Below are 288,358 nucleotides of genomic sequence, written 5' to 3' on the forward strand. Positions count from 1 at the left end.
AGGGAATAAACAAGCCGACGTATCTCTTTAATTGTACATTCTTTTAAGAATTCATGACATTTATTAACCCAACATTAGCTGGGTCCCTGTGTTGCCTGGATTTGTTTAGGTTATTCTGGGTTTTCATCACGTCTTCCTGGTTTTTCTAATGTGTCTGCTGGGTTATTATGATGGGGTTACAATACAAGCAGAATTTGTCATGGGTTCTTCTGTTGTTTGGTTTTTGTATTTCTTGTTGTGTTATGATGTTTGTCTTGTTTGAAATTCAGCTTGTTGTCGAAGCACTTTGTAAACCTTTGTTTTTAAAGGTGTCATACAAATAAGGTTATTATTATGATCATTTTTATTATTATCGTAACTCACATCTATATTTTAGTATCTTTTGTTCACGTCTGTGTGTTCTGCAGAACAATTATGATGTTTTGGATTGTTAAAGATAGGTTTGGCATCACTCTGATCTAGAGGCTTTTAAAAAAGTATTTTGTGTTTCTCAGTTTCTCATGAGGCTTTCAACCAGTTGAACCAACATTTACAATATTAAATCAACCCCTCCCTTTTTGTTTGAATGGTTGACATCATTGGTTTGTATGAATAAGTGTGGTACAACATTAAGAAGTCTTCAACGTTTTGAGAAAATGTGTAGAGATAAATTCCCTTGTTGGCTGCGTTTGTTGTTAGATGCATTCTGGGTAGTGATGTCAAATGGATGCACTGTTCTTCCCACACGAACAGGACAATGAGGAAGTCCTCTTGTGAAATTTTTTTCAAATTGCATAAATCTGTTTTTTTTTTTTCCCAACATACTTATAAAAGACACCAAAGTTACTCTAATAAGGACGGTGTGTAAGGAATAGTCATCCAGAAAAAAAGTTTGTTACTTTGTTTTTGTGTAGAACTGATATAAAACCTTCAGAGAACATACATTAAATTCCTTTTGACAAGACTAGAGCTCATCAAAAATGACCTTAAAGCTTTAAAACAAGTCTCTTTCTCAGTAAATGCAGCAGCTTGAGCAGACTGTCATTTCTCTTGGTTGTCTTTAGCTTTTACTGAAAGTTTGCCAAATGAATGAGAGCAATAACTTTAACAAGATTTATGATTAATTAGAGAATGACTTCCTTGAAACCTTGACAATTTAAAAATATTTGTCACATTTCAATACACAGCATGAAACAAACAAAAAATGTTCCAAGAATTCAGATTCTGGCCTCTGAAAATATTGAAAAGTCAACACAGTATCAAGTTTCTCCTGGCAGACATGCTGGCAGAGGAAACTACAACCTTATAAAGTTTTTTTCTTTTTGGCTTTTTTCAAGCTGACTGAATTTGTTCAAAAATAAACTGTTTTACAGCCTCAGTAGATGAAAAAACAAAACAAATATATGCTATCTTATGACTGGACTCACTGATGGACTCACCTTTCTGCCATGGTTAGATGGTCATCTCTGAACTTCAGATGCTCCTGATGCTGCTTCACTGCCCACTCACTTTGAAATTCAGTGTGAAGAACTTCTACACTTAAGTGCAAAGAGGCACTGCTTGAGTCTGTATTTTCATCTTAGAAATACTGATTTCTTTCAAAGCATTTGTGAAAAATGCCAACATTTTCTAAATCCTCTTAAACAGCTAGCAGGGAAATAAAAGCCAGCTGAGAGCAGATATTTATGCTGCAATATCTATTTAATATTTTTAATGGGAAGTGATCAATATTTTTGTTTGATTAGTTCAGAAACTCTTCAGTTCATGATGGTAACAGGGATGATCTTCTCAGCCCAAAGGGAAAGTATTTACCTTCATGGTTCATTCATAAGTGGTTGGTGTGATATCTTTGCAATGGTTTGACCCCAAAGACTGCTGTTTACTGAATAATGGAGAAGTTATTGTCAAATATTTTGAAAATCATGGTTTCCCTTGTAGGTGGCAGCAAGAACCTAAGATAAGAATTTCAAGTCTTTGTCAAGTCTGATGCTTAACTACATTATAGGGAAAAATTCAGATATATTTTGCACTCCTTAGGTTTTCTACACTTGAAAATTCTATCAAATAAATGTGTGCATCAGTGTATGCGTTTAATGGCAGTTTGATCATATGCTGAAATAAAATTGTGGAACTAATAAAACAAAATTGCTTCTGTTTGTAACTCAGTTCATTCAACTCAAGTTAAAAAGTTGAAAAAACTTTATTCAATTGCTTGTTACCAACTGAAGCAATTTTGCTAGGGTGAATAATTTTCTTTTTACAGCACAGCTTAAGAGCACAAGTCACTGTCTTTTCATATAGGCAATGTTTGCCACACATCAATGATATTCAGGTGTCACCAGGGTGACCGTCTCCAAGCTATTTTTTCTTCTTGTGCATTTTTTAACCCATATATCATCACCATTCATGCACAAGAGAGGCATCCATTTATGCATAAATGCACTTTTTGAGGAGCAAAATGTTATGCTAGAACTTAGGCTTCTTATGTTGTGGTTTTTAACTTTTTATGCAGCTGCCTGCTGCTGATTTTATCCTTTACTCCTAGATGCTCTTTGTCATCCAATCAACAATAAGCATAGAGCCCACCTGCTACGAACACAGACTCCTGAATGAAACATTTAAAGAGGTGAGTGGTGACATTTAAGAATTTTTGCACAGCCTACAGCTGATGAATATCAAAGAGTCAAAACACCAAAAAAAATCATATGAAGTGACTTGAGGTGGGATGACTCTCTCTGCCCCCTTACCAACCAAGTATAGTGCAAGTCTGTGGAGAACACTGTAATGATCAGATCAGTAGGGCGGGGTTTAAACGGAGTTAAATCAAAGTAGAACTTTCAACAATGTTCTTTAACTTTTATCATGAAGTTGCCGATGGATTCAGGATGAAGAAGGTCTGTTGACAGTTTTCACATAATCATGTTTTTAGTGCTGTAAATGGATTTTAAAAAGGTCTAATTAACTACAGGATTTGAAATTAATAATCACCAGTTATCATATAAATCTACCAATATTAAAAAAAGGTTGCATAACAGTGAGATTTAATTATAATAGTCATGAAACAACCTAAAATAATGTCTTCTGAGCAGCATGGAAACTTTTTACAAGCCTTTGAAAATGTGGCATTTATACTGAATAGAAAAGATTGTACATGTGTAGATGCAGACAGGCTGAGAGGAGGACAGACGAAGAGTAAATTGCCCACTTATTAAGCAATTTTCAGGTTGTGTTGATCTTTAGAATGGAGGAAATCATAAAACTTAAGAACAAAGGGACTTTTTGGTGTATGTTCTCATCAAAATTACAAAACTACGATGGGCGGTTGTACATTGTCAAAACGCGATTAATCACTTTTTTCTTTCTTTTAATTAATTTATGAGAAAATAATCAACATTTCTGACAGCACTATTATTTGCATGTTGTATAGTTATGTGTTACTGTCTGCATCAGTTCAAACATTGTCTCATTTGAAGTGCAATAAAGACTCTGAAGGCACCTGCACCACAATAACTTGAGACCACTCTGTTCGAAAAAGCCATCATCTTCTTCCACACAGTCTTTTATTTGTAAATAATAAAAATGAACTCTTGAATATAAAACATACACATCAGTAGAGCCACATCTGTTATACAAACAAGAACTGTTGCAGTGAATACTTAGTCTTTCGTCTAAAATTGTGGTTTGGGAGTGGGGAGCCATGGGCTGTAAACAATCAGTATTCCTGGAGTAATACTGACAAAGGAAAGGGCAGTCGGCCACACCGCCAAGGGTTTCAACAGAAACATCCGCAAAATATGTCTGCAAAATTAGATTTCTTATTGGCTTTAGAAGTCCAGTCCAAACCAATATAATCATAAAGGGGAGAGGGGATTTAAGGAGAAGAAAGTAAACTTTGTTCCAATTGGTTCTACTTGTGTTTGTTTCTGCAATCAGGACAAAAATAAAGGCCTATAAGCGCCCCCTTGTGGCTCAGGGCCGCTCAGCGGCTCGAGCACATCCACAGGACGCAAATTCCCTTCTACGAGACCAGGAATGTTTGTGTGTCAGCAATGTTTAGATTTGTTCGTAACTTAAGTTCAAGCCTCTCATCCTGGTTTGTATGTACAAGGTGTGCATGTGTGCGTGTCGGTGACGGTGTACAGTCAGATACACTCTTTTTATATTCATATATCTATATCTTTATAATTTCTGTCAAACTCATAATGATACTTCATATACATTTAGCTGTTATACACACATTCTCTATCTCTGTCTCTAGCCCCAACTGTGTTAAACTACAGTTTAGACACCAACACCCGCAGATACGCCAGGGGCTGAGTATGCTCAGTACTACAGAACAGCACTGTTGTTCAGAGGGTTCAAAGAAAAAAACAAAGACTTTTTTCTTTTTCGGAGACTTCCTAATATGTATATTTAGACCCAGAGTGATAGGCGTGGCCTGGGTGGAGTTGTCCCCCCCTATTGGTCCGCTCCTGTTAGGGGGCGGGGATGGCTTGGCTTTTCTCTGTTTGTATTCATATTCAGTACGAGCAAACTGTACAAGAACATGCAACATACAAGCTGGCCTAAAAGTATGTGGAACTAACACACATAGTCTAGTCTTTTTTTCTGTTTATGTTTTTTTGAGAATTGTTCGTTAATTTGTCTCGTCTTCTATTTTACAAAAAAGTAGAGAACAAAACAAAAAACGAAACAAACAGAACAAAATAAACGTGCATGCAGCTTGGGGGCCGATCCGGGGCGTCCCCGAGTCATGCTGCTCCCTCCTACAGGGGGAGTTAGAGGGGTGAGGAAGGGGAGGAGACCGGGGATGGGGTGAGGGTTGGGCTAAGGATGTTCGGGCGAATCTGACCGGACCTTTATGGTCGGCCTTTGGCGCAACATCGCTCGAAAACCAAACATACACATACACAGAGGGAGTCTGCACCTTATGGTACCATTCTGAACTTTGGGCAAAACAAAGACTGAAAAGAATAAAGCAAAAAAAAAATAAATAAATAAAACCAAATCATCATTGGCCTCTGTTTTCTCTGATCTTTGTTTAGACAAAGAGCAAACCTATGTTTGCCTCTGTCTACGAGTCAAGCTTCTCTTGTGCTTGCTTTCATGAATCACAACAAGGCTAAGAATGTGCACGTCCACGTGCAGTCTCCCTTCACCTGAAGAGTTCGCCAAACCACTGCCAATCATTTTCAACAGTGTTATCATGGTAACACCATAAAGACATCAGGTTACTGTAAAGTGATGGTACAGCTGTAGGAAGCTGCCTTCAATGCTACTGACTTACTCACACACTTTCATCACCACTCATCCCTGTGGCCTAGCAGTAAGCTCTGCTCTGATTGGCTGGTGGGCTACTAGTTGGAGGGCTCCACTTTGAACAGGTGCTCTGAAAGGGGCTGCACAGAAATGTCAGGAGAAAAGAAAGACAGAAAAGCATTAGAGGGGACTGAAGGATGCTGGACAGAAAAGTCTCCTGCTGCAGCTCAGAGAAGTAAACAGAGAAAGCAAAGTTTGAAACTGAAAGGCATACGGAGGAGGAAGAGGGAAGGTGTGAGACATGATTGTCAGACTCCAGCTAAGCTTTGATTGGCTAGTTCTGTCTCTCCCTCTCTCTTTCCCACTCTCATTCCCTGTCGCTCCATCTGGCTTTTCATTGGTTGACCGAGGGCTTCTGGTCGTCGTCCTCAGGACGTGATCTGGCCCTCTGCTCAGTTCTGGTCCAGTAGCTTGGTCCATTATTTTGTCATTTCAGGGATATTTGGGGTGGGGGTTGTGGTCACCATTCGGTCACTAGGACCGAACGCCCGGTGGTGGTCCTGAGCTGTCCAATGACGTCTGAGACGCCAGCCGCGTGAGCGGAGCTAATGTAGGGTCCACCAATGAGGATGGTGGAAACAGTTTGTACCAGCCAATCACCGTGCTCGAGAGGTCCAAGTCCTCCAATAGAATCTGTGCTACACCCATGAAACATTTGTGGTCCAATCGTCCATAATCGCCCCAAACTATCACCTGCAGGAGAGAACAGTAGAGGTCAGTTAGTGTAGAAAATATGAATAAGCGGAATAATATAGTAGACATTGAGCTTACATTGACCTGATAGATTTCAAGCTAAACTCAAAGTTGGCAGTTAAGTCAATCCTTTAAAATAATCAATGGAAAGGAGTGTAGAAAGTCAGAGTCAGGTCTCAGGTTCTTCTTGACATGTTTAAGACAAATTTCATTTCACTGAAGACGAGCCCAAGTCAGTGTTCAGTAATATAAAACAAGCTCAAGACCAGTGTGATGATTTGAAACAAGCCAAACTCAGGTAAAAGTTAATCAGACAATCATGTCTTCAAACCAGTACAAGACATATAGGGAAGTCCTGTTCACAGTGCTTTTAAACTAGTTTCAATCAAGTCACATACAAGTCCTGTCAACTATCAAAGTATTTACATACTGTACATATAAGTCTAGAGTCTGGAGTTTGTGGAATTAGTCCTTACAAAGTCCTTTCTATGCATTCTGAGACAGGTTAAAATCAAGCCCTGGGCATAGAGACAAATCTTAGGGTGCTTTCACATTAGGCCCAGTTGTTTCGAACCGCGGCGCGACGCGTTTCCTCCCCCTCCCCCTTTCCCCGCTGACTTGCTTTCACACTAGCAACACTGAACCGTGCCCGGGCCCATCAGTCTGAAACAGCAGGTGGCAGTATGCACGTAGCTGGTTTACAACCCCAACAAGGAGGAGGAAGAAGAAGAAGCTACCATGGCAACCACAGGGGTCATGACCTGAGCGAAGATTGTTTTTGTTTTGACCCGGCAAAAAGTCCATCCTGCAACCATGGATGATTTAAAATCACTTTTTAAGATGCCAGCAACATCACTCTTCGTGCAGCTCAGAGGGTTAAATGGGCTCGCACTGCGCAGATACAGCAGTTTTTGAGGTGACAGGAGGCTTTTATTGCCTTTGCACCTCCTCTCACTGACTCCAACTTGTGTTCATCTGTAAGGTGAGTCACAACAGACCATTTATTGACTGGATCCTGATGATTTCCGCCCTTTCTAGAGGAAAAATGTGAACAAACTGCGGCGCTGTGTGAAGTTTAGCCTTTACGATGACATCATAAAGCTGATACATCGCTCTGTCCCTTATCCGGGTGCAGTTGCATTCACATCTCATCCGAACCGAGCCAGAGTCCACTTGAATCGCGCCCGAGACCACCTCCCCAAGTGGGCCTGGGCCCGGGCCCGGTGCCCAGGCGCAGTTCGTTTGCATTCACACTACCAAAACGAACCGGATTTTGGGCTCAAGTGCACTCGGATCTGGGACCAAGCCCTAATGTTAAAGCACCCTTAGTAAAATCTTGTGAAATGAAAGCTTAGATACAAGTGTCGAAAATGTTGAAATTCAAATTTAAAATCCTCAAAGACAAATTTAGGTTATGTAACAGGAAAATGTCAAGTGATGTCTAAGAGAACAAAGTGAAGTTAAAAGTCATCTCCTTGAGAGAAATACCAAGTAAAATACAACAAGACAAGTTTTAATGAAGTCTTCTGATCAAGTTCAAGTTTTTTCCAAATAATTCATGTCAGACTGGGGATGTTTTCACACCTGAAAGTCGGGACCAAGGTCCAAATAAGGTTATGTATTTTTGTTACATTGTACGTATTTGACATCAGTTGGTTTTGGTTTCACACTGTAATTATTGCAAATGGACTACAGGACTTTACATGACAAACCTACATGATATCATCATCAACTACATGGGTTGGTGTCTCTTTACATTGATTGGTTAGTTGGCCAGTGGGTATCTAACACCAGCACGTTGAATATTGTGCGTAGCTTATATGTTGTAAATTATTAATGAAAAAATTATTTCCACCATCATATCATTGTTGATTTACTACTACCAACAGTGCCAACTTGGGGAGCAATACATATGGCTAGCCTGAGTCCACCTCATGAACTTCCTCATTAGATAACAACTTTATCATTGTAGACAGGAAAGGAAAAGGCAGCATGCTATCCTGTGAGCCATGGCAACGCTGACTCAGGAGAGGAGGCGATTGGAAGCACTGCTTTTTCAGAGTATCGCACTCCTTCAGACAGTGCTGCTGCAGTTCTTTAATCGTTTTTATTTATACCTTCAGTTAGCACTACTCATCTGTCCTCTCGTATTCTCTCAGAAAACAGTTGGAAAGGTTCCAGGTTTCTATGTGTTTTTTTTTCCAATGCCAATTAGAAATTTGGTCTCCTCTTTTCCCCATTTGCTTCCGGTTCTCATGCTGTAATTTCTTGTCAATGATATAAAGGTCCAAACCTTTCAAAATAATACTTTCACAATGGGCATGAACCAGACTATGTTTCAGTTTGTTTCAGTCCAAGGCCACCTCTTTTTGTTGGACCAAAGTCCAGCTGTTGGGTCTGGACCATAGTCCAGGGGAGCTTTAATATCTGCCATTTAGGTTCAGACCAAACTGAAAAGTCTTGACCAAACAACATAGGTGTGAAAGCACCTTGAAATAATAAGTAAATAAGTTACTTCAGCATTGCAGACAACTCAGTCAAGTTTAAAGATAGTTAGGGTAAAGTCGAGGGAGATTCGGAAATTCATCATATTGGAAAAACTTGACCTTAAAGCTTTTCTTAGTGCTCATACATGTTTAAAATAAGTCATTTTAGTATTATTTGACCTATTTCTATTGATATTCATGGTACAAAGTGGGCAATGGATTTCCATGTGGTAAGTTTACATTTTTTATTTAAGTTTATGAAGTTTTTTCCCTCTCACATGTATTAACACACACAAATTGTACATTACCTGAAGCACCTTGCCCTGCGGACTCTCATCAAAGAGCAGGTGCTGCTGGTAGAGCGGCTCCAGGGTCTTTCGAGCAATCTTGGTTTTCTTTTTGGCTTTACATGTTCCATTATCCAGCAGGTACACCTTGACATAGGGAGCTGAAGAGGGAGGGAGGGGTTAGGAGGGAGCAACAGAAGGAAAAAAGGATAGAGTAAGAAGAAGAAGAAGAACTTTGTTGGGTGGTGCCTATGTCTGAGGTGGATGTTTTTTTCGTTTTAAGAGATCCCTATTTAAGGTTTGATGATGTGAGTTACCTGGGAGGGATTTGGAGCCTGGTTTGGGGGTAAGGCCTCGTGCCCTGATCACCTCCACCTCCAGCTGGCCTTTCTTGTCCATCAAACCAATCTGAACATCACCTATATGTCAGAAAAAGACAGGTAAATATAAAAATAAACCACATTCAGACAAGCTTTGTTCAAAATATCAGAAAGAAAATTATTTTTTATCCTGATTTCAGTGTGTAAAATTTAAGTTTTTCACTTTCTCATGCTAATAAAGCAGCACAATGAGGATGCTAATGTGAATGTACTGAGAACTACTATGACGATTTTTAATTTGTAAACTGAGAGGTACATCGTGGCTATGACACTCTTGAGAAAGATAACTGTAATCTCAACAAGGTTTTCCTGGTTTTCTAAAGGTCAAATAAATAAAACAGAAATAAACATGGTTTACCATATCTTTTGCATCATTAAAATATAAAGTATGCTCTATTTTAACATGCAGTAACAAAATAGAACCTTTTATATGTAGTTTCATTTAGTATTATGAATATAGAAATCTGGTGTATATAGAGAAGATTTGGCATAGCCATGACTTACCCATTGCAGGTGTTGCCAGTGTTTGTCTGCCGACCAGCTGACCGGGGCCTAAACCATCCAGGAAGTCACTGAACTGACTATCAGCACCTAACCGCATACCTGAGAAGATCAAACTGACACACAGATATTCACACAATTATTCATCAGTTCTTCTGTGTTTGCTGAAATCTTATGAACTGTAGTAGTATGAACTCAAAAACAAACATATTCTACCTAATTTGCAGGAAATGAGCTAAAGGAAGACAAATCATTACGCACATAAAGTCAAACTGTTTGAGTTATGAGCACTTAATGGCACAGACATGCAGCTTGAAAAATGCAGTTTTAAAAAGAAATCCAAAGCTCCTGCAACCTTTAGGATGTAAATATAATATAAATGCTGCAAGTCTCAAGCGACACAGTGTAAAACAAACTTAATGTTAAAGTTAAAAAAATGCAATTTCAATCTTGTACAAAAGTACTTGATTTGTTTGATTTATGTCACCTAGCTTATCAATGAGAAATTGCAGTCAATTTTTCTGAAAACTCAGCCCAATTTATTTGATGAAAAATGTTACAGTTTTGACTTTAGATGGCACAAAATGTGGCGAAACAAAATAAACATGATTGAAGAGCCTATCTTTACAGATGCTTTTCAAAGGGCATTTAGTGTGCAATCCTTAAATTTGACTCAGTTTTACTGTGATGACATGAATTTTGGCAGTTTAACAGAGATCTCCCGAAATTTATATTAAAAAAAAAAGGAAAACCAGATATTTCATCTTGAGATAATGTGATAGATAAGTCAAGATTCTGAGAGAAAAATTCTATTTTTATTTCAGCAAAACTAAGTTAAAAAAAAAAAAAAAAAAAAAAAATATATATATATATATATATATATATATATATATATATTTATATTTTCTATGGTGTCTGTATATCACATTTTTTGCCATTACTTTTTCAAGGCTGACATTTACACCTCACAAAATAAAGCTCAACAATCCTGGCCAATTCTGGCCAACCAGTTGAGAACAACTTACCTAGCATTAATTAGCATCTCACTGGCCTGTTTTTACTGATTTTCTGCATTTTTTGACAACAATGCATCTCAAACAAAGATGATAGCAGAGGCTGCTATGTGATCAGTATTAGCTAATCACATTCAAATACTGCTAATTCAGCAGAAACCTGAGGAGAAACCCTGGAAAAGTTGGCCTGTTGACAGGTATGCTAAATTTTGTACCCAAAGAAAGAACAGCAAACACAAAATGCACATGCATGTCTGTCCTTGAATGTGTACGTACTTCCCCTCAGAGCTGTAGCTGTTCATGCTGCCATCAGTCGACTCTCTGCTAGCCTGCCGGTTCATGCCTGACCCTCCCCGCGGGTACTCCACGGCCATGCCCGTCTCTACGCTCCTCTGGATGCTGCTGCTGCCACCCTTGCCCGCCTTCTTTCCTGCTGTCGCCTCTGTGGAAAACATGGGAGAGAGGATTAAAACAGTTACTGTGTTCTTGATGTTTTGACCAAGTTTGGTCAGTAGGTATCAGGGTCTCATGTCATTCATGCCCAAAACTAAAGCTGGATTGGGATTTGCACAGAAAAATGAAAGACTAGTGCAGTAATAATAACTGAAACAGTCCCTTCAGAGTCATTTTTTTAGAAGCAGATCAAGTAGTGACTCCAACAAGCCTGATCATGAGCTTTATTAATACACAGGCCATCTCATGCAAATTATAATCCAGGGTGACCTCACCAGCATCTCAAAGCACAACTTCTACGCACGATGAAAGACACAGGAATTTTCTGGACACTAAAAAAAGGTTTAACATTGGAAATCACAATCAGTTTAAGAAAATAGAAAGGTTCTCTAATTTATGTGATGAGGTCACTGCAGGAATGTTGCTGTGCTTCAGCCACTCTATCCCAGTCTTAAATATTTTGCAGAAATATCAAAAATAAAATTGCAAAGGGAAAATTCAGAGGATCATCAAGTGCACATACAAGCTTAAGAAATAGTTCAGAACTTTTTAAAAGCCTGCTGTTTGATCACAAACACATGATCATTGTTTTGGGTGATGCCTTGAGGAAGCAGATTCAATTCCTTGAGATTAGCGAACCAAAGTAGTGATGATTAAAGGCTGATCCAGCATGTTTGTTTGACTCAGTCAGGCTTTTAGGTAGAACTGAAGCAGCTTTAGAACACAAAGGTGACAGAAGAAGGTGGCGTAAGGAAGCGTGCTGGAAACAGAGCTCAGGAAGGGCAGGAGGTGCAAGCTTGTCTGACAGTGCTATCATTCCTCTCTCTGGCTCCTTGGTTAGCTACGTTTTACTTTATCTACATCTCTTCAAACTTTCTGTGTATTGTGATGCTTGAATAATGAACATATTCTAATAAACTTCTCAAAACATCAAATAAGTTACATCTCAGAGTTTGTTCTTATTTTCTCTGAACATATAGTCTATAAAACTTTTTAATATTATGGATGTGAATTCTTGAACATAAGTTTTAGCCTTATTGTTGATGTTCCAATACCAATAGGTCATATGGACCTAGATAAAGAAGACAGCAAAAGCTGCATTGGCTGCAACGTAATCCTTAGAAAGAGGTGCATTTTAATGAAACATCTCAAGTGTAAGTACTTTTTTGACACTGACAGGTCATGTTGGTATTCTAAATGTTTAATATTACAGAAACTTATCTAAACCAGACCTTTGTAGTGGCAGTAGAGGGCAGCAAAATTATCTATGGTTATCTATGGTTATTTAAGATCATGTTCTACCTCTTTGGGAATCCTTTCTGTATTAGTATCCCACAATGAAATAATAACATATTAGTATCAGATCTGCCACTTATAGAGGGACTCAGGCTGGAGATATACTTGCTGTTTCTCTTTGCATTCATGCCCATCTATGACATGAACCTAATTGTAAATGTACTTGCCTAGACACAACATGACTTACTGGAGGACAACACTAGAGGGCACACAAGAGAGCTCAGAATGTAAACTACAAACATGAAGAAGACACCCAAGGAGGTTACTATCGTTAAAGCTGTAGTAAGCTATTCATCTTTAGTGTCGTATGCCCACAAAAACAACACAACCCGTCAGGGTCTTGTTATTGAAGCCATCTAGAAGAAAAACGCACTTCTGCAACGCCTCCTCATGCTGCACTCTCACTTGAGGAAAAGCAGCAAGGGACGATTCTCCAGCCAATGAGGAGGCTAGTACTCGCAGCCAATAATGGCTCAGGATGCAGGGAGCATTCCTATTGGAAATTGAATTTTAAAACAGAATTCACCTGTTGCTGATTTGACAAGCACAAACTTGATTATTCCAATGGCAAATAATAATAAATAGCAAGTATATCACCTTACTTTAATTTACCCCTAAATATTATGTTGCAGATGTTGCAGCCAATTCTAGATCCCTGGATTGAAAAAGTTTATATAAGTAATCTAATTATTTTCTTTCCCTTTTTGACATTTAGATTATATTGGGAATACTATGAATGTAAATCAGAACCTTTATGTCCCCTAGCTGTCTTACTAAGAAGTAATGTAAATGCCACAGTTAACCTTTTTCCCTGTCCTAACAAATCCGTCTTTAAACTGCCTGTCTTTCTGACTGTCTGTCTAGCTATTGCTTTACCTTTCTGTCTGTCCGCCGCCTTACCCGCCGCCTCTGAAATAACACACACAACAACAACAAATCCAATGAACAACATCAAAAGCAACAAATAAACTGGGTACAAAACAAAACATGAGAACAGTTTGTCTTTGTATTGACTGAATAACATCAAATCCATAAAGAAAAGCACAGATGAAGCATTCAACATTTGTTTGATTTAAACCATTTTAGAGAAGAGGTACAGTTCAGCATTTTTAGACCATGTGACTGTCTAGGCAGGGACCCTAACCCTTTAAAACCTACCATTGTGCAAGTCCACCAGGACATATTCTTACATTTTTACATACTGTAATGCAATTTCTGGGAGTATTTTTGTTTGATTTACATCAATATAACCCATATATCCCAAGTTTTGATAATATGTATTGACTTTGTCTTAACTACTACAATAAATTGCTTAAAAGTGCAATAAACCTAAAAAAAAAAAAGGAAAGGAAATTTATTCTGAGTCTGTACATAACTTGCTTTTTGAGATATGGTCAGTTTCGTAACCTGTAAAAAATCCGAGTCAGATAAGTAGTTGGACTCTTCATCTGATGCTGTAATTTGTTCGAAAGCCTCGCGGCAGCTATAAAACCGTTTGGCACAACCAGGTTTTTGCGAATCCATAACTACATATGTGTGGATGCGTGTGATGGATGTCTGGTGTGTGTGGGTTGTGTGTCTGAGTATTTTTGTAAAAAAGTCGGGGTGGAACGAGAGCGAGGGTGAGTATGTGTGCAGGCTAAGTTCTTCAGTGTATTCTGCAGGAAAAACTACAACTCCTGGGAAAATACGCCACTTCCTGTTGTTTGGGGGGGGGGGGGGGGGCCTAGGCTATCAGGTAGGGACACGTAAGAAATGTGACAGGCCATGCCCACAACGTGATAATGTTTATTTCAACGTAGGAAGTGCTGCAAATACCCGTGGTCTCGTTTATAAAGATTTTTGTTATGTGCGCTTTATTGTGTATTTTTACAAACCCATCACTGCAACGAAAAAGTGCTCTGAAACATGGTCAATGTGTGAAATGTTAGTGTAACTCCCCAGATTTTAGATGCAAAAAGAATGATTGATCTTATCTGATTTCAAATCTACCGCCAATCAAAAATGAAAATGCTATTTGTAGCGCCGGTGCTACGCTGGGCTCTATAGGGTTAAAGGTTTACTGGCTTTGCCTCTGAAAATAAAACATTTGCTGTAAATGTAAATGTAGAAAGCTCTGTTGGGTGGTGTACCAGAAAGTGAGAATAAAGAGGTAGGTTTGGTCTGTTGAGCCTAAAGTCAGAGTTTTCACTGCCATGAAGCTGGCTCTTTAAACTTGGCTAGATCACACCTGTATCTGAGACTTAACTCATAACCTGGTTGGGACCAGGCAGTTGAGTGTTGCCAGAAGTATTAGATATTACCTCCACAGGTATACAAATATTATACAGATCTTTAGCTTAAACAATGTGCTACATTTGTAATTTCAGAGCTGTACCGTTAAAGTAACATGGAGGGCTCTGTAAAGTGTATGCCACACATCACAGAGCCCCTTATTTTACTTGATTGTATTTACACGTCAGTAAGGGCACAGCATCTTAAGAAACTAGCTTTTTCTTTAACAAGGAAATATGGATACTAAAATTGATTTATAAGGTATCATCTATGGATGAAGTTCCTGGCTAGTCTATTTAAAAATCATATAAAACTGTTAAAGTTTTAGAGTTGTTCTTTGAGTTTTCATATAAAAAATTTAAAGACCAGCAATTAAAGAAAAGCACAAACAGTTAGTCAGATGGCAAAATAAACTAATTATTTCACAAATAAATTGAAAAGATAAAAAAAATCTCCAATGTGAGAATTTGAATCTGAATCAGCTTTATTGGCAAAGTATGCTTACGCAACGAGGAATTTGACTCAGGTTAACTTTCGGGAATTAAAAATCAAGTATTATTATAACTATATTAAAAATAAAATTCAGAAAAATATAACAATTTAGATTCAAATATGTATAGACTCTTGTTAGTTTTTTTTTTTTTAGTATACTATATACAACTCTGTGTGCCAAGATGGTATGGTTGCAAGGTGTGCAAAGGATGATACTGATAGATACTGGGGTTTAAAAAGACTTTAGTAGAAGTTGAAGTATCAGCTTAAGCTTTTTACTCAAGTAAAATTGTAAACGTACTGGTTTCAAAACTACTTAAAGTATAAAAGTAAAAGTAATGTAAGGGGGAAAAAATGTCACTAAGGACAAAAGTTTATGCCACGCCACAGGAACCTATATTGCACTACCTCACCTCCCCAAAAAACATTTTTCTAAAGGCCATAATGACTATAACGTTATATTACAATATTAATGTTGAAAAATTGGGATGCACCTGTTTCAGCTGCATTTATGCCCATTGAAAATGAATGCATTTTAGTACAATGCAAATACATTCAAGTACCACATACAGTATGTGTACTGCCAACCTCCTCGCTGGTGCTTGGTTGGGACATTTCGCTTGAGTTCTCTTGAATCTCTGCCATGGACATCTTCCTACTAGGCTACATACATCTGCTATTTCCTTGCTGGAGTGTGACGTGATTTGTGTCGTGCACATGTGCGATGGTTTGGAATGGTATTATGTTTATACTTCTCATCCAACCACAATCAAATTCACTCTATCCAGATGACGCTATCTGATTTATCTGGATAGGTTTTTGGGTTCTTTATTTGTGGTTTTTTTGAACGATGACAAGCCAGAATGAAAACAAGCTGAAATAGGAGTAACGAGGTTATTTTTAAAATGTAAGGAGTAGAAAGTACAGATAACTGCTTGAAAATGCAAGGAGTAGAAGTAAAAAGTCGTCTGAAAAATAATTACTCCAGTAAAGTATAGATACCCAAAATTTCTACTTAAGTAAGGTAACAAAGTATTTGTACATAGTTACACACATCTTGAGATTTCACAGTTTTTACATTTCCAATTTCATAAAAAAAGATAATACTTGCCTTTGATTTCATCCTAATTGGCATCTTTTTGAAAATAAAATATGCACAGGACTCATTTTTATAACACACTACAACTGCCAATAGTTACTTAATAGTATTGTGCAAGGATATGCATTATTATTAAATTTGAAATTTGTTCTTATCTCTAAATTAAAAAGAATAAATTTGTTTTAATTTATTCTTTTTAAACCCCGCCCCCATTATAAATATTACAATTATATTCATTACAACACCCCTTTTTTAGTTTTTTTGAAAGGACTGAAGACATATTGCACCATGATGATATTATTAAGATCTCTGATACTATGACGGTTGCAATTTCTTCAAGAAAAATCTATCCCCCAGATGATTTTTTTATTCTCTTTCCAGTGGTTCACAGTAGAATTCCTCAAATTGGTGTCCCCTTGTGGTTTTACAGTAGAAACATAGTGGGCCTAAGTGCCAAAAAGATCACACATTCAGTTTTTGATATCTAGCCCTGTAATGTGCAATGAATTTAAGCATTTTTTTCAAGAGGAGGGTTCCTGTAAGAGGCTGATATTGAAGACTCGATAACATCAGATGCTCAAAATCTCCACAGTAACAAATCTTATTTAAAGTGATTTTAAAAAATGTCTTTTATAACTGTGGTGTTGATTCCCAAATTAATGATAATGCAAAGTTTAGAGCATTCTGAGTTAAGTTGTTTGATTCCTGTATATGTAGATACTTTATAAAAATGTTTCTTTCTCTGTGAATTAGTGAGACGATTGAGTCCTTCAGGACTGTTCGCTGACCTGTCTGGCTGAGTTGCGAGGTACTCCGGCTGCGTCTGGATGGAAGGATGGCTACAACACGTTGGCTGAGGCTCGAGCGCCGCTTCTTAATCCCACTTCCCAGGCTACCCAGGGCCGTGTCTGATTGGCTACCATCGGCGTGCTCCATGCCGTAGATCTCGCCACTCACACTAGTGCTCTTCATCATGTGGCGGCCTGTTGCACGCATGGCCCTGCTGTGGTCACAGTTTATGACATCAGTTACATAATGGCAGAGAAAAAGTTCATTTAATTCCTTTAAATAAAAATGAGAAAGAGAACATGAATGTGGAAGTGAGTGAGGATGTTTGAGTACCTGAAGCGTCCCCGGGGTCTCTCTGACTGGATGGACATGTAGCTGGTGCTACTGATGCGAGAGGCACTGCTGGTACGAGAGATGGCTGACACGTCGCTGACATCACTGTCTGAGGACTTATGGGAAACATTTTCACTGCTCCGCCTCTGGTCCTTGTAGAGCTGCAGAAAACAAGCAGATGTTGCAGTTAGATATTATTGCAAGAAACTATACACTTTATGTTTTTGCTCTTTGTGGAATGGTATCATACCACATTACCACCAAAATTACCTGACACATTAAAGGCTTGGCCAAGTGCTACAACCTTCTTTCTACCCCAAAGCTAACCTGGGATGCAATATTTAGCTCATTTCTGTGCATAACCTCAGAGAGAGAGTCTTTTGTATGTTTCTGTGTGTCCAGTAAGGTTGTAGCTTTTAACTAAATCTGTGTGGTACTAAATGTATTTCTCTCCTGCTGAGCTGTGTTAAGCTGATAGAGAAGACACTTTTTTTTCCTAACATGGCTTTTATAATAAAAACATTCAAACTTAAAATGGCTTTGAGATCAGGTGACAGAAGATCTGAAGTTCACCTGATTAGTGTGCAGTGTTTTACAATGATGCTGCTTGTAATAATGACTGAAAGACTGAGACTGCAGATACTGGTGGTCAAAATGAGATTCCCCCAGAGGGTGGCTGAGCTCAGCCTTAAAGATAGCATGAGGTGCTTGGACATTTGGGGGGATTTAAGAGTAGGTCTGCTGCTCCTTCACCTCAAAAAGAGTCTGTTTAAGAATCTGAACTTATGACAGAACAAAAGATGTGAAGAAAAAAAAGACAGAGACAAAGCCTTCAAAATAAAAGTATTCCAAAGACTTTTTGCCACATACTTTTTTCCAGGCTCACATCCATGGCCCACTGTAAGGTCCCAACCAACCAGCTGAGAAATAATGGTCTATAGTACTCCCTAGTGAGAGGAGAATGACTGAGTATGTGATTTTGGACAAAACCTTTGCCTCACTTAGTTGTATTTCTTTGTGTTTTCATCCATATCACTGTATCACTTCTACCTTTGGACGAATAAATGAGCGTTTGCAGATGATAATATGTAGTCAGAAGGGGGAGAGTGTAATGCATCATCAAGACTGCAGAGTCACTATGTACACAAGAAAAGTAAACTGCATGCAGACGTGTGAAAGTCAGGATAGTCCCATTAATCAGCCACTTTTCCTTAAGTAAAGAGTTTGACACCAGCAGTGGTGAATTATATACACTTCTGTATTTGAGTTGGAACCAGCTCATTTTATTGAGTGGTCTTCCCCATTACTGTAACATAATTTATTACTTTCTTAGACAGTAAATGCAATTCACTGTGATGCACTTCAGCAGCATTAGGGCTCCTACGCTCTGGCTGAAACCCTTACTGTCCCCCCTCCTCCTTCAGCTCCTGATGACTTTGTGAGGGGGAAACCTCAAACTAAATTAAGCCGATGAAAAATAGTTGGGACTCACCTCCCGTTTGTTCTTAAGGGTTCGGTCCAGGTCCTGTTGGCTGGAAGTGGAGGCAGCTGACGCTCGGTTGGAATGAACCCTCATCTGGAGCTGACGAACACACTCCTCTGCTACCAGGGCTACATAAGCAAAAAGAAGCAACGTAGTCCAAAAAGAGGTCAATAAACTCCCACCTTATCATATACTTCATGGTTAACTGACCCTGTAAACTGGGTTTGCTGGTGAGATAACTATTGACTTTTCATAAGTAACAAGGTTGCATGCTTGTATACGTTGTACTGTATAACCAAATGACTAGGTGGTTATCAAGCACAGCTAGCAGATGGCAAAACTGATGCTGCTGGTAATGGCGACATGCAGCAGCGGTGTATCTGGATGTATGTCTTGACTGTTGGGGCCCCTCTTTAGCCAGAGTCATCCCTGCATGCTTACCTTGTTCTGCGGTGCTGCTCTGAGGGGGAAGCTGTGGGAGTTGTCGTACTCTGCGGGCTGAAGAGGATGTCACTGAGGAGGAAAGAGACGAACCACCTTGGAGGTGGCCCCTAACACAAAGAAAGAAAACAAAAAGACAATGAAGACAGAGAGGGAGAGAAAGAGGGAGAGATGGAAAGTTGAAGAAGAAAAAACAGAAGATGAGAATTGGGGAAAAAAAGGAGAAAATTTAATTCCAGGTGGTTTTGTTCCTCAGTTTAAACTGCAGCACAGGTTACTCTCAAGAGCTGACAGTCCCTGACTTTTTGCTATTAAACAGTTTTATTCCTACAATAGAGTGCTGCAGGGATGACATAGTTTTGTCAGCCAACCCAGAAGATAGCATGGCACAGGTTCCATTGACAAAAATGGACAGGATTTTTCCAGGAGTTTTTGGATTATTGCTTAAAAAAAGCTGTGGCAAAAAAGTTTACAGGATTTTTTTGCTTATTTATGTAAAAAAGCTTCCAACTGTTACAACATTACTTTTTTAGTGTTACCATCATTTGAGTAAGAGTACTGAACACACACTTGAAAAGTGAAAAGTGGACTAGCAGATGAGTTCATATAGGGTATTGAGATCATCTGACAATAAATTTAATAATCAAGACCCTCCATTATTTAAAGAAACTATTGCATCTTCCTTTTTCTAACCTGTTACATCATACTTACATCATTGTGCCAATGGAAAGAAAAAAATCCAACAAGTAAAAGGAAATGTTTGTAGTATTTTTTATAGTAGTGTGCAAATCAGGCTTCTTGAAGCGTTTGACTGAAAGAAAAAACCCCAAACAGATAGCATGAGGAATCTGGATGTAAGGTCTTATTTTTTTAACATGAGAGGCCTAAAATTTGTTATACCCCAATCTAGGCGCAGTGTGGTTAAAGCTAAAAGGTAGAACAGCATATATTTAGGTTTTAAGAAAAGAAAAAAATACAAGCTATAAATGCCCACTTCAGGGTACTCATAGGGTATTACAGTATTACTCCTTATTCTTTATTTTCTGATTTTAATGTGTCAATGATCACTTTACTGTTGCAGCTGATCAGCCATAGCTCAGTTTAAAGGAGTTGTATTAATTTCAATATTTAATTTTCGTAAGTCTGTACGGACTGTAACCTCTTTAATATAAAAATCAAAAACAACAAAATCTAAGAGCTTGTATTTATGCATTTAAGACTAAGCCTTAATTTTGGCTTTGTTGATTTATCAGCTACTGTTACTCGTTAAGACCCCACATACACCCTGTCATATGCTCAGCATGATGATGTTCAATATACATAACAACCTTGGAGGTCCTAGTTAGCAACATGACAGCAAATGCCTTAAGTAAGTCACAAAAAAGATTCAAAACTTACAACTTAGGCTCTCCCAGAAACTCATTCAAAAATCTTACAGACTTTGAGAAGATAAAACCAAACAACTAAAATCCTAATTCATTTCCAAGTTTCATCGCAAGTAACTACTGCAGCACTCTATTTAAGGAGTTTAAACACCCCGATGTAGCAAAAGCTACATAGCTCATAAGTATATCTTATCCAAATATTTACTATAAAAAATGAAGTTGCATTATTAAGTGACAGACAGTGGCATGAGTAAAAAGTCATGGAAACAGCTGTAGTATTTCCGTGAACAATCAGTGGCAACATGTTCTCAGAGTGAAGCAAAGTGAAGCTTGTTTAGGGACTGATGGTGAGGGATCCTGTGGCAGGAAAAAGCAGCAAATAAAGATTTAGATGGTGGAAGAACACACAAAGGAGGTGAAAGGCTGAAAGCATTAATACCACAGTACAGACCCACAAAGAGGCGGATTACTACATATTCCAGTGTTTCCTTACTGCACAGAACAAATTTTTAAGACACAAATATGCATTTTGCAACTGCCTTTTTTTAAGAAAGGAAAAAAAATATCTCAAATCATGTGGTAAAGAAAACAAATTGTGTTCAGTATAATTGCCGTTTTGGTCACTTGCTCACTCAGTAGATTGTCAGATCATTATTCTGAGTGTCTGACAGTGTTGCAGAAAGGATCCAATCCTGAGACAGGATGTTTTTCAGGAGGAACTATCTTGTTTCTGAACCAGATGTTAAGAAGATTCTCCAAGGCTCCTTTGACAGTAGAGACCATGTGAGTTGCTGGTTTATTAATATTACTATTATTATTTGGTGTTTTACATGGTTTATTTAAGTGTTTTTCAAAGTGTCAGTTCCAACCCCAAGGGAGGGGCATTCATAGGAGGGTCTTGGAAATTTGGAGTGAAGCGGGTGCAAGTGAAACAAAATTAAGAATCAACTATTCTTTTAAAAACAATATTTCAGGGCACTGGTTTGACTCAGTGGGTAGAGCAGGCACCAATATACAGAGGCTAAAGGGTTTAACACACTGGTGGCACAGTCTTGGTGCTGTTTGGTGCCTGGTTTTCCCCCAATCCCTCCCCCCATATTTCCTTCTCATTTCACCAAACTTATCCAAATATAGGCAAAAAAGCCCCACAAAATGATATTTCAAAATGTATATTTTGTGTCACCACTCACTAAATGCCAAAATCTATGTGCTCGTTTTCATTGAAAATCTGTCAGTTTTGTAGAAGACGCAATAAATAAATAAAAGGAGAGACAATCAACTAAATAGATGTTTGGTATTGTTAAAACAGAAATGGCAAAAGGTTGCTAAAAAAAATTAAAAATGAAGAACACAATTATTAATAAAAACAAGAAAACACTGGACTTGAATTTGTTTAAGTTTTAAAAATTGCCATTGTAATATACAAAGAATTTACAACAGTTTGCAAGAGGGGAATTGCTGCCAGGCGCTAATGCTATATGCTGTACAATATTTGTGGCGCATGCTAAAACACAGACCACATTGCCAGTGAAGGAAGTGGTGGACCAGCAACTCCCATGTCTTTGCAGCTTCTTTAAATAGAGTTTGTTTGCCTCGAACAGAATGCTTTACAAGCTGTGTCTGGTTGCAGAAGGCTTATTACTTGGTATATCCCTATTTACCTAATATTTTTTAGACAATTCAAGTCTTTTTTTTTTTTTTTTAAATCAACTAAGCACACCATTTCCCATTACATTTCCGAAGCAACCCACCAAAAATTATTTTTTGAACTGTAATTAAGACCAAAAATGTGTATAAAAAAAAAGGCCCCACAAAAATAATTAAGTTAAGTAAAAATAAGCATTCCCTATCCTGAGTGTTTTCCTTCAGAAGTTGCTCAACAAAAGCTGAAACGGACCATAATATTAACACAACCAAAGCACAACACAACACTGACACATCAGCTAGGATATTAAAAAATCCCCCTGGTAAACTTGAGCGCTGACACATGTACATTACATACACAAACACAAGAAAGCAGCAGCATCTGGGTCAGAGAAGAGGCAAAGGCAGGTCACAGAAACACAGATACGAACAGGAAAGACTATGATGGAGTGAGAGCAGCCCTGGTCTTATTCTTTCCATCACAGAATCTATTGGATAAATCTCATTGTTCGAGGGGAATCCCCTTACCAAGGGGCCGCAGCGGGGCCTTCTTTCCTCTGGAGCCCCTTAAGATGGAGGTTGGTTTAATACTGATAAACACACACACACAAATCACAGTCACACAAGTGCCATACAAACCCCAAACCCAGCAACACAGTGTGGGAGACAGCAGCATGCAGGAAGAGGGATGGGGTTGAGGAAAAATGAAAGAGAGAAAAAGCAATAGAACAAAAATAAATGAAAGCTCATCCAAAAGGTGGCAAACTGAACATCAGCAGACATTTTACATGTTAACCTTTGTTTGCCTGATGATTAGCAGTCTTAAGCATACAATGAAGAAGAGAATGCAGAGACTGTGAAAGTGGCTGCAGAAACTCTTAAGATGTGTTCAATCCATATTAAAAGAATATATTATCTTTGCCTAAATCATGTGAGTCTCATTGCTTAATCACCTAAGATATTCAGACATGAGGTGAGTATTCACCCTTCTGATGTGGAATAGATCAGGGAAGAGAGAGTGGCTTGTTTCCAGGACACCAAAAATGTTTTCTTCCTATGGATTGCCTTGTATCTGTTATGGAAGAACCAGAGATGCACAAGGACCAAAGTCCCTCATGTCTGTGTTCACTACCTCCTTTAGGGGTGCACAAAACTGGATGAATTTCACCATTTTCTTAAGTAACTGGGTCTAAATGATGGCTGTGTTCAGTGCTACTTGAAGCTAACCAGGACAGAGTTTGATGACCTGTCAGCTAGGATCAGTGCCAGGGCTTTTTGGATGGACACCAACGACAAACATTCCTGGCAACTGCACAGCGGCTGTCCATCTAGCACCAGTGAGAGACAGTTTCTCTGGACCCAGCAAGTTACAAGTGAGCTTGCTCTGCAAGACATACTGTACTCTACATCAGCTTGAGCCTGAACACACAAATACAGAAAGCCTGTAGCTGGTGTCCATCTGAGAAATTCCTCATCTCTTCCAGATCAGAAGGGCAAATATGGGCTCAGTGTGGGGGGTCTGCTGTCTTTTGGAAGGTAGGCAGTTCAGTCTCAGCCCCTGCAGTCCAAATGTTCAAGTGTGTTTGAACAAGATACTAAATACCAAATTGCTCAAGGTGGCACAGCCTGCAGGGTGTAAATGTGTAAACAGGAGTCCCTTTCCATTAGCATGTGATTTTTAAGTGTATTTCCCATATTTGCTTCACACCTGAACACCTTAATCGTGAGTTTTTTCTCTAGTTTGGTTTGAACACACCAAAGGTCAAAGGTTATTCAAGGCAAAAGACAATGCTCTAACATAATTAATGCACAAGAGTCTTTATTCCCTGATTTCTAAAAATAATAAATGACATGTATTTGCCATAAGCAGTCATGTAAAAGGGTTGAGTAACTATTAACCATAGATTTTATATGAAACTCTGCTAACCCCATAAATAAAGAAATTTTGCAAAAACTGATATATTGTGAGATAATCATAATCATGATATCTGATTAAATGGTAAAGAGCAAGATAAAACTTTCACTGAAATCTGGTGTCAGTTTCAGGCTTGTGCCTGAACTATACTGTAACAGATACAGGTTGGTGTGTTTACATGTTGCTAGCCTTATGAATCAACCTGATCTGCCAAATAAACGGTTTCATATGTCCATAGGATATATTACACCTCCATCATGGCAACTTCTCATACAAAGTGTTTGGGAAGGGCAAAACCTCTGAAATTTTTTTTCAAAGGTTACTGGACAACAGTTCTGTCACATTCCTTGCAGGCCAATCAGGGCAACAAGAGATATGAAGTAGTAGGCATGTGCAGCTCCAGGATGTGAACTATCTAACGTGAGCTTACCAAGCATGTGCTGTTGTTTACAAACTGTGGAGCTTCTTGGTGAATAAATTTCATACCAAAGCCAGTTGAGAGAGGAACAAAAACATATTTTCTGCAAAGAAAAAGCGTTCAGCATGGTTCTTTGCTCTTCTTTGAGTAAAGAAATGCTGTCCAGCTAATCGCTTTTCTGGCAACAGCCATTGTTTGCTGGCTTGCCATATAAACTACATCCAGCCAGTAGCTACTGTGAAATGATGCTGACTGGTCTGGTACATTTTTTTTAGATCAGGCACAAACATTTCAGAGCAGAGTTTTGCAGGATGTATATGCCAATGACATACATGGAATGTGGCTAATCCATCATCTATGCAAGGTTACCTATGAATTACAGGCCTTCTTGAGTGACTGGAGCTAGATTGGATATGTCAATGATGTTTTGCCCCCCACCCCCTTAAAAGTATTCCTTTCCATGAGCACGTCAGGTTAAATGAGCCAATTCTATTTAAAAAACAGTGTAAATACCAATGTGCTGCCCTGCAGGTGTACATGGCTCTTAAACAGAAACAAAGAGGAATTTCTCATCTGATCTAAATTATTTCCAAAATACTCCTTCATAAACAAAATGACTTAATCTGCTGTCTTTGCACACTGTGATAGGCTTTGCATCCAGATAGTGTACTGTGTAAAAAGTGATATCTACTTTTACTACAGACCCATATTATCCTGCTGTCTGCCTCTTCTTTGTCCACTAAGCACCCGTAAGTGTTACTCTTTCATGTCATGAACCATACTTGAGAAGATTACAATAGTGATGTTTTATTGCTGGAAAAATCTGTTTAATTTTTTCACTAAATCAACATATCCTTATTTTGTACTTGCAATTTTATAACAGTATACTGTGAGTCTGGATAAGGATATACTGCCAAACTGATACTTTTTTCCCCACCACTACTTTAATCTCTTAAATTGATGTGGTATAATCTTACACCAAACCAAATGGGGCTCCTAAAAAGTCTTCTCCAAACCTGTGTACTGATTTCAAAAGCTGCACAATTTTTAGAAACTCTGATGCTGGTTGAGTAATTCCAAGCTCTTCCGTCAATGAGCTCATACACTCCTGTTTGACGTGGCTTACCTGCTACTGTTAGACAGCTTCCTGCCATGACTCTGACATTCAGGTGTTTCCAGGGTCCGAGGCTGCCTGGAGAATGATGGATGAGCAAAGGGAACAATACACAACAGAAAAAAGGTTGGATGGATGGATGGATGAGAGGATGGAAGAAAGCATGATGGAGGAACATCATTTAGATTTAGAAGAGTCTGTCAGGTGGCTGTCAGCGGCCTTATAAGTTTATGATCTGGAAAACAGGAAATAGGAGGCATGCTGTGATAGATGGTATGATGGGGATATGAATAAGGGGTGTCACACACTCATGCTTCATCTGTAACTGTGCCTGAGTGTGTATGTGTGCATAAAAGTGTGCGTGTGTTAGTGTGTACCTCGTCTTTGTACTGAGGTGAATTAAAGTCTCTTGAGTTGGAAGCAGCATCCATATTCTCCATTCATGGACGTGAAGATGACAAGGATGATACATGTACCACACACAAACACACATTCACACATCTGATATGAATGATGAACGTCATGATTTCTCAGTCATTTCTGAGCACCAAGCCTTGAGAAGAGAAAGGACTCTTTAGAGACTGGACAAAATGTGAGCACACAGAAGCTGCAGATGCAAATCCCAGAACAGAACGTACACTCAGGAAGCCACTCAACAAGGCAGGAGGTCACACCATAACCAGAAAAATCACCAGAATTTTAGAAGAGCACAAACCAGGCACCAAAAACCGTGAAGAAGGAAGAGGAAAGCAGAAGGTCACAACTACAGCGACGACAACCACAATCAGGGATGAAAACTATCACTACAACTCTTGGCAACAGATCAGAAACCAGGAAAACACCACAGCAAGCTTGAAAACCACAAGCAACCTTTTACACCATGAGAGTGAAAAAGATGCAAAGTAGAACCTGTCTGTGCCTGTGAGGAAGGTTTACTTGACAAATTCTACAATGCAATTCATCTTCACTCTCACTGCGTCCAGCTCATCGACCACAAATTGGCAGTTTGATAAATAACACAAATCTAAATGGTAAAAAGTGTCAAGAGTAGAGTGTAACTTTGTCTTGTATTTGCTGCAAAAATGTGGCTAATTGAATACTGTTGAATGTGTCTGTACAACATACTGACCTGAAGAAGGCTTTTGATACTAATGATTCTAAGAAAATTAGAGAAGTCTGGGATATGAGGTGTCACAGTTATTTTTGACTGGAAAGATACATAGAAAATAAAAAGGAGAGTGTTGCAATTTAGGTGAGCTGTGGAGTACTCCAGGGATCAAAGCTTGGTCCTTAATGGTTTATATCAGTAATATTTGCAGTGTTAGCATACTTTTATCGTAAACATATGCGATTTTTGACGATGGCCATCATGGCCATCATGACTTTGACTTTTTGACGATCAAAGAAACATAATTATTGGCAATTATTTATGCTTTCATAATGTGATCCACCTTTAGAAAACTTCACATAGTTGTCAATTTAAAATATCCATCCATCCATTCATTTTCTATACCGCTTATCACGTTAGGGGTCGTGGGGGGCTGGAGCCTATCCCAGCGGTCATTGGGCGAGAGGCGGGGTACACCCTGGACTGGTCGCCAGTCAATCACAGGGCTGACAGATAGAGACAGACAACCAGGCATGCTCACTCTCACACCTCCGGCCAATTTAGAATCACCAATTTACCTAATGAGCATGTTTTTTTGGTGGTGGGAGGAAGCAAACTCCGCACAGAGAGGCCCTGAGGAGGAGGCGAACCAGGGACCTTCTTGCTGTGAGGCAACAGTGCTAAGCCCTGCGCTGCCGTGCTGCCCTATTTGAAATACTTTAAACAAAAATACATTATTCTACTTGAATTATGTTTGGTTATATATCACATATGTGAACATTCTTAAATTAATGTTGTTGCATAAGACACCAACTGGCTCAGTTTGCCTCTCCTCCCTTCCCTGCAAGAATCTGTAGATGCACACAAGTCTGCACCTCAGAAATCTGCTTCTGCCTTGCATTGCCTTTCCTCTGTATGTCTCTGTATGCCCTAGGTTGTATAAATCTGGAAATAAATTAAATGTTAAGGACTTGTATATAATTTATTGTTCACTTACTGTTCAATACATATCTTACTGTGTTAAATTTGGGGTTCTACCTTTGAAATGACTTTATATTCATTGCAAAAATGGACTTATGCATGTTGATGATTATGTACATACACCTCCAATTTTTTTTCTTAACTTCCATGTTAATAAGTCTAATGATTTTTCTTATTAAAAATAATGAAAATAATGCTAGAGCAAAATCGAAGTCACTTCTAAACTCAGAGTCAGTTAACATGAGGATTTTTGTCCATTTACTGATATACTGGTAAAACTATGGAATGATGCCAATATCTAAACTTTAAAATGTGTAATTCACTGTGGTATCATGGCTACAGAAGTGCCTTGGCGTCGTTGCTGACGTGACGGTTTCAAACGGAAGGTCTTCAGGGAAAACGTTTTTTGAGGGCACAGAGCGAAGGGACATGGGAACTACAGTTACCATCAGCCCTCATGTACCCTAACCTGACATGCCAGATGGATTTGTTTCACACATCCATTTAGGAAAAATTCAATACTAAGCATTTGGGAAAGGGCAGAGGCTTTGAAAAAAACTTGGAGGGTGATTGGATGAATGTTCTGTCACATCTTAACAGGCCATTTAGAGCAACAAAACACGTGAGGTAGCCGCGACCGAGGTGCACGTGCGCAGCTACCATGTTGACTTTAGACATGTCAGTATACGACTTTTGTAGTTTTTGAAAAGCAAACAACTCACTGCTGTTCTTCTTTCAACAAAGAAATGTCGTCATGTTCTGATAAAACTGGTGCTTTAGCAGCATCCACGCTAATGTCTTCTGCCATAATTGCTTATGTCACGACTCCACCGCGCCTGACAGCACTGCCCCTCGTCACTGATTTGTCCTGTCATTTTCTAACCGGGCCAAAAAGGTTCAGACGGTTCAGACATCTTTGCAAGATGGATTCGCCAGTGAGAAACAAGGAAAGGGGCATATCCATCTGCTTTGCAAGGTCACATGTACCCATCATCCTTTGAAATCCACTCGGTGGCTTGATCTAACAATGCGAGAATGGTGGATAATATGAGTGGTGAGGGAGAACCCGTCTATGGGGAGACACAAGCGACTGAAGTTTTAGAGATTGTGGAGAATCTGTTTAGGCCAAACACCTCTTAAGGAAGTGTTTGCAATCCCCGTTCGCTACAACAGCATGAGAGCTCAACAGATCAGAATGTGTATCATGAATACAGCCCCAAAGACCTATAGCCATTTCCAGTGGTGGAGAACAAAGTTTTGGGAGGGTTAGTAAACACTGGAGCCAAAATTTTGTTGTTAAATAAATGCAGATGATCCTTTTTTCCCCCAGATAAGATAAAGCTTTTTCAATAAACTCTCAAAACTTTCTTTAATCTTTTCAAACGGTTTCTTTTAAGGTCAATTAAGAAGAATACCAGAGTGCTAAATTTGGCAAGATTCGAAAAAAAAGAGAAGAAATACAAGATAAAGCCACTCATGACACCATCTGAATGTAGTAGAAATAGCTGGAAGAATTCAGGTTGCATTTGTACTACCTGCTACTATCAGGACTCAGCAAAGTGAATGGCATTAGCTGCAAAGATGAGGAAGAGCTTGACATTTGCCTGAACCCAATAGGACCCGAATGAACCTGAACAATGTCAATCCCATTATCTGGATATCCTTATTTCAGAGAAATACTGCCAACATATCTGGTAGTTATTTGCCCTTTTATATCTATCATGATAAAAGAAAATACTTCACGGTTCAAGTCAGAACTACTTGAGTTTTTGAGGCAGTAGTCAAGCTCTAAGAGCAAGGGGTCGGGATCCACCAAGGGTACCTGTCATCTTCAGGGGAAGCATGTTGGATAAGAATCCTGGGACTCGCAGGACGTCTCCGGGGCAGGGAATGGGACAAAGTTCTTCTACATGTACACATACAAAACATGTCAACCATATGACCAAATCTCAAAGTCATTTCAGAATCATAAATGCCATTGCATTACCAGGTATGATAAATTTTTGTGCTTGCCATCACTTATAGTAATTCTGGCCACTGAGGGCAACAGAACTAGCTATATAAAAGGCACTGTGTGTTACCAACACCCTAGAGAGTTGAGCTGGTGAACCTGCTGGCAAATGTTTGCTCATTCACACATCCACCAGACAAAGAGCAACAGAAGACTGTTTTGTTGCTATTGACAGTGACAACTGCTTGCAATAAAAGGAATCCAGGTCTTTCTTCTTATATTAACTTCACTTTTTAAAACTTGATAACTCCATTTCTTTGATTGTGACCAATAATCTTGATTTTGCTCTAGAAAGGCTGTATTTTATGACCTGGGCAGAAAGAACGTTTATGTCTACTATGAAGTATTTCAGAAAGTTAGAATACTTTCTAATGTTTTTCTAAATACGTTTTGATGGCGCTGAGGTGATGGTTGACCAAAAATGAAGCACTGTTGCCAGAAACCATTTTGGACGCAGAGAGATGACTGATCCCACATAAAAGAACCTGGACTGTGAGCTCAGCAAGGTTTAGAAATGAAGTGGTTCATCTTTGGATGAAGTGATAAAGTGAAAAAGTGGGAAAGAAGAGAGCACCAGTACTGTTGAAGGAGTGCAAATATCTCTACAAAATGCTCATACCAAGGCCATGTTTTCATGACAGTTTTAGTTGACAATGGGGGTCCTTTGTTGTGTGTATGCTGTTCATTTACGTGATGATAAAAATGGCATTTTGGATGCCTGAAAACAGAAAGTTGTGAGAACGGTTTCAAGAGTGCAAACTTTTGAAACCACATGGTTTAGTTGTCATATCTCAGATGCCCCCTCTTGTTGACCACTACTGTGAGATGCTGAATCTGTCAGAACAGGGGAATGTATTGCTTTTTTAAAATTGCTTTGGAATTTAAAGCATTAATGTTTTCCATGCCAATGAAGCCTGTTGAATTAAATTGAACTGCACTGAAATTTATGTCATATGTACATCTTTTTAGAAGAGTTTTTTTGAACCAATTTTATTCATTAAGAAAATCTGGCAGGTACTAGGGCTGACAACTTCCATTTGAATGGTCGATTGTTTGGTCGAAAAGCTTATGTCCGACCAAGATCACCCTGGTCGGGGAGTCGAAATAAACGCTGCATGAGGTCTGCTTTATAATCGTAAATGACACGGCGTGAGCTGAATCGAGTGATCCTGTGTGTTCATCCATGTTCATTTAGGATCATTTAGACTACCAAGCAGGTGCAGTAAGGAACCTGTATGGATTAAACTCGTCCCCAACGAGGCCATTTTTAAAATGTATTTATTTATTTATTTATTACCTGAACAACCAATCGATTGGTTGGTGCCTGGGTGCGATTTCGGCCGACCAAGTTTTTCTTTGGTTGACTACAGGCCTAGCAGTTACATTCACGAAATAACCATTTCGCATACATTACAGACTAAGAAGCATTGCATGAATTAAATCTTAAAAAGCTCAGAGACTAATCAGGGACTAAATTATGTTTAAATCCATTTTAATAATAGTTACACATACGGTGGCTTGCTTTATCCTTCTTAACTTTAGCTAAAACTAACAAAGCTTCCCTAGCTATGTAGTTAATCATACAACTATTGAGATGCAAGATGTAAAGCAATTTTACTATGATAAATTGAACCAAAGCTAACAAAGCTAAAGAGAGCCACCATCCAGGTCTAGCGTAAAGAAATGTGGCATAATCTAACATAGCTAACTTATCTTGGTTGGCTTTAGCTATGCTAGTTATTTAGCTACATCACCTACAAAGTTTACTTATCTAATGTTGCTTCATTAGCTGTAGGTTTAGCTGCACAGCTACATTACCTACACTGCGGAAGTAAATTTGCTTGCTTTAGCTACATTTGTTACATATGTAGCTATGTTACCTACAGAGTTTAAATACCTAACATAATTTTTTTAGCTGTAGATATGGCTACACAGCTACCCTACCTATGTTGCTGGCATAGCTTCATTTAATTTGCTATTAGCTATATTACCTTCATTATTTACATTGCTTTGTTAGCTTTAGTTTTAGCTATTTGAACAACATAGCTATGTTATCTACGTAACTGACATAGTTTCATTTGTTTTAGCCTAAGCTACTTTAGCTGAACTAGTGTGTTTTTATGGAGAACATTTTTTTTTTTCTGTAAGCAGACTGTTAACCCAGCTTTTAAAACGTTTTTTAAAAAGTTTTGCAGGTCAGGGTTTTGACTTGTAACTTTTGGTAGCTTAACCCTTACCATAACCCTTACACTTACCCTAAGCCAAGTGGAACTTCAACCCGGTTTTATTTTGAAAGTTATAGTGTGTATTTCCATTCTGACAGATGCAGTGTCTCACTGTAGTAGTCTCCAAGGGTGGCGTCTGAGATCTGCAGTCCGCAGCCAGACTTTCTTGAGTAATAGTCAATAGTTCCCTCTGTGAAAGGCGTCTTCTGGCACATTTCCTGTATGCTTTCAGTCAACAGCAACACGCCAGCAAATGGACTAGCCTTGTGATTTCCATTTGAGCTACTCACTCCCAGTCAACATCTGTCCACACAAACATTTATGCGCTGGCCATTTTGTATGTTTATACCTCATTGCTCTGAAGTAGGAAGCATATATATATATGTGTATTAGTGTGCACTTCCATTGCAAAGTAAAATACAGCACTGCCAACCACTGGCCTGGCAGGCATACTACAGCATTTTTTGATCATTTTTGCTAATCCGTGTGCACAGTGGTTGTTATCATAACATTGTCATTTGGACAGAAATATTCAGAGAAATGAAAATCAAGTGTGTTTTCAGTGGATTGTTGACATGTGAACATGGCCTTATATGGCTTTATGAGGGTGTCTAAATAGCAATACTTCTATTATGTCACATTCTGTAATATAGATAGAAGCAGAAGTATTGCTTTTGGATGATACACTGGTGTAAGTGTAAGAAATGTGTTGCACCTACATATAAGTAAGAACTGTGGTAAAACAAAGGAGCTGCTGGGTGAAAGCTGGGTGACAGCTGCTGGCAGATTCACATATCTGATTGGTGTAAAGCAACGGGGTTTGGGTAGAGTGAGGAGAGGGGAAGCTTAATCTTCAGCAGGTGTAGTTCCATTCAGAGGGGTAAAGAACTACAAAGACCAGGAGGGGTAGAGGATAAGAGACTACTTGAGCACTAGAGGAAGGGTGGCGGGGGACAGAGGCTGGTACCTTTCAGTCTCTGGTGTGGGGGCATGATTGTCTGGGGTCAGACAGTTGGTGCTAGCGCTCCTAACCCTGTCCAGAGAAGGCTGCAGATCACTAGAGGCACCACAGCACAACATGCCATCCAATGGAGGAGAAGACAGGAGGAGAGGACAGAAAACAAACATAAGAGAAAAACAATGGACAGATGTTTCAAAAGAAAGTCTGCTTTGAATCTCCAAATCAAAACACTAAGAACTAAACCATGATTGGCTGACTGGTGTGCAGACAGGAGTGTCTGTAGATGTCATGAAGATGAGCTATGATGGAAATATTTTTTTAATACTCTAAAAATATTGTCTAATATGGGTCATATGACTATGATTTGTTATGTGTGTGCCTTACCTAACTGTCACCTCATCTGTGAACATAACAACACGGTGTGTGATGGAGGAGCGCGTTGCCATGACCGTGTGTGATCCAACAGTTGAGCTTATCTTTCGACATGCAGGCAGCTTGGAACTACTCACAAGATGAAAATTTTGGGAAAAAAAAGCATGCATTTGCAAATAAAATGAAGAACAGAGGAAGCTCTGGCTGCAACAAACAAATCAATGAAGCTCATAGTGTTATCAGAAATACTCACATAGAAGAAAGGCTTGGTGAGACTAAAACTTTATGTGTCTCCTATGTAAAATGTCTACAGTTTGGCAGATGTTTAATCTTACATATTGGAGATTACTTTTTCCCAGAGGACAAGAACAATTAACACTGGCACTACAAAATCTGCTTAGGCCTCAGTATGCTTCAAAGGTTTCAGTCTGACAATCAAACCCACTAGTTATAATTCTATCAACTAAAACAATGACTAAAAATGTTAGTTGACTGCCTTTTTTCCAAGGGAAAACTAGACTATGACTTGCTAAAAATAGAACTCTGGTGATTAAAAACTCTGACAAAGGGTGCATGTACTCTTGTGGTTAGGTTGCGCCTCATGTATGCTGGCCGCCTGAGTTGGGCCTGTGGCTACTTTCCCGCATGTCTCTTCCTTACTCTCTTATCCTGTTTCTGACTATACTGTACTCTAAAATTAAAGGCACAAAAAGTCACAAACATATCTTTACAAACTCTGAAAAACAGTGGTTAGTTTTCGTTGAAAAGACTAAAACAAGAAATTGATTGTCCACTAAAACTAGACTAAAACTTAAAAGATTAAAAAGACTGAAATGTGACTTAAATTAAAGAGCATCTTAATCTAAAACCTAAGACTAGGGCTAATCTAAAATAATCAAATTAATTCTAAAACCCATCACACAGCCTTTAGTTAGTTTATTCAAAGAGTTCTGTCGCTCTGATTGGTCCGTAATGAAGGTGAGAGACAGGCCATTCGTCCAATCACTTTCCAAGAATTTATTAGAAAAGTCCTGCCCTTCCCTAACACTATATGGGAGGTGTCCCAGATGGATGTGAAATCCCGGATGCAACGGATATACGAAACAGTGTGTCTGGTGTGTCAGGTTAGGACAGATGCACCTCAGCAGAAACTCTAGGGTTTAGTTACCACTTAAGGCAGTGAAGTACACAAAGTTTTATCTTCTATTATTTGAGAAAAATATCAGAGGTTTCTATCTATGTTTGTGATGGAACAGGTTTTCAAATATTGTGGTGACTTTTGGTGGGATATTTGCCATGTTCAGTCATTAACAAAGTGAACAGCTGTATGAACATTTATAATCAGTGGATGAAAATAAAAATCAAACCAACAAGCCTAGGTAAATAAAAACATAAGAGTAAAATTCAAGGTAAACTTTAGGAAACTGAGGGCATTTCAGCTGGAAAATTCCAATCACTAAGCTTGAAACATGCCTTTTTTATGGGCAGGATAGCAGAATCAAAAGACTGTAACACACCCTTTAGTAATTGGATCAGTTTGGGATGAATTCAGCAAACATGACTGTTTATTTCCTGATGCAACTGCAGTTCTGATTCATCTTTCTGACTGGATTCTCCCCCAAAGCAAAGGCCTCTGTTGCTAATGGGTATTGAAGTATTTATAGCCATCTGTCGTGTCAAACTGACAAACAAAAACACGCTTTTACAGAAGTTACACCCTTTTGTCACAGATATGGGATCCATTTTAACAGAGCTAAATGTTTTACGTTAACTGACATTGCTGGCATTGCAATTATTGTTGTTTATTGATGATTAAGTTTGAAGCATACTGAACCCTAAACCTTGGACTTACCTGTTCTCTTGTTTGTGAATACCGTTGAATAAAAGTGGCATCTTAGGTGGCAGTGTGTTACTGTGCTTAGCAGGTCTCCTGATGTTAGCATACATGCAGTAGACAGAAATAGGAAATGGGAGGAATAGGTGGAAGGGAAAAAAAAACAAGAGTGTAGAAAAGTCAAATTTGTACTTAAGGGGGTCAACTTATCCAGTGATTTTAGGATCTACCTGGCAAATCTACAGGTATATAAACTCACCCCCAACGTTATTAGATGCACCTATTCAACTGCTTGTTAAAACAAATATCTACTCAGCCAATCACATGGCAGCAACCAATGCATTCAGTCATGTAGTCATGGTCAAGATAATGTGCTGAAGTTTAAACTGAGCATCAGAATGGGGAATGAAAGTGATTTAAGTGACTTGGAATGTACCAAAGTTAAGAATTTACTAGAAATAAAGGGTTGGTGTCATGTTTCAGGGCTGTTATTTATGTCCTCACAACAGCCATTTTATTCTCTGACACATTTCTAAACAGCTCACTCCTTGCTAAAATCACTGGCTAAGCTTGTGGGTTTTTTGCAGTGTAAGCGAGTAGAACTACAGCAGCATGACAGGAGAACAAGCAGCCAAAGACAGCTCTCATCTTGACACACAAGATTAAAAACAGCCATCTTCCTCAAACACATCTGCGTGTATTGAAAGTACAAACAGAAAATGTTACCAGCTCATTATGTTTCCATCATCACCTCGTATAGTTTTACAAGAAGAAGCCTCTAATCAGACAGGCAGGTGTGTTCCTAAGTGTGTAACTTACCTTATTTTTAAGTATGCTCAAATAAGACCCCTGTGGAGTTGACTAAATGATACCCAAATATAAACTGGTACTGTAGTCTCTATTCTAAATTGAATGTGGAACAGAGATGAGACCTATCAAATTACTATGTAGAGGATTGGATGGTTTGATTTTCTGGGAGGGAAAGAGTGAAACCATAAGTGCAGATTTTACTTCCACACAAAATAAAATGCTGGCACATTTGTATTACAGCAACTTGATATGAGGCACAATATGAATGAATGCAGTCACAGTCCTGTAGTGCCCTCTTGTGGATCTAAGGTAGCATTACTGAACAAGCTGCTCCTTTGCTTTTTCCAGCATCTGAACTTGCTCTTTTAAATCCCTTTATACCAAATAACTTAGATCATTTTAAAATGTCAATTAAAATGTATTTTAACATGCCTGACAGTCAACAAATCCCATGAAAATACAAAACCAATTCTGGATTGATGATACCCCTAAGTGTTAGGTGTTTATGATGATATATCTTAATTATTTTGTCTTGAGATTTATCATATTTTAAAAGGACTACTATTTAAAACAGAACTCAGTGAGAAGGCCTGGAGGACAGAAGAAAGCTTTGGACAATCACAGTAACCATTGAGCACTATGTGGCACTGCAGGAAGCTTTTTAATTTTACATCTCTTCAAAATTATGATAACTGCAGAAACACAAACATGCTGATTAAAACTGTAGGATTTGGGTACTTTTGACTGCTTGTCATCACATCAGTGATGTTTATATAAGCTGTTCGCAATCATGTGATTCAAAATGCTCCATGTGGTGCAGGAAATGGGGGACACCTGTTAGGAATGAGTGGAAATGGACCTGAATAGACCTGTGTACTGTAATTATTAGGCCTGTAGTCAACCAAAGAAAAACTTGGTCGACCAAAATTGTACCCAGGCACCAACCAATCGATTGGTCGGTCAGGTAAAAAATAAATACATAAATAAATTTTAAAAATCACCTCGTTGGGGACCATTTTAATCCATACAGGTTCCTTACTGCACCTGCTTGGTAGGATAACTGATCCGAAAATAAACATAACAAGCCATTGGAAGCATTAATACATTTTTTTAGGCTCATCACGTCATACTAAAAGAAAAAAAAAAAGAAAAAAAATTATTAAAGATCACCCTGATCGGCGGGGGACTCGCCGACCAGGGTGATCTTGGTCGGATATAAGCTTTTCAACCAAACAATCGACCATTCGAATGGAAGCTGTCAGCCCTAGAAATCATCATGAGAAAATGTCTACATTTATTTAGTAGGATTTATACACTTTACAAAAAAGTGTTGTTTTTCACCCACAGTTTAACTGATTTATCTGGCGATCAATATCACAAATTGCTCAGTCCTGCAGACTTTCTAGCGTCTAGTGTTGTCTTTCCAGATGAAGGGAGACAAGGGTCTTGAGGAGTCTAGCACTGGGCTCAGAGGCTAGCTGAGCCCCTTTGACATATAAAGAATCCTCATTTTGTCACAAACATTACCGGTGACATTTGGTCTTAGACTGAGTTTCTTGAACTCATATGGAGATGTTTTCAAGCAGACAACACAGAGCCTGAAAGAAAACATCAGCCCGGTTAATCAGTGATGGATGTGAAACTGAATTAACATCAAAATTGTTAATACAAAGCTTTAGATCAGTTGTTTCTCCATTTTTCATTGTTTCATTGACTTTTACTTACTTTTGCTTATTAGTAAAAATATCCTTCTGTGGTTGTTAATTCTGTTTGCAAAAATTCAGGGTGTAGCCTATGTCATGATGCCCGTTACTCGGACATCACAGGATTATTTGTAGAGCCAATATAATCCGTTGTCATTAATGTAGTGGGGTTTATCTTATATTCATCACTGAATGCTTGTGTTAGCTACTGTAACAACTACTTGACCTGTCACTGTACTTTCACTCTGTATACCTCAAAGAGGCATATAACCTCAAATAAAACTATATACTCCTGTCCTGTTAAAATATAATTATATGCAAAGCAAGAATCAAGCAAGGCAGACAAGAGGGAAAGAATTTCAAAAATGAAGAAAAGAAACTGTATTTTCAGAGGATTTGCTGACATATGGAAACAAGAGCCTTTAGCCAGCCTTATGCTTTAAGTGGAATTTATGATTTGATTTCTTATTCATTTTTTGGCTCCTTATCTTTTTAAGGGGGAAAAAAAAAACAAAATATAACTTTGTCTTTATATTTTTGAAATGGCAAAAAATGAGAAGAAGAGTTTGACAAAAAGCATACATGCATGCTCCACACATAAGATAACTCAACCAGGATCAAAATGCAAACAACATGTCGTCATTGGCTTTTTTACCTTGTGTGGAGGCACTCAGCACTTTTGCCTCGCATTGATTGGTGGATCATGATGACCTCACTGTGGTTACCATGGGGATGGATGACACATGAGGAAATCAACAACAGTCAAAAATCCAGAAGAGCAAAAGGAGAAGGTGAATAGAAGAGAGGAGCTGTTTCTGACTGATACACACAAATGCCAAAGCTGTTCTGCTTTAACGCTGCTCAAAGTCACTTATACAATATGACAAGCAGCAAATAGCTACTGCTCCAAACTTGGTTCAAGAGCCAAAGAAAGCAGCTGCAAAAAAGGAAGACTGAAGGAAAGAAAGGGCGAGGAAATGCTTGTAAGAATGATGAGGAAGAGCAAAATAATTTAACCTTTCTGGAAAGTAAAGTTACAGCAAATGTCATGACAGGCATTCACTCTCTGCTGCAGTCACACAATAAATCTGCTGTGTCATACCAACTGGACCACAAAGAAGCTGTCAATGTCACACAGAGAAAAAGCTCACAGTGAGAGAAGATATTTTAGGAAAACTGGAAGCAGCCCTGGCAACATTCAGACTAATTAGATAGGTTAGAAGCAGTGCTGTTGAACAAACACAAACCTGTCGTCCAGGTACTCCTCCTGGTGGCGACCTCGGGCAGCATCATGGTAGCGGGTTGGAGAACGAGAACGACGAGTGTAAGGAAGCTCATCATCCAAACTCCTGAAGAAAGACAAAAAAGAAAGAAAGAAGGTAGAAGGGGAGGAAGAAGGGAATATTAATGTGAGGTTAGTGGTCAGACAGTATTGCAGCAGACTCTTTGTGAGGCTCATTTGGCTCAGATGGTAAAAGCAGAGCTGGCAGCACTGTGTGTTCTGCATCAGACAGACATTTCATTAGTAGATGGACTCTGTTTGCTAGCGTCCAACAAATCCCTCCTGTCTCCCTCCCGCCATGTTGCTTTTACATCCTACATTGTCTTACTTACGTCTTCTCACTCGTCTGACATTGACCCGGAATTAATATCCATCATCAGACTCAGCTACTGCCAAAAACTTCAAGAGGAATTACAGTAATATTACTCTGATTTTTATATGTGTGCTAATAACTAGTTGGGGTCAAACTGGTTTGAATTGCTACAGTGAATTATAGCAGATGGTGGCCACAAAAGAACTCTAATGTAATCTGTCCTGATGTGCTTATTGAACAATGTCTATTTTTCTAGCCCTGGACATCTAGATTCCATTATTATGACAATACTAAAAGAAAATGATCCTGACAGATATGGAGCTTTCAATTAAAATTAAGATTGACAAGGAAATTGTCCAAGGCGCTCTCAGACGCTATTATTTTCACAGCATGGTTGTCTAAACCTTAAAAACCCTTTGACACTGACATCTTATTCCACTTCCTGATAAAGTCTTTATGCCAAAATCATGGTCATTTACAGAGTTGGGATCCATCTTTTTCGTCTACCTGCCACTGTGGAGGATGGATTCAAATATCCACCAGCCACAATTTTTCTTGACCAGCCACTCTTCTTTGACAAGCAGCACTATTTAATGCAGGAGTTGCTGTACAAATAATTCAAACTGGTGGTGGTTTCCATTCGTGGACAGCTTCCATTCGAATGGTCAATAGTTTGGTTGAAAAGCTTATGTCCGACCAAGATCACCCTGGTCAGTGAGTCAAGACATTAGTTCAGACACTACTTTAGCAGATACAGTATGATGTGATACTGAGCATACATGATCATGCTGTAAAGAAAAGGCATTTCAAATTTTTAAAAAGAGCACCTTGTTAGTTTTTTTCCATTTTGTTCCCCATTGCATGGGATTTATTTCCCATTTATCTGGGAAGCCTCTTGTAAAAAGTGTTTCGGAAGGGCAGGACTTTTCAAAAAGCAAAATGTGGCCCAGTTCTGATAAAGTTGCTGCTATACATACCTATAGCTGGGCTAATCACTATATCGGCGGCAGCCATTGTATATACACCAGCTTACAGTACAACCAAAACCTGCCGGTAATTATCGCAGTCTTTCCAAACTTTCCAAAAAGCACCTTAAATATGCTCTTTTTGAGTGCAGTAAGTGCTACCTTTGCAGTTTTTTTGAGACCAGTAAATCAGTTGTATTGTTGAGTGATTTTGGCATCATTTAGGTTTTAACCTGGCTCATATGCTTGCATTTAAACTGCACTGTAGTGGTCTATGCCGTCATGAGCACTTCATACTTGGGTGGTGGTGTGTTTGCATCCCTCTGCAGTACTCTGCCTAAATACTAAAAGACAGTGTGACTTTTATGTTATTCATACTGTCAGTTTCCAGACCTGCTACTGGTCCTCTGCTTGAGGACAAAGACAAAGAAGAAGACAAAGAGAGGAGGAGTACAGGAGTACAGCTGCCAAATCAGCTAAGACAGAGGACAGGGGGACTTTTCACACTAGTTTGACCACTGAGGGACATGGGTGAGTAGATAAATAATCTAATATACACTTGTGAATTATCTGTGGTCATTTATCTCATACTGGACTACAAGATATACAGTATGTATGCCTGTAGATATTACTCAAAGACTGGCAGTCATCCAATGCTACCCAGCAGGCCAATCACAGGGCATGCAGTCTGTGCTGTGTCAATGTGCAGCTAAATTGTTTTAAGATGCATTCAAGAATCGTGCTCAGGCTGTTGTACAGATTCATGGCACCACATATCTATGGCATACAGCGTAGACTTAATCACAGAAGAAAAGATCAGGCTTTAGCTTAAATCAAGCAAACACAACACAAAAAACAAAGCAATGTAGACAGTAGTAGTCAAGTAATTTCTGTGTGTTTCAAGGTAAAACCAATACTTATGATGATGGAACCTGGTTGCTTCGGAATAATGGATTGCATACAGTTGCTGTTTCAGGTCAAATAAAAGCAGTGTATATCTTTTTTTTTTTTTTTTTAAAGGTCTATAGGGAGATTTTTGTAATGTCATTAGAAGCTACCAGTAATTATAAACACAGCCTGTCCATAGCAAAAACAGGAAGTTCAGGTGAACACACACTTTGCCCATCCTAAAATATGCAAGATAAAGGGAAAGACAGATAACATAAGACATTACAGCAGAAATAAACACATTACCAGCCAGGTACAAAAAAAAAGATTTTGGTCTCTAACTGTGCAAACTTTATGAGGGTGACTTTTTAAAGTCATCCAACTTGATTCTAAGAAGGATAAGTTATTTATAAACAGGAGCATGGCTGAACTGGCTGGTGAGTGGGTGTGTTTGAGGCCTATCCCAGCTTCAACTCTTTGCCAGTTGAGCTAAGTTAGTTCGAGATAGTGTTTCCAGTGTGGCAATCAGCATCGTAGTCTTCTTAGAAAAACAATGGGTGACTTTACTGAGACCAAATTTATGTTAATAGACAGTCTAAGATTCTTACTCAGGAGATTAGGTGTTTTAGTTTTAACCCTCACCTTTGGGCGGGAACGTTGGCTGGCCGTGACCGGATTCTCCCCTGTTCCTCGCGGTGTGGGGAGACTGAGCGGGATCGTATGTGATGGGCAGGTGTCCTCTGCTGATCTGGCACCTCTAGGGTAGACGTGGGCTCCCGCTGCCTCTCCCTGCCTCGCCCATCTGCTGCTGAGTGGAAATGAGCACATGCATGTGCACACACACAGAAACACACACTGGTAAGTTATGTGAATGAGTGTCAAGCGAGTCTTCTGTAGATGTTAGCATAGGTCTGACACTTCAAGTTGGTTGCACCACCTGTGTTTAGGCTCACTTTTAATTTAACATTTTAAATAGACAGTAGTAACTTAGTAACTTTTTAATGGTAGGTTAGTAAAACAGCTTCCATAATTAGTTGCAACATGATACTTAGGCCTTTTTGGAAATGAAATCAAAACTTTTACAAGTGACTAAACACTGATTTAAGATGGACCGGCATTATCATGGTTGAATATAAATTATAATTCATCATTATAATTTTTACATGAAAACAAGCCCAATGTTTGACATACTATATGGCAGCAAGATTCATAGTGTCTAGCAATGATCAGTGATTGACTAATAGTAGCTTTCCTGATCAGGGCATAGTGTGCATGTAAGCCTGTCATGTTCAAATACACTTCTGCATGCAAACATCTAAACAATTAGCCTGGTAACACTGTACATATTACAAAGCATCTACATCTACATCAGGATCATCAGTCACGATGCAGTAGACTATTTAAAGACGAATCTAATAATAGAACTGCAGCTGACTATTTTTCATTACTGTGTCCTGTATTTTTTAAATGCAGTGAAAAAAAACTTCCTCCTCCTTTGGTGTGAAGATAAAAATATAAATAGACGGACTGATCAGCCTTGAAGGGACTGAGCGGCTGTGTCAGGCTTTGTTGTGGTCCCAAGGTTACTGGTTTCATTTCCAAGAGAACAGCATCTCAGAGCTCACAGCGGGCTGTTAGTTTTACTTTGGAAAGTGCTACCAAGGGTTTTCATGTATTCCAACCATGCATGGAAATTAAAACAAAAAGTTGGTAAAAGTAATTTGGTGGGTTTATCCAGTCCTTTTGTCTTTCTTTCATACTCATTAAAGTGACACAGAGACACACAGCAGGGTTCGACTGATATATCTGATATAATCTAATGTGACGAGTGATCAGAGCATTAGAAAAATAATTAGCACTGCTTTTAATGAGCATATGGATTTACCAGTGTAGAAATATGTAAAACATTAATTTAAACATAAATGTAGATACCAGTCTAACCCAACAAATTAACCAAACACTTCAACATGCACAATCTGCACATCTACAAAACACATACATAGCTGAGTGTTTCATCATACATGGTAGTATTTTCTTTGCTTTCTGTTAGAAAATTAATTAGATGAGATTTCAGATTTTTTCTGAGGCTGAATGTGTGAGTGTGACATGGAGCCTCTTTGGTAGTCACCCCATGCCAACATGTAATCTGTGACATGACAGTGTTTCCCATACTCATGATTTATTTGTGCTGGTCAGCAGGACAATATCTATTGTTTTCTGTGCTGTTTTATTTCTATTTAAATTTCAGTTTTATTGAAGTGGGTCAGTTCTCATTTAAAGTAGGGATGGGTACTCTTAACTCAAATTCTAAAGCAGCTGTTGTTGACGCCCTACTTTGAGTATCATTTCAATACTCGCGTACCTGCACGTGTATTGTTGAAGATGACAGAAGTTCAAATCAATAAGTGTTGCATGCATCCTGCCAGTTTTGAGCAGAAAGTCATGTGTGGAACTACTTTGACAAAAAAAATACTCATGTGGTGTTTGAGCAGTAATAGGCCATTCATCATGTTTCAAATTCAACTATGAATTCAGCTTCCCATGATCCTCAAAGCAAAACAATCAAGTTTAAATATTTATTGTGCTTGTTTATTGTTTGTTTTTATCTGTCTTCAGAATGTTCAAGTGGGATGCCAGCATTAGGTATCAATGCCTCAGTACTCAGTACTCATACTCATTAAACATTGCAGAAACTGTACTCAATATCATTATACAGCATGATGTTAGCCTTTCATTACCTGAGCAGGTAGGCAAAGTTGGATTCATATTTGAAGATTGGTGATATTTAGCATAAACAAAGATCATAAAAGTAGAGCAGACAGTAAACTCTGCACTGATAAACTGTTACAAGGGGTGAGGAAAATCTGAGGAAAATAAAACAAGCTTTAAAATAAGAACTACGATGGCTTTAAGTATTTGTATAGGTACTCTGTATCTGTGAGTCCTCAAATGTAAGTAGGGATGGAGATCATTAACTTATATTATTAATGACACCTCATCTGACTTCTTATATATCTGAGTCCTTATTGATACCACTATTGATCATTTTCTGTTGTCTGGCAGAAAGACAAAGTGACAATCCATTTTTAACAGAAATGGTCTAAACCAAGTATAGCTTGAGTTATAAAGTAAAAAAAGAACCTGATTGCATCTGTTGTGCCATTTTATCACAACATGACATTTTATTACCATTTGCCTAATCATCATTTTTACTAACTTATCTTGAACACATCTTAATTTTTGGGGATGCATGATATTACAGGCATGGCATCAATGTTGGCAGATATTAGCTTAAAAAGTGAATTATTGTATGAGTAATGTGGACATTTCTCCTGATATTTACAACCAATATTTTGGCTATAAAAAATCTGCCTATATCAGCTTTAAATATTGACTGAGTGGACAAACAAATGGAAGTGGTATATTAGGTTGGACCCAAAGATCTATGTAGTTGAAGTCATTTTCTTTATTCATTATCATTTCTTACCCGCAATTTCCACACAGGACGACTGCACCACACACCGAAGCGCCACAGGCTTGCTCTGACCAAAGAAGGGTGACCTCGCCCACTGGAAGTGAGTCTAGAGCGCAGTGCTGCAGCGCGCAGCCCTGATCAGTGGGCAGAATTGTGAGTTCAAGCAGGAATAGTATGTCAACAGCGGACTATTTCACCTTTTGGGGTTAATTTATCATCCTTTCTATATGTCCGTGATAATATTGCTTCCACCATTGGGCGTGTACATAGGAAGTTAAAAGGTTAATGTTTGCTTAAAGGATCTGTGGTTATATGTAAAATTCTTTGGCTAAACGTCCTCAAAAGTTACCTTTTCCTTGTCAATGGTACTGTTGTAGCTCTGTGACCCACTGACCTCTCAGTGACTCTTTGCTCTCACTGCAGGATGAGACATAATGTTGATATGGTGATGATTTGTGACTGGGAGTCTGTGCATTGTGTTTTATTTTGAAAGAACTGGATATTCTACGCTTGTGACTTCCTCTTCTGGAGCTTTCTGATCGATGGGTATTGACGCGGTTTGGCAGCAGCCAGCACTGAAAATAGACCTGCAGCGTATTTCAAGAGAAGTGGCACTCCAGGCACGCACTGCTGTTGGTCTGAAGCGCTGGCTGTGGAAATGCTCTGATAGACTATAGAGGGAGTGATTTGCTCCACAATTTGCTCCACAGTACAATTTGTTGGCGGATCGCGGCGTGGTCGCTTTATGTGGAAAGTGGAGGTTAGACTTAACCCTGTAAAGCCCGATACCACAAATAAAACCAAAACTGAGATGTTTCTTGAACCTTCTACTGAAATCCAAAAAAGGAAATAATGCCTTAAAAGTTCACACATTTTTTTTGTATCGCATTTGCTGCATTACACATATCTTTCAACTGATAACCCACGTTAGGGTATTTTGATCATTTAAAAGTGTGTATCAAATACGACACCATTGTATAATATTTGGGTTAAAAGTGTGTCTTAAGGGCTGAAATTTTTTAATTAGTTCATCCTCAAACTTTAAATTGTGCATTGTAGGGAATGAAGCAAGCCTAACATAACATTTAAGTAGCAGTATCGTTGTCCACTAAAATTATTTTTTAGAGATTGGAATATCGATATTGGCAATAATCCAATATAGTGCATCCCTAATAATATTACTATCTCGCAGCTCCTTAAGCAAGCTAACCAACTTTTTCCGGTTGATTTCAGTGAGGATTTTTAAATTGAGTTTTAGATTTTTTACTTACAGTAATAGCTAGAATGTTCTAGCAAAAGTGTTATGAGTGCACGCCACTTATGGCAAAGCTAGGGACTTTTGTCTTCAAGCTGACAGCTGAGGGTTTCACAATTTGATTTATTTGATGCACATTGCTGATGAACTTTGAGATTACGTCCCCCCCGGCAAGAACTGAGGTTTTTACAACAGTGAAAAGATAAAATAATTGGCAAGCAAATACTTTATTTAGTTCCAGTTTTTGAAAAATACAGAACCTTGTTTTTTATTAAGGGTGGGTAAAAATATCGATTAATCGACAATATTTCCTCGCCCAATTCAATATCGATTCAGCAAATCCTCTAAATTGATTCACCTCCTGGCCAGTGGGGGTCGCTGTGCGTGTGATTCGCATTGTATGGACGGAGGCCACACACGACCAACCATAACCATGTTATGTGAGGTTTATCACAATTTCCAAGAGGACAGAAATATTATTTAAGTTTACATACACTTTAATTTTTCAGTGTTCATACAGAACTGTCATGTTTTTTACTTTTGTTCTCCATATGCACAAATAAGTTATTATTATGCAAATTTTTATTTTCAGACGTTTTACTGCTCAAAAATGTGAGGTGCCTTACCAATTATGTTCACATGGGCATGAAAATAATTATTAAAAAATTGTCGACAGGTTATTTGTGTATTTCTACTTCTTACTGAATCGACATTGAAGCATTTAAATCAATATCGAATCGAATCGATATCGAATCGCAACCTAAAGAATTGAAATCGAATAGAATCGTGAGGTTCTTAACAATACCCAGCCCTAGTTTTTATGTACCTGGATTTCCATCTCCATCCCTAAATGTAAGTACTTGGTCTGAACAAAAGTGGTATTAGTGCCTTCTCAGGTTGAGGTAAATAAAATGTTTGATAAATGCAAGTGATGCAGAATTATCATATCTAATAATTTTTTGATCATGATTTTTGGCTTTATTAACCCATTCAGACCTAATATTCCCCAAAAGAGAACTCAAAAACTGGATGGTTTCTGAAGAACTGCACAAAATTATTATGTTCAAAAAGTAGTTTTAGTCATCTATCAATAAAAATGAATCATCATCCTCTCCCTCCTCTCTAAATAGGTTCTGTATTCACCTGTGGAAATCCGGTCATAATCAGAGTTGTTCTCATCGTCCAAAATCCTGCTGTCACTCTCCTCACTCAGTTGTCAGCCATTGTTTATATCACTGCTCAAACTTACAAATTTTTTATCAATCTTTTTCCTGTGTGGTGACTAAAGGGGCTAAAATCAGGAACATATTTTTTCTCCCATCTGCCTTCCACATGTGTATTTAGCAAATCGTGCAGCTGTTCTTTAGTCACAGGGCTTAAAAACAACGGCATAATCCAATATGCAGGGTTCTATTCGCTCTTAAAGGTATATACACACAAGCATTTTGTTCAGTCAAAATGTGTATAGCAGCCCTGTGTGTGAGACAAATGGTATTTAAGTTACTCATGCCCATCCCTAATTTAAAGTAGGGCTGCACCTTGAAAAGTTGATTCTGATCTTAATTTGAGAATTATTTGATTCAACTCCCATTAAGCCTGTCAAATCTCAGCTTCGTTCTCATCTTAGGCTGGCTGTATACATAAATAAAGGATAAACAACACGGTAGGCTGTAAACTTTACTAAAAGTCTGAAAATGACCTCTGGTGATCATTTTTCATACAGATTGTACAAGAAGTTCTCTGCAGAGGTCTCCTGCTTGCCGAAATAAAAGAAAAAAGCTGTATGGAATACATTTTGGCACAAAACATATTCCATATAAAAGTCTTACTGTGTATTTTAAGTAATTCATACACAAGTTCCAGCCAGCTCTTAAAACAACACAAATAAGAGTAGAGTTTGAGGGAAACACTGAATGTGATACTAGAAAACAATCCCCACCCACCTTTAGACATTACTGCTGTACCCTCATCAAATTCAGGCTCTGTTACACGCTGAGAACCTAAACAGTCATAAACACACAGACACACACAGATATGTGTTCACACCACACAAACACACATACGAATGAAATACCAAACACAAATATGGAACAAGGGAAGGGCAGCAAAAACAGACATTAACACAAACATTTTATATTTAGTGGCAGGTAATAAACCTTACACAATCCTTTCTCTTTTATACAGTTAAAGATCCACAAACACTCATACACAGAAGATATGAAGGATATGCACAGAGATTAACACAACAATGGGCATTCGTAGACTTACGCTGCAGCTTCTTGCCAGGGACTTCTGTGTTTCGTCGGGGCAAAAATGGGGAAGGTCGGGGCAGCGGGATGGATGAGACATCATGAGTTTGGAGTGGATACCAGTGAGGCTTGTCGTCCAGTAAGGCCGTCTCCAGCTCTATAAGGATCTGCTCGAGTCATAATCCACATGGTTATTAACGGTTTTACTTCTGTTAATCACGGCAGATTGATATGCAGCTGAAAGAAGAAGGTGTTTAGGGAAATTTTGCTCTATACTTCAGATTTCTGATTGTAAACACAGAATAAAAAAATATAAAGTTTGTTAAAAGCAACCCTAGTGTTGTTTTGTATGATCTCTCTTTATGTGTTTTATTGAATTTGTAACTGCTGGACCGAGTCCTAGACAAATGTCCTTACAGGGGCATTAAAGTATTCACTTCTCTCTATTCTTATCTTGTGACTTTTTAATATTAATATTAATGTCTTTTATTTGTATTGCATACAAATCGTCATGCAGTGCATTCTGGGTAATGATGTCATGTGGCTGTGTTGTTCTTTGTCCCATGGAGTGCCATCCTTAAAACCTTTTGAAATTTTAACAGAGCAGATTTAGTAAAGAGGACACTAAGGAACAGGTTACTGTCATGTACACCCAGATGAACAACATCATTAGAAGAACAATATCGCCATATGACATCACTACTTGATGCTTTGTGCAACAATGGCAGCCTCCCAAAAATGTAGAAATCTCCTATGTTTCTTTGCACCACATATGCATAAAAGTCACCAATGTTAATCTAATGTTGATCTAATATGGGCAATATGAAAGGACTAATTAGGACATTATGTCAAATTATTCAGGTTTCCTTTCAAAAAGCATGTCAGAAGTAACGATCGTCATATTTTTATGGAGGCCTGGAAAGATTTGAAAGTGAAATACAGGCACAGGGTAAAAGAAAACATTTTCTAGGATCATTCTTGCAAGACGGGCTAAAATTGGACTTTTAAAACGAATGAAAAAAATGTTAGTCACCCTTTCTTGAAGTTGGACCAATATACCTTATTAAGTCAGAGGTCTCTTACATGTGTACACCTCAATTAGACCCAAAATGGACAAGGCATTCAGCTTATGTTCTTGCTTTGTCATCTGCATTTGGGATATCCCAATGAGCACCAAGGTAATGCACTGCAATTGTGCCATAAGTATAGTGTAGAGTGTATGAAATATGCAGGGCTGTAAAGTTTGTCCATGTTTTTTTACTTGCTGAAAGGGGGCAGACATACTGTCCCTGTACCAATAAATCAATTAGTGTTGGATTTATTGGTTTGTTGATTTATTGCTCTAGTGTTTGTATAATGAAGCAAAGACAGCAGTCCAGTTACACAGCTTAATCAAGCTGCAACTGTAACTGGGCCTAAACTTAACAATGCATGTAAACATAGTAATTGACTGTGCCGGCAAAAGCTTCCTTTTGTTATTACAGGGAAGTTAACAAAGGGGGACCAAAATCAGTAAAAGAGCAGGAGAGTCAGACTGGTTCACTACAGATGTTGAAATGTAAATTTCTGTCTGACATACTTTTGGCTGACATGATGGGTGTGTTCATTGCACAGCTAAATCACTTTGTTAAATAAGTTCTGTTCAGGTGTGCAGTTACTTTCATACTTCCTGCCACTGTACTTGCCAAATTCCAAAACTGTCAGCTGACAAATGATGGAAATAAGTCTGATACGATACATCAAACGACAACACTTTTTTCATTTGTACATAATCTCTAATTAATATAATAGGTCAAGTATAAATTAATAGAAATTATGAAACATTTTGAGGACTACCATATGCAAAATAATCATCTGCAGTAAAACCCACAAGGTGATGAGAATAATACAAACAATACAACAGGAATAAGTTGTGATCTTGTGTCCATGTATGTGTTTTTGCAGTACCTCTCCCAGAAAAGCGCTGTCCTCCTCTGGTGACCGAGGTTGGTCCCATATAGTTAACTCCAGCATGTGGTTGCGGAAATCCCTCCGATGGACGTGACTGTAGACAAACGTCTGGTTCCACTTTGGCTCACAGGTCTTCTTTACTGTTTTTGTTCTTCGTTTGCTCTTATCACTGTTGAACATTAAAGACACTGAACCAACCAAGTTCCCCTTCATGCAGGTCATATTTATATTTCAAATGTTCTGTTAGTCCTTCTCACTATATGTCAGAAACTCCTGAGCTATTGTTTAGTATATATTTTATTAGCATGTCTGCAAATTGTTGACTCACTGTGGAAATGTGGCTTATGGAGATTTTTTCACTGTCTGCAGCCATTATATCAAGATAAAAAAATGTGATTTGAAAGCACTTTCTAATTAAAAGAGGGAATCCATATTAATCTCACTGGTTGTCTTAAGTGATGAAAAAATAGTGATATGGAAAAATTGAGGATGGAAACCATCTTGATGCACTGTGATGGATTTAAATCTCAATGAAAGACTAATCCAAAACATTATCAAGCCAGAACTTGAGACCAGTAAGGATGTGCAGCCCTAATGAAAATGGGATGACCTTTACCTTTCTTGTTTAGATAGCTGCATGGTTTGGGTTGTTCTAAATATATTTTTGATGTCCTTCAGTGTTTTTAGACTATCTTTAACATAATCTAGTCTGCTGTTGCTCACATGAATCTTTTAGAATCAAAGAACTCCCTGTGACCGGGGGGGGGTTGGCATACCTGCGGTCAGGGAGGAAGTACATTTTGACATAGGGACTCCTGGGCCGTCCGTCGGGGCGAAGAGAAAGATCGACAGCCTGCAGCACGTTGACAATTAGCTGATGACCCACTTTGTCGTACCAAAGCTTCACCTAGGAGAGAGAAAGATGCAAACAAACCTAAAAACATGTCTTCATTTAAACACATCGACAGCCAAAAACACTGAAAGTGCAAACACTCACTGAGAGCTGCCCTGGCATTAACTGTGGAGCGTCTTGGAGCATCCCGGGACTGGAGGGAGACAGGACATTTAAGGAGGGTCTCTCCATCTTCTGGGATTCAAAAGAACTGGAACCTGCTGTAAGGGCAGAAGAGGAACATTTCATTTGATTAAAATCACAAAGGGAGATCTGGTTTCAGACAAAGGAAATATTGTCTAGACAAGAGTCAGAGGGAATGTATGAAAACATGAGAGGGTTTGTACAAATAAAAAGGAAAAAATGATCAAAGGATGGAGAAGTGTTTTCATAACGGTTTCTATTTTCTATTTTCTGAAAACTTCAGATAAAATTAGCGTTGAACTTTCTACTGCTAACCTGTCACAATAATAAATTGCCAAGCTTCTGTCCTACTTTCTTCCAAAGGGATTTTATTTAGAAATATTTGGGCTTCATGTATCTTATAAAATGAACTTTAAGTATGAACAACTATCATTTAAACCACGGACTGGTACAGAAAACCTTTTCCTCAGGCTTTCCTGAAACATTGATATTTCTGTCTGTTAGCAGCAATGTGCCTCATCAATTACAGTTTTATTTAAAGTATATACTGAAATCAACCAAAGAAAGGGGACAGGGTACCTAAGGATTGCTCAAAGGGAAGTCACACATAAAATGTTAAAAATGTGAAATTCATTTGATTTACTTCAAGTCTTCACTTGTTGCTATCATATGCTCCGTTTCCGCTACAACTACATCAAAAAGCAGCCAACTCCAAGCTTCATGGATGTAAACTGTAATGTTAATAATTTGATCTTGAAAGGTTTAGCAGAAGAATTCTTAATATCTGATCAAGCTGGGCTAGCTGTTTTCTTATTTTCAGTATTAAAGCTGAGAAAAAAATTTTAATCAGCTCTTGGCTCAGACTCACTGAATAGAACACAAGCATATGTAGCAGTATTACGCTACGATCATGTAGAAGCAACTGATGTGTATAAGAGAGGTCTGGCTGCAGACCATAGCTCTCTGATATCTCTCGTCTTGCAGACCTTATTGTGAGATGCTGCATCTGTCAGAACAGAAATACACCATAAAACTTTCAAAATAAAATCCGATTCAACTTTTTGTTAGGACAGGGTAAGGATTAAGTTAAGAGTTAGGATACAAAAAGTTAAAAACTTTTGTTGTTTTTTTTTGGTGGGGGGTGGGGGTTATCTCATTGTGACAAACATTGCATTATTGAAATGATTAACATTCTGAGACGTGCATTATTTCCTAAAAGGTGCTAAAAGAATAAAATTAAAAACTAAAAATTAATACACAGTTATGTACACATAAGCAAAGATGCACATATATTCACATATTTACGTTTATCTATACATACATCTCCATAACATATAAAGGCATATACATACAAATGTTAAAAACTTGACCTGCAAAACCTGATCATAAAATGTTCAATTAAGCAGAATAACAGTCAAGAGCTTAAGTTATTCTAATGTAGCAGATGTAGCTTATGCAGCTCTGTTAGCTGCGTAAGCTATGTAGATAATGGAGCTCCATCGCTAACATAGCTAAAGCTCACAAAGCTAAGGGATATCTATACAAACAAAGCGATGAAGCTAACATAAGCTATTTAAGCTATATAATGACATTATCTTTGTAGCTTACGTAGCTACGATAGCTGCAGTTACGTTTGCTAAAACTCATGTTGCTAAAGGTTATGTTGCCAGTTAACGTTAACCATGTAGCTAACATAGCTATGTTAGCTCCAGTGAAATCTAACAAAGCTAAAGCGACCGCTGATCTTTTTCTCTGTTTTATCTACGAAAAGTTATTTGGTCTGTAATGTTTGCAATGTAGCTATTTCATGAATGTAATTGCCAGATTCTGTTTATGAATAAAGTTTAATGAAAATAATCTGAAACTGGAAATACGCTGTACTGACAAATTACGGCACATTCGTTCTAACAGGGACGGTTCACATTAGCGCTCATCCGAGTTCTGCAGTCTTCAGCTAGACTGTCTTAATGTATCTAGGCATGTAGACATGGTCAAGATGATTTGCTACAGTTCAAGAATCCAAACTGTAAAGTTTATTCAACTGACTTTGAAAGTGCCATTGTTGTTGGTGGTGCTAGACAGTCTGGTCCGAACATTTCACTTACTGTCCAACTACTAAGATTTTCAAGCACAACCACCTGGATTACAAAGAATGATCAGAGAAAGAGAAAGTATCAGTTGAAGTTCCCTAAACCAAAATGTCTTGTTGATGGCTGAGGTCAGAGGACACAAATGCCTGATTAGATATTTGTGCTAATGAGCAGAGAATAGGTGCACCAAGAAAAGTGGTTGGTAAGTGAATATTGTATGAAGATGTTTGGCTCACCAGCCATCATATTCCATTTTTACATTACACTGGAAAGAAAGGGTAGATTTCACGTTTCAGGGCTGTAATGCATGCATTCACAACTGCTTTTTCACCTCCTGACACATTTCTTAACGGCTCACTTCTTACTAAAATCACTGGCTATGCTTGTGGGTTTTTGCAGTGTAAGCGAGCAGAACTACAGCAGCACATGGCAGGCGAACAAGCTGACAAAGACAGCTCAGCAGATCGTCTTGACTATGTCTATATGCCTTAAAGCTGTAGTTACTGACATGATTGGCTGATCAGATATTTGCATAAATGAGCAACTTAACAGGTATATCCTAATAAATTGAGTTTATTTGCTTTATTAGAAATAGAAGAATAAATAAATATCAAACTGATCTCCACTTTATCAAACTTATTGTTTTTTAATATATCAAACATTTAAAGGATGGTGAATTGCATAATTGCACCCTTAAGAGTAGAAAATGCTTTAGTATATATTCAGATGATCTAGAAACAGACTAGAATTAAAGACTGATAAAAACACACAAAATACTTACTAGATTCTAATGGAGGGTGGGACGTGTCTGGGATTCTTGGGATATCACTGGAAAAGAAGCAACAAAGATCACAGTCAGGCACATTGGTATGTGGCTGTAATTAAATTAAAAGTTAGTATAAGTCTTGATGCACAGGCATACATGCAGGAATGTAGTCTACTGGAAATAAGTAGCACTGTAATTAAAGTCCTTAAGAGATTAAAATGCTGTGTGTGGTTATAAAAATGGAGCATTAAAGGATGTGCAGAAAGCCAAGTTATTCTGATGACTGCAGTGTTTCCCAGACTTATTTAGACACAGATTTATCTGGTCAATCATCACGTGAAGTTATGACAAATGGCAATCTGAAGTTGCACCATCTTCATTTATCGACCATTGCCTCATTTGATTTTTCCACCAGAATCACCAGGAAACACCAGAATCTATTGCACTAACTTTATGCTATATAAAGAAAGCATGGTAATCTGTGTAACACTTATCAGTGTAATTTGTCATTTTAAAGTCAACATTCAAACATGTTCATTGTTTCAGACCTGCAACCAGAAAACTACAATTTGGAGGGGTTCAGTTTACACACAACTGGAGGCAAAGTGTGATATATTTTACAATATTTCATTTGAGGCAGTAGCTTCATAATTATTTTCAGCTTGCATCAAGTTTCTGCTTTTTTAAGGTGTGTTCAGACCACAGTTGAAAATAGCTAAACAAAGCATCGCATTGCAAACTGGTAATTTAACTGGGCACTGAATAACTTACTGTGTGTGCATACTCCACACACCATTTAACAACGGAGGTGAAATCTACCAACTGTAAACAGGTCAAGTTGAAATTGTAAATACAAATGGGCTGAAGTTTGCCCATTTAAAGGCCGATACTCAAGTGAATCTAAAAAGTTTAAATATTGTGGAAAAGTTCATTTTTTCCCATAATTACTTCAAAAAGCGAAAATTTCATGTCTTCTAGATTCATTACAAATAAAATGAAATAGTTCTTTTTTTCAAATCATCATCTTTGGGCTTTACTGCCCTTATCCAGATAGAAGAGGACAGTGGATAACATGGTGAGAGAGTGGGGAATGACATAAGGGAGAAGAGCCACAGAACAAATTTAAATTTAGAGTTCTCTGAGGACCCCAACCCCTGGTACACGGCTGCACGAATAATGGATAACACAGATAACCATTAAACTACCTGAAGTTTTTTTTGTTTTTGTCTATGATCACAGCTTACAGCTGATAAAAAAATACAAAAATAATTACAAAATTAGGCCCTTAAAAACAATCAAAAAGGAGTTTAAAATACAGAAAGGTTGACCTTCTGAATAGTATGTTCATTTATGCACGTAATACTTGGTCAGGGCTTTTTTGCACAAAATACTGCATGAGCAACACACCATCTTCATCAACATTACAACAAAAAAAAAAAAACTTGAAAGATTTCACGTTATGTCTAATGAATCTAGAATTATGGGGAAAACCAGTCTTTTCCACAATATTCTATCTGAGCAATGAAACTGTTTATCTGGCTTAAATAGAGCAAAGTCTATAGAATTCAAACTTGTCATGTATCACCTGACATCCTCCAAATTAGCAGGGCATTTCAGCTGCAAGAATCCCAGCGCTATCTTGCATCAGTTCAGTGCTCTTGCTTTCAACCCCACAACCATCCCAGAATGTACCTGTAGGCTCTCATCAGTGCTCAGATTATGCATGTAAAATAAATCTGCAAGGTCTGATGGTGTCAAAACATAAACACCAAACATGAACTATGTTGTGCTGTTGGAACACATATTTAAACAAATTACAAAGCAAGTTGTCTCAAGAGCGAGCTGGATAAGTAATATTTCTGAAAAAATTTGCTTCATTTTTGTTTTAACACAGAGTTAGAGTTAAATGAGAAGATGGATATCATTCACCTGCTACAAGTACACAGCCACATTGGGTTGTGCCTGGTATGCATTAGTTAAAAGCCTTGTTTAAGCACAATTTCTAACTTAAGACAGAGTTTAAATACTTTTAAAATTTAAGGTGCTGCCAACTACCACCTTGTAAAATACAGATGGCATTACGATGGTTTTGAAAGGTAGAATAACCCAGAGGATTATCAGGAACAGAGGGTTTTACCATCTGTTTGGTGTCAGCAGTTATTTTTCTTTGATAGTTAACATCTTTTAGTAATGTATGATGACTTTAATTTCCACTGCTGCTTTTGTCTTCCATGAGTGGAGATGATTTAACCCATCAAATAATAGAGCTGACAACTGCTTCATCAAGATTTCTTCATTTAATGTCCCTGTTACTTTACCCTAGCTGCAGAGTAGGGGTGCAGGCATTGTTTATTATATAAACATCATGTTTGGCTTATTTAACATACATTTTCAGTGAAGACTGGCAACTTAAAGCAGTTTACAGAAGTTATTTTTAAGTCTGAACTCTACCCTAGAGCTGGTTCAAAAGGCCCCGGGAGTCAGGAAATTGTTAGCTTAGCTTAGCTCATTGCTTAATGTTACATGAGAATGATATCCATTTTTCATTTAAACCCTTTGTAATTAAATCCTAAAATGATCAACTGCTTCATGGTTCTACTTTTGATTTAAAATGCAAATATTCAACTGATAAGTGTTTCATGTTTCCTTTGAGGCCATTCCAAAATCAAACATTTTAAGAAAGTAACTGAAATTAAATAAACATTGCTTGCTTCGTGAATCCCCAAACTTTCAAACCAAGGGATTTGGAGTAAATTATCATAATCAATTCTGTTTTGACAGTATGGAAATTTCACTTTGGGATCTTCAGACTCTACAAGGAATGAAAAAGAGGAATTTAAGATGCTGCAAAAACAATTCAAAAGCTTGCAAAAGCAATGCTAAACTGATGGACATTTCCCAAAGGCCATTTTGCATCTCTTCAAGTGAACTCCTGGTTGAATTTAGTAGGAGATGATAAATTATTTTTCTTTTATTCCCCACAAAATCTGATACTCTGTTCAATTTCCTACTAAACAGGATTCAGTTCATTTTGTTTAGGGATGCAAAATGGCCCCAGCAAAACCAAAAGTTGTTTCCATAAGCGTGAGAGGGTTGAGGTGTCCTGTAAAAAAGTCAGATTACTTACTGATATTTTCTATACACCCTTCGAGAGTGTTAGGAGAGAAATTAATAGATTCAGCTTTTCTTTTCCTCATTGAGTGGATAGGGTTAGATCTTAAGAACAGCTTGGAGGAACAGGGGTAATCCTTCCTGTCTATTGCTTGTAAAATCAAACCCTTACAGTGAGAGAACTAAATTCATTTAAACAATTATCATAAAATCCAATGAAAAAAACTACAGCTAATAGTAACAGAGCCGGGCACATATCTGTTAATCTGTTCATTAATGATCAGTTTTACATTTTTAAATAAATATTTAATGTGGACACACATTTGAAAACTTCCATTAAAACTACAGTTAAAATTTAGTTTTCCTGTATGTAATTGTCAGTCAAACACATGCTGGGTTTACCCACAGTCTGTTTCTTTGGCTGAGAAGGAAGGATTTAAACTCTGCTCCTAAGCTTTATTCAGACCAAAGATTCACAGCAACACAAACTGAAAGCTTGTCAGTTCACACCACTGCAACAGAGAGAGATGATGTATCCCTTGTATAGTAATGACTCACAAAGTCACTAAACTTAGAGTTATCTATTTCTTCAATTACTGTGCAATCAATCTGACTCTGCAAGAATGACAGTACTGCAGATTTATTATTGTTCTACTGTACTGTTATCATCATAATAATGTGCAACATAAGGCTGTATGATTCCTGAATGAAGGTTTTTCATTGCTTCACTGCTCACAATAGGGTGCTAATAATTCATCACAGGGCTTGATGTATTACAACCCAAGACTGGAGAGGAGGGGCTTGTGGACAGAGTCAAGCTCGACACATGTCAACACATGTGTCACTCTGTTGCCAAGGTCATGCTCAATGGCATCTCTTTTGCCCAGGCCTTTTCATACCTGGTAATATACCTGGAGACTGCTGGCAGTTTTCGGACCCTTGGGACATCTACTTGTAGAGCACGACCAGGGGCTCGTGGCAACCCTACTATCTGCCTGAACAGTACCCCAAACTGTGTTTACACACCACATCAATCCTTTACTCTGCCTTAAAGATGTGGACTTACTTTTTCAACAGATTATGTTACCATGCCCCTGATAACATGCAAGGACATCCAGAGCACTACAGGGTTTGTGTCAATCCTCCATCCTGCCCGATAGTGTCCACATCTTCCCCTGAATGCATCAATTTTTTTACCCAATCATGCCTAAAAGTTCTGCACAGTGCTGTATAAAAACACTAAAATTCTTTGCTAGCTTAGTCTTGTGAAAATAACTGCTGAAAGCAGTATTTTTTCTGCCAACAAATGTAGCTAATCAGATGTGAATTTCTCATGTATTAGCTGGTATGGTGTCTTGCTCATTGCTCATTGCATGGCTGAACGATTTGTGTAAAAAACCTAATTGCATTTACCCACCAATATTGCAATTGCAATTAAAATGAGATTATTTTTTAAGTTCATCACCTTATACAATTTTCAATAGACAAAAGTAAAAATTATTTGAAATCATTATTTTGCAATATGAGTTATTTTGGCTCATACTGCAAATCCAATATAACATGTTTTGCAGGGAATGATCACTTTTAGGTCATTCTCTAAAAAATTAAGAATGACAAATATTTTTATAAACTACTTATAAGAAATTAAAGTTGAATGTTTTCATTAAGTGTAGCGCATCACATCTCTGCCACAAAAAAAAAAAAAAAAAAGGTTTGAACCGGTATTCAACGGAAGTTTATGAGGTTTTGCATCATCTGCAATTTGATTATTGCAAAAAAATCTACAGTGCTTAATAAATTTATTAGACCACCACCCAAAGTAAGGTTTATGCCACAGCTGCCCTAAATTAACAGCATTGGTAATTACCAAAATCATTTTTATGTTTCTGCAATGGTTAATACACCAATATGTAGAAGCTCTTTAACCCAAATGATATTTTTAATGCTAAAATATAATTATTATTGTTATCCATGAATTTTCAAATTTACTGATTTACAAAAAAACTGAAAAAAATAGTAAAGCACATTATTTCTTGATTAATATGTCAAATTAAAGTTATTTACTTGCATTCCTGAACAGAAAAATGAGTTTTAGTGGTTGAATGTTATGCTTGATTCATTTCTGACTTCTCAGAGAAGTCCAGTGAGCTGGCTCAAATTTGGGTATAAAAAGGTGAATTCAGTTTGAAATCCCTCATTCCTGTTCAAAATGGTAAAACGTGGAGAGGTCACTGAAAATGAAAGAGTCCGCATTAAAGCACTTCATGATGCTGGATGGTCTCTGAGACAAATATGACAGGTGGTCTAATAAATTTGTTAAGCACTGGATATTGCCCAGCCCTACTGGACTGTTAATTGGACTGAATATTCAACATAAAATATTTATCCAAAAAAGATTTATGCAATCATTTCTGAAATCCCATCATGATTTCATCAATGAAATATTCTACTGTGACAACATACTTGTTATGTTTATAGACTTTCAAAACTTGACTTGCTTTCCTATTTATCTGTTAGCAACGTCCAAGAACCAGCTACTGGAGGCAACATCGTCAGCTGGCCTTAATTTAGCTGTGACTGCAACCGTCTCAAATTACTTTCTAAAATGTCAAATCTTTGGTCTGAACTGGGCATTACATGGTAAGATAGACAATGTTTGGAAGAGCATACAGCCTCCTGTGATTTTGAGATATTATTGAATAACTAGTCAAAATTCCCATCTCTTCCCCAGGCACTTTTATTGTGAAATGCAGCTGGCAATACATGGAGCATCTCCAGCATGAAGACTAATAATATATCCAAAAAGTTTCTTAATATATCAAAAAAGTTTCTATCATTTGTAGATTTTAAGCAATTCCTGCATCTTCATGGTTAATATGTATTAATATGTCACTGGATTTGAAACATGGGAACCTTTTAGATGCATTGTTGGAATATTGTGATCAGAAGAATATGGTTGAGCTACATGACTCTACAGATCATGTTTGTTTGCCTGTAGTCTGATGGATGTGTAACATTGTGGCTGCTGTTTTGATAGGAGGTAATTTACATAGTTATAGGAGGATCATAACTTTCTAATAATGTGTGGCATGTAAATACAGCAGTTGTTTTGGCTAAATAGTTGTGATGATTTAACATTAAAGTATAACATTAACTTCTGTTCATTTTGAACAGAATAACTGATTAACTGCTACTATAGTCAACTTTTTTTTAACAGATTGACAGCTAACAAAGTCAGCCTACATTTCTGATTACCTGTGCCCACCTCTGAATATAACCTAAAGACTTCAACCACAAGAGATAGATTCATTAGCCTGGTTCAAGAGAATGTGCCAAGTTATAATGCTGGTGATCTACAGCTAGATAATTTCTGTCAAGGTGCCACCAGGAAATGTTTGCCTAATATCCTGCTCAACCACTTACTTCAAATTAAAATGTCCACTTTATTCACTTTAAAGCTGCCTAATATGCTAGTAAAGACTACATGCCCAACATTCATTACAGCATCCATCAAATTCTCCTTTTAAGGATGCTATATTTGCACGAAACCTAAAGCTGCATTCTTTGTACCAATTAATGATTAGCTTGGTTGGGTTTTTACAAGCCATCAAACCACAAACATCAGAAGCACCCTCCTCTTGTCTTTTATGGTGCTTTTTGGCTGTTTTATTTGGTCAGTAAAAAATCACCTTATATCATCCTAGGAATAAACACAAGAGCTTTTTTAAAGGGAAAGCACAGGAAGACAAAATGAAAACCTCCTGCTCCAGAACTTGGCAAGTATCACAGAAAGTAATGGCTGTCTTTTTTTAATATTCTGAATGCAGTCACGTAGACATGACCAGAATACAAACAGATGTTGCTGTTTCATGTCTTTTCTAAGGGCAGCCAGCTCTGAATCCTGAGACTGGTGAATCAAGGGTTAAATTCAGCAAAGCATTGAGACTGATCACTGACTCAAGACCTAAGAGTTACATTCTCAGCAATTACAAAATATGACACCAACAAAATGCTGACATTGCATTTAATCTCTAACTTACCCTATGGGCCTAGATACCACCAGCTCCACTTGGGGCTCGGCTTGGGACTCCAGAATGATGTTGTAAACTTCCTTCATTGTTGCCCCTGGTAAAAGCTTCCCGTTCCACTGCAAGACCTCATCCCCTGGAATAAGACATGCATTTTAAATAAGTTCTGAGTGTCATTTCATCATTGAGTGTTAAGATGTCCCAATCACACTTTATTGCCGCTGATATGATCCTGATCAGCTATGACTGTTTAGTTAGCTAAGTAGCTTTAATCCTGTTGGTTTTAAAAGGAACTTCAACCATGAACTTTTATCTTTAACTAATGGGACTTGCTCTAGAGTTTGGGGGCTCTGAGCATAGCAGGTCTAAGAGGGGGAGGATGACAGACCATCAGCAGATGCAGCAGATGAGGTGACAGTGTTTTTTAAGTTGACAGTCAAAGTTGCTACATTGAAGCTGAGTAAAGTTTATTTTGCAGAACAATTATGAAAGGCTTTTACTTCCAGAAAACTTGGTTTCCATCATCACCATTTTCAGTGCTTGAATTCACTAGGGATGTTCCGATACAGTTTTTTCCTTCCCAATATGATTCCGATACCAAGGTGTTGGGTATCAGCTGATACTGAGTTCGATACCAGTCTGAACTTTCTGAACTGAATTGTAAATGTACAGCATCTCTGTGACCCTAAAGTTGTTGTCCTGCTGATTATGAAGTTTTGCTGCTACATATTAAAATAACAATAATACAGGGAGCTGCATCACAGGATCTCTCTGTCTCTCTCTTTTACTTTAACACAAACTTTAGTGCACTTTTCCAAATACAATATAAAACTTACAATCCACATTTTAACAATTGTTGTATTCAGATATGTACTTAATGTATACAGTTGTATAAATCACCAAGCGCGTTGAAATCTATCTCTTCTTTCTGCTAGTTTGTGCAACATCACATGATTACAGAACAGCCTGCTATTGGCTGACAGACACTCTCACAGAGAAACAATATGGCGGTTAGCATTCGAGCTAGCGATAATAATTGATCATAATTCAATTAAAATGGATAACAAGATGGTCAATATCAGATGTAATGGTGTGGATTTAATCATTAAAGTCCCCAAAGGACACAGGAGTTCCAGGCTCGCTGAAAATGCTGCTGCAAGGTTTCAAAGGCTTCAATAGCGTCAATGGGAAAACACAACGGCTAACTTCAAGAGCAAAAACAGGTAAGATGCAACGGTTTATGGTTCAAAAGTTATTTAACTTTTTAAAAACTGTGTCACTACTTGTCATGTATGACGGGGTGGGTCTGGAAGGTGTTTTAACAATCACTTTCTGAAAAAAACTGTCACGCAGACAACATCCTTTGCAGCTGCAGCGGGTCCCTTGCTTGTTTTTTGCTGCCGCTGTGCGTTCATACAGTGGCAGCAAAGAAGAATTGATTTCTGGTTTACAACACTAACAGTTAGCATGGCTTAGCGAAGCAAAATATAAAGTTAGACCAAACAGTATCTAAACAGTGCATAAACTGGAGTACTCGCCGATACCGATACCTGCATTTTAAGCAGTATCGGACGTGTTTCTGATACTGGTATCAGTATCAGAACAACCCTAGAATTCACATAATAATGTTAATGTTAATGTTTTTGATAATGTGCCAGGTCGGAAGGTTCCTTGTACTATTTCCAACTTGTGTTCTCTGAGGATCTTTTTCATATTGAAGCAAAGTAGGTTTTATATTTAAAATATCCCTACATGAATTGATATTGAATCAAATCGGGAATCTAATCGAATTGGAACTTTTTTAATCAGAATTGAAATGATTCAGAAAAATCAGTGGTGATACCCAGCCCTTATCTAAATTCTGCTCTTGCATGTTGAGATTGATTGCAGACAACCTGAGCAAGTTCATACAACCCCCTGTGCTTTGTAGAGCTTGGTAAATAATAAGCATACATATGTCTGCTTTGGGCGTGTCTGTCGTAAAATGCTGCTTGACCTTCATAAAGTAATTCTAAAGTGCTGCTAGAGTGGAAACAAAGGTGATATAGCAAAAATATTCTATTAATTCTAGATATTAACTAAGATATGTAGTTTTTTGGTTAGAAAACTTAAATCTATTTGCACTAAAAAGCTCACATTTTTTGATAGTACTGTTCACTCCAGTTATTTATCTTATTAACTGTTTTTACTGACCGCTATCAAAGTAAGTATTTTTAAAAGGAATAACATATCACTGTAAAATGTTTGATAATCTCAGCCAACTTTTTCTTATTTACAACCTCTGCTGACTTTCTATGGTGTGTTCAGTTTGATTTTTTTTTAGATTACCTGCTCTGAGATGTCCCACCACGTCAGCCAGGCTTCCTTTCTTGACTTTAGTGATAAAGGCACCTAATCTCCCTGACTCTGTTATTCTGCCTCCCACCACCTGAACAGAGAGACATAAAGAGAGTGGGAGAAAGATTAGTGTCAGAACCATGATATTCATTTACTGAAAAATATTTTCATTCTAAAAAAAGAAATCACCAATCAAATGAGCAACGTTCTGTAAGGGGTTGCATCAAGGGACTGCATATCTCTACGGTTTTCCTTTAAAATTGTTTCCATAATAAATACGCCAATATAAATAAAGAATACTGTGAAGCAGTATAACAAACAACCAAAAAGGAAACAAAAATGGACTGATCTAACTAATAACAATATGCTCTTGCGGGTCATGTACTTCAAGTCAACAGCTTTCCCAGTGGTTACCTACTGCTCAGACTTTACTTTTGTACCACAGGAGGAGGTGAAAACCCAGCGTCCTCCTTTATATATGGTCAACAGCTGTGTTCTTGTGAGTGCACTCCTACCTTTAACCCCAGCAGAGCTCCGGTTTCTTTTGGCATGCTGGCGCTCCTCTTGCTCAAAGTGATTCTCCCAATTAGATGGTCTCCCTCCTTGGATGGTTGCCAGGTTACAGGATGCTGCAACAGGGGACAGATTCACTCTAAGGGTGCATACTAAAGTACATACACAAACTGCAAAATCAGCAATAGTTTGAGAAAAGATTCACAGTTGGGGTTTTTAATTTAATACAGTGATAATTTGGCTGCAGTAATCGCTCTAAAATCCAGAGCTTTCATCTTTGTTAACACTGAATGTTACTGGAAAAACTTTTTTTACTGGGGATGCACCCAACCAGTATGGAGTATCAGTGCTGATACCTTGCCTTATTATTCATAATTGCACTCATAAATTGCAGATACTGTAGTTAGTGCCATTGTAAAACTTTATGTTAGCCCCTCATTATGTGAGTATGTGTCAAAGTCAGAGCTATATCTGCAGTTTGGTGATATTTAATATAAATGAGAGAGAATGAAAATTATGCACTGATTAATTATAAAGAGGAAGGAAGAAGAAGAAGATGAAAATGAAACTTACTTTCAAAATAATTTTAAGATTGAGTGCTATAAAGTACTCATATTTGTACTTGGTATCAGTTAGGGTGTAAGTACTTGTGCTTGATCTGAATAAATGGGGTATCTGTGCATACCAACTTTTTTACAACATTTCTTGAATATAAGGTATCAAAACAAGCAAAATAAAAAAGCAAAGTCTGAATATTAATTTGCTGTTTATATCTCGTATTTTACAGAAGAGGTTTAGGGCCACGGGTAAAGGGAAAATAAATACTATGCACTTTGGGAATAAGTTGAAATGATGGGGGAAAATCGAAATATTAAGAATTAGGTAAAAAAAATACAATTTCAAAGATAAAGTCCAACAACTAGAAAAAAAGTCAAAATACAATTTTGGTGGGGCGCAGATAGCCTAGTGGTTTAAGGTGTGCCCCATGTACGCAGGCGGCCCAGGTTCAAATCCGGCCAGTGGCCCTTTCCTGCATGTCTCTCCCCACTCTCTCGTCCCTGTTTCCGACTCTATCTACTGTCCTCCTACCAAATAAAGGCATAAAAAGCCCAAAATAAAAATCTAAAAAAATAATAATAAAATAAGCATACAATTTTGGCATGAAAGTTGAAATGTCTAGAGTAAAGTCAGTTCCTCAACAGCCAAAGGCGTGACTGACAGCAACACTTATCACTGACAACCACACTGTGGGTTATGGGCTGCAAGAGAAAAATATCTCTATGTTGTTAAATCCAAATATAGTTTCACAAGTTCATCGATATGAGGCATTTAGTAGACAGTCAAGACCCACTGTTTGTAATAGTGTTTTAACCTTGCATACAGACGGGATTGCCAGCCTTCATGTCTGTCATCAGGAACATATGTCTCCCAAAACTCCAATCTGCAACAGTTGTGCAGAACTGAGACTGGTTAAGACCAATCAGCATCTTTTGATGAGAACAAGAAGGTAGCTACGGGCAGGGTTTAGTTGTACTGAAGGCTGATAGCAATGGCTACCAGAGAGCAATAAACACTGAAAGCTTTCCATGATGGAAAAGATGTTATTCCTTTTCTGCCGACCTGCTTTTGCATGGGTTTGTGATAGTTGCGGTGGGGTGAGTGGGTGTATACATATGGCTGCTGGTGGAGCAATAAGCTCAGGTGTAGCCACAGCAGATGTATTGTCAGAATGGGACCACTTTTTCTAATTAAAACAAAGGCAAAGAACAACATCGAAAGATTTTCATAACATAAAAGATGGTTTCGCTCTTCTCCTGATCTTCTGCAGACATGAGTTTGAATTGTAAAGGGTGGGGTTAGCCAGTGTATCCAATGGCTGCTGTTGTGGTAGCTATTTGTTTGGATGTAGCTGTAACATAGCAACAGGTTAATCGGAGCTTGACTTCATGTCTCGAACAAAACGGAGCGAAGAGGAAAGCCTATCTTGGCAGAGAAAATATGTTTGCACATCTTTAGCTGGTAGAGCTCAGGGTAGAAGGGGAGAACATGGTTGGTTGTCACACTCATTATATCTCTCCCAAAGTTTGGTATGGTAATTTCCAGAATTAGGATTGGACATCACCTACATAGTCTTCTCTGGAGTAGGACAGCTGAACTTCAGGTGAGATGACTTTTTGTGTTCTTCATGTCAGATTGTAAATATTCAGCTTCTCAGAATTTTTCTTCTAGGCTGTTATACAATGGGTTTATAACAAAACAATTGTGAAAGTGTGAAGGGAAAGATATAGTTTAGATTGTTGTTAGCTTGCTAATTTGTTGTTAAATGGTTGTTAGCCTTGATGCTAGCAAGAAATACATTACATAATATTGCATAACATTGTGACAACCAACCCATATCATGTGACAATCATCCCCATGATGGGGTTGGTTGTCACAATGTGTCAGAGTGTCTTTGATAGTTAATTACCTCTTTGTCAAAATAAGTTGGAAAATGAGAGCGATACACATTTCAAGGCAACATCTTAAGCCTTAATTTAATGTAGGAATGACTATTAAAAGATATCTTCTTCAGTTAACAACAGAGTAAAAAGTGTGACAACCAACCCCGTTCTCCCCTACCAGAGCTGCACATGCCCTCTACCTTATTTTGTCTTGCTGCTCTGATTGTCCTGTAATGATTGTGATAGACAGAATGTTTGTCAAATCAGGTCAGGTAAGGTGATGTTCGTCAAATCACCTTACAAGATTTTTTTGAGGTCTTGCCCTTCCCAAATGCTTTGTATGGGAGGTTTCTCAGATGAGTTTGAATTGATCCTGCAATTGATACATGAAACTGTATATCTGGCATGTCAGGTATACAGACTTTAATCTTAAAATGTAAACTTTTTTCTCAAAGTGCACATTATTTTTTCCTCCACCCCTGGCCCTGATCCTCTTCAGTAAGAATTTAGTTGTCACAGTTGCTTAGGTTGAACTAAGGAGTTCTCTACTAAAATACAGGCTTCTGTTAAAGATGTTAATAACAACCTACTTTCTGTTTTTCTTTGCTGGTATCCAATGTAAATATCTCAAAAAGAACTGTTTTCTGTTTAAAAAGTACATAGAGGATAAAATCAAATGGTTATGACTCCAGTCTGATCTTGAAGAGTTCATTTGAGCAGATGTGCTGTAACACTAACAGAAAACAGCATTGCTAGCCGTTGATTCAGTGTGAATGACTTCATTAGAAACCAACCTGAATGTGTGTTGTTGCATCCTACGAGCAGTAAATAAAATAAATTGAACATAATATACATAAACAAGCCAATATTGGTTTACAAAGGAAGGAAAAGTAGGTATGCAGGTATGGGACATAGGTCCAAACCCAGCATAAAGTCAACATGTTGTGATTTAAGCTAAACTACAGGTTAAGTGCGAGGTAAGAGGAGGAAAATTTTTACATAACAGCAAATAGACGGAGAAAGACACCATCACAACAAATGTTTAAGAAATTAACTGAAATAAAAACTCTGAACAGTGGATGAAGGTTCAAAGAAAAAGATATTACAGAGCACCTTACAGTACCAACGTCAGCCACAACAAATACTTAACACGCATTTCAAAATGAAAAGTAAAAACATGGCATGATCTGCAACAAACAGACAGCAATTTAGCTAAACAACAAATATATGAGTTAAAAAAGCAGAAACTTACATGCCAAACAGTGGGATCATGTGGGTAGCACTCCCAGTCACCTGTAAGAGAAAAGAGACTGGCACAGTCACTGTGGATGAACAGGAGACGCTGACTTCCTTCATGTTCCAGTCTTACATTCACACACTCTCACACAAACTGTGGACTGTATACACAGCACATTCCAGCCCCAAGTCCTCTCATACACAGCTCAGCCAAATATGGGGGCTCTTCAGAGGGTATTTGTTTACAGCGGAGAGGGTTAAGTTTATTGAATATTCAGTCAGGGGTTATAATTAGAAATGTAACACTGCAGCAGAAGAACTGAAACAGCAATCAGTCCACAATAACATGATAACAAAGGACAGATAGGACTTCTTATCCTTCAGATATTCACAGATTTAAACTTAGTTGTAAAGCCAAATAAAAACTGTTAAATCATGAATGACCACATGTTGTTAACCAATATATGAAACAAAATAAAAATGGCATTATAATCATCATCAATCATCTATAATTTATTTTAAACCTACTAGATAAATACTGACAACATTTAGCCAAAAGCACAACTATAGACCTAAATCATGCTTTAACCACATATACATAAATGTATCAACGTGAAAAAGCTTTAACAACTAATCAATTCAATTCATTTTTTAGATAATAAAATGCAATACTCAAGTACTGTTTTGTAAGTCTGGAAAAAAACAGACTGTAGGAGATATTGGACAAAGCCACTTGGTAACTGAAGAGAGGCTTTGGAAGCCAATCCATGGCTGCAGCCACCATATCAAAAATAATGCTTCACAATTAATGTAATTGCAATTGCAATGGCAGGCTTTGCAATTACGTAATCACATAAGAGGCTGCAATTATTTTTGTACTTAGTTGTTCTTGAAAGGTTTACAAAAATACAGCAGAAAGGCTGTTGACTTTATAATAATGCCACTACTTACATTAGTAGTGGTACTTTTATTTTCAAAATAGGAAAAACTTAATTTTCTTTTGTAAAATATCAAATCATTTTGAAAGCAGTACTGTAAAAAACTTTATGCTTGGCGCTGGTTTTGGTCAGTGTGTAGAACAGGCCTCCAAAATCAGAGGCTTCGGTCCTTAACGTACTGGTCAAAGGGCCAATTCCCAGTCTTGGCACTGTTTGGTGCATGCCTCCCCCCCCTCTCTCTCTACCCCCACTTTGTTAAAAAAAAAAAAAAAAAATTATAATAATCTGTGAACTGGACCCTGAAGCTGTCAGGAAGCCAGTGGAGGGAAGCTAAAAAACTTGTGTGATGTGTTCTCGTCTTTTTTCCCAGTCAGAATACACGGCTGTATTTTGGACCAGCTGCAGAAAACAAAGCCTGATCAATACTAATGTACAGTGAATTATAATAGTCCAAGCCAGAGGTTATAAACATGTGAATAACCTTTTCAAACTTATTTGAAAGGAGATAGGGCTCTGCCTTCCCTCAGAGTCATGGCTGGAAACAAAACTCGTCTTTACCAGTGACGATATCTGTCGGAGCTATCAAAGATAATTTTTAACATTTTTTATAGAGGGGCGACTGAAGGCTGCTAGAGGGCTAAGAACGCTGTCATAACCTACTAGGAGCTCAGACTGGCCTAAGACAATAATTTCCATTTCCTTTCATATAGCTCCATCGAGGATTTAATATCTTCAAGGCAGTGTAACAAAGAATTCATGGGGTCTGTTTATATGGGCAGGTAGATCTGCAGATCATCTGCAAACAATGAAAGCAAATGTATTTTTCAAGAACTCACTGCAAAGGAAGCAGATAAAACAAAATAATAAAGATGTTCCTGTGTTTCAAATACATGGGCCAGACGTGGCCATCGAGCAGGCCGGGTGGATCTGGCACCGTGTAGGCCTAGAATTGAGTCTAGAGGGACTCTGTAGCCTAGTGGGGTCATTGCAGGGGAGTACAGGTAAAAATGTACTGAGAAAGTCCTCTCTGATGGATATGATTGGAACCATTTTAGGCCAGGACTTCTAACACAACACATATATTTAAACAAGTGATAAAAGAGTCTGGCGGTCAACTGCAGAAGCTATGTAAAATATAGTAATATACTAAAATAAAATTATTGATTTTACTAAAAATAAAACCATAACACTCACAGTAACTTGAGAAGTGTAACTGGCTGGTGGATCAGAAAAAAAAAAACTCAGCCCCATACAGCATATGCCCATAAAGATATTAACTACTTCAACCAAAACTGACTTTTGAACCAAGAAATAGACATGTTTATTTCTACTTTAAAATTCAGCCTTTAATATGTGGTGTAGGTGGAACTTGTGGTGCTTCTGCTGTCAGCCTCAAGTGGACACTCAAGGAAATGCAGCCTTTTGCACTTTCATAATGGCCTCATTTTTCAATAATAAAGGTTGTCAATAGTTGATATATTTTGGGCAAGTTTCTTCATTCAAATTTGTTTGGAAATTAAAATCAAATGTTGACAATAATTTGAAATTTATGGAATGTTTTTTAAAAAAGCACATTTCATTGTAAAATTTGAAAAGGTTTAAAGGAAATATCTTTGACATAAATGCAGTCAATATCTAGGAATAGATAAAGACAAAATAAAACGCATTAGCAAAACCTCAGACATAACAGATGGTCAATACATGAATTATGTGCTTCAATAAATAAACCTCCAAGGTTTTTCTCACATTATCAAGGAAGGTTGTCAAAATTTTCATTAATTAGCCTAATTTTGAATGAAATGTGCTATAAAACAGTACAGCCTCTGTTGTTTTAATGATCCATAATAAGACCGGCTTTTTCAATAGACTGATGTGTTGGAGGAGGATAAATCCTTCAAAAATTTAAACTCCTGCACAGTGTCTAGGTTGTGTGAGTGAGTGTGTGTTAAGTTTTCCTTACCATTTTGTTGATAAAAAACAAGAAATCATCTAATGGGGCCTAGAACTTTTCTTTCGATGTCCTATTGAAACTGTCATTTGGTGTTTACTTCAAGTTTATCAAAGTTTAAAATTTGGTATTATGACAAGTGAGTTGATATGGGCTGTTAATTCATATTTAGTCTGAGTATTCGAGTATGAGTTTTAGTCAGATTTTAGTCATTTTTACTCTCTGGATTGTATCAATCCATAAAAACTCATTCAGTCCAGTTTAGTCGATGAAAAGTCCTTACACTTGAGTCAGTGTTTTCAGTAAAGGTATTTTCTCTCTTTAATCTCATTAGTCAAATTTTAAATGATTAATTTTTTACTCCATAATAAATTTAACCTACACTGTAGAAAATACTGACATACTCTGAATGAAGGATGTTTTTCGTTAAAGGGGAACTTGCTTTAGCTTTCTCTTGAAATTTGAATGGTAATTCATTCCACCATCCAAGGATAACAGAGGAGAAGAGTCAAGCCAGTGAGTGAGGGCCCTGATGTGATGGCACCTTTCGCTGGCCAACTGTAGCAGGCAAGAGCAAATGAAGACCTGAATGAGGGCTTGCAGGTTAAAAGAAGCAGTTTAGTTACAGCTTTTTAAGCAATGTGTAGAGTTTTGAATTTTATGTGAGCTGCAACCGGAGGCCTGTGAAGAGTGATGAAGAGTGGAGTGACTTGTGTTGTCTTGGGTTGGTTTAAGACCAGACGTGCTGCTGTGTTCTGGATCTTGCCAGTGCAGCGCAGAGTTTGTTTTAGTCTAAAGATCGTCATAGGTGTTGTGTTCTGGTTTAATTTGATACACACATTTCGGTCTTCCTCCACATAAACTGCCACATTTTAATCTTGCGAAAGATTTCAATTTTACAAATATTTTCAGAGCTTCAACTTCATCTCCTGTTTTAGTCCCAAATCACAACCTCCTCTGCACACATGGGCCGGGGGGCCGTGTTGAAATGTGTGCAGGACCTCAACGACACTGTTATGACACAGAGTAAAACAGAGCCAAGTGTTCCTAGGAGCCAGGAGGCTATGAGGTTAATGAGTTGTGACAACTTATAGTGACATTATGTAATCTTAAAGCAAACGCTGTGACGAGAGACGACCAAGTCTCAGTTTCATAACCCGAGCGGGAACAGTGGGTGGGCCGCATGGGTGAGTGTGTGTTCCTGCGCTTTCTGCTCTTTACAAGCTCTGAATGAAGGAGAGTCACTGTGGAGTCACTTGTTGTGCATACAGGGTTGTGGGAGGTTTGGAGGCTTATGACCATTACATTTTCAATTCAAGCAATTCACACTATAAGTGTCAATTATAGTGAAGATGCACTGATTGAAAATATCAGGGCTGATCTTGATATTGATGTGTAACACAATAATTTTTGAATAATTTTTCTCTCATGTCTGACCACAAAAACAGATCAATGTTTGTCCACCAGGTCTGTTCTCCTTTCAAATAGAAAGAAAACTTTCTCTCTAACTCAGCAGTTATGTGTCCTTGATGCCAACATTAAACTAACACAACACAATTGATAAAAAAAATTGCTCATGATGTTTGTTCATGCCAAACTGTTAGCCAGTGTGCTGATGGGTAAATGTTCCAGATATCAATGATGAATCACTATGTTTTATTTCTTTTTTGTTAGTTTGTTACTAGAGGAAAAAAAAGTAAGTAAGTAAGTTCAAATGTTGCTTAACTTTTGCTAAACTGTGTCACTTCTTGTCATATATGACAGCGCCGGTTTGGAAGGCATTGTAACAATCACATTCAGAGAAAAACTGTCACACAGCCTCTAAACTTTCCTGCTGCAGTGGGTCCTTGGGTTCTTTTTCACTGTAGCTTGTGCATGCAGTGTTTTGCTGCAGTGAAGAAGAATCGATTTCCAGTTTAAAGAGCTAACATTTAGCATGGCTAAACGAAGCAAAATACAAAGTTACACCAAACAGTATCTGATCAGTGCATAAACTTGTGCACTCGCTGATACCAATACCTGCATTTTAAGCGGTATCGGACAGGTTTCCGATACTGGTCAAATCAGAATCAAAAAAGTAACTGCCCAAATTTTGACATCTGAGCACAAAGTATTAAAATTCTACATTTTGTAAAAAAAACAGTGGACATAGCAACCGCCATCTATAGGTTAAAACTGTCTTCTGCAAATGATTTTTTTTTTTTTCAACATTCTCTGACCTGGTGGTGCTCTCTGTTACCACAACAGAGCTCAGTGGTTACTAAGGATGTTCCTAAGCGCCTATTTCCCTTTTCGGCTAAACGCTCATTTACATTTCATTTAGCTGACTAGTCTAAAGAGAAGAAAACCCCTAGAAAACAGTCAAATTCCTCACAGGGTCATTGTGTCAGCAGATGTGATGTTAGCCTGATATACTCTCTACAGCGTGGCTAACATTAAAAGCTAGTGCCGCTCACCTTCGTTCCTCTTTGCAGATTAATATTGTGCTTTGATGTTTGGCCTCTTTTCACTTTGGGTGAGTATAAATACGTGAGTTCAACCCTCGACAGCCTACATACCACTTTATTTCTATTTACAACTTTAGAAAAATGTTGTCTCGGGTCTTCCAACTACACGCTAACAGCTTAGCCACCGCTGAGCTTTTCACGTTTACATCCGCTGAAGTCCCAGAGAGGAAGGCAGCCATTGACTGAAGCTACTGCAGCCTCTAGTGGCTTACAGTTTAAAAGAGCATTATAGACCGGTATTTCAAGCCCGTGTTCATAAAAAAATGATTGGTGATTAGTTTAACCGACGAGTAAATCCCACGCCGGCTAATTTGATAAACCATTTTTATTGTTTTACCGATTAACCGAGCGCATCCCTAGCGGTTACCGCCCACTTTTTCCAAGACTGTTAAGTGCATTAGCAGCAGCAGACAACTGAAATTCACGATTCAATCAATCAAGTATACTTTTGTGTAATTCTAGAATTGTGGGTAATATAATGCCATTACCTGACATTGCAAATTAACCCTGTCTTCCCTAATACAAGGTTGATAATATACAAGCCTGTTTCTTCCATATTGGGGGTTCTCAAACTTTTCAGGGCAAGGGAGCCCTTACAGGGCAGAAAATGTTCCTAGGACCCCCACATAACCCTCACGCTGATTAAACATACGTTTACTGCCATTTATGCCTGACGACTGATAGATTTACGTGATATCTCATAATCATATCTGAGTTTTTATTGGCCCTAAGGTGAATTATGTGGGAGTGATTGGTTTAGTATGGTGGGTTTTTGGCGCTGTGGTCCCTATATATATTTATTTGATTTATTTGAATAACATGGCATTACTTTAATAATTTATTTTGAATTATTTCACAGACACCCAAGCTGTGGCTCGCAGACATCCAAGGGTCCCCAGACCCCAGTTTGAGGACCATTGTTCTATATAACCATATATCTTCAATTCCCAGTGTGAACCATCTTTTCTTGAAAAATAAAAACATCAATGTATCAATGTATGTGTGTTTGGCAGCACTGAGTTAAAGCAACACAGAACACTGTCAGCTGTACTGACTGCAGTGGATGTCATATTGCAATTGCGATTAAGATAGAATACATAAATGGTATCATGAGTTTACTTCCTTGTTATCAAGGAAAATGAAGCTTGTATTTCTCAGCTCAAAACATACACGTATTAAGTAGCATAAAAATACAAAACCTTTCATTTTTACTGTACTGCTTTCAAAATAACTTATTTCCTAAACGCAAAACTTTTCCCTTATTTTGGAACTAAAGGTACTTCTACAATGTGCAATAGTGGCACTATTGTAAACTTAAAAGTCTTTCAGTATGCATTTTTGTAAACCTTTTAAGGACAACTTAATGCAAAAATAATTGCAGCATTTAATACAATTATGTAATTACACAGCCTGACATCGCCACTGCAACTGTGATCAGATCCTTTGTGCAGCTCTACTGCCAATGCTAGTCAACTGGGTCAAAATTGTCCGATACTAATTTTTAACTAAATTGAACAGTCTTAAATTTTATCTACTTTATATGGCCCTAATAATGGAATATTAAAGATTTTCTTCACATGAATCCCACTTATCCTAATTAAGCATATTTTATAAAAGTGAATAGTTGCACTAAAATCATTCATCATTATACATGTTGTGGTTAGGAATGCACCAAACCGATGCTAGTGTGTAATATTGGTCTGATCCAGACTCAAAAACAGGTTGGTGACAATAGGCTTGGGTTGAGGCTTTTTCCTATCTTTACATTTCAGTTCAATACAATTCTGAGTTAAAAGCAATGTGTGCTTGTGCTACTGCCACTATCCTCTGTTTTCTGGTAGACCTGTGTCTATCATGAAGGAAGCTAACAAGAAAGGCTAAGCAGTATGGATGTTTTTCACTCTTGTTATGCCAACAACTGTCATGACAAATAGTAACTAGTTGCAGTTACTACTCATGACTACAAGAACTTAATGCACAGCCAATGTTCAGAGGGGAGGTTGTTTGACCACAAGTTCAACCAAACAAAGAAGGCAGATGAAATAGAAGAAAAGCATTATGTTTTATCAGCTCCAATACAAAGACAGCGAAAGTTCCCAGCAATGGGCTAAAAGAGAATTAACACCTGGAGTGTGTATTTTGTCAGCAGGTACAGTAAATACTTTCTATAGGCTCTCTGTCTGGCATCTGCAACAAACTGTAATCCATATTCTAGAGAAAACAGCTACACTATAATGCATTTATCATCACCATCAAGGTCAATCTAGAAGTGTTAGTCCAACTGTGACTTTAGTCGGATGTACATGTTTACAATTATTTTAAAAGTCCAAACTATCATAACAATTCAACATTTTCCATTGACATGAAAACAAACTGAGGGCTTCCCTTCAAACTCAACAGCAGATCAGTAGGCAGAGTCAGTCATCTCTCAACCTGAAGGTCATTGGTTCAATCCCCAGTTCCTGCAGTCCCATGTTGATGCCTCCTTGGGCAAGGCACTTAGCCCCAAGTTTCTCCCACTGTGTCAGTGGTGTGTTATTGTGTATGAATGCATATGATTGAGGGAGGATTAGAATACTCGTGGCCTAAATACTGTTGTTGTATATATCTCAAAGATATCATGTTTCATTCGTCTCACAGTGATGAGGTTATTCCTGGGTTGATTTTATTAGGGATGTGATGTTTCACTGAGTAACCTGTCTGCTTTTCTTACTGTCCACTTAATGATGACAAAACAGTTTTTCCAGCCTATTTCTTTAAATAGATTTTTTTAAACATATATGTTCAACTAATGCCTTTTGAAAGTTACCTAATACTAGCTGACAGTATTTATTACATACACTTAAAGTGCCTGTAGTTATCGTTGAGCAGACATTGATAAAGCACTCTGATGAGAAGAGGGAAGCATGCAGCACCAGCCTGGACCCAGACCAGACATCTTGACATCCATCAAGTGGAGGTTTAGGGTGAGAGCGTTCTGTCAGGGCAGGTTTTAAACACACCGCTGTGGCAGCGAGGCGCTGCTTCCTTTTTTAGCTCGAGACTGAGTCCAGGTCAGCTCTGAGATGTGGGTGCTGGCAGCAGAGAAGCGTCCAGGCATGTAAATCATTGTGAGATCAGAGCAGGAAACATTACACACGCACTTGAATGTTCAGTCAGTCACAGTACAGTAAATCCTGCCATGATCCACGCAAGTATCCTTCTGCAAACACAATATTACATCTCTCATTGTTAGGTCTCCTACATGAGTCTTAAAATTCAACTCTTCATCAGGCTCAAAATTGTAGATTTCTTTTGTAGGTTTTATTTAGAACACGTCTGACAGCAGGGAGAGAGAGAGGAATACGCTTTGTAACTGCCTGGCCTTATATGTGGCTCACATTTGCAGTATATACCATGTAGCAGATGTAAATATACACTGAACAAAAATATGAACGCAACACTTTTGTTTTTACTCCCATTTTTCATGAGCTGAACTCAAAGATTTAAGACTTTTTCTATGTACACAAAAGGCCTATTTCTCTCAAATATTGTTCACAAATCTGTCTAAATCTGTGTCAGTGGGCACTTCCCCTTTGCCAAGATAATCCATCCACCTCACAGGTGTGGCATATCAAGATGCTGATTAGACAGCATGATTATTGCACACTTTAGGCTGGCCACAATAAAAGGCCACCCTGAAGTGTGCAATTTTACTGTATTTGGGGGGTCCAGGGGGTCAGAAAACCAGTCAGTATCTGGTGTGACCACCATTTGCCTCACTTAGTGAGATAAATGGCAAAAATCAGTTTTGAAATATCAGCACATACTGAACCAAAAAAGCTCCAATATCTTGCATCCCTAGTCACCATGGTTTAGGGATGTTCCAATACCATTTTTTCCTTTCCGATATGATTGCGATACCAAGGTGTTGGGTATCGTCCAACACCGAGTACTGATCCAATACCAGTCTGAACTTTCTGAACTGACTGTTCAGACTAGCAAATTATTTTAGACCTGTATTTGACTCAAAACAGCTCAACAAATAGAATCACAATGTACAGCGTCTCTGTAACCCTAAAGTTGTTGTCCTGCTGATTATGAAGTTTTGCTGCTACATATTAAAATAACAATAATACAGGGGGCTGCATCACAGAATCTCTCTGTCACTCTCTTTTTTTTAATACAAACTTTAGTGCACTTTTCCAAATACAATATAAAACTTACAACTCGCATTTTAACAATTGTTGTATACGAATATGTACTTAATGTATACAGTTGTATAAATCATCAAGTGCATTTAAATCTATCTCTCTTTTCTGGTAGTTTGTGCAACATCACATGATTACGGAACAGCCTACTACTGGCTGACAGACACTCTCACAGAGAAACAATATGGCGGTTAGCATTCGAGCTAGCGATAATAATTGATTGTAATTCAATTAAAATGGATAACAAGATGTTCAATATCGGGTTTACTGGTGTGGATTTAATCATTAAAGTCCCCAAAGGACACAGGAGTTCCAGGCTCGCTGAAAATGCTGCTGCAAGGATTCATAGGCTTCAATAGCGTCAATGGGAAAACACAACGGCTAACTTCAAGAAGAAAAGCAGGTAAGATGCAACGGTTTATGGTTCAAAACTTATTTAACTTTTTAAAAACTGTGTCACTACTTGTCATGTATGACAGGGCGGGTCTGGAAGGTGTTTTAACAATCACTTTCTGAAAAAAACTGTCACGCAGACAACATCCTTTGCAGCTGCAGCGGGTCCCTTGCTTGTTTTTTGCTGCCGCTGTGCGTTCATACAGTGGCAGCAAAGAAGAATTGATTTCTGGTTTACAACGCTAACAGTTAGCATGGCTAAATGAAGCAAAGCATAAAGTTAAACCAAACAGTATCTGATCAGTGCTAAAACTCTTGTACTCGCCGATACCGATACCTGCATTTTAAGCAGTATCGAATGTATTTCCGATACTGGTAGAGGTAACAGTTGTGCCAGCTTTGTTACACAGTAAACTCTGACGTTAGGCTCAAGAGACCAGGTTTGTCCTTTTTTCTCATGTTGTGATGGTTATTTCTTACTCTATTTTTGACAACATTAGACCAACTCTAACCTGCTCTCTCACACACTGGTTAAAATTAAACAGCACTAGCTCCACATCCAATGACAAAACACCATTCTTGTATGACTATGATGTATGCATTTTTATTTATTTAGAACTTTATTTTGCAGAAAAAAAAATTTGGTAGTCGTTATTTTTCTACTGTCTCCTTTGAAATTTCTTCCATATTTAAGCCAATCAGAACACACTTTTCGCAACTATGTCCTGTAAGAATTCAATGCTTCTATCAACCCTTGAGTTAAGTTAAGGACTGATACTTCTTTAATGCTTCCAGTTTTTATTTCTCTGTTCCCAGCCAGGAAAATTTATGAGCAGCTTTTTTTAATTTTTCCAGCACAGTTGCACACGTAGCAGTTTCTTGGAACCATTAGTAATGACATCACATATCCCAGCTTGGACTTGATGAGGTTCGAATGTAAACAGTTGTGTGTTCTCATGCTTTGGGGCATAGTTGAACATGTCAGGCCACACACTGCCAACATGGGGATCAAACGGGGTCAAACTGCCCCCATCACAGACATAGGATCACCTACACATGTGGGCTTAGCATGGGATTGCCCCCCCCGCAGGGCCATAATGAAAACAATGCAACATGACACAGAAAAAAATATGCACATAATCACATGACTTCACATACTCATTATCAAACTGGTTGTTAATTTCTAATACATCAGTTACAAACAGAAAACATTTGGATTTTGAGGAAGCTAATTGAGTTGTTTCTAATACTTCAGGGCTGTGTTACTTACTAGGATTATAGGGAGGACATAGAAGGGTTCAGCAAGTCTGGACCCTATAGGAGGAATCTCACCTGTTCTGTGCACTGGGCAAAGAGAGGAGATCTGGCAATAAATAGTTATCTGCACTTCTTATGTTCAACTCCCATAACAGAGTTCAAGTGGGACTGTTCAAACACCTCATATATTGCAATTTGAGCTATGCAATATCACCAAGATATTATAGTTATACTTCTTTTGCTTTTGAAGGAAACAGTATCACAGTATATCAAGTATAAGAAAATTAAAGGGATCACGGATTTAAATGCACATTAAAGTGCTATGCAAGGTTATAATAGTTTTGGATTTTTCCTGTGTTTAATTTCAGTTTAGTTTTAATTAGTTTTGGTGTTGGTTGGTATTTTTTCTGACACATGTCAGGGCTGATTGAACATCATACATTTTTACAAAACATTCAAACAGATGATGTTAAAGATGATGTTTGAATTCAACTCAAGACATTAAACTACCACTGTGTGAAGTCTTGACCAAATAAATCATGCAATTTTACACTCCTTAGACTTGGGTGTAGTAGCCAGTCAGCATGGTTAGGTCAAAAACTAAAACGAAGCATATTTGGTCTCTATTTTTATTTTGTTTTAGTTAGTTTGGTAAGCGTGCTATACAGTTTTTAGGCAAATATGGAATGTTTGTAGCTGAGAAAAAGTTTATAGCATTTGTTTTTAATGTTCTTCATGAGTGGAATGACAGTATTTTAAACCTGGGCTCTGGAGCGCAGATGGCCAAGCGGTTAGGTTGCCACCCATGTACGGAAGCTAGCCTTCCAAGTGGGCAGCACAGATTTGAATTCGACCTGTGGCTATATGCCATTTCACCCTCTCTCTCTTCCTGATTTCCTACACCATCCACAGTCCGGTCCTCTTCCAATAAAAGCAAGAAGACCAAGAAATACATAATTAAACCGGGGCTTTCAGCACCTTTAGTGGTTAAAAAAAAGTTTGCAAAAAGTTTTCCAAAAATTTGAGGCAAGACATGGTGTTTTTCATCCATCAAAGCATCAACCTTTTTTTTGTAATTGAAGAATCCAAAAAGACCACAAACATAAAAAGAGCTGCCGTAAACTTTAACCATTTATCCAGTATTTTTAAATCGGGGTCTGGATCTTTTAGCAAAGCTTTACTAGACAGGGAACATTTAGCCTAATGTTTGTTCAGATGCCCTGAAAACTACCTCTGATAAATCTCAACCTTTACTGTGCAGCAACGTGCTAATGAGTGGGACTTGTGAACGAGATAACAAAGAAAGCAGATATTGTAAGATATCAAAATAAAAGCAAATTTGTAAGGATAGATTGCCTGAATGTTGTGGCTGAGTGTTTGACAGATCATGAGTAAAGCAAACGGATGAAATGAGCAAAGACTGAGTGACAGATAATGTGCACTCATGGAATCATTACTAATATTGTTTTACCCTCCTGTTGTATGATTCAGCTATTGTTTTGGTCAACAAAGAAAATATTTAATGATAGAGAATAAGCATGTGACGTCACAGGCAGAGTGAGTCTCTGCCGTTCCAGCCACAGAGTGGCAGAAAGCATGAGCTGGTGACAGAAATCAATGGGGAGTAAACAGTAAACAGCGCTATTTCTATCTTGTTTGATAACTACATCTTTTTGATGTTCACTGTGGTCAGTAAAGATCCTCAGCTAATGAAAGATGTCCATAGAAATGTTAGGAGCTGCAGAATAAAGCCAAAAGATGAAGCTGGGCTATTACAATAGTTATAGTTAGTGATGAAAACAATCTTAACTCCACTCCATTGTCCTTCCTTTTACCTTAGCGAAAGACCTGAATTTTCAATATACAGTACAGTACAGTAAAATATTATCTAAGGTGAAAAGCATCCAATGGTAATGTTTTATGTTTAATAGATGAATCTTGTGAATTTGTCACATTAAAAAAATGATAAAAAAAAAAAAAGGTTTACGTTGTGTTGAAATTGAACTAAATTAGGAAGAAAGCTGGGGTTTGTTGATCTAGTTTTGAAACAGACTACACCCCAAATTTTCCCAAAACAGATTGAACAACCATGGAGGGATGTTTGTGCAAAAAAGAAGTAAATACATCACTAAAATACTGAGAAACAGATGATCTAATGCTTAATATTAAGAAAAGTAAAGTCAGTTCAGTCTCACATCCATTACTGATGAACCAGGCAGATGTGTACCTTCACATTCTGCTTTGTGTACTTTAAAATCAAGTACATATAAATGTCAGAAAACTTGATCTATGACCACATACAAATGTCCAAAGTCCACTGTGTCTTTAGGACACGTTATGGATCTCTGTCAAGTCTAAATATCCCTAATTTAAGTGAATACACTTCTGTCTTTCATACTTTTATCTGTCCTCCCTTGAGCAGCCAGCAGTGTTTCAGACATTTTGCCACTCAGCCGAGCAGTCATGTCCTGCGCTGAAAGTGACATCAGTGCATACCCTCTTCTGCAATATAAACTGAATCTGCACCCAAGACTGTTAAGGGAATTGAATTGTGACAAAGAAATACCATTCCAGTCCTGTTAAAATGAATGGAGCAGTAGTTGTACTATACCACAACTATTTAGACCCCCAGATATTTTTAAAAAACAATAAAAGAATCCGGCATAGATTTAAAATTCTGAAATCCCCTTTTATACATGTAATATTTCAGTACGTCTATACAATAAGTATACAGGTAAACACTGGGACTCTTAGACAAGCGTATCATGTATTCAGTGTGAGCATTCTGAGCGCTGGCGGCTGACGTTAAGTATGATGAGAGAGAGATGGTCCAATGCCTAACAGAATGTGTCAATCAAATGTCATATTAGTTTAGAATATGATCTAAGAGGTTTTCAGTTTTGAACTGGAGTTAGCAATAAGTACTCTGTGGAATAAATAAGGTACTGCCATAAAGCAAAGGTGAGCGGGATCATTTCCCCTGATGTCACATGTGATGGATGGATAAACAAATGAATGAACAGACAGATGTCGATACGTCTCATCCCCTCCCTCGCTGATATCAACAACAGTTATTTCATGAACACAAAGTGATGATTGATATTGTCTCTCACCTCTTTCACTGACACTTTCTATCTCAGCGTCTTCACAGCTGCTGTACTCGGGCGTGGTCACTCCCTCCTCCTCTGAGCTGCTGACACTAGTCTGCCTCTTCCCTCCAGCTCCTCGCTTTGACTTGTATGGCCTCGGTGGAGGTGGACGTAGAGATTCTGATTGGTCAGAGCTTAGTGAATCGTTGCGCAGCATACTCTCAGCCTTCTCCCTTTTGGTCCGTCTAGCTACAGGTCCCTGACCAGGCACTGAGCCAGGGCCTGTACTGGAAGGCTCTCTTAGTTCAGGGGGAGGGGCTTGCTGAGCAAGGGTGTGTTCATGTGGCCCACCAACCCCACCCACCGTCCTCTGACCAGGCCGCACACCATCCCCAATATCCCCTACTACACCGATACCCCGACCCTGCGCAGGGACAGGGTGGCCTCGGCCTCCTGGAGGGACCGGCCCTGGTTGGCGAGGGGGGGCACCACTGTGGTCCATGTGGTGGTAGCCCCCCTCTTCTGTCCGTCTCCCCACAGGATCATGTTCCAGAGAGCGTCCCTTTGACAGCCGCCGACCTTCCCTGCGCTCCCTGGACTCCCCCCTGAGGTCCCGGTCCATGGAGACCTGAGTCTGTAGTCTGGGCTGACGGCGCTCTCCTCGACCCTTTCCATTTCTCCTGGGGAGAAAGTGAGAAAGTGAGAGAATGGAGGGAGAAACAAAAGAAAAGGTGATAATCTTTGAAAATACAAAGTTTCATATTTCAGTCACACAACAATAGACTCTGTCTTTACATACTTATTTCGTAAGATTAACTTAAAAGAAAAACTTGCAAAGCTAGTTTTGAGGCCTAGAGATGTTGCTTCTGTGGCTAGTGGATCAAAAATTTGAATTAGTAGTAATATTAAGTTATAGGAATAATAGGGACTGTTTCAAATACTTTAAAAATGCTAACAGGCTCTTAACTTCATTCATAAACAAAAAAGCATTATGTCAGTTATTTTAATTCGTATTTTGAGGTTGATTATGGAAGTCTCTTTTACAACTTTGTCCTTATAGACTGATCAATCTGCAACTAAATATTGACTGAGAACCAAAACAATAAATTATTTTATTATTCTGATAAAACTAACACAGTTCTGATAAAACTGTCGCTGTGGTTTAGTCTGAGTTCCACTCCACTAGCAGCCTTTGTACACAACCAACTCACAGTACAACTTACCCTTCCCCCCCGTAGCTCTCACAAGCTCATGCCAAAACTGACACTATTCTGCAGCTACATAGGAGCTAATCACCGCCATGGAGGCAGCCATTGTAAATGGCTTTTTACAATAATATGAGCCTATTAAAGGTAAGTAATCATTATCATAACATAGCTAGAAAGTTCCAGTTTGATTTTGTGATTGCACATAATCCAAAGTCCTTGTATTGCAGTTATTTTAAATAGCTGCTGGTGAAAACACCCTATTTCCTGATATGGCTATTGCACAATGAAAGCAATCTAACAAATTTTGCTGTGAAAAAAATCTTAGGTTCAAGTCAGTCAAGAGAAGAACAAAAATATTTTTGCTAAGAAAAGCTTTCCATGTGGTTCTTCTCTCTTCTTTAACTAAAGAAATGTTGTTCAGTTCTGATAAAAATACTGCCGCTGTAGCTACATTTGAGCTAATTACTCCACCAGCAGCAATTGTATACCAGCTTGCAGTACAACTAAACCCCACCTGGAGCTGCCACCTTGTTCTCCTAAAATATTACTGATTGGTCTGGTTGGTTGTAAGACTGGGGACAATTGTTTCAGACTGGAGCTCTGCGAGAAAATGTATTCCGATCAAGAAAGGTGGTTTGTGCCAATTCTCATCTGGATCAGCATCCATGAAAACATTCAATAAAATAAAGTAAAAATAAAGACTATATCAGGTACAGACACAAGAGAGTGGAACAATCAAACATTTTCACACAGGGGGAGTTGAAAAGCAAGCATTCTTACGGTATATTGTGACAGCAGTTTGTTTACAACAAAGGCGTAGAAGAAGTATGTGGCAAATTTCTGTAAATTTGACCGGTGGGACAATACTGTACATGTCAGAGCAGCTTTATTCAGATCAAATGTATGATGCTCACATCTGAATTGGATTGCATCTTTAAGCATCTATGTGCAGAAAAGTTTTGGAAAAAATTGTTCATGTAACCGCAGCTAATGTTTTCAATCCAATTACAAATCACTTTGTCAAGTTAGTTTTATTTATACACAACCATGGCCACTAGTTTTGGCAAATTCACCCAACACTGGAAAAAAACACCTGCACTTAGAAAGTGATGGGTAATATCTTTCTATCCTTGTTAGTGTAAAAATCTGTGGAAAAAATGTACTCTCTCTTGGTGATCATGAAAAAAAGTGTTTATCGTTTTGGTTGCCTTCTGGGGTCAGCCAACAGCACAGTGGTCAGTTAAACTATTATTATACAGTTAGATTATTTTGAGTAAACTAGAGAATGCAATTTCTGAAGAAATTGCCCTGTAAATGCTGATTTGCTGAATGGCTGCGCTGAACTGCTAATGCTGGGTTGGAAAAAAACCCTGATAAAACAATATTTTCCAAGTGAGATTACAGTGTACAACTGAGATGTAATAATTAAGCTACTGAGGCAGCCTGTCTACATATTTTCAAAGTAAAACGATAAAAAACGTTTGTTCATAAAAGATTACAAAAAAAAAAAAGACCAAAACTAATGAGGAAATCAGCTGAAAGTGTGTGCTACTCAACATTTAAAATGGTAATGTATACTCATGTTCGGACTGATAAATGATAATCTGTGCATGAAAATGACTGTACCCCCAAATTTCTGCCACATGTAAAATAAATGAGGGCCAGTATGTCTGTAGGCATTACTCTGAGAATGGCAGTCACCCAGTGCTACCCTGCAGACCAACCATAGGGGTTTGCAGGTGCATGTCAGCTAAGTGAATAGGTCTCTGCAAAGGGTTCAGGGCTACACTGAGCACATGCTATGGTGGAGGTTTGACGTAAAGTAAAACACAGCCTTTTCTTTTGAAAGTCTAAAAAGGTCTGATAAATGTGAATGAGCGAGTTTTTTTATACTCAAGGTCTGTAAGTTAAAGTTCTGAGAATATCTTTAGAAAGAAAGTACAAAATTATGTTTATGTGTCCTCTGGTGTATCACCTATATGTACTGTACATCTTGCAGCTTACGTGTCTCTTGGTGGTTCGCTACGTGACCTAGCATCTGTGCCAGGTGTGGTCCCAGGTGCACCAGGTCGGTTGGGGTCTTGGATTGCGGTGGTGGATCCCGGAGGTGCTTGGGAGCGGGACCGAAGCTTCTTGTCACCTGTTGTTTGGCACACAGACGGTTCACTGACAGCTGAACCGAGGCCAGCGGGTTTCCCAGCCGGACCGGTGAACCACTCGCCTGGCTTGGTCAGGATCTCCTGCTGCTTCCGGCAGTTATTACACACCCAGATCACCTGTGGGAAAAGCAGCATAGATAGAGATATTTATCACAGTTAGAGATGGTTTAATCAGAGAGATATTGTTCATACAGTGACATGGCATACATTTACATAACATAATAGCGAATTAGACATTGTTTTCTGTGATATTTATTGTAGTTGACTTTAATATCACAACAGTGTGTTAAACAGAAAGGAGTTTTCTCTGCAGCCTGTTAAAATCATCCCAACCAGCTACTTTGCCAACCACTGATCTAAGGCTTGACTTCAATCGCAGTGACAGTCAAACAGGAAATAGAACAATGCACTTCCTAAAAGGGTGCACTGCTGCCAATAAGTTGTCCAGAAAAAGGCTTTTGTGGAGGCTTTTTAAGATCACCATCATGGCAGTTCTTCCAGGGAGCAGCTTGGCTTCAACTGAGGGCTGCTTCTGTTCTCCAAATGAAGCACACAAAGCCAACTGGATGATAAAAGGATTTATCATCGCTGCCAAAGAAAAATCTATCAGACTCCTATCCTTAATTTTTCCCACACATATGCACACAGGCCATACATTGGCTGTATACACACAGTACAGCCGTCAGATTATGTAATTAACACACACAGAAAAATGTAGAAAGACTGCAGTCTTCACCTTCATTCTCACAGCATGTGTAATGTTTAACTTGTGTTTATTTTTAGAGATTAACAGACGTACAGTCCATGTTTAAAATATCCACACAGTGCATCTGATTTTAGTGCTGTTTGAAATGACAACTTAAATATATTTCTAAAAACTGAGCCTGAAAACCTGATTCCTTTGAGATGTACTGCCAATGACACCTGTGTGAGATAACATTTAAAAAGAGAGACATTTTGTTTAAAAAAAAGAAAGAAAGAAAGATACTATTTTTAAACATTTTTCATGACAGTTTTCATTACTTCACTGCTCTGTACAACAAAATCTATTGTTTTTTTTTTTCTTTTCTCTGTGTTGGTTATGCAGCTCTACTGCTGTGACAAATAAACCAATAGGAGCACCAGTAGGCTAGCAGGTCCTTAGGTGTCATGTTGTGGAATCTTTTGAGAAGTTAAATTGCTTAAAAAATCTACTGAGACAATTCAAGTTAAGGTTTTGTGGTGGCTCTGCACCAGCAATAGCCTGGGCCAGAGACATGAAAAGGCATCATGCTTTAGGTCGTACTGCCAAACATCCAGTGTTAATTTTGGCAGCTAAAATTCACTTTAAGTCTAAGTCTTTAGATCAATATGCCTTTTAGTTTCAGTCACATTTTTGTCATTTTCACTCGTAACAGTTTAGTCGAGGTTTAGTCGACAGACGATAAGCATTTTAAGCATTTATCTAACCTGACAGATATACTTTTTCAGATATCCACAGCATGAATATATTTCACATTCATCTGGGAAAGCTCCCATGGAAAGCGTTTGAGAAGGGCAGCAGGATGACTGGATGGGCATTCTGTTTGTTGAACAAGACAAAATGACATTGTACGCATGCCCTCTTGAGGCTGCATGTACTGTAGATTGTTAAAGGCAGAGCTTCTCTGTAAATAAAACTGATGCCAAGGCCAGTGGGAAGATCTGCAAAAACATCTCCTCTGCCAAGGCAAGCTTTCAGTGTGGCTATATTCTCTTGTCTTAATAAGAAATATGGCCTACTTCCAATTAATCTGCCACTGTCCTACAGCTACAGCTGAGCTAACAGCTACCGCAGCAGCAGCTACTGGATATACCACCAGACCCCATCCGTAACAATCACAAACTCACGCCGCCGCAGACCCAGAGAGGAGCGAAGAACATCTTTTCCATCATGAAAAGCTTTCAGTGTTGCTCTCTGCCTGTGTCTTAATAAAGCAATGTTATCCAGTTCTGATAAAACTGTCGCTGTGGTTTAGTCTGAGTTCCACTCCACTAGCAGCCTTTGTACACAACCACTCACAGTACAACTTACCCTTCTCCCACCGTAGCTCTCACAAGCTCATGCCAAAGCTGACACTATTCTGCAGCTACATAGGAGCTAATCACCGCCATGGAGGCAGCCATTGAGTACAACTAAACCCAGCCCATAGCTACCGCCAAATTCTCCTCAAATGAGGCATATTGGTCTGAACAGTGCTCGGTTCAGCACAAATATGGATAGGAGCTTTTTAAGATGGATGTTTGATAACAGAGATGGAGTCTGGTAAATCCATCTGCTTTGCAAAGTTAGCATTTATCTTATTTTAACTTATTCAATCAGCCAAATTGTAAAACTAATAGAAATGTTGTAAATGTAGAAATGTAAAAATTCATGTTAATGCACTATCAATACTTTTAACTGACTTAAAATACACTGATGAAACTACAGACATACTTTAGTTGCACAGTAGAGAAATATCGTGTATTTTAAATGTCACACAGTCCAGCATTAAAATTTGTAGTCTCCTTGACTAAAAATACTTTTTGCGAGAATTTTTGTCATCAAAGTCCAGTCTAGTCTTTCTCAAATAAGGAAGTGGAAAATATTTTAAGTCATAGTTTTAGCCAACAAAATTAACACTGGATCCATCCATTCATCCGGGCCCTTTTTGGGAGCAATATCTCAAGAAAGCTTTTATAGACTTTCTTCAAACTTTGCACAAATGTCAACTTTAACTCATGAATGGACTGATTAGAATTTGATTAGATCTCCCTGCTGTCACAGTCCTATCTTTCTTCACAAGTCTGATCTCAATAAGTTTCCGTACAAGTGACTTGATTCATTGTTTAGCTGATCAGCGCCAGGAAAATTTCAAAATAAAAGCATTCTGTACAAAGGATGTGAGCTTCTCCAGAAAAATGCTTAACTAGGCTTTACTTTGAAAATTAAAACCAGGTGTGTAATGGAACTGGGGTTTACCCTCTTGTGACACTCTACAGATGTGAAAACAGAAAGCTTCAGCAACAGTTTAAGTTCAGAGAAAAACTTAATTAGACCAACACTTTTCAGCTTGTGACATTCCTCTGGCTTATAAAACCCCCAACATTTTAAACTTGAAGGATGGTGTGCACAACCTGAATTCAACTTTGTGCACTCTGTCATTCCTCAAGTCTGATCTGAGTTGGCAAAGAAGGCTTTTAGGTTTTCTGCCCGTTTTGCATGGAACAATCTGCAGGCTGAAATTTAACTGCAAAACCTGGTGACTCTGGATGTTTTAAACCCCTTGTGGAAGCTCTTGATTCCAAAAATTCTTTATTTTTAAGCTGCTGTATTATTACTGTATTTATAATTTTTCAAGAACTGTATAAGTTTTGGTGAGTTTAATTTTTAAACTGTGCTGCTGCCATTCTTGATCAGGTGTCGCTTGAACATGTTCAAGAACACCGTGACTCTACATCTTGTGAGCTCAAAACTTTAAGACTTCATCAAGGAATTTTGACCACAAAGCTACACCGGGACTCGGAGGTGATTGACTGGATTTCGGCAGACAAAGTCAACAGCAGTTATTGTGAGGTTGCAGTGCCATGTACTGGGGATGCACAATACTATTGGTGAGACAAATAAGTTAGTGGAGTTTTAGGCTTGAGTAACAGGCCTACTTCTGTTGAAGTATATTTCTTTATTTACACTTTAAAGTGTGTTTTAAGGACTGATATTTGTTAATTTGGTCATTCTGAAACTTTAAATTATGAGTTTTAAAGATTGAACTGTTAAGTTCGAACATTTAAATATCTGTAGCTGTATTGGTATTGAATGAATTCATTTTGTAAATATTTGCATGTCAGATATCTGCAAAATCCAGTATCATGCATAACCTTGTAAAATATTGAAGCATCAATTTGACCCCATACACTCAACCAGCACTTCAATCCACACATATCTGTTAAATACCATTTCTATCAATCACATTACCATCAAACTACCCAAGAGCTCATGCCCAAAACTTTGCACACCCTGTGGAGGCTTATTACCACCAGCCAGTGGTTCTCAATTTTCTTAAGTCATTCACAAAACAAAGTTCCAGTTTGAAAACATAAAAAACGCAGTTTTTTCATTTCAAAAATTTATTTATTTTTTTTATCAACTTAACAGAAATAGTATAATGTTTGTTTATGTATTGTCTCCCCCATATCTTTCTGTTACTGAGCTTTTTTAGGAAAAGGTGTATTGAGTTTTACTACTGGACACAGAAGCTTCAGAAGGCCCAAATTTAGAGGGCTTCAAACATACGCTCACTGAAATGCTTCAAAAACAAATGTGACGTCTTTGATGACTCTTGCGCTGTGCACGTCTTGTCAACATTGCTGTCGGCTCATATCGATGAGGGATGTGGGTTACATCCCAGAATAGATATGAGGATTCATCCAGCAAGACAGAGCAAAGCATGAGGGCCTGCAGTGTGAACGCAGTCATAGTCATAGTCCTGTGTTGACATCAGTGCCAGAATGAGGAAGAGGGGATGACAGGGGAAGTGAAGCTAGGCGGGAAATAAAGAGACAGTGAGAGGATGGAGGAGTAGAGAGTCAGTCCCTCTCCTCCAGCCACCAGGGTTCTCATTACTCCTGAACACTCCCCAATGACTCTTTAAAGAGAGCTAAAATAAAACACTCTGGCATCGGCCATCTCCAACCCCCCCACTCCTCTTCCTCTTACCCTTCCTCTCCCCCTCTTTCTCACCCCCCTTTCCCTTCCATTTCTCCCTCCTCCAGATTGCTTTTGATTAAAGCTACAAAAGCCGAGGAGAAAACAGCTTTACACCAACGCAGCTATATTTATCCTGCCAAACACCCCAGCACCACCAGGGAGAGAGAGAAAACGTGTGCTCACACACACTTACACACACTCACATACACAGCAAAGAAAGCAAAACACCGCCTCATGTGGGACATTATAGCTTTGGTAAAAACATCCACCAATCTGTGATTTTCTACAGCCAGACCAACAAGGTGGATGGCTGCCAAATCAACACTGCAGTGCTAGTCAGCTCAATCATACATGAACAGGAAGGAAGTAACTAGTTCTGATAAAGTCAAAGAAATCCAGTGTTTCCAGACTTAATTCCTGCATTATATCAAACACATGGATAAAGGGTATAAAAACACATCAATTCAGCTTTTTAAAGCAATGTCAACAGAGCAGATGCAGCATCTTAATACTATGGGCTGAGGATAGGCAAAATGTCAAGTCTAAGATGCTGATGTATTTTCAGACAAGATAAGGTAAGATCCCACCCGCTTTTCTATGTTTCTTAAAAAGATCTAGCAATATTAGAGTTTGGAATCAACATTATCATGACCTAAGATATCATGGTTATCAGCTTTATCACAGTATTACAACTTGCTGAAAATAAAAAAAAAAACTCTGATTTGTCAAATGAAAGATCAAGTTCTATAAAAATGAGAAGCAAAGATCGATATGCACTTTCTTTGTATAATATTCCAATTTTAACCTGTTAAAAGTAAACATGAATATCTGTTAAACATGCATTAACAACAGAACTTTGTTTAATAAGGTCATCAAAATACTTTAATACTATTTTGATGCAATTAATGAATAACTGGATGTACAAGTCATATTCCCAACCCAAAGCTCCTTATCAAACCAAGTCCTTACCAATAGTACTATTGATTATTTTCTACTGTTGGTGAAAAGACAAAATGACAATACATTATTAACACAAGTTTTATGATCTGAGTAGAGCTTGAGTTCTATAGATTAAAAAGGTCCCGATTCCATTCAGTGTACATTTTGGCTGCTGTTTTTAATTTTAGTCTTAGGGATAGAATGTCCATCAGTTTTAGTAATTTCTACCCTCTAGGTGTGTGATGAGACCTCGTGGCACATGATCTCATGAGATCAAAACGTCACAAGATTTCTCGTCGAGGTGAAAACCATCTCCGAGATCAATACTGCGCAGACACCAGGAGCCGCAGCTCTCCTGACAGAAAACTACCAAACTGGAAGATAAAAACAATCCCAAAGATGCTCTGGACACTTTTAAATTGTTGGTGGACCAGCTAATGAGAAAACTGAGCTGATCCGTGACCAATTCCGATCACCGCTCCAACCTCCACCCCCTTCTCCGTGTGCGCTACTTGGGTCAAATGCATACCAAGCTCATTATAACTGTGCGACATGATGAAATGCTGCTGCTGGAAACCTGCAGTCTCCGTGAGAAGAATACAGTGTTTATCTTGTCCGGTTTGCACGCAGACTTGCTCATAGTGTCGCTATTTGTGACTTTGATTCAACTCGCTTATTCGTCATGTGTTGTTCTCATCTCACCGTCTGTCAGTCACACATTTGTCAGCCATTAGCATAGGCACATTAACGCATGGACTACCTCGATGGTCAGACTTTTCATTTAGCAGAAGCAGAGTTAACTTCAGGAAAAATGAAGAGTTCACATCCCAGTGGTGCTCAGAAAAGGAAACAAATAAAAAAAGAGTAAATTCTATATTGAAATTCTGCTGAAAGCCACGGACTTTCTTGGCAGCAAGTCGCTGTCCGAGGTCCTGAATTGCTGTTGTCATGGCATGCTATGATGTTAGTGCACTTAAACGTGATGACAAGTCAATTACAAACACTTGGGAGCTTCACTTGTTAAGCAAGCCTTTAACAAGATTAACACAAGAAAATAGAGAACGTGAAGTTCACACAGCTCTAACCTCTTTATCCGCCAACATGAGTTATGAAAAGTTCTCCCAAACTTTATAGTAGGTCCCAGTGGTTAAAAGAGTAATCAAGTGCTGAAGACCATGTTTAAATCGGCAGAATAGGCTCCAGTTAGCATACTTAACAAGCTAACGCACATGTGTTCAAGTTGGCTGGGTTTAAAGAATGGGTATAAATATGTCAACATATCAATTAAAATAACCTAGTAATTCCAAAATATATTCATTTATTAATATTTTTAATAATTGAAGAAATTTTGGAAGGAGGTTGCTGCATTATTAATAATTTAAGCGTAATTTATCTAGCTTATTTACAATTTAATTTAAAAAATTTAATTTTATTTATTCGCTTCAATTACCATATCAAAAACGTACTGAACCATGACTTCAAAACTGAGCTACGTACCAAACCGAAAAACACCAACGCACACACATTAACACATACACTCAAATGTGCATCGTGTCCAACACTGTCAAAGCTCATAAAAGAGAAAAAAGACCAAAAAATGACAAGCTATTACTCTAAATTACTGTAAAAAACAAACATGCTATTGACATAAGTATTTCTTATGAGTGTTTTAAATATGGGTTTACTTAAAGAGGATGAGAAATAGTTTGACTTTACTGATGCACCTCTTTATTTCTAGGTCTGTTGTAAATAGCTTTTAAATTACTTTCAAAATAATCTAAATGCTTTAATTTTACTATAATTGTAGCAATGAGTGCATAGTGGAGTAAAATAAAAATGTGGTAGACTGTTAAAATGAAAGGTTTGATTTTAAGAGCTTTAAAAGGTATAAAGCCGGAGTGAGACGAGATAAACTGTACGCATTGATAGTCTACTCAGTTTAGAAATTTCTAAATAGTCCTGAATGCTTTGCAGTTATGACTTTCAGTCGTATACAGAACATATTTTCCACTCAAATATTTTTTTCCTAAATTTAAAAAAAAGTGTAAAATCTCATCACGTCTCGTGGACCCAAATCCCATCTCGTCCTTTCTTGTGAGATAAGCATATCGTCACACCCCTATTATTTACCCTTCAAAGTAAAATATATATCTGCAAATATTTGATTGTTCCATAAAGAATAAAGCCCAAAGACCACATTCATCTTACCTACAATTTAATCAGAAATCAGCATTTACAAACAAAGGTGAACTGGATGTAAACTGGGAGTACCTTAGCATTAATGGGAGTACATGCCAGTTAACAACTCCCAAAACAAAGACTCCTTCCTGTTACGTTTTGGAGGAATACTGACTTGTAATTGATCCTCTTTAAGGAACTAAAATCAGAACATTAAACGTAAATGAATTATCAATATTAAAACATTTAGCACTGGAACTACAAATTAAATGTAACTCAGAATGTGAGCTCAAAATCGCTGACCATGCCACAGGGCGTAGCAATTCCTAAACGGCATCAGACACAGGGGCTCCTCACACATCTGGCACATCCAAGATGTCATCTGGTACCTCCCCTTGGCTTTGCAGTGACTGCACTGCATGCTCCCAACAACCTGGTACCATTTCGTAGGCTGGATGGCCACAGGAAGGTGCTCCCATGATGATACTCTGGGTGTAAGGGTGTATCTTCTTCGCCTTGGCAGCCACTCCCTTCTTCTGCTACAGTTGCAGCAGCAGCCACAACTGCGTCTCCTTGAGACAGGTGCTCTATATCCACAGTGTCTTCTGGCCTTATAGGGATGTGATGCAGCAGCTCGTCTACGTCTCCACTTCGTTGGGGTTATAGACCTGCGCTTTGGACTTCTGCACAGAGGCGGCGGCGGTGTAGTGGAGAGTGGAATATAGTCATCTGAAGTTGAATACCGTTTCACAGAAGTGGAGCAAAATAGCACTTCTTCTGCTTGCACTACAGGGTCATCCTCCCCTGGACTTAAACAACAAAACAGAGATAGAGATTCAGTTACAATCAAGAAAAGTGACGTTACAAAAAGAAAGCCTTGAACTACATCTCTGCATCGTAAACTGTTTAAAAATGTTTGAAATAAAGAATCATTAAGCTTTTGAGAAAACAATAAAATGATTAAAGGAGCTTGTTTTTAATAAATTCTGTGTTTAAATAAAGAAAAGGCTTTAATACTAGGAGTGGCAAAAGGTTAACATTTTTTATTGTGATCAGTCTCACAAGTTCTGTGGTTGATCGCAATTAATCACATCATTATCGCATCATCAAATTCCACTATTTGGTATTGTAATTCCACTATTCAAAACATTTTTTGTATCATTTGGATTTTTTTATGTCTTATCTTAAGGTCAACAGACTCCCTTGAGTCCCTGTTTGGATACAGACCTACTTTTACAGGTTGACTAAAAATGTGAACATGAACTTAATACTGGAAAAGGTGACTTAATGTGGATTGAAAAGGAAATAAATTGATAACGCAAGGTGCAGATGACTTTTGTCTTGCCCACTGAGCTGTCTGTGAGTATTTTTTTAAGTGAAATGAGACATTAAGAGGAAGTGGTGGACTGTTTTACATCACTGTAGCTGCAAGGAGACGTTGCAGTGTCTTAAGAAGAGTCTGCTGAAAGGGACAGTAAAATAATGTGATTACTGGCCCTCGAAAAAATTAGGGCACTTATTGTGGACCTTGACTGCGATTAATTTTAACAGCCCTAATTAAAACATAACACATTTGAAACCCTTGCCAGAAATGACAATACCCCTTCTTTTAAGTATATCTTCAGGCATCTGACTTAAGTTAGAAACAGAAAGACAACATATTTAGAATTCTATGAGATTATATTTCACTTGTCAATTGATTAAACAACCATTTTCCATCTTTTAAACACACTGTTGTGTTTACGCGGTGACTATAAATTTGTTATCTCTTTTAAGTAAATTTTGACTTGATAAGAAGGCTGAACTCTCTGCTACAGAACAACATTTAATGAGGCTTTTAACACAACTGTTGGTTCAAAGCATGGTCTTTGAAGGAACAGTCCAGCTAACAGATCTGAGCTGAGAATAGGTTATGCCCTGTAAACTAATGTATATTGTGAAATCTTTCGCTATTCCTTTTTAATTCATTCAGTTCTTGATTGGAAGTCTTCACACATCCTGCTCCTCACAGTCACATCAGATCTGTTGTCACAAATCTAGTCTGGTTTGTTTGTTTGTTTGTTAAATGCTGTTCATTTTCAGTGCCCCTCTGGGACAAATTAAGTTGTTTAAATCTTTGACTGAACGAATCTTAAGTAAACAAAAAAAGAAAGACTAAGCAGATATATGTTATTGGAACAAGCATCTCACCTTCATTAAGAGGCTTTTTTTCAACATTTAGTATTTTGGATTATTCACACCAGGAGGAGGGAAAAGTCAAACCTAACTCACAAATGTTAAATGATTTAAGGAGGTGTGCATGTCAAGGTTTAACATAGACACTCTCAAGGCCAGGAGTAAATTTATATATTCCTTGTGAAAACCCAGGTGTAGGTTAGACTACATATGAAACCTAAGGTAACCTTACATTATTATAAGGTAATTCCCTCTTTTAAAAAACGTAGGTGTAGTAGAATTACAGCTTAATATGCCAAAACCTATATCATAAAACAGTAAAGATAAGGAAGTGATAGTTCACATATCAAAAATTACCTTTAATATTGTGAAAATATCTTCCTGTTTAATAGTTGGGTCCATTAGTGACATTAGCTACAGGATTTGTACTATTCTAGGTGTAGTTAAGAGTCTGGGCTTAAACATCACAAGGCAATTAAATCATTCACTGTGTAAACAGTTCATAAATTCAGAAGTCAGTTACAAGTTATAGCGTTAGACTAGGTTAGTTGAGAAGTTTTTAAAATAAAATATTTTTTTAAGTCATTTTAAAATAAAGAGCCAAAAAATTTTAGCCAATACAACAGCAAAGAGCCATATCTGTCATACTACCCAGTCCAAAATACCTTTTACTAATACAAATGGAGATAGATAAGAAATGTGTCTACCTGCATTACCTATGTTTCTGTAGACATGAATGCTACCACACACAGGCCGTTTAGCCCTGATTTTAAAATAAAAACTGCGTCACATCAGGGACACCTGGCAAATATTTAGCTAGTTAGCTAGCTGACGTTGTAAACTGTTCAACGTCGACGTGAAACATTAGCTCGCTAACGTTAGCTTAACACTGTTGTCAGTTACTGTACTTACTTGTCAATCTCGGTCTCCGTCGCTGTCACGACATTGTTGGAGTCTTCTTGAAAATGCCCATCTTTTTTGCAGATGGCGTAGCATTCATCCCATGTGAGATCACCCACAAGAAGCCACGACTCACTGAAACGCCTGCCCGACATTTTGCTCGAGAGAAGATAGTCCGACGGCTGGCCATTACCGTTAGCTTACCTGCTGGTTTAAGCAGTGGTTCTCAAACTGGGGTCCGGGGACCCCTAGGGGTCCGCAAGACACAGCCTGGTGTCCGAGAAATAATTCAAAATAAATCATTAAAGTAATGCCATGTCATCAAAAAGCAAATAAATAAATATAGGGGCCACATACTAAACCAGTGACTCCCACATAAGTCAGTTTAAAAGTTGACCTTATAATCAGAGCAGCTGTCTGGCTCTGCACCAGAGAAGAGACAAAGTCAGTTTTCTGACTCAAATCTCTGTTATGATGCTTTAAATGATCCACAGACAACTGCAGCTGATAGATTTGACAAATGTTCCTCACAAGGAACAAAAAATAACAGCATTTAACTGACTGTTAACTTTTAATAATGGCAGTGGCATCAGCTAACAGACTGTACTGAGACGAACTGCTCTGTGATTTTATATTGTAGTGTTACAGGAGTGTTAAGACGAATACTTTGGATTTCACTTTACAGGGTCTTTAAAGGCAAAACAAAGGGTTTTTTTCGACGAAAGGGCAACGAGAAAGGCAGTTAACATCAGCATGAGGGTTATGTGGGGGTCCTTGAAAAATTTTCTGTAAGGGATCCCTAGCCCCAAAAAGTTTGAGAACGCCTGGTTTAAAGGAGAGTGAGGGAGCGAGGACAGACGTTAGCTTCAGATTAAGATGACAAACACGGAGCTAGACCTCTCAACTGATGATGATCCATATCCATTGGATTTCTTTATTTATTTGTAGACAACCAGAGCTTCCTGTGTGAGTACATCTACAACTGAAGCTACCCTAAAATTATATTTAATTTTCTTAATATGTCGATGGGCTCCTTGTAAGTTTAAAATTTGAAATCAAAATTACCCCCACTTTGCTCTTATTACTTTTTACATGTTTAATGTAGAGCCATAATATAAAAATGTATTCTTAGTGACACCTGCTGTAGATGGTATCTCTCAGCAATAACAAGCCAGAAATAAAAGTTTACTTACTGCATTGCTGGTTTGCCAAATACTTAGTTAAATGTTAAGATTTACTAAAGGCATTTTATCAGAAAAAAATGTTGGAATTTGTTTCTGTAGCTATTGAAAAATTAATCTGACATTAAAATTTGCATCTTAACTTGCAGGGTTTTAATTATTACACCAAGGCAATATTTAATCATGTCACTTGTGAAAAAAAGAACAAAAAAACATGATGGGCTATTACTGTTTTCCAGTGTCGTGGAAGAACCCAGTTCTTAATGGTTAAATAATAAAGTTCTCACCATTTAAGGCACAGATGGTTCTACCATAGGTAAATGAAGACAATTGCTTGGGGCCTGAGGGGATAGGCAAAAGTGTGCTACAAATGTAAGATGATAAGTAAAAAATACTTTCACATTAAAGCTATTTACTAAGAATGTAAACCAGGTGCCCGCTGTGCAGAAATAGCATTAAAAACAGAGTTTGATGAACCAAAAAAAGGCCCTGGGAAGGACCCTTGGACCCCCTAAAAAGGTCAGGCCCCTGGAAAAGCCCAACATGTTTTCATATTTAAATGTGAATATTTTATTCATATTAAAATGTTACAATAGTTAAATGCTATATGAAAATATCAATAAAACAATAGATAACTGTGGTAAATGACAAAATAATTCTAAAACACCATGGTTTGTGACAAAAAACAAAGATTAGGTTAAAACATAAGGCTGCATGTGCATGTGTTACTGTTACATTTTGCCTCAAGACATGCTAAACTATTGAGATCTGGAGACTGTGAGCTATATTGTTACTAATTGTCACTTTAGGTTATGAGAGAGTGCTGCTTGCAACATTTGGTAATCCAAGTATGTAGTTCTGTGGCTTCTGTTGCGTATTTCTGTTGTGGGTGTGTAACGTCATATGAAAGCCATTAATAGAAAGCCAAAATAGGCAATATTTTGGCATCCTTGTTACCATTGACTAGCAACTGTGTTCCCATACGGTTCCCAACTGTGTTCCCACTTGAAGGCCAAGCCTTCCCCTGCACAACATCACGATTCTACAAGTTCTATTTGTAGGCAGCATTTTATTATAGAGGTATAACATTCACAGAAGAACACGTTGCATTGGTCTGGTGTAATTTTGTATAGATAAGGCAGAAAGCAAAGATACTGTATTGCTAACTTGAGCCTGCATGTTACAAAACCAAGCATTCAAAGGGATGTTCTATTCCAGTGTTTCCCAACCATTTTTCCCTAGAGTTCCCCCCCACACACATATACCTGAGAAAAGCGAAGCCCCCCCAGCACCCAAGAGAGAAAAAAAATATGTCACAATGCCACCAAAATTCAACATAGATTTTATTTATTTGACTGATAAACCCTAAAAAAGGCCTATGCATGCTTTCCTTATCAAAAGACATTTGTATAAACTACCTTATCAGTATACGTCTATAATGTTAAGCCTAATGCAAACCTATGGTACTTTCTTACACATATTGTAATATACACTGAGATTTTGATACAGTTGCATCCCAAGTATGAATAGAGATTGCAGAGATTTGACTGATAACACCAGTTCAACATGTAAACTGAGCCGTAGAATTAGAATAAAAAACTAAATGACAAGAATGGCTATAGTGGATGGCAGAAATTATCTCTGCTCATGGGAAATAAAAGCCCGAGTCCAAAGAAAGTCATGATACATTTCTGAGGGATAATCATTCATGAAGAATGCACTGCTGACACTAAACAGCTGGAAAAATCCTTAGCTTCTTGTCATGCTCCAAGCTATCCTACCTTTCAAAACTTAAAAAAACATATTTTATAAAGGACTATGTAGGTGTAAAATTTAAGTTATAATGCAAGCCTATGATGAAGCTATCCCTGCTGGTGCAACACCCAGAACATATACTAAGTTGGAAATAAAAACTTTCGTTCACACTACACTACATTAGAACTTGGGTACAACCCATAGCTGGGTATAACAAACAGATGTCTACATTGAAGGCATACATTATGTTTCATTTGTCAATATCTCTGCCCTTTTAATCCTTTCATTCTTTTTCCCTGCAGTTTTTGTGTTTCACCTTTGTTGGAGAGTGATGATACTGCAGAACAAATGGCCAGTGTTACAAAGAGATGGAGTGGTGAGCTGTTATTTTAAAAGACACTTAATCCCATAGTAATCCGTAGTATTAGATCACACTCTGATGGTGAAACAAGCACAGGAGAGGAATAGGCAGGCACAGATGAGCATGACAGTAGGCTCGCACAAAGGATGGACATGCATGTTTGTGGCTTGTGCACAAATCCTTACTGTACATGCAATCAAATTTATGCACACAAGCAGATACAAAGGCCCGCTTTCATCCACACAAACTGCAACAACAGCAGCAATGTGCCACATGACCATAGAAGCCCCCCGCCCCCTGAGATGAGTTTGTGAGTGAAGGAGAGAGCGCAGAGAGAGAGAGAGAGAGAGAGAGAATAGCTTCTCCACAGATGGAAACTAGGACACCAAACCCCTGTGTGTGTTTGTTTTGTGTCCTGCTGCATTTGTGTGTGCTTCCATCTGCGTTTGTGTCTGTTTGTGTCCGTCAAGGAGCGGGAGTGTGTATCCGCTGGAGTGTGTAACCGCATGTGTGCATCGCTGCTCATGTGTATATGGTGCATTTGGGTGCATGTGTGTGCTATACAGTAAAACAATGAATTATCCAGCAGTGAAATTTGCGAGTCTGTGTAACTATAGGTGTATGTTTCTTGGAGAGGTGCATACATTTGTGCAACAATAGACTGTGTACAGTATGTGAGACAGTAAGAGGTTCAATTCCCAATGCGGGCTCTTTCTGAATTCAACACAGTTTCTTTTTCTCCTCTTAGTGCACTAAAAGACTCTGTATCAGCAAAAAGCATCAGAACAGTGTTTCTGCTGCCTAAACATTCACCATATAATCTTTTTTTTGCTTTTAAATTATTGAGGCTTTTCCTGTTAAGTATGTTCTAAAAAGCTGATCAGTTGAAGCAGATTTCACTTCAGAGGTTAAGGAAACGAGAAATTGAACACCTTGCTTTGAATGTCTCTGCATGGTATACAATTAATAGACAGCAAAATTACAGGGGTGAGTCAAGAAAAAGGGCTGGGTGGTTACTACGGTAGTGGTATTAATAGAAATCTCACAAGCAAGGGTTGAACGTGAACCTTGACCTTTGACCACCACAATCTAATCAGTTCATCCTTTGGTCGGAAAATGAAGCATTAGTTCATAGAGGACATCGTAGTCATACAACCAGCTGTGATCAGCTGATGGCCAGCAGCCCACAGCCAATCACAGCAGTGTATTTAAACATGATGTACTTATCACAAATGCCTGCTTGAATTAATGCTGATGCACCACGCTGCTGCTGCTGCTGGCAAGCTTAACCTCCTCCACCCCAGCCTCCTCCTTTACAGCATAAAGCTTGTTTCACCCTCATATTGAGATTCATACTATGTATTAATTTCTTTTGAACTAATTTTATGTTATTCAGCACACATTGTCATTAACGTATCCATATATATGGGGATTTCAAGCTATGCATTCCTTAAAGAGTCAAAGCATGCTGCTTGACTAACCCAGGGAGCATTTTTTCAGCAGAGCCCTTTCTGCCAAATAAAACTGTATATCTATGAAAAAGTAAAATGTACGACAGTGTTCCTGACTGAAAAATATTTATGTCAACTTTGAAGAAAATCCCTCAAAGTGTTCTTAGGATATCAGATTCACAACCATGGGATGAATGTGGAGTTTAAAGTTTAATCTTGAACTTTGATCTCCAAAGCCAAATTAAAGCTCGTGTATGTAACATTCAATGAAAACTGTATAAAATCAACTCTGCTCCCCTTCCCTTCCTTTTCTTCTCTGTGTTTTGGCTCTGTAACTCCGCTCCTCTTCTCACATAGCCTACCTCCTTGCGAATGTGTACCTCCGCTTAATCGAATACTGATGGTGGCAAAGCTCTCGTGGAGTGATTTTGCTCTGCTTTTCCACTGAAATCAATGGCCGAATTACAGGTCAGAAAGCACTTCATCTCAGCATGAACAAATTCCACATAGGACCGAACACCGCTGGTAACTCCGCCATTGTCTCAACTTCTCTTCTTCCCCAAATCATAGCACTAAATAACCAGGGCAGTGTTATTTAAGTGACCAAATTTATGACTAAAATGCTCATCCCCTTACTTTTTTCCACTAGGACGCGACTTAGACAAACCGAAAAATAGACCTTTGATAACAAAAACTCTCAGGAAAAGTAAGAAAGTATGTAATTTTTCAAATAGAAAAAAGTATGTACTTATAACTAATTAAAACTTGTATATTTTTGAGTTTTCCAAAACTAAAATAGAACTCTCATGAGTGGACATGGCCGAAATGTAACCAAAACTAAGAGGCATTTTCAAATTGAAGTTAAAATAGCTGCCAAACTTTTAACTGATTCAAGGAAAAGTTACACTCATTTACACTCACTCAGACCAGATCCCTCTATTGTCATAGGCCCTATTTGGTTGTTCATAACAGACAAAAAATTAAGTTTAATTACTGTAAAAATAACTATTTAGAAGAGCTGAAGTGGGATATTCTGGCACAGCTTCCAAGGTGCATGGAGGATAAAGAAAGCCTTGAAGTGAACAAAAATCTCCAGCAACACTTGTAGTTTAGAGAACAACTTTGTTTGACTGAAACGCATCAGTCAAAACTAACTTCTCTAAACTAACTCTAAATTGCAAGTGTTGCTCGAATTTTCTTTTCCCTAAATTATAGGTATTTATACAGACCCACAAAATCACATTTCTCTTAAGGGTCTGTGTTTTTCTACAATTCATGTGACTTACATGAAGTGGTCTGCTTCTGCGTAAGCTTGCAAAAATTCTACTTGTGCAGGCTGCAAGTGAAGGTAACAGCAGATTTTGCTTCATATGGGACTCAAATTCTGCCCTCAGATCAGAGGTAGTTTTGGTTATTTGGAGACAAATTAAGAATAAAGCTGATGTAAAAAATATATATGTGTATATATACTGCATCTTGTGATGTAATTGACAGATTTTTTTATGGAAGAAGTATTTATACTCAGGTCAAACCAGGAAAAAATTGAAAATTGGAAGCTCAAAATTATTTGAGGAGGACAAAATTTTCATAAATAAAGCCTCTTTATTTTTCTCTCAAAATGCAAATGATTCATGCATTTAACTTCACAATGTCCAAAATGTTCTACGTGGCAGAATAACTGATATTGCACCAGTGATTAACAAATATAATTTAATTTTTATAAGTTACACCTTGACAAGAGACATGCTAAAATATTAGGATGGGGTGGGTTTGAGTTACAATCCTCTGGTTAGGTTTTTTGGTGTTCATAATTTAGATTTGGTTTGTTCCTTTGCTTTATGATTGCTTTTTGCTGAATGATAAAAGTCTTATGTTGGTCTTTGCCTGGGGCTGCCAAATTACTAACATTTCCCCTTCAAATAGTTCCCAAAAAGAGTGAGCTAATATCTTTATAACACTGACGATGAAACCAAGATCTTAGTTACGAAATGTTTATGTCTCCAATAGAACTTCTTTATGAGAACTACTGGTGGGAGAAAGTTGTGGATGAACTGCAGCATAAGGCCACAGTGTGGAGTTGAATGGGGGGGCGCTGTAAAGAGGAGCCTCAGTCTGTTGGGTGCGGGCTCTTTCAAGACAGGCAGCTATCAAATTACACATAAAAAAAAACAAAAAGCAACTTTTTTTCTTACTTACACAATTCTAGCCACCAACAGATCAAAAAATATTCATCAAAGTTTCTTACAACCCCGAAGAGAGTTCAAAATCTGAGGTCTTCCAGGTTACTGACGCTCATCTGACAAATGGTCCTCTATAGGACCCAAAAGCAGAGTTGTCATAGCCCATGAAGTGTAAGATGTCTGTATGTCATGTCCTCCAGCAACCATGAGACATCCCGCTTTTTAAAAATATTAGGCTAAAACACAAACCACCTGCAGCTCACAATTACACATTTTCCCTGGTAGAGAGGGGAGGAGTGGGAGAAAAGGCGGGACCAGGAAGTAGCATCAGCCAATGACAGTTTGACGTATGGCACCGGCAGCATGCGAGGCGGGCGCCGTAACCGAGGGCGTCAATAAATCCTGCGCTAAGGATGAAAGACTGCCACAAAGGAGATTAGTGTCCACAGCAGCTAATGAGGTACTATATCAGCACAACCCGGCACCCGCAGCAATACAAGCACACATAAATGTACAGGAGACACATGCACAGAAAGCTCGTACTAATGCGTTCACAGACACTCTAAGTGCATTGTATTCGTACAGTAACACACAAAACACTAGTTCTACAGGCAGGCACAATGCATGATGGGATGCACTCATTTCTTTTCTTTTTTCACCCACATACAGTAGGAAGACTGCAGACAGGGGTTTCCTTCCTGGCCAGATGTAACATATGTTTTATTAACACACAAACACTTTGTCATTGGGTCAGTGGGAGGACAACTTCAGCTTCTCTACACAAACACAGCCTGCTCTGGCATGAAGACGAAGATAATGGCTTTATGGACACGCAGAGATGCCAGGATGTGGTGTGTTTGTGTGTTAGAGAGCTAAGCCAGGAATTTAAACACTCCCCTCATAACAAATGTGTTAATATTTAATTGAGCTAGAATCTTTACCCCAAATCGTCAGCCTGCTCAACACAAATGCACTTTTTCTCTGAATTTAGTTTCAGTCATGCAGCCATGACACTGCACTTCCCTATTTTTACCACTAAATGTCTCTAGTTAGCAAAATGTAGTACCTGGTAATGTGAAGACTCATCTTAGTGACTGAGTGAGAGCTTAAAGCCTTAATGTATGACATAGAGGGAGACTTTAAAACAGCCTACACCTTAATTTAACAGATTAGCATCCATTTTATTCACAGCATGAGTCATAACACTTTTTAATCCCTACATTTTCTACATCATCTTTGTTCCAAAGTATTTTAAAGGTAACTGATTCAACAAAAGAATCTAACACCTCCTGGATCCCAACACAATGTGTCATGGCTTGTAAAAAATCCCTTCAATTGCAGCTGAACAATACAGGACAAAAAGAACACTGGCATAGCTTTTTTTCTGTAATGTGTGTATTTAAAAATACAATGATGAAGTAATCTCAAATGAATGCATGTGGTTAACATTTCTCTGGCCAATAAACTTTTGAATTTTACCATCATAACTGATTATTTTTTAACTTAATGTACATTTTTGTCCAACAACTGTAAGATTAAAATGTGATGTGCAATAATATATAATATTAGTTTTTCCCTTGTTGCTGTAACCCCATCCCTTTTCGAATCATTCACCAGCCGCTACTACCTCATCCAAAATGCACAATTTTTGAACTTTTATCACACTCTTTTTTGTTTTCAGAATTTATAAACTAAAACAAATCATAAACACTCCTGCACTCCTTCCATATACAGTGATTGATGCCCAAAACATATGCCAAAATGTCTGAAAAAGAACCCATTTGAAAGCCCAAAGTCATCTCTGTCAGAAAAAAAAAACACATTTGAATAGTGTGCCTGCAAAGCAGATGGATTTGCCAGACTGTCATCAGGAAAATCCTTCTTGCAAAGCTCCAATCTAAAACATTTGAGTCAAACCAGTCAGCATGGTTAGAGGAGAATGAGGCGGTAGCTACAGGCATGATTAAGTTGTAATGTGAGCCGTTAGCAATGGCTGTCTCCAGTGTAGCGTTTAGTTCAGATGTAGCTGTACTATAGCGGCAGTTTTATCAGAACTGGACCACATTTCTTTATTAAATAAAGGGCAAAGAACAGCACTGAAGTCTTTGTCATGACAGAAAACATGTTTCAGCTCTTCTGCTGACCTGTTTTGGCATGTGTTTGTGAAGGCTGGGTTTGGGGTTAAGTTGGACTGTAACCAGGTGTATACAATGGCTACCACCACGGTGGCGATTAGCTTTGATGCAGCTGTAGAAAAGCAGCAGGTTGATCAGACCTCAACCACATTTCTTTATTTAAAAAGAGTCGCACTGAGAGTTTCTCTTAGCAGAAAAGACGTTTTTCGCATGTCTCCCATTAGGCTCAGGCAAAAATTTTCACCATTCAAACACTACGGCAGTGCTCACCTGAATAGCTCAGGTTAGCACTGGAGCTGTGCATGTCCACTACTTCATTTTGTCTTGTTGCTCTGATTGGCCCGTCATGAATGTGACATGCAGAAGGTTCATCCAATCACCTTCTGAGAATTTTTTTAAAAGTCCTGCCCTTCCCAAAGACTTTGTCTGGAAGGTTTCCCAGATGAATGTGAAATATATCCATGCAATGAAAATATGAAACAATTGACTCATGTTCATCAAAAAAAACTGCATATGTCTTGACACATGCTGTAATAGATTACATGTGAGACTGTCAATAAGACTGAATATATATTGTTATGAACTTAGCTACCTTGTAGCTACCTTGTAGCACCGCATTATGTAATAATGTAATACATTTTCCACCCATCATGTAATAACGCCGCATTTTCTAAGCCACTAAGCAGTTAGGGTTAGGGCAAGGTAGAAGGGTAGGTGTTTAGTCTAGAGCCCTGAAGGGGGGTTAGGTTTAGGCATAAGTCACTAAGCGGTTAGAGGTAGAGGCAAGGTAGTTGGGTAGGGCATACCTTGGAGCCCACACTAAGTCGGTTAGGGTTATTACATAATGCAGCGGTATTACATAATGTGGCTTTACATACCTTAATGTACAATGCAGATTTTAACCTTTGATTCAAACATAATACAGTTTTACCCCGTCAACAATAAAATTATGATTTCATCTGTGTTAGAGCTGGTGTAACTCAGTGCAAGATAGACCTACAGTCATTGTCACACTGGAGGAGAAACTTTAGGTGGTTTTCTTTCAGGAATGGTCAGACTCCTGCTTGTAGTCACAGATGTTGATGAAGAGTAAAGACTTATATGCGAGTTCATTCATTTAGAAAGTTGGTTGCTGTGGAAAGCATTAAGCAAAAACAGCCATAAAACCACATTACAGAAAGTTTTAAGACTTTGCTAAACCAAAACAAGAAGGTAGGGTTCAAAGTTGAGTTCCTTGAGGGAACTTATTTTTAGAGTTGAAGGTTTGAAATTAAAAATGGCAGCATTGTGTTTGAAATACGAATATAAGCAATCAGAGGGTTTGTAGTGACACCACAAAGGAGCTTTGTGTATTGATGAAATTAATAGTCACATTTTTCATGCTGCAGATTTATAATCCTTGTCCTAATCCCTGATCACATAGGAGTATATAACCTGGGGATATTCAATGATTTGAAGTCATTTCAAAGGAAGTTTGTGATCTTAATCACATTTATAACCACATTCTACTTAATTTGAAGCTTATTAATTGGACTATAAATAATTTCTCAATCATTTTGCCAAACACAAAGGCTTCTGCAACTTTACAACCTTCTCTGAATTTGATGCACAGATGAAAAACTTGGCACACTGTCACCATAAAGAAAGGTGATTTTGGCTTTTGCATGTATGTATGAGTATGTGAAAGGGTCAGAGCTGCAATGTGTCATGCAATGTGTCATATATATGTGCACATAAAACACTGTAAATAGCGACCGTGTTTGTGTGTGTGAGCCTGCTTTCTTAAGGGAGTGTGTGGCAACGACCAGGAGAGAGATGGCCCCCTTAAGACCAGTCAATGAGAGATGGACGTAGAGACGGACGCAGCTAGCGAGACTAGCGATCAATAGTAATCATGAGGCGCTGTGGCGTTAACAGCAGATGACACATCGCTCCGGCTTTTCTACTGCGCTGCAGCCCGACACAAAGCAGCACAAAGCCATAATTCCTTGTAGGCTCAGATCAATAAATATACATTTCCACAAGTATCAGACGCAGAGTAAGATTGTTTTTTAGGTATTTTGGATTTGTTTGAAAGCTCATTTCTCTCCCAAGGTGCAAGACTAACTTTTGCAGCCACAGCAGCTGGAAAAGGGTTTTGTGTCAGATATCAGGCATTTCTTCAACTCAACAAATCTGTGTTTCCATCCCAGAAAAAAAGAGGAAATGTGTGTGACATTCAGAGGAAATCTACGCAAGCATGACACAGACGTGTCTCTGAGGTCATGAACACCTCCTTCAGGGCAAGCTGTGAAGTTCAACTATTAGATCAACATGATGGCGTTGTGACTGAACTAACATGAGGAGGGAACAATTGAACATGCTGAGGCTTCTATAGGGAAAGTCTAAGGCTACATTCATGCTGCAGATAAAAGTAGCACAAATCTTTTTTGTCTGATAGTGTAAACAGCACAAGTCACTCGATTCAATGTGATTCATGTGATCTTTCATATCAGATGCATGCCACTTTCATGTGCAGTGCTTAATCAGATTCTTATTCGATCTTTAGGAATTTGAAAGCAAAACAAAAAATTAGATCAGAGCAAAAGATAAGAATTGAGCATTAAGACCTGCAGTATGAACCTAGCCTACATGTATGTGTGATGAAGGAGGGAGTGAATGCTTTAAGGAGATGCAGTTGAATTACTTAAACTAGGTTCATATGTGCATAAAAGTAAAGTTTACAGTGGTAGTAAACACTTCAACATTTTTTTCAGCTGTACACTAAAGTATCTGACTGAACTAAAAACACATCAGTGCTGGTGTTATTTAAGACATTTGCTCTGAATTGAGAAAAATCTGCATTTTATGGCTTTTAATTAGCTCAAATGGACATCTGTTTTTAAAAATCTTTTCTGAAAAGGTCGGGCTTATATGATGTCACAAATTCTATATAAAAGGTAGAATGTTACCGCCTCTAACTGACTTTACCATTCAGAGACCACTCCCATCCTCTCCTGCACTTGCACTGCCCCAGCCTCGAGAGCTCCAGCTATAGTAACACCACTGCTGGAGCCAATGGACTGAACAGGTAGTGCTCAGGACCACCCGTTCCACCACAGCCTGCTTCAGGGGACTCTGGAGGGGAAAAAATCCTCCATCTCAAAAGATCGTTGCAGCAATGCTGTGGGACTCTGTGTCACTTTCTGTCAAGGAGACGTCACTATCACTCCCGCCTCATCTGGAAAACCCTGTCCTTTTCCGCTCCCTCCTCTCAGTACCAGACTGCCCATTTTTTGTGCATTCTTTACATTTCTTAAGTGGGCGTAGTTAGCATTTTAAGCAACATTTCAACATGTTAGTAAATATGTTCTTTTCCACTGATATTACACAGCAGCAGAGAACTCCCCTTGGGGGGCAAGTAGGGATTTCTGCACTGAGGCCAATATTTGTCGTTTTGCTGATGTGCTGTGTCCTGTGTGTTCGTATCGATGTTAGTATCTAAATGAATCTATAAGTATCAGAATGTCAGATATTGGAAAAAATTCAGTATCATTCATTCTTAACTAAAATGTGATTAAAACGTTAATTAAAGATTTAAAGACTAAAACTAAAACTGAATCAAAAATAGCTGTTAAAATTTAGGCAACCGGGGAGCAGGTGGCCTAGTGGTTAAAGGCACTCCCCATGTATGCGGGCGGCCGGGGTTTGAATCCGGCCCCCATTCTCGACCCTGTTTCCGACTCTATCCACTGTCGTCCTCTATCTAATAAAGGCACAAAAATGCCCAAAAATAAATCTTTAAAAAAAATAATAATAAATTTAGGCAACCAGTAAGCAGAGAAGGTGGGCAGATTTAAACAGACTCGTCCCTATATGCCATCTTTTCGTATTGTTTTGAGTGAGAGCCCCCTGGTGGCGGAGTTTACATTCTGTGAGTTTACCATTTGTCTCTGAATATATCATGAAGTGATCAGAAAACATCTGATGTATCTGCGACCACTCCATTTGCTCTTACAATTCCAGACATGGCAGTCAGACAGTTACCAGCCTCCTCTTTGTCTCATAAAGAACAGGAAGAGACTATTTCTTTTAAATATCAGAGAGTATATTTATAAACCAAGCTTACGTCTATGGTTAACAGCAACAGTGGGCTGAAAACAGCGATGCATGAAGCAGTCGTGCCTGTAATTCTGAATCAGAATTGCTCTAAAAACAGCAATCTAGTAGTGCCGAGCAGTCAGAGTTATAGCCACATAAAAAGCACAGATCCCCCACAGAAATACAGCCTTGGACTTTACAATTAGAGAGAGGGAGAGGTGTTAGTGAGCATGTGTGAGTGTGTGTAAATGTGAGAGAGAAAGAAACACACAGCACTTGTCTTTAGTGTCCCCTGAGAGGAGGAATCAAGACTTCAAAAATGGCTCTTTCTGTGAGAAACACTTGGCTTCAGTACAACAACACACACACTCATCGTCTCTGCTCTCGAGCTCAGCCATCACTGCAGATAATGAGCCCGAATATCATTAGCACAACACAGGAGGCTGCTCACACCACACACTGTACGATGTGATCAAAACTTTATGTATCTTTCTGTCATTTACATAAGAAACCTGTGTGAAGTAAGAAAGCACACCCATCACGGACCAAATAAATACACCAGAAAGTCAAAACTATGATGTAGAAATACCATGACTTCCACTCAGCCAGCAGTTAAGAGGAAAGGCCAGCTAGCCACAGTCAGGGCTGACAGGACTATAGAGGGTCAAACCACTAGAATGCATTTAAAGGAGGACAGGATCATATTATTTCTTAATTGAGGAACTTTCCTATTTCAAATACACCCATGGACAAATGTATTTTAACCATTACACCAACAGGGACTGTAATGACACTGTATTCAAATACATGTACTTTAATATGGAGTTAGTTCCCCTTTTGCAGCGATAACAGCCTCCACTCTTCTTGGAAGGCTTCCTCAAGATTTGAGTATTTCTGTGGGAATTTGTACCCATTCATTTTATAGAGCATATATGAGATGAGATATTAGACGAGAAGGCCCGGCTCGCAATGTCTTTTCCGGTTCATACATAAGATGGTCAGCAAGGTTGAAGTCAGGGCCTTGTGAGGGCCAGTCAAGTTCTTCCACACTGAACTCATCAAAACATGTCTTTATAATGACTTGCTTTGTGCACCAGGGCACAATCATGTTGGAACAAGAGAAGGCCTTCCCCAAACTGTTGCCGCAAAGTTGGAAGCATAGCATTGTCCAAAATGTCTTGGTATGCCAAAGCATTAAGAGTGGCCCTAACCCTGAAAAACAGCCCATACCCTTATTCCTCCTCCACCAAACCTCCCAGTTGGCACAATGCATTCAGACAGGTAATGTTCCTCCTGACATCTGCCAAACCCAGACACTCCCATTTGACTGCCAAACAGACAATTGCGATTCCTAACTCCATTGAACACGTTTCCACTACTCCGCAGTCCTGTGTCGGTGTGCTTTATCACTCAATCCTCCATGGAAATCCACTCCATAAAGCTTCTGCGGAACAGTTTTTTTTACATTAAAAGTTCAGAACTCTTCAGCTACGGACTCAGCAGCATGTTGCTGTGCCTCTGTTATTTTATACGGTCCTCTGCTTCATGGCTGAGCTGCTGTTGTTCCTCAACACTTCCACTTTCTAATAATTTCACTTGCAGTTGACTATGGGATATTCAGCAGGGAAGAAATTTCTTACACTGCAAACGTGGCATCCATCACAGTACTTTTCTTGAAGTTATGGAGCGCTCCAGAACAACCCATTTTGTATCAAAAATGTTTGCAGATGGAAACTGCATGGGTAGGTGCTTGATTTTGTACATCTGTGGCAATACCTGTGGATTAAAACACTTGGATTCAATAATTAACAGGTGTGGCCAAATAGTGTATGTTGTGGTTTGGATGCTGGTTAACCTAGAGATCAGACTGAATCCTCCGTCAGGTTTGAAGCTGACCTGTGGCTCTGTTCCCCCACAGACCTCCTCACTGATCTACTTTATTCACTGTCCAAATAAAGTAAGGAAAATCCCACAGTTAAAACTTAAAAAATAGATCTGCATTTTAGGGGCCGAAGCAGTGATCTCAGCTGGTGGGCTGGGACCCAAAAGTGGGTCATGGAGAAGTTTTTAGCAGGTTACAAATATGTACCTGGAAATAAAATGTATATATCTCTGTAATGTATAAAAATCATAAATGGATATACAGTATATCCATATATTTTATTTCACTCCATTTGCCATGATAACAAATCATGTCCTTAGAATTTTTCTTCACTTTATTGTAAGTCATGTGGAATGTTTAAGCCAATCAGCAGGCTAGTATCATGTATTTGATCATGAGTTGAGTTTGTTGAACACAGGCCTGTCTGGTCTGCTGCTGCCTGAATCATTCTATTTGCTTGTGCATGTTTTAGTTCATGTTTCAGCACCATGGACAGAGAATAGAGGCCATACTCTGTTACTGCATAGAAGTATCAAATCTGTCCACAGTGTTTGAAATGTCAGCATGTGAAGTGTTCTGCTTTTCATCTGAGCTGTACTGACCAATGAAGTAACAGCAGGCTTTGGTGTTTAGGGGAGAAAACAGCCCAGAAACAGCCAAAACAAATCAGAACTTCAGCAGAACCATTAGCAGTTATATAAGGATCCTTTATTGATCTCAATAAACAGGTATGTGGATAAAAGTCGAGCTGACGATTAATCATAGATCAAATATTTGAACTTAAGCCACAAATCTAGTAGACACTGTTGTTAAAGCCGATCAGTGTTTAGGTTCCATGATGACCTAAATTGCATCAGGAATGATGACCAGCCTCCAACTAACAAACAAACAAACAAAAAAAAAGCTACTTTCTTGTTTTGACAGATATCATTTTATTTTTCTTTCAATAAATCAGTAACCTGATGTTGTTTTTGCGGTCATACTTTTGAACCAGAGCAATAACTGACATATCAACAGCATCATAAATATTTAGCATCCATCCAGGCAGCACCCCATATACAGTGTTTGGGAAGAGCAGAACCTGGAGGATGATTGGACTGTCACATTCATTAAAGGTATGTAAATCTGAGCAACAAAAAATAGGATGTAGTAAGCAGGTGCAGCTTTAGAGAGTAAACTCAACACAGTCGCTGCTATCATGGTCAGTTATAACTGGAGCTAGTTGGTGAATAAACTCATGTTGAGGCCGGTCAGAAGGAGAGTAAAGACATCTTCTCCAACAAGAAAACCTTTCAGTGTGTTTTTTTTGCATAAATGTTGTCCAGTTCTGATAAAACTGACGCTATAGCAACATCTATGCTTATCTCTTTACAGACTAAATCACACCCATAGCTGCCAACTTTTTCTCTTCAAATGATGCTGATTGGTGCGGTCAGTCAGTCTAGGGCAAAGGTCTCCAAACTATGGCCTGGGTGTCAAATGTGGGTGACAGTCCATTTTTTTACTGGCCGGCAGCAAATTCTAGAAATTAAATGTAAACCATGAAGCTTGTGTTTGACTGTATGTTACATTTTAGTCTCAACACTAGATGGTGCAGCTGTGTTAAGGCTGGCTCAGACTGCACAGATTTTTTTGGTGTTTCACGACTGCACCATGTCAGATTATGCGACTAAAATCTTGTCCCATCTTGGCCAACAGACTGGCCACATAACAAGAGTGATCTGACCGCTCATTGCATTCTGATGTCACCACTGTCTCTGTGACTATTTGAGGGTTCAAAGTTTTTGGGTGAGCGGGCCGAAGAATATTAGTCACCCTACAACAGATCTCTTTTATGAGATTGTAGCAGTGTTTTGCTCATAAAATAGGAAAAAACAAGCAAGAAACAATTATGGACTGTATTATGGTAACAATTATGGATGCATCAAGAGAAGGACAATATGGACTTGTGAACTTAAGGTATGCATGTGACAATGCAAATAAAATAAAATAAAAGTACACATTAGTTCCCGAAAAAGTAAGGGATTCTTGTAAATGATCATGCAAAGATAAGGAGCAAAAGGCTCTACTGTTGATAGACGTCAGGATTCACGTCGTTGACGTCAGGTCAGGGTGTCAAACTAGACAACGATGCAAGAAAAGGTCTGATGTGTTAGTCTTGTCGAGTTGTGGTTTTTGGGTGTCTTGGACACATTGTTAATTTGGTCACACTACAAGACCATTTGTCATTGCCGTGCAAAATCGGGCCCGAGTTTTGATGATGTGCTGCGATGTTGCAGTCTGGCGGGAATCTGGCTGAATTCCTGTAGTTTGAGCCAGCCTTTAAGTATGCAAATAAACATTTTGACAAGGGGAATCTTTCCATTTTTTATGTTTAAGTTGAGATAGTTTAGGAATTCGAAATAATATTGACAATCGCAGTAATGATACCTCAATTCAAAACACATTGACAAATGAAAAAACAAAGTTTATTTCAGTGCTCCTGTGGCTTGATGCTAGCACATAATGGAAATTGCCATTATGATATCTAACTCAAGAAATAAATGCTCTATAGCCACTATCTGATGGTAGTCCCACATTACAACCAAAAACCCTAAATAAATGAAAACATTTAAGTTTTGAATTGGCATAATAGTCACATGCAATCTTTAATTTCTTTCTTCATTAATTAGTTCTAACATTTAGAATAACATAGTATATCCCTTGTCAAAACCCTAATGTGAGTTTAAAAAAGTTTAATAGATTGTATTTGATAACAAATGTGTGAATGTGTAGACTTGACAGAGTTGAAAGCATGGAAAACTAAAAAGCTGAATCTAAATTCACAGGTATAAAAGTTTAGTAGGGTTCCTGAGACAAAGTCTTCTGAAACATCTCACTGTAACTTTAAGGAGATGAAGTCAAGTATTAACATTTTTTGTTTGCCACATATTCACATAAACTGACCTCTAAGTCTCAAAGTAGTTTTAAAGTCACATTTTAAGGCACAAAAACATGAAGAATGATTTAGACAATGTGAAGCTCTTTACTGCTGCCCGTCCTTCAGGCCCAGGATTAACCTTGCCAACACTTTCACTTTAACTTTGAGTGTTTAGTTGAGTGGAGTGGAAAAAGCGGGCACAGTAACTTTCGGATGGCTGTGCCAGGCAAGATTAATCAATCCCCAAGTAATTAAATGAATCCATGTCAAACAGTAATTCAGACCCAGTCTGCTGTCCAGCTATACAGCCAGGGCTACATAAGGCCTCCGTTCTGCCAAAGCTTTCCTCTTTAGAGCCAGTGATTGTTGTAACACGCTTTAGCAAGGGAGCGGGCCTGCTATGTACAGCACACCAAAGCACTCTCGGACAGCCGTGGTGCTCGAGCACAGCCAAGTATCATCAAAGTGCTGGTTTGGCAGCTGCCCTGAGGGAAGCCAGCCAAGGCCAAGTAAGGTCCTAAACCTGACACAACTACACAAGCAGAGGAAGGTGTTAAAAGGCATGTCCGCTGGGAGCGCTTCTCATATCTGATGATGCTGCTTAACTCCTGTTTAACCAGGTCGTATGACCGGGGAGGAAGTCCTCTTTAGAGCAAGCCGAGAAGCCGATATGGTCAAGACTTAAATGTCACAAACCAACAGAAACATGCCAGAGAGGATAGCCAATCAGGGATACTTTTATACAACCCTCTCAACAGAATGAACTACTACCAGAAGAATTGATGAATCTAATTTTATTCATCCAGAAAAAGGTTGTTAAGATTAAAAATGTCTTATTTGAGACTCTCCCGTCAAAAAGGCAGCAGCATGCTTCAGAAAGTTCCAGAAAAACAATAAGCAGCAAAAAATGTAAACAAGATATAATAAGAATCACTGAGGCTGTTTTTCACACATGTACTCCTCAGATTTTCAAGAATATCTCAAGCACTCTATACCCTAATGTTCTCCTGACTTGATTATTCACACATTCATCTCCTAGCAGAAAATTCCACTGATGCACAGGTAAAAGCAGGGTCTTAAGGTGTGCCCCACCACATTATTTCCATGTTGCACAGACATGGGCTGCTCAGCCACCCCACCTACACTGCTTACTTGTTTTCTTAAATCAAGGAACTTTAAATAAAAATTGCACCCTGTTAGGTGTATCTTTTTGTAACTTACCATTAAAGCACTGTTTAAATTTGATGGATTTTACATAATGAGGGAGAAAAGCTGTTAAAAAGTGGTGATGCCTTCCTGATTTGTGCTTTGAGTTACTTAAAAAGTATTCTAGGTAAGCTTGCAGGTTGAAGCTGAAAACAGTGCTGCTTTTTAACATATTTTCTCCCTTATTATGTCAAAATCATCGAGTTACACTAGATTTCTATTTTTGTCTCATGTTTGACTGGCATCTTATTAAGATGCAAATAATTTAAAATACCCAGACAGCTTATATTCTCCTGTTGAGGTATGACTCACTTTTTTTCTATCAATTCAGGCACCAGCACCATATAAAAAGCAGTGATTTAGCACCAGTATCAGAAAAAAACCCATATGATCCCCAACCTTTATAATGAGCAAACAGGAAATTGTTTCATTTTGTTTTCTTCTCACTGGTGTAGTTTCTTCCACTCATTCATATTGTGAATATGTCCTATTACACAAAGAACTGACATAGAGGCAACAAAATATTGTAGTGAGGGACTTTGTCACCTCCTCTGCAATCCTGGATTTCAGTAGCATCTTTTTTATGTTGTATTTTCTATTCTCTGCCCGCATGCAATTCCTGTAACTTCACACTCTGAGGGGCTTGCTTCAACAATCAGCTAAGAAAATTTTCTGGGGCAGGTTGCCCTAAAACTGTATAAAAAAATGAAAGATTGCATGTGTGAAAACAACTGCAAAAAAATATCTATATTTGTCAGTTTCACAGTATGGCAAAAACCACTGACAGTAGATGTAAGAGTCTGAAATGGAGGTATAATGAAAATGTTCCTGATACGTCCTTTTACATGATTTTACACTTCCTCTGTATGCTGGCATGGATCCATGTCCTCCCACACAGTAACTTCTCACTTGCTTGATCTAAAATAGTCCATACTGTGCTGCTTTGTCTCTGTGATCTACCTCTAAAGTCCAGATTATTTCCCAGCATGTAACTCATCAGCTGATGCTACAGGGATATCAGCAAAAATGGATCAATACATTTTCATTCAGCTTCAAAATCAGTGCTGTTTCCATGAAATTCAGCATTCAAACTGCTGCTAGTTTTACCTCTTCTGATAAAACCCTGTTAAACATGGACTGGCTGGAAACTGAAGACACAAACATGCAGTCTGAACCCGCTGAGATGGATCGTCTTAAAGCTTGCAGGCAAAATTATGTGGTTAAAAAAAAAAAAAAAGAATCACATCACTCACCACTTTGTCCTCCTGCATCCCAGTCAGCCATTCATGTAAAATAAAAGAAAGACAGAGAGAATGTGAGAAAAGAATGAAAGTGAATGCTGAAAGCATGGAAATGATCCTACAGTCCTACATGCAAAAAACCCTGTGATGCATACATTACTTTCCAGCAAGATTAAAATGACTTAACAGAGAACACTATGGTTCCATTGTTTTATATTAAAATGGGAAAAGAGCTTCCTGACCACTCAAAACCAGGACCCTGGATAAAGCCAGCTACACAACAGACCTTGATTTAGAATTTTATTCTTAAAAAATAAGGGGAGATCACAAACATAAGGTCATTTAAACCAATTTCTAACAACATATTTCAGTTCAAATGCACACTCTGGAGGAGGTCGTAGGGTAGGTAACACTTGTTAACATCCACCATTAAAGCAAGAGGAGTAGATATGTAAAGTCTGTTTCAGTGCTAGCAGTTTAACAAAGTGTGGCATAAATATGACACCTAATACATGAAGTATGGATTCTCTTTTAGGACAAATGGGATGAAAGTGAGTTTTGAAGCCATCAAGATCACTCAGGAGCACTCATTCCCTCAAGTCTGGGTCGGGACCCACAGCTGGGTTGCAGGGGATCTCTTTTGGGTCGCCAAATAAGTTTTCAGAATTCTGGCCACTAAAGGTCCAAGAGGTCAAACATGCGAAGAAAGCTGATGTAGTTGAGGTGAAGTGGCTTCTTCTAGGCTTGTAAAACAGAAAGCCTCTGGTCAGGACCAGATTGAGTCTGGAATTGGTATAATCCAAGCTAGTACCAGCCATGAGCTCAACCAACCAGCCGAGGACGCACATAAGGCAGATTCGATAAGCCATAAAGTACAAAGTTGTTGAGTCACAATGGCTTGTACCTTATAAAAAGTGGCTCACCAGAAAAAAAGTTTAGGAAAGACTGATCTAGAGGACATGGTGTAGACTGGTGTACTGTATTATCTCAGGCTCAACCTTTATAAAAATGAACCAGCTACACAAGACCACACCTGCTGTGTGCATGATTCTCCAGTAGCAATTCCACAGACACAAGGTCTCACAGAAACTCACATGATCAAACATGACCTCAAAACAAAGAAAGGACAATCATTGCCAGCCCTATTTGTTAATATTAGTCAGGTTATGGTTTGGTTTGTTTGGTTTGATGTTGTAGGAATGCTTCAGTTAAATATAACTTCAATTGTCATATTTCATACAGTTTCTGGTAGCCACAGATATGAACATTTCTGTAGTTATTTACAACCAATACTGTAAGCCGTGTATCTCCACCTACATCAGCAATGAAATTGGCTATACTCACAAACATGTTTGTGGAGTTTTAGTTAGGATCAACAGATTTACATCAGCTTCAGTCTTTTTGGGTGTTCATTGTGATTCTCTGAATTTTTAACTGTTTTAAAGACTGAAATTTGTTTCTTTTTCCATCCCTAAACTTTAGTGAGTAATGGCTATAATGAATTTGTAACTAGTAGCATATTGGATACTGGCAAAACTCCAACATTGTGCATTCCTAATTTTTCCTTCTACCATGAGAGAGTATTTAAGGGAAATTAAAAGCATTATGTTTTCTATAAAGTGTGTGGTGTCATTTAAAATCCTGTGGTTTTTTCACATGTTTTCTTCATCCATAGTGTCATATGACCTCTTTGACCTTCTGATCAACTGGTGACCTGTATCTTGTGCCATTGGTGGTGACATAATGTTGATATAGTGATGATACATACATCAGGAATCTGTGTATTGTGATGAATAAGTTGTTTGCGATCAAATGTTTCTTAATGTCTGTTGGGGGTCAGGAAGTGGGGAACATCCTCCAGAAATGGATGGGATTGGAGGAAAGTCAGTACTTAACAGCTCTCAGTGGAACTTTATGCAGCCATTATCACCAGAAAATGCCTACATACATTGAGTATGATCCCTACACTTTACAAGAAGTGACTTTTACCACAGTTAAACAATTTACCTGGTGTGGTGGTGATCAACATCACAATTTACTCAGTCCTGCAGACCTCTAGAGACAAGAGTCTAGAAGCATCTTGTACTGAGAAAAGAGGCTAGCTGAGCCCCTTTGGCATATGATAAATAATTCATTTTGCCATGAAACATGCTTAGTATTGAAACGGTCAGTACTGTCAACCAAATAAATCTTAAAGAGTTAGAGAAAGAGTGATAATGTGCCGTTCATGAATGAACCCGTGCTACAAAATGGCTATTTTATGGTAGCTAGCTCCTGTTTGAATGCCAGTTTCCTTTCCTCCATCCTTTGTAGTTATTTTATCCACATTTTAAAAGCCAAACCAGTAGGAGCTGTGCGGGAGCCAAACAACCAGTTCTACTGAGCTGAGTCGAAAGATCTGGATCTCTAAAAGGAGACAGATTTCCTGTCACAATGAGCAAAGCTGGAGGCTGGTAAGAGAGGCATCAGCTGAGGTAACACGGGTAAGATCAGAGTTTAATGTGGTGAACCATGGTAGAATTGTGCTGAACTGAAATGGACTTCTAAAATTCTTTCTACAGTCTATGGACAAAGCTCATCCAGGCTTTAGATGGAGGCTTTTTTAATTCCTCCCTGCTGCCATTTCATAACTTTTTTTTTACCCTAATATGTCACCAATTTTGGGGCACAAAAGAAGCTTAAGAATTAAGAATGCTTATATTTTCACACTTTGAACACTCAGCATAGTCCTAAACAGCTCAAAACATGGCCTTTCTTATAGCATTTCTCTATGCAGAAATCACTACTTGCCCCCCAAGAGAAGTTCTCCACTGCTGTGTGATGTCACCTGCCAAAAGATATTTTAAAGTTGTCTGTATGTTTTGTGTGTTCTTGTTCCTGTTTGGATTGATGTAGATTGACACATTTTGGCAGCAGACTCTGCTGAAAATAGACTCAGCGTGTAGTACGAGCTTAGCAGAGAGAAGTGGCTCTAGCACGTGGTAGAGACAGACTAGTGATGATGGTGTGGAATTGCAAAGATTGACTAGAATGGGGTGGATTTGCACCAGAGTGTTTGCATGACAGGCTGAAGATATACTTGCTGTTGACTATGTGAGTGCTGATGCATAATGGCTGCCATGCGTTTCCAGTATCAGTTTGATGCATCTGCTCCGCATGACCTCAAAACTTAACGCAATGCAGATGCAGGATACAGTATGCACATACATGTGTGGTAGAGGCTGGTTGGAGGTGAAGGTGTGACAGTAAACACAGCAGCAGAAACAACAACAGCTGAAAGTTTCAAACCAACTGATAAACTTTTCATCATTAGGACTAAATTTTCATATCAGTAAACCACAAATATAAATGACAAGTCAAGCAGAATTCCTTTACACACATACTGTTTGTTTTTACAAAAACAAAGGCCACCTTTCAAACACCTTCTTCCACTGACTGCAGCTGCTGCCCACTCAAACTCCCCCCAGCCCACCCCCACACAGCACCCCAGACCCCTCAGCTGAACTCTTCCGTGTCAGTAATTAGGGTGTGTTTTGCTGTGCGTGTTTGTGGGGTCATTAAATGTCACACTGGCGATCCAGGGGAGGGGAAGAGAGCTGCAGAGGAGACGTCACTTATTTCAGCATCCTGATGCCATAACACACACACCTGCACCCTGCTGCGTGTGTATAGGGCACCTCCGGACCCCTGGGAGATGGAGATGGAGTGGGAGACCACCCCCTTTGTCCACAGCACAGTCTAATGCCCAATTAACCTTTACCAGCTCCTGCCTGAGTCACTCTCATATGACACAAACACACATGACAGAGACACAAATAATAACACAGTAACACACAGAGCCGTATACTGTATATGTCACATCATTCAGGGTGTACTCTATTCCCACTTCTCAACCACATGGCTCATCACCTCCACCTGGGCTTCAACATCTGAGGCTGTGCTCTGCACTGATTGGACGAACAGTAAAACAGCTGGATGAGCCATGAAAGGGTATATAAAAAAGGAAATCTGATCACTGGGACTGGTTTATTTAAGACATATTCAGACCACCTGAGAAAAAACCATTCACAAAGAATTATAAAGGTAGGATTTACATTTAATTCCAATATGTCCTTCAAGTTTGAAATTGCAAACTTGCAGATGCTGTAACATTTCTTTAACCAGAAACATGTCAAAATACTAAATAAGTACAATTTTCCTCAGCAGGACAATATACACTACACATCATGCAAACATTCATGTGTATTATTTTTTATTGGTTGCAAAAAAATCTGCTTCATTTGTTTTTATTGAATCAAAAAGGAGAACAAAAAAGGGGGTAATTCCCCTCCAACAATTAATATTGAATTTGCAATATAAGTCCAAATGAGTCCAAATAATCACAATGAGATATTTTTCAAAAATGTTCTGCCCCAGGCGCCAGACTACCCCTTGAATACATTTTGAAATTAGTACTTTTACTTCTCTTTTGGTAGTTTTTAGCCAAGAGTAACTGTACTTTTACTTGAGTACAATAGTCTTGTACTTTTTCCAACTCTGTTCAGTTGCACATGGCGAGAGAATGACCCCTCATCATATTCCAAAACAGCTGCTGTACACAAGCATTTGAAATCTCAGGGTTCAACATTTCAGAGTTGATTTTCACCCCATTCTGAGTGAAATGGTTTTCAATGTTGAGGTTATGTTACAGTGTTGATCCACCAGTGTTGGTTCAACTCTATACAGAGTAAATTTATCGAAACTACAGCCACTGCATTTTCAAATCAGGGGGATGTGTGGGCAGAGATGCCATCATGCCCTTGGGCAGGGTGTTTAGTTGTGTTCTATGCCTGCTGGGGTTATTTTGGTCATGTTTCTGCTGTATTGTTGTTGTTTTTGATGTAAGACACCATGCACCATGAGTGAAGTCATTCACTGAGTAAGAGTTCCTGTCAGTGATTTAAGGTACATAGTGCATATTCATCAGTATTGTGCGTTACCTTGCTATGAGGCTGACCCTCTGCTTTGTTCTTGCCAGAGGAGACCCACCATGACACAGATGTTCAAAAGTTACTGCAGCTCTCTGTCACACTGAAAAAATATTTAAGACTTTCAAAACATGTAGTTTAACCATATGTAGTATGGACCAATGTAGACGCATTTCAAGTGTTGAATTTAACTCTATATAAGTTTATTAACAATGTCAATTTTGCTCTGTAGTTTACTTTATTATAGAGGTGTGACTTTAACAACAACCTGATTGGAGATCTTTTCTCTTGTTGCTCTTGCCAATAAGGAAAGATCACACTCAGTAGCTACTAAGTACTTAAAGTAAACTTTAAACTAAACACTTTTTACTTTTACTTGAGTAGATTTATAGATCAGTACTTTTACTTGTACTTCAGTAAATTTTAACCAGAGTAACTGTACTTTTACTCGAATAGTTGTGTACTTTTTGTGCCTCTGGTTGGGAGATCAAGAGCTGATATACTGAGGCTATAGTCCTCAATGCAAGCTTCCTCTCACTCCCACCCCTCTTATTTCCTGCCTCTCTTTTCACTTGTCCTACCTAAGGCTAAGAAAGCCCAAAAATTAATCTTGTTGTAAAATATTGTTCTGCCCTGGTTTAATCTACCTAATAATGTGTGTTTTGGTATAGAATGATTTGTTGTTTGGGTTAATAAAATAAAAAAAACATGAGATTTTCCAAAATTGTTTAGCCCTAATATTAACTAGGAGTACAGCAATAATCAGCCTAGCCAGTAATTTGGCAATTTGCCAAATATTGGTATCAGCATTTAATTCTACATTGATATGATATGATCACAATATGATGAATTAATTATTAAAATAACTAATCAAATAGTCTCCTACTGTGTTTCTTCCCCTCTGGCTCAGGTCTCATTCAAGCACCCACTTGCATTACATCCCGCCCACAACAGTATCTGATTGGCTATGACATCACATGAATCCTAGCCAATCAACAATGTAGCCAGAGGTCCAGTAAGAGCAGGCTGGAGACAAACAGCAAGTAAATGCATGATATCGATTTCATGAGGAACTAATAATCGGTATTAGTCCCAAAAAAATATTATTGGTCAACCCATAATTTTAACCCTAATGGGGGTTTTTGGAGATCCAGACCTCCAAAAGAAAAGAATCATCATCTGAGACATCAGATATATCACTGGCATTTCCTAAATCTTCAAATTGTGTAAAAGCCTTGTATTGCTATTTTTTCTTTTAATCAGTGAAGAATAGTAAAAAAAAATAAATCCTCTTTAATGTAAGCATTCTCATTCATACATCCTTTATGAGTGCCTTTTGCAAAACTGAAAAACGAATAATAACTAAACTGAAATTGAGTATTGAAATTCAAACTGTTATTTTTTCTACTTCTGTTCCTCCCTATGCTCCATATGCATCTTTAAGTCAAGTGGCAAAAGTCCCTACAAATAAATACATGGTTGTGTGAGTGATCCACATGATTCCATGTTCAGTAAAAGCCAGAGAGGACCTGAAGCTTATGGTGGTCTCTATAGTGATGATGGCCCCAACAACAGGACACTAGGACCCTCTGAAGGAGTGTTTAGCATGATAATGATGTCAGCTTTATCCTAATGGCTTTAGAGCCATTACATGCATCCAGGGATTAATCAGTAGATTACAGGGAGACGATCTGGGTAAAAACTTTAACTCTTGATTACCGTATTTGATCGCAGGGAGACTCTCCCCCCACAGCGTGCACAGAACTTGGTCTTGCAGTATGAACACAGGTTCCCACAGCCGTCTGCAAACTTGGTCTTGTGGCAGATGCCACAGGTTGGAGCGTCGTCCCGGTGAACGGCAGAGCTCGCCGCCACCGAGGCCTGCCGGATCACCGTCTCCCTGTAGCTGGACAACTGCTGCTGGATTCCTCTGGAAGAAACAAAGAGGAGGGAAACATGAGTCTTCTGTGTTTTTGAAAGTAGATATTTCCCCAAAATAAGTTTGTGTAGACATTTGTGAATGCTGAAATAAATTGGATGTTTATGGCATGTGCTGTTGTGTGTTTCTAGGTATTGACACGATTTTCCCAAAGTGAGGACAGCAGCCTTGTGGGCCTTGTAGGTACTGCAGTTGACCCATCTTTTTGACATTTACAAAAATAAACAAACTAAACATAAAAAGACACTTAAAAAAATAAACACAATCTTTGAAATTAATGGCAGATCTTCCAGTTTTTAACATCAACTGAGAGAGACAAGACCAGATGAGTGAGGAGGTTTCCAGAGGTGCTCGAAGTACACCAGTGTGTCCTTCTTGGAAGTCATTTGACCAAAGGTGAATATGACTGGTTTGGAGGTGCAGCATCTGCAAAAGCTGCACTTCCACATAGTTCATTATTTTTCTTACTGTTTTAAACAAAGTTTTAAGTGATATCACTCAAATTCAGGTGTGTAAAATAACACATCCATAAACATAAACTAAGTCCACAATTACAAATTGGTCTACACATTTGCAGATTTGTGCACACATTTGTATTTTATATAGCCATATCTCTATATATATGTTATGATATTATTATTTGTCGATCTTTGTACAAATTTGCAAATCTTTACACACATTTGTGGATTTGTGCACGCATTTGCAAATTTATCTATGCATTTGCAGATTTGTGTACAGATCTTAGTACACGTTTGCAAATACTTTTGCAACAATAATAGCTCCATAGCATCACCTGAAAACAACATAGGACCAGGCATACTCACACTGACAGACACCAAGTCGCCTAATAAGCATGTCTTTGCACTGTGAGAGGAAGTACCCAAAGAGAGTTCATGTATGCAGAGGGGTTAACATACAGTCTCAACACATAAAGACCCTGCCTGAATGGGATTCAAACCAGGAATCTTCTAACAGTGAGGCGACAGCATTAACCGTAAATTGAAGGATGAGATATATAAAAAAAAACATCATATAGCTATTAATTCTTATTGGACGAATAAATAAATGAACACAGAGGTGAGAAGTGAAGTGAAACCAGAGAATGAAGCAGACAGTCGTCGCATTAAGTCCAGTCGATATCTCCGCTCTCTCTTTACTGTTTGTGTGTTTTGGTGCAATCAACTTTTTTTGTCTGCTTGTGTTTCAGGCTGCTTTGCCGACTGAGGAAACTCTTGAGATCGATGTGTGAGAGAGAGAAGAGTATTGGTTTTATCTAAGGCGTTACAGTATGTTGATTAATTGGATTTCACACTGTAGAGAGATTGAGGAGAGAGCAAATAGAGGGGAAACGGAGCAGAGAGGAGCTGACGGGCTGAGAATCAGAGGGGGAGGCGACACATGGTGTATTTGATTTAGTTTTTTTTTACAATCATCTCTAAGAATCACACATTAGTTTATAGAGGATACTTAACAAGATTACATAACATATTCTGTCCATGCATCTGTTTATGTGCATAAAAAACTTGGCAGCAACAGAAAAGACAGAATAGGATGATAACAGAGTAAAGGAAATCAGTAGAGGACAGGAGAAAAGAGAAGAAAAAACGGAGAGCTTAGAATGTGCAAGGAAGAAGAGAAGAGAAAAGGAAAGAAAAAAGAAAGCGAAGTAGATTATTAAGAAATGATTCGTGACCATTAGAATAGCCAAGACAAACACGTCTCATCTGACCCTCCAATCATGCAGCTGTTGTTGGGCTCCTCCATGTCAGACAAACTTTAACCCTGATCACGTCTTCTGAGTGCGCCATGGTAAAGTGTTGACTCTAATTTAGTAATTTAAACACTGTTAGAAGATTTACTTGAGGTGGCAGCAGCGACTCAAGATACTCACATCATAATCCCAGATTTTTATCCTATTTCCTAAGATGAAGGTTGATTCTGATAAATGCCTTATTTGGATTTGACTCTGTGGATGACCACAATTGTGATCTGACACATCAACAATCCTAAAGAATACCTAAACATACTGGAAAAACAGAGAAAACATGTTTAATACTTAGAATATGTGATGATTTAGTAAAGTTAAGAAGCTAGAGCATTTCTTTACAGTGTTGGGTCCCAACCCAGGGCCTGAGACCCTCTAGGAGGGGTGCCAGAGATCTCAGAAGAGGGTGTGGGCTTTGTCTGTTGAGGCTGATTAAATGATATTTGTTAACTAAAACCATTAAAACACTTAATAAATAGTTTACACAAATGTCTTTTGGTAAGAAAAATAGCTCTTTGCTTTTACCAAGGAAACAATTAAAATAAGTAGGCTATTGAGTTTTGACAGAAATGTACAACTTTTTCTGAGAAAAAAGATGGGGCGGGGTGGGGGGGGCAAAGGTTGGGAACCACTGCTTTACAGCAAACTTACTAACGTTATGCTAATAGTAACATTAGCATAATGTAATGTTGATGTTGCTGTTCTGTATCATGTGCCTAGTAGCTGAAAGACTGGGCGGATATTACCATTAAAGCTAAAGATGCACAATATTGGATTATCGCCGATAAATCCAGACTCATTTCAGCCGTCATCAGTATCGATATATAAATCTGTTCAAACCTGAAAAATTCATTCACTGAACACACTGTTAGGTTTGAGGATGAACATAGTAACAAACTTCAGTCCTTAAAACACACTTAAAGTTTAAAGAATGAGGATGAATAAATAAAAAGACCTTCACTGACATAGGTCTGCTGGTCCAGACTAGAGCTCCACTAATTCACTTGTGAATAAGGCCAAAATTTACAGTCGATATATGCTGATATTCACAGCCAAAGTATTGCATGTAAATAGCAGAAATGTTTATATTTGCTGATACCGATATTAGCCTTCTCATCGTGCATCCATAATTATAGCCAATGAAAACCAATCGACTGCCTTTATAGTGGACGGTGTCATCACAGTTTGTCTTTCAGACATCTCAAGAAAATAATGCAACTGAAGAAACCTTTTTGGCATACTATCTTGCTTCATGAAATCCCTGGAATTCAGCCTCATCAGCAAGCAGCTTTTTTGGCTCCTTACTTTAATGTAGTGTGTGATGTGTCATCTTGTAAATCTTGAGAAAAAAACTGCTGATGAAATGGTTTAAGTAAGGACACAAGCTAAAGTGGTCTCATAGATGTAGGACTGGACAATTCTTATCCTTTACATGAACCTATAACTCATTGTTTGTGCTGGTGGTAAGGAACTGTTATGTGCCTTTAAATGTCAACCTCTTTGAACTTAAATATTTATAAAGCTGGGCACTACGGAGCATTTGTAGCTTAATGCTGGCACATGAGAAACAGGATATCTTAATATTTATGTCTGTAAATAAATGGCAATGGTTGTCACAATACCAGAATTATAAACTTTGATTTGATTCTGATAAAATTAAAAAATGTATATACAGTATATATCTGAGTTCCTAGACACCAAACTGTTTTTTTTTCTTTTTCAATAATCAAAATGTAGGTATGCCCTATATCAGATTTTTGCCTCATCTGTTACGCCCTATGTTAACTCTACAAACTTACAGGTACTCCATACATTTACACCCAAAATACTGGATGCATATTAAAATAAATTTAGTATCCAGGGTTGGAAAATATACTTTTTCATCTACCTGCCACTTTGGCTTGTTGATTCAAAAATCTATAAGCCACTTTATTTTAACAAGCAGTTAAAAGAGAGGAGGTTGAAGTATAAAAGTCAAAAGTTATAGGCTGTTAAATAAAGGGAAATGTTCCAAATATCAAAAAAAAAAAAAAAATCTTGTTCATATTATTTTTAGACTGGCTTGAGTCCTTACTGCAGTCAGGTCATAAAAATTCAGACTCAACTGCAATCAAGCCTCAACTGAGTGGCGAAATACTAAGTTTGTTATTATGAGCTTATATTAGAGTTAGCACTACATTAAGGTTATGCTGGAAGGTGTGAGTGTTGCCACTCATTTTGAACCATGTTTTGACCAGTTTCACCAGTGTGACACTGGAAATTCATGCAGCATTTTCCTGCATTATGAGTATCAGACTTCCAGTTATTAAATATTTGATTCCTGCAATCTCACACCAGAATTCAGGTCTTATTTAACTATCTTTGACTTAACATGAGCCAAATATCTGTTAAAAAACCTTTAACAGGTAGACCAGCTGCAGCACTACCCATATGATACTGAGCCAAAACGTCCCAGCACACAGCCGACTGTTAACATTTGACAGCAGCTCTGGAGGCGGGGTCATTTACTCAATTAGTGATAGGGTACCAGTATGCTTGATTCTGATCATAAAGTCAGAAAAAAAACAGAAAACTGAGACTCAATTTATGCTGTTTACCATTACAAAATCAGTCTGTTATGTTACTTTTATGTACCTGCCCTGACTGCTGCTAACAACTAATCCACATTTTGCCAGATTGTTTGTGAAATTTAGACAGTTTTCTGTTTCTTTTGTTTTCTAAATCGTTCTAGTTGTTGTCGTTGCCATGACAACAGGTATCAGTATCAATTGACTTTTAATAGAAAATCTTCTTATATAAATAACGTGATTTTTCTGCATGTAGACTAAACTTTTAAAATAGGTAATCGTGTGATTAATAAGTTTATTACTGTTGGTAGTTCTTTTTATTATGCATTTATCTCACTTTCAAATAAATCAACATAAACTACATTGATATAAACAATATCAATACCCAAAATATCGTTTAAAAACATACAGATGTATTTAAAAAATTTAACATATTTCCCAGCCCTAGATATGACCAACTTACTAGTTGCAGGAAAACACAGATGATCTATGGGAAAAGACAAGATTTACCCTTTAAGAATGTCGGTAATTGAATGTATCCTTCGTTATTTAAATAAAGACATTTTCACTTTTTAACAGTCTATCACTCCCAATATCAGTAAAAGGCAACCACAATAACTAGTTGTGTTTTGGCTAAGATGAGCCATGCTGGCCTAAAGGTTTGATATGTCTAATGTCTTCACAATAACACTTAAGTAGTAAACAGTATTTAATTTGATATGACACTTACTACCCTACCATATAATTCTCATAGTACTGCAGTAACAGTACTTACAGATCGGGGGTCTGTGATTCAGCCTCCTCCCCCATCAGCTCAGTTTAAAAAAACTACAAATCCCAGCAGTGGAGGACAAAGAAAAGGAAGTCCACAATCCAGTCGTTTAGTCCACATTTCTCTTAGTGCTCGTCAGTACAAACTAATACAGCCTGGTAAGAACCCTTCAGAGACCGTGGGGGCCCAGTGGGGAAACGTTAACACCTGCCTACACTCACACTGATGTTAAGAGCTCACACACTCCCTTCCTGGGAGCAATAGCCAAAGGTCAGGGTGAGGTCACCTGCTGTTGCAGCGCTGCAGGATTTACTTCCTGATCCACGACTCTCACTGTGCCAGTCCCAACAGCTTGTTCTCTTAAGTTAGACTAATATAGAGAACAGGTTTGATTTATGGGGGCAGTGTGACTGATGCTCCAGGTTATGGTAGAATCGGTCAGTGATAAAAGTCTGTTAAAGGTAAATTCAGTTCTACTTTTGCACATTTTATGGTGTAAATAATTATAATGGTTGGGATAAAACCGTTTTTGATCAAGAAACAACAGTAACATGGCTCTCCTCAACACCACAGATTTCACAAGTCCAGCTGTTTAAGCTCCAGGGTCTGACGTTAAGGTTTTTTCCTACTTGCCCTTCAGGGCAAATGCTTCCCAAATCTACTTGCCCCATCTAAATTCCTACTTTCCCTGTCTAGGAGGTGCTTTTTCTGTCAAGTGCATACATTTTGCTCACAGCATACTTAGAACTAAAATCCATTGCCTGTCGACTGTGGAAAGCAATACACAACACTCCTTTCTAAAAAAAAACTGTATTTATTAGCTATGTGTTAGCCCACTGAAAATTATATTTAACGTTTTACAGATCAGTGCAATGTGAAAGCTGCACCAGGTTGTTTTCCGAAGAAATTCAAACTCAGGAATTTCATATTCACAATACTGATAAGGTAATAATACAAACTCAGAAATATTTTCTTAACTGATGAAACCAACTATTCTCGAAGGAAAATGAGGTCAGCAAAACACTGACACTAGAGAGGTGGCAGGGTCTGCTACATATGCATCTGAAAAACACTTTAGCAAGAGCCACAGTACAAACCGGGAATGTAAGGTACATAATAGATCAGTTAATCTGTAGTTGAAATGAAATAAAACAGTGGATTGGTGGATAATTATGAGGTTAAATGGGATACAAATGTCTGTATAGAGTCAGAAGAACCAATCTGTCACTGATAATGAGCATATATTTATTTTATTTATCACTGACATCAGGCTAAAACCTTGTATCTCAATTTTTCATGATTTTAATTTGTTTTTATAAATCATATTTATACACCAGCGTTATGAAAGTTCCACCTGGCCTAAAGATTTTTTTAAGACATTAGAATGTGCTGAGTTTGAGCTCTGAGATGCTTTTCAAAGAGCTGATGAATGATGGCTAGCTATTTGGGTATTTATATCTCACATTGGGGCCTTTACTGTAGTTCTGTGGCTTTATTAACATAAAAGAGGTGCTTTCTAATTTTTTCCACTCATTATTAATTCTTTAGTTAAAGGGGGAGGGGCCTCATATTGGTCTTTGCCCTGGGCCTCCAAATAACTAAAACCAGCCCTGCCTCACACCTGCAGCTCTCCAGACACATCGTTTCACCCTGCCTCATTTTGGAGCTTTGGTTTTATATTTCTGCTCTTTTGACAATATTTATGATCATTAGTACATTAAAGATCAAAGAAAACACCCACGTTTGGACAGCTTTCACTAGATATGACATTATCTCCACGTGATCCGTGTGTGTTATGCTCGTTGATGACGCGCATCGGCATAATTGTCATAAGATCTGGGTGTGAGAGAGCATCGGAAGTGGCTGGAGAAACAGTTAAAACGACAGCACTCCTCAATGAATGAATGCACCACCGGCGGACTTCCTCTGCTCTCTTCTCTTACACGCGCTCCTCCATTGAGCGCATCTGACGGTAACAAAATACGGATTTAAAACAATTAACGTTTAAATTTGGAAGTTAAAGCCTGTCTTCTTTATGTGGGTAACAGATTTATTGATGTGACCTACCATGAATCTTTACTGATGACAGTGTTTACCTTCATAAAGGTTTTTAGTTTAAGTTTTTGCAGCTGTCTGCACATAAGCAGACACGCTCAGCCAATGGAGGCAGCGACACACTACATCTGGCTACTCAGGGGCTCTGTAGTAACAGAAACGAGAGCAGAAATGATAAAATTAATGAATAGAAAAGCTCAGAGTCGTGCTTGCCCGATCAGGCAAGTCCGTATAAGTTTTTGCTTGCCCGTTGGCTTTTTGAAGTTGCCCCAGGCATTCGGGCAACCGTTAATGTCGGACCCTGAGCTCCAATACCAATCCAATCCCTGGTCTTTGGGTATCTGCTGATGTCCATAGCAATACTGATTCAATCTGATACCTGTGTTAAAATTAATAATATTACTGACTGTAACAATGACACTGGGAATGGGGCAGCATCAGGTTTCACAAACTTTAATAAATAGCTTCAAACAAGTAAACAGATATAAACTGAAAGTTAAGAAAATCCATCCGATAATCTGTGTCTCACTATAATATTATCACTCGCCCTCTGCTGTCACAGTGATCCCTTATTTAACTTAACTGTTAGTGTCCAGTGTCTCTTTAAATGCCATGTACTTTAGCATCTTATTTCTGGTAAGCCCTTCACAATAAAAGTCCCGTTATTAGGTTGCTCTATTGCATTTATTATGAAACAGCCATATCTGAAAGTGGGCGAGTAGCACCGACAGTTCAATACAAATCAGCAAGCAGAAACTTTCAATTACAGATTTAGTTATCCTACAAGCTAAAGCCCTGAGAACTCACCGCACAGAGATCTTTAAAAGCATCTTACTGTGATCAGATGTAAGCTGAGTATGGCATCACAGGCTTGTCTGACAGAGAGAAGGGAGGTTGTAGCATCTGAACATGCATGAATATGCACAATGCTTTTAATCTTCTAATACTGCTGTATATCGTTTTTATAAAAAATGACAAAAGAGTAATGGTGAAATCAGTTTTATAGCATTGGCCTGTCAACTAAAGTATTCAGTTTGGCAATATATGATCATGTGCTCTTGCCAATAAGTGTATTAGTACAGGTGTTCCAGGAGGACAACCATCACTGCAGCCAACCAACAATCTATATGGTATCAGAAATATTAGATTTCTGTGGACCTGGGTTTAAGTGCTTTAAATTTAAGGATCCTTAAAATGTCACCTGTAGTGTTGTTTTCATCAATAAAGAACAGCTAGGTTTGACTGTGTCATTGTCAGACATATTTATTTTATCATATTTAAATTAAAGTGTATTTCAATAAGTATCGTATTGTGGCCTCTGTAACATGATTTGTTTGATATGAGGCTGTGGGAAATACATAGTCCTAAGTAGCTTATCTCTTAACTTGTGGGATCATTTAGCTAGTCTTTCTGTCACTAGATTACTTTCCTATTTTAGAAGTTAGTTTGTGTTTTTCAAACAAAAGATGACTCAAATATTAAAAAACAAGGCAGAAAAGGATTAGCAGCTTGCATATCGTGCCAGGTACAACATCATTTTTTAGCGTTGCTCCGTAAAAAAGACAGTTATTTTGCTTATAGTTTCTCATTTTCCTCCATATGAAGGCTCTTTCTCTAAAGGTTGCAGATTCAACATGAGGAGGAGGTGGTGTGTTTAGTTTTTTATGAAGATTATTTGTGTGGAGTTGTTAGTTTAAAGGCACTATTGTTGATGATGGGTGGCTTTAATCCAAAATAGCTTTTATTGGTATTAAGTTTAATAAATCCTTATTGGCTGGATGTAACTACACTTAATATTAAAAGCAAACAGGGATGCAGTACTCCCTCAACCTCCCTACGTCTTATTACTCTCCTGTCCTCAGTTATTCTCTCTTTGGGTTCATCAGGTTCAAGAAAATTTAAGCTTCCTCCTTTTAATTCTGAAGTTAATCAGTACATGTACATGTACAATTTCAAATCCAGACCAGAGTTTTAATGTTTTATATGTAAAATTGTATCTTTATCATGTAAACCGTTAGCCATATCACATAAACTCAGTGCCAGATCCAACATGAATCATTCGCCGTCTTTCTTCAGTCAACAGAAACCTGCTTGTTCACGGGCAATCTCACACAAATGGGGTGTGTTTGCTTTGAGTGTGGTTTTGTTTGTGTGTTTTTGCAAAAGTAGGACGTACTGTAGAAACAAACAACAAGAAGGAGCAGGAAATCTACCAAGTACATCTCCGCAAGTCAGTCAACCACAACAAGCCATCAGAATCTGTGTTGAAGGTGAGAAAAAAACCTTTATCACATCAAATATCAGTGCCAGGAAATGTACAGGAGGATGGGGGGGGATCATTATGAGAAGAAGGCAGGGTGGAGGAAAAGAGGCCGTTCAACAGGAAGAGAAAGAGATCAGAGAGAAATGTACAATATGGAGGACAAACAGAAAGCGAGCTCATTAAGACAAGGCAGGAGAAAATATCCATATTCAAATGCAGTGAGACACAAGGTTAAAGCAAAGTGAGAATAAAAGCCTCACTTTCTTCTGCACGCAAACTTCACTCTTGGAAAACATGAAAACAATCCAGCGTGTGTCTATGTAGCTGCATACATACATATTTTAAACAAACTGTCCATGATTCAGAGCAGAGAACATCATTAACATAAAGAGTCCCATCATTAAGATGTGCAGCACTAACAAGCACCACTCCACATACGCACAGAAACCTTAGCATTGTTTATGAGGACAGTGGATTATATAAAGGAAATGCATACTGCTGAAAATTCTTAATTTTTAAAAAAGAAAAGAGTTTTTTTTTTTAAGCAAAATGGATCTTAAAGTTAGACAATATATCTTTTGTAACTTTTAAGAGGAGTTAAACTCTAAATGAAGTCAAACTGTTCGTAAACCACCGTCTGTCAATCAACACATTTAAGATTAAATAGATAAGATTTTCTATTTCCAAATCAGAAAACCAATTTGTAGGTGCTGCCCTCTAGCAGTGGCTGCTATAACTGCAGTGGCATCTCAGTGTCTGTGGTTGTCTGCTGACTGTGACAGCAGTACGGATAGATGGATTAAAACAACAGATAGAGGGTACTTTAATCAAACAATCATCACTTTAAATAAGCATCAGTTTAACAGACAGCCTGATTCTGAGAAATACATTACATGGACAAAAGTATTTGCCGATACCTGTTAGCCTAATTATTGGATTTAGGTGTTTCAATCAGACCCATTTCTACAGGTGTAGAAAATCATGCACCTAGCCATGCAGTCGCCTTTTGCAAACATTTGTAGTACAAAGCAGGTCAGTATGAAGAGCTCTGTGGCTTCAAGCGTGGTCCTGTGATTGATGCTACCTTGTCATTATAGGATGGTTTGAGATTTTCATCACTGCTGGATATTCAACTGTAAACTGTGAACGATATCATTAGAAAGTGGAAGCAGTGCAAAAAAGTTGCCAACGCTCGTCTGATTCCATAGCTAGACTCTGGACTGTGGAGCAGTTGAGTGCCATGAGGAATGATGTATTACACTTCTCTGTTTGGCAGTCAGATGGGAGAGTCTGTGTTGTGCAGATGCCTGGAGGAATGTTTCCTGCCTGACTGCACCGGCCCCTTATCTCCAGTCAGAGCCAATCTTAATGCTTTAGCATACCAAGGCATTTTTGGACAATGCTTCACTTCCAACTTCGTGGCAACAATTTGGAGAGGGTCCTTTCCTACTGCAGCATGACTGTGCCCCAGTGCACAAAGCCGGGACCATAAAAAAATGGTTTGATATGTTTAGTGTGGAAGAACTTGACTGGTCTGTACAAAGCCCTGGCCTCAACCCTATCAAGCACCTGGCTGTAGAACTGAAAATTTTCATTGAAAATTTAAATCATCTATCAATCCTTGTTTTTAGTTCTTTAAAGAAGCTCTATACAAAGGTTAGTCATTATAAATAAACTCCACAGTGTTCAGCCTTGAATTGTTAAGTTCCTATGAAAGATGGGTGTCTTTGTAAAATGACTCATAGGTCTATTTTGATCAATCATTTCTTGGAAAAAAATGCAAGGCCATTATGGTTTTACGCAATAATTGGAACAGAAGGAAATGGAGCATTTGTTTGTGCCTATTTTCAGGTAATTTTGAGGCTTTTAGTTGGATATATTTAGCACAAGGATGAGTCAAAGAACCTACAGTTTGCAGCCTGTGTCTGCAGAAATCAAAGAACATATCATCAGTGCAGTGCCATTGCTGATAGCTGTTTTAACAGTAGTTTTTGGATGATAATAAGCGATAAAGAATGAGATATATCACTGCACTTAAATATGAAAAGGAAGAGAGAGATGAATGGAAAGGGTGAGGACAGGTGGAGGATAGAGGAGCAAGAGGGGAGTAGGGGAGGAGGAGCTTCTGGACTAACTTTATAGCGCTGTGACAGATGCTACAATGAACCGTAACTCAAAGCTTGACAGCACACAGACCTTTACCTGGCAAGGACAGACGAGGACACAGACCAGCTCTCTTCTTAGGGATATCCCCAGCTGGCATTTAAATAATGAAGGCATTTAACTGATTTTCTTTTTCAAGGAAAAAAAAAGTTCCACTCTAATGCTATCACGTTTTGATTTATTGATACTTTGATGATGACTATGTTTGGGCTTACTGTCTTTAACTATTTGATAGGATAGCAGAGAAAGAGAGAGTGAGGACTACATCACATCACAGCAAACCAGAACCAGTATTCAATCCTGCAACCAGATCATCATGTGATAGACTGAGATGGTGTGTATTTCTCTGTGATTCCAGTCAAGCTAGACAATGATGCTGAACAACTACCACATGAGACTTCTTTCTCCTTTATTGGGTTTACATCTGAAGCCTGAGTAATGTTGATTCTTAGTCTATAACAACTCAAAGTAAGACCCGATCATCTGTTTAACCTCAGTTTAACACTTTATATACAAAATATGAGTGCAGAACAAAAGTATCAGTGGGATTTCTTTACAACTGAGAATAAAGTGTGCTGCAGTAAAAGGCAAATTAAGACATAAAAAAAAAAGCCAAGCTTTGTCAGGTATGATGACTCATCTTGAGGAAAATAAAATAACTTTTACATTTTTTTTTTTTTTTTTGAAGGAGGGGCAAATCAGTCATTTCTGACATATTTCTGGCATAGACTGTATAAAGTATCTGACAAAGTTTGGGCCAGTTTGTTACTGACGGGCTTCAAAAGCAAAGACGCAGCAGTCATCTTCATACTGAAAACTCAGTCTCCAACTTTTGATCCATCCAGAGCTGAGGCGGGTCTTAAACCTCCTGACAAGAGTTACATGATGTCAGTGTGCAGTAATATCAGCCATGCCCCTAATAAAGCACGATTGAAAATCCTTGCTTAAACAAGAATAGTCAAAAAAAATCATCCCCTGTATAATGTGGTTATAAAGTGGCTACTGAAATGTAAAAAGCTACATGTTGCCCTCTCTCTCTCTCTGTCTCCTTCTGTGCGTGTGCAGATGAACCCTGAGCAGCGTCATCCCCCCTCCCCTCCTGCTTTTCTTCTACCACTTCTGATTGGTTAAACACAAACACACAGCTAATGCTCTCTGTATTCTTTGCTGTCACTGCGCGAATGGAAGACAGCACTACAGGAGAATTGCAAAAACCTCTACTCTGCACAAGACAAGTTGTCGATGTGGTTCTGTGCTCTGGATTTAACAAGAACAGTGGTCCAGGTCGGAGTAAATTGCAGTGGTCCTACTGCGACGTCCAAGCTAACAGCTAACGGTGAACTAAACAGGACAAGCTCAACGCCATGATGGGAAAGCCATGCCGAAACAGCCCAGGAGTGGAGAGAGAACTTTTTTGTTTTGTCACAGAAAGTTTTCAGTGTTGATCTGTGCACTTGTTTGGATTTAGATACGTTGTCTGGTTCAGACAAAAGCTCCACTGCGGCTCAGTCCCAGCTAAGGACAGGCCTGCTAGATTCATTAGCTGGGACACAACTCATTAGCTGCATACAACAACTAACCCTTTCCCTGTAACTATCATATTGTCATGCCAAAGCGGGGCGGCAGAAGAGCGACAACATCATTTTCTGTCGCAGAAAGCTTTATGTGTTGCACTAGCACTAACTGTGACAAGAAGTTACCTTTTCCCCTCAACTATCCCATCATCATGCCAAAGCAGGTCAGCAGAGGAATGAAAACATCTTTCTCAGCATGAAAAGGTTATAGTGTTGTTTTTATTCTTTGTCATACAGAAATGTGGCCCAGTTCTGGTTAAACAGAGGCCATGCTAAAGCTATATCTGAGTATTTAGAGCAGTGGAGGCAGCCATTAGAGGGCTTTCATTCAAGTAAAGCCCGACCGTAGCGCAACTCTGTAGGTATGGCTCTAGTTAACACAGTGGAGGCAGCCATTAGAGACAGCATTCAGTCCAAGCAAACACAACTCTGTATGCTATGGCTTAAAAATTAGCGTCACTGACTCAGTCAGTTATTTACTGAGCTACTCACTTACTTACTTACTCAGACACAGACATTGCCATGTGTAGGGCTGACCTCAGCACGCAGCCAAAAAGACAAATAAATCATAAAAGTACGGCTGATGTAAGCAGGTTTGTTGGTAGCACAGTTCCACCTGTTTATGGTTATCCAAGAAGCATAGGTAGGGCTTCTATTTCAATTTTGTGAAACAGAAGCCTTATGCCCTTTATTTTTATGGTTTAAAAATGCATTTTTCTCTGGTATCATTTAAGGATCAGGGATGGGTACAAGTACTTGATGATTTCAGTACTCAAATACTCGTGGCCATTATGACTCAAGTAACATTCCATTTCTCGCACACGTCACACACACTATTTTTAACAGCAATACTTGACTGATTTAGCCTGGCGTGTGCTAGAACTCGACAGATTCATCCAGCTGAACATACTCTGTAAGAAATAATAAAAAGTAAGAAAATAATAAATGGCACACAGAGGTAAATCTTTCAGGCCATGGCTCTGGCTTCATTAGCACAGCAAGCCAGATTACTGCATCACAGCCTCGGTAACTCTCAAGGCTAAACATTAGCCTTAAGCACCGGTTAGCATAGCAACGCCATTTCTAATGATACCAGAGTAGAGAAGACTAACCCGCTAATAACAACACCGGTGACTGGAGATATGCTCTTATTACGTTTATAGAATGAGAAGAATTTAGTGAGCTGATGACATTTTCTTTACTGCCAGAGAAAAGCCACTCTTTTACTCTTGGTTGTAATGTGGTATTACTGCCAGACGGTGGCTCTGACACATCTGATCACTGTACACAAGAAAAAGAAGCAGAGACGTCTGGTGACAGAGCAGAAATTTTAACAACTTAATTTTACCATTTTACTGAACAATGTTTTTTTAATGATCAGACACTTTCTCTATTTTAAAATTGTTACAGAAATAAATCGTTTCTTAAGTTAAATTAGTACAAACCATCGCCAAATCTGCTACACTGTCGATGACAATTTCCTTTACCTGTTAGCATCATGCTAACAAACTCAGATGCCCATTTCTTAGAAACGTCAGTTTTTCTTTCAGTGATTGCCATTTAATTTAGAAGAGAAATTTACTTTGATATGTGCATCCACATCATAGACCGTATGTTTTGGTTCATAAATAAATCTTCCCTAAGATTATAGTTTGGTTTGAGAAAGCTGTTTGTAGAGGTCAGACCTTTTCACGTGGTCACCTGAACACACCATGAGTGCTCACAGCCTTTATTATAAGACCTAAATCAGCCTTTTAATCAACCTGACACACAAACCCAGTCGGTAAACAACACAGCTCACCCTGACTAAAGATCTTCCTGCCTTACATCAGTTGTAGTAGCCATAAATCAACAACTAATCTCCCAGTTTTATGATGTAAGTTTAATCATTTCATTACATTTTTACTGTGCACCAGAAAAGAGTTGAATTCGAGAGGAGGAAAAAAGAGGGAATACCAGGAAGACACGTGCTGTGGTTTATTTTTCCCTTGTCACACTTCAACCGTCCAGCTGCCATAAATACAAGTCAGGGTCAGATTAATCTACCATGAGGCCCAAGGGCAAGATAAGCTCCAGTCCCCACAATGTGGTCAAGTTCCCATCAGGTCAGCTGGCATTCACTGAGATCTGTTTCATGCTTGTGGTCTGACAGTTTGCCTGTCAATATACTGTAAAAAAAACACAGTTTCTAGGGATCTGAGGGTTTGCAAGATATAGATGACAACACAGTTAAACAAGATAACAGAGAAATGGTTTAATTGTAGCAGTAAATTTGATTATATTGACTTTGATGTTAAAAAATTTGCTCAGTTTCATCACAGAAAAAACAACAAAATGAACTGAACTTGTTGCCTCAGAACAGCGCTATTGGTGAAAACTGTCAGAATCAATTTTGCTAACTCAGAAGATTAAGATTACATCTGCATAGTAAGGGCACATATACTAAGTTGCGGCCACTAAGTGTCAGAATACATTGTTCATGCAAAATGTTAACACTTCTGGTTTGTGCTTTTCAAAGTAAAAGCCTGGTTTAGCATTTCTTTGGAGAAACCCAATTCATTTGATCACAAATGTTTCCTGGCTTAGATTAACTCTAACTAAAGCTTTATTTCACTGTACATCTTAATCTTCTGAGTTAGCAAAATTGATTCTGACAGTTTTCACCCATGGACTGATATACATTTGTCGCGTTGTCTGAGGCAACAAATTCAGTTAATTTTGTTGTTTTTTTACCTTTTCAACCCATTATTTTGTATTCTATATCATATTTTCAACTCCAAACATTGACTTCATAATCCCATAGTTTGACTTTTTATACTCTCAATTTAAAATCTGAATCATATTTTGATTTTAAATTTCATGATTATAAATTTGATTTCATATTTTGACCTTTCATGCTCATGATTTTGACTTTCTTTCTAATATATTTTTCTTTATAAACATTATTTTTCAATTTCACTTTCATATTTTGGACTTTATGAGCTAATACATTTACTTTTCTTAGACTGTGAGCCTTTAAATGTACTTTTTTTACTATTTAAATGTCAAAATCCTTTATCATCACTGCTGATATAGATGCTTTTTCAGTAAGTGGCCCCCACTCCAAACTAATTGAAAAGCCGTGATCTAGATGTTCAAGTCCAACTTAAAAGTCAAGATTTAGTCGGACTCTAAGAGGCCTTTATCAACATCATGTAAGCAAACTGATTGCTCAGTTTGTGTCTTTAGAAAAAAACAAGTTTCTACAATATAATCCACTGTTGTGCTTTAAAATGAATCTTTACTGTGTATTTTGACATATCTGTATCAAATAAGGACTATGATTTTATTATTTCACAGGGAATAATGAACAGATTGTTGTTTTTTGTGTTTTGTATTCTGTCGAATTCGTGACAATATGAAAAATCAGGAATGCCACCTGTCTCCCTCTTAAACACATTTAATGAATTGGCATCTCAGCCGGAGGATGAGCTCCTCTCTGCAGCAGAGCCACTTTATCCTTGAAAAATGTGGCCATGTGTGCACTTTCTACTGAATAATACAAAACAAAAATTCTCTTTTAATGAGAGCATTGTCGAGTTTGAGCCAAAAACCATCAATATGTGTCCACTCATGATCTCCCAGTTATTTTCATGGGCAGGAAAGCATCCAATCAGATCCCAGCGTCGCTTCCCAAAATGGCTTTGGGCCGCTTTCTCTTGGCCTGAATCCTTGATCAAAGACCAAAGTTTGAGTTAAACAACTCCCAAAAAGTTAAGGACCACCTGCGTGACAAGCTGTAGATGTGTCCAAAAATAAAGCCGTGTCATTACCAACGCTCAGCCAAACGTTGGCACGGCCTCCTTCACTCCTGGGCTTTCATAAAGCAGGGTGGCATCAGGCTGGGATCGGGAGCCAGCACAGACTCTTTCCTGTAGTGACTCAGGCCTCTATGGCCGAGTATGAGTCACTCCTCCAGTTCCTGGATCGATATTCAAAAAGCAGGCAGACATGAATCAAATAACAATGAGTCAGTGTCAGAGAAAATCACCTCACAGCCATTTGGAAAATTAAGCACTCCAACTCTCTCCGTCCTGCTCTCATTTAGTCTCCGACACTTAATTCTAAAGTAACTTTGCTCCCTTGTTGCGCAAAGCTGCTGTGAGATGTTTCAGTGAAGACCGTCAAAAGTTTCGTCCTCATAAAACTCTTCCTCAAACCGGTCTGCATCGTCTTTAACACACAACTTTTCCCTCTCTGAACGCACTCAGTCTTACTGTAGAGGAGTCATCTGCAAGATTGATTGGAACTCATTCTGTTTCCTATAATAGACCAGTATTAAAGTTTCCTCCCTCTCACACTGTTTGTGAAATTGAATGGAAGGTAAATGCATGCCAGAATTAGAAATGGGCTTCCGGTTCGTGTGGCGTGTGTGCCTGCAGAAATGGAATTTGTTTGCATGCAAAGGAGATCCACCTACACTCCCTTTAACACTTTTATTTATTTGTAGAAAAGACTTTATCACCTAGAGAGGATGATGGGAATCTGGGGATTATGAAACTGTTTACATACATTGTGGAAATGAAAATGTGTCCCTGTAATTTTACATCCTAAAGACTCTTCATGTGCCATTATTGCATGTAGCTGTAAATCTAATTTAAAGCCTTTCTATATTTAGTGTTCACATGAAATATGGGATGCTCAAAGTATTAAAGGTATCACAAAGCTCTAGCAACACTTGTTGCTTTTAGAGAACAATTCACTAGAACAACATATTTCAGTTTAGTGCCTTTATCAGGGTCATTCTGATGTTGCTGCAGCAGCAAATTAAACGATTAAAACCATCATGCTTTTCACTGCTACTATGTAACTTTTCATACAGTTCCTGTAGATAAAGCTTGTGGCTGCACAAAGCTTGCAATCTTTGCACAATTAAAAATAAAGTCTCGTTTGATCCTATGCTTACCAGTAAAGTATGAATATCACTTCTGGCATCTCTGTGATAAAAGTCCTAGTGTTTGGGCATCTTTTAGATGCAAAGTAGGTCTGGGCATATGGGCTAAATATCATGTAATGGTATTTCTTGTTGCCCTTTGGCAACAGTAAGTAAGGTCTTAATAAGTCCCTGTGTACAGTTCTTTATAACTGAACCTGTAGTTTTAAGTTTCATTCCTCTTTTTTTTTCGGTGTAGCTGCTACATCTCCTGGTGTGGGTGTTCACAATAAATGCACTCAGGGAAAACAACAATTACAATTTTATTGAGAAGGATTTGTCGCCTGTACCATGTTTATAATTCATGTAAATTTTGGAGTAGGGCAGCCTACCATGTTCAGGGATGCTCCTCAAAGCTTCGTGTTGCTGTTCATACTAAGGTAGTCTGGCTGCAGACCACGTGTTAGCTCAGAAACACACGCTAAAACTTGCAAAATAAAGTAAGATTAGACTTCTGGTTGGGGTTAAGGTAAGGGTAACACTAGCTAACACACACACACACACACACACACACACACACACAGCTATCATAGCTAAGGTTAAAGCTAATGAAGCTACAATAGCTATATAAGTTACAGAAGTTATGTAGCTACATGGCATACATAACTAAAGCTAACAAAACTACGTTACTCATTTGTCTATGATTTTACCAATTAGCTCTATGTTTCTTCTACAGTTACTTTAGCTACACTGGCTTATATAGCGACGTTAGCGACGTAGCTAGCAGGGGTGTGACAGTACAGAAAAATTTCGGTTCGGTATGTACCTCGGTTTTGAAGTCACAGTTTGGCAGGTTTTCGGTACGGTGATTGAAGCAGATAAATAAAATTTAATTTTAATTTTTTTATTAAATTGTATTAAAATAAATAGGCTGAATAAATTACATTTAAATCATAAATAATGCTGCAACCTCCCTCCAAAAGTTCTTCAATGATTAGAAATATTGATAATTAAATACATTTTTGAATAACTAGGTTATTTTCATTGATATACTGACATATTTATATCCATTCTTTAAACACTAAAATTTCTCAGCTAACTTGAACGCATCATCACACAACCGCAAGTTAGCTTGTGAAGTATGCAAATTAGTGTCTTTTTTTGCTGATTTCAACACGGACTTCAGCACTGGACTACTTTTATAACCAACAGGACCTACTACAAAGTTTGGAAGAACTTTTCACAGCCCACCTTGGAGGATAAAGAGGTTAAAGCCATGTGAAATCTGAGGATAACTTTACCTATGACACAGCTGCAGAGTCCCTCTCTGATAGCTGAAGGTAAAGTTAATGTGATTCATAGCAGAGCACCATTGCTATACGGGTGATTTAAATGAAGCCGCCGGCTCTTCTAACTCCACACGCGCCATCACTCTTCATCGTGTTTTTGTAACTGCTCCTTCTTCTGTAATGACAGTTGCTGGCAGCTTTTAGGCTCATTGCTGCCACCTGGATTGAAGTGAGAACTTACATTTTTTTAATACTCAGACATATTTGTCATATTACTGCGTGCACCAAACTGTGATGGCCGTACCGTGACAGTACGGGACGAATACAAATGCTGTTACACCCCTAGTAGCTAGTAGAGATGTAATGGTACCGTTAATACAGTGGTATCCCAGTAACAGAAGCGCCTAGTTTTTTTGTGAAGCAGGGGGAAGGGAAGTAGCAACTACAGTTCCCATCAGCACTTGTGTACCCATCATCCTTTGCACTCCAGATGATGATGGTGGATATACTAAGAGTGGCGAGGGAGGTCTTAAATGCTATTTTAATGAAATCTGGTCAGGGGTCAGTTTTCACAGTGAGAGAATCATTCAGTTCTTTTCTATCAGTTCAGCAGATGTTCATGTGTAGAAACGCACCGAAGTATGTTTTTAAGGTCTTTACAACTTCTGATGAAGGCTTGATGTGGAAATGCATCAAAGTGCATCAGTTAAAATTCAGGCATTTTAGGTGCTTCAAATAGCAGAGCGCAGAAATCACTTTGGAACAAATCCTCGACAGTCAGAGATTTATGATAATAAATGCTTATTGATACATTTGGATTTGGGTGACTTGAGAAATTTCCCATTTTTCGAAGGTGCCTTGACCGCTTAAAGATTGAGAAACAGTGGCTTAGTCTGTAATTTTTGCAGTGTGGTTATTTCATGAAAGTAACTACCATAAATAATCTGCTATGTTTCTTTAAGAATAAAGTTCAGGTGGTGTATTACCTTCATTTAAAGTAGTTCAAAAACAGATTTAAAAGTATTTTTTATTCAGAATTGTGTTCTATTATTCTGTGCAGCATGCGTTGAATTATATTGAACTCTTTATTGTAGCTGCCTGAGCAAAAGTTTCATTCTTTTCAAGTGTCAACATGCAGAATGACAATGAATAAACATTTGAGTCTATATGAAAAAGCTGTTCTGTTTGCCAACATTTGATCCTATAGATGTTCTTTTCTGCTCACCTTTCTGATCCCGTCTCTCCACCATCATACCTACAGTCTCTGTACCGTGTGTTAGCCTGGCTGATCACCATATGGCAGCAGGGACGCGGAGAATCTCTCGCTCTCTACTTTCCTCTGTCGGTGCCAGGCTCTGTTGTTCCTCCTCCGTCCCTTCCCCTCCCTTACTTCCGTCACAGACCTCTCCATGCTGAGCTACTGGGCTGTACTCTCACCTCTCCCACTCCCTCCAAGCCTCCGTCCATCCCTCCATCCTTTCCTTATATCACACCCGCATATATTTGCTCTTTTCTCTGTCTCTTATATCCCACTCTCTCATCCACTTCCGGTTTGAAAGCATTTGCAGCTTATTCAGGAACTTTCCTCCAATCTGTCCTCAGCATTCAGGAAAGTTTTGGTCACTTCTGCAGATCTGATTCAAAGTTTTGGGAAATCCCAGGAGAGAAGCAGGTGATGAGTCACGCCAAAACAGACAGCTGTGAGTGTCTCTCTTTGTAGCTACCCAAACCACCTCGCTCCTCCTCCACTCTTCTCACCTCCCCCTGCTCCTCTTTCTCTAGATTTATAATTCTCTGACTGCCTTACCAACCACTCATCATCACAGTCTTTCTCCATTCGTCACTCTCTAGCTTTCTCTCCTGTTACTTCCTCTCTTAAATCTGAAATCCTTCTGTCCACCAGGTTTGTCAGAATGACTGATGCTTTGGTTTTAAATTGATCCAGTTTAATAGGGGTGTGAGTCTCCCCTTCTCATGATGATTCGATTCAAATCTTGATTCACAAGCTATGATTCGATTCACTGAAGATTCATTAAAATACAGAATGATTTGGTCCGATCTGATCCGATTCAGTTCGGTCCAATTTGATCCGGTACAAACTGATTATGGAATCAAAATCAATTTTTGCTTTAACAAAAGTAGAAAAAAAGGGGAAAAAAAGATAATTTCATAATAATCTAATTTTATTTTCAGCTTATTTATAAAAGAGACTTAATAATGGAAGAGTCACCTGAACTTTAACTCAGAAAAGTGTTTATTGTCGGGTCTCTTTTATGTTAGAATCTTAGCTAAACTTTAGGTCTGCCATCTCAACAGGCAAGCTTTATGAGCTGCTGTAGTTCTTAATCCCTTTTCCCCAAAGCGTACAGATGGGCAGACATTGCAAAAGTTATCCTTCCTTTATATTAAGTCTACATGACTTGATTTCTGAGGTGCAGAACTGACAGACAGACGTTTCGGCAATGACCGGTGCAACACATCCAGCTATCTAGCGAGCACCCACGGCAAACAGAAATCTCGCTTAAAGGTAAAAGGTCACCGTGGCTTAAACATATTGAGCCAAAGTATAGTGGAACAGGCAGCAGAGCCTCAGCGAACAGATCTCTAATGTTGAAACCGGTCCAAAGTTCAATTCATGCCTCTTTTTACCGATCCAGGGCTCTGCGGACCGATGCACTTGGACCTTTGACGTTAAGATTGGTTAACCGATCCATATCGTATTATCTCTACACAGACAGTATCAAAAAGTGCCAAAAATCATAGACTGTAAAAAGAACTGGACAAAGCATGTGTGACGTCAGCCGTTTGATTACAACAGGCAGACTCAAACAGCTGCCTCCATATTGAAATCACGGTCTTAATAGAACTTTGGATCAACCTAAAGGCAGACGAGAGCCCGCCAACTGAGCTTAACTTCCTGTCAGCTAAAGTATCACTGCCTGTCAAGCTATCTGTCAATCAAATGATGCCCCAGTCAGTGCACAGTGAGGTTTTTTTATAAACATAATCAAGACGGTTGTGATAGAAAACTACCCCCCCCCACCCCCGTACAGTGTGTGCTCATGAAGACATTAGCTAATGAGACACGTTTTGTTTTTTTGAACCAGCTTGTAAACCAGTTTATTTCTAGTGTAAAAAACGGCTTCAACATGTTGTGTAATGGACTTGGCAGGGTCCTGCAGCCAGCCTCAAATGGACACTCGCCGTATTGCAATTTTTTGCATTTCCACGTTGGCATCATTTTTCAGAACAGGAGGTTGCTGCTTGCAAAAAATACATGTTTATAACAAAAAGGGTGATTGGAGAGGGATGAATCCAACAAAAAAATTGCAGGCAAACTTCCTGACAGTATCTAATCTTCTACATATTTGCAATGCACTGGTACTGAAACACTACAATAAATTCATGCAATTTACAGACAGTTTGCCTCCAACTTTCTAGTTGTCAGCCAATTAAAAAAAAATACTTCTAGTTTTTTTCCTGTGGTAAAAAAAAAATGGTATTCATAGCACCCCCAGTAGTGGAATGCTATAGTGTAAAATTATATAAACTGACTAACTGCACGTGATGATATAACAGCACCACCATTTTTAGGACATGCACAGCACAGTCCCTAGGGACGGTAATTGAGAACTGGTTCTAGTTGAGAACCAGTTCCAATGGGTTAAATCCATCTACATCATTTACATCTAATTTTAACAATTCCCTGATCGATGCCTTACTTCCACGTCCCTTAAAAAACACAATCTTGGGAGAGGCAGTCAGTGAAGCAAGACAGGAAGTAAACATGGCCGACAGTAAGCAGGCTAGAGGGTTTGAAAGTGTGGCTTCATTTCTCAAAAAAGGACACAACCAGTGCAACTTGCAACATGTGTTAAACGGTGATTTCATACAAGGCATGCATCTTTTTGCACATGAGCTGTTAATTTTGTACAAGATCTAAAGATGTAGGATCCATCAAATTTTGGCCCCTGAGCCATAGCTTGGACAGTCGCCAGCTTTGAGAAATACTTAAAGTAAAACCCACCTATTGCTTCCCCCTGATTCTCCTAAAATGACACTGATTGGTCCGTGAATTCTCAGACTGGGCACATTCATCACATTCATTTCGGATTGGAGCTTTGCTAGACGGATCTGCCTCGTGACAAACATGGAATCTGGCCAATCCATCAGCTTTGTAAGGTTAAAACTTCAGAATTATTTGCAAAAATAACTTGCAACGAGCTTCAAGTCAGGTCATACCTCTGTGATCCTTAAGGGAGGGTTCAAGCCTAAAGTCAGGCCTCAATTTGTCCAACATGTTGCCGGCCTAAATCAACCTACCAAGGCATCTACAGAAGTTAGTGCATATTTACCAAATAGGATCCATGTTTTAAAATACTGAGGGAAAAGACAAGACTCCTAGAAATTAAAAGAAAAGATAAAAAGAACAAAGATAAATATAAAGAGAGAAAGATGGAGAGTGTGGGATGGAAGGAGGGATGAGAGAGAGAGAAAGAGGAGGGACAGATGGAGAGAGCACCAGAGCCAACAGCAGAGCTAAGTGGGTAGTGTGCTCCCCAGACAGCGCTCCATATGGCCTGGCAACGCCACGCACAGCCAGGCAGCACAAACACACACAAATACACAGCATGTACACACTCAGATATACACACTCAGCATGTGTAAAGCCATATAATCCTCCACACAAACAATCTCATTTACACACTTATTTACACACTGCCATGCACCCACACAAACAGCCACCCTCCAAATCATTACAAAATGGAAAAAATCATCCTATTAGGTATATCGATATGACCCTTTTTAATCACTGCCAGTTTGCTGCATTTAGATCCTCAGTATGATTGTAAAAACACGACGTGTAGGTGATGTTGTCAGGATTTTTCTTTTTATTACAGAGAAAAAAGGTGTGAAACGATAGCACACCAACTGTTGGTTTGTGATCAAATAAAAAGTGTGGAGACATTTTCTGGGTCAGGTGCATAGTAAAATTAGTAAGATATCTAAATTGTTACAAAGAGCAATAAGAAAAACAGTGGTTTAAAAATTAAAGGGGCTTTGAAACAGTCTGGTTCTTCAGGCAAAGGTGATACAGGAGGGTTAGGGGTGGAATTATTCTTAAATTGTCTTAAAACAGATTGTGTCAAATGTTGATATGTAAAAACCAAATATAAAAGTTTCAACAAAAATCCCTGATTGGCCTGGTTTGTTTGTTTGTTTGTTTGTTTTTGTAGCCCATGCTCCACATCATTTACTTCAGCTAAAATCTCTCTGAAGACGGATCCTAAGATAATATATGCCTCAGGGAATGGCTATTCACTTCTCTGCAGTTCCAGTGAAGCCAGTGGTTAGCTTTAAATGACTTCCAGGCAAGACTTCCTTTTCTGTTTGGCATGTACCCTACAGAACAAACCACATCATTTCTTTGTCCATTAAAATCCAGAAGCAGCATCATTTACCATTTGAGTGTCAGATCATTGGTAAAAAGACAAGCTCTGTTAGGTCTACTGATTAATCAAGAGGGGAAGAAGGCCAAATGATCACTTCTGATAAATTCAGGGTAGCAAGGGAAAACACGACCCCAACAGGATAAGTGGAATAGAAAACAGATGGATGGAAGGGAAAACACTGATTGACTTTGCCTGATTGATTATCTTTTGTTTGATATGTTTAAATGTTTGACTGATAACAGATTGCTAGTTGCCTTTATTGCAAAGTTATCATAGAGATGATAAATCACCATTGGGGCTCATTTATGCCCTACATTTTAAAAGATTTACATCAGAGCACGGATCCAATTTTGCAAACCTGCATCCAACCACACCCATGGAGCTCAGAACCGAAACCTGACCTACTACCCACGATTATCCCCATTTAATACTAGAGATGGGCCAGATCTGATATCCGTATGGGGTCCTATATTTACGTTATTTTGGTATCAGGCATCAGAGTGATGGCGGTGATCAAAATTCCTATGTTTTTGCACCATTTGGTTTGCACAGTGTTGCTTAGCAGAGTGCTATGTGACAGACAGCTCAGTCTGAGTTGACTGATCATCATACTTCAACCAAATAAAGAGCAGTCAGATAACAACACATTTTGTCTTTTTTGTGTGATTAATGTGAAGCTCAGTAATTAGGTAAAAGGTGTGTTCTCTCTTCTCTAAGTTTAACATCTGTAAGAGCACAACACAGAGCTACTGTACTCTGTTGTCTTGTCTGTGGCTTTAATAAGAGCTGCAGCAACTCGTATTACAGTGGCTTAAACAAAAGTTAAAAGGTGTTTTAATCATGACTCGCTTGTTTTAAGTCCATACTAATTCAACAATGCATGCTGTGGCAATAAACTAGGTCAGAGAAGCAGCTATAATGGGTTAACGGCAAGGCTGGCTGTAAACATGGTGGCTGTAGCTCATCTGCTTCAAGGTTCAGAGACGATATTCTGCATACCTTGGTTGTAACGAGCAGTGATTTGAGTTTCTATCATTTCAAACCAGTCTGCCCATTCTCCTCTGACCTCTGACAGGAAGTAATCATGACCGACAGTAAGAAAAGCAGGCTAAAGGGTTTGAAAGTGTGGCTTCATTTCTCAAAAAATGACATGAACAGTGCAACGTGCAACATGTGTTAAACGGTGATTTTATACAAGGCATGCATCTTTTTGCACATGAGCTGTTAATTTTGACATTAACGAGGAATTTTCATCCACACAACTGCTGCTCACTGGATATTTTCCTTTTTTCAGACTATTCTCTGTAAACCCTAGAGGTGGTTGGGCTGAGTTGTTTAAAAAAAAAAAAAAAAAATAACAACTTGCAGTTATTTTGACACACATTGCAAATTCAATAGGAAGTGTTGTATTGAAGATACCAAATACCTGTACGATAAACAAAACAAAACAATTTTTCAGTAAAATCTAGATCTATGACAAACATTCCCACATGCAGCTTCATGTGTAAGGTCCCTCCCCAGTTGCTGCTGGAGCCGCTGCTCATGGGACATCCAGGATAACAGCCAATCCCTGCAGGAAGTGAGGAAGTGACTCTTGGCCAATCCCAGGGGTTAATAAGGTTACTACGGGTCTGATGGGCCATTGCCATGGTACCCTGCTGTCAGGGGACCCTCTGAGCCAATCACATTTAGTGTTAAGGATGTAAACATCCTTACATTACAGTTCATCTACAGAATATCCACTGTAAAGAAGCATGCAGATGTCTGAGGACAGTGGTGGGAGGCAAGAGGGGTTAAAGCATTCTGTACACATTCAAATCACTAAGCTGTGATGTGCTGTAATGAAATTTATTAGCACGTTTAATAGCAAGCTGGATTGTGTGACCATTAAAGCCAATTTGTAACCTTTGAGAGCAGATGTAGACAGATTAAGAAAAGGCAAGTCTGAACAAATGGATTTATAGTTGATTTTTAAGTGTTTGCAGCTCTAACAGGTCTCTAGCAAAAATGTTTACATATGAGTAAGATGAGAATTTTATAACAGCCTTCGTAAAATACATGCCAGCTTTGCACTGCAGTATTTTATGATGTAATCACATTTAATATACAAAGAAACTTCTGTACAAAACATTTAATCTGAACTTTTGTTTTAGGTTGCATATCCTGTGCAATATTGCCAATGATGCATAACATTTAAATGTGCACCTTTAGCCTTGTAAGGTGCAATAATATCCACAGACAGGAACACTGTATGCTTTTCTTGATATTTTTTTAATTTATCTCTTTTTTCAACTTTTTTAACTCTAACCAATGGACATGGCTGAATGTGTTGGATCTTATTCTTTAGGTTTCAGAGAAGCACAGAACATTTGATACATTTTATATGTGAATACTTCATAAAATAGATATAAAACTAGAAATTGACAAAGAAATTACTCGTGACAAGATTAGCTTTTTTATATATTGTCTTCTCTTTAAACTAGTTGGAAATAGCTGCCTGGAAACATTCCTACAACTGTCCTCCTAATCTTTGTTCAGTTTTTCCTTACAGTAAAATGTAAAAATGACATGTATTTGGTGGAAACCCCACAAAAGGTTATTCAAGAGTTTTTGTTTTCCACATCTCATTTGATTAAAGGTCACCAGCAAACACGGTCACATTTTAATCCGAAACACCAGCGTTTGCTAGCGTTAACCCATTGAGCACTTCTTTTTAGACACTGCTGTGGAAAATGCTTTAATGCTTCAAAAAAAGATCTGCAGATATCTGAAACTGTCATTTTAAGATTTCAAGCTTAAATAACGTGCAATACCAAGGGGAATTCTAGACATTAGTGTTCATTTTAAGGCTGGGAAATTAATCGCAAACTAGATTAAATCGCAATATGGCCTGCTGCAGTTTACAAATTGCAGACAGAGCGACATTTCTTTAACCTGAAATGTGTCAAAATACCAGTCTAATACATCTTTTTGCTTATTAAAAATCCTACTTTTCCTTATCATGTATATTTTGATCTTAAAACAAGAATGACAACTGAGCAATTGATGTAAGATTTGCAATATGAGCCAAAATATTGTGATTTAACATTTTCTAAAAATTGTTTATCCCTAGCTTACTTTACCTAATATTGTGCTACAAAAGAAAAATGTATTGCTTTTGTTCACTGAAAAGTACATACAATGAGGAACCTAAAATTAATTGCATATTACATCCCAATATTGGCAAAAAAAAAAAAACAAAATTAGATTATTTTGGCATATCATTCAGCCCTAGTTCATTCAGCACTGGTTTCCACTGAGTGACATGTTCTTTTTGGTGTCCAGGCCGGGGAGGAAAGACATGAAGACATCAGAAGCAAATGTCTGTTTTTTTCTATTCTATTATTAACATCTTTTCAGTGATCCTATAATTACCCTCCGAAAAAAATACCTCCCCTTTGGTTGGGCACACTTTTTCAATATAATTCTTACTGCAACATGGTATATTTTAGGTACATTTCCAAAAGAATGCTACAAGTAAAGGTTTAGATTGAGTGATTGTCCTACTGAGTAATTCTTAAAAATCCTGCACTAATGAACCTCACTTTGAGTTGTTGACCTTCACAGGAGCACACCACACTTTAAAGACTTAAAATAAGTAGCATTGCATGGACTTCCAACAGGAATACAATGTTAATTTATAATCCGCTCAGTAACAAAGGGTCATTAATAGCACACACTGTGACACAGAGATATTATCATTTAGAAGCATGCGCTGATTAACTCCAGCTCCAGGACTACATGTTCCCCTACAGATTGAGAAACTTCTACAACTTCCGTGCTTATTAAAAGTTTATTAAATCCCAGGAGATGAGCTCAAAAGTACATGGTGGTCAAGTTTAAAACAAGCCTTTTTCTCTCGCAGCGCTTGCAGATTGGCGGCGACTCAATCAACAGCTCACAGGAAGTCCATTCTGTCTGTACTGAGCCGATCAACCTGACAAATGTTTGGCAGGATCCGACCATCAGCAGCCAGGTTTCTCTGCCCACTGTGTTTCCTACAGACGTTACAATCATCTGTGGATAAACAGTATGGCCGCAGAAATACACAATGAACAGCTGATGTCTGTAATCAAGGGTTTCCCTGAGCTGGATTTGATTTTTCTTACTCGCAGCACAAAGAATTCATCCCCTTACATGTTTTACCATTTATTTATAAATCATATTAATAATGTCAAATTGAAAACATATCTCTACAAAAACATGTAATGTTAAAAAATGACCCTCTTTAAAGTGAATGACCTAATTCAACAGAGGTCCAGCCAATTGGTACTAGTTAGTGAAATATGGATCCCTCAGTGCAGTGAATGTGTATGAGGTGAGTGTAGTATAAAGACAACTGTGCCTGGAAGGTCCAGTCATTGGCCAATCAGCATACCTGGCGACCATTACACCATGAAGACAAAAGAACACCCCAAGCAACTCAGAGAAAAGACTATTGAAAAGTATGAGTCGGCAGATGGATTCCAGGGCACTCACTATCCCCAGAGTTCAGCTAAAGCCATCATCAAGAAATGGAAGGAAAATGGCACGTATGGAAATCTGCTTCAGGCCGTCCTCACAAACTGAGTGACTGTGCAAGAAGGAGACTAGTGAGAGGCCACCAAGACACCTATAAGAGTTACAAGCTTCAGCAGCTGAGCTGGGAGAGACTCTGCATACAACAACTGTTGGTCAGGTTCTCCACCGGTCAAAGCTTTATGGGAGAGTTGCAAAGAGAGAACCACTGTTAAAGAAAACTCCTATTAATTCTCCACTAGAGTTCACCAAAAGGCATGAGGGAGACTCCATGGTCAAGTAGAAGTAAGTTCTTTGGTCTGATGAGATCAAAATTGAGTTTTTTGGCAATAAGATACAAACACATTAACCCCACTGTGAAGCATGGGGGTGGTAGCATCATGCTGTGGGGATGCTTCTCAGCAGCCAGCCCTGGAAAGCTTGTAAAGGGAGAGGCAACAGAACTATGGCTTGGGAGAAGATATATTATTTTCCAGCAAGACAATGACCAGAAGCATACAGCGATAGCTACACAGAAATGGTTTGAAGACAACAAGGTGAATGTTGTAGAGTGGCCGAATCAAAGCCCAGACCTCGATCTAATAAAGACATTTGTAGCTGAACTTGAAAAGGGATGTTCACACCCAGTCCTTGTGAAACCTGACAGAGCCTGAGCAGAAGATATGAGTGCATTTTAATATAGAAAGCCGGTTCTTTGCTTAGTGGGAAGCTTCCTTTTTAATGATGCACATATATTTTAATAATTAGTTTAAAGAGTAGCTATACCCCTGAGTTTCTGCTGAGGTGCAGCGACCCTGCAATTGTTTAAGGGATGTAATAATTAGCCATGATGGAGAAATGGAAATGGAAATTTACATCTGAGCTAGAGCTACACAAAACAATAGAGGTCACTGTTGAAAAAAACTGGCACTAAACACTATATGTCACCTCCTTCCAGATCAGCCAATAGAGAAATGAAATTTCAGTCTCTTGGTTTCAGCCTGTGGAGGGCCGTCACTATATTTCTAGTATTATGTAGAATCTAAATACTTTGTACTCAAATGTCAAGCTCTGGATCCATATTAAACAACAATATGAGTAAATACCCACATACATAGACTGTCAGCTGAAATAAAAGGTCTGGGGGTTTAGTTACTCTTTAATTGACTCGTGATTCTGGTGGAAACATGAAACTGTTTGGACAGCTAAACGCCCAATTCCCCATTCAATAGTTTGATGATTTGTGCGTCCTACATTAAAATCACTCAGACACTGTGTGTCTGCCCCAGTTCACTGGGACAGAGGGAATAATGTTGGAATACTGAGTGTAATGTCTGCGGAATAATCCAGGGAATACTGAGGGAAAGGCACAGATTGTATAATGTTATAAATGGAGGCCATATTGTGGGATTCCTCAGAGAAGCAGATGTGCTCCAGCTGACTTACTCTGTAATCCCACTCACTCTCTGATCCAACACACGTACACAACCATGCAGACATACAGTAGGCATACAAAGCACACAGATCGAGCATAAACAAGCTTTATCCTTTGATCATTGTGGCACAGAAAAAAAAGACATTACTGGCTGCAGAAGTTACCGCAAACAAACACAACGCATGAAAACTCACATTTCAATGGGCAAATAAGCCAGCGGGGACTGAGATGCTCATATAACATCAAAGAGTGGAAACGACTGAGTCTGTTTCAAGTTACATTCGCAATCCAAGTCCGTATTAACAACCCGATGATCAAATAACTAGGCTTTACACACGCTCATACATACACACAGTGGTGAAGGAAAGACGATCAGTAAGCCTTTATAAGGAATCACCCATCGAGCACCCAATCCTCACTAGCTGGAGTCAAAATGAGAGGCAGTATTTCTGAAGATGATAACCTCTATCACCTACATTTTAAATATGTCAGTGTGAAGCACTACAGGATTTAAGGGGGAATTTAAAAGACCAAAGGATAGCGCCTGCAAGGCTAGAGACATATAACAAATATTTAGGTTTTGTATTTAGCGATCATCACTTAAGTCTAGGGCGGACAATCTCTTTGCTAATTTTCAAGAGCTCAGCCCCAGAAAGCTCTGTTTTCCCTCCCTCGTGAGCTGTCTTAAGCCCTCGTCACACTTGCACAAAACTCCTGAATATTTCTGATTGAGCTGCATGTGAAACACAAACAAGAAATTTTCCCCCAGAATCTTCCCTGATAGCTCCTTAGACCTTTACCTTCCCCACCTGTTCCTTGTCTGAAACAGGAAAACTTCCTGATGAGGAGAACAAGTGTGAAAAAGCATGTCAGGATTCTTTTTTGGAAAGGTTACTCCAAAAGAGCTGCATGTGTGGAAAGTAGGGTGGCACCAATGAATTGGTTTAACATCTGCATCAGTTAATATTGGTTCTGTTGACAGAAATAATTAAAGAAAATGTTGGCACAGTGGGAGTGATACACCAAAAGAAGCACTAAAATAACTTTTTCAAACAGTTTCACCAACAATCTTCATTCTAAACATCAATATCAATCACCTTGTAGGATTATTTGAAAAGTCCTGCCCTTTCTAAATACTTTCTATGGAAGCTTTCACAGATAAATGTGACATAAGACCGTGACATGGACATATCAAACAGTCTATTTGGCGAGTCAGGTTAGTTGTCAGCTCTTTAATGTCACCTCTCTTTTACTGACTGATCAAGATCAAGAAGGAGGAGGGCTTTAGATACCAGCTTTGTCATGAACTATGGCAAACAAAATACGAATCTAGCTCGTTTTTCAAGGTTGAAGTTTCCCAATGAAAGCTGTTGCTGATGCCAGAACAGGGTTCTTTTTTATTTTCATGTTTGTCATTTTTCCTTAGATTTAAGAAAATATTAAGCTCCTCAAAACAGCATTTCAATACTATCAATGAATGTCGAAGTCAACATTGCAACTTGGTAACAATAAACACCAGTGAGAGTGACAGATGGGGATAGAATTTTTGTATTGATACTCCATACTGGGATGCACCAGTATGACATCAGTACTGGTCCTTTTGACAGATATCAGCCATTTAGCCAAGAACACATGCATGACTGGAGGTCAGCGGATGATTTTCATCAGTGGTATCAATTTAATGCTAGCATTTAGCATCTATCAGCTGATTCAGAGAAATGATTTATTATAGGGCAGAAGTTGTGATCTATTGCAGTGTTTCCCAACCATTTTTCCAATGTGTACCTCACGCTGTTGAGGAGGTACAGAATTATAAATATCTTGGCGCAGTCACTTATAACAAACTGACTTTTGAATCTCAGGTGGATACTGTCTGTAAACAGGCACATCAACTTTTGCACTTCTTGAGAAAGCTGAGGAACTTTAATGTTGATTGCACTTTTATGAAAAAGTTTTACTCTTGCTTTATTGAATCTGTTTTAACTTTCAAAAGAGAAAGTTATTTGGTACGGGTGCCTCAGTATCAGAAATCGTAACAGATTGCAGGGCATTTCAAAAATCTGCAGTCGAATTACAGGTTTGACCCTTACTGACCTAACTCAGTTGTTCAGAGTTAGGACTCTAAAAAAGGCCCAGTCTATCCTGGCTGATCACAGCCACCCTTTATTTTCAGAGTTTAAGCTGCTACCATCCGGTCGCAGATTCAGCCTGCCAGCATGCAGGACAAAAAGGCTAAAAAGCTCTTTTGTCCCTGCTGCCATCGGCTTTCTAAATAGTTAGCCAAAGCCTGTGTTATTTCTTGGTTTTTGTTGTGTTTTATCGTTGTATTGCACACAGGCTCTCATGCTTCTATTTATTGTGTTGTCAACGCTGCTTTTTATGATTGACCTGAATGTATGTCTTGACTGCTGGCTGCGAAACAAATTGCCCTTCACAGGGATAATAAAGTGAACCCTGAACCCCAGAAACGCAGAAGACCCCTTCATCCCAGGACCCAAGAGAGAAGAAAAAGTGACACGTGCTGTCAAAAATCAACATAGATATTAACTGTTTCACAGATAACACCCTTAAAAAGGTCAGTGCATGCATTTCTTAACAAAATACCTTTGTATAAACAACTTAAAAACTAAGTTATCATGGTTTTAATCAATATTTGCAAATTTTGGCAGCCTCAGAGCAGCCAAAGCCTTGCGTCCCCCCCAGAGATCTTTGGGGCCCCTCCTGGGGGACCCGGACCCCAGGTTGTGAACCAATGATCTACTGGACAATCTATGATCTTTTTTCATTGTTGTTACGAATGAGGGGAAACAATGTATTGTGGGAGTGCTGCATCAAAAGAATTGCATGAAAAAGACTTATCTGCTTCTGCGATGAGCTAGATTGCTATTCTTAACATCAAACTGATTCTCTTATAGAAACTGCTTATTAACTCTCCTTTCTATCAATACTTTGCTATTGCAAAGCACAAATACAGAACTGATAGACACTCTGTAGAGCAGTGGTTCTCAACTGATTGAGCCTTAGGACCCAACATCAGCTCCTCAGTGAGAGATTGGCACCCAAATTACTGATATTTTTCTATCAATCAGATATATTTGAAAAAATACAGTTTGTCACTTTGATTCATCACAACAAAACATGTGACAAATCAAAGATTGTGGTTGTGGGCGCTGCCAGGGAAGAAATTGTTGTCAATGGATAGAAGTCCTACTTGGTAGTTTCTCCATGCTAATTTGGTAAAACACACAAATCTCCAGCTTTTAAGGACATGGCATTCATCAAATCAGACAATATTGGTGAATGAGTCCCATGATGGCTAAGACAAACATAGACTGGTATCCTTACTACACCACATTACCCATGATTACACTGGCTATAGAAGTCATAGTGCATTTCTTTCTGTAGCTGCAAACGGTGAATGAAAACCCCCTGCACGAGGCATCCACATGATGGAAGTCTCCCCTCCAGATTAGCAGCTCGACAGGACAGCTGAGCAAACTGAGAGACAGACGGAGCACCTGAATCCAGCCTAAGAAGCGTTTCTAAACAGGGTGACAACATCTTTAGTTTCTAATGACTCGACAGAACCCGGACCGGACTTATCACACTGATTACGTCTGTCTCAAACACTCCAACACTGTGAGCTGTGTGGCTGCAGTCTGAGAGATGACTGACAGCATCGACGTCTCTGAGTGTTTAACAGGATGTGGAGTCATCGAGGTTAAAGAGTGTGTGTTTCACCCTAAAACATATTTGTAGGGAAATATTCCCTAAAATCAAATCCACCTGTCTAAACAAGGTCCCTTTGCTGTGCCACTCCACTTACAGTATCACACAAATTGCATAATGATGGCCTGAGTCACACTTGTAAAGAGACAGTCACCAGAACACAAATTTATCTTTCATGCTGTGACTCATCCAAGGTGTAGAATAAATTTCACAACCAAACATGAATGTGAGACAAAAGGACAGACTGCCAGCTAATAAAAGAGGGATGTTTGGCCAGTTGGGTGTCATGACGATAAAGTGACGCGGTAGCAAACATTAACCACCTACAGAACTTTTGACAAATTTTAGCACAGTTTTGAATTCTTTATCTAACTGGTGATGTGCAGCTGGTGTCGGAGTGAAAACTGCTTACACTTACCGGACGTCATTTTGCTGCGGAGGTTTCTTCTGGCCCACCAGATTCACCGTTCTTGCTTGGATAGGCTTCTCTTCTCTGAAACACATGAGGTTAGGGGTTTAACTTTAATAGCTCACAATACTAAAAAATCTCTTTTTACAATAAACATCCCTTGCCAAGCTTTTCAAAGAAACTCTGCTCAACACACGAGTTCCTTTGATTTTCAGGACAGCCTTTATGTGTCAACCTACTCTGCAAACTCATCTTCCTATCCTCATATAACCCTTTTCTTTAATAGAAGTTTGAGATCTTTTTAAACCTGGACATTATTTTTAGAAAAATGAATAAATAAAATATTCAAAATGATTGGAATTGCTCCAGTTTATTGGTTCAGGTTGCTGTCAAGCATCTGACTCTGATGCAGATTTTGGACAGCAAATGCACCAAATACATCCAAATAAAGCCTGTTATCAAGGCCTAATACATGTTTGGGTCAAATCTATGACCTGTGCTGTCATGAGCACTACTTACTGCAATATTATATGGTTGTTTACAAGGTAGCATCAGTATTTTACTAGTAAATAATGTTGTTATCATTTGCATCAAACAATTAAAACCATGACAGACAAAGGTTTATAATTAACCTAGCCTTACAAGAAGACTTCAATGTTCAGGGCTTTTTGACTTGTTTATGATTGCTCAGTCTTTTATAGCCATGCCTTCTGTCCTTGCAGCTTGCACAGTAGTACATTGGTCCTAAAAACACAAAAAACACCTGACAAATCTCAGCATTTCTAAATATGACTGCAAGGTAGCTTTGTGTGTCTTAAGTTTTTGGAGAGAGCTCAACACTGTGGTTCAGGAAGTAAAAGTACCACTTATTTTCTCTGTAGGGGGATTTGATTATCAGCCTTGTTTTCAGACAAATGCTAGTTAGACTCACCATGAGCAATCATGGTGTGAAACAATGTTATATGCTCCTGTACAAGACAAAATTTATAATACATCAGCCTCTTTTTAAGAAAAACTGTTTTTTTTTTTTGCTGTCTCTGCCAAAAAATACAACAGTACCCTAGAGCATTAAAGTGAAATCCCTGATTGGTGCTGATGACAAACATTCATATGGCTATAGCATAAAGTATACAATATGTTACAACATTATCATTTAAAATTAAAGCACTACAATAAAGATAAATGTAAAACAAGGGTACTTATATGGTTTGAAAGCTTGAAAAAATATCCATAACACATAAAAGAAACTGCAATGGATTGTGGGATACATAGTTTCTTTATTCTTGTATGTGAGCATAGTATGTGAGTATTGTGAGCTTTAGCAAATGTCACTAATGTTGACGTAGCTCACAAAGCTGAGCTAAGCTTAAGCACGTTGGCTGCGTCAGTCAGGTTAGCTAAGTATCTTTGTTTTCTACATACATTAGCTACAGAGATAACAGAGATACACAACTAATGGAGCTACATAAGCTATGTTTGCTACGTTGGAATGTTTCCATTGAGGACAAGCTTTTTTTCCTGCAGGAAGACTGTTTACTCAGCTTTATTATAAACGTTTAATAATCAGGTTTTGCAAGTCGGGTTTTTTACTTTTAACTTTGGGTTTCCTAACCCTCACCTCAACCCTAACTCTAACCCTAAATAACTTAAATAAACTTTTAGCCTGTATTTTGGTTCTGAGATATGTGGCATCTTCGATGAACAGTCTGTGAGAGTGGCTGTCAGAGATGAACGGTCTGCAGCCAGTTCCAATGCCGTTTTTGCACCAAATGTTTTATAGTCACGAGTCATAACTGTATCGTTTAGGATAAAGTATAAGGCATGGCAACTTAATAGTATGTCAAAATCAGTGTTGCTGCTAACCGTTGACTGAATCCAAGACTGATAATCCTTGCACAAAAAAATCTGCTTTGCATTTTTCAAATAGAAAATAATTCATTCTGTGTCAGAAAATGTGGCATTTTGTAGATAAACTGGCATTTATAGGGTTAAATTATGAAAAATAATTCACACCTGCTATACATGTGGAGTACTGGAGTTGAGGACCAAAAATTTAAAAATAAAATTTTTTCTTTCATTTTTAATACTTTTAAATATATCCAATGTCCTCAAAGGGCTTTAAGAGAGAGTTTTTTTTAAAGGAGGGCCTGAGGGTTAAATTCAATACACCACAAACTAAGGGTGCACTCACACTAGTCCATTCATACCGTGCCGTATTCATACCATGCTGAAGCCCATTTGACCCCACCCCTGCCCCCCCTTTGGCCCGCACTCACACCGCTCAACAAATCCACTGTTAAGTAAAATCCGAAGAGGGTTAGGGTTAGGCACCTAAACCCTAAAGGTTAGGGTAAGGGGGGAGGGAGGGGAATATAACTAAAAATAATAAACAACAAACTAAGGACAACAAGGGATCGACATCACTTCCTGCCTCACGGTCGAGGTCACCCCCATCGTATAGGTCTACAACCAAGTGCCTCTAAAGTTTCCAATATTCTTTGACGATTTATTTGTTGGCAGTTTTAGCCTAATAAAACAAGATTTCCATTTCCCATGTCACATTTATCAGTGATCATCATAACATCCAAAAACCAGCTGTTTGACATTTTGACGAACTGAACCGCAGACAAACGTCATCAACTTCAATGATTCAGTCCAGACTATTGCAACAGAGATGTCCCAAAACAGTCTCAATGTGTCACAGATCCTTTGTCTGGGCCGGGCTTAAGACAAATAAACTGACAGATAAAGACAGCTGTAGATTAGCAAAGTCACATATGCTCTGCAATTTAAAATTATATTTGTTGCCAGAGTTCAGTAGCAAGAAAGAGGAATGAAATGTCTGCTCTGGTTTAAAAAAAAAGCCTCAAACTCCTCGAACAAGAAGGTCTATCTTTGTAAAAATCCTTTCAATTATGCTGTCAGACACTTGGAATAACAATTTAGGCCTGGCAGTGACAAAAATAAACATTTAAAGAGGAATTACTTTGATCAGATCTATTAGAGCCTCTTTTTTTTGCTGTTGAAGGAAGCTACTGCAGCCACTCACCATATTTTGGTGATTTAAGCTATAAGAGGGTGAGGTGTTAAAGCATGACACTTGATGACAAAGAAGGCCTAGCATCTTTAATGTCACCTGGGTCTGATGACGTTGCACTCGCTCAACAAAACAAAACAAACTCAAAAGGCAAACACTCCAAGTCCAATCGAATCTGGTGTGAATGCTTATTCAGACTCTCTGCAGTGTAGAGATACCTTGATGGGATTTAGACAATGACATGTTTTCAATATGTCTACTGACAGGTTCACAGTTTGATTAAGAGCCATCTCATCCATAAACATGAACCGTGGGCTCTGATCAGGCTGATCACACAGGAAACTTGAGAGAGAAATCCCCGCCAACACCCACGCTGTCTAAAACAGAAGACATGTCTTTATATCGCCGATATTGTGGGCACCCGGCTCATTATGAGGCATTTCTTCATGTTAGATATGGTGATGGCTCTTTGTTCTTACCATCCTTAGCTCTACTGACAGATATAAATAGCTGCTGACTGATGAAGATTGACATCCCAGAGTTACCCAAATAATACGTTACTGACAGTCTTCATTTACTTACAGTTCTTTGTGGAATATAATCATTTAACACAGAGGCAGCTTCAGTGGTTCAGAGGCCCTGGGCAAAGACCAACATAAGACCTTTCCCCAGTCAGCCAAAAACAACAATAGCATGTGAACATAACTCCATCTCACCTCATCATTTTATTTTAACTGTTCCTGTGACTTTTGGCAGAAATTTTTTTTTATTTTCTATAAAATAGAAGAGATGGCTCTTCAACAGCAGATACATATGTAATGTTTGTTCTTTGTTAATGGATGATATTCGGATACTTAATATGGATGAGAAAGTCTCTCAGCTGCCACCACGACAGGAAGCATTATTTCTAACCTGACATGCCAGATCGACTGTTTCTTATATCCACTGCATGTATTTCACATTCATCTGGGAAAGATCCCATAGAAAGGGTTTAGGAAGGGCAGGTTTTTTCAAAAAATTCTTGGAAGGTGATTGGAGGAATGTTCTGTCTGTAACATTCATGACGGGCCAATCAGAGCAACAAGACAAAAGGACGTTGTATGCACAGGTACGGGGATGTTGTGCTAACAGGTTACAGTTGCCATAATCACGGTGCTTCTCAGTGAATAAACTCACTGCCAAGGCAAGCTTTCAGTGTGGCTATATGCTCTTGTTTTGACAAAGAAATGTGGTCCAGTTCTTATTAAACCGCCGCTTTCCAACAGCTACATCCAAGCTAACAGCTACAGCGGCAGCAGCCATTGGATACACCGGCAAACCCCACCCGCAACAATTACAAACTCATGCAGAAGCAGACTGTGAGAAGAGCAAAAACATCTCTACTGTCATGAAAAGCTTTCAGTGTTGCTCTCTACCCTTGTTTTAATAAAGACATGTTGTTCAGTTCTGACAAAACTGCTGCTCAGCTAGCAGCCATTGTATACAACCACTCACAGTACAACTAACCACCACCTCACTCTGGAGGCAGCCATTACATGCAACTCTGAGTCCAACTAAACCCCGCACATCCGTAGCTACTGCTGGTCTCCTTAAATAACACTGATTATTGTTTATTGTTTATTTAAACACCATACTTGAACTAACTTATCTCAAACAAAAATGCAAATAAATGGTAGTATTTTAAATGTTAATGTATAGAAAATAATAATAATAATAATAATAATAATAATAATAAATCTTTTAGTAAAAAGTGCTTTCAAAGTGCTATACATAAAGTTAAAATGATGAAAATAAACACTTGATAAGAACGTTTAAAAATCTAAAAATCACTAAAACTAAAGAAATGCTTTGACTAATCATGATTAATCACAGCATAGTGATGAGATTAACTTGATTCATTTTTTAATCAATTAACAGCACATATATATATATATATATATATAGAGAGAGAGAGAGAGAGAGAGAGAGAGAGAGAGAAACCCTCACATAGTTTTTCTCTTACAAATGTTTACAGATGTTTACGTGCCTGTTTAACGCTTCCTCTCTGTATTTCGCTCCAGAATATGCTACAAGTGTTACAAAAAATCACAACTTCTGTGGTGGATTTCAGAAACACAGTACAATGGATTAGCTTAGCTAACAGACTGCTAACAGTCACCAAAGATGAGTATGCATAAATTAAAATAACTTGCTTATGTAGTTTAACTACTTTGTGAATGTCACTAATGTTATTCTGCTGAAACGATGTCATAAATCAGTCAGGACATCCTGACAGTTTGATATGTAAATGCTTTAAAGGCAAAAGTTAGAAGGGAAAATAGAGTATTTTTGTAGCCTGATGGTGGAACATTCAACTTAACGGTCAAAGTTTTTGTGGACACACATTTTCGTATGTCTTCTAGAGAAAACCAGGGTCTACACTTAAGAAAAATTTAAGGCATACAGGTAAGTGCTTTGCTGTCATGTCTAGGACATCGCATACTGTGATTTGTTGGATGTATTCTTGATTAAGGACTGACATATGACAGACCCAGTAACAAGGATATAAAACAAAGCTATACATTTCTTGAGGTATCATAAACAAGTTGAACGACTACATGCTGACAAAGAACTGCACTTGGGGTCCTGGTTGGTCCGGGCTGCAACATAACAAACTTGTAAAAAGTGAAGGGGGGTCTGAATATTTTCTGAATGCACTGTATATGGCTGGGCTAGTCTTAATGTTTAATATAGAAATGTAGCTCATGTTTTTACGTTGCATTCCTATTCAGACGTCCAACAGCACAATAAGACATTTTACACCAGGTAAACCAGGAGGCTTCCACCTCCAGTATGCATACACAACTGTTGTAATCATGACTCATACTCTGAACTGGTCTATTAGCTAAATACAAGTCTAACTAGCATCCAGCTGATCCATAACCTTGCAGATCTCTACACAACGATTTAATACTTACTGTATCTGCAGATTAGGGGTCGACTAATATTGTTTATTTAACAGCTGATACCCAAAGGGATTAGTAGATCCTAAGACCCGTAACAGGTACTTAGAGCTGATATGTATTTGTTATGACAAAGAAAATTATCTTAATATGACAAAAGTAAAATTGTATAAGCAAAGACAAAAAGGAAAAATGAATGATTAAGCACTAGGTTTTGGACACAATAAACGGTAGAACACAGTAGAGGCAGGAAAACAGAAGTGCTAAACCTGTCATGGGCACCCAGGCCTCAATGTTCATTGGCTAATACTTGTTTGAAATCTAGCTGTTTAGATAATGTTGGGGGTGGGACACTAGGTGAGCCCGCAGAGAGTTTAAGCAAAGCTAGATAGGGATGTACAGTTTCATTGTATGATGTCAGTATATATTAGCTTTAAAAATTACTAATCAATATAAGCAGATATAGAAACTCCAGCTGGTATTTACAACCAATATGCCAGCTGTAAATATCTGTGTCTGTTCGAATAAGTTAGTGGAGTTTTAGGACCAAAAGACCGATGTCCGTTGAGGTCTTTGTCTTTGTTCATTCTTATATTTTAGTGTGTTCTACATACTTGCTTCTTACAAGTCTGCTGCTTTGTTCATCCTTAAACTTTGTCTCAATGTCTGAAGTTTTAGGTCTGTATCGGTTTATATGCCTGTATCGATATCAGCTAAATCAAACATTGTGCATCTCTAGAGCTGGAGGGAAAGAAACACCCAATAGTGGGATCAAAGTAGCACACTATTTAATAGAATAACATTTTGGTTATATAAGGTGATGAAGATAATCAACCAAATCCTAATATTGGCTCTAATAATCGTCCAGGCCAGTAATCAGGAGTAATAAGATATCAGTCGACCCCTTCTGCTGAAGGTTTAGGAATCAGACACAGTATCAAAGGAAACACTGCATCATGAGTTTATCAGCTACATCATGCACCATCTTTGTGGTCTTTATTACACCTTTAGGTCTCTGATAATCAGTCCTCCTGAATATAACAAATGTTTGACTTCAAGTTGTTCTACTTTATTATCTGACATGTTTTAACTCTCCTTCGATGTTTCGCACACAAAGACCATACTTGGATGGGCAACCCAGATTTATCAAGAGCTGCCCATATTTGACCATTTTTCCTATCTTCTACTCATTATCTGCATTCAGCCCTTAGAAGGTTTGTTAATACTTTTCTTTTGAATATATAAACCTCTCAGAAAATGTTTACTATGCCCATGTTTGGTATTATTTTTTCAGCACAGCCTCAACTTTATGAAAGGGAATAACTATCTTTTAACTTTAACTTACTGTATTAGATATAGGTGCCAAAAACACACAAAAAATGACAGAATTGTTTAATGAAACAAAATATAAAAATTTGACGAAGAGTTAGAATTTAGAAAATGTGGTAAACTTACACATAAAATAGTAAAATTACATAAATCAAACAAAAACATATTATTTTTACACAGGATACATGTGTTTCTATCAACGTTTTTTGTCCACTAATCAATGCCCCAGTTTAAAATCATTTGTACTTAAATATTTACAGAGAAAAATATGGCAATCTTTGCATTCCAAGACTGGGAGGTTTACCAAACAGTGCATTAAAACATAAACAGACATAACAGTGAGCCAAGATCAAGCTAAAACACTTTTCCCTTTTGAATCTCCCATGTAGAATGTTTTTTGGATACAAATTCAAGGAAAGCTGAATTAAATGGACTGCTTTTTTTACAGAATAAGTGATTAGAAGATAGTCAACATAGAAGGATTTTTCCAAACGTACAAAAACGCTGATCCTGTATAGTATGGATCGCTGTCCCCTATTTGCAAATGCAATTGTTTAGATCAATTTTAAATTATCAAGTTTCCTTTTCTGACTGAACAATTGACATCAAACAAAAAATGAAACAGAGCTTAAAAACACTCTTTTAATGCAAAGTGATTGCAATGCAGAGTGTGGCTTTGTTTGCATGCTTCCACATGACAAAAAACTAGTACATGACGACGTCTCTAGTGTGATCATGGATTCTTAAGGTGTAATCACTATTCATACCCAAGAGAGAGGCATCCAGTAGTACGTCCTTTAAATAAAGAACATTTTAAAGCCACGTCTGACGTCATTGTTGTAACACTGTCCTGCAGCTGCTTCCTACTAAAATTACATTGCCTCGTACTCCTGCACTTTAGGGTGGTGGTTGCATACACTAGCCTCATCGACAATAGGCCTTAACACATGCAGCTCACCTATCACTATAGATTAATGACATAATAAAAACATAATGAAACATAAAAAGGTAAGTGATATTTGGGCATCCAAACATACTGTTTAAAGAGAAAAAGCACACAAAAAAACCTACAAAATGAGGTGAGCTGGGATGACCCCCTCTTACACCACTACCATCCAAGTACGGTCATTCTGTGGGAAAAAACTCTCTGGAAAATAATTTTGTGTATATTTTACAAATACTTTTAACTCTTTATCAGATTAAAATCTGGTTATAGTTGGATCCATCTGATGCATTATAGCCACATCAGCAAAGCAAAAAAAAAAAATTTCAAATAAAGCCCAGTCTACAATATGCAAGCCATCACAATGCACTTCTACGTATCTACTCTATAAATAGCACATATTGCTCATCCAGTCGTGATGAAACTGAAACACCCCACCCCTGCCTGCTGTGTTTTTCATTCACTTTGTGCACTATTTCATCATTTCAGCATTTAAAAAGAGGGATGTTTCTTAAGGTTTGTATGTGCATCAATAAAATGCACCTTCGCATGCAAAAAGATTGCTTGTCATAGGTCCTTGGTTCGTGTTTTATTGCTGTGGGGAGGAGCGTTACTGTACTATGTTCACATACTTATGTAACTGGGATTTAGGCTTTAAAGAAGATATAAAGGATTGGAGCAGAGGTTAACAATTCTTTATCAGACTTCCTGTTTGTTTTATATCACCAGCTTACGTGATGATGATTGTAGACAGGATGTCATTGTTTATCCTCATTGTAATTATTGTCATAAGATCATAAAGTGGAGTATATTCGTGCACATGCAGGGATCTTTGATGCTTTAATAGCACAGAGAGTGATGGTGAGTATACCTAAAAATGCTCCTAAGAGTGGAGTATTCTCTGCCTCTCTGCATTACAACCCACACTACCCTACTGCTAGTACACTCACCATGCATGTATTAGTCAACCAGTGCAGCTTTTCAGTGCAGACCTAATCGTACAGACACGCACACACACTGCTCTCCATCCAAACAGTGATGAGAGGAAACACTGCTGAGGCCAATATAGTACAAGACATGTATGTGCTGACAGCCCTGCATTATTTGCAGCCGCTACTGTGTGACACGACTGAATCCGCGGCTTCTCATACATTACTGAAAATGATGCATAGCCACTTAGAGCCGCAGCTATATATTGGACATTTCCTTCTTTAGATGCAATGAATCGATCTTCCGTTCCAGTGCTGGGCTATCAGTCCGCACAGAGGGCTTAAAATAGAACAGGGACGTAAAGCTTGAGGAGCGCCTCGCTTAGGTGGGTCGCTCTATCTTTTCTATCAGCCCATCTATGCATGCAGCTCCATGCAGACCATGCAGAAAATGTTTGAACATTTTCTGGTCCAAGAGGAGGTAAACGGGATGGATGTGGGTTCTCTTCTGATGTAATTGCTGCAGCCAAATAATCAGAAGGAGACTTTGCTCCAAGCATGCATGTATGTATGGATTGTGGTGGTATAGAGGAGGAGGTGGATGCAGCTCCTGATTCAAAATGACATTACACAGGCACCTTTTCCCCCGCTGTTACAGGCCTACTGGTTCTATAACAGCCCGTGTGATGTCTGTTGCAAGAGCACTGGCCTACATACAGTGCATACGGCTGGGAAAGGCTCAACCGCACCCCAGAGCGGAGAACAGCAGCTGTTGAGATGGATGCTGCACAGATAAAAGCCAACAGGGAGGGTTTTACTTTTGCTACTCTGAGTGCCAGGCTTCAGCAAGACTTCTGCTGCATCTATCCTTTAAATATTTCAGTTAAAGTCCTAATACTCAACTCAGGCTTTGGTGATTTTTAAGGAGGCAAGGTTAGGTGACAGATCAGGGTTTATTTCTGCTGATGATGAGGCATGGAAATGACACACCCCTTCATCTTCATACCATCCTCTTCCTCCTCTTTTCTGAGCTCTTAGCACACAGCTGGAGCAGCGAGAATCTGCAAACTGGAGGTGAACCTGGTCCACACTGAGCGGCTGTGCATGCACACAGCTAGGGCTGGGCAATACAGACCAAACTCATACTTTGATGTTTTTTAGCTAAATGATGCTGCATGACATAAATGTCTTAGTATCGTTTTCTGAACAATCTATGTCACAATATCATAATAAAAAACTTCGATGAGATTTTAGTAAAATCAAAAGATACAAAAACCAGTTTGAAACCATGGCAAAAAAAAATGGAGATCCTACACAGCCAATTTTTGATTCAAAAACTCCCATTAAACTCCTACGTATGGTTTAAACTATACAGTCTAATTCTAATGAGTCACATATTTCTGTTCTCTTAAACACAGAGATGCACGACAGTATCAGCATATCTGTATCAGCAGGTATTAGCTTGAAAATTTGCTCTTATCTGTGCTATATGTTGGCCTACATCAGCAATAAATATTGTCATATATCTGCTATATGTAATGGCCTATATTGGCAGTAAATTTTGGCCTGTATAGGTAGCAGATATCAGCCTTTATCATCACTACATATTGGCTTTTATAATCAGAAAATATTGGCCTGACCTGCAGTTTAAAAAAGTCTATATTAACTGTAAAAATGGCCTATTCCACAGTAAATATTGGCCAATACTGACAGTGAATATTGGCCTGTATTAGTCGCAAATATCAGCCTATATAAGCAGTAAATATTGGCCTGAAATGCTGTTAATAATGGCGTACACTGGCTGTAAATATTGGCATGCTAGCCGTATGTTATGGCCAATACTGGCAGTTAACACTGGTCTATACTGACAGTAAATATTGGTCAGTATTGGTGGTAAACAAAAGCCTATGTCAGCAGTAAATATTGGATTTTATAATCAGAATATGCCAAAGCTGCAGTAAATAATTACCTTTATTGGCAGTTAATATCGGAAATACTGACTGTAAATATTGGCCAGTACTGGCTGTAATATCACCTTTAATTGGTAGACATTTGCCTAACTGCAGTAAATAATGGCCTATATCGTCAGTAAATACTGCTCTGTATCAGCTGCATTGGCCTTTATTAACAGTTAATGTTGGTATATATCAGCTGCCAATATTAGCCAATATCAGTGGTACATATCAGCATATATCAGGGGAAAATATTGGCCATAAATAGTTAAAAGTTTGTGACGTTTTAGGCAGGGCCAACAGCCCTATGTCAGCTGAAGCTGTTTGTCCTCTATCCTTTATGGACTGAAACCTTAGGTCTGAACTGCATTTATCTTTAAGTTATGAGTTTGATGAATCTGTGTCAGCATATCAGTTATCGGCTAAAATCCAATATCGTGCATTCCTACTTAAAGACCATGTGTTTCAAAATGATCAGATCTGTAATTCTGATGGTTGGTGGTGTCAGAGAGTACAGAAACTTCATGATCTTCAGTAGGGATGCACAGATGCATCGGTTAACATTACTATTAGCCAGTATCTGCTCTTCTGACAGACATCAGTTATGGTAAGGAGATGTCTTCATGGTCAACGATGACAGAAACTGTTGGGATTGTGGGAGTTTTAAAAAAATGTAAAAAAAACATTGCTATCGGCATCAGCCCTAAATTTTGACAATCAGTGCATCACTAATCTGTAAGTCATGTTTCAAACCAAAACAGAGAGAGAGAGAGAAAAAGAGAGAGCACGGTCCTGGGTGTAACTGGCAAGGAGCGAAGGAAACCCTCGTCTGAATTACTGCCAGTGCGTCCTACAGTGCCATGTCGTGCGGCGAGCGGAACTCATCCACCCTTCCCTGTCTGCCCCTCCCAGTGAAACAGCTCTAAGTCTGATTTGAGTGAGGAGCAGAGGAAGCCACGCCACTCTGGTTAGTTCTGAAATCAAAATAGCTAAAAAAGACGACAGAAAGGCAGCTCTAAGAGAAAGGTGGAGTAACCTCAGTGACTTGGAGCCACTTTAGTTTTCAGAAGTTGGACTTGGGAGAATGCAAACTAACCTGCAGAATTTGTCGCAGGAAGTAGTTTAGATAATAATCACGAGCTCAACTTCAGTCAAAATAGTGTCGATGAGGATTTTTGTGGTTACGGAGCAGCCCTGACATAAACTATGTTGATGTAAGTGACAGTGGCATGCCCTGTATCTCATTTTAAAACACACTGCTACATCTTTAAAACGTGAGTTATTGCCCAGCCCTACCACAGCTGTAGCTTTTATGGGCCTGTTTGTGAGTGAGTGAGTTGTGTGTGGAGAGACCTGCAGCGCACAGGCACACATGCATGGGCTGATCCAGTGCTGAACATCTCAACCATAAGAGAGAATGGAGGTGGATCTTCAGAACGGAAATAGCCCAGGCCCAGTCTTACAAACACTCACACTATCACAGTCTCCCTCTCCTCTTCCTCTCTTACTTTAACATGGCCTCCTCCTTCGCCTCCTCCTCCCGCTGCCGAGCCAGCACAGCCATGATGATCTTCCTCTCCTCCTCTGTCAGATGGCTCAGGTCCGGCTCCGGCATGGCCGGGGCGACGGGTGGGCGCGGGCCCCCCCGAGGGCCCACGGAGGCGAACATCTCCCCCACCACCACCACCACCTTCACTCCCTCTTCCTCCTCCTGCTCCCCTCTTCCTCCTCTTCGCTCACGGATAGAAAACCCGCTGGCGGAGCCCACGGATCACGACATGGCCCACGGATGAAGCGGCGGTTGGAGCGGCTGTTGCGGAGGTCCCATGGCGGTGGTGGGGGGCTCCCAGGGCGGCGGCGGCAGCAGCAGTGTCGGGGCTAGCTCCGGTAGTAGTAGTCGCAGCGGTGGCGGAGGTGGAGGTGGTTTTCAGCCTCTCCTTCTCCCTCTTGCTGCTCCGCTGTCTTCTCCCCCCACCCCCCTCCCACCGCCCGCCCGCCCGCCTCTCCCCTCCACCACCTCCGTTTCACGGGGAGCCCATCATCTCTCCGCCGCTCGGTGGCTCGGTCGGTCGGGATGCTGGCAGCTCACGGGCGGACGAAGATGTCGCTGTCTTCCTTCCTTCAGACCGGGCAGAGAGGGGGGGTGGTGGGGGGGGGGGGGTCTCCTGAAGGCGGCTCGGGTGTCTGCGGGCCGAGGCAGCGGACTCCTCTTGATGCTGATGCTGCTGTCAGGGAGACGGAACCGTCAATGGGACCGCAGCCCCTCAAGCGCGTTCACTGCTCTTGCGGCGGGAGCGCGCGGCCCTCATTTGAGAATGGGGGGCTCCACTCACCGTCAAGAAGCGCGCGCCCTGTGAGAACTGAACACACAGGAAATGAAGGGTGCCTTAAAGGTGCACTGTGGGTCTTATAGGACCACAGAAGTCGACTCGTAAAGTAGTTTTTATTCTCTTATAAGGATTATTGGGTCTTATATCCCTGTAAAGATTTTTGTTGTAAAATGTATTTGGAAAATTTTAAATCATTTTTCAAACCATAAATTTGTTTTTATTATTAACATGGCTTTAATAAACATCTCATTAGCTCCATAACTGTGTCAGACTGAGTCCTCTGTCCCCTCAGATTCAACCGAAGTCACCACAAAGGCTGTAGAACAGATAGGCATAAAGTCTCCATGCCAAAAGTGAAGTCAATACTGGCTCTACGGAGGCCCTGAAGGCCCACTTCAAAATTATTTTACTGACACCAAAAACATTTCACTGAATGCATTAAACATTTGATAAAAAATAAAGATTTTTGGGTCAGATATTCAGTCGCTCCCTTGTACATGTCAGGCACTGCATTTTATAGCCGACTCCCTCACCTCTGTGTCTGGCTCCACAGTCCTAGCACTCTATAATAAAGCCAACAAAGCCCCAAAATAAATTTAGAAAATGTTTAGTCATCTATATGATGTATGGAAGCCCTGATAGGACATACAACAATATGCTTTTTTATCTTACTCAGTTTTCATGTAATAATGAGCACATGTCGGTGATTTTCTAAACTGGGAATCATAAGTGTATGTGAGCATGTCTGTCAGTATCAGAGCACTTTCAAACATATTTGTTTTGTCCCGTCTCTTTGCACAACCACGTTTAGTTCCATCTAAAGTCTAGACTGCAACATTTTCCTGGAGTAACTTTGAGTGGTTGGTATTTTTTAAAGTAAATTTGGGTCGTTATTTCTCATTAAGAAGGCGGTGGATGGGTCTGATGCCCAGCCAGCTGTAAACCAGGTAAAAGAGCCTGGCAAAGACCAAAAGGATGTGCATTAAGAAACTGGCAGCATATCCAGAAACAGCTCTTACTGTCTGATCTCCCCTTTCTCCTTTCAGTCATTTCATGTTAATGCAGTTATGCACTTATTCTGTTTGGTTTTTTTCTGCATGTGCTTTCATTTGTGGCACATGTCAGTCATTACATGCGAATTTGCCTCTGATTTTTTTTTTTTTTTTTTTTTTTTTTGTATTCCTGAATAAACTGCAGATGTTTCTTTGTGTTTGTTGTTTTAGTTGTTGTCAAGTGTTTGCATTGTTAACCACTATAATGGAGGCAAAGCAAAGCAAATTTTCTGCAGGCCACTGACAGCTAAATACAAGGACTAAAGGAGGAATTAACCCTTTAAAATCAATCCAAAAACATAAAATTATTTGCAATTACATTTATGGATTTGCAAGATAAAAGGCTCTGTTTGGACAGTGATGTGTGATCCTTGTTATAATGTTGATCTCAGAAATAAAACCTAAAAATGGGTGTATTGTTAGATGTGTACCACAGAAATACAGTGAAAGAAAAATAAAGGGCTGAACAAGATTTGCAAAAGAGATATGGAGTAAGAATGAGTGAAAGTGATGATTATAAAGGTTAAAAACCTTTTAAAAGGCTGTGTCGTAATAACATGGACCTGGTTTGTGGTGGGTGAGATGTGAGAAAATAACTGTATGTATTTCTTATGTAAGAAATAATGAATTCAAGCCCTTAAAACCATGCTGTGGTGCTTTACGAAATCCTCCACTGTAAGAGTGTGCTCTCTCCTCCTCCTCCTCCCCGCTCCCACCAATCATTGCGTGTTAGAATGACGCGCATCCCCCTTTTTTCTTATTCCTCCCTCCCTCTCTCCCTCTCTCTCCCTCTCTCTCTCTCCTCCTTCCTTCTGTCCGTCCTCCTTATCCATCCTTCCAGCAGCTTACACACAAACACACACTTCTTCCTAATGTTTAAAACAATCTCAGAAGACCCTGAGGTTTAACACGCAGCCGTGTACATGTATGGCTATAGGCTGACATTTACAGTATGTCAGCGTGCAACATTTTAATTATAGGCTGTGTGTGCTGGAGAAGGGCTTCCCTAACGTTACTGTTCAGATACGAGGATACGTGACTCAGCTGAGGAGAAGAAATCACACAAAACCAGATCATTTTTGTGGCACATTTGGCTAAATTTAGAAACACATGTTCTTTATTGGGCTATTTTTAGCATCACACTGTGAGCTAGTAGATTCACTGTAAATCATGAAATGGTTTAGTAATGGGAAACTTTTCACTGAAACCCCAACACAAATATGAGCCCAGAGTTACTCCCACTCACTGTGTTAGCAGCCAGCTTATTTCTGGTTTAGGTCACAGCATTTACATGCAGATGATTCATTCTGTTGTACAGGATTTTTGCTGAAGTTATAGAGGATGGTAGAAAAGGAGAAACTTATCCAGTGAGCAGCAGTTCTCTGGGCCAATATATCTCCTTCTGCAGCAACATCAGGATGGTACGATCAGAATTTGACTTAAAGTACATGAAATGTTGGATTCATCCTGCCTTGTATCAACAGCTCAGGCCACTATTGCTGGTGTAATGGCATGTGAGGTATTTTCTTGGCACACTTTGGGCCCTTTGGTACCAGCTGTGAGTTGTTTAAACACTACAGCCTACCTGAGTATTGCTGCCATCCCTTTATGACCGCTGTGTATCCATCTTCTGAGGGCTACTAATGCACCAAGCTCCAATCATCTCAAACTGGTTTCTTGAGCATAACAAGTTCATTGAACTTAAACGGCCTCTATAGATATCACATCTCATTCCATTTATATATTCGCATCATGGAGTGACAGAGAGATGTTATCATGCCAAAAAAGGACCACAATCTCTGAGGAAAGTTTTAGTTTTTGGTTGAATCAATGCCATGAAATATAAGACAGGGTGTACCTAATAAAGTGGCCAGTGAGTGTAAGGCCTCCAGCATGTGCACAGAAATTAAAGGTATGCGCAAAGAAAATACAGTCAGGAGGTTAATAATCACAAACTTACTATTAACTCCATATTTTGAATGTTGATTTACTAAAATAGTAATTGTTTTGCAGAATGCAGCAACACTCTTTTCAGTGACCTAGATTTCAAACTATTCTCCACTGTTTAGTTAATTGTCTCACAATGTGATGATAAAACCTTTACAGCAAACAGTAAAAGTAAGTGGAAAATCTGAAGTCTTTTCAAGGTTTCAGCAGTACGTGCTTTAAGTTACAAATCCCAACTCCAAAAATGTTGGGATGTTGAGTAAAAAGTGAATACAAACTGAATGCAGTGATTTCAAAACCATGTTCAAGCTCACTTCAACTAAATACAGCACAAATACAAGATATTTAATGTTTAAACTGAGAAACTTTCCTGTTTTTCTGTAGATATACACCCATTTCAAATTTAAAGTATGCAATGTGATCCAAAAGAGATGGGACAGAAGCAAGGAAAGGCAGGGGAAGTTGTGAAATGCCCAAAAAACACCAGGAACATTCCACCAGTAAGTAGGTTAATTGATAGCAGGTAAGAGGATCATGAATGGGTACAAAAGAAGCACTCCTGGAAGCATCCATTTAAAATCAATGATGGTGCAAGGTTCTCAACTTTGCTAAGACCATGAGGGAAAATAGCCCAACAGTTTATGAGCAATGTTCCTCAGCATGCAATTGCAAGGATTTTAAAGATGTTACCATCTACAGTCCATAATATTATCAAAGATTTAGAGAAGTTGAGAAATTTCTACAAGCAAGGAGTGAGGCCAAAAATTCAACACTGAATGCCCATGACCTTTGACCCCATTACATCAGGGATATCTCGGAAAGTCATTGACAGTTAGCACAGTGCATTACTGCATCTACAACAGTAAGTTAATACTCTACAATGCAAAGTGAAAGCCGTCCATTAACGACATTTAGAAGCCCTGTATTCTTCTCTAGGCCTAAGCTAATGTGTGAAGGACTGACCTAAAGTAAAAAATTGTGAAGTAGAATGATGAGTCCATAACTGAAATTGTGTTTGTGTATTAATGCCCATGGCATAGGTAACTTGACGTTCTGTGAAAGCACCATTAATACTGAGAGATACATACAGGATTTAGACCAGGGGTGCCCAAATTCTTTTCAGTGATGGGCCAAAAATGAATTGGGGTGGAAGGTCGCGGGCCAAATCTAAACCTTCATGTTGCAGTGCATGAAATTAAATATGCCTATAGCATAATTGTGCAAAATAATAACTCATTCAAAGTAATTTTGAAAAAGAATAACACTATTTTTTATTGTGTTTCACAGCATGAAATTACTGAACATCCATATGGCACAAATACTAATTGGGCATACCGCCTTGAAATCAATTTCAGTAAAAAAGTACTCATGTTCCCAACTAGTTTTGAACTTTCTCTTATCAGTGTGCCACTGCCTCACACGCTCCAGCTCTGCCATGACCCCAGCATCTTCTCACTGACTCACTCTCTGGTCATGGGCTTGCAGATCTGAGCGGACGGGAGCTCAACAGCGCCACCCTACCCCCAATGTAACACAATGTTGTGGTCAGGGGAGGAAGTGCAACAATAAATAAATATTGAAAGAAATATTTAGATGGCTGGCAGTGGGGCGGGACGGGGGTTCGAACATGGGCAGCAGGCCAAAAATAATAGCTTGTGGGCCAAAGTTGGCCCGCAGGCCCCAAATTGGACAGTCCTGATTTAGACCAACATGCTTCCATCCTGACATCTTTTTAAGGATGTGCCCAGCCACATTCTGCATGAGTTACAGCATGGCTTCACAGTAAAAGAGTGAAGGTACTACACTGGCCTGCATGCAGTCCAGACCTGTCTCCCGTTGAAAACATACTGCACATTATGAAGTGCAAATATGACAACAGAAACTCTTCACTGTTAAGATAAGTATGATGTACAGCAACAGGAATGGAAAATAATTCCACTTTAAATACTTCAACAATTAGTGTCTTTAGGTCCCAGTTGCCTCTTGAAAGTTTTTGGAAAAAATGTACGAATAAACTTCAAAAAGGAATACAGGTTTGCACATTCAGCTCCCAAATCTTATATTTCAGCACCATGGACAGCTCCACATGCTGCTGATCTGCTCCAGTTAGAGAGGAATGTTTACTAAAAGAAGCAGTTTAACCACAGCCTGGACCAACCCTTTTATTGTCATTATCTTAGTCTGAAACCACTCCTCAAACCAAAAATACATTATTGTGGACATGCAACAAAGCACATTTGCATGACTTGCACAGCCGGTCTCACTCAGCCCAGAGGAGGTTCTTATGTAGGGCAGCAACGTTCAGGGAGATAGGCAAACAATTTAAACACAAAAACACATCTCCCTCTTTACGATTACATCTCTTAAACATACATAAAGTGAGTTTACACTTACATCAGAGCAGGCAAGGGAGATGGAAATGTCATTAACATCTTTAATAGCATCTGCAGCTAACATACTGCAGTGTTTCAAACTGTTTTGAACATGCTGATATCCTGTGAAATACTAACATGTTGACATGTTCATGCAAAGGCTTGTTTATTAACTGATTTATTAGGTGGTAGCTTGATATTATGTGTGCTTCATTACAGTTTCTGCAAAACAGGTCATATTATGAAATAATTTGGCAGTTATTATGAATCATCTTCATGTCAAGGTGGTCAGACCAGTTTATACACACCTGCTGGTCCCTGCCCTAACATGTGACCAGGCTTTCTCCTCCTCATCACTGTTGGCTTTGGCGGAGTTAGTCTGGATTAACCTTGACAGCATGGAGCAACCCAATGTAATCATAAGTTTTGTTTTACTACAAAAGAAATAGAAGCAAAACTTCAAATCTTAACCTGAGGGGGAAACTGAGAATTATCCAATCAACATTATCAACATTATTAATACAACACCAATTACAAAGAAGTTGGGACACTGCTTCACTTGTTAATAAAGACAGAAGTCAATGATTGTCAAACCTCATAAACCCATACTTTATTCACAATAGAACATAAACAACATAACAGATGTTGAAAGTGAGACTTTTTACCATTTCATGAAAAATTATAGCTCATTTTGAATTAATGGCAGCAACACATCTCAAAAAAGTAGGGACAGGGCAACAAAAGACTAGCAAATTAAATGGTACTAATGAAAAACAGTTGGAGGAGCTTTTTGCAACTAATTAGATTTACTGGAAACAGGTCAGTAACATGACTGGTTATAAAAGGAGCATTTTAGAGAGGCAGAGTCTCTCATTACTTAAGATGGGCAGAGGTTAACAAACCTGCAACAAACTGCATCTAAAATTGGAAAACACAATCCAGAATTCCGACATCTTCTCTGGGCCAAAGGTTATCTGAAATTATTTTTTTTTATTTTCAATTTAACTTTTATTTAACCAGATAAATAAATGAAAAGAAATTGATTGGGGCAAAACGGAACACTGTTCTGTGGTTAAATGGATGAAAATCTAAAACTATTTTTGGAAAACATGGGCATTTTCACAGTTTTCCTGCTGTGTCAGGCAGACACAAGACAGCACAGCCTTGAGAGATTTAATTCTGTAAAAAATGGAGGAAATCCAAACGATATTGTTGACTTGACCAGCCCTCCTTGGGAGTCCCTGAATTCTCTTTTCCTAGTTTTGGATTTGATGATGTAAGGAATAAAGGGTGTGAAATTAGAACGTGTGAAAGCTTGCAAATTAATGGGTGTGTCACACTTAGTGTGTGACTTGGCACGGCTCTTGCAAGAAAGTCAGAAGCCCTTTAATTTACCCAATGGTAGACATGGAACCGTCCCTACTTTTTTGAGATGTGTTGCTGCCATCAAAATAAAATGAGCTAATATTTTTATGGATGAAAAACCCAGAAATGTATTTTTGTCAACATTTGGGGCAGCTGTGATTCAGTGGTAGAGTTGGTTATCTCTGAAGGTTGGAAGCATGGGTGGAGCTGGAGTGACCTACAGGTGTAACGTCCATGACATCATGTGATGTTTGCTGTTGTCGGCCTGGGTGTCTGCGGCCTGTGTCTGTAAGTGCAGCTCCTTGACTGGAGTGATGTCACACGCCTGGGCCCAGTGTGTTAGGGTTGTTTAGGCGCCTGCGGTCCCACATTCACTTTCTCTCTGACCTGGCCTCCACAGGTATACCACACTTTGGTTTAGTTATGTTTGCATTTTACAACATTTACACACACATTGTCCTCACTCATGCACATCCCACACTACTGATGTACTGACTTAGCCTACATACTTCATGCTGCAAATGTCTAATTTGTTCTAATTTCAAGTAACTTTAAGTAATCTGATTTAATTTGGTCTAATTTGGCTTTTCAGACTCTTTAGTTTGGTTTAGCTCAGTTTAACGGTAAACTGCCTGATTTGATTAATTAATTTGGTTCAATTAGAGGAATTGTTTGATTTAAATGTTTAACTTGGTTTGATTTGAGCAATGAAGACTTGTTTAAAAACTAAACCATGGTATTGTCTCCCTTCTTTGTTGTGACCACCTGAGCCAGGTTATGACACAGGGCTTAAGCTCTGAGTGTTTTCTGAAAAGCCCTGACTTTTTTTGGCTGGTACATATTATGTTCAAACGGAGTGTTATGATAGATAAAGATAATTGACACAGACTTTTTCTGCATTTTCATGAATATGTCAATACCTGGAACCCAAGTTTCACCCCTCAAAATGAGTAGAAGTTTTTAAAGAGGCTGTCAGTTGTGGCGGCATTGCACTCTGCTGGTGAGGTACGTAACTGCACTTAAGAGGCAGTTGGAGCTGTGCAGCCAGGCATGCAACAGCAGTGCAGAGAGCACCGAAGCCAAATGTATACGTGACTGGAACAACTGTAAGTAACTTCTTATGCTCAGACTTTGAAGCACTTGTTAATAATTTCATGACATTTGGATATAGTTGTGTGCTATTGAAGTATTTGTATTTAAGCTGAAAAGCACATTGCCTGCTAATGCTAGGCACTTTTGTGCTAGTACTGTGTGATACAGTACTAGATAAATATAGTTTGGGGGGGATTTTGTTTGTGCTGCAACTGAAAGGACAGAAGACATATACAGTAAATATATTTTCTTGTTTCTTGTAAGTGTTGTGTTGTTTAATGAATCTGAGTTAACATGGTACACATTACTACTGGCCAAGCAACATCTCAGCAGTCCTGAAAGCCCGTTGAAAGGTGCTAATTTTACCCTTAATTCCTCTACCATTTGTTATGCACTTATAAAAAACTGACCTCAGACGTTTTCCTCCACTTTCAGCAGGCAGAAGTGAAAACTATTGACTTCACTGTGTTGGTTGCCGACACTTGGAGAGAAATTACATACCAAAGAATGATGTTGGCTCAGTCAGCAACCTCTTTTTAACCAAACATCCCTTATGATGTTAACAGACAACACTAGAGCTACTCATCCTTAAATTCACCAAGGGAAAACACAGCTATAACTTGATTTTATCCACGTTTGGGCATGTAGATACGGTCATCATCCAAGTAATGGAAGAGAAATCACATTCAACTAGGGATGCATGGTACTGGATTTTTATCTGATACATTGATATTTAAAAACTAATTTTGGCCAATTCAGATAAAGACACACCTTTTATATTGCAAAGAACAACAAGTTTCTTTAGCGCAAAGAGAGGCTGAGTGAAGTGCAGCTGACAGTAGAGCGGGGAAGTAGATAGTCTGGAAGGTGTTTTATGTTTGGGGCTTCATTAAAGACCCTGTAAAGTGAAATCCAAAGTTTTTGTCTTAACACTCTAGAAATGTTGGAATATGGTTGCTGTAAACATGTGAAAACTCTGAGATCTACATGAGACTGAATTCTGGACTAAGGCCATTTCATCTCTTTCCTGGCTTGGTTTCGTGTGGGCGGGGCCAATATGTGGGCTCACGATGTCATGAGCCCACAGTAGAGAATGACCCCACCCCTCTAACACTACAATATTGTGGAAGGAAGCAGTCACCTGGAGCAGGGACTTCTGGTTCATTTTGTGCAATGGAATTCAGTCTTGTACTCTTGTACCGTTCTATAATGTTCATGTTTCATTGCAAAGTTATAGTTATGCATGTTTTGTTTATTGGTTCATATTTTTAGGGGAAAATATTTTTCCATGTATGACACCATGAGTGAGGGGGTTAATGCTGCAGACTACCCGTGTCCTGAGTGGGCGTGGTTTCAGCTCATTCAACAGACACCCCCACACCATCCTGGAGCAGATTTTACTGCCTCATTTTTCATGATTTGAAGCTTAATTTTATAAACTTGGAGATGCTTTATGTGACTGAAATTTGACCTGGGGGTTCATAACACAGTGATTTATCATACGACAAACCTAAATACAGATTTATTTTTACTTAACAGGGTCTTTAAAAATGTCAAAAGCTCACAGTAGGCCTCATAGGGTGTGTAGATCCCTAGGCAATAGCGGTGTAAAGATAATCCGATATAGATCGGTTAACCGATTTTGGTCCGCGGAGCCCTGGATCGTTAAGAATGCGGCACGAACGTTAGACATCGGTTCATGAGGAGCTGCTGTTTGTTTTCATAGGCCGTTCCGCCATGCACTGGCTCAGGGTCTGTAATCCACTTTAAATACTTCAACAATTAGTGTCTTTAGGTCCCCGCTGTAACCTTTTACCTTTAAACGAGAGTTCCATTCGCCGGAGGTGCTCGCCAGGTAGCTGGATGTGTTGCAGCTGTCGTTGGCTAAACGTCTTTCAGTTCTGCACCTCAGGAAAAGTCATGTGGACTTTATATGAAGGAGAGATAACTTTTGAAATGTCTGCTTGTCTGTACACTTTGGAGAAAAGCGATTAAGAACTACGGCAGCTCATAAATCTCACCTGTTGAGACGGCAGAGCTAAAGTTTAGCTAAGATGCTAACGCTAAAACCAACACACCCAAACATAAACACTACTTGAAGAAGTCTTCAGTTATCATCATAACAGGGGTTTACAACCGTAACGTGTTGTTGAGAGTAATAATAATAATGATAATGCATTTTATTTATAAGCGCCTTTCAAGGAGTGATTGATTTGGTGACATAATCAATACACCTGAGCCCACTTAGATGATATTAAACAGAGACGACTTCCCTGAGCTGGAGATCAGCTGTTCTCCAGTGTATTAACACAAGAATGAAAACAATCAAGAACAGTCAGATACACAGAGAATACTGTTTACTGAATACTCACACTAAAAGGAATTATGAAAGGAAAAAATTTGTAAAAAGCTGTTTTAGTTTGACTGTTGTTAATATTATTTCAAACCCTTGTTCTCCTGTACTAGCAGACTCACAGAGCTCTTTCTATCCAAATCTCCTTGTGACTTTAAATTCTTTTTAATATGTGCTTGGGAATTTAAAATTTAGTTTGCACTGTTATTGGTATTAATAATGCTAGGGAAGTTACAGAAGGGCAAACATGTACCAGTAAAAACTCGTTTTAAGATTTATCTCCCGTTTTAATGTCAAAGTGAGACACCTGGGCACCTAGGTGTGATGAAAACTTTCTTAAACTTTGTTTCAGAATGTTAAAACCGGAGGCCTGGCATTTAGTCTGTTTTACAAATAAGATCAATTAAACTTAGGTTATTATGAAAATATCTTGTTTTCCCCTTTTTTGGTAATTTTTGTTAAAGCAAAAAGTTAATTTGATTCTATAATCAGATTGTACTGGACCGAACCGAACTGAATTGAATCGAATCGGATTGGACCGAATCGTTCTGTATTTTAATGAATCGTCAGTGAATTGAATTGTACTCTGTGAACCGAGATTTGAATCAAATCGTCTGGAGAAGGAGAGATTCACACCCCTACTAGGCAGCCACCTATATCTGATGGTACAGGTGTATATTTTACCAGTATTTAAGACAAATATGTTTATACTGCTGATAAGTTATAGCTGACACATAACAGATATTTTATATGTGCTAATAAAAGTACTTAACTTTTTAAAGTAAGATCTACCATATCATGCAGTCAATGTTGTGCGTCCCTACCTCTAACAGCTTACTATATGTAGCTTACTCACAAGCAATACTCATGAGAAATTCATTTTTGAACAATAAAATGGCTGTAGACTAGAGCAGTAAGTATGAAACACTTACTTAGTGGGCTAACTACCTTGCACAAAACCAATGTGATTGAAAATTAGAGTTAGCCCTAACTCCCATCTAGTGTTTAAGATCAAGCTGAACTGTTTCAGAGATCTACAAGTAGATAGCAATCTATAGGTTGGTGACCTCTGCTCAAAAAGATGCCTTTTTAAAGTGGAACGCTATGATTTTTGCCCAAATGATAAGTTTGAGTTGTTGCTATTTTAAATCTACTTTTGCATTTGAGATAGATTGGAAATAGTGCATATCTGCCTGATAACCATGTCTCCAGAACCCCCAAGGCCCAGGCTTAGCTTAGCCCTGGACATTTAACACTTTTGGCTTTGCCCCTGGTTGGGGGTTCTATCCTCAGGTCCTGCCATCGCATGTCAAAGAGTCCTTTGGTGAGCAGTGGACCCTGAGTGATTGTGAATCAATGGTAGCTATAATACTGATGTACAACTTACACGCAGCCTCTACTGCCAGTGTGTGAGTTTTAATGGTGAAACAAGCAATGACTGTGCACATACAGTACATGCAGCACTGTTTTCATCTCATGGAAACATTCCAGAGAAGTTGGTATGAGGAATTTGAGCATACCTGTATATCATGCAGGGAAATTTTATACAAAAAGATAATGGCTCATTAATGATGCAATTTACCATAACTCCAATATAGAGTATGAAACTGATGAGCTGCAAAATACTGTTTATGTTTTCATTCGTTATAGTTCATTTTGCTATTTAGGCATTTTTACATATACAGTGTATCAAAAACCTGACCGCTCACTATAATCAAAGCATATGATACTATAGATATTAAGATCAATAACTGTAAAATAAGTAAAAAAAAAAAACTAAAGTAAAGAATATGTCAACTCAATAAATTCTATAGACTACACCACCCTACACCATAAATAACATTGTTTTAGCCTTATGTTAGATCTTTTTTTTTTTTTTTAAAGTGGCCTAAAATACACCGAATATGCTTGTGTGCTTTTCACATTTTATTTAAGTACAACCCATTTTGCACACTGAAGCTTTTCCTGGGTGATTTTTCTAAAGGAAGAAAGAAATGAATAAAAATAAGCAGCAAAAAGTCAAACGATAACAAGTATGTTTTATGATTTCTTGTAAAAAATATCACGTTGCACTTATTCGAGCCACCTACCGCACAAGTCCAGATAAAAATCTTATTTCAAGAGATGAAAAGCCTAAAACAAGGCCAGAATTTTTAGTCATGTATACAAAAAAAAGAAGAAAAACAACTGTCCATGGGGTGAGCAATATTACCTTGACTTTCATACATATCTCAAGACCCTAGCCAAGTATAGAGCACTTTTCACAGATAGAGGTCACAAAGTGCTTTACATCAACAAAACACAACGCAAGCAGAAACAGACAGAGCCTAAGATATATGATAGTAATGATACAGAAACAAAAGGAGAGATAAAGGGGGTTACATAGATCACGTTAAATAAAACTGTAATGAAATTAAAGTTTTTCTCCACAAATGAGCGGTGAATATCTAAGAAATACATTCTTCCTGCTGTTTGAATAGGGATTGCTCCATTTCATAACATTAGATAGATTTTAAATACACTTCAAATAAAGCAATACTTCAACATTTGCTGACCAAACTGTGATTTCAAAGGATGGCATGTAGGGGTCACAGACAAACACAACCAGATGGTGGCAGCAATGGGACTTTAATGTTGCGATGTGCTTTACAAACTGACAGAAGAAGAAGAAAAGCAAGCGGAGAAAACCAGACGCTGCGTTCAAGCCGGGTCAAGCCTAAACAGGTCCAGTGAGTGGTCTTACAGTGAATTCAGGCTGTTATTGTGTCTCAACTGCTGCCTGCACGTAATTCGTACAGTAACCGTTTAGTTAATCGATGTGTTTTGACTGTCGCTCAAGATTTTCAGCGATAAAATGTCCTTTTTCGTTGTCCTGTCCATAGAAATTTATTACAAATTTGCTTGTGTCTCTTGGTTTATTCAAAATTATAATGAATACCACTGAAAAACGTTCTTCTGGTAGGCTATAGCGCTCACAACATTGTGATTGTAATGGTAGATACGCCAGGGGAGGTTCAGTTAAGCTAGGCTGAATGTCCATTCAAACCATGCTGCCGATAAATCTAAAATTATTGGCTGTTGAGTTGAGTTATTGATGTTGTTAACATGTTAGGAGTTGTAAGTGGTCGAACCAATCAAAACTATTAGGTCTGATATTCCAGCAGCTCCTGTTTTAGAACAAACTGTTTATTCTACGTTGGTAGAAGTGGTGCGTTGACGTGAGCCTCAGATTTAACAGTTCTCATGTGAAGAGGCTTCTTACAGTTTTTGAGATTGTATCTCGGTATTGCCCAGGCTTTTGCTGTCGCAAAAAGTTCTCTTGAAACATGGATGTCTTACACTAAGCACCTAATTTTCATGTATTAGCCTGTAACTTAAAATGACTTTGAGTTTCACATGATAAAAATCAGAATTACTTTTGCTACCCGTTTCTGCTCAAATGTTTGAGTGGGTTTTAAGATAGTAGATTTCACTTTAACTCTCTTCTTGTTGAGGAGTTGCAATTCCTGTTTTTTATTTTTAATTTAACTTCTTTTTTTGGCTGACTATTGTGACAGCAGCTGGTTACAAGTCATGGTAGCTCTCATTCAAAAGGAGAATCACTGCTCTTCTAAATGTCTTATTTTACTTTACTTTAAAACCCTCACAGACATCCAATTATTAACCTTTTTTTCTGGCAAAGTCTTTCTCTCTGTTTATACAATTAAAGTGTCTTGTAGACCTAAAAAGAACCTTTGACATGCCTCTGCATCATGCATCAGGAAGTCATGATTGGACTGGGCAATTAATCAAAATTTAAATCACAACATGGCCTGCTCTAATTTTCAGATTACAGTAGGTGCAACATTTCTCTTAACTTAAACTTGGGTCATAATACCAGTTTAAAAACTGTTTTTGCAGCGGACATTGTACATGTCATGCAATCATTCAGGTGTCTTTTTTAGAATAGTTTATAAAAAAATCCTACTTCCCTCATTTTGTGCATGTTTTTCTTAATAAAATGAGGATTACATAAAAATGATCATTCCCTTCAATTCAACAATTCATATGAAATTTGCAAAATGATTCAAAATAATCACAATTCGATATTTTTTTCAAAATTGTTCAGCCCTAATTTCACATATCTAGTATTGTGTTGGTTATGATATAGCACAAATTATTTCCTTTTTGCTGAAAAATACATAAGATGAGGAACTTTAAAAAATAATCGCAAGTTAAATCACCAATGTTGGGGTAAAGAAATCACAATGAAATTATTTTCCCAAATTGTTTAGCCCTAAGTCATGTAGACATGAGACTATTTTTGATAGCTTGCCAGGATAGCTACTGGTCTCATGGTAATTCTTGGTTGAATTTAATGCATTTTGGAGACACCCCTGCCAATGCCAGAAGGTGCCCTGGTTGACAAGGCGGGGCTAGGGGGCACAACAAAAGTAAAGGCCCATTTGATATCAAACATTTCACTTTTCACACTTCCCTTTAGCTATTTTCATACTTTTCAATTCATAGCGAGGTCTATTTTTCTGTGGTTAAGCTAATTTTGTAATGTCATGTGAACCATATACTCAGGGCTTTCCACAGACATGGTGCAGTAATGTATTAGGGTATATACCATGAATCGAGTAGTGATGGAGTAGTCAGGCCCTGGAATAAATGTTGCCATGTAAGGAGGTTGAAAGCTTGCCTTCCCCTTATCATTTACCAAAATGATTAATACTGTACATAATAGGAAGCTATCTGGGGATCCTGCCCCAGAAAAAATAAGCATCCAAAACTTTATTTGCTGCAATCTGGTAAAATTAAGTTGTGCCAAAGGAAAACATTGAGTTGATGACTAAATACTGACAAAAACATTCAGCTACTGTATGCAGTTCATTCGCATGGTTGCAAGATTTGATCTGTTATCTCTGACCTGGTCATTTTGTCACAAGCCTTATACTAGCCAATCAGAAAGTACAAAGTGAGTGGTTTCACCAAAATAAGGAGATCATTAATTCTATGAATGCTTTAAAAACAAAATTAACTGGATCTAAAATATTCAAGAAAATTGAGTTGAAATGTGTTGGTCAAACTATTTCACCAAGTTAAGAACAGAGGGAAAAAGTAGCCACCTGTAATTACGTGACTAGTCGGCTGTTTGACTAAGTAAGAGCTTGCTGAAGGCCCATACTAGCAGACAGGACAGTAAAGTGGTGGTTAGTGGGTAGCGCTGTCACCTCAGAACAAGAACACTTACAAGTTTGAATCCAGTCAGAAGGGTTCTTTCTGTGTGGAGTTTGTATGTCCTCCCCTCAAGAGGTTATTTATTTCTTCTTTACCACTCAAGTGACTAACATGTTACCTGTGGTGGTGGTCCATGGAGGAGCGGGTCATATCCCCAAGGCGCGGTCAGAAAACTCCACATCGGGGGTGTGTGCAGCAGTCCGAGCGGGGTACCTTGTTCTCAAGAGAGGGGGCAGCAGCATGGACGCTGTGGTGGAGGCTGTGACGCTGATGGAGAATAATCCCTCCTTTAATGCAGGTAATGTCAATACAAACACAGAAGTCAAATTATAACAATATTAAACATAGTTTAGAATGGTTTACGGTATGTATATTTGCTGTGTATTTAGTTGTCCTTGATGACGAAGCCACCTTTCTCTGAGATGTCCTTACAAATGTGAGAACTCATCACCTTTTAAACACTTTTAAATGCATTTGCTTGAGCTCACTGTAGCCCAGCCTTTGAGCTCAGATGAATGCATTAAAAGATAACTCATAAAATGAACGTTATGTTCATGGGAGGCACAAAAATGGGAAGAAAAATGGAAAATTAAAGAATGATACTAGTGTTGAATAGAAAATGGAATTTTTGACTTCTCAAAACTACATGTGACAAATGCAGCCTTTTTTTGTGTATTTTTTCTTGCATTAGTAAACAGTTTATTTTCTTTAAAGATGTTAGGTTAGGTTTCACTACCCCATATAAACATTTTTGTCTTATTTCAGGCTGTGGGTCAGTGTTGAACATGAAAGGGGAGGTGGAGATGGATGCTTTTGTGATGGACGGGAAAACACTAGCAACTGGTGCGGTGTCAGCTGTACGCAACATAGCCAACCCAACACAGCTAGCACGAATGGTTATGGACAAGGTTTGAACTTTAAATATGGCTTACACAAGGTATGAACATCCTTTATGTGCAACACATTGAAAGTAAATACTTAAATACTAGGTATCGATATGTCTTACTAAAAAATGTTATTTTTATTTGTTTTGGTAAGCATATGAATACAGATGAGCAGATTTCTGACCCAGCACTGTACTTTCACCGTCCAACACATGAACACCTTGTGGAGGCAAAAAAACACCAGGAGGTTGTTCTAGTTTCTTTCCTGTGGCACCAGCTATATACATCGTTTTTTTAACCTGGAAAGTTGTTGCATCCCACTTTCACATAACAGTAATTTGCAGAGGCATAATAAGGTTATTTTCCTAAACTTTTTTATTTAATCCCCAAATTGTCCATATATTATTCACATGTAACCAAACTGGGCAATGAAATATAGTCAGTAAATATGCATCTCAATTGCGCATCAAGAGCATCTCAAATTTTCACATAAAAGAGGTGAGATTAAGTCTTTTTCTGAATTTTACTTGGTACACATTTAAGATTTCCTCGTAAAAACATAACCAGCACCCCCTCCAGTAGCACCCATCATCAAGGTTCAGGGATGAAGTTTTATACATGTTATCTCTGTTTCAGACGAGTCATGCATGTCTGACAGCAGAGGGTGCCAATCAGTTCGCCCGGTCCATGGGTGTCCCTGAGGTGCCAATGGAGTCCCTCATCACTGAGTACTCCCGCATGCGCTGGAGGAAGAACCTTGCTCCTGATGCCAACCCTGTGGAGTGCCAAATGTGAGATTTTAATTTGCTAAATGTTTTGCTTCATCACAAAATTGCTCAGTTGACGTAGCAATCAATCTTGTCCTATAGTCTCTTGATGAAGTAGCATATGCATTTAAAGGAAAAAGTCAAGACTTTTTAGAGTGAAAGAATCCACAGTAGATAGATGCTGGACTTAGTAGATTAGGGGGAGGGAATTTTCTGGATGTTTGCACAGGTTTTTTTTGCTCTGACTCAGGGTCATCATTGGAATTCAAGATTACTGTTGTGAGAGTCTGCTGACCACAGCTGCATGTTTCACAAAAGAACAAGAAGTCTGCAAGATTTACCTTAAAGAGGGTTCACTTTTTAACCAGGGATAAAATTTAACATATTAACATGTATACACACAAAGTTTAGGATTTCCTCTAACTGACTGCTTCAGACTGCTCTGAAACATGCTGCAATGACTGAGGAAACACCAAATCTGAGTTTGTTAAGCTTTTTTTCTGCTGAAACATCAGATTGGTATTTTTGAGTTTATGACTTAATGGGGGGAAAAGCATCAGAGAGAAACCAAAATCAATGAAGGGTCATTATTTAAACATATGGCTGGAGGTAAACAAGAAGCTCATGTTTTTTATTAGATAAAATTACTTATTTTGCCAGTGGAGTTTGGTGGCTTTGAAATGAGCAATGAAAGAGTTTATTTTGACTTCAAGAAAGGAGGAAAATTTTAATAATTACAACAAAGTATGCAAGTATGCATACTTTGTTGTAAGGTTGTCACAGTGTTGGATACTTTGATACTTTTCACTGCCATGTCTTTTAAGATAACAAAGTTTACATTATTCCAGTGTTTAATAGTTTAATTTTAGCACTGAAGCATTAAAAACGCGTATAGGCACCAGTTGAGCTCAGTTGGTAGAGCCGAAGCCAATAAACTGGGGCTCCTACTGGTCGCAGGATTCATTGTTGCATGTCTTCCTCACTCTCTCTACCCATACTTTTGGTCTCTCTTTGGCTGACCTATCAAAATAAAGGCAAACCAAAAATACAGAAAAAAGTCTTTGAAATAAAACAAATTTCATAAGAAAGGTGCTATGGAGAAGAATGATTGTATCAAAAGTTCCTGCAATTCCTGTAAGCATACTCCTGCAGGTGTTTGACAGCAGTTTTTGATCATTAAAAACAAGAATTCAGAAATATTTCGTGCCTATCTATTTTTGTTAGTTTGTTATCAGAGCTGGTTTATTTATAACAACAATCTGAGCAAATTAAGGACAGAAACAAGGGATTTAGTTGACAATCTGTGATGTTGCTCCTTTGCCTCAAAAACAAAATAAGGAAAAAAAAATCAGAAACAGGGCACAGGTTGGAAAAAAAACAACATTTCCTTTAATGCCACATTACTAACATGATCTGATTCAACATATTTTTTTCTTTTTATGTTTTTTTTTATTTGTAGGGGGAAAATGGGCACAGTTGGAGCTGTTGCAGTCGATAGTGAGGGAGTTGTGGCCTGTGCGACCTCCACTGGTGGGATCCTGAACAAGATGGAGGGACGGGTGGGGGACACACCCTGCATAGGTCAGTTCCCAAACATACAGTTGAGAGTCCCCCAGAACCAGGTGTAAAAATGGCACTTTAATACCTACTGTATTTGTCTTAATTTAAAAAGTGTGCTCTGTATCCTTAAATTGGTGTGACCAGTATACCAGTATGATTGCTAAGACATGCCCCATCACGGCCCCAAGTGCAGCCGACTCCCTCAACCACAGCACACAACCTGACACCTTTGAATATTTCCCAGTATTCAACTGAAAATGTGCAAGGCTACACAGCAAGGCTAACAGGTCGTTGGCACAGCTTTTCTTCCTTATTAGGTCATCCTGCATTCAAAGTAAACTGTTAAGTAAATAAAAATAATTAACACATGCGAAATACTGGTTTGGATGAAAAGATGCTTCAATAAATGACAAGTGACCAGTGGAGATGAGCTGCATGACTTACTGGCTGTGTGGTCTGAACTTCACACCTATCACCACAGGCCGAGAGGTGATCTATCATACTGTTAGCTATCATACTGTTAGCTATCAAGATTACAGACTCATATGGTTAAACATATGGCACTTAAAATGTAAGTGAACCCCTGGCTCAGAGCTAACTCCGCCCACCTCCGTAATTCAAAAAATGCACAGAAAGTGAACAGTTTGGTTCCGTGGGGAGGGAGGGGAAAAGGACGGGACTTTCCAGATGAGGTGGGAGTGACAGTGATGTCCCCTTGACAGAGACAGACACAGACAGAGTCCCACAGCACTGCTGCCTCATACCGATCTTTTAAAGTGGAGGAGTTTTCCCCTCTAGAGTCCCCCTGATGCAGGCTATAGTGTCGTGGTGGACCGTAGTGGTTCTGAGCACTACCTGTTCGGTCCATTGGCTCCAGCAGCAGCGTTACTATAGCCGGAGCTCTCAGGGCCAAGACAGTCCAGGTGCAGGCAGAAGAGGATGGGCGTGGTCTCTGAATGGTAAAGTCAGTTAGAGGCGGTAACGCTCTACCTTTTATTTAGAGTTTGTGATGTAGAAACCGACTAGCGTCACATAAGCCCCACCTTTTCAGAAGAGATTTTTCAAGGCAGATGTCCGTTTGAGCTAAGTAAAAGCTGTAAAATCCAGATTTTTATCAGTTTGGTGCAAATTTCAGCTATAACACCAACACTGATGTGTTTTATTATAGTTCAGTCAGATACCTCAGTGTACAGTTGAAAAAAAATGTTAAAGTGTTCACTACCTCTTTAAACAGCTGCACTGCTGCACAGAATCTTCATATTGTGCACTTTGCTGTTTAAGTCCTTTTTCTCCTAGTTCAACTTCTGCTCCAGATTTGACATTAAATCCTTTGCTGTTAAAGTATAGTTAGTACAGAAAAAGACCTATCAACAGTACAACCTGGACCAAGATTGACTCATTGTTCTTTGTCCTCATTGCTGTGGTCGACCTTTGACAAGCAGAAATTTGACATACGTGGTTATTGAGTAGACAAAGCCTGCTTTGTTGATGGTTGGCTGCATGGTGTCACAGTTCAGCTTTTGTTTTGTGCTTTATCTTGTCCAAAGGGCTTTCTATTGACAACCAGTGCAATTTTTTTCAGACCAGCAACAAAGGAAACATTCAAACTTTGCTACCTTTGCAAAATTTGTGCAATAAGATTAATCATAAGTAGGTACACAGACCCCTGTTATTTTCCAGGCATCCTCAGGAACAGTCTGCTTTAATGCAAACTATTGATTCTGATAAAACTGGATAATGCCCAGTTTGAAGACCTCATAGAAAAACTAATTTTTTTTTAGACAAGGCTTTCTTAGATGGACAATTTATGTTTTCACCATAGAGCGCCTGTTTATCTGTCCTTATGAACACCACAGTTTTTTAGTACCCTGCGAGTATGCCTAATTACAACACTGCAAACACAGAACAAACTCTTTTTACCCTGTTTTTTTTCAAGATAAAGGTTGAATTGGTGTAGAAATAAATTAATAAAGAAGCAGATTAAGTCATATGACTGCACACACTCGCACTATGAAGGCAGAACCCTCAACCTTTTGGCTTTTTTTCCTTTATAAACTGTAGGAGAGGATCTCAAATCACCAGGAGAACATCACAAATGCCTCATGGGTGTGCCTATCTTCACTATAATAAAGAAAATAAATGAGCAGTAACTAGGACAGTAGTTCCCAGATGGTGTGCTGCATCATAGTGGCGTACCTTGAACTTCAGGCAAGTCTAGGTGTTAGGTGTGCGACTTTATGCTACCATACATTACTACAATGTAGTAGCAACACCAGGCCTAAATGTGCATCTTTGCCTTGACTTTGCGTTAAATCATGTTTCAAGGAAACTTTGCTTTGATTTTGGTCTGCACTCATCTCAAAAGTCACTTATCCATATCAGATACACCGCAATGATAGTCTTATTGTAATTACCTAATGCTGTCCTAGTAGTACACAAATATCCAACGAATCATTAAAATTAACAGTTGAATATTTTGTGTGACAGCAGCTTAATTATCTTAGACTATTTTTCTGTCTGAGGTTGAGTCTCCAGCAAAGAGTGGAGTTTGTACACTTCAGCCGTCTAATTGGTCACTATCAGTCAATGAGTGATTAGACTGTCATGAGTAAAATAAAAACCCAGCTGTCCAACTCAAATCTAATCAGTTCATCCACAAGTCAAGGGGGTAGGTTTGTTCCATTTTGGACAAAAATCCCTCAATGTATTCTTTAGATAAAGAGGAGGACTAATTACCTTGATCTCTGACCTTCATAATCTAGTAAGTTAGTCTTAAAATTAGAGTTGACATTTGTGCAAAGTTTGTAGAAAGTTGCCCAAAGCATTCTGGGGATTTCATGGTATCCCAGAAGACTTTGTGAGTAGTTTGCCATTCAAACCAGGAATACCACTTTTAACAGCTTTTTCTCCTCGTTATAGGGAAATAAATAATTCTGAATTTTTAAACTTCAGAAATCAGAAATTTAAAAAAGATGTTTTTTGTTTCTCAGAAAAAAGAGTTGATGGTGGGGTCATGTTTTTGTATGTGGCAGGGTGTGGAGGTTATGCTGACAACAACTCAGGAGCGGTGTCGACTACAGGCCACGGAGAAGCCATCATGAAGGTTGTGTTAGCCCGACTCATCCTGTTCCACATGGAGCAAGGTAACGCATATAACAAAATGTCTGCAGTAAATGTTGATAAAAAATCAAAGTGACTGCAGAGTCATTGGAATATTTTGGACAACTATTCTTTCTCCTCTCTTCTCAGGTCAGTCAGCAGAGGCAGCCAGTGACACAGCCCTGGCCTACATGAAATCCAGGGTGGGGGGTCTGGGTGGAGTGGTGACAGTGGACCCTCAGGGTAACTGGGCCGCTTGTTTCTCCAGCTTGCAGATGGCGTGGGCCGCAGCACAGAAAGACACGCTGCACTACGGCCTGTACAAAGGAGAACACTTCACACAGAGCATAGATGACTGACAGAAAACACAACAGTGATCATTTTTGATTTGCGATAATGGGACAAAAATCTACTAAAATCAAGAAATACTAACAATTTTTTATACAACCTACCACCATTTTGTGATAGATAGTAGTATTGATTAAATTTACTGACTACAAGGTCCAGGAGATCAGCTGTCAGTGTCAGCAAATACAGTTGTTGGGACACACAATCTGTTTGTATTGATTGTGTGATAAAAACATACCTAATGAGATCGTTTTTAGCATGCAGACAGACGCTAACAGTACCACAGAGACCTCATGCTCATGTTGCAGCAGCAGGATTCTTGAGGACCTCTGAAACCCTCAGAGTAAGGTTGTCATTTCACTCTCTGGATGTTATTGAATCATGAAGTAGATATCAGTCACTAAACAACTTGCATGTTGTCTGACAAAACTGTTGTTAGATAGTTTTGATCAAAATATAATCAAAAAAACTCATCAGTTATTGTTTGAACTGGAAATCTCAAATCAAAGAGGCCATAAACAGAGATACAGCATCCAACACATCTCTGCTCCTAAGATGAGACTTTAAATCTAAAGATAATCTTAAATATTGAGTGATTACACACTATCTACTCGTATCTACAGGTTGTTTGCAGATGACATCCAACACAGTAAAGGACTCCTGTTTGGGCGATGGAAGTGATTTCTGCATAGAGTAACGCTGTCAAAATCCAAACGTTTTTCGCTGTTTACTGCTTTCCCAAAAACCTGCAAAATAGCAATATTTAGCTTCTTTTGAGTCCTTTAAGTAGTGACACATTCAGGCAAAAAAGCTCACTGAGAAAAGGCAGCAGACACGGATTAAAAGCCTCTGTCTAAAGCCTGGTTGAGCAGAGTCAGAAAGCACTGGTGTATGGTCAAGTTTGTTTTCTATAGCCAGTGTCTGCCCTGCCTTGCTTGTTGCGATGGCAAAACTTGCTTATAGAGATCTGGATCACTTGGCTCTGAGCTGGTTGACTGACTCCCAAACAGCTCCTCATTTGGTACCATTTTGGCTTTTTAAATGTGTATTACATGAAAAAAAAAAATGAAGAAAGGAAATTGGCTCGTTCGTGAACAGCACATCATTGTTCGGTCACTTATCTTAACAGTGGGGCTGTCAAAAGATTCTATTTTTGAACTGATTAATCTCAGGGTTTGTGTAGTAATTTTGATTTATTGCATCTTTTTATCGCATATTAAAATTTCACTATTTTGTGCAGTTTCAAAATGTTATTTTTGTGTCATTTTTGATTTTTCTACAGTCTTTGATAAAGGTTAACTGACTTGAAAGGGACAATAAAAACATTAGATTAATCATACTAAAAAACAGAGCAATTAATGCAATTAATCTTGATAACCCTACTTACAGGCCTTATATGATTTAAAAGTACATCAGAGTTCCAATTAAAGTGTGTTTATGACAAAATGATGTAGAACAGACGTTGAAGAGGCACAACTAACCTCTTAGCTCAGTTCAGGACTCCTCAAGATTCTTGTATCCTTTCAGGTGTCTCAGCCTTTTGTAAGAGGCATACAGAACTGAGCCTCACTTCCTGACCCCATCTGACATTTGTGCATCATCAGCATATCATGATTGCAAACAACCTAACTCAGGGTTCTCCAAATGATGGCCTGCAGCTGGTTCTCATTTTTAATTGACCTTCTACAAATTCTTAAAATTAAAGAACTATAATTTTTTGTCTCCACACTCAGCAGTGCCGCTGTGTTCATAGTTTTGACAAGTAATGCAATTTTTCATGCCTTTATTGATACAACATGAATGGCTAACATATTGACAGCTAAAATATCCTGACTCATTTTGCATTAATCATAAAAACATAAGGATTATGGCAGCAACTAGCAGCACAAATCACGCTTATTTGCTCCGCCATCTGTAATGTCTTAAAGTCCAGTTTATAAAGCAAGAAGCAACACTCCTGGATGGTGGCGCACGCCACCATCCGCACTACTACTTAACTCAACTTTATATGTTGATATGTTTATAGCAGTTTTCATACATAAAAGCATGCAGCCCAAAGTGCTTCACAAAGAACAGACAGAAAATCATATAGACATTGACAACACTAGATAAGATCTTAAAAGTCTAAGGTGAGGAACGAGTAATAAAATAATTAAGAAATATTACAAAATTAAGAAAATTGAAATAAAGAAATTAAATGAGATGGCATAAAAATAAAAGAGAATGTTTACAAAGGATAAGACATTAAAATAATCAGGGATGTGTATGTTTTGTTGCTCTGATTGGCCCATAATGAATGTGTCTGACAGCAACTAGTAGACTTGAGTTGAATAAGGGGAAATAATTTAGACTAAGAGATGGCAGTGAAGTTTGGTCACAGTGCTGAAGTTTGACTACTGTTTTACCACCCAAGTTGGTCCATAACCACAGCACATGAAGGATGAAACACCTAAAAACACTAGGACGCATCTGCTTTTGGTTGCTACCTCATGAATGTTGATTGAGTGATGGGTGGATGTGGCCCCACTGGTTTGCACATAAGACATGAAATGACATGTTTACAGGAAGGGAGCATGATAACATTTCAATACAATTATACAGAGAAATTAATCATTGTAAATTGTGGAGTTCTCCACAATTCTTCACTTGCTATCTTTCTACCTAATTTCCCACCAATGTACCAAGAAATAGATGGAGGCATGAAAGCTGTAACCCAAAGTAACTGAATCTCCCTTCTCACAGATAATTGTTAGTTGGATTTTTATTTTTCATTACAACAGTTAAAAAAAGTTTTAGCACACTTTTTAAAGTCATTGGTCCCATGATAAATGAGCCTTGCAACATTAGATTGAAAGAGTGGCAATATTTAGATTACATAGTAAATTTATATTTTGCATGTCTTAAACACAGCCATGACTGTTAAATCAAAACCAATCAAATAAAATTGTGTTGTGTTATCACTTTTAAATAACCTTTTAACAGATAAATAATGTTTCTTATCTCGTTATATTTTTGTAATGTGTGAAAACATGCAATTTTACTTGGATATTCAAATGTACGGGTTTTTGAAAGGAACTGGTTGATTTTATTGCTATACTGTCTTTGTACTGTAAAAGTAAACACTTCCATCAATGCTGGAGTAAAAACTGTGAAATAATGTTGATCAGAGATGACTGTAATGCTGAAATTTTATGTCTTGAAACCACTGATTATTCACTAAAAAGGTCTTTATCTCTGACTGCTGAGTTTCATTTTTCACACACCCACCAGTTCTTCTGTTTGAGGAGCTGCACTATTGGGTTAAACCCCGGTCCTGCCAGAGCCACCAGAGGGCGCTATTTCAATACAAATAAACACGTAAACCTTCACACACTAGCAATATCTGATACTGGTAAAATTGATCTTTATGTCATTTGTTATTCACGTGAAGGGTAATTTGTTTTACGGGGTTATTAAAGTGAGAATAAAAGAGAAAATTCTGTTACCAATCTAAAACTCTGACCTCCTCTCCTCTTCTCTTTGTATCAGAGCCATAGAAATAAATAGTCTACTGATCCAACCAGTGCACTTTAAATGTGGTCTGAGTCAGGCTGTAAATTAAACTGTACCGTAGTCTCACATTTTAGTCATTTTTAACTGTTTAATATATTTCTAGTCCTGACAAAGTCCTTACATTGTCTTACATTCTCAAAGATGCCTCCTGCCTGGGCCCTCCGGAGTGTTTAGAAACGCTCCTTGTAGGCAGAGCTGCAAACTCTCAAGCATTCAGTGTGACACACCTACTATTTGCCATGTTGCACACGCTCTGACGCCACACCTTTTACTTTTCCGAAATCCTAAACATGAAAATGTAAATGAAGGAACTTGTGAAGAGGGCAGATCAAGCTAACAGCAGTATCGTTTGGACTTCCTTCAGAATTACTTCGAACAAAACTCCTCAAAGCAGTTGTGGCCTGTGTCTCCCAGACGCCGCTTTTATTTTGAAAGCACATCGAGGTCTTGTGCACTGCTGGAACTTCATTGGTGATACGCGAGAGGATCCGGAAGAGAAACTAGTGGTGAGTACTTCTGTCCGAGAGTTACAAAAGTTACAGTAGAAACTCGTACATGCTATGTTTAGTGTTATTAATAGTCAGGAAGTCTTCACTTTCTAACACACTCAAAGCCACATAGTACACCTGGATTCACCTACGCCAAACTGTTATTCAATAGAGTCCCTGCAAGCAGAGATGCAGACCTTTCAAAAATGTTAAGAGTCAGACTATAGGAATAGATGCACGCGACAATGTTTAGGATGTGTGCAATGTTTTTTTTTTTTTTAATTGATTTCTTCAAATGTTTTCCTAACACTAGCCCGATACAGTTATACCCAGAGTCTAACACACAACTGCACGAAGACTTATGTGCATACATAGTGTTGTGGTGTTAGCAGATAGAAACAGGAACAACACACACACACAAGGTTGGTGATATTTGCAGAGTATCCTCATCATTGTGAAACCAACAAAACGCTGATCAACTGCCTCCTAAAAATGGCAGGAAGTGTGTGAGGTTTATTTTAACAGATACAATGACTTCACATCTACTCAAACTGCTGTAATCGAGTTGTGTCTTTTTTCTGGTACTTCTTCTAAAGTAAGATCTGATTTAACTGTACTTTTAGTTGAGTACAATACTGGATTTTTTTTTTTTTTTACCTCTGACTACACAGTAGCGCAGAGAGAAAGATTCCACTTCACATTCAGAAGCAGCTGTTGTACAGAGTAAAAACTGTTGTGTTTGTATCTCAACTTAGATATCTAAAGGTAGCTGTAAAAAGATCAGGTGATCTAATCTCTGCCCATTGCCTTCTCAAATCTGGAGGATGTGTGGATGAAGTTTCCCATGATGCCCTTGGACAGATGCTTAGATGTGTTTTGTGTGTTTAGTTGTGTTGGATGGTCCCTATTGTGCAGTGATCTCTGCTGGGGTTTATTTGGTCATGTTTCCAGTGGATTGATGTTTTTGATGCGAGACACGTGTGCTCCACGAGTGACGTTATCCACAGTAATAGTTCCTGCCTGTGACTTTAGGTGGTCCTAACTGACACATAGTGGTGGGTGTTCTCCATCAGTATTTCCAGAGGAGACCCAACAAGCCATAGAAACAAGAATTTTTGCATCTCTGTTGTACTATTAAATATTGAACCCTTTCAAAGTGTGGTTAAGTATGTGTAATGTAGATAGATAAAGACATTTTTAAAGTGTTTAATTTAACCCTGTATGAGTTTAATTAACACTGTTAATTTTGCTGTGTATTAAACATTTTTACAGAGGTGTGATTTTACCTGAAAAACCTGGTTGGAGATCTATTCTCTTGTTCTTCCCAATGAATCTCAGATTTTACTATACAACTCTTCAGTACTTACTCAGTACTTAAAGTAAACTTTAGATTAGGGTTGTCAAAAGATTTAATTGCAATCAACCCCAGGATTTGTGTAGTTAATTGCAACTGAATTTTATCTCATTCAAAAATTCCACTATTTTGCATGTAAAACTGTCATTATTGGGTCTTTCTACTGTCTTTAACTGTAATTGACCTACGGATTAGATAAACCTGCCTTTGAAAATTTAACCTTCGGAAAAATGAACTTGTGGATTGAAAAAGAAATAAGTGTACAGCAGAAAAGGTGAAGGTTTTAAAACACGTTGTTCGGGTGACTCTTTACTTGTCCTCTGAGCTGTCTGTGAGTTTTTAAAGGAGAAGTGGTGCACTTTTTTTACATCACTGTGGCTGCAGGGAGATGCAGATTTGACTTAACCAAAGTGTGCTGAAAGGGACAATAAAGTATGTGATTAATCTGGTAAAAAAAAATGAGTGCACTAGTTGTAGATCGTAATTAATCACAATTAATGTGATTAATCTTGACAGCCCCTCTTGGAATTAGATACTTTTTACTCTTGAGTACATTTAACTGGAGTACAAAAGTACCTTTACCAGCTTTGAACAAATAGTAGAGGAATTAAGTGTAAACCTTAATAATGGCAGTATTGAAAAATCATTCACTTAGACATGTAGCTCGCAGTTATAGTGGCCATCTAGGTCATGATCACCTCTCTTACTTAGGCCTCTCTCCCCAAGTTGATCAGTTTGGCTGGGTAAGAAGCTCCTGGAGGAGTCCTGGTTGAACCAAACTTCTTCCATTGAGGATAATGGAGGCCACTGTTCTCTTGGGAACCTTCAGTGCAGCAGGAAAAAAAAATGTAGTTTTCCCCAGATCTGCTCATTTTCTGTCTCTGAGCTCTGCAGGCTTGTTTTTTTTTTTAAATACTTCTGTCCATGTGATAGACTACATTAGTTTTACATTTTTTGTAAATTTACAAAAATGTCTAATTCTGTGTCTTCACTTTGTCATGATGGGAAACTCCTCAAAACACTTGTTCCTGTTTAACTCAAAATGTTATTTATTTATGAAAGTTTGCATCAATTGTAAACTTTGAGTATTTTTTCTAAACATTTTTATAATTTAGTATCATGTTTAAGAAATTTCTAATGTGTTTTGTTGTTTTTGTATAAAATAGTGGATGTCATCGTCTCAGGTGACTGACATGTTACCTGTGTTAGTTGTCCATGGAGGGGCGCTGTGGTGGAGGCTGTGACGCTGATGGAGAATAACCCCTCCTTTAATGCAGGTAAAGTAAAAACACACACCGAAGCTGAACTTTAACATTATGAATAATACTGATATTGATATTTTCCATAAGAACGCCTCATGGTGCACATATTTATCATTATTTATTTATTTTTCCTCTATGACAGAGCCACATTTCCCTGAGATGAACATAAAAACATGGATACACATTAGGATTGGGTGGTATTAGTTTTTTATATAAATACCATCAAACTCTCCCAAAATTTATCCTGGGTTTTACATACACGCACAGCGAGCATTGTGCTTGCCTGTGCAAGCATTTTATTCTGTCATTGAACAAAATATTTATGGTCTAAAAAATGGCATTATTACAGGGGAAATTTATGTAATTTAAAGAAGAAGCATTATTTCACACTTCCCAGGTAAACTGAGTTACACCAGATCCTCTGTCTCCTTTTTGGTGTCAATAACACTGCTAATACTAATACTCTTATTTGTAGGTTTTCAGGTAAAAATAGTGATCTGGTTGTTTAATTACTTTATGCAACCATTCCTGTCTCCTTATTTCAGGCTATGGTTCGGTACTGAACGTGAAAGGGGAGGTGGAGATGGATGCTTTCGTGATGGATGGGAAAACTCTAGCGACTGGTGCTGTGTCAGCTGTACGCAACATAGCCAACCCAACACAGCTAGCACAAATGGTTATGGACAAGGTGTGTACTTTTAAATATGGCTTACACAAGGTATAGACTTACTGTATGTGTAACAACTTGAAGTACAAACTCAAGTTTTGATTTGTCTTTACCCAGAAATAGTTAATGTTTAGCATGTGAATACATAAGCAGTGCCTTAACCAACAACTGTAGCGTTAACCTATAGAAACACCTTGTTGAGACACAAAACCACCAGGCAGTCATTCTAGTTTCTTTTCTGGTATACTCTGTGGTACCAGTTTTTTACTCAGTTTATTAACCAGGAAGGAGGAAAGAAGCCTCACCATACAGGTAGACAGGAAACCAACCCACACAGACCAGTTCCTACTGTTCGATTCCCACCATCTGCTGGAACATAAGCTAGGTGTCATGAGAACATCATTATTATTAGAACTTATTAACATAGGACTTAAAGGCACCTACTAAGACTGAGGTAAAAAAAGAAGGAACATCTATTTTGCCACCTGTGTAGAGTTTGAATAACCATCGTGGAACAGAGGTGACAGACTTCTTATTCCCTACATACAATGCAGCCTTGGATTATTTTTGGACAGCGATCCACTGACACTTTTACATCAGCTCTCATGACCTAACATCATATGGTAGGGCAAACCTGTACAGGCCCAGGAAGCCTTCAGGTGAAACTTCTGAACTATGCAAATGCAAAAAGTTTCTTTGTATTTTCCAGAGTAAACATTCTCAGAACAGTCTAACTAGCAACCCTTCCAGTAGCACCCATCATTAAGGTATATGGATGAGTTTTTAAACATGTGATTTCTGTTTCAGACGAGTCATGCATGTCTGACAGCAGAGGGTGCCAATCAGTTCGCCTGCTCCATGGGTGTCCCCGAGGTGCCAATGGAGTCCCTCATTACTGAGTACTCCCGCATGTGCTGGAGGAAAAATCGGGACCCTAATGCCAACCCTGTGGAGTGCCAAATGTGAGAATTTAGATTGATTAGAAAATTGATTTAAAAAAATCAGGAGTCAGAACAATTCACCACATGATTGCACACCATATGGATTGGCAATGCTCTAATCTACAGTGTTTGTAAAAACAGACCTGACCAATCAGCATCATTTGAGGGGAATGAGGGGGTAGCTACAGGTGGGTTTTAGTTGTACTGGGAGCAGATAGCAATGGCTGCGTTCAAGTTCGCGTATTATATGGCTTGAGTCTTTTCCTTAAGTCTTAGTCCATCCCACCAGAGACCCATGAAGAGATTGAAGGAATCGTAGCGCAGGACTGAAGACTAAAGACTGATGTTTAACGGCCCGTGAGACGTCCTTACCTCTGCAGCGTCACGTTAAGAAACATCAGTTTATGATGACGGTGCTGGCTGATCATCAATCAGTTGATCATCAGTCCGCTGTCAGGAGGCATTAACAGCTGATTGTGTCTGCATAAATTTGTACTGTATCAATTCTAATCATATATCCATATTTAGTGTTTTGTCTCAGTGGGATCACAAACACCTGCATAAAGAGAAACCTGCAGTCTATCAAAAAAATCATGCAGACTCTTTCTACCTGCAAATGCTCTATAATAAAATTATTATTAACCTAATTATTCAATGTGAAGGCTAATGATCAAACCTTACGCTCACTAACGATCAGACTGATACAAACTTTATTGACCCTGCGATGATTTGAAATGTGTTTTTTACCGAAAGACTTTTGCTCAATCAGAGTTTAATTCTCTTCATAATCTAATAAACACAGAAATGACTGACTACTAAAGGAAACATTTATATCTGATTCTTTTGATTTTATGAACTTCAACATGTTTTATGTTTGAAGGTGAATCAGAAAACAAATCAAATATTAAGCTCCATAGTGTTTTACTCTTCTGTTGTATTTTATTAAATTTATTCTCAGTATTTCACTGTAAACACTTATTTAAAACACTTTATAAATCCCAACCCATCAGTTATTGAGTCTTTCAAAACTGCTGATAATTACTCTCTTGAGAGTTCGTTGTATCCATTTATCATCAATTACAAACTTAGTTTCTCCTCTATTATTTATCTCTGCTGGTGGTGTAAAGTTTCACTGACATCCACTGTGTAGCAGCGTCCAATCACAAAGTGATATCCAATAAGGGGGCGTGTCTTTGCGTAAAAAAAATTCTGGGAAGCCATCTCTCGTGTTTCTGCTCATCAGTCTTCAAATCTCAGTCCTCAGTCCTCGGTCTGCAGACCAGCTAAGGGTCTTTGGGACTGTCTTTAAGATAGCGGATCAGAAACTACATATCAACAGAAGACCGAGGACTGATGAAGCGACCTGGGATGCAGCTAATGGCTGTCACCTGTGTAGCATTTAGCTCAGATGTAGCTATAGTATAGTTGTTTTTAACATGTTTATTACATGTTATTCATGTGATTACATAACTAGATTTATTCAAATTATATTGTTTCTGTATATCTGTAGGAGGGGAGTGGACACAGTTGGAGCTGTTGCAGTCGATAGTGAGGGTGTTGTGGCCTGTGCGACCTCCACTGGCGGGATCCTGAACAAGATGGAAGGATGTGTTGGGGATGCACCCTGCATAGGTCAGTCCTCAAAAGTCCCCTAGGATCAGGTGTAAAAGACACACTTTTGATGCCTACTGTATTTGTTTTCATTTAAAAAGTGTGCGGCACCCTAGATACTGGTGCGTTCAATACATCAGTATGAAATGAAAATTATAAAAAGTGTGATTGCTGAGACATGTGCCATAATGACCTCATGACCATAAGTGAAGCCACCATCATCACCCTCTGCACGTGACCTGACATTACATCTTTTTTTCCTTGTTATAAAAATATTAATGTGGGATCATATCATTTTTTTTGCCGGGTGTGGAGGTTATGCTGACAACAACTCAGGAGCAGTGTCGACTACAGGTGACGGGGAAGACATCATGAAGGTTGTTCGACTCACCCTGTTCCACGTGGAGCAAGGTAACACATATACAACATGTCTGCAGGAAATGTCAATAAAAAACTCAAAGTGACAGCAGAGTCACTGGAATATTTCTGACAACTATTCTTTCTCCTCTCTTCTCAGGGCAGTCGGTGGAGGCAGCCAGTGACACGGCCCTGGCCTACATGCAGTCCAGGGTGGGGGGTCTGGGTGGGGTGGTGACGGTGGACCCTCAGGGTAACTGGGCCGCTTGTTTCTCCAGCTTGCAGATGGCGTGGGCCGCAGCGCAGAAAGACACGCTGCACTACGGCCTGTACAAAGGAGAACACTTCACACAGAGTATGGATGAGCCACACTGACAGAAAACACATTTGTTTTTAGACTACAAGGTCCAGGAGAGGGGCTGTGAGTGTCAGCATATACAGACTCTCAGTGTTTGTACTGATTGTGTGATAAAAACATTAATAAGGAGCTTATTTCAGCATGCAGACAGATTCTTAAGTCCCACAGAGACCTCATGTGGTCACGTTGATGCAACAGGATTCCTGAGGAGCTCACTGACCTTCGACAGCCTCAGTGTCGAGCTGTCATTTCACTGTCCGGATATTCTGGAGTCAAGATCTCATCAATAAACAACCTGCCTGCTATCTGTCACAAACATGATTAGGTCATTTTGGCCAAAATATCATCATCAAGGCCTCCATTTATTGGAACAAACCATCATTTAGTTATTGTTTTAACTGGAAATGTCTGAAAATCCCTGAATCAAAGAAGCCATATGAGACACAGCACGTCTCTACTCTTAAGAAGAGGCAGAAGTAATCTTAAAAATGTAGTGGTTACACACAATCTACTGGTGTCTATGGGTTGTTTGTAGATGATGTCACACAGAGAAGATCTCCAGATGGGGGGCAGGGACTGGTTTCTGCATTGAAAAGCACCATCAAAATGCCAAAGTTTGAGCTGTTTAACATTTTAAATTGCAAAAAAAGTAATTTTGAGCTTGAGTCACAAAACTAGTAACACATTCAGTCAAAAAAACAAAACAAAACAAAAAACTCTGAGACGGTGGCAGGCTCTGTCTAAAAGCTGGACAATCTGAGTCGGACAACGGCCATCTAAAGTCTGTTTCCATCAAGAGGTCCAGTCTGGCTCAGTAGAGTTAATCACTGTTGTCATGGTAAAACCTGATCTTGCTAGTAGGAATGGGCGGTTATATATAGTTTTTATTTTAGCTTAAGAAAAAAAAAAATCTTATTTTGGTGATCTAATAAAAACATGTTAAAGAAAGATGAGCTGTAAAAGTATAGCACCATGGGAGCTTTGTAAGAGCTGTGATGTATGTTGCTGTCTCTTTTAAGAGAGTTTTTGCGGTGAGAAGGCTTAGATGTGAGTTCAGTCTGTTGCAGATCAATCATGGACTGACCCACATGGTTTTCATACCGTAGTATAGTTTGTTGATTGGGAGAACTTGACTTTGAACATTCCTGTAGGAAGATGTAACAAGTTGGATTAAAGTACTTGTTCTATCATTTCTACTCTGGAGTCTTGTAGAAGTTTCAAGCAATCATTGACAAGTAAATCCAAGGCCAACAGAGGCCAACAGAGGATATTGGAAGGAAGGAGCTTTGAAGGATGCAGCTCAGGTTTAGATCCAGCCTATATGTGTCTTCTTTCCTGTATGTCAAAACCTGCTCTGTCTCTTTCTCCTTTATTTCCCACTGTTCTATCAAAAAATACAGACACAAAAGCCCCAAAACAAAAAATCTTTAAATATCTCCCCTAATACTGATACTTTTCTATATTATACCTTTTTCATTACATTAGTTTAAAAAAAAAAAGTTTTCACACATTTTTCAAACTCTTTGGTCCCAAAAAACTGATCTTTGTAGAGTTAGATTGAAACAGTGGCAACATTTAGTAAATTACATAGTAAATGTTTACTTTGCATTTTTAAAATGTGACAAAATTAAGTTAAATCGAAATATTTCACATGATCATCTTTAAATAACCTAGTGGCAGTAAAAAAAAAAAAACACATTATTGATTTCTGATATGATTGTGTGCATTATGTGATACTGTACTAGTTGTGTGATATTACTTCTTTGCTGTCTTTGTACTATAAAATGAAGCAGTTCCATCAATGCAATATTGGAACTAGAGCTACTTTCTGTGAATTAATGTTTATCAGGAGATGATTGAAAAGCTGAAATACTGTCTGGGAAACACTGATTCTTAACTATTAATGTCTTTATCTCTTTCTACTAAAATGTGATTTTAACAGATTTATTTACCCTGACCCTGTTTTACCCTTTACAACCACTAGAGGACACTGTTTCAATACAAATCAACTCAGAAACTCCACATACAAGTTATTTCTTTATTTTTATTTTATACAGTAAGAAAAAAATGATTACAATAAAATGTAAAGTAAGTGCTCTATTAAAATGTCAGGTCTTTTGGTCGTAAAAATACGAATATCTCTGACATCAGTTTAGCTCTAGGTACATATAGGTGTGGCTCATATCTGCAGTGTATTTTGTGAAATGGTAATTTTGTTAAACCATGGTGGGAATATACAAAAGCCTTCCTGCATATGCTGCACTCATTGGACTCCACTAAACAGCTTTATCTTGTAGCCGTGCTTACACTTCAGCCTCTTTATCAAGCACCATTTTGACTCAAATATAACACAGGAATATTCATTGAAACACAACAGTATACAGGGGTTGTCTTGTTCAGAGTGAAGACTTTTGAATCCTGTAGACATTCACAACAACACACAAAGCCACTTAGCTGTGAAGCAACTCTTCCACTTATCAGTCTGCTGTTAAATTTGAACCATAAATACATGGAATATGGTGCAGTGGAATTGTGATTGAAACTTGTCAAAGCAATTTCTTGTTTGCAAATGCCCACCCACAACAAAAGCCAGGCTCCTGAAAGGCTGAATGTCATTATGGTAATATAAAAGTCAAGATTCCATGACCATCTGCTGATCAGAACAGTCAAAAGGAGTCTTTTAATAAGGTTTTCTCACAGTTATTGTTTATTTTCAATCAGATTTTTGTGGATGCTAAATGGCATGTTAGATTTTAATACTGCATTTTAATTTTTTATTTTTGAAGCCAAGTTCCTGGGATTTACAACATATTCTTTCTATCCCTCTCTCCTCTGCTTGATATATTGAAGTCCTTCCATAGATCTCTGGTGGGAGGGACTAAAGGGCACAAGTGAGGGACACATGGTTATAACTCAAGGGACATGAAATGTACCAATGGGCATTTCTGATTTGTCCTTTGTCTGTGAGTAGTCCTATTTCTGAGTCAGCTGATCCTGAGAAAAAAACTGTCCCAGACCCCCCTGCACAGATATAGGACACGTGTGACCTCTACATCCAGAGTCAGTACCACGTATGATCAGATTCATCTTCCCTGGCAGTACTATAAATAAACCCAGGCTGCTGAGGAGAGAATCAGTTACTATTTTTATATTTTACTCAAACCAGAGCACAGCAGCAGCATGTCTTCACTGTCAAAAGGCAGGTAAGGCCAGTTTTATTGCAGCAATGCTGAGCCTTCTAGTGGAAACCTCTTGCAGCAGGAGGGTGTGACTCTCGTCTTCACATAGTCCTTTTTTCCCTGAGAAAAACAAATAACATCTCAATGTACAAGAGTGAGATGTGATTAGAATTCAAGCATGAGGATATAAAACTTTAAATTACATTTCATAACAGAAATCACATGGCCAATCATTAAGGCAACGTTTAGAGTGCTCATTTTCATCCTCAGCCTCTGTGAGTAGATGTTCATGGTAAATTCTTGTATTGACATTTTGCCTCTGGTGTCACAATATCAGTCCAACCCCCGACTGGATGATGAAAATCATGTTACTGACTGGATGTCCATGCCAAATAAACTGTCTTGCCCACAAATTCCCCACAGCGATCTATATATTCAACCATTGTTACCTCCTGTTGTGCAGGGGGTTCTTTCACAGGCAAGGCATGACAGCAGCTGGCTCTGCTAGTTTGGTAACTATGACAACCAGGAGTGTTGGTGTTTACACCTTAAATAGCAGAGGAGCTTACTACTTCTCAATTTACGTCACCTTAGTTTTATCCAAACATGTCTAAATTAGATCCATGATCTTTTAAAAGTCTAGGACTTCTCTTTATAAAATTGGATTTTAAGTTAGAGATCATTTGACAGCCCACATTTTTAACAACAAATGATGAAAACATACAGACAGGAAAATATAATAATGAAAAAAAAAAATACTAGCAACACAAAAGCAACAGTCCTGTAGCAAAGAAACAAAAGGGGGTTCAAATACAGCTTATGGACCTGATGCTATTGTTTTTTTCTTTCCTTTTGAAAAGCTGGGAAAAGTCTCAGAAAGTTGAACTGTTTTTTTAACTGAAAGTGCTGTAAAACCAACAACAAAAACAGCTGATGCCAAAAGGTGTTTAAAGCCTTTAAGCTGGTATTGAAAATTAGCACTGTCAGTGCTAAAAGCCCCAGCTGTGGACTCAGACCAACATGACTCTGTACATGCATGAATTAGAAAAGCTCTAAGTCTGAGATGGTTTCTCTCAGGTACAAGACTTTGAAAGAAAAGCCAATCTAAATTCTAAAACTTTATTTATTTAAATGATAATTGATATGCACAACTTTCACAAGGAGGGTATACAAGTGAGTTTGTGCAGGGGAGGTAAGAAAACCAGAGGTCTTGTAATTAAACCTCTCCATGTCATGTATTCATCATTACAACACATGAAATGACAGAAGACCATGTAAAACCAAAGTAAGGAAAACAGTAACAAGAAAGAGGAAATAAGAATAGAAAAAGGAATTAGTGCAAAGTACAATACATTAGTCTTTCATTACTGTGGGTTTTCTTTTTGACATTACTAAAACTAATTAAAAATGTTAACAATGATATTTTGTGTTCTGATTATTTTATCTATAGTGTTGTCCATCCATCCATTTTCTATACCGCTTGTCCCATTGGGGGTCGCTGGGGGCTGGAGCCTATCCCAGCTGTCATTGGGCGAGAGGTAGGGTACACCCTGGACTGGTCGCCAGTCAATCGCGGGGTTGACATATAGAGACAGACAACCAGGCATGCTCACATTCACGCATACGGCTAATTTAGAGTCACCAATTAACCTAACGAGCATGGTTTTAGTGGTGGGAGCAAGCCAGAGTTCTGAAGTGTTGTGTTTGAGTTAAATTTGCTGTTGTAAATCAGCGTCAAACTCAAATCTGAACATTAACACACTGTGATGATTTTTTTTACATTGGCAAATGTGACATTAATTTTATTTTCATTTTCTTTATGTTTACTGCAGATAGAAGTTTAGTTGATTTGACTATGCAGAAATGACAGAACAGAGGTACATGAATTTCTTTTTTTTTTTAATTTTTGACCGGTAGTGCCGAGAGTATTCAACATAATGATGTATGAAAAATGTTTGAACACTCAATTATCTGCTTTTGCAAACAAACATAAATACCACTTCTCCTCCATCAGAGAGGATATGCAGAACACAGAAAGGGAAATTGCAGTGCATGAATGAATAAAAACCCTGGGAGTTTGGAGGGGTGGTGTTTGCACATGTAAGCAAATGTGTGTTTGGTATACATGGGAATGCAAACATGGCAGACAAGAGACAAAGGAAGGGGAGGAGAGAAACTCCAGGTCAGATTTCACTGATCTGTTAGAAGGGACAGGGAGTAGATGAGAATGTACTGATTTCTGTTCAGCTCTTAGAGTACAGAAGACAATCTGTTTTAGATGAATTAATCTGTGAGAGGTGGAGTTGTCTCTGACAGGAGAACTGAAGAAATATCAGACTCTATGCTACAGACTGATGGTGCACAGGATGTACAGTAATGACATTTCAGCATATGTTATGTAGGTATAAGTATGTTCTCTATAAGTCAGTCCTTTTGTCCATTCCTGATTAAGCGATAATTAATTACACACCATGGATTTCTAAAAATATCTAATGGTGTCACTCATAAAATGTTAGATAAATTAAGTGAAGAAACGCATTTTAATGAGTAAAATGTCAAACCAGTCAGACAGGACAAACCACACAAGAAAACCACATGCCACATATCTGAAATATTGAATTACCAGGACCCAATGGTGCAGATTTCCTCACTGTGCACCCAACACAGGCATATACATCCATAGGAAAATAAAAATAGTGGCCTGTTGTTATGTGTAAATTCTGTCTTTTGTTACGGTGTAAAGTCCACCCTAAACCCTACATTCAAACTGGTTAGTTTGTTGTATAATTGTTTGTTTGCACCATGGAGATGTAAGGACAGTGGAAAATGTTCCATTGACCAGACTGTTACATTTCAGATAAGCTAAAGACATCTACACAGGCTTTGAAGCCTAGGCCATTTAAAGCTACCCCTGAATTGGAACACAGCTAACATTTCCCATCAAAGTAAACTTTTTTTTTAAAGCATTTTTTTCTCTTGCTGCAGTGATGTCAGAGCTAGGGGCTGCATGGGGGTAAAGGGGTTAGTGCTGTTGCCTCACATCAAGAAGGTTCCTGGTTTGCCTCCTGGTCGGGGCCTTTCTGTGTGGAGTCTGCATGTTCTCCCCATGCATGTGTGGATGCATGCCCGGCTTCCTCCCACCACCAAAGACAAGCTCATCATTAGGGTTAACTGGTGACTCTAAATTGGCTAAAGGAGTGTCTGGTTGTTTGTCTCTGCATGTCTGCCCTGTGATTGACTGGCCAGGGTTTACCCCGCCTCTCGCCCAATAACGGCTGGGATGTGCTCCAGCCCTTCACAACCCTGAACGGGATTAGTAGTGTAGAAAATGGATGGATAGTATCAACTATATAAATTAATCTATTGTTGTCATTGCTTAGATTCATTTGCATCACTTCATATATCTGGCCATTTTCTGTGAATGGAATCTTATTTGTCAGCAGAAGGCCATCTTAGATCGTTTCAAGTTGAAGTGTCTGAATTGTTGATAATGGGTCAAAGAGGAAGCTCTAGCTATAATATAATTTTGGATTTCTTACACTGTTTTGATCTCACAGTTGACTGTAAGAGGGATATCCTCTGCAGGTCACGCATCCTCCTCTGCTTTGAGTATCAACTCTCCAGCCTGATCCCCACATCCTTAGCTTGCTTTTGGTATAAACACTCATTCTCCAAACTGGAGGTATTTTATCTGCACTCAGATCCTGATGCCAGTAAGCTTCTGCTCCAGTTTGTACCCTAAACACAGACACAATGAGGGTAGTGGAAAAAGCAAACAGCACAAATGTTTAATGCCATTTCAGGTTGATGATTTACAGAATCCAAGACAAAAACAGTTTGACTTTTCTCCTTCAGACTGCAGAGATGTTTGTGAAGTGTCAGCCCTCACCTCTTCTTCATGGGGCCACCTAAGGGCTCACCCGGGGTTACCCAGACAGCACACAGAGCTCGCAAAAAGGCAATCCTGAAGTGGGACATAGCAAGAGTCACGTGGGTGTTCTTGTTCTTTGTTTACATAGATGCAACACTATTACTAATCTTTACTTCATGAGGTAAAACATCTGAACTGGGTATTAGTGATAAATTGTACAGCTTTAGTATTGACCTGTTTGGAGAAAACATCAAGATCATGTTACAGCAGTTCTGCATATGGACAGGTTGCAGAAAAACACTGGAAGCAAATGGAGAGAAACACAGAGAGGGAATCCATTAAGCAGATATGAAGTTACAATGTCTTGTGTTTCAACAGGGGAAATGCAATAAAAAATTTTAGAAGGTGTCCGGATGGCCCAGAACCTTCTGATTTAAATTGACAGCAAGCTAGTGCTAGTCAACTTTCTTCAGTCTGGCTCTGCCCACTAAAGACATCATTTCTGTCCACGGACAGGTCTCCAGAACAATGCTGAGGCAAGGTCTTTGCACACTGAGACCATTATTTTGGGATGCAGTTTCTGAATCTGTAATCTGATTTAAAGCAAGACTAGGTTAAAACCTAGTCTGGCTGACCGCAACTATCTGGGATGCCTGTTGAAATGCCTGACTGACTTGTGTGTTCTGGTAGAGTGATTCGTTTTAGTGTGTAATTGTGTTGTCCCTAATGTTTGTGGGTTGAGAACTGAAAGACCCTAAAAATTTGAAACATAAAGCCCTGTCGGCAGGAAGGGCAGGACTTCTCAGAAAATCTTCAGAAGGTGATTGGAGGAGCGTTCTCTGTCACATTCATGACAGGCTATCAGATCAACAAATGACACTGTGCGCATCGTGCGCTACTTTTGTGTGGGCTACCACAGCCTTAGATTGTTGATGGCGGAGATTCATCTAAAAATTGATGTCAATGCCGCTCAGGGGACGTGCAAAAACAATTTCTCCGCCAAGGCAAGCTTTCGGTGTGGCTCTCTGCTCGTTTTAAATAGAAATGTGGTCAAGTTCCGATTAAACTGCCGCTTTCCTACAGCTGCATCTGAGCTAATGGCTACCGTGGCAGCAGCCCCTGGATACATTGGGAAACCCCACCGTAACAATCGACAAACCTATGCTGAAGCAGACCGGAAGTAGAGTGAAACATCTTTTCTGTGATGAAAAGCTCTCAGTGTTGCTCTCTGCCCTTGTTTTAATAAAAACACCTTGTCCAGTTCAGACAAAACTGCTGCTGAGGCCAAGTCTGAGCTAATCACTCCACTAGCAAGCATTGTACACAACCACTCTACCCTGTAACTCTCACAAACTCATGCCGAAGCAGGTCAGCAGGAGAGCAAAAACATCTTTCCCAACATGAAAAGCTTTAAGGATTGTTTTTACTCTTTATTTCAAACAGAAACGTGGTCCAGTTCTAGCAAAATTGATGCAATGCAAACTCTATATCTGAGATATTTACCACACTGGAGGCAGCCATTACCGAGTGCTTTCAGTACCACTATACCCCGCCCATATTACAACTCTGTGTGTGTGACTCTGAAAGTATTGTCAGTCAGTCAGTCAGTAATATACAAACCCATGTGTAGGACAGACCTCGGCGGTCAGCCAAAAAAAGCAAGATTAGGTTATGGCTGATCGCAAGTATCTGGGATGCCTGTTGAAATGCTGGTAGCTCCGCCATCTCCCCCGAACAAGGTATCCACAGCACTATAGACAGAGCATGGCATCAGTGGAGATCCACTATGCTCCATGAAACTCTCTGTACAACTCTGAAAGTATAGTCAGTCAGTCAGTCAGTCAGTCAGTCACATACAGACCCATGTGTAGGGCTAAGCAGGCAGTCAGCCCAAAAGCCACACACTTAAGTCTTGCACCCCACATCTGATGCCTTTACTTTTTTTATTCATTGTAAAAAAAAATGGTGTACAAGGCACAACGGTCTTTTACTGTGAAGAAAAAGCAGTGAGGAGGATTTTGTGGCTCTTTCATTCCTCAGGAAAGAAAAAAAAAACACCAGGTCCCTCAGAGACCTTTATGTATTGTAGACTCTTTGCTCATTTTGGAGTATCTTTGTTATGTGGCTGTGGATACAGATTTTTGCCTTTGTCTGTCATGCACCATGGTTAATATTCACATTATGTATGGGTGAAGTATGGTGTCTAAAGAAAAGCTTTGGTGAGAGAGAGAAGGAGCTGCAGCAGCTGTGATGAATGGTTGCTTACTTGTTTGAATGAATTGGATGGATGAACCTGTTCCCCCCCAAAAAAGAAAGAGTTATGATGGATGAAGTTGTGGAGTCAGTGTGCATAATTGATTAACTCAACATCAGATTGTATTCCTTTTTTAATATCCTGAAAATTCAAACGACAAAAGAGGAGTCAGTTGGCAAAGGCCTTAATGGATGTGTTATTACTAAGGCTGTCAAGATAAATTGCATTAATCACCATTAATTTAGGTTCATTACTGGTGCATTAATATTTTAAAATTGTGATTAATCCCTTTCAACACTCTCTGGTTAAGACACATCAGGGTCTCCCTGCAACCACAGTGATTAAAAATAAGACAGGGGCAGGGTTTGTTCTTTTGTTTTTTTTTTTTGTTTTTTACATCCACACTGATTTCATTTACAACATGGGATGTTGCAGCTTGATTATAACACCTGATGAGATGTTATTCTTTAATCTGAGTGTTGAAAATGAACCAAAACACAAGCTCATTCTAGAGCCATTATGAACATCACTTTTAAACCTCAATAGTAAATATAAATTAGGCAAGGGAAAGTGCCTGATGGCTTTATTACATTAAATGCACAATAAAAATGTGAAACTGGATCATGAGTTGATATCTGGTGTGTTTTCAAAGCTCTGATGTGATTAATTTAAAGGTTAAATGCGGTCAATTGAGGTTTTACAGGAAATGGTGTGCCCCTTTACATAACTAAACCCTGCAAGCAGGCGAATGCGTGCACATAAAAGGAGACATGCTATTGAAACCTTCTCAGCTGATCCGAGCGGAATGAAAAGGACATCAGCATACAGTTGACCTCCCCACAGTCAGCACTGTGGAGGTTGATGCAGCCTCTGCAAGGTGAGATAAGGCCTCTGCTCAGTTTCCTCACTGCTGGGCATGGGATGTGTTCAGGTCCAGTGGGAGACACCAGTGGGTTTCTGTTGTACTAGTTTGAGTCTAAACAAAGCAATAATGTGGGCTGGCACATGCTTGGATATCTGTGTGGGGCTATACTGCAGATTAAATATCCTCCCATGTGGGGAAAGTAAAAAATAGACATCATACAGCTTCATTTAGGCCACGTAGTACTGTACGCTGGCGCTTAAAACCAGTTTAATCAGGGAACAAAATGTTATAAGGTCTTGTTAGCATATTGTCTCTGTTAGGTTGTGTATGTGTGTGAGTGTAGCCGCTGAGTCTGCAAGGTGAGATTTGGCCTCACTGTCCTACAGCTTCTGGCTGTTTGCCAGCTAGAAACTGCGTCAAGCTGCTTAGAAATAGACAATAACAAAGGAAATGGTGTCGAAGTCAACGAAAAATAGGACTGACTAATTTGTATTAATTGTGTCAGTCTCCTTTTTTACGGTCTTAAAGTAATTCTGAAAAGATTTGGCAGACCTTCATACTACAACTCTCTGTTTTGGTTCTCCTTTTGAATTTATAAAGCTCTTACTCTGAAAGGACACCGGAAACAGGTTCTTGTCGACGCTAGGTAGCCGTTCAGAGCTAGCTTCACAGCGGTCATTGAAAAGGGGGCCGGACAGCGTCCAGTTTTCTTCCTTCAAAAACCTGCAGACTTTAGAGCAGACAGTGTAAACCGGGACAGAGAGATTTAGACTTCGAACACAAAAAGGTAAAATGTAAGGAGCTAGGTCTTCCGGCTTCCTGAACTTTATTAAGTGTTTGTCATCACCAAGTTCATCCCTGCTTCGCTGGAGTCGCTGCGGACAAGTGACCCGGCATCGACCGGAGACCGTCTTCCCTTCTCCCGGCAGAAGTCATAACATTTATGCTGCTGTTTGTGACGAAAAACACGAAGAAAAGCCGCATGTGTTTTAATTTTTCAAGAAAAGAAGAAAGCGACAGAGCTAGCCCCCTGTCTTCATCCTCTGTTCGCAAGAAAGTGGTGAGTTTACCTTCTGGTGTACTGGTGTAAAATATGACCGTGTTGATTGGCGACTTTCTATTGACTGAGTCTGCTAATGTCGTAGTAAAAAACACATGTGGAAGACGGAAAATGTTGCTTCCAACACCACCGTGTTTAAGTTTTCATGGAAGACATATCTAATGAATGTTTTTGAGATGAATCAAAACTAAACAATGAGAAAATTATCCTGAAATTTCCCGTTTTAACATCTGAACTGACAACGACCGCATCAAACGCATTCGGCGGTAAGTCTCAAGTTAACACGGTCACTCTTTCAGTCGGAACAGCTCCGGACTTTTTCTCTTGTGTCTTACATGTAGGTGCCAAACCGCTTTGGAAGGTATCTGGAAGTTAAATTGATCGTAGCATTTAGCGCATTGTTGACAATCCACGACCCATCGACTACCCCTAAATTAATCCTTAAATTATTTACATTTAATACTACATTTAATACTTTCTTATAGAAAGACATTTGAATAAAAATAGAGTTGCAAAGTTGCCCACAAGAAACGTTTAATACCCCCTTTGTACCTTGATTGAACTTCCTATGTTATAATTGAAAATTTTAAAAAGTTCAATATTCAGTTTAGCAAAGTATGTGCAATATGAAAAATGAATGTGTCAGCACCAGTTCATTTCACATAATGGTAAAGATCAGAGTTATTGCTTTAATTAATTCAAATATTAGTCAAATGTGTTGCACTAATGACTGTAAAATAACTACAACCGAGTGAACTATTGTAGGCCCCAATTATAGAGCAAAATTAATGTAATTTCCCTCTTGTCTTGGCACTTGGTTTAATATGCAGCTGAAGTCAAAGTGTATTGAGGTCATGCATAAAAGGAATTTCTCATTTTAATTTAGGAAATCAGTAAAACAAGGAGTGAGAGGATGATGAACACAGCCTAATTTGGTCCGTTGTCCCTTTCAGGTTAATTAATTAATTGATAATTATGTGTTCAAAAGGCTGAAAAACAGTTTTTCAACATAAGGCTTAAATGCATAATTTTGCTTGTTTGCAGCACGATAACCGCCAGCTGGAGGTCACAATTCAACCTTGATGCCATGTAACACAAAATCACTGAATAGCTGACTCTTAAAGTACTTTATTTGGAGGTAATGAGTAATCTAGAATGGGCTGCTCATGAATGTAACTCTCCCTCTCTGCTGCCTATTCATCCATTTCTTTCTCCCTTGGGAGGATGGTCTGTTTGTTTCCCAGGCGAAATGAGTTGACTGTGGAAAAGTTTTGAGTAAAGTGCAAGTTTTGTTCCATCGAGGACAAACAAATCAGATCTTTCCTTATTTAGAAAATAAGGCAAAAGCAACCTCCATCTAGGACGAGTTTGCTGGTCAACCTGCTTCAAAGTTGACAATAAAAAAAAAATCGGTGTGTTCCTGGTTGGTCATTTTCTCTGTTGTTGTGCCAAAGCAGGAAATTGCGTACATTCTTGACATGTTTAGGTGATGTACAGGTCTATAAGTGGATATGGAGAATGTATTCAGTCGTATGGTTCAGATTTTTTAGCTTTGACATTTTCTTGTTGGCACCTGTCATCATATCTTGTAAAACTTTTGCAGCCTATTTTGATGTCTTAGGCCAGCTGTATTCTTTAAAACCGTTTCACTGTTTCAGACAACTTTCGAATATCAAATGCAATCCTGAGATTCCAGTCGGATCACTCAATTGTTCTGATCAGTCTGAGCAGCTTCATAACTGTCTGCTTCTCCTTTGTATGCCTCCTTCAAACAAACGTGTTTGATATTATATGAAGTGTGACGTCTTCATCTAATATGAATAGTCAGTACATTACATGCAGTCGGAAAAATTCTGGTATTAGTTCAGCTGAAAGTGGACTTTTAAAATGCATTTAAGAATTTCTGGGACTGATTTTCTACAGTATACGCTCACCTCAATCAGAACTGGACCAGACTGGACGAGGCTCATGTGTCACAGTTTCCATGCAGGGCTTTGACCTGGAAGTCAATGAGGATGAATCCATTGCATAGCAGAAGTCTCATTTTCTGCAGCCTTTGTGTTTCGCCATAAGCACAGACTTGGCATTGCCTTAGATTGGTGCACAAAGTCAAGTGTGGAATTTGAACAATGTACTTTTAGGGCACTCTTATAAGGGCTGGAGATCAAAACCTAGGTATGTTAAAACCTGGTTCTGTATTATTCAAAACAAATCAATATCGTTTAAGCTTATTAATACTGCTGTCGAGTCTCAGAGGCTCTATGACATTCCATTATTTTATCACTGGTGCAAAAACTACATCAGTTTTTGCAGGGGGGAACTTAAGCTCTGAGCACATCAGCACCGTGCATCAAACTGATTAAATAATAACCTTCAACTGTCAACTTGAAGAAGAAAGTCTATTACTATGCTGGGAGTTGCATACAATGGTAACACTGGCTTCAATTGCTACAAGCCAATTTTTCTTTTTATCCGCTCAGTTCTGAGCTGAAATGTGCTCCCAAACTTTGCAGCAAGCCCTTTTCATTAATATTTGATATTGAAATCCGTGGCTAAATCTTCACAAGTAGACAGGGGATTATATCGTGATGCATTCACGATCAGTTGAGTAAAAAAGACATTTAGGTGAACCTTCATTGTCCACCACTGAAAACAGCTGTAGGTCTTAGGCAGTATATTCACTGGTACACCTTGTGATCTGTTGAACCCTCAGGCTTTTGTGCGGAAGTGGGATTGTGAACGCTTCCTTCAGGGTCTTTTAACCTGGCCAGATTCACAGTCTTTTCGGTGATGATTTGCCAAGTGGCTCCTCATTTTACTCGTTTTTCCCACCCTGTGTGTCACTGCAGTGACGGCATATTGTTTTTTTTCTTTGTCATCTTTTCTCCTTTCTCATTTCTTGACACCAGGAAACCAAAATGCTTCCAAATATCAGACTTAAAAATCCCTGGAGCCTCCACAATCTCAAAAACTTCCTCACCGGTTTCTTCCTTGCCACTAGTAGCATCCACCATTTTCACGCTGTTGGATCAAGCCAGTGAGTGGAGCGCAAAGGATGATGGGTGTGTAAGAGCCAATGATGCAGTTCTCCCTTCCCTTCCCTTCTCGAGCTCCACTAAAAGATGACACTTTTTGCCATGAAAACCTACTTTTTGAAACTGTCACATGTCCACATGATGCTTTGTCACAGCAAAATTAACAACACCGTTTAATCTCTAATAGAGTGGTATCAGAGGGTGAGGAGTATTGAGTATTGAGGAGAATTGGGCAAAGATACGTCATTAATAGACAGTCTCACAGCAACAGAAAAAAATCACAAACCACATGACGGCTGCACTCATTTTGTGCCTTATTTTGAGTTGTTTTTGATCAGATGCATCTCTAAAACCCAGCTCAGACCAAAGATTCACGAAGCAAAGAGACCTCTGCAACAGTCAAAACTGTCTGTACCGAGCCGTTGCAGCTCAAATCAAGCTGTCTGATGATGTTGCCTGTGATTCAGTTTTGTGAGTCGGCTGTTTCAGGATGTTGCACAGCAGATAAATGTGAAAAGAGGAATTAACGTGTCGTTCTGAAAATCTATAAACGCCAACAAATATTTGTTCAAAGTAGAATATTTATTTTGATGAAATCATGCCATAAATTTTAGGTATCATTACATCTATCTTTTTTGTTTTTAACTTTTCAGATGGAAACATCATGCTGATGAACAGTGCCGTCCCTATAAGCTGTGCATGTAAGCAACGATGCACGGCACTATATGAGCCAATACATGGAAAATTCAAGGCTCTAGTGGCTAAAATTGTCCTTGAAAAATAAATTATTCTCAGCAGATGTCTTAGTTGCAACACAACTGAACTAGCAAAGCGTTCTTGTGCTATATGTGCTGTGAATAGTATTTGTCACACTGTGATATCATGATATATGAGTAAGCAATGAGCAGAAATCATATAGCCTGATGTTATGCATTCAATACTATCTGGTTTGTATAGAAATATGTGTGCAATAACTTAAGAAATAAGTCTCTTTAAACTGAATATTTGGTCTAAACTGGCTTAATAGTCTGCCATCATTTAAAATACTTGTCAAGAGGAATGGTCGTATCCATAACTACTGATGTCAGGACAGAGTGCTCACACTGGTCAAACAAACTGGACTTTGGGGGTCCAGTGTTTTTCAGGCACAGTACAGATTGCCTTGTGTGGATGCACCCTCAGATTGAATTAATGTGATCAAGTTTTATTGTACTGGTTTTGATTTTCTCAGCTTTCATAAATGCTGAATGAGTGAATACTGTGCTATCTAGAAGCAGCAGGGCCAATGATTGACTGGGGCATTTTGGAAAAGTTTGTTAACCAGTAATCTGAATAACTGTCTTAGAAAAGCCTGAAGTGGTCCTTTAACTTGAGTGTACAACAAGAATCACTGCAGTCCACTGCTGCATGTTCAGCACTGGTTTACTCTAGTTTTGATGTAGTAAAATGGAAATGTGATACACAGGAAGTCTTTAGTGAGTTGAATGTAATTTATGTGTTTGTGTTCTTCTCTCCGTTTGTGTTAAAGCGTGTGTTTCGGACCGTGATTGTGTGTAGATCTGTGTAGAAGCAGGGTTGTTTGTGTTGATCCAGCCCTCTGGGCTCTTTGTGTTTGAGGAGGGGTCTCCGGCCTTGCAGGGCTGACCCCAGGGTTGCCATGGAGACAGCAGGAGTGACTTCCTGAATTCTCAGCCCATCCCGCAGTACATTACAGAGCCTGGATCTGAAGTCCAGTTCTAAAACAAAGTGGAAAAATCTGGAAGGAAGGCAAACACATTTCAGTGATGATGGAATTTTAATTCACATAATTAATGAGCTGAATTTTTAGATCACTTTTGGGGCTTTTATGCCTCTTTAGATAGGACAGTGGGTAGAGTTTGACACTGTGGAGAGAGAACGGTGAATGACATACAGGAAAGGAGCCACAAACTTTAACTTGCCTGTTTTCCTATGAGGGACAGGCTTTGTACGGGTGTGTGGACATTCCCATAAGGTTACCAGCACCCTGAGCTGTAAATATTTGAATAGATGCATTACTGGAGAGTAGAGCTGTCAATATTTATCTACAGTCCCCTGTCCCAGTCGAATTCATTTATTATTTTTTACAGATTTTGAAAAGCAGCTTCAGGTCAAAGTACAAAGGAAGTCAGGATTAGAGAAGGTGAAACGGCTAACGTGTCTGTGTCTAAAGTTTAAATCGCAGGAACCTTTAAAGCGAACTAATAAACACTTTCTACAGGCTGGTGCACTCTTACACAAACATTGATGTAAAAACATTTTTGTTGTTGTCTTTAGTTGAGTTTCCTTGTTTTTTTGGTACACTGAACATAATTCGGCTTATTTCTCGTGCTTCATGTTTTTAGCCATGTTAGCAGGGACAATTTCCTTACTGCTTAAGCTCTTTAGTTTTCTCAGATATGACAAAATACTCCAAGAATTTTTGAAAAAAATTGACTGTTCTCACAGTGGGATGAACTTATAATAATACATTTACAGACACCAGCCACTTAATTAGGCACACCTTCTTAGGACCTCGTTTTGGCTTCTGTTACCTTATTTCCACATGGTGTTGATTGAACAAAAAGATAACTCAAAATAGACTTGCCAAATCTGAAGAAGAGCATGCTAGCTTGAAACGTCACTTGGTTGGAAATAAATGCTTGAAATAGGAGCTCCTTTGTTGTCCATCTCTACAGATTCAACAAAAAAATAAAAAATGTCCCTTCAAGAAACCAGTCTGTGATGATTTAAGCTTCGTGACATGTCATGTTAACCTGCTGACAGTAGCAATCAGAAGACATGAACACTGTGGTCGTAAAGAGATGGACGTGGTCAGCGGCAATACTCACGTAAGGCTGTAGTGTTTAAATGATGCTGGTACCAAGAGTCTAAATAGTGCCAAGAAAATACTCTACACTCTACAACACCATGACCATGTCAAAAGGTTGAAACGAGGCAGGACTGATCCATGTGTTCATGTTTTAATGCAAAATTCTGACCCTACCATTCAAATGTCGCAGCAGAAATGGAGAATAATCAGGCTTTACAATCCAATTTCAGTGAGCTCAAATGAATTGTTGCCTTGGTCCTTAGCTGACAGGAGTGATACCTGATATGCTGCTGCTGTAGCCCATCTGCTTCAAGTTGCATTGAATTACACAGTCAGAGATGCTCCTCTGCATGTCCTGGTTATCACAAGAGGTTATTTGTTACTTTTTTTGTTACCATCAATGAGGCATTTTTTCCTGAAGAATGGCTGTTAAATTTTCTCCCCTTTTTTAGACCATTCTCTGTAAACTCTTGAGATGGCTGCACATGAAAATCCCAGTAGATCAGCAGTAGAACAGGTGTACCTAATAAAGTGGCAGGTGAGAACATACTCTACGCACAAATAAACGTGTCAGGCATCCACTGAGACAGAGCAGGGTGTTTATTATCAACTTTTCCAACATCATTACTAAACATCATCTCCTCTGAGCCCCTGGTACTCTGCCCTGAGAGTGTCGAGGAACATTAACTCTGAGTTTGTGTCCTTTAGGCACCAGTGGTGTTAATGATCACAGTTCTGGTTTCACAGATGAGCAGCTCAGGACCGTGATCAGAATATCTGCTGGTCTGTTAAACTGCTGACAGAGACTGATATATGAGATGAACAAAGGAGGGGGTTCAAAAAAGGGCTGGATTATCAGATAGAGAAGGGAAACTTTTAGGAAAACTGATGCACATCAGTATTCTAAAATATCTACTGTCAAATAATGCTCGAATTACAAGCTAAATTGTTAACTGATGATAAACTCTAGAGTGCAGATCAGACGTTTTGGTCTTAGATACTAACTAACTGCATCAATATCACTGTGTTTATGAAGACAGAATGTAAATTAAAAACTACTTTCACGTATTAAAGATATACCCTCTACTGTTAGAGCAAAAGCAGACAACTTGTAACACCCATGAGCTAAGCAGTAACTTTTCAAATAAACGTTTGACGTGACACTTGAGGAGTCCAAGTACTGAGTCAACAAATACACTGACTAAAGACTGAAAATCATTACGACATTGATTGACTGTACAAGATGATGTTGTACAGGTTTACAGCTATACTGTCTAGTGACAGCTCTAAGAGCTCTGTTAATCATAGCTTCTAGGCTGACTGTTAGATTCAAACCATTTCAGATTTTCTACAGAAGACTTTAACGGCTTTGATGGCTGCAACACAGTTACTGCGGGCGACTATTTCTAATGAAAGTATATATACTTACATTGCCTGTTTTTGCCTCGTTTTAGACAGAACATTTCCATCAGGAATGAGTGGCACTTAGAGGGCCATGTTATTGTAATTCTCACTGCCAAAGGGCTTACGTGTTCAGCATTGAAGGACACTCTTAGTGAGACATAAGAATTCCTTAGATTTTAATAAAAATGATAAATCAATACAATATTTAACATGATTTATCAAACCAACATTTATGTTTTAAACTCAAATGCTTAACCTGATCTGCTAAAAAATAAAAACAGATTTTTAAGGCCCAGTGTAGGAATACTTTTGATTTTCATGCATTCATGTTAGTTTTTTTTTCTCATGTTCACTTTTTATATCTAAAATTGACTTGAGGGATGCTTTAAGTGAGGAATGGGGCTACCAGTTGTCCACCCCTGGTTTACTTAATGTTACAAAAAAAGTTAATTTAATGTTGATATGAATAAAACTAGACTTTTAAAATGTAAAAATGTTAATCTGACTTAAATAGTACGGTTGGGTTTCTCAAGGACAGACCAAGAGGCCTAGATAATGTGGTTGGAGGGATGCGCACAGTTAGATGAGTAAATAGTAAAGTAAAACTTATCCAATTAAGTTTGATATGCTTAGAAATTGATTATACGTTTAAAAAAACTTGCCTATACACAGCTTTCTGTTAATGGCTGAAAAGAACAATAGCTAACCATTGTTAAGGCTTTCGTGCTACAGATTTTGGGGAAGCCCTGGTCGGCCCTTGCTACCACTGGATCTGCCCCTGGCTCACGCATCCAAATGATCACCCTCATTATTTTCACACTTTTCTGCTCTTTGTCAGTCTGTAACAGACTGTAACACAGATGTTCACGTTTTAAAGAGATAATAAAGGGACTTAATACAATGATTTTTGCTGACCAGTGAATTAAACGGTCTGCCAGAGTTGATGCTTTGATGTAGGGCAGCAGAGACAGACAGCAGTGGCACTTACATACAAAGAGCCCGCATCTTCATGTCGAGTTTAAGATGTGTTGTTTCCAAGTTATTTACAGCGTAATCGCTGTGAAACAATCAGAACATAACATGTTCTGCATCACTTTGAGTCTGGATCACCCAGCACTGTATTACCCCTCTCCATCTTCAGCTGTGTGTCTCTCCTTCTGTCAGTTGATCACTTCTGCTGTTTCATTCTCACATGCACTGATGCATGTGACCAACGGTCGAGCAGGGTTGTTGTCGTTTGAGAGCATATCAACAGACCAACCAGCTGCAAGGTGTCAGCCCTATCATTTCCTATGAACAACTTAGACATGCCACGGCCATCTGCAGCTGGTGGAGTGTCCTCCTGAGAGAACTGCTGTTTTTTACATCTTGGCTGCCAAGTAGCAGCTCTGTTTGAAAGTACAACCTAAGAAATGTATCACCATCTTCTGTTTGAAGTGTAGAATAAGTGGGAGGCCTCGGTTTCCCGTGAAATACCACTGCTCTTATTTTCTTTTAGCAGAACTGGTGAGGCGGCAACACGCACCCCCATGGGGCTCTCACTTTTAGTATCAAGCCCCTGGCCCAGCAGGGGCTGGTGGGGAGTTTTGATCAGTGACACACTGCCGGTGTGTACTAGAGGCGTGTCAGATGACGAGACGCAATGCTGTGGCGTCGTCGTGTTTTGGGCTCCAAAGCTTATCCAAGCATCCAGATGCAAGATAAGAGCAAAGTGTTTAAATCCGTGTAACCTTATCAGAGTGTTGGTGCTTGAAGATGATTAGCACAATGTGCTCTGTAAAATAAATTAGATAGTAGCCATAATCCTCATTCTTATCTTTTTTCATCACGGCGTTATGAATCAAGATATTGCTATATTTGTGTCAGTTATTTTTCCATTCAGTTTAGTCATAAACATGCATGTCAACCGATTATTCTTGGAAAAATGTTTGTTTACAGAGCTATGAGAGCAGCACTGCTGAGGAAGTACAGACCTGCTAAAGCCTCATTCTCTAATGCAGACAATATTTCATTTAATGTTTTAGAGCTGCTCACCAATTATAAATGGATACTAGGCGGCAGTTGGGATGCTTGCTGTAATCAAATTTTTCAGACTTTGCACCACTGTCCACTCTGATTTAAGGCTATACTCATCACATTTTGGAGGTGCCAGGTTAAGGATAAAAAACACTTCAGAACTTCTTCTTGACCCACATCTGTACTTTGACCATCCAACAATTATAAACCTCTCAGGCAGTAGTTCTAGTTTTAATATCTTGACCTTAAATTGCAGGGAAACTGAGTGTTTTTCTTCTCCCAGTTGAAGTTTTCCACCAACCAAGCTTTATAGCTCATAACTCATGAACTCTTAAAAGGAATCTAGCTGAAGTTACAGACCAAATGACCACTGCAGACCATACTTACTTGCCCTTTTCTGCTGTGTGGTCCTCTCTGAGATGGGATCAGGATTTGTTTAAATGTTTGCAAAGTGGAATTCTTCCTAAAAGTGCCACAACATTGTTGCATAATTCATAACCAGTTTCCTTTTGATTTTAAAAAGTAAAACAATGTAAGTCTAAATGAAAACATTACTGTTTCAGGGATGGAAAGAAAGAAAAGCAGCAGGAATTCAAAGGTTTATTTTAGCTCTTAACAAAGCTACAGGTCATCTGAAGTGTCAGGGTCTTTTATATAGTTTACCTTTCTAATGCTGTTTAATCTGGCACACTGAGACTTTCATCATGCTCTTGTGTTTGTGATGTACGTGGAGTGACTCTTGAGTGGATAAAAGAACACACAGACATGGAGCTTGACATACTTGAAATTTACCTCTTTAGCTATTTAAACATTGATATGTAATGACCGAATGAACTCTTGTTATAGTTGCTGTACTAAAAGACCATATGCCCTCTAACTTGCACCATTGACACCGTATGAAAAGAATTCTTCTTTTTAAATAATCTAAACTACAGTGTCATTAAATGTACTGCTCTCTTCCAGCTGTAGAGACACTTTACTGTCACTTTTGTGACACAATTAGTCATATTCTTACTACAATTCTTAACTAAACCTAATGTGGATAATATGTTTGAGGAAGGGGGGTAATCTTTAAACATAGTCTTATGTGTTACATGCTTCAGGTATTTCTAGAAGAGCTCAGCTACAGAATAAGAATGTTTGTCAGCACATAGACGTAGCAAATTTCTTATCTGGTAAAACATAAACATTGTTTAGTTGACGAGTCTAAAGTTAAGTTAATGCTTTCTGTAAATCAACTTCACACAGTAACAATGCAAAATGGATATACAGAATGTGGCTAATGCCATCAGTGCTAGCACCCCTGATGTTCAGTCCTCTTTACAGGTGAAGATTCACATTCCTGAGCATGAATATCATCACTTATTGCTTATGTGAGTATAACCTAACACACCTTTGGACAACTTTTATCTCCATTTTGTTAGTTTAACTAGTGGTAAAACGCACCATCACTCAGAGATTCTATCTGTGCAGTCAGTTAGTGGTAGTTTATATCTGATTAAAGAGCATCATGGCAACAAGGCAGTAGTCGTTACGAACACCTATACTATAAACCACATTACAGTTTAGATGAAGTATTTGACCATTTCCATTTATAATTGTGGTCCTGAGCTGATTTAAAAAAATTTAAGAGTTGAAGGAGGCTTTAGCCTTTATAATGCCAGGCAGAGCTCAGTGCTTAGTATGCAGAGATATCGTCATTAAACAGTAACTTAATCCCAAAACAACTTCTTCAGCTGAAAACCAATGTATATGGATTTTTTATTGCTGTTGATCAGTGTGGGTGCTGATCTCTTTAGCTGAGTACCTAGTATTTAATTCTACATAATGTCAGAAAAAATAGCAACTCCCATCTACAGGTTGAAACTAGGCTACTGCAATTGAATTTTCAGTTGACCGGAGCCAGTCGACACATGGTGTTAGCTTTTGTCACCGAACCCTACAAAACTAACTTCAGCTAACTCGGCAAACTGTGGAAGGTCAAGTAGACTGAGAGAACTACATGCATGATGCATTTTAAGTACTAAAAAATAACTATTTGTTTGAAACTTTAAAGCTTTAACATTCATGTCCTCTAGGGGCACCATCTAGTATTCAGAGATGCCCCCTATCCTGGTCCATCCGCAGACATGGCCGGGTCACTGCCTGAAGGGCCCTAAAAAAGGGCCCTTCTATTTCATCATGAGAACACATGCACATTTGATCAGTAACATTAGTGCTAGCCCCCCAGCTGAACCTCCTGGTTCTGGTCCAGTCAGCTGTTACTGCACACTGACTTTACAAAACAAATGAAACAAAAAATGGTGTGCACCATTTTAACCGGGGGGGGTTTACATTATGAGATGCACAAAAAAAAGATGTCATTTCTGTTAATAAGTTATGGTGAGTATTCTGTTTTAAAATAGAATTGAGTTATCAGTGATCAAATGTAGGATGGACCAAATTATAGAGGTGCCTACAGGGGACTTTGAAGCAGGGAGTCCTCTATTTTAAACTTCTGTCACAAAAGTGTCATTGCTACTTCTTTGGATTGCTACTTCTTGAATCATCACTTGTGGCCAAATACTTTAGCTTATTTTGTTCATAAATTTATGTGTATGTTTTACATAAGCTGTATGATGTTGTGGTAACAAAGAAGTGATGTGGTGGGTCTTTCCTCAAAACCTGACAGTATCACCATTTAATGGCTGAAAACGTGACAAAAGTGTTCATTTCTGGGGACACACAAAATTCACACTACAAGAGCTCTGAAATGTCATGAGTGAACACAAAATAGCAGAGGTCATTTTGTCCCTCTGCTTAGAGGAAAGATTGACTCAAAAACTCCCAAAACTGTAACTTTGATTATCAGTTATTCATCTGTTATCCAGAAGGTTTCTGTCCAAACCAAAATATCACCATCATTTGTGCAGCAGGGTGTCAGGAGTTGAGTTTTTATCAGAGTAGAAGCTTTTAGCAGAGTTGCATGAAAACCAAACAGGAAAAGTGCAACTTGGTCATGTACTTTTGATAAGACAGGCTCAGTTAAATAGCCGGTTTACTGAAAGGTATTTTGGCTCTGACAGTAACAGTGTACACTTGAGAACAGCATGAATAGTGCTGCTCTCTATTCAAACCACAGAAATGCAGCTGAATTGCGAAATAACAGAAAACTAAACAAAGACTTAATCCTGTTTTTTATTTTTTAATTAAACGTTCACACATTTTTCATAGGCTCTAAAAGCAACAATAATTTCCACCTTTAAAAGAGTTGTTTTAAAGCTGATCCAGTACTGCAGTGATTTTCAACAGGGAGAGTGGCGTCCATCCTTTTACAGCAGAACGCCCTGGTCACCTGCTTTAGCTCTATGTAACTTTAGTAGCATGCCGCAGGTCTCTGGCAAGAAGGGGGCATCACTGTTTGCTAACAGCATGTGAGCATAAGACATTACACACCACTGCTTTGGAGAGTAGCTGTCCACACTACATCTGTCAAAAATATCTGCTAATTCTCTGTGATGAGCAGGCTCTTGTTTTGAATCAAGGAATCTGTTTAAAAAAAAACACACACACTCCATAAGATGGATTAACTAAATGGTAAACCAACATTTTGGTGTCTGTAATAAACATAATGGGGGAGTAAATGTGTTCATTGTGGCTTTCCTGGTTTGTTCTGCAATCAACTCGCAAAGCATTCTGGGAACCCGAGCTCAAAGCAAGATTGACAGCTCTTCTCCCTTTTAATAAAAAACAAAACAAAACAATGTATGTTGTTATTTTTTGTTGTAGTAATATAATTTATTTAATGTGTTGTAATGTTTGATAGCATCATGTAAGGTGTATTGAATGTTTTCTGTTTATTAATCTTCTGTTGATTTTAAGCATAGCCTGTAAAAAGAATTGGACAAAGCTTGTGTGACGTCAGCCGTCTGATTACAATAGGCGGACTCAAACTGCATTTGAAGCCAATCCACAGTGGCTGCCATAATGACATCGCTGTCTCAACCAAACTTTGGATCAACCTAGCAGCCCACCCACTAGCTCAACTAGCTAGCTAGTTTCTGGTTGACAGAAATGTAGCTTTTGCCTGTAAAGCTATCTGTCAATCAAATAAGACATGCCAATCAGTGCGGTGAGGTTTTTTACTCAGTATACTTGGAATGATTGTGGTACAAAAAAGTCATCCCCGTACAGTGACAGCACATGAAGACATAAGCTAATGAGACACGTTTGTTTTTTTTTTAACCAGGCTGTAAACTAGTTTATTTCTAGTGTAAAAAAATGGCTTTTTAACATGTTGTGTAGGGGACTCCTGCAGCCAGCCTTAGGTGGACACTCGTGGTATTGCAGTTGTTGGCTTCATTTTTGAGGACCAGAGGTTGCCACATGATTTTAAGAAGCACTGTTACATTACCAGATTGCTGTTGACCCAAGGAAGAATAGCTGCAGCAAAGCAGCAGATAATGGGTATACTAATAAACTACACGAAACACTGGCTATGTCAAAAGATTTCATAACAACGTCACATTTCCTGTTACAATTATAAAAATGAATTATCTCTGGTTTTAAAAAATGTTGGAAATACCGAGGTGATGGGGGAACTCAACTGTAAGTATATATGCGTAATCATTTTTTTGTATTGAAATAGACATTCATGTGCAAGGACTCTACGTATTGCAGGCTTAATTTTAACTTTATGACTTCAAAAGCCTCTGCATGTGAAAACAGAAGGGCTTGAATACATTACAGCTGCTAATAGATTTGAAGAACTATTCACGGACCTATAGAGGCATAAAACACAGACAACAACGTCCCTTCCTGTGTTTGGCTGAGCTAGACTGTGATCCTTCACTGATGTGCATGAGTCAGTATTTAGCACCAGTAACTACTGCATCTGCATTTTTATTAAAAACGAAGTGACAGCGCACTTTATAAATCGATAAATTACTCTTAGAAGCATGCATTTTAATTTGCATTTGATGTTGTGTTCATTTTTTTACTTTTATGTTTTTAAATCTGGAGGTATTAGTTGTTGTCTGTGTTGACTTTATTTTGCACGTTTTTTTGTTTTACACTTTTTGTCTCATGTTTGATTTATCACAGGCTATACCAGCTAACACTGATAGTTCTAAACAACACTAGATGGAGCACAGGATATATTGATCCAAATGTATATTTCAAATTTGTAACAAAGGCACTAGCTGCACCAATGTTAGTTAAAGGTAAATAATAATAATAATAATAGTAGTAATAACAATAATCGGTCTAATCTAGAATTATAAATCTGGAACTTTTTTTTTTATCCATGAACTGAACCCATCCTGAACCGTGACCCCAAAACCGAGGTACAAACCGAACCGTGATCTCTATGAACCGTTACACCCCTAGATGTAATCTTTGTCAAATGATTCTTGTGTGTTTTTCTCTTGTCTGGCTTTTAAACCTTTCTGTCATTACATCAAAATAGAAAAAAATCCTCTTTTGATTAGGAACTAGACCTGCTGCTTTTATTGTTCTGCCTTCCTCTTCCGCCTTCTTCCTCCCCCTTCCCTCTTTCTCCTCCTCTCCTTGCTCTGTGTGTTACTTGGTTGCCAAGTGCAAGGAATCTTGGGAATGCAGGATTGCAATGTTCTGATAAAGTTTGCTTTGTTCCCCAAGTGATCTGAGAAATAGAGAGAGAGAGAGAGACTAACATACGTCCAAACACTCACAGGCATAGCTGCACATCAGCATCTTGTTATTCTGCATAAAGACAGCAGAGCGTGGAGACATGCATGAGCAGACAAATGGTGGATGCAGAATCACAGTCATGTACGTGGAGCTTAATAACATGTACTGTAGGATAAGCCGCATTCCTGCAGCATTGTCTGACCATCCATTAGACTTATTTACAATAGACTGCCTGGAGTTAAGAGCATTCAGGCAATTCAAGAGCAAGAGTCAAGAGCTCTGAGAGCCTCCAAGGATTACTAAAAGAGCGAGCAAAGATTTACTATTTCATTAAAGTCTTTATACTGTGATTTTCTGGCACTTTGTACTGAAGTGGAAGCAGATTTATCATTTAAGTCACAGTGGAAGAAATAAATTACACAAGAAGTAAATTTTCATCCCTACTGATAAAAACACAACATAAGCAAAGAGATGCTAGTCTGGTCATCTTGTGTGCCACGGTATTTGTTTTTGTTTTTATTTTTACTTACTGAAGACAGCTAGCCTTTGTGATCACCAATAGATCTGTTTGCTGCCAGCTCACTCCACAACTCCTTCGTTGCAGCCTGTTCACACTCCACCCAGCTGTTCAGATGTTATCTTCTGTTTCTTTGCTCAGGGAAACTAATGTCATATAGTTTCTGATAGAGCTGTGCATAGTCTCACGATTCAGTTTGATTATGATTATCCTGCCAATGATTAAATTCAGTATCATAATCATCCCTACTCATCACGATGGGTTGTATCCTCGGTTTTCTAGACTACTACATATAGCTACTTTTTATCAGTGCAGGCAAGATGTCAGATAAATACACACTTCTTACATTGTAAATCAAACTGAATAGATTACATATTCTTCTCTAGATCTTCAGATAATAACCACAGCCTACATCTACAGTCATGGATCAAAGTATTGGCCCCCCTGGAATTTTCCCAGAAAATACACCATTTCTCCCAGAAATTGTTGCAATTACAAATGTTTTTGGTATACATGTGTTTATTGCCTTTATGTGCATTGGAACAACACAAAAAATTAGAAGAAATATGACAAAATTGACACAATTTTACACAAAACTCAAAAAATGGGCCGGACAAAATTATTGGCACCCTTTTAAAATTGTGGGTAAATCATTTTATTTTAAGCATGTGATGCTCATTTAAACTCACCTGTGGCAGTAACAGGTGCTGGCAATCTAGAAATCACACCTGAAGCTAGTTAGACTGTATAAAAGTTGACCCAACCTTTGGATGTGTGCCTGTGTGTGTCACACCAAGCATGGAGAAAAGAAAGAAGAGCCCAGAATCGTCTGAGGACTTGGGAAGCAAAATTGCGGAAAAATATGAACAGTCTCAAGGTTTCAACACCATCTCAAGAGATCTTGAGATTCCTTTGTCCACTGTGCGTAAAATAATCAAGAAGTTTATAACCCATGGAGCTGTGGCTAATCTCCCTGGATGTGGACGGAAGACAAAAATTGACGAAAGAATGCAACGCAGGATAGTTGGAATGGTGGATAAACATCCTCAGTCAACTTCCACACAAATTCAGGCTGTCCTGCAGACTCAGGGAGCAGAAGTGTCAGCTTGGACCATACGTCGTAATCTGAATGAGATGAAGCGCTGACAGAGGAGAACCCCACTGCTGACAAAGAGACATAAAAAAGCCAGACTGGAGTTTGCAAAAATGTACCTGAGTAAGCCTCAATCCTTCTGGGGGAACATTTTGTGGACAAATGAGACTAAGGTAGAGCTTTTTGGAAAAGCACGTCATTCCACTGTTTACAGAAAATGGAATGAGGCCTACAAAGAAAAGAACACAGTACCTACAGTCAAACATGGTGGAGGTTCAAATATGTTTTGGGGTTATTTTGTTGCCTCTGGCACTGGGTGCCTTGACTGTGTGCAAGGAATCATGAAATCTGAGACTATCAAAAAATTTTGGGCTGCAATGTAGGGCCTAGTGTCAGAAAGCTGGGTCTGCATCAGAGGTCATGGGTGTACCAGCAGGACAATGACCTAAAACATACCTCAAAAAGCACCAAGAAATGGTTGGAGACAAAGTGCTGGAGAGTTCTGAAGTGGCCAGCAATGAGTCCGGATCTAAATCCCATTGAACACCTGTGAAGAGATCTTGAAACTGCTGTTGCAAGAAGCACCCTTCAAATCTGAGAGACCTGGAGCAGTTTGCAAAGAAGAGTGGTCCAAAATTCTAGTTGAGAGGTGTAGGAAGCTTGTTGATGGTTATAGGAAGCACTTGGTTTCAGTTATTTTTCCCAAGGGTGTGCAACCAAATATTAAGTTGAGTGTGCCAATAATTTTGTCTGGCCCATTTTTTTGAGTTTTGTGTAAAATTATGTCTATTTTGTCTTTTTTCTTCTGATTTTTGGTGTTGTTCCAATGCACATAAAGGCAATAAACACATGTATACCAAAAACATTTGTAATTGCAACAATTTCTGGGAGAAATGGTGTATTTTCTGGAAAAATTCCAGGGGGGCCAATACTTTCATCCTTGACTGTATTTCAGTTCAGAAGGTGCCAGACCTTTAAATGTGGCCTAGTTATAGGTTAACTTTTCAAAAACATTTTTAATAAACTATGTAACATATTAGAATTTAAAAGCTAATCAGGTAACCTGACACACCAGATAGACTGTTTCATATATCCATTGCATGAATATATTTCACAGTCATTTGGAAAACCTACCATAAAAAGTGTTTGGGAAGGATAGGACTTTTCAGAATGTTATCAGTAGCAAAAGGGGTAAACCCCCTCAGCAAACTGCAACCTGCATGACGCACTTGGAGGTGGGCCTGGCTTGCTCTGGCCCTGCTCATGAGTACGGCTTGGCTTAGCCAAACTGGAGATGGAAGAGCAGATCAGCATGGCTTGGTTTGGCTCAGCACTGCCAAAAGTTGTATAATGTGGTCCAGTTCTGATAAAACTACTACATCAGTGCCATTTGCTAAAACCCAGGTTGGGAGAAGAGCGAAAACATTTTTTCTGTCAAAAGAAGCTTTTAGTGCGACTCTCTGCGTTTTCTTAAATAATGCAATGTGGTCCAGTTCTGATAAAACCACCGCTATATTATAGCTACATCCAAGCTAAATGCTACATTGGCAGCAGACATTGCAGTCAGCTTCAAGTGAAGCTACTACCTTGTTCTCTGCAAAAGAGGTCTGTTCCTAAACCAGGCACAAATGTTTGAGATTGGAGCTCTGCAAGATGGATTTGCCTGATTATAGACATCGAGTCTGGCCAAGACATTGGCTTCGTAAGGTTATTTGTCATCATCTTCTCTCACTCTAGTACTCTATTATTTAAGAAGAGAAATATATTTCAGTTCCCTGTGTTACGATTTTAAAGCTAAGCTGAAAAACGTGGCAACTAGCTTCCTGTGTCAATAAAGGATTTTTCTGTATCATTTAGAATGAATGTAACCTCAGGTGAAGAAGTGTTTGTGTCAGGATTCTGGTAAATGAATCATATTGGGCTATTAGTTAATGTGTTTTCTGTGTCAAAGTAGTACCTTTGCTCCACAGGTGTGTGATTTATTGTAGTAATGTTGGACATTACCAGTACTGAGACCTATGAGATGCTGGTGTCAATTCTTGATTAAGATATTTATTTCGGTGTCTTCTTTCCTATTTGTCTATAACTTGCTCTGTATGTCCATGTGTGTGTCAGCAGACTCCTGAGCATTTCCAGGTTGACGCGCCAGCATAGCCTTTACAGAGCTGATTGGTTGAGTCTCATCACATGTAAAAGGTGCTATTATATAGACTAGAAGGGCTGCAGGATTTAGAATAGACTTCTGCTTAAATGTAATAAAAGTCGACCTGTTTTAAAGGGAAACGGGTCATTTTTTGGTAGGTCCAACTGCAGAGGGAAAATGTACGTCAGTCGGCATCGATTATGTCCTGGCTCTGCACCAGTGCAGAATCGTCCACATCATGTTGCATTGTGATGCTGAAAATGATTATTTTCAACACCACTAGTTTCTAACAACTCACAAAGGATTTGGCAGTATTTAATCAGAGTTTGAGTAAAATTCACCATTTTTTGGTTTTATTGTCTTGCCTAAGGACACTTCAATATGTGACTGCAGTAGCTGATGATGGAAACCGTTCTGGATAAGAGGACTGACTACCTACTGGCCCCTCTCATTGATAAAATGACTCAGTTTAACAAGAAAAGTTTCATCTTAGTGTTGCTGATCTTATATAGTTTTAAATACCAAAAGCTCCAAGTAGTTTTTTTCACAGTTGACTACACATTGGTTAAAAACATGACTTTCTTTACAGTAGTGACACTTTTGTTCTTTGTTAGTGAAAGAGGAGGGAGGCAGCGGGGGAGAAAAGGCATTCCTGTCTTTATCTCAGCACAGGACACACATGTGATTACATGCTTTCTGCTCTTTCGCTTACAACTATCACACAGGACACACACTCATTCTCTTTGTCACACTCACAGACATATACAAATACACACACAAAGACACATTCATGCTCACAAAGACGGGCAAACTCTTACACACAATCCTCTGACTTTCTCAGGTTCTCTCACTCTCTCATTCATGTTCATAAAAAGATCCACTTCAGGTGCCTGTCCACCTCTCAAACTATGAAAGAGTCCTGTCACACAGCATGCCAGTTAGAGGTTGGTGTGTTATAAACAGTTATGTATACTGCAGTTTCAGTCTTTGTGTAAATGTGTTTGTTACTTTGCAAAACGTGAGATTAGAAATGCAGCAAGAGAGGAAGAAACAGGAAGTGAGCGTTTGGGCCAGGGGAGTGGGGTCACAAAGGGCTTGATGGGAGTCCTCCACATTCATTTGCGTGTGAAGAGCTAATTAGTTGTGTGTATTGTGTGTGTATTGTGTGTAAGCTGGGCTGTGGGAGTGTGTATGAAGGCTAAACAGAAAGGCTGAGTTGTGTTTACATGGTAAATATGTGTATGTGAGTGGGTTGGGAGTTAAGGTTGAGGAATGTCACATGCTGATAAAATGCTTGCAGGACAACAAAGCTGGAAAAAGAAAACATGGTGGAAACCAGTAACTATGCTGGTCACTGCTAAGCACTAAGGCTTTACTGCTAAAGAGGAATGATGAGGGCTGCTTATAAATGCTGAAGTTTACTGTGTGTGAAAAGTGTTTCAAAGCTTTACTGTTACAGACATGTTCGCAGAAGTTAAAGATGATTTATTAGGTTGTTACGGTATCGGCAAAAACCCTAAGAATGCTCTGTTGCCTGCAAGTGTTTTTTAAAACAAGTTGCTTAAATGCTTCCAAATTAAGAACATGTGCATCCAGCACTACGGTACTTTTTCCATCTCTGCTATTAAGCAAGTAAATCCTGTGGGTACTGGTTAGAATGAAATGACAATTCAAGATGCAAAGTTAAGAGGGAGTCAGGACATGTCATTCGCACATGTCATTCACAGATGAGCCTCACCCAAGAGCTGGTTGCTGTTGTGATGATGAGGGCCATGTCTCGTTTGAGGGACAGTTTCCGTTTTGTTCTTTTTTGTTGTAGTTGTGAGACAAAAGGAGCAAAATGGTACCAGATGAGGAGCTGTTTGGGAACCGAAATTTTAGCTCTTACTACTGCACTGAGCAAAGTAATCTGGATCTTTAAAAAAAGAGCAACGGTTTTCATCTCTCCGAGCAAACAGTCAACAGTAGGTTAAATGGAGAAAGTTGAAGGGGCGTTTGTGTAAAAGGAAGAAAGTAACAAACATAACTTCACAAGTCGTCTCTGTGGGCAGACATGGGAGGGTCAGCTGTGAATGAAACTGTGCTCTTATCTTTATTAGCTGCCACACAAACTATTTGAGAGGGTCAGAGGCAATTACGTGGGCAATCTCCAAGTCAGTTTGTCTTATCATGGGCATTACTGCTTTGTGTTTATGCAGCCTGTTGATACTGCTTAACATTTTTGGACAAGAAATGTTGTGACATTTCAGTCTTATGACATCTTATGGCACATAATCTTGGCTGAATGCTTAAAATAAATATAAATCAGTGTTATTGTATCGTTTAAACAGGGTAATAGAGACGGAATGTGTAATCTTTAGTGGATGTCTTGTTTGTCTTAATGAAAAAAAAAACATTAGAACACCACCTTTTTTATTTTGCAAGCTTTGGATTTTTTTTGTAGTTTGCTTTCAAATTCTCAACGTTAATGCAATTTTTCAGATCAAATCAATGACTGGTGCACCGAAAAGACTAACAAAGAAGATTGGTTTTTAGCTAAGCAGATTTCACAAGCTCACCAAAACTGTAATCAAATATTTTGGCCTTGTAGTTTGATTGATTGTAGCTTTTTCTGAATATTTGTGGCATTTATACTTGTTTGCTATTTGTTTGCGCTATAAAAAAAAATGAGTGGATAAACATTCAGGAAGGTACACCTTTTTACAGAACAGGAAGACTGAAAAGTTCTGGTAGCAGACATGTCCTCATCAGATAAATCTGCCTATGCACCCCCACAAAAACAGTTGTTTACTATACAATGGACTGCGTTAATGTCTATGAATATTACAGGTGAAAGAGAATCACCCCCTGGGATTTTGAACCTTGAATTATCAAGGTTAAATTGTTTTAAGAAAAATGTTTTTAAGTTTTCCTATGCTCTGTTAAGTGCTGCTGTTTTTGTAAACAGATGAACTGTATAAATGATAATTATTCTCTGTTCTCAGGTGCTGTATTGTCTGCAGGCCGGTTGGCAGTCAAGGCTACTGTAAACATCCTTGACTGGAAGCTGGTGTTTGGTTGTTGGGCTTTCAGTCGGATGTTTGCAGGAGCCAACTGCTAGTACCATCACTACACTTCACCTGCTGAATACTATAATGTAATGACAGCATCAGCAGACAGTTGTTGTAAATATACAATAAAACAAGGTAAAGGAACATGTTTGCTTTCAAAGGTTAAACGTTTCATTGGTATTAGTTACATGACTCATTAAAACCTTAAGTAAGAACTCTCATAACAATAGGGCACTTGTAATGAGCTGAGTGGGACAGTTTAAAACAATCTCCATGTTGTCTAGGGGTAAAAACCAAAGTATGCACATTTTAATATCAGTAATTAGTAAACAAAAGTACTGCATGTCCTGTGCAAATGAGTCACAAAGACACAGTTAAATGAATTAAACACAAGCAAAGGTTCAAATGCTCCCCTGACTGTGCATCCTGGTCGGGGCCTTTTTGTGGGTTCTCATGTTCTCCCCATGCATGCATGGGTTCTCTCCAAATACTCCGACTTCCTCCCACAGACCAACAACTTGCTCACCAATCAACAGGCGTCTCAAAATTGGCTAAATTGGTGAGTGTTAGCGTCCCTGGTTGTTCGTCCCTATATGTTAGCCCTGCTACTGACTCTCACCTAGTGACGGCTGGGATAGTCTGTAGCCTCCCACGACCCTTAATGGGATAAGCAATGTAGAAAATGGATGGATAAATTTTGATAATTGTCCTCTTTAAACGAAAACCATTAGCACTTACAGGCACACTCTGCTGAAATGGAAAAATGACCATCTGTTGTAAGTTGGGGGTAACTGCACCACAGTTAGTGATTTCACACACAATTTCCAGTGATGAGAAGAAAGTTCCACCTCTATATGGGCTAAAATGAATGCACTAAAGTCTGTAAATATTACTTTTACAGGGTTGGTGGCAGTCGAGTGGTTATAACTGCATGCCCTATGTACAGAGGCTGTTGTCCTTGAAGTGAGTAGTCCAGCTTCAAATCCATAACCTGGCATGCCAGGTATACTACTTCATATATCCATTGCGTGAGATATGTTTTACATTCATCTGGGAAAACCTCCCATACAGTGTGTTTGAGAAGGGTAGGACTTTTTAAAAAATTATGGGAAGGTGATTGGATAATGGTTCTGTTTGTCACGTTCATTACAGGCCAATCAGAGCAACAAGACAAAATGGAGGTAGAAGGCATGCACAGCTCCAGCAGGCAAGCAGCAGACAAGCACTGTCATAGTGCTAGAGAAAAGTGCAAAAAAACATTTTCTTGTTAAGTAAAGCTTTTAGTGCAATCTTTGCTCTTGATTTAATAAATGTGAATCAGCTCTGAAACTAAATGCCACTATATAACAGCTACATTTGAGCTAATCGCTAAACTGGTTGCAGCCAGGACAACTAAACCCGCCCATAGCTACCACCTCATTCTCCTAAAAATTAAGCTGATTGGTCTGGTCTCAGACCTGGCATAATCATTTCAGGCTGGAGCTTTGAGTGGATTTACCTTATGACAGCCATGGAATCTGGCCAATTCATCTGCTTTGCAAGGTTATCAAATCTGGCCGTTTGGTCCTTGTCTTGTTTCTATCTCAGGTTTCTGACTCCGTCCACTGTCCAAAACAAATGAAGCATAAAAGCTAAAAAGAAATGTTTAAAAAGTTTATTTTCCATTACTTTTGTAAATACAACCAGGGTTAAATCAGTCCAAAAGCTTGACTCTTTATCCACGTGTGGAGACCATCTGGAGCTGTGACACATGACAAAGACCCTGCTAATAGAGTGAAAGTGTTGATAGGGACAGTGAAAGTCTCTCTAGTTTCAGACAAAGTACAAGGACTAGCTGCACAGAGCAGGACATGTCTTTGTTCTCATTAGTGCTACATGCTTTGAGAAACTCACATTTTATACAGAGCAGCCACGTGATGCAAAATTTTTGGAGCAGTTAATGTTCATGAAGTTTGTAAGGCCCTGAATTCACACAATAGTGGTGAATGATGTAATCCAAAGATTTTTGGCGGGACTCAGGCTTCAATCTAACACTGAAATAGCTCATCTATCTTACCCTGTTTGCTCTGCCCATTGACCGACTTTTTTTACTTTAAATTCCAAGATATTTTTGGTGTAAGCTATTGTTTCCAAACATTTTAAGCCGTGATATTCTGTCCAAATAAATGGTGCTTGAATAGGCTTAAGATACTCAAAAGTGAAAAAAGCCACATGTTGCATTCAGTGAAGTTTATCTAATCATAGTCGATGATTCAATTCACACCAAGTACAAATATGCTCCAATGGGACAAGGCCAGAAAGAGTGCAGGGAGGAAAAGGAGTGAGATTCCAGGGAGAAATTGTGGGCAGTTACCATCAGCTCTATTCAGGCCAGTCAGTTCCCTGTGGATGGGAGTGGCTCCATCCTTTCCTAAGGGAAGACAGCGGGGGAGGAGGAGGAAGGAAAAAGTGAGGGAGATTAGAGCAAAGAAGGTAAAGACAACGGAGAAGAAATTCTTCATTCCTGAATGGTTCGATCAGAATTTTTCCCCGATTATCTCTTAGAGCTGAGGGGAAGTGGGTGTAACGTACACTCCAGGACCACAGACAGGGAAGGAAGGAAGGAAGGAAGGAAGGAAGCATTCTAATATTACAGACTCTCCCACCCCCACATTCATCATAGCATGAATGAAAACATGCTGTGCTTCTCTCAGTTTCTGTCTAAACAGTCTCAGCGTTCCTTCCTTGGTGCTGGAAATACACACATCAGCTCCCAGGCTCCTCAACGTTCAAATCATGCTGTTTATAATGTAGCCGTTTGTGTGTGGTTAATACAGTGTTTACTAAATCTCTTATCAGCTTATTTAATTAGAATAAACCCTGCAGATTTGCAGCCAAATCCGTCTCAGTAGGGGAAAGTCTTATACACAATGTGTAGCTCATTTCTTGGAAAGTGCATGTAAGGCTACAGTCAAAGTTTCATTATTTTTATCTTTAAAGTAGACCTAAACCCAGAGTTTCAGCTGAAGTGCATTTACCCTGAATTTAAAAAGAGAGTTTAACGAAATATATTAAATAATTTAAAAAGCAAGTACAGTTTATCATTGACCATGCTTCAAGAAAGACACCGTGTATTTGGGATTTCATTCGGCAGCACTACATTACCCACAGTCCCAGAGTGTCACAGCAACATCTCTGATTGGTAGAGTGGCTGTGGCTGCACCAAGTGAATTAACGGTTGGGAAAAAAGTCGGGGATAACTGTTGAGCTGTGGGATGAAGTAAGATGGCACCACATATGTCATTTAGCACCAGATCAGCCATTAGAAATAATAATAAAAAAAAAACATTCTGTTCAGCTGTTTTAATATGTAGAGGGAAGTTGTCATGCACATTATTAACAAAAATATGGGATTAAAATAGTCCAAAATGTCAAGTTTTGGACCCTACCTGATCAAAAGTACTACTAAATACCTGTATTAGGCATTCATCTAAAAAAAATAAATCAGGGGAGACTTGATATGAGTAAAACATTTTATTTCACAAATGTCAATGCTACACAAAAGTGCAATGTCTTTGGTGATCAGACCACATTGTGGTGACTTCATGTACTTGACGGGTCAGTGAGGTCCACTGCAGCAATAGGATACCCCTCTATGGGGTCTAGACACTGCTGGTGGTGTTGATGAGAGATGCAGGATCAGATGTGTAGACTTCTGAGAAGCTGGGCCAGGACACTAATGAGGGGGCTTGGAGGAGAAGACTGAGGTATGCAGGATGAGATAAGAAGACCTGTGAGGTTCTGGACTAGATGCTGATGAACTGAATGGAGGTGGCTGGGGTGGAGGAGGGTTTTATTGTCCACTCTGAAATGACAGGCTGATTGTGAAAGAGAGAACAACATATTTAAATATTACATATGCATGATAATTGGTTAAATGATGCTGTGGCAGAATCTGATTAGCTTAGTACTTAAGAGAGTGAATGCCCATTATCAGCTGATCACCAGAGCAGAAGAGAGAAAGGATGGAAGAAGGGATATGGACGATTGGAGAGTAATGAATGAACAGACACAGTCTTCTTGCTTGAATTTCCACCAAGCTCCAATAGTCTGCGGGTTTACTCTTTGATGGCATAAAGCTAGCTTTTATCAAATCATATCAGATAATTTGATTAGGATATTCAGTGTAAGAGTTTGGACTGATCTTGTAAACAGGCTGCTGCTTTGTAGCTGTTTTCAGGATGCTTAAGAGCCACCTTAGCTCAAACTCTTTGGCTAGTGTTTGATGGACCTAAAGTCAGGGCAAAACAATGTTTCTAAACTTCGAAAGCTCCCTGATCAGTAATAGGTGACATATAAGACTTTGTCCAGTGCATTAAAGGAACTTCCTTAGCATCTTTTGACTTTGGGGACCATCTGTTGTACTTAAGATTGTCTAAAATGGTGGTCTTTGAGTCCCCCTTACTTATTTCTAAAAAAAAGCTGAGCTTCCCCGTGATCCATATGAGGCAAAAATGTTACATGACTGTCAACATATATTTTAAATTTTCACTAATTTAAATGTGTGCAAATCTAACATTTTTTAGTTTTTTTTTAACCTTTATTTTGTTAGGACAGATGAAGAGAGACAGGAAACATGTGGAGAGAGAGTTGGGGAAAGCACCAAATAGCACAAAGACCAGGAATAACATGACCAGTGCATTCAGATCTATAGCCTCTGTATAAGAGTGCCTACTCTAACCACCGGGCTAAACCTGCACCCAGCAAATCTAAGTTTGAGTCTCAGAGCAGATGGAGCCTTGAGCCCCCTGGGCCCTGGACCCCAGGTTGGAAACCAATGATGATATGCATGAGAATAAGTAAAAGGCAGTGATTTAATCGAATTTAAATTTGAAATGAACTACATTGTTGCCAGTGACATTTAAATTGTAAATGTAACATAAATGGACATCCCTACTAGAAAGAGCAGATTATTGTGTTCTTTAGGTTTACTTCAGTTTTTAATGTTTCCTTCAATTCAGTTGTATGTACAAAATGAAAACTCAGAGAACTTTGACGTTTCACACAGGTGTTTATATGAAAGACAACTTATTTCTTGAACCAGTGACTCTTTAGTATACATGTTTTTATCAATCTTTATTCAGTCTTTGTTTGTATAACCCAATAACAAATGTCATCTCTTTACAAAATAACCTGAATTAGTACAGGATGTAAACTTGCCCTTTTGACCTCTGAGCTCCAGGAAGTGTAAACATCCTACACTCTCGGCGTCCGCCCCCTGGTGGCCGGGAGTGGGCTGTTTGCACTGCCCGGCTCCGACACTCGACTCTGAGCTGTGGAGAAAGTTGATGACACATTTAAGTAAAGAATTAATTTTATTTCTGAGCATCTAAAGAAATTAGAAAGTTGTTGAAAAGTTCATTTTTTTGTCTGCAGATTCATTAAAGATTTTAGAGCTCTTAATACCTCCTGACATGCATTAATACAGTGATTTGTGCAAAAGGAGCCCCTGTATTGAGTGCATGAATGAGCATACTTTACTGAAGTTCAGCATTTCTATATAATAGATCTTTTTGTTCTGACTGATCTTATGTGATACCTTAATATGCTGAGATGCTGGACTTTTAATTTTTATCATTTTAACAGCATAATAACCAATAAAAGAGTTGAAATATTTCACTTTTTGAGTTTCGCTGACTTTTTTTTATTCAACTAAGGGGAAAACACTTTTCCATGCACTTTATTTATATTTTAAGTTTTTTCAGATGCACCTGTACTTTTCATTTTGTTCATCCAATCACATTTTTATTTATGGTATTACCTAAATGCATTCCCACAACTAAAACACAGGGCTACTGCATGCAACAGGCATAGTTGTAGTTCCACAAAAACCTCTGTAGTTGCAAGTCTTCATTGCATATTCCACTCCAAAGTGCATCTCCTTATTTTCTTTAAGAAGGAATATTATTATATTTATATCTTATTTTTTAATAGGCAATAGACACTCTTTTAGCATGTTTCCCCATGGTGATATGCCCTTTTTAAGTCCTAAACTAGTTTGCATGATTTGAATTGGGCATCAGTACAGCTTAAATTAAACACATTAAGGCCTACTGCAGCTGTAGAGTTTAATGTGACCACACACAGATTTTTAGTAAGAAGACTGAGGGCCACAGTTCGTCTCAGTCTCGCATATTTTCAGTGTGTGAGTTTGTGTCTCATTTCTCTGCAGCAATAGAAAGCACATCATCATCATCATCAGAGTCTAAGTGGAACTGGCTGACAGCCTGCGTAAATACAGAATCTATTAAAGGATTAACTGGAGGATTTGTGCGATTCCTCTGACATCCTCAGTTGAACTGCCGAGGAATGCTCGCCATTCAGGACAGGAAGTAGGGAGCGGCACGTCTCCGATTGGCTGGTTTCCCTGACCCAGCGACCTCGGTCATGACTGTCCCACCGGGGGCAGGGACACACACAAACCCACACATCAGAGTGTGTGACAGGGTCCAGGGAAAGGACAGAGCAGAGGAAACAGGGACAGAAATGATGGAGGAAATGAAAGAATTCTCCTCCTCTCAGACCGTACATGGTAAGATCCTAGATCTGACAGATTACTCAGCAGGAGTGTCTTATAAAAATGAAAATCTTTGATGTTGAATGTTTCTCCTGCCTATTATTTGTGCCTGTATGTATGGGTTTTCTCTGGCATGCTGAGCATCAATAGGAAGAAAGACATACAGAGGAAGCAGAAACAGTGGGCGTTTTCATGCTGAGTGTACTTCCATGTCTGCTGTTATTGAACTGAAAATATACAATCTGTGATGCATGTATAGGGAGGGATTAACTGCTTATTTCACCAACCCTATGCTGTGTACACGGCAAGATTAAGAACAAAAACAAATTTAAGATTGGTGAAAAAGCAGTGCGTTTAAGCCTTACAATGCAAAAGGATGTAATTTCTGCTCTTGCACACTAGAGGGCAGACCAGTCATGCCTTACTGACTTTAACAATCTGATTTTACATAAAGTCAGCCTGTGGTTTGAAATTTACACAAGATACTTGTGCCCCACTTAAAAGAACCCTAAGCCTGGTCATCCCTCGAGAGTGATGGGCAGCAAGAATGCAGAACTTTACCAGTGCCATCATGTAGGAACTTCCCTTCACCTGGGCTTCATTTGGTTAGTCCCACAGTACCTCTAGAGGGCTGAACAGAGATCTCCATCATCCTAGAGCCACCCCTTGGCTCTCACCACCCACCCATGACAACTTCAACGAGTTCTTCATCTTATACTCAACAACACCGCCACCTTCATCAGACCCAGGCTCCCACATGCAAGCTCCAGGTAGTGACGATGCTGATACGACCTAAACCTACAGCCATAAGCAGAGCCAGGGGGTGGCTTACAGGGCTCATGCCCAAATGTTTCAACAGTCCTGAATCTTTCAGGTTGGTAAATTTGAAGCAAAAACAAGATAGTTTTGCTCTACAGAAAAGATAAGCATTCAGCAAAGATGTCCCTAAACCCAGTTAAATCATTACTCCACAAGTCAACTAGGCAGCAAGAAGCCAACACTTCATCAGGGTTATCACGTGGGAACCCAGCTTCGTCCAGTTATTCCCATGGACACCCCCCTCCATACGAGCTCTCACTGCCCCTCATTGCAACAGTGGGACATTCTTACCTATCCTACAACGTGGCCAAACAGTTTTGCCACCTTCTGCCTACGGCTCCTAACGGCCCTCACAAACAAAACAACTCTACTTTTGGTGCCATTTCCACATTACCCCTACCAGGTGTTTTTAATACTTTATTTGAGGAAAATTAGGTTCCTCTATCAGTTTTATACTGATGCTATTTAAAATGGGGGCTTTTCTTCAGGACCTTTTCTTGATCATTTATTTCCATTTTGAGAGAGATGACTGAGAATATGAGCAGAGGAAGTGAAAGCACTGTGATCTTATTTTGAATGCGATGTATCCATGTCTACATTTATCTGAGCATTTATAAACTGAGCCAAAGTTATCACAATACCAACCTTAACCTTAACCTTAACCACAAAACAGAGGAGTGGTAATGATACACAATGTATTACATAATATTGTATGAAACAGTAAATAGATTACATAGGATGCACTTTTATGTCTGTGCAAAAGTGGAAGAAACAACATAACCCACAGCTCTCTGCAACAGTGAAAACAGATATAATATCAAACAGGAAACAATGAAAAACATGAAGCAGAACTTAAAATACAGTAAAACATTACAGAAAAAAGGAAAGAAACAGCAAGTGTCAAGTTTTTCTCTAAAATATAATTTGGGATGTTTTTATAAGTTTTTCATGGTGGCCCCCTGGGGAGTTTTTAAGAAGTAGAATGGGGTCAAAGAAACTTTGGACAAAGACAGGAGGAAATGGAAAATAATAAAAATCTATTAATATTCTTATATGTGAAAATGCAAGGTTAGATACACGTCTGCATAATTCTTATGAGTTCATAGCGAAATCTGTGTGTTTGATGCTATTTAGAGGAAGGTCGGTAACACAAGATGACTGGTCTAGCTTTATGTGTTTAAGCTTATGTTTATGATTTTATATGTCTGTGATGCTTTATGTGTTCTTCTGTGTTCTTCAAAGTATTCATGTACCTCATATTCCTACTGTTTAGCATACAACATGCTGCCTGTTTTGTCCAGGACACTCTTTAAATAGAACTTTATAATGCCTATAAAAACATTCACCTTGTTGTCTTTAAACCATTTGCTGTATGCTTTAGCTCATTGTCTTGCTGGACAATAAATCTACCCTTGACCAGTAGTTCTCTTGCGGACTGTATAAGATTGTTCTCAAGGATTCTCCTATATTTTGCCGCATTCATTTTACCCGCTACCTTCACTAACCTTCCAGGGCCGGCTGCTGAGAAGCATCCCCACAACATGACGCTGCTAGCACAGTGTTTGGTTTCCACCAAACATTTTCTTCATCAGTGGCTTTCTCTTTGCCAGTCTCCCATAAAGCTTTGACTGATTATATTGACATTGATAAAATCAACAAAAGGGTAGAACGCCCAAGAGGGTCAATACTTTCTGTTCAAAGACACTATGAATACACAAATATCCTCTTCTATGTTTTGTGTGTTTTTCGAAATAGAATGATGTAAAGCATGCAGTACTAAGTTGAACCACAGGGTGGAGCTATAGTTCTATATTACACCACAAAGTGTGATAGAAGCACTCTGCACAGGTTCATTCACTACTCTTCAAGGTCATGCCATGTTTTATTGAACTTGAGGTTGAAAAAAATGACATGATTGATGACGACTTTACTTGACTGGGCGTTATACATCCTTGTTTCTAATCATTTGGATAATATCTGTTGACATACAACTGTAGTCAGGCATGCATGTGTATGTTAATGTGTGTGAGAGCAGTCAACAGCAGAAAGTTTCTCCAGGTCAGAACTATTTACTCTCTCTGACAGATAAAGACACGTTCCTGTTTTCAGGCAGCAGAAAGCAGAAGTGACTATTTCTGCAGCATTTGAGTTTCTGCCACAACACAGACAGCAGGGAAAGCCCCCGAAACCAAACCTGAGCCCAGTTTCAGCCTAACGCCACAACGGAAGCACAAAACTGAACTGTCTGTGGCCAGTTTTTGTCAGTGAGCTGCTGACACATTTTACCATGTGCTGTACTATAACCCCAGCTAGTTTAAAGGGACAGTTACTAGGGCTGTGTCTGCATACTACTAATGCTACTCTCACACATACAGTATGTACTGCATGCTGAGTGAACGGTTAGTCTGCTGTTCCAGCATTTATCTCCAAGGCTGCCTAGAGGGCTGGATAAAGGGGACAGCTCTCGGGGGCCCAACCAAACTGGAGGCCTATGGAGGTCAGGAAAATCATGGTCCCTTGTAAAGTTAAGCTGTGATAACCATTTTTATATTTAACCTGATTAATAACCACTCTTATCAAAGCAACATTTTATTCATTTATGCTGTGGTACAATAATACCTTTTCAAAAAAGTTAATCCCCTTTTCTTAAATCAGAATTACCATTTTTATTGGTAATGTTATCAATGTGGATGGGCAAACTGATATAAACAATTAGAAAAGTAATGTCAGAGCTAAGCCATCATCAAACATCAGGATGGCAGAAAATAAAGTAGAGGAGACTGAGACAACTTTGAAGGAAAATAACAGAATAAAAAGAGACAGAAAGTGTTTAAAAAAAGTGGCAACGATGCATGGAAGGTAGTAGAAAATGGCAAAAAAAGTTGAAAAGTGGAAAAGTAGGTCAAAAAGCTGCAAAAATGGGTTAAAAATAGCAAAATGAAGTGGCAAAGATTGGCAACAAATGACAAAGAATGGTAAAAATATAGCAAAATTAAGCAAATGCAGTAACAAAAATGGGTTTAAAGTGGCATAATAGGGCAAGAAGCAGCATAAATGAGTGACAATTGGCTTAAAATTGGCAAAAATCATTGAAAAAATGCAAAAAAAGTTAAAAGTGGCAAAAATGGGTGAAAAGTGGCTAACTACTAGAAGAAGGGCCAAACAGGGTTAACAGTGGCAAAAATGGGTAAAAAGGCCAAAAAGAAGGGGGGAATTGGGGAAAGGTTATCATGACTGTAGCCTGTTTTGCTCCTGAAGTGTAATAGACTGTTCATGGATCATCTAATGGATTAGGAATCTCTCCATCGTAGTTTGGCAATAGGGGCCCCCAAACAGCATCTTGCATAGGGCCCCCACAAAGCTAGAAACGACCCTGCATGAAGGAAGCATGAGCATAATTTACTGTGGAGACTACAAGTTACCAGGAGTTTAAGCACAATGGGCTTAAGATGGACAGATTAAACTCTGTAAGCATCCTGATAAGCCTGTCAACATCTCCCAGGAAACAATAACTCTTCTGCTGTCCTTTTCAACGTAAAGTTGGATCTTTCTTAAGGCTGACTTTGAGCTACCCAAGTTTTCACATAATGCCTTTATTCTGAAGTTGTTCCCTGGACAGTTATCTAGAGACCTGAGCTTTAATGATGTTCATTAAATAATACATCTGCACATCACTGGCTGATGGTCAGCTTGTAGTGTACAATCATTTTTCTCTTGTTGCTAGAATGAGGTGGATACTTTTTCTGCAGTGTTACGATGATGCTGACATCACGTGATGCTGGTCCAAACTAATTCCCAGTCGTCTCATTTTTCTCAGATTTCAAAATTACCACATTTTTGTTGTAAAAGTAAACATTACATACACCTTCACAGATAAGATGCAGCAATCACAAACAAGGATAAAAGTATTTCTTATGTCTACAGGGATATGATTAACCAGGTTTCTCTGTGCATATGTAAACAGTTTCATGAATATGATCAAAACCAGGATAAGGCTCATAACCAGGATACTGAGGATCCATGAAAACACACTTGACACATTTCTGATTTAAGCTTCATTGGTTAAAGTCGTATTAACCCCTCGTTTCCCATTTTTCATGGTTACACAGGTGAGTCAATGAGAAGTCCATTCATTCCTTTGGGAATCTCTGTAATATCCAAAGTGCTTATGAAACTCCCCTCCTCTTCAGTATTTTTTCCAGAATGTGCCTTGACTGCGATGAACAATGTTAAAGACTATAATAAAGCAGGGTTACTTTAATATTCAGGCTGCTTGTTGGCTGACTGGAAAGCTCCACTATTCTCTGAAAGCTGTAATGCATCATGGAGGGTTTGGTTGACTCATGCTGCTGGTTCAAACATAAAAATTCTGGTCAGTCTAGAATTTTTCTGATACACAGAATCTCATACTTCGAATGTGGGCTGTGCTACAAACTGGTGCCACATTTAGTGTGCAGCTGAAAACATGGGTTATTTGTGACCCCACTCTGAGGTGGCTGTTTCAGCTCAGCCATTACAGGTTTAAAGATCCTGATTCAAACCTTTATGAACATTTGTTAAACCATATAACAGAGACTAGTGTATTTACACTTATTTCTGCTGACAGTCCTCGATATAATCACAAATCTGAGTGTTTCTGTTGAGTGGAAGAGAGGGAGCTTTTAGGCGCAGAGCCATGAAGGCTGCAGGGGCACAGAATTGATGCCTACAACATGCACGACAGTATGCTGACTAACACAGAAAGGCTTTTGTGTAGCAGGCACAGAACATCAAATCTAATGGAGTACAGTGTTTTAAATATGTGATGGCTGGCATGAAGCATAGATGTGAATCTGGTGACTCCAGCAGTTAGTGTAAAATGCTTTCTCAGCGTGAAGTTAATGTCTAAATGCTATGATTTTTGTGGTCTCTTACATCTCAGAGTAGTGCCTGTTCAACAATAGAATAGAAGTTAAACAGCAGCTTCCCTCTGGCTCATTCCAGCAGCATAAAATAAAAACTGTCTTGTGATTTACTTTAAATAAACAGGCTTTATGGTTGCCTGAAAAAAAAAGTCAAAATTTAAACTCTGCCAGGAAAAGACGAGAACTATTTTGTTAAATGGAGCTCAGTTCAGTTTGTTTTGATGCATTTTAGGTATAGTCAGGTAATCTAAATGGACTCACAACATTAATCTGATTGGAGTTTTAGTGTTTGTTGTATTGTCAGCTGCCCTTTTATCCAGGTTTTACCCTCCACTGCCTCAAGCCATTCACATTTCTCACAGCTACATAAGCACACAGACATCCTGCTCCTAGACTACTACAGAAAAGCAGTAGAACATTTGATTTTATGTAGGTTTTATTGGAATTTATGCAGTAATAACATAGAAAATTGACAAAATGATTTGCATTTTTAAAATAAAAACATATTTGAGGTATCCTAAGTGGCTAGAGCATGAGCTATGTTGTCCCATTACCTAAACATGTTTATGTTTGGATTGATGAGACCACAATGATGCTTTTTGGCCATCAGCCAAGATGCTTTGTATGGCTGACACTAAACACTGCACATCACAACAAACTCACCATCACCACTGTGAAGCACGGTGGTGGCAGCATCATGCTGTAGGGATGCTTCTCAGCTGCTGGCCCTGGAAGCTTGTAAAGGTAGAGAGCAAGGTTGTTATAGTTAACTAAAACTAACAAAATAACTAAAGTGAAAATTCAAAAATTATTTTAATCAACTGAAACTAAATAGAAACTAAGCTAAAACTGTATAGGGCGCTTACAAAGCTAAAATAAAATAAAATAAAAATGGAGACAAAATATCCTTAGTTTTAGTCTTTGACACAACCATACTGACTGGCACCTACACACAAGTTTGGGGAGTGTAAAATGGCCTGATCTGATTGGTTAAGGCTTCACACAGTGGTAGTTTTATGTCTGGAGTTGTATTCAAACATCATCATTAAATATATAAAATGATAAGTGAAGAGTAGCCTGTTTTACTATGTTTTAAAAAATGTATGATGCTCACTCAGCCCTGACATCTATCCGTAAACAAAACTTAAACTAACACTAAAACTAATAAAAACTAAACTAAAACGAAGCATTTTTGCAAAATAAAAACTAAACTAACAAACCAGCGTCAAAACTAATTATAACTAAACTGAAATCAAACACAGAAAGTGAAAATTAAAAATAAAAATTAAAACTAATGAAAAATCCCAAACTGTTATAACCTTGAAAGAAAGTAAAATTAATGTGGCAAAATATAGGAAAATCCTTGAGAACAATCTTATTCAGTCTGCTGAATTATTTTCCAGCAAGACAATGACGATGAAAGCTACACAGAAATGTTCAAAGACAACAAGGAGAATTTTCTGGAGTGGCTGAGTCAAAGCCCAGACGTTGATCCAATAGAGAACTTGTGGCTGGACTTGAAAAGGGCTATTCACACCCAATCCTCTTGCAACCTTACAGAGCTTGAGCAAAAAAAAAAAATGGAGTAAAATCACAGTGTCTAGATGTGCAAGCCTGATGGAGACCTATCCACACAGACTCAGTGCTGTGATTGCAGCCAAAGGTGTCTCTACTAAATACTGACTTGAAAGGGTGAATATTTATGCAGTCACTTATTCTAAATAACATATTTTTATTAATTTTTTTTGTTTCATTTACTCTCCATTTGATAGATATTTGTTTGTGTGTGAATTCAGAGCATAAAGAGCAGGAGAGATCCTCATTCTGACATTTTGTAATGTCACATTTTCTAAAGATATCAAAGATATGAAATGCTTCATGCTGAACTGAGGGATTTAAGGCACGAACATTTAATAGTTAAAGAGCTGGCTTTAAAAACATATTCACTGTGGGAATATGAAATGAGAAGGAAAGAGCTGAACCAGGCAACAGAAGCACAGTCAGCTGTGTAAAATGATTTCTCACTTTAATCCTACACAGAAACCATGGACACTGAGTTCATTAAAACATTTCATTCTCAACTCCATATTCAGAGAAGATAAAACAACACAACACAATGGAGTAAATAAAATCCATTTTCCTCCAGTTAATCTCAGCCAGTCTGCAGCCATGTTTCACCTTCCAGACTCACTGCTCATATCTGCAGAAAGGGAAAAAAGAAAGGATCAATTTTTCAAAAGCTCAGGAACACAAAGTACCGCTGCAGTGAATCCTGCTGTGTTACAGTCACAGCCTTCAGACATACTGGTGTGAAAATACTAGTGATGAGATTACCAGTCTCCAGCTGTGTTTAAAGTCTCCTGATCCCCCCTCCAGGATGAGACACCAGAATATTGCGGTATGTCTCTTTAAATGTTCAGCAGCGTGCAGCAGAACACGCTGAGAGGAAATAGAAGAGGAGAGGACAGGAAGCACATGGAGACACCATCTGTTGTTGGCCAACAGCGCAAGAAAAAGTGACACCATGGAGACAAGAGCATGTACACAAATATGACATAACACAAGAGATAAACAGAGAGAAAGCAGAGAGAGCACTATCTCATCTGATGAGGAGGATTCAAGATTTCTTTATTCAGATCCAGACTGCATGACTCCTATAGATTAAAACACCTACTGAAGCATCAAAAAGAAAGAGATCATTATCTAGTTAGCTTGAATCTTAATTTAAATCCCTATTCACACAGGATTTGTATTACCTGAGCACCTCTGGTAATTTGTAACAATCACAGGAGACTTCTGTGAATCCTTGCTCCTCCCATTTTCACAAATCAGACTGATGACTGTTTCATATGTGCATTGCATGGATATTTCAGATTTATCCGGGCAAACTTGAGTACAAGGCGTTTGGGAAGGACAGGACTTTTTCAAAAATTCTCAAAAGGTGATTGGATGAGCGCCCTGACTGTCACATTCATCACAGGCCAATGCTACAGCCAAACTAACCCCTCCACCAGCTCCCATAAAGACCTACACTACACTCCCCTTTTAATTCTTGCAAACTCATGCCGAAGCAGGTCAGCAGAAGGGTAGAAACATCTTTACTGCCATGCTGTTTCTTGCTCTTTATTGTGTAAAGAAATGTAATCCAGTTGTAATAAAACTGCCAGAATCCACCAAGCTAGCCGCAAGCGACACAGAAGTTGCTGTTGGCTCACAGTACAACTAAACCCCACCCGTAGCTACCACTTCGTTCTCCTCATATGACGTTGATTGGTCCAAACAGCGTCTGATTTGCCACAACGGTTTCGGATTGGAACTTTATAAGATGGATTTGCCTGATGACAGAGATGACGTCTGGCCAATCCATTGGCAAGGTTATGCCAAGTGGCTCCTCACATTACAGGTATTCTTCATCAAGTGTGTCACTGCAGTGTGGCAGTGTCTGCATATTGTTCTTTGTTTTTTCAATCCCCTCTCCTTCTTTCTTTTATCTTGAAACCCAGAAACCAAAAAGCTTCCACAAGTCAGATTAAAAAGTGTCTGGAGCCTCCACAATCTCAAAAATGCTGTCATTCGGTACTCCCTCACTACTCATAGCATCCAGCATTTTTGCCCTGTTAGACCAAGCCAGTGAGTGGAGTGCAAAGGATGATGGGCATGCAAGTGCTGAAGGTAAGTGTAGTTCCCACTTCCCTTTGCTCTTCGCCACAACGAAGAAACTACGCTTTTTGCCCCCAGCACCATCTGAAGCTATCACATGTCCACAATGACGTTAGGATGCTTCTGTCACTGCAATACCATGATATTAACAATACTGTTATATCTCTACTAGAAAGTGGAAGCATTTAGGAACAACAGCAACTCAGCTTCAAAGTAGAAGAACACATACAATCACAGAATGGGGTCAATGACTGCTAAGTTGCATGGAGCATGAAAGTTGCCAACGTCTGCTGATTCTATGACTGAAAAGGAACAAACTTCCACTGGCATTATTAAGAAATAAGACAGCTCTGGAAATTTCAGCCCTACTGGATATTCCACAGTCAAGTGTAAGTGATAATCTTAGCAAGTGGAAGAGTTTGGGAACAACAGCAACTAAACCATGAAGTAGAAGACCACGTAAACTCACAAAGCAGGGTCAATGAAGGTGAATAAGGTGCATTGTGCACGAAAGTTGCCGACACTTGGAGTTCGAGCTTCCACAGGCATTCATGTACGTAAGCACAAAAACTGTGCGGTGGGAGCTTCATGGAATGGGTTTCCACGGCTGAGCAGTTGCATGCAAGTCTCACATCACCGAGTCCAGTACCAAGTGTGGGATGGAGTGGTGAAAAGCACACTGACACTAGACTGTGAAGCACTGAACATGTGTTCTGTAGAGTGATAAATCACACTTCTCTGTTTGGCAGACAGATGGGTGAGTGTGTGTTAGGCAGATGCTGGAAGAATGTGTCCTGCCTGACTGCATTGAGCCAACTATGAAGTTTGGTTGAGGGATAATGGTAATGGGCTGTTTTTCAAGGTTCGCCTAGGCCCCTTAATCTCCAGTTAAGGCCTATTGTAATGCTTTGGCATACCAAGACATTTTGGGAAGACCCTTTTCTATTTCAGTGCAAAAAGCAAGGACTACAAAGACATGGTTTGATGAGTTCAGAATGGAAGAACTTTACTAGCCCGCAGAGAGTCCTGACCTCAACCCCACCCAGTAGTTTTGGATGAACTGGAATGGACATTGCGAGCCAGGGCCTTCTCATCCAACATCAGTGCCTGTCCTCATAAATGCTCTACAGAATGAACGGGTGCAAATTCCTTAAGAAATACTTAAACCTTCCAAGGAGAATGGAAGCCGGTACAACTGCAAAGTGGCAGCTTTATCTTCAAATCAGATTTCCCATCTATTTAATCAAATAATCTGCGTTAGACTTTAAAAGTCAACAAATAAAGAAAATAAAGGATCTACAAGTTATGTTTCAACCCACAGAAAGTCAGTGATGGTACACATAGCAGTGATCATTCTCCTGTTAACAACACCTCATTGTAAAACATTTTCTTGTTAAAATGTTGTTTTCTGTAGTGAAGTGTTCATGACACTTGTCAGCATGTGTTAAAACCTGCTCATTAGCTGCTCTCGGTATCAGACAGGTTTCCTCATTATGAAGATTTTTTCATCGCTGTGTGAGAAAAAAACCTCCTCCCTGCTGTCTGATAGATGAAGATGAGCTGCTATGACAGGAAATAAACCCACGGCGTGGGAATTTGGTCCATCAAAGGATCTCTAAGAAGAGAGACTTTTCTCTTTGACACCTATGTATAAATAATAATAGTTGATGTTTGCTAACGCTGTAAACTGTGTACAATAAATGTGCCATCCTACTTTAAAACCATCATGTCCATGAGAGTTGTGATTCAGGCTTCTCTTTGGAAAATTATGTACTTTATATGTCTGCATGCCTGTGTACCTTCCCATGGACTTATCCAGAATTTACTGAAAGGGTGGTTTCTGCTTGAACTTACACAAAGCTTTATTTACTGAAGAAATTCTGATAAATACAATCCAAGGACTCTTGTACACAGATTTTAATTTCCCTTTTTTATTTGTGAGTCAGCAGGAATTTCATACAAATGTATTAGCCTCCATCATAAAGCCTCCATCTTTGTTGAATGCTCACAGCGCTCAACAAGGCTGCATTAAGTGGCTTGTAATATGTTGTATATGAAATATATGTTGTGTAAGTCAAATGCTTTCAAATGGGGCCTGTTTGTAATGGCATTAATATGTGGACACTGCTAAAGACTGTAGCTGGAGAACAGAAAAGAAGAGAGAAAACCTCTCAGTGAGCTTCTATTTAGTGTGCCTTTTATGCTGCATTTGTGTTTGGTCTGGTGCAAAACAGTTGTCCTTCACAGGGATTATAAAGACAACCCAGAGCCTTGAGATTTAGAAGGTACACAGGGTCTTCTAATGTTCAGTTGTCATTAATTTAATTTTGCAAATTAATTAAAAGAAAAAGATGAAATATCACATTGACATAAGCAATCAGAACCTTTTTTAAGTTCTTAGTTGAAGCACCTTTGGCGGCCTAGAGTCTTTTTGAATACGACGCAACAAGCTATAGACATCTGGATTCATAGAATTTCTGCCGTTCTTTTAAAATCCTCTCAAGCGCTGTCAGATTAGATGGGGACCGTCGATGGAGGGACATTTTCAGGTCTCTAGAGATGTTGGGTAGGGTTCAAGTCAGGGCCCTGGCTGGACCACATAGGCCATTCACAGATTGTCCTCAAGCCACTTCCGTGACGTCTTGGCTGTGTGCTTAGGGTCATTGTTATGTTGGAAGGCGAACCTTCAGCCCAGTCTGAGGTCCTGAGCTCTGCTGAACAGGTTTTCATTGAGGATATTTCTGTACTTTGCTCCATTCATCTTTCCCTCAATCCTGACCAGTCTCCCAGACCCTGCTGCTAAGACACACCCCCACAGCAGGATGCTGCCACCACTATGCTTCACTGTTGGGATATTGGCCAGGTGATTAGTGATGCCTGTTATCCTGAGGCCAAACATATCAATTTTGATGTCATCAGACCAGAAAATCTTGTTTCTTATATTCTGAGCGTCCTTCAGGTGCTTTTTTGTAAACTCCAAAAATGCTCTCATGTGTTTTGCACTGAGGAGAGGCTTCTGTCCAACCGCTCTGATACAAAGACCAGATCAGTGGAGGGGGGCAGGGATGGTTGTCCTTCTGGAACTTTCTCCCATCTCCACATCTCTGAAGCCCCAGGCTATCGAATTCTTGGTTATTAAAACATACATATGTTGTTCTAATCATCTTTACATACCAATAAAGAAACTTTCGTCCTCCATTTTTTTTCAGAAGAGGTTCAAATTTATTGCTGTGTTTTTTTGCATCTGCCTAAGTCATTTAAGCTGTTGCTTCCTTCCTTCCTTCCTGTGCAAGATTCAAATGGGTGACATTTACAAAAATAAACACATCCAAAAATAACGGCCCCAGTGGGAAAAGACCTTTAAAGACACAATTTACTGGTCTTGTTTCAAAAGGTCTGAATACTTTTGTCAATGTGACATTTAAGCCATAAATAAGCAAACATGTAAATTCTATTTTCACTTTGTCATTATGGGGTACTGAGTGTAGCTTAATGATTAAAAAAAATGAATGAATTGTCTGTACAACAGGCTGCAACATAAAGCTATTAAAAAGTGAAAGGGGTCTGAATACTTTTTAAAGCACTGCAAATAACCAAATAAAAATCATGCTAACATTTAATCCTTTTTGGCTCAAAGGAAAAAAAGGGTTGGGAACCACCTCCTCTAGATGTATTGACAGGCAGGATGCATACAGAGAGCAGTAAATCTGCTTTGGTCTTTTCAATGCTTCAAAACTTCAGAAATAACCTGTCAAGTTTAACACCCACCATAAATATAACCCTACCCATAAATCCTTGCTCCCTAAGTATCATCTTTGGTTTTTGTTTTGAGAACCCCCTAATGGCTGAATTTACGGACTGCCTCTTTAATTGATAATTTAGATAAAAGTCAGATGGAGAAAAGTACCTTCTACTGGTGTTATTTCAGTAAAACAATTTCTTAAACTTTGTCCAGAGACTTGACATTTTTGTCAGCCTTGCTGTTAACTCTCTTCTGCGTCTGTTCAGCAACTTGAAGTGAAAATGACAGTACTGAAGTGGAAGGTTGTGGTTAGGGGTGTGTCGGGAACAGACAGGCAAAAAAGTGTAATTTTGATGTCAAGGTTGAGGGGATTTGGGCTTGCTCACCTGCCCACTCACAGCAGGTTTAGTGATTACGGCTCACTGCATTGCATTTGGACTGGAAACTCCAAGGTCACTGAGGAGGAGAAACTCAACAAAAGTAATGCTGGAGCAGAACTAACCCTAACGAAATGATGGAGAAATCACTTTTGTACACACTTCTACATCACCCGTTCAGGTACAGAAATGAAAACTGTGAAACAGGAAAACAGCACTGCATGCACTTCAGACTGCCAGGTACATCTTTATGAGTGATAATTTATTCCTTATAACTTTAAAGTGAGAGTGAGGCATAATAATTATGTAGTGAGGAGAAGGCATTATGTTTTTCTATATGCTGACTGGTTTATGTTTGTTGATTTGCATCAGGAAAGAATTACAAACAGAAAAGCAGCTGGTCATCACCCATGAGCTGCAGCTAGTTTGGTGTAGGGATGTTGGTGTTGGACTGAAGGAGATGCAGAACTGCACCTTGTGAATTTTAGAGGAAACGGGGGTTCGAGACACTATAGGACACTGATGATTGGTTGGATGCTGTGATGTCACTTTCAGTGTCACTGACTGATCGCTGCTGAGAGAAATCAATCTGGTTTAACTTTATCACTGAGATGAAGGATGGGTCCACGGAGGAAGTCAGCTGAAGTTACTGTATGTTCCTTGCCCCAACTATCATGACCACCATGATGCATTGAATATACTCAGTCTGGACAAAGTTTCACCCAACAATCGTTGCTATGAGTGTGGGCTTTCTAATTGGTGGGTCTGGGTTTAAGGTAAATTTTATTAATTATAATTGTTCCATTTGTGCTTTTCATACCTCAGTACTATTTTGTGTCTACTTTATGTGTGACTCTGTACAAGGTTTAAAAATAAAGGCGATCGTGTATGATTTCTATTTTCTCTCCAAGCTTCTGTCAAACCAAACAACTGTCATTTGCTTCTCCACATGAAGCCTTTTGCCTCCTCTGGTGCTGTAGTATACATCATCAATGTGCATATTAATGCTGCATTAGTTCCAGTCAGATTAGAGGATTTTATGTCAGTGATGCTTCAGAAGTCAGGCAGATTATCTTAGTTATATTAAGTATTTGAAAGTGAATCCCTCTGCACGTCTAATCCTCTACTGTGAGCTTATTTAAGCGTGATCGCTGTTCAGCCTTTGGCAGACTAACTGAGGTTCTTTTACCTCCACCAATGAGATTATGGCAGTTTCTAGAACACTGAAAATGTGTGCAAAGCCAATTAAAAAGAGTGCAGACTTATTTTAAAGATATCCAATGACAACGATCTTAATCCACATTCCAACTTTTATTGAAGATAGGTGTGGCAAATTCACATTTTAGGGCAAAAGTCCAGTTATTGTGGTAAATCTATGCTGAAAGATAAAAGCATGGTGAAGATTCATCAATAAACAATCACATTTGAATCAATAAGCCCAATACAACTTCAAGTAGTATACATTATAACCTCTCCTCTACAGTTTATTCCTGCTGATACTGTACATTAATACTCAGATATGATTACAATGTAACAATAATGCAAATATCAAAAACGCTATACAAAAAAACAGGATGTAGAGGAGATGAGTTGGAAGAGACGGCATTCAGAAACATAATACAAAAAAGGCACTTAAGAATATCAGACACATACTCGCATATGTACACATAAGAAAAATTCAGATACTTGAGCCCATGTTTTCACACAATTCACCTGAAAAGTTAATATTACAATTGTATCAGATAGACGTGGCTGGGGAGCGATGTAGAGACCTTGTTGGTGTATAATAAAAAAAGGCTTGACTCTACAGGAGGAACAGCTGGAAACTTCAGTAAGAATCAGCGCTGTCTTACATCTCACATGGCTTTAATCTCACAGATAGATAGCTAAAGCATCCAGGAAGTCACATCGACAACAAAGCTGATGAGAGTTCAACAGAATCATTCTATAAGGGATTCATTATTGTCAAACCTGGGCCTTATTAATAATATTTTTTATCTAAATGAAAGGATGGAGGATGTTTTTTATTATAGGTTTATGAATGGTGATTTTGGATCCAACACATCATTTGTAAAGCAATAAAAAATTGAGTTTGGTACTTTGAGGAAAGCGGTTGTGTCTGATATTAAACCTTAAAGAGTAACTAAACCATCGGACCACTTTTTTTCTATCAAAAACATAAATGTTGAGATTTAGTAATACTGCTGATCACTTAAGGTCTACATCTTAGCATTTTAGCACAAAGTATTAAAATTCTATTATTGTGTTAAAAATGTACAGGTTGAAACTGTCTACTGCTACTTTTCTATCGGCTGATCTGTCGGTGCCATCTGATGTCATCATAGAGCTCAACAGTTGTTGCCTTCTTCTGGAGAGGGATCAACATGTTTCCTGTTTAATGCAAACGGTAGCTCTGTTAGCTTTAGCTATGTAGCAAAAGCTAAGATAACTACACGGGCTACATAGTTAATGTTACTATGTAAGCCAATGAAGCAATGTTAGCTCTAGAAACTGAAGCTTAAGCAAACGTAGCTTAGGTTGACAAAGCTACGTAGGTAATGTAACTATGTTGGCCGTAGCAACATTAGCTTTCGCTACGCAAGCTAAGACAGCTTTGTTAGATTTCGGTTTAGCTACGCAAGCTGAATTGAGTGTTTTCATGGAGGACAAGTTAAACATTTCATAATCAGATTTTTTAGGGCAGGTTTTTCACTTTAAATTTTGGAGTCTTGACCCTTACCCTAACCTGAAGTTTAATCTGACTTTATTTTAAAGTTTTTGTGGATTTCCTTCCTGACAGCAGTGGTCTGCAGTCACACTGCCTTGTGCACTTTTCCCCTGGCTGTCAACTTCAATGATAACAGCAGATAGGCAAATTTTGTAGCTCCATCAATCAGAGATGTCGCTGTGACACTCTAGGATTGTGTGACGTGAAGTGCTGTTGCCTGAGATCCCTAATAAACTACGTTTTTCTTAAAACAAGGTTGGAAACACGACCCAGATTCCTGAAAAATGTCAACAACTTTAACTTATTTAAAAAAGAATATTTACATTTGTACCATGAATGGCGACAAAAAAAGAGACAGGAGAACAGAAACCCTAAACTGGCATGCATGAACACACTGTATTTTAATTTGTTCCCCATAGTAAAGTGTAAATTTTGGTTGTTTCCTTGATATTTTGAGAAATTCACATATGAAAATGAGAAAATCAGTTATGTTCCCCAAGAAAAGGAGTTAAGCCATTAAAGCCAATTGTATCATATTTGATACACACTTCTGTGAGATCTCTGTCCAATCAACATGATCAATAATTTCCTCAATAACCATTTGTATACAATCTGGTAAATGATAAAAATGCCCTTCGGTGGATTATCAATTGCCAGAAATGTCTAATGCATTATATGTGATACAAAAAAGGGAAATTTTATGGCAATTTTTCTTTTTTTTTGGATTTCATGAGAAGGTTGAATAATCATCTCAGTTCCAAAACATTTCAATTTTCTGGCTACTTGAGGTTTCAGGTGTTAAGGAGTTAATTATGTTTACTTCTGGAGAAAATGACCAAAATATACCTATTTTCAGGGAAAAACAGAATAAAATAGAGTTTGTCTGCTTAGACCTTATGTACGTCATGGACTTTATGCCTTTGTTTTTCCAGGTTCACCTTTGTAACCCACTAAAAACAGTTCTACGACCCACCAGTTGAGAACTACTGCTCTACATGATCATATATTTTATTTTCCCATTTGAACAGTCTATTGTTGAAAAAACAACAGTGTCAGACAGACATGGAGGTTTCATGCATGGGGCCAGGATCAGCCAATCAGAGACGTCGCTGTTACACTCTAGGATTGTGGATAATGTAGTTGCCCTGAGATCACAAATTAGGTGTTTTTCTCAAAACATGGTTACCCGGTAAATTTCAGAAGACTGTAATGAAGCTAAATACTTCTTTTGCAGTGTTGATTAGTACTGGTCTACTGACAAGCTACATCAGACAGTCCAGTCGAGACCTGCCCTCTTTTCAAAGTGTCTTGAGATAACTTTAGCTATGAACTGGTGCTATACAAACCAAGATCTATTTATCTATGGATTTCAGGCATTATAAGAAAATGGAAAGAAAAAGTGAATCTTAATGATAGTTGTTTTTGCTTTATTGTAAAGAGGCTCTGCCTGTTTCATAACCAGCTAAAACTCCCCACAGAAGTGTGACTAGGATGCCTTAGCCAATGCTTCATTAAACTTTTTGTGCATGTTTCTTGGTTGATGGTTGGATCATTAAACTGACATACTAGAGAATCTTATTGTACCTGTAAAGAATTTAAGACTCCAAAACAAGAAATGGTCCCAGGTTTGAGAATGACCAGAACTGAACTGCCTGTAACTTCTTCAATGCACTCCTCCTGACAAACCAGGCAGAGACTGGTTCTTGAATTAAAAACAACACACAGGTAGGGTGATGCTGTGAGCCTCTGGCATGATGTGGGTGATGATATGATGCCTCATCAACATCTCACATCAGAGGTGAGCATAAATCTGCAGAGAAAAAGCTTCACTTTCTGGAGAAGCTGCTAACCCTCAAACACATGACAGCACCACTTTAAGAGGGGCGATGTACAAGCTAAAAGTAGGGCCTTAAATACAGCAATGGGGGAAGTGACTTGTGGGTATTTTTGGCATTTAACTTATTTCTACAACGTTATTAAAGAGGAACAAAACCAGCTATATCACCACATACAGTGTGAAATCTGGTTGAAAACAACTTAAGGCCTGTACCCATTATCGCTATTTTTGCACTGGTAGCGGCTATTTTCCATACGAAACCAATGTAACTCAGTATTTTAAGGGCTTCTCACTCACCAACCAATCAAAAGAAGAGGCAGGACTTTTGATATCAACTTTCCAGGGTACAAATTCCATGTCTCGAGGTGTTGCTAGCACCAGAAAAGGATTGTAATGGAAACAGGCCCTAATTATTGCCAAATTATTGCAACTTTAGGCAATAAAAAAGAGAAATAAAAAACAACCTGTTTCTTATCATTTTTAGATTATATGTAGATCTATTTCAAAACAAACAGTTTTCAGAAACCTACAGCCACCGCTTTCCACAGGAAGACACAGATTGTCAAAAAAGTGCAACACAACACACATCACGTTTGTTCACATTGACTTCAGTTCACACCCCTTTTCCTTGATCACTTCAGTTAAAGGGCTTGTAGGTGACTCACAAGTCTCTGTGGCAGCCTTCTGAATAAAGACACATTTTGATTTATAAACCACAGATGGAGAAATGGTTTACAAAGGTAAAAATCATTGAAGCCAAAATTGTGAGGTGGAGACCATGGAGGTACAGTAAATATAGAGGACATGAATTTTAAATTTCACCTTCCTTGTTTGTGTGCTTTTTCTTAGGTGTTAAAAAATTTCCTTTTCTCTAAACTACAGCTGTCTGTTGATGATGCTAAGAATAGCTAACTAAAATTACTTCATTCAACACACTTCATTCATGTGTCCTTACAGCATGCAAGTGTCAGATATATATTGAATCATATTGATTATCAGTGATATGAATGCAATGTGATCATCCAAACAGTTGAATCCATGGAGGGCATTTTTATACTTAACTTCCAGTTTAGGAAACAGGATACAAAAGTGTGCAGATATCTTGAATTGCTCTTTCAGATAACCCATGCAAACGTTTTAACAATGTTGGCATTATAAAATTTAGCTGTAAGTGAACAATTTGCACTGAAAAGACTTGGAAAGCGTGAGAGCTAATCTAACGAGGAAGTAGCCAAACTTGTATAGCACATTTCTAGTCATAACAACTCAAAGCCTTTCTACATGGAAAGTCACCCTTACATATTCACTCCACAATCACACACTCATAGCAAAGGCTGCTTCAGTAATTGCAATCATTCATATGCATCCAGATTCACACGCCACTGACACAGCAGTTAAGCAAACTGGGGTCAGGTGTCTCGCCCAAGGACACACAAACAAGTGACTGACTATGGCTCGATTAGCAATAAACCAGTATGTCGTCTTACCAAACTCTGTCAAAATATATACAGGTGTCTGTTGTTGCAGACAGACCCTCTTCCAGTAGACCTCCATGGTGCCATTTGTTTAGGAGAGTAGTAATGTCACCTAAAAGCCCTTCTATTCACCATATTTGCATAGCCGCCATCTTCCTTTGACATCTCACTCAGAGTGGAGAAGGTATATTTGTACAGCTGTGTGATATTCAGCAATAAATAACCTAATAACTATTGGAAATGCAACACTGGTAGCTATGAAGTCCCTCCATGTTATCAGGAAGGGTTCAAATGACATTGATTTTTAAGACTTGCGAGCAAAGTCCACATACTGTTTCTGAAGCACAGCCCTGAGCAGGTGGAGACAAAAGATCACAAGAACACTGAATGCGAGGTACGTCAGAAAACAAAAAAGGGTTTGGATATTTCTAGAAAGGATGTGGGGTCAAATAAATCTGGTGGTTTCCCACCTCCGAAATGAATTGTCCTCTGACAATAGCATCATGTTACCTCTGTGACCCTGTGATCGAATGATCACCATAAGCAGCAATGCTTATATAGTAATGTGGTTGACAGCTGGGTAATTAACTGGATGCTTTGTGTGTTCTTGTTCCTTCATGGGATGATCTGCTCCATGTGGACTGATGCGATTTGGCAGCAACCGCTGCTGAAAATACCTGGTGTGTATCTTTAGCAGGGAAGAGAGGAGTGGTACTTCTGGCACATGCCGGAGACTGGCTTGTGATGTGGTATTGCAAAGATTGACTAGAAAGAGAGCAATTTTCCACTGAGTGTGTCTCACAGACGAAGTATGTGGAATTTGAGGGTTACAATCAACATCATCCTCTTGGTATATCTGTCCAGTTTTAAGCTTGATGTCACAGGATAATGGGTGATCTATAAATTTGGTGAATTCTTCACTGTTCCTCACAAATATCTAGTCACAACAAGTCAATTTCTCTGCTCTTAAGTTATGTACAATTTATGTAGGAGCGGCTACCTTCAGCTTTTATACAAGAAAAATAGCAGTGCAGATAAATATCGAGTTGTGCCTCTTACTATTAACAACAAAGTGAGAATATCAAGTTAAGAGTATTGCTATGATAACACTCCTTCCCTCAAACACATTGTGTTGTTAGGACTAAAAAAGGAAGAAAACATTAAACATTTCCTGATCTTTCTTCACATTTTACTTTTGACTTTACAGCACCTGTACAAAGTAAAATCAGAGAGTTACTGCAATGTTTGATGAGTATATGGGACTGTTTTATCAAAACTATCACCAGACTGACGAGTCAATCAGCTGATAGCTTTGTACTGGGAACTCTTGTCATGTCAGAGACAGTCCCAGACTGAAATACATAAAATAAGGCAATCTTCTGTCTATGTTGATGTAGCCCTGATCAGGAAAGCCTTGAGTCTGCTCAGTTATGGATAATTTTTGATTCAGACCAAGGCAAGTTTATTACCCCATTATGATTACAGATAATCTGACTTATCAGAAAAGAAACACTTCATAGTTTTTAGTGAAAAGCCCTTCATCTGGGTTGTTTCTAATGACACTTGAGTTGGTTCTATTAATGTGTTTTAGTTCCTACAGGTTAATCCAGAAGCTCAAAAAGCTTTGCCATAAATGAAGACTTTTTTTTCTTGAACTGCATCATTAAAAAACAATCAAACCTTTTTCTCTACAAAGGAACAATCTCACTGTAGTCGCTCATCTCTCCTCTGGCTCCTGCCATCATCAGCGCTCCCTCCAGTTCCAGTCCAGCTCTCATACTGGAGCCCAGTCCTGTGGAGCCCTTCAGCCCTGCTCCAACCAGCTCCTGGCACATCATGGCATCATGGGAAGACACGATAATCCCGCTACTTGCAGACAGGCTGCTCTCCTCCCCCCTCCTCTGTGGCTCCGGTGTTGGAGCGGGCGCTCTGATCCCACTACTTCCAGCACCTACGGTCCCTCCAGCACCAGCAGCACCACCTCGCCTTTTAGGTGGTGGACCCCAGAGGAAGGCGTGGGCTGGCCTGTAGTGCTGGCGAGCGTAGCGGAGCAGGCGTCTGCGGGTGGCGGGCAGGCGGATGGTGTAGACAAAGTACTCCAAAACACTGTGTTGCATGTTGGGAAGGGTGTTGTGGCACAGCGACTCTTCCAGGAAAAGACGGACAAGTGGGGCCTTGAACACCTCGTAGCCAAGCTCGCCGAGGGACTTCAGGATGCGGGTGATCCGCAGGTAGTTGTGCTGGGACCTTAAAAGATAAAAAGAAAGACATGAAAAGTTTCTGCTGGTTATTGGATTTGAATAGTTAAATAAATAGTTTTTGTTCTTTCTGTTGTGTTGTTTTATGTTACTTTTGTTGTGTAACCTGCGTTTTATAATGGTATTACTGTTTTGCTGGCTGTAAAATAAATCTAACAATAGGTACAAATAAAGTAACCTACAACTAAAATATAAGTTACAATGCTGCTGAACCCTGACCTTTCTCAAAAGTGTCTATATTTTTAAACTGTTTATTTTTATTAATTGCATGAGGGTTAAAAGAATTAGATCACTCTAACTAGAAAAACCACTTCACACTTCTTTTTGCGGTTAAATTGATGATTTTTTTCTGCTGTGGCAGCTGCATCTTAGTTGCTTGGCAGCATTCATGGTCTTGCACATAATTTCAGATGTTTGATAGTTAAATAAACCAGGCTGAGTTAGTTTTAGGCTGCTAATAGCTGGGATGCATGTGCTGCTCTGTGGTGCTGATCAAAGGCTTGTTCGAATGACACTTTCAGGGACAGCATTATTTAGACAGTAACTTTACCCAACTATTATGAAACAGACATATCAGAAAACACTGTCCCTGCTGTTGACTAAACATTTCAGCAGCATGTGGCATGGTATCCTAGAGTAACTAATAGCCAAATCATCTAATTCACAAAAAATGGAGCAAAAAAGTTCCACATTGTGAAAAAGAAAAGTAAAACTGATGAGAGTAGGTGGTAACTGCACTGCAAAATCAATGAAAAAATGTCACATTACATTTTTTTCATTAAATGGTAAAATGTCACAGTTTCAACATCTGATTTGTTGTTTATTTTCTATATTGAGTAAAATATGGGTTTATGAGATTTAAAAATCTGTTTATACATTTTACACAGCCCCCCAACTTTTTTGTAATGTGAGTTTTATATATATTCTAACAAAACAAATGAATTTATTTTTATATGAGGGATCTGTCAAAATGACCACTAGTTTTTTTTTTTTTTTAATTCTGGTCTTTCTAATATTAAAAGCAAAAGAAGTGAATAAAACAATGCTCAGAATGGGCAGTGTTAAAGTGAAAATATTTTTCCTTTAGTTCTTCTTTGGATAACAACAGTAGTGTGAAATGCTGAGGTTTAGCAAAAAAAACACACAGATACTGTGCAGTAAAGAAGGAAAAAAACACTGAAACATTTGGCTATCAGGCAGTTCTTTGGCAAGAGAGAAGCAATGTTTCACTTCCAGGTCCTGAAACCATCAAAATGTAGTGCTAGAGGGAAATAAAGTCTCTAAATTACCCTTCAGCCATCTGTTTGTTGACTTTGCACATTTTGTTTCACGTTTGGATGCTGATAGAGGAACAATTAGGTTCCACTGGATTCAGAATAATAGCCTCGCTAAGGGACACAAAAGCAGCATTTGGGACACGAGCCATACGTTCCCACAAATTCTGGCTGCAGTTCTATACCCCTAAGCTGCTGCACATTGTGTGTGTACTATATGTGTGTGTACTTACTCATTAAGGTGCTGGAAACGCTCCTGCCAGTTGGGAGCCCGAGCTACATTCCCGCTCTTATCCAGCAGTTTGATCCCATAGAAGTCCAACATGATGGAGTAGGCAGCCAGAAATCTGCGCTTAGCTTCCCGAGTGCTTTGGAATTCCTGTTGGGATTACACACAATGGATCAGAGACCCAAAAAGGCACATTGCAACCTTTCTATAAGGCGTTAATACACAACAGAGGGCAGAAGTTTGGAGGATCTTTATGCAAATGCACTTCCCTCTCACACATCTGCATCTGAATTTGCTCAAACTTGTATTTTACGTACTAAAAGAACAACATTTGTCAACCTGGTCCTAACTTATAAAAAATCTTCTGATCTTCCTGACAATCAATAATAGCTCAGCTATAGTTAAACTTACATTGGCATCTCTACATCATTTCAGCTATCAGCCTTGTAGAAGGCTGTTCAGACTGCAACATCATACTAGCAGGCAAGACATGACACTAAAATACAAAAGATGACCTGTAACTGTTGGGCAAGACCACTATTCAAAGATTATCTTCCTTAATATAAATACAACATTAAATTTCCACATTTGGTCTATCTGTTTTCTCACATCAGTTCAACCTGGCTTCATGTTGAAAATTTACTATAACAGTTAAAGATGACTGCATTCACCCTTCTAGCTCACCTGAAAACGTTCATGTTTTTGTGCAGGTTTTGTTTCATATTTAATATTCCTTGAGATCTAGAGCTGTCAAGATACCAGAATTTCAGAATTTTGTATTTTGATACGTTACAAGGGAAAAACACACTACACTGCTACAGTGCCAATGAAAGGTATTCTACCCCTTGGATGTTTTACCATTTTGTTGATTTTATAAATTGATCATGGCTTATATACTGTAATTTGACTTTTCTGGAAAAAAAAAAAAAAACCTCTTTAATGTCAAAACACATTTTTACAAAAAGAATACTCCAACCACTCAGAGAAAGGGTTATTGAAAAGTATAAGTCAGGGAATAGGTATGAAAGATTTCCAAGGTACTGAACAACCCCCAGACTTCAGCTAAATCCATCATCAAAATATGGAAGCATTATGACACGTGTAAATTTGCCTAGATCAGGTCGTCCTCAGAAACTGAGTGACCGTGCAAGAAGGAGACTAGTGAGAGAGATCACCAAGACACCTATGACTACTCTGAAGGAGTTACAAGCTTCAGCAGCTGAGATGGGAGAGACTCTGCATACAACTGTTGGCTAGGTTCTTCAACAGTCAAAGCTTTGTGGGAGAGTGGCAAAGAAAAAGCCACTGTTGAAGAAAACCCAGATTCAATCTGGACTGGAGTTCACCAAAAGGCATGTGGGAGACTGCATGGAAGAAAGTTATTTGGTCTGATGAGACCAAAATGGTGCTTTTTGGCCATCAGACAAGACCAAACACTGCACATCATCACAAACACAATATCCCCACTGTGGAGCATGGTGGTGGCAGCATCATGCTGTGGGAATGCTTCCAGTCAGTTGGCCCTGATAGGCTTGTTAAGGTAGAGGGTAAAATTATTGCGGCCAAAAGGAAAATCCTGGAAGACACATCTTATTTAGTCTGCAAGAGAACTACAACTTGGGAGAAGATGTATTTTTCACCAAGACAATGACCCGAAGCATACAGCAAAAGCTACAGAGAAATGATTTTAACAAAACAAGATGAATGATCTGGAGTGGCCAAGTCAAACCCAAGACATAAATCTTATAGATTTGTTGCTGGACTTGATAACAGCTGATCCTTGTACGACCTGACAGAGCTGGAGCAGTTTTGCAAAAAGAAATGGAGTAAAATTACAGTGTCCAGCACATGCAAGTCTGACTGAGACTTATCCACAAAGACTCAGCGCTGTGATTGCAGTCAAAGCTGCTACTACCAAATACTGACTATTACACATTTTTATTTAATTCCCATATACTTTGTAGAAATCTGTTTTCTCTTTGGCATTAAAGATGTTTTTTGTAATTTAAATAAAGCCAAATTATATTGGCCATGACTGATTTATAAAATTAATAAAGGGTAAAACATCCAAGGGGGTAAATACTTTTCATAGGCACTGTATTTGAACACAAACAGCTGAATTTTTGACTTTGACAACCAAGACTTTTTCCCCAGAGTCAACAGAGAGTTAAAATTAGGCATGAAGTTATTTGGACCAGATGGACAATGTAAAACAAACAATATTATGCATCCATTGAGATCATCTTGTGTAATAAAGCAGTTTAATAATCTTTTTCTACTCACCTTTTCTACTTTTTAATGCTTCATTTCTACTGTAAATATGACCAATAACATGCATGATATAGAGGAACTTTCTTAGAGTACCGTGTGTGTGGAGAAACAGCTCTGTATCTCTGCAGGGATTCTTTCCATAACAATATTGTGTAACAGAATTTCTACTGGGAATGTACTGACTATCTAAAGTGCAACGACATGCAGTACGCTGTCATGTAAAATAAAAAAAATTCCCGTCTTGTCAAAGGACTTTTTTTAATTTATTGGTTGGATGGAGGATGCACTCAGCCGTGTTAAATACTTATGTAATGAGGAAGTGTTACCAAACCAGACTCACAGCTGGTTTCTCAGACAGTGACACACTTGTAAACAAGGTGTCAGGACACTGTGTTTGTGTAGCTTGTGTGGTTGTTTGTCTTACTTTGATCTCGTCCTGAGTCAGTTCATGTGCGTAGAAGTTGAGCCCTTGTTCTCTCAATGGGAACAGCCTGAAGAGTGGAAAAGAGAAAGATCAACCCAGTATCAGTTTTTGACTATCAATAAAGTGCATTTTTATCTTCTTATGTCTGGTTTTATTGACACAAATATCCTTTAACATAACAACTTTATTTACAAAACTTTTTCATACTGTGGGATTTTGATGATAGTCCTTGTGCCTGTCATTGTACCAGATTCCTGCAACTTTAGGTGAATAAATTTTAGCATACTGACCATGAAAGCCTCTGCATGTATTTTCCCAGGCAAAGAATAGTAGTTAAAAGTAGGCAGAAGCTGTTTATTTCTTCCCAGGATTAATTCTAGACTTTATATTTACTGCAGACACTGGGTCTGGATCAGCAAATAGAAAAGGTAGAGGACTGACTGAGGAAAAATGGTTTTAAATAGGAAAAGACGATGGGGATTTAGCAGTCAATTATAAATCCATTATAAATGTTTACCGTTCAGGAAGTATAGTCGATATAATCCTTACTTTATTTTGATTGACATTAGTGTACAAGCTACACATTACTGAACACTCTTTAAAATGTCACTTATTTCTGAAGCTTATTTTATACAATTAACGAGACAGTCAATTACCAAGAGCCCATGTGTTTAGGACATGAAAGAAACAGACAGACGAAATGTCTCACCACTGAATGTAGGTGTGATTGTGCTCCAGTTTGTCATAGTCGCCTCTCCACTTTGTCAGAATCTCCTCTATGTAGATACCTGAGGAGAGATGGGGGATAATTAGCTGTCAAACACATCCCTAGTGAGTGTTTGTGAGTGTGTTTGAATATTGGATCAGTTCACTAAGCTGCCGGTCTTTCCCAGTCAAACACGACCTTCAGCCAAACAAAACTGACTGAGCCCAAAGCCAACACTGATTCTCTGCACAGAGCCAGGAGATCCAAATGAATGGTGTTTGTGGGCGTGTGTGTGTGTGTGTGTGTGTGTGTGTGTGTGTGTGTAAGAGCTGCAGAGGATGGACGACTAATCAATTTGGAGATCCATGCGAAGGAAAAACTCAAAACTTATTTTTGTCAAACTTCTGGTCAAAAATATCTCCATCTATTTAAATATGCAAAACTCACCAAACAAGTCCAGGTCAAACATTTTATTTCAAAATGTAAGCAAGAACAAATAAGGCCACAATGATCGTAAAAAATAAAAATATACTCTAGTACAAGAAACCTATCATGTGCGTTTTGTTTTCTTTGAAAAGGACGTTTATCTGGACTTGTTCTGAGAACTTTTAAGTGTATTAAGATATTTTTTAATCAAAAATGAAACAAATGGATTCAAATAACACACTTTCTAGTTTTGAGCTGTTGTAGTGTGGAGGAATTTATAATCTATTTTGATGATTTCTTGGTCATAACAGTGATTATTCACCAGACAACTACAGAAAAGTTATGTTTTTGTCTTCTTCAAAAAAAATCAGCATCTATCTGTATTATTTTAAGCGCTGTCAAACTATTAATTTTCCTTATCTCAATCAATTCAGATATATTCAGTTGCAATGAAATTCATTTTTAATCCCATGAATGGAATTCATGTATTTTGTATTACAAGTCAGTCATTATTTGACAATGGTCTCAATGAATTTTTACCAGTCTTTAAATGAAGCTGAGAGTTAGGTCATTCATGGCACAGTAGTCATACGCCAAGCTGTGATCAGCTGATACCAATTATCACCTCCATGCTCCCACAGCCAATCACATTTCTTTCTCTCAACACAGCGGAGTACTTAAATATGACAAACTTCTCTAATCCTTGCTTGCATTAATACTGATGCACCTCATGTCTGCTGCTGCTGCTTGCAAAGCTTAACTTCCTCCACCCCAGCCTCCTCCTTTATAGCATAAAGCTTGTTGCACCATCATATTGAGATTCATGCTACTATGGATTTCTTCCTCTGAGCAAATATTATCGTATTCAGTCACATTATCAATAATGTATCCATCCATATGGGGGTTTCTAGCCATTACCTCCCTGGAAAGTCAAAGCATGCTTCTTGACGAACCCAGGGAGCATGTTTTTGAGCAGAGACTTCTCCACCAAGTAAAACTGTATATCCATTTTGCAATAAAATGTTAAAATGTATGTCCAGAGTGTTCCTGACTGAACTGTGAATCAAATGCAGGCAAAGATGTATTTTCTATGAAGACAACTTTATCTAAATTAGAGTTGCACTGCTACACAAGTGTGGTCTGAAACCATGACTTAGAGCTAATAGGCAGCTGCAAAATGCTCAGCCCGTAAAATACACTGTTTAACCCTATAACCCTATAGGCCCTCTCTATTTTTAACCATTCTCTGGTCAATGGGATGTTACAACCTCTCTTTGAAAACAGACAGTGGCTTATTTCAGATAAAAACTGGAATACATATTATAACTATTCAGCTGGTTGTTGATTGCCATTGCCATTGTTTTTGGTGTAAGGCCAAAATCTCCTCTCATGATTGACCATAAAAACTGCGCAGACTCTGTCCATGGTGACTTTTTCTACCAAGTACAAAATCTCTTAGTTGAGTTAGCTATAAAAGATACCAGTTTTAAATTGACTGGACACAACAGATCAACACTGTCATGTAAGTGTGGCCTTAGACTGTAAAAAATTGAAATTCTTTATCCCTGACCCTTAGTAACCACAAAGGGAATTCAATGATATTTAATCTTTTCTTTACTTAAGACCATGAATTGATTATTTGAGAAAATAGTATATTGATAAAAACAGTTCTTATGACAGCAGCCTGAGTGTGGTCTTACCATCTGGGACTAGAGGGATCTTGTTTAGGTAGAAGCGCAGGTTACGGTACTCGTTGGGTTGTCTGGACTTTCTGTAGTTCTACACAAAAATAGAGACATTTCAAGAGATCAAACTCGGCGTTTACAACAGACAGCGAGATGTGCATCACTTGTTAATGAGTGATTGTGTGTGTTTCTGTGGGTGTGGGCATGTACCGGGTAGCTATGACGGTATTTGTAGAGATCCCTGGCAGCGTAGAAACTCCTCTTCATCTTTGGAACAGACTCAGGGGATTCAGTCAGCTGAGAGGAAAGAAGAAAGAAAGACAGAAATGAGAGATAGTTGGAGGAGGATACAGAGAGAGAAAAAAGGAAGAAATACTCAGTTAAAATGCGAACAAAGCCATGCCGTGTTTTAACAGAAGTAGACGAGGACTCATTCAGCTGAATGAAAAGCACTAACTCTGCTTTGACGTTGAGGGATGCCATCATTCTTTTCTTTCTAGCAAAGGGGGACAATTCACATCAGTGCTGCAGTGCAATCTCAACAAAAGGATGCAAGAAACCAGATCTGATCCCAAATAAAATCTGGGTCATGTTCACTTCCATCGGTCATGAGGGCCTTAGTGTAACACTGAGCCAGTTTAAAGACCCTCAGAGGAGTTTTTAACAGGTTAGGAAACAGCAGGATGCTTCTGTATGAGCTACAAAGGCAGCATCAGCTACAGCACTGAGTGTTTTTACATGCAGTTAGACAAAGTCAAGCTAACTTACCAGTGCGGCTTTGAGTGGACTTTAAAAATACCTGTGATTAGTGGTAGGTGGTTACTGGTAAAAATTTCTGTGCCAAAGGGGATTTTTGCAACACTGTCATCACTGGTTTCATAGCATGTGCTGTGATGTAGTGCACACACGAGGCATAACTGCTGCCATTATTGGCTTAGCAGAGTTTTATATGACAGGTCATCAGCATGTTTAACTCTGGCATAACAAACAGCTGGGTAATGTCACCCACCCGTGCCACTGTAATTAAGCACAGTTAAAAGATAAAATGTGTTTTCTTTCCTTTAAGAGTTTAACGTCTGTCGTTACAGCAACATGCAGTGGGTGTCCTTGCTTTGCAAAGCGTCTCTGTCAGCATGTCTGGGGCTGTAACATGCTGCGTGCTGCATTTGTTTATACTGGTTTGTTTGTAGCCCAGTGCTGCAGCAATTAATCTTAATGGCTTAAATAGCTGTTTAAGGTGTGTTTAACTCATGACTTACTAGTCAAAAGCAGGGTTTTCAAACAAGCTGAAAGAAGAAGCTGCAAACTATGAAGCTGCACACACTTGACGGTACCTCTTCTTTTTTTCTCAAATGCTTTTAATTTGAACGCCAACATCAGGAAATGTGCTTTGGTCAGTGGGAGCCTGACCTTCTTCAGCAGGGTAGAGATGAACCAGAGGGACTTAAATCCTTTTTCTGTGATCATAGGCTTAGACATGAGGGGAGCACACCTTCACAGCCTTGTTTTAGGGAGAGGAGAAGGGCTGTTGAATATGAATATGCATTCAAAAGCATTATCGCTTTAATTTTGTAATACCGTGATATGATACTGTTACTGTAAAGCGCAAGAAAAATACCGTGACATGAAATTCATCTAGGACTACTTATGACCATGTAAGTCTGACTTAGGCTAAATTGTACTGAATGCTAACCCTGACATGCCAGATTGACTGTTTCATATCTCCACTGCACTGATGTATGTCACATTCATCTGGAAAAGCTCCCATAGAAAGCGTTTGGGAGGGACAGGACTTATCAAAAATTACTTGAAAGGTGATTGGAGAAACATTCTCTCTGTTACATTTATGACAGGCCAATCAGAATGACAAGGTAAAAGTAGAATGTGCTCATGCACTTCTCCTGATCTTACAAGTTACTGCAGCCGTAAACTGTTACTGGATTGTTAATGCTTCTCGATGAATAAAATTGATGCCAAGGCCGGTCAGTAGATGTGCAAAAACATCTTCTCTGCCAATACAAGCTTTTTAAGGGGCTCTCTGCTCTTTTTTATAAAGCAAAGTCCAGTTCTGATTAAACTACCACTATACAACAGCTACATCCCAGCTAATAGCTACCGCTGCAGCAGCCATTGGATACCCCACCTGTAGCAATTGCAAACTCATGCCGAAGCAGACCAGGAGAAGAGTGAAAACATATTTTCTGTTATGAAAAGCTTTCAGTGTTAAATTTTGTCCAGTTCTTACAAAACTGCCACTATGGCTACATCTGAGCTACTCAGTCCATTTAAAGCCATTGTATATACCCACTCACACAACAATTATTTATTCTTATTTTTAAAATTTAGAAAAAAAAAGAAAAGAAATGCATACCTCCACCAAATTCCACAGGTATTAAAACTCAAAAAAGTCTAACACTGACAACTGAAATAGACAAAAATGTCACACTAGTAAGCCTGAGGGTTAAAGTAACAATCAAGCTGATGCCTGTACTGATATCGATGCTTTTTAAGAACTCCTTTTGGTTCGCACTTTGCCCACATTTTCCCCTGTATTTCACCATAAAAAGATCAGTTTGTACCATGGGTAATTTTTTTGGCTAATCAAGACATTTTTTTAAATAACGAATGTACACAGGATGCCAGCATTAACTTGATTTGACACAACAGATCATCTATGGGTTTATATATTAATTTGCTGATGTTTGTCAGCTAAACCAATACTGGCTGATACTAATGTCAAACATCCCTGTGACTGATTTTAGACCTCAGAGTATTAATACGAGGTATAGTTCCTCTAATTGTCCCATTAAAACCTGCTGGTTTAATAAGAACACACAGTATGAAGTGATCTATTATAACCAAACTGGGACACAGGGATGATAATGATCATCATCTGGCTGGAGTTTAATGAAATATTTTATTTCCTCCATTAAAACAGCAGGCAGATGGGGTAGCTATAATTGGGAAAGCATTATGGGAATAACTAATTATCAAACATAATTATGTTTATAGTATGTATTCAATTGTGTCCTGGTACTATTACAGCCTCATTACGTGATTTAATGCCTCTCATTTGTAGTGTTCAGCACTGAAATGTTGAGTAAAGTTTATGCCATGTGGGTTTAAATATAAATGTTGCATTAAAATGTCAGCCTTTAGACTGGAGTTCAGAAGCCTCATACTCCTCTCCTCAGGAACAGCAGCATGTGTTGGGCTGCTCGGTGCCCTCTCCTTGTCCTGGTCAGAGCTTAGTACTGACAAGGCCAACCGGCCTCAGAAGACGGCTCATTTTACCCAAACATGCCCTGTTTTTACTCACATATTATCTCTACTCATGCCCTCCATACACGGCCCCTGTACCTGCGGAGAAGAGTCCCCGTTGGCCCGCTCGCTCTCCGCCGGGCTGACCGACTCCGAGATGCCGCTGTCATCTTCAGCCGCCGGCTCGTCGCTCTCGGAGTCCGACCCCCACGTCGAGTCGCATTCCTCCACGGTGCTCGGCTCCTTGAAGCGCCAGCTGCCCAACAGATTTCCCATCTAAAAACATGCAGAACCTTCCCTCTTCGACTAGCCTCTGTTTGCATAAATGTCTACATAATTTAGCTTGCAGCCTCGTCTGTCGGTCCGCTGAGCTCTGGGCTCACATTGCTCTCAGAGCTTTTAAATGGCAGAAAGAGGGAATTTCCACATCAGCAGCGATGATGCGCGTTTCTGTATGAGGGGTGTTTAGTGCCACAGAGAAGGAGGAGGTGACCTTAAAGCTATAGCGACTGATTTTATATCTGAAACAGTGGAGTTGGGGATGTACAAGGAGACTGAATAATTAAAAGGACTCTTGCTGTATGATGAAGAGCAACAGCGCAAAAACAACAACAAAAAAAAACAAACAAACCTGCCATATATTAATTACAAAATCATAAGCAACCCTGGTAAAGATTATTTTTTTAATGGTTATAACTGCTACACCCTCATAACAAAAATACACTAGATGTCAGTAAAAATAAATTTCATAGCAAGGAGCATGTTGCCTTTTCTACACGACTGTACACGTGCCCTCTAGAGGGCTCTGTGTTGTATATTATTGTCAACCTGACAGTTACAGTAAGGCACTTCGTCAAATTTTGTCCATTTAGAGAGTAAACAAAAGGACAGGCTAGCATGTTTATCCACGTAAAGGGCAACCAAGAGGGCACCTTGTCAAATTTGGTTCATTTAGTCTAGAGGTCAGCCTAGATGACACTTTGCTAAATTGAATCCCCTTAGAGGTCAACCAAAAGCCACTCACATTGTCCACTTAATGTTTAACCTAAAGGCACTATATCACATTTTGTCCCCTTAAAGTTCAGCCTAAAGGCACGATATCACATTTTGTCCTCTTGAAGTTCGACCTTAAGGCATCCTATGACATTTTGTCCACTTAAAGGTCAATCTAACAGGCACTGTATCTTTACCAGGTCAGCCTAAAGGGCATCTATGAAATTTTGTCCACTTAAAGGTCAAACTTTTTGGGCACGTTATCACATTTTATCCAGTCAAAGGTTGACCTTAAGGGCACTTTATCACATTGTTCCACTTTAAGTTCAGTCTAAAGGCTCTTTATCACATGCTGTACACTGTGCAAATTTCATCCAATTCCGCCATGAATTTTGAGTTGCACAACTCAGTTGTAAGTCGCACTAACTTTCAGTCGGATGGGGCATCATTTGTTGTGCTGTGTACAGGGGGATACAAGGGTCGACCACGACCCAAATACAGCTCGACCAGCTGCTCCCAAGTAGTCGGATGGATTTCTGACATGTTTAGTATTTTGGTCATGCAACTTCAAACTCTCCGGCAATGAGCGCAGAACCACAAGCAGAATCCCCCCCCACCACACACACACACACACACACACACACACACACACACTATAATAAAAGAAAAAGAAGAGCAGGAGATATTCCTATATGTGCACTTCCAACTGTCATGGGTGGTGCAATGCTGTTTGTGTGTGTGGGAGAGACATGACTGGATACAACTTCAATGTCAGTGTGTGACAAATTTTCCAAGGAAACTCCACAGATTTTTGTCACAGTTCTCCTCACCTTCACCTTATGACCATAGTGTGAGCACATACACTTTGCTCGATGGCTGTGCGTCAAAAGAGATTCAGTTGCACAGTATGAGTTGACATCCTACCACGACTGTCATAGAGTTAGTTTGAACGCACACAGTGAAAGCCCAGCTGAAAATAACATTTAATCTTCATGGCAGCCAGAAATATATTTAGTTTAAAATTTTTTGTTGTTGTGAAATTCCACCAGATGCATGATTGGAAATAATCTCAAAAGGAATTGTATTCTAGTCTTGTAGTTAGTGACTCAGTCTGGGACTAAAATCTGAAAAATTGTCTTTAGATGTAAGAGGGTCTCAGATGTCAGTCTTTTTAGAGTCTTTTAAGAGTTTTAGCTAAGTCCTCTGGTGTAAGGCCAGCCTTAATAAAAAATAAAGAATGGACAAGTTGGAACTAGCAAAAGTATTAAACTAAAAAGTTGGACCATCATCATTTATTTATTGGTGCTTTGTGCCTCTGACTGTGCCATTACTATTTTTATCACAGTATTTTATTGTTTAGGGTGTTTCTAACCTTCACCCTTGTCCATACTCCTCTGTTTCTATGTGGCATTAATCACTCCTCGTACAGGATCCCAGTAACAGCAGCATCAGGACCAGAGCTGTGTCACGTGACCACAGGACAGGAGGAGGGTATGTTACCCTGCTGAGATTATCAATGTCACTCTAGGAACAAAGAGGAAATGCAAAGATGCTCTTTTTCAACACTCCAAGATATCTTTATAACTTTACTGTAAGCTTCTTTACCTTAATATAAATGCTCTATTCCAAAAATCAATACCTGACGTGCTCCTTATAACACTGAAAAATAAAAACCAGACTCCAAAAAGTTAGTTAGAGTCAGATAAATGATAGGCTACACATTTACATTTCTCTTTTTTAATGTTTGCCATGGGATCTACAGCCGATTGAATGAAACAGACAAAGTCACATGTTGGGATTTCCTATTACAATGATCTAGTTCCATAGATCGCTTGTTCTCCTTTTCACAACAATAACCACTCTTAGCTACTTCTTTATTTTTTGGTGAAATAATTTTGAATAAAACACTGTTTATTCCCCTGTTTTTCTCACTACCTATCTGTACTTTTAGTTAACCTTTTTTTCTTAATCTTGACCTGTTCACTGTTCATCAGATCAAAATGACTGCAGGTACAATCAAGAATGTCTTTGTCGGTTAGACACAGTGAACGTACAGTGGTGGGAAGGAAGAAGGGCTGGGCTGGTTTCTGTGGTGGTGTGATTTGCAGAAATTATATAAGCAAGGAATGAGCATGAGGACCAATGACCCTGATGTTTGACCTCCAGAATTTTTCACAAAGTTTAAAGATTTTGTGTTCACACTATCAGACAAATTAAAACATAATCTGGCCTCAGCTGTTGCTCACCCAGAGGTATAATACATTTTAGGAACCCTCAAAATGATAAATGATACAGAAAACTTATTTGCACAGCACATTTTATCAAGACTCAGCTTCTTAAGGACTAAAAAGGTAAACCATGAGAAGAATGAGTCCATGATACATCATACAATAAAACTGGTGGGATAAAACAGAGGAAGAAAAGTCGAATGGAGAGGGGTGTTTGCATTTGCATTGTCCCACTAATTTGAACCGAGCTTTTTCCAACACCGCTGGCGTTGGGGGTTGGGCTTGTGTCTTCAGAATGTTGTATGACGCATCCGTCACCTATGTGGTTCATTCAGGAGTCTTTGCTCTTCAACACAGTGGGAGAAAAACAAGTTTGCAGATACAAGATATACGTTTTGCTAGGTCTGCTGTAGGAGAAACCGGCATACAGTGGGGTTTAATAATCCTCTACCTGGAAGGGGTTTTCCAAATGTGCATTTTCTGTGTTTAGGAAAGGCCAAAATGCACAGAGAAACCAGAGAAATTTTTTGATACATAATTCCTGTCCCCCAGAGGGAAAGGAAGTTGGTCTGTCTCTCACTTTCAGTCCTGAGTACTTTCCAACAGAAACATTTTAATTGGTCTAAATCTCAAATCAACATTTCAGTGAGCAGATTTAATGCCTTGTTTCTGAAAATAAAATTTACCTGGACTAACCCCACAATGTCCAAACACCAGAACTCAGCCCTGGACAGGCCTGTATGTCAGTGTGACTGCGAGGAGAACACAGCTGCAGTGAAAACGGCTGTTCTCGTCAGCATGAGCAACCCTAGGCTGCAGCATTGATGTGACTCTGATCGCCAGTCTTTAAAGACCTCCTGCTGCTGCAGAGTGTGAAAGCCAGTAAGAGAAGTGCAAAGTTGGTCGAAACCAAATTCTGTGAAGTCTAAATCAAGTGAAACTAAGAAATTGGGTAATCGATAGATGATACTATGGAGTCATCAGTTCAGTTTCTGTCACGTCAGCAAGTTCAGAGACTGAAGGGCTGCTATTGAGTGACTTTAAAAGGCCTTATGGATGAGTTCAAATGTTAAAACATGGATAAATTTAAATGATATGAATGAATTAAAATGATAAGAAATATTTGTCAATTTATGGAAATGGACACAGTACAAACCACCCAAAAACATCTTATAAAATGTTTTGTATTTGTCTGTTTTATGCTGGTTTGTATTAAACTTAACTGAAGTGTTATAATGTTTACAGCTTGTTTATGTTGGATATGCAGTGGGACGTCTCTCAATCGGGGGATCAGGGGTTTGATCCCCAGCTCCTGCAATCACATGTTGAAGTCTCCTTACCAGTCAGGAGAGACTGATTTGAAGATAAGGGTTTGTTTAACATATAATAATGAATTAGATTTATTAACATAGATGTGATATTGAATCACTGTCAGAGTTTCTTTGGTGCTTGAACTCCACAAGTGTGATTGAAGGTTGTCTGCCCTGAGGCAGCGAGTTCTAGGAGGCAGGTTTTTAGGCAGGCATCAATCAGGGCAGTTAGAAGGTGCTGAGGATTGGGAAATGCAAGTAGATTTGATGCAAGAGGGAAACTTGTTGTGCCGCAGGAGATAGTCTGCACCAATCTTAGGCCTGACATAGTGCTATGGTCTGCCAGTCAGCGTGTAGTTTATTTTATAGAGCTGACGGTTCTGTGGGAGGATTCTGTGGAGGAACCCTATGAAAGGAAGAAGCTGAGATATGCAGATTTAGGAGCAGGAGCTGAACAGTGAGGATGGAAAGTTAGGACTCGTCCAGTAGAAGTGGGATGTAGAGGGTTTGTAGTTACATTACTCTGGGATTCAATGAAATTTGGTGAGTCTAATCAACTCAGGTTACATTTTTGAATTTCATGAGTGTTTTTTTGTTACATTTTTTTTTGCTAAAGCTTTGTCAAAATGAAAAGGTTTTCTAAACCCCAATTTTAGTTCTTGGTTGGATTTTGTCAACAAAACTTCTGGATTAACTTTACACGCTTTTGAGGATTTAAATTTTTCAGTTTTTAGTGGAATTATTGTGGACGTAAATCCATTGCAGGAAAGTTTTTTTCTTCCGACCGCACAAGGCCCCCATAGGCGAATCTCAAGAATTGACACGGCTTCTCTCTCTGTTCTTTCTAAAACACAGCAGGCTCATTCTTACACACACACCAGGGAGGGGCTTAGCGATGTAGAGTTATGTTGACGCTCAGAGCTCTTGCAGTATAACCTTGCAAAGTAGATGGATATGCCCGTTTCGTTGTTTTTCACTGGCGAATCCATCTTGCAAAGCTCCCATGTGAACCTTTTGGGCCCGGTTAGAAAGTGACAGGACCAATCAGTGACGAGGGGCAGTACTTTCAGGAGCAGCAGAGTCGTGACGTAAACAAGCAGCAGCAAGAGCTGGAGCAGTTATGGAGGAAGAGATAAGCATGGATGCTGCTAAAGCACCAGTTTTATCAGAACTTAACATTTCTTCATTAAAAGAAGAACAAAGAACAGCAGTGAGTTCTTTTCTTTTCAAAAATGACAAAAGTCGAGTACTGACATGTCTACAGTTGCCATGTTTTGCGTAGCTGTGCCATAGACTGTAGAAAGAATTGGACAAACTCCGTGTGACGTCAGTCATCTGCTTACAATAGGCGGAGTGAAATGGCTCTTGAAGCCAATCCGTGGAGGCTTCCATATTGAAATCGCAGTCTCAACCAAACTTTGGATCAACCTAACAGCCCGCCCACTAAGCGCGACTTCCTGTCAGCCTGCTAGCTAGCATTCTGGTTGACAGGAACAGAGCCTCTGCCTGCCTGTGAGGTTTATCCTAAATATAATCCAAACGATCTTGGTTACGTCACGTGTTTTGTCGCTCTGATTGGCCTGCAGAGATGTGACAGACAAAACATTCACCCAATCACACTCCGAGTTTTTTTTCAAAGCCTCTGCCTTTTCTCAAACGTTTCCTATTGAAGCTTTCCCAGATGGATGTGTGAAACAAATCCATCTGGCGCGTCAGGTCACTTGCAGCGTGCTAGGCACAGGAAACCACAAACCCTAACAATACAGCAGATACGAGTGAGTAAGGAGCTGCAGATGAGGTCAGACAGGATTAAAACAGTCCTTGTACCTTTTCAATACTCACTATTTTATCCTGGATCTTGTAACAAAACGTACAAAATTTAAGTGATAAATAGATTCGATTCTAACTTCAGTTGATGGTTAGATGGGATATTTTGAAGTGAGATTGTCTAGGCCTAAATAGGTAGTTTGAACAGTGGGATTGGCCTTATAGGTTATATTGCTTTTAAAAGGGGTTAATGCCTGGTATAGTCTGACACAGTTTGAATGTGTCCTATCAGAATGATAATGCTTGAAGAAACCTTGGCTTTGTGTTAATTTAGGTTATGAAGATTACTCGTAAAGCATACAGATGTTAGACATTCAGAAAAAACAATTTTATTGAAAAAATCGCCCAAGAAAATTATTGCCTACTTTATTCTGTTTTTTTTATCTCAGGAAAAAAATATTTTTGGCACGATGGATTTACAACTTAACTATTGTAAGTTGACAGCTTTTATCTCACTGAATTATATCCTGCTCTCCAAGCTTTAGCATATTATATTATTATTATTTTTTCAAACTGGCAAGACTTTTAAACATAAATATTTTAAACATTAACACCCTCACTTTTATGCTCTTTAGTTCACTGAATCAGCCCATTCAAATGGCATGTACCAACGTAAATCTAACTTCACATGGAGTAATACATCTATGCTTGTCCACTAAACCATGTCATGTTCAATAAAAATTAAAAAGTCCTTTAATTTAGTCTAGTGTCTTTATATTCATGTAAATCAGCATTTTTTTATTCAGGGTAAATGTGAATAACGGGTCTGATAGGAACTGAATGAATGAATAAATGTAAGAATTCAGAAATGAAACCACATCTCTGGCTCTGTCAGAGGGAGGAGAAAGAAACTGGAGGCTCATTTAAGAAAACCTGCTCCTGACCAGATTAGCTTCACAGACTCAGTTACCATAGTAAATGATTCATAGTGTAATGCCTTGTCCACACAAAGAAGAAAGTTGCCCTTCTGGTTGTTCCCTGCGGTGGATTGTAGAACATCTGGTGTTGTCTGTTCTCAGTGGTGTTAAAGGAGCATCAGATTTTGCTGTAAAAGCGATAATAAACTCAATAGCTTCTGCAGCACTAACATACTCCTGTAATCTGCCATTGTTGTTTTGGTTCGATATGCGCATGCGGGTGTAAGTGGGCTACGCTATTTGTGACGTAATCGTTTCAGGAAAGATGCGGTTGGCTGTCCACAGTAAGTGTTTACAGATTTGTACACTCTGGGACCTGGTTTCAAAAAGTAGTGTTTACAGCCTCCCTAAATGCTGTTTCCGTGTGGATAAAATGCAGATTTGACAAAAACTTTTGCATATACTCCTGAATTAATCTCCATGTGGATGGGGCCTCAGTCTCCCTCATTTCAGGGTTAACCTAATTAGGGACTAAATTGCATATGCATTTCAGTGCATGTCTCAACACTTATGGTACATTATAACCAATATGTAGGGCACAGTCAAATTTTAACACTGATAGAAAGCCAAAAGAGCATCTTATAGACCGTTTTTTTAATGATAAATGTTAAAAAATCAAATTTTACAGACACTGTGAATGGCACCAACAAGCTTTATTAAAAACTCCAATAAAGGTGTATGAAAAACCTGAGCATCCTCTTTAAGCAGAACAAGACAAAATAATAGAGGATTTTCTTCAAATAAGCTGAACCTGTGTGGTAAGGAAAGTGATCAACTATCTGTTCAGTACAACCCCAAATCCAAAAAGATGTAGACTTTCACAGATTGGTGAACTTCTGCCCATGTTTACTTCTGAGCCTCTCTAAAATGCTCCTTTTATACCCAGTCATGTGAATGACCTGTCGCCAGTTCACCAGATTATTTATTTAGAACACCCCGACTAACTTTTCATTAGTACCACTTACTTCCCGGTCTTGTCCAACCCTACTTTTTGAGATTTATTGCTGCCATCAAATTCAAAATGAGCTAATATTTTTCATGAAATGTTGCAATTACTAAGTTTGAACATCTGATATGCTGTTTATGTTCTATTGTGAATAAAATATGGGTTGAAGAGATTTTTACAATCATTGAATTCTCATTTTATTTATATTATTATATTATACACAGCGCCCTGACTTTTTGGATTGGGGTTGTAGATTTTTTGGTATCCACACTGTTCTTTTTACATCAAATACTTTTCAAATGTGTGTTTTTAAGTGGAAATACCGTTACATAACAATAAATCAATCATTTAAAGATGTCAGGCCAAAAGTATACTGTAGAATAAAAACAACACAGATGGATGTGACAGTCAAATTTCCCAAAAACAGTGCAGCTGAGAAGTCTGATTCTCTTCTGTGCTGTACTTACCACCATTAACCACTAAGGGGCAGTGTTTTCCATCAAATACCATCATACTGTTTCATTGCCTGTGTGCATGTCTATAGCCAGATATCCACAAGGACAGAAGAGGCAGTGAAGGAGTTTGGTAACAATAGAGAGTCATTTACACTAATAAGCACACACATGGGACTTATGCTAAAGTGCTCAGGCTGCAGATGCCAGCAGAGACAGAGTGAAGGCCTCTGGGCAAAATTAACAACTTATTACTCTCCTGTCTCCGTCTCGACAGTTTGGGTATATTTTTGTACCTGTGTTTCTTTTTGAGAGTGTTTTACGGCTTTTATGTTTCTCAGAGGATTATCCTGGGTGTGTCTCAGCCATAAACAGCATGATTTAGGTGAACAGCAGCTGAGACACCAGCCATTATCTGTAATGACCATGCTGCATCTCTGAGAGAATGTGTGCAAAGAGTCCTTTAAGAGCAAATTGCAAGAAAGACAATTCTCTCTACATTTTAGTTAGACTGGTTTGCACGCAAGGGTTGAAATTATTCATTGATGCTGCTGGTAAAAGACAAGGACAGATGTGTTGCTGATGGATTACATTACATTATTAGTGATTCGTTTGTTACATCACTGTGCATGGAGATTGATCAGGAGTGAGCCATCTCACATCCTTACTACCTTTGTTGAGTATTGCACATGCAAATCAGCGACTGTGATGTGTCAGGGAAACAAATTATATCATTATGGCAATGACCTACGCAGCAATGGTGTGTCCAAAATCCTCTAAACTCTTGGAGCATTTTACCCCCAATGCTGCAAATGAAAGAGCTAGTCTTCCTGCTGGGGGCCGGCCATTTCTGTGGGCCAAATTAAAAGACCTCATGATGAGTTTAATTGTTACATGAGGAAAAAGAAAATTCATCTTCTGGCAAGAAACTTATAACTTAGACAGTTATTTGGAGTAGAAATATGCTTGGTTTACCAGCAATATTAACTCATTGAGTGCCATTGAAGTATGTATACTAGTATGTCATTTAAAAGCTAACGCTTGAGTGTCATTGACGTATATACTAGTGTGTCAAACACGGAAGAGACGGTAGATCAAAGCCACTGAGATCAGAGAGAAGTGGAGATGCCGGGATGGAGGTAATCTAAGCTAAAAGTTCTAAAATATATAGTATCGGCACAAAATGCCCCCCAAAAACTGAGGGAGTCAAGTGGCCTGTTTCGCCAGTGGATGCTGGAAGAAACTTTAAACTTTTGCACAAGAAATCGGTTACTCACTCAAACTGACAGTGAATCCAGGGATCGGCGCGTTCATTCATCTGTCTCGGCCGGCCAAGAGGCTAAAGAATGCCACGAGGTCTCCCCCATGTGTCGGAGATAAAAGTGATCCGCTGGCCAGTTTGATGCATACAGTGATGACACTTGAGAGACAGACTTTTCCGTCCCAGACTCTGAGGAATGGCTGCCGAGTGAGCGGAGTGGATCTTGTTTTCCGCCCCAGAGTGATGGAGGTAAGTTAACGTTAGAAACCCACTGATTATTCAGCCAGATTTACCGAATAAAACCATCACTCATGCTCCTGTGATTTCAGAAGCAGACTTGAGAGAAGAGCAAGCCCCATGCAATTCTGCAACACTGTCTGTTGGCAGAAAAAGAGGTAAGAACAAACACAATTCTATATTATAGATTATATATATAATATATATATTATATATTATATTACTTCTATAATTTACAGGCAGTGCCAGGGGACACGCAAGCAGGAGAGGACACGGGCGTATCTGAGGTCCTGTGGCGGCCGTCCAGTTGTATTGTGCTGTATTTTGTATTTATTTATATTTATTTTTTTTATTTTACAATGAAATAACATTTGTAATACAATTTTCAGTTGTCTTTTATGTAACTGAAGACAAAATTATAACATTCAAATCACTGTTCTGCTTGACAGACTCTCTTTCACAAAAATGCATTTTCTCAGCTTTCTAGAAAAAAGTGGTCTTTTTGGTGAAACTAGCCTCTAATCAACTTAAGATCAATCAAGAATGGAACAAGGTGCAAACAAACGTTTTCTTTTCCATGATAAAATAGAGAGTTTCTTCTTTCATTTGAGCTATTCTTTGTTTTCAGAGTCATAGTACAAAATATTCTGTGGGTCTTGAAAGCTGACCCAAAATGGCCAAAAATGCTGGCATAAGGCACTCTCCATTTTATAAAAGGGCTGGCACTCAATGAGTTAAGCAGATATATGACTTGTATTAAAAACATGTTGCCTCATCTTTCAGCCAAATATTCAAAACAGTATTGATTTTGATATTATCAAAGTTTTAGATCATGTATCAATAGCTAAGGTATCAATATGAGAAAAATTACCATCTTATATCTGATAGTAAGTAAATCCATTTAGAGTAACCCCCCCAATTACCTTTGCCCCAACACACTCACTGAACATTGCTCATACAAAATTACCTTTAAATAACTACTTTGTATAATTTTTTGCAATTTGTAATTTTGCCTCAGATAGTTGCATATAAAAGATGCTGTTCTTTGTTACAATTAAGCCATCATCAAGGCTTGCACCAAAAACTACCACAAACCATTGTCTTTCAGCAAAACTAACTTTTATCTGAAAAAACTCAAAAATACTTACTGCTTTTAATAATCATATTCCTTGTTGCAATTATAAAGATGGTGTTGGTGTTATCATCAGTAGCCTATCTTTGATTAAATCACCTTAAAATATACGTTGTCATAATTTAATCAGATCCGATTTTAAAACAGCTGATCTGCACGAGGAAGTTCAATGTCAATTATTTACTGATCAGAATTAGTATGAACTTTATGGAGCTTATTATAGATTTACAAATGAATCAATGGTAGAAGTTGACTTTTGTCAAGAGAGGATGCATAACAGTGTGTGAAATTATGGGGCAGACACGATGAGAGTTCTCTATAGTCTCGACTATCTCTCCACCCCACTACATAACATGTCTGGGATATGTTATCCCTGCTTGTCAGGGTCCATGGATACAACTCTAAGACACACCGGCTTAACCGGTCACACCCCACGGCTAATCTATAAAGCAGCTGCACCGGCATGTAATCCTTGATTGTTTGATCTCCACCTCAGTTAGGGTGATGTTTGTGTGAATTTATGAAGAAAGCTACAGCAGTGGTGTTGGATTCAGTGTTAAATCTGCTTACCTGTGTAAGAATGGACATCTGTCTACGGGCAGCCACCCTGGATCGCTGTTTTCCCTTTATTTATGTCTGCATCGATTCTGATGGCTTCCAAGTTATACAGTGCATTGTTAAAGGCCCAGAATGGCGGCTGTAATCCCCATATTGGCATATTGCTTGGGGGTCGTGCACTAACGCGTCTGGACCTGTGCTGAGCACAGTCGGCTAATGGTGGGAAGAAAAGACATTGTTCCAGA

General features: G+C 38.8%; 5 protein-coding genes across 12 annotated transcripts; 2 read left to right on the plus strand and 3 right to left on the minus strand.

The window, feature by feature from the left end:
- Window positions 1-3,594: 3,594 nt before the first annotated feature.
- On the minus strand, window positions 3,595-171,548 carry LOC121510946 (regulating synaptic membrane exocytosis protein 1-like). 7 transcript variants are annotated; one of them, XM_041789348.1, is made up of 31 exons: window positions 171,181-171,548; window positions 158,550-158,624; window positions 123,399-123,609; window positions 116,725-116,736; window positions 85,269-85,540; window positions 82,081-82,733; window positions 67,751-67,791; window positions 64,060-64,173; window positions 63,536-63,635; window positions 61,220-61,343; window positions 57,196-57,213; window positions 54,084-54,130; window positions 51,174-51,289; window positions 50,953-51,083; window positions 50,174-50,345; window positions 48,246-48,393; window positions 41,890-42,052; window positions 39,047-39,148; window positions 38,455-38,514; window positions 33,087-33,176; window positions 29,706-29,789; window positions 19,319-19,428; window positions 18,887-19,005; window positions 17,395-17,555; window positions 17,061-17,275; window positions 13,284-13,316; window positions 10,935-11,100; window positions 9,649-9,761; window positions 9,082-9,183; window positions 8,786-8,925; window positions 3,595-5,991 (listed from the first exon to the last, which is right to left on the minus strand). In XM_041789348.1, exons 1-31 carry the CDS (start codon window positions 171,339-171,341, stop codon window positions 5,773-5,775), a joined length of 4,272 nt encoding a protein of 1,423 aa, XP_041645282.1. In that variant the 5' UTR covers window positions 171,342-171,548; the 3' UTR covers window positions 3,595-5,772. The 7 variants fall into 7 exon arrangements, with proteins under 7 accessions (XP_041645282.1, XP_041645281.1, XP_041645283.1 ...); XM_041789347.1 differs by having other exon boundaries at window positions 82,081-82,736; XM_041789349.1 differs by lacking the exon at window positions 116,725-116,736 and having other exon boundaries at window positions 82,081-82,736.
- Window positions 93,266-96,530, minus strand: LOC121510947. The gene is made up of 2 exons (XM_041789355.1): window positions 96,333-96,530; window positions 93,266-94,054 (listed from the first exon to the last, which is right to left on the minus strand). Exons 1-2 carry the CDS (start codon window positions 96,473-96,475, stop codon window positions 93,535-93,537), a joined length of 663 nt encoding a protein of 220 aa, XP_041645289.1. The 5' UTR covers window positions 96,476-96,530; the 3' UTR covers window positions 93,266-93,534.
- Window positions 171,549-184,851: 13,303 nt separating the features above from the next.
- asrgl1 (asparaginase and isoaspartyl peptidase 1) lies at window positions 184,852-197,281 on the plus strand. 2 transcript variants are annotated; one of them, XM_041790171.1, is made up of 7 exons: window positions 184,852-184,907; window positions 187,510-187,704; window positions 188,172-188,314; window positions 188,927-189,081; window positions 190,517-190,638; window positions 193,650-193,760; window positions 193,867-197,281. In XM_041790171.1, the coding sequence occupies exons 2-7, from the start codon at window positions 187,518-187,520 to the stop codon at window positions 194,073-194,075; spliced, it is 927 nt and encodes a 308-aa protein (XP_041646105.1). In that variant the 5' UTR covers window positions 184,852-184,907; window positions 187,510-187,517; the 3' UTR covers window positions 194,076-197,281. The 2 variants fall into 2 exon arrangements, with proteins under 2 accessions (XP_041646105.1, XP_041646104.1); XM_041790170.1 differs by having other exon boundaries at window positions 184,855-184,912.
- Window positions 197,282-197,962: 681 nt separating this feature from the next.
- Window positions 197,963-209,171, plus strand: LOC121510581 (isoaspartyl peptidase/L-asparaginase-like). Its single transcript, XM_041788663.1, has 7 exons — window positions 197,963-198,122; window positions 200,625-200,735; window positions 201,266-201,408; window positions 202,195-202,349; window positions 203,839-203,960; window positions 204,255-204,350; window positions 204,457-209,171. Exons 2-7 carry the CDS (start codon window positions 200,708-200,710, stop codon window positions 204,669-204,671), a joined length of 759 nt encoding a protein of 252 aa, XP_041644597.1. The 5' UTR covers window positions 197,963-198,122; window positions 200,625-200,707; the 3' UTR covers window positions 204,672-209,171.
- A 49,818-nt stretch (window positions 209,172-258,989) lies between these two features.
- LOC121511254 (opioid growth factor receptor-like protein 1) lies at window positions 258,990-276,636 on the minus strand. Its single transcript, XM_041789857.1, has 7 exons — window positions 276,352-276,636; window positions 273,202-273,288; window positions 273,007-273,085; window positions 270,884-270,962; window positions 270,175-270,241; window positions 267,484-267,629; window positions 258,990-265,965 (listed from the first exon to the last, which is right to left on the minus strand). The coding sequence occupies exons 1-7, from the start codon at window positions 276,526-276,528 to the stop codon at window positions 265,407-265,409; spliced, it is 1,194 nt and encodes a 397-aa protein (XP_041645791.1). The 5' UTR covers window positions 276,529-276,636; the 3' UTR covers window positions 258,990-265,406.
- Between the last annotated feature and the right edge of the window lie 11,722 nt (window positions 276,637-288,358).

The sequence above is a fragment of the Cheilinus undulatus genome, linkage group 6, assembly GCF_018320785.1.
Source record: "Cheilinus undulatus linkage group 6, ASM1832078v1, whole genome shotgun sequence".
Classification (NCBI taxonomy): Eukaryota; Metazoa; Chordata; class Actinopteri; order Labriformes; family Labridae; genus Cheilinus; species Cheilinus undulatus.

Excerpts from the sequence above, each read along its gene's own strand:
- LOC121510947 (XM_041789355.1), bottom strand. The coding sequence starts at position 96,475 with ATGTCGGGCAGGCGTTTCAGTGAGTCGTGGCTTCTTGTGGGTGATCTC. Across the intron at positions 94,055-96,332 it reads ACGGAGACCGAGATTGACAA|TCCAGGGGAGGATGACCCTG; the intron begins GTAAGTACAGTA and ends TTGTTGTTTAAG.
- LOC121510946 (XM_041789347.1), bottom strand. The coding sequence starts at position 171,341 with ATGTTCGCCTCCGTGGGCCCTCGGGGGGGCCCGCGCCCACCCGTCGCC. Across the intron at positions 158,625-171,180 it reads AAGGAGGAGGCCATGTTAAA|AGAAGAGAAGCCTATCCAAG; the intron begins GTAAGAGAGGAA and ends CATGTGTTTCAG. Across the intron at positions 38,515-39,046 it reads GAGGAGTACCTGGACGACAG|TGAGGTCATCATGATCCACC; the intron begins GTTTGTGTTTGT and ends TGGTAACCACAG.
- asrgl1 (XM_041790170.1), top strand. Across the intron at positions 187,705-188,171 it reads TAATCCCTCCTTTAATGCAG|GCTGTGGGTCAGTGTTGAAC; the intron begins GTAATGTCAATA and ends GTCTTATTTCAG. Across the intron at positions 189,082-190,516 it reads AACCCTGTGGAGTGCCAAAT|GGGGAAAATGGGCACAGTTG; the intron begins GTGAGATTTTAA and ends TTTTATTTGTAG.
- LOC121510581 (XM_041788663.1), top strand. The coding sequence starts at position 200,708 with ATGGAGAATAACCCCTCCTTTAATGCAG. Across the intron at positions 200,736-201,265 it reads TAACCCCTCCTTTAATGCAG|GCTATGGTTCGGTACTGAAC; the intron begins GTAAAGTAAAAA and ends TCCTTATTTCAG. Across the intron at positions 201,409-202,194 it reads CACAAATGGTTATGGACAAG|ACGAGTCATGCATGTCTGAC; the intron begins GTGTGTACTTTT and ends TTTCTGTTTCAG.
- LOC121511254 (XM_041789857.1), bottom strand. The coding sequence starts at position 276,528 with ATGGGAAATCTGTTGGGCAGCTGGCGCTTCAAGGAGCCGAGCACCGTG. Across the intron at positions 273,289-276,351 it reads ACGGGGACTCTTCTCCGCAG|CTGACTGAATCCCCTGAGTC; the intron begins GTACAGGGGCCG and ends CTTTCCTCTCAG. Across the intron at positions 265,966-267,483 it reads CGTTTCCAGCACCTTAATGA|GTCCCAGCACAACTACCTGC; the intron begins GTAAGTACACAC and ends TTATCTTTTAAG.